This window comes from Chionomys nivalis, chromosome 19 (genome assembly GCF_950005125.1).
Source record: "Chionomys nivalis chromosome 19, mChiNiv1.1, whole genome shotgun sequence".
Lineage (NCBI taxonomy): Eukaryota > Metazoa > Chordata > Mammalia > Rodentia > Cricetidae > Chionomys > Chionomys nivalis.
The window spans coordinates 3,524,731-3,798,015 of record NC_080104.1 but is presented as its reverse complement, the minus strand read 5'-3'; the positions used below and the strand labels follow the sequence as shown (position 1 = coordinate 3,798,015).

General features: G+C 41.7%; 3 protein-coding genes and 3 pseudogenes across 4 annotated transcripts; 3 read left to right on the top strand and 3 right to left on the bottom strand.

The window, feature by feature from the left end:
• The first annotated feature begins 56,233 nt into the window (after positions 1-56,233).
• On the top strand, positions 56,234-177,360 carry Kat2b (lysine acetyltransferase 2B). 2 transcript variants are annotated; one of them, XM_057794843.1, is made up of 18 exons: positions 56,234-56,558; positions 90,819-90,945; positions 109,488-109,633; positions 114,043-114,135; positions 116,481-116,662; positions 123,661-123,852; positions 130,778-130,884; positions 134,015-134,137; positions 141,054-141,190; positions 157,666-157,874; positions 159,392-159,518; positions 166,014-166,124; positions 166,667-166,810; positions 169,666-169,780; positions 171,561-171,597; positions 171,794-171,857; positions 171,950-172,034; positions 175,181-177,360. In XM_057794843.1, exons 1-18 carry the CDS (start codon positions 56,310-56,312, stop codon positions 175,372-175,374), a joined length of 2,442 nt encoding a protein of 813 aa, XP_057650826.1. In that variant the 5' UTR covers positions 56,234-56,309; the 3' UTR covers positions 175,375-177,360. The 2 variants fall into 2 exon arrangements, 1 of the variants encoding a protein (XP_057650826.1); XR_009058770.1 differs by lacking the exon at positions 171,561-171,597 and having other exon boundaries at positions 175,181-175,223.
• Positions 100,835-101,053, bottom strand: LOC130890642 (protein kish-A-like). The gene is given in 1 exon segment (XM_057794844.1): positions 100,835-101,053. A coding segment is annotated over 1 exon segment (219 nt).
• LOC130890641 (triosephosphate isomerase-like) lies at positions 112,172-113,176 on the top strand (annotated as a pseudogene).
• Positions 118,290-118,388, top strand: LOC130862478 (U6 spliceosomal RNA; annotated as a pseudogene).
• A 5,435-nt stretch (positions 177,361-182,795) lies between the features above and the next one.
• Sgo1 (shugoshin 1) lies at positions 182,796-201,307 on the bottom strand. Its single transcript, XM_057751515.1, has 8 exons — positions 201,279-201,307; positions 199,394-199,541; positions 198,764-198,960; positions 191,028-191,104; positions 189,059-189,102; positions 186,506-187,309; positions 184,111-184,300; positions 182,796-183,761 (listed from the first exon to the last, which is right to left on the bottom strand). Exons 2-8 carry the CDS (start codon positions 199,533-199,535, stop codon positions 183,650-183,652), a joined length of 1,566 nt encoding a protein of 521 aa, XP_057607498.1. The 5' UTR covers positions 199,536-199,541; positions 201,279-201,307; the 3' UTR covers positions 182,796-183,649.
• Positions 201,308-233,072: 31,765 nt separating this feature from the next.
• On the bottom strand, positions 233,073-234,463 carry LOC130862230 (phosphoglycerate kinase 1-like; annotated as a pseudogene).
• Between the last annotated feature and the right edge of the window lie 38,822 nt (positions 234,464-273,285).

The window sequence follows — 273,285 nt, the reverse complement described above, 5'->3', positions numbered from 1 at the left end:
AGAGAAAGTTAACTTTCTCCAAAAGGGTCTCTTGCTGAGTATATATATATATATATATATATATATATATATATATATACATACACATACTCCACATCAGGGCAAACCTCAACACACAACAGTAGATGGCCAAGACAAAATGAACCCAAAGGTATTTGTTTGGGCATTTTTTTAATCTTACCAGTCTTTTGCTATGCATTATGGTTTTTGATTTTATATTTTTATGGGGTTTGTATTGTGTGCTTCTTGAGCTTTTGATTTGTTTTTATTCTATTTTTTTATTTGTTTTTTGTAGTTTGTGGGGTTTTTGTTTGCTTGTTTTTTGGCCTGTTTTCTAAAGAGAAAGATAGAAAAAGAAAGTATGGAATTGGGTGGGTAGGGGAGTGGGGAGGATATAGAAGGTGAGGGAAGGGAACCATAATCAGAATATACTGCATAAAAATTATTTTCTATTAAATACTGAAAAAAGAATATTGTGGATATAATTATCTAATGATGATATTTACTATCCAACTAGGTTTTTTAATGTAAAAATATTTACTATTTATCTGTGTGTATGTGTGTAGATGTGCATAGATCACAGCCCAAGTGTGAAAATTAGAGTAAAATCCACAATAATTTCTCCTTCCACTATGTAGCTGGGAAACAAATTCAGACAGACTATCAGCATCGGTGCCAAGTGCCATCTTAGGCCCTTTGCAGCTTAGAGATTTTGTTTGTTTTGCTTTGGTTTTTGCAACAGGATCTTATACAACACTAACTTGTCTCTTACCTGACAGGTTAGTCAAGTCTGGCCTTGAATTTCTGATCCTCCTGTAAATCATTCTGCCTTCATTCATTTCATTTCTTTTCTCTCTTTTTGTAAAATTGTCAAACTTTACCAATGGCTCACATCTATAATCCTAGTACTGAGGAGGCTGAAGAAGGTGGATTATTATGATGTCTCCAATCAGCCTGGCTAACAGAGTGAGGGATACTGGAAAGATAGCTTAATGGTTACAAATGTCCAGAGTTCTCTCAGAGAACCTGAGTGAAGTTCCCAACACCCATTCTGGTCTACTTCCAAGAAAATTTCACATCTCTGGTCTTATGTGCAAATACCCACACATAGCCAGGCAGTGGTGGCGCACGCCTTTAATCCCAGCACTCGGGAGGCAGAGGCAGGCGGATCTCTGTGAGTTCGAGGCCAGCCTGGTCTAGAAGAGCTAGTTCCAGGACAGGCTCCAAAACCACAGAGAAACCCTGTCTTGAAAAACCAAAAAAAAAAAAAAAAAAATACTCACACATATACATAATTTCAAATGTGAACTGGCCTGGGTGCTGGTGGTGCATGCCTTTAATCCAAGCACTCAAGCGACTGAGTTCAAGGCTGGCCTGCTTTACAGGGTAAGTTCCAGGACATCCAGCGATACCCAAAAACTTGTCTCAGAAAAGAAAGAAGGAAAGAAGAAAGAAAGAAAGAAAGAAAGAAAGAAAGAAAGAAAGAAAGGAGGGAGGGAGGGAGGGAGGGAGGGAGGGAGGGAGGGAGGGAGGGAGGGAGGGAGGGAGGGAGGGAGGGAGGGAGGGAGAGACAGAGAGAGAGAGAGAGAGAGAGAGAGAGAGAGAGAAAGAAAGAAAGAAAGAAAGAAAGAAAGAAAGAAAGAAAGAAAGAAAGAAAGAAAAAATGTGGGCATGGTGGCACATGTCACTCAGAATCACCCCAGCGCTCAGGATCATAGGCTAGCAGATAGGCCACCTGATCTACACAATGAGTGAATGCAAGGTCAGCCAGGGTACCACAGTGATACCCTGAGTCAAAAAGCAAACAAACAACAACAAAATTAAGTTAAATAAGGGCTGTAGACTTGACTTAGCAGTTATACTTGATACTCTTGCAGAGACCCTGGGTTCAGCTCCCAGCACCCACATGGCTCCAGTTCCAGGAGATCTGACACCCTCTTTCCAGCTTCAAAGGATGCCAAGAATGCACACGCTTGCCAGCAAAACAGGCATACACATTAAATTAAAAAAATAGAAATAAGCCATGTGGTGGTGGTACATGCCTTTAATCCCAGCACTCAGGAGGCAGATCTCTGTGAGTTCAAGGTCAGCCTAGTGAACCTGAACTCACTAGCCTTGAGCTAGTTCCAGGACAGACTTTAAAATAACAGAGAAACCCTGTCTTGAACCAAAAAAAAAAAAAAAAAAAAAAAAAAAAAAAAAAAAAAAGAAGGAAAGAAAGAAAGAAGGAAGAAGGATGGAAGGAAAGAAAAGAAAAGTTAAAATGGGGAAGGGGTAAAAACTTGAAAAACTGTAGCTAGTGAGATGACCCAGTGGTTAGGGGTACTTACCACACAAGCCTGCTAACCTGAACTCCATTCCACAAGTGCACAGATGGAAGCCATCCTTTGCTCTGGTATGTATGCACACACACCTCATGAGCACAAATATATACTATAATAATACATTTAAATGGATGGGTATTGTGGGACTTACCTTTAATCCCAGCACTCAGAGGCAAAGGTGGGAAAATCTCTGAGTTTAAGGCTAGCCTATTCTACATAGCAAGTTCCAGAACAGCCAGAACCACAGAGAGAGATCGTAAGTCAAAAAAGCAAAATGATAGTAATAATATATAATATTTTTAAAAAATATTTATTATGTGTACAGCGTTCCTTCCATGTGTGCCTGCATGCCAGAAGGGGGCGCCAGGTCTCATTATAGATTGCTGTGAGTCACCATGTGGTTGCTGGGAATTGAACTCAGGACCTCTGGAACAGCAGTCAGTGCTCTTAACCTCTGAGCCATCTCTCCAGCCCCAATATATAATATATTTTAATATTTTAGGGGACTAGAGAGATAGCTCTGAAGTTAAGAGTGCTTACTGCTCTTGTAGAGAGCCTGATTTCAACTCCAGCACCCATGTTAGGTGGCTCATAACTGCCCGTAACTCCAGTTCTAGGGAAACCTGATATGTTTCTTCTTCTGAACACCTTGGGCATCTGCATTCACACACACACACACACACACACACACACACACACACCCCACATATACACATAATTAAAAAACAAATCTTTAAAAAAAAATTCATCAAAACATCCAGGTGGTAGTTGCTCACACCTTTAATCCCAGGATTTAGGAGGCAGAGGCAGTCTGATCTCTGTGAGTTCGAGGCCAACCTGGTCTACAAGAGCTAGTTCCAGGACAGGCTACAAAGCTACAAAGAAACCCTGTCTCAAACAAACAAAGAAAAATTAATCAAAACAGATGACTCAGAGGTTAAGTGCACTTGCTGAGCAATCATGAGATTGCTCACATCAGATTCCAGCACCCACTAAACAACTGGGTGCCACATGCATACCCATAACCCCAACTCCAAGGACCGTAAAGATCGGAAGATCACTAGAGCTTGCTGGCTTACAGTCCAGACAAGAAAACTCAAAGCTCAGGGTCAGGAAGTGGTGCCTCAAAAGCAATAGGCAAAGAGTGATGGGGAAGGACATTTGATGCTCTCTTTTGGCCCCATGGGAGCATGCACATATCAATCAATCACTCTTTTAAGAGTCAAAATAAATAAATACCTTAAAGCACTAGTCAGGTCCATTTCCATGTTTCTTTGGACGTAATACTTTTCTCTGTTCTTAGTTTATACCGGTCTCAGAGTGTTTGTTCTTCTATCTTGTACACAGGTGGAGGGTATAAGGAGGATGGGAAGAGGAAAGGAAGAGGGGTGAAGGGGAAGTGGTTATGGCAAACAGTGAAGGAAGGTGAGGTCTTCCCTGATTAATGGAGGCTCCCTATTAGAATGTTGACCTTCTCACCTAGAATTCCAGCCACAGCAACCTTTATGATCCAGGATCTAAAACAGTAGGTCCCAAGAGTGTTATCCAACTTCCCAGTGGAGTTTCTAAAGGAGAGCTCAAGCTTGAAATGCACCATCTCACACCTATTCCACAGAATAAAAGTATCAGAGGTTGGCTTTCTTATTTTTTTTCTGATTAATGGTGGGATTTTGAAAACAATGATTATGGGAGACTAGAGAAATGACTCAGGGGTTAAGAGCACTGGACCCAAGTTTGATTCCCTCTTCCCAAATGGTGGCTCCCAACCACCTGTAACTCCAGTCTCAGGGAACCTGACACTCTTCTGTCCTCCTCGGGCATCACCATGCAGGCACACACAGACAAAGCACACAGACTCTGCAGAAAGAGCTTGACAGAAACAGCTTTAGGGGGAGGGGTTCATGCGGCTCACGATTCCAAATGATAGTCTGTCACAACTGAAAAATTTAGACAGTAGGAACTTGTAATAAGCAGAGGGCAGGCCAGTGAGATGGCTTGCTGGTAGCATCACAGTCACAGTCAGAAGGGAGGGCTGGCCAGTGAGATGACTCAGTAACCTTTGCTAAGCCTGACAACCTAAGCTGGACCTCAGAATCCACATAGTAAGAGAAAGCAAACTCTGCTATGTTGTCTCTGACCACACACACACACACACACACACAGAAAGAGAGAGAGAGAGAAATAGGGGAAGAATGGGAGAGAGATGTGTTTTAGGAGAGATTAGTGATTTATAACCTGTCCTTTCCTCTCCAACATGCTTTTGGTCATAGAGTTTTATCACAGCAACAGAAACCTTAATTAAAACATGGATTTGGCTTGTAGACACGGCATTTGCCTCAGTAGTCTAGTCTATCCTAAACTTGCTGTTCTGCCTCTACCTCTAAGGGATTACACCACCTACTCCCTACTCCTTGTCATGTGATGCCCTGAACCACCCTGTGACTCAGCAAGAATTCTGTATCCCAAGTCATCTGTCTTGTGGTAATCCTCCCCAAAGTCCTGGGGCTGCAGGAATATACCAACCAATATATATATATACCAATGAAGACTAGCCTGTAAACTTCTTTCTATGGTTAAAAAGAAACAAAAACAGAAGAAAGAAATCATTATGATGTTTTCCAAACTGCTAAATTGAGTTTCATCTTTAGGACTGAAAGATATAAGTCAATATAGCACTTGTTAGCATATCTGAGGCTCTCGAGTTTATTCTAAGCACCATATTTTAAAGAGAGTCGTATATACACCTCTAATACTACAGCCCAGCAGAGAGGCAGGTGGAGCAGCAAGAGTTCAAACCCACTAAACTGCACAGCTACATAGCGCCACCTCAGTTAGACCCCTCCTCAAAAACAAATGAATAAAAAAAAAAAAAACAATGTCTGTAACCCAAGCAGGAAGATCAGGTCATCCTTGGGAGAAAATAATAATTTTAAATTTTAAAACAAAACAAAAGGTTGGAGAGACAGTTCAGTAGTTGAGAGTATACAGTACTCTTGCAGAAGACTGGAGTTTGATTGCCAGCACCCACTTTGGGCTAAAAAAATCACCTGTAATTCTAGTTTCAGGAATTATGACCTCTTCTGGCCTCTATGTGCACATATACACACATATATAATAAATAACAAAATAAAAAGGTTTAGCCGGGTGATGGTGGCGCATGCCTTTAATCCTAGCACTCAGGAGGCAGAGGCAGGCGGATCTCTGTGAGTTCGAGACCAGCCTGGTCTACAGAGCTAGTTCCAGGACAGGCTCCAAAGCCACAGAGAAACCCTGTCTCGAAAACAAACAAACAAACAAATAAATAAATAAATAAATATAAATAGATAAAAAGGTTTACCATTGAGTTTGATTCCCAATCATCCAATCATTAGATTTTTGGGGATTTGGGGGTTTTTGGTTTGTTGGTTTGGTTTGGATTTTAAGACAGGGTTTCTCTGTAGCTTTGGAGCCTGTCCTGAAACTAGTTCTTGTAGACCAGAGTGGCCTCAAACTCTCAGATGTCTGCCTGTGTTAGTTTTGAGACAATGTCTTGTAATGTGCCCAGCCTTGAGTCCCGCCCTGGCCTCCACTTGTCAGGACTCTGGCTACGACACTACGTCTTTCTCTTTTAAATACGTTACATATAAACTTTAATGAATCTCTGCCTTTTGAAAACAACCCATTTTGGTTTGGTGGTGGGGTCTATGATCTAAGTACAAGGACTTTGGGTAGGAGAATGTCATGTTCTAGGCCATCTTAGGCTGCATGAGACTTTGTTTCAAAAATAAATAAGTGAGCTGAGTGTTGGTGATGCCCACTTTTAATCCCATCACGCAGGGGAGACAGAGGAAGATGGATCTCTGTCTGGTCTCAAAAGGGAAAGCCCAGGACAGCCAAGGCTACATATAGAAAAAAACAACCAATCAATCAACAAGCAGAGAATAAATCACTGAGGATGTGGAACATTGGCCTTGAGTTTGATTATATAATTCATATTGATTTTTTTTTTATTTTTTTTATTCCTTTCTCTCTTTTTTGAAAAAAATTCCGCCTCCTCCCTACCTCCCATTTCGCTCCCCCTCCCCCCACTTCTCTCCCCCTCACTCTCTAGTCCAAAGAGCAGTCAGGGTTCCCTGCCCTGTGGGTAGTCCAAGGTCCTCCCCTCTCCATCCAGGTCTAGGAAGGTGAGCATCCAAACTGGCTAGGGTCCCACAAAGCCAGTGCATGCAGTAGGATCAAAACCCAGTGCCATTGTCCTTGGATTCTCATCAGCCCTCATTGTCCGCCATGTTCAGAGAGTCCAGTTTTATCCCATGCTTTTTCAGTCCCAGTCATGCTGGCCTTGTTGAGCTCACAATAGATCAGCCCCACTGTCTCAGTGGGTGGGTGTAACAATCGTGGTCCTGACTTCCTTGCTCATGTTCTCCCTCCTTCTGCTCCTCATTTGGGACTTGGGAACTCAGTCCAGTGCTCCAATGTGGGTCTCTGTCTCTGTCTCTATCCCCATCCATCGCTAGATGAAGGTTCTATGATGATATGAAAGATATTCATCAGTATGGCTATAGGATAGGGCCATTTCAGGTTGCCTCTCCTCAACTGCCCAAGGAACGAGCTGGAGACATCTCCCTGGACACCTGGGAACCCCTCTAGAGTCAGGTCTCTTGCCAGCCCTAAGATGGCTCCCTTAATTAAAAAATATACCTCCCTGCTCCCGTATCCACCCTTCCATTATCCCAACCATACCATTTCCCCAAGCTCCCCTCATTCTCCCCTTCTCACTTTTCTCTCTCCAATTCCCCTTATCCCCATCCCACCCCCCACCAAGTTCCCAATTTTTGTCCGGCAATCTTGTCTATTTCCAATATCCAGGTGGATAACTATGTTTTTCTTTGGATTCACCTTCTTATTTAGTTTCTCTAGGATCACAAATTATAGGCTCAATGTCCTTTATTTATTGCTAGAAACCAATTATGAGTGAGTACATCCCATGTTCATCTTTTTGGGTCTGGGATACCTCACTCAGGATAGTGTTTTCTATTTCCATCCATTTGCATGCAAAATTCAAGATGTCATTGTTTTTTACCGCTGAGTAGTACTCTAATATGTATATATTCCACACTTTCTTCATCCATTCCTCCATTGAAGGGCATCTAGGTTGTTTCCAGGTTCTGGCTATTACAAATAATGCTGCTATGAACATAGTTGAACAAATACTTTTGTCATATGATAGGGCATCTCTTGGGTATATTCCCAAGAGCGGTATTGCTGGGTCCTGGGGTAGGTTGATCCCGAATTTCCTGATAAACCGCCACACTGCTTTCCATAGTGGTTGCACAAGTTTGCATTCCCACCAGCAATGGATGAGTGTACCCCTTACTCCACAACCTCTCCAGCAAGGCTATCATTGGTGTTTTTGATTTTAGCCATTCTGACAGGTGTAAGATGATATCTCAAAGTTGTATTGATTTGCATTTCCCTGATCGCTAAGGAGGTTGAGCATGACCTTGTGTCTTTTGGCCATTTGAACTTCTTCTGTTGAGAATTCTTTATTCAGTTCAGTGCCTCATTTTTTAATTGGGTTCATTAGCATTTTAAAGTCTAGTTTCTTGAGTTCTTTATATATTTTGGAGATCAGACCTTTGTCTGTTGCGGGGTTGGTGAAGATCTTCTCCCAGTCAGTGGGTTGCGTTTCTGTCTTAGTGACAGTGTCCTTTGCTTTACAGAAGCTTCTCAGTTTCAGGAGGTCCCATTTATTCAATGATGCCCTTAATGTCTGTGCTGCTGTGGTTATACATAGGAAGTGATCTCCTGTGCCCATATGTTGTAGGGTACTTCCCACTTTCTCTTCTATCAGGTTCAGTGTGTTCATATGATATTGAGGTCTTTGATCCATTTGGACTTGAGTTTTGTGCATGGTGATAGATATGGGTCTATTTTTATTCTTCTACAGGTTGATATCCAGTTGTGCCAGCACCATTTGTTGAAGATGCTTTCTTTCTTCCATTGTATACTTTTAGCTCCTTTATCGAAAATCAGATGTTCATAGGATTGAGGGTTCAAATCTGGGTCTTCTATTCGATTCCATTGGTCGACTTCTCTGTTTTCATGCCAGTACCAAGCTGTTTTCAATACTGTAGCTCTGTAGTAGAGTTTGAAGTCAGGGATGGTAATGCCTCCAGAAGTTCCTTTATTGCATAAGATTGTTTTGGCTATCCTGGGTTTTTTGTTTTTCCATATAAAGTTGATTATTGTCCTCTCAAGATCTGTGGAGAATTTTGATGGGCCCTTGAAGGGGATTGCGTTGAATCTATAAATTGCCTTTGGTAGAATTGCCATTTTTACTATGTTGGTCCTCCCAATCCAAGAGCAAGGGAGATCCATCCACTTTCTGGTATCGTCTTCAATTTCTTTCTTCAAAGACTTAAAGTTCTTGTCAAATAGATCTTTCACTTTCTTGGTTAGAGTTACCCCAAGATATTTTATGCTATTTGTGGCTATCATGAAAGGTGATGTTTCTCTGATTTCCCTCTCTGTTTCCTTATCCTTTGTGTATAGGAGGGCAACTGATTTTTTGGAGTTGATCTTGTATCCTGCCACGTTACTAAAGGTGTTTATTAGCTGTAGGAGTTCCTTGGTGGAGTTTTTGGGGTTGCTTATGTACACTATCATATCATCTGCAAATAAGGAAAGTTTAACTTCTTCCTTTCCAATTTGAATCCCCTTGATCCCCATATGTTGTCTTATTGCTATTGCGAGAACTTCCAGCACTATATTGAAGAGGTATGGAGAGAGTGGACAGCCTTGACATGTTCCTGATTTTAGTGGGATGGCTTTGAGTTTTTCTCCATTTAATTTGATGTTAGCTGTCGGCTTGCTGTAAATAGCTTTTATTATATTTAGGTATGACCCTTGTATCCCTAATCTCCCCAAGACCTTTATCATAAAGGGATGTTAAATTTTGTCAAATGCTTTTTCAGCATCTAATGAAATGATCATATGGTTTTTTTCTTTCAGTTTATTTATATGATGGATTACATTGATAGATTTTCATATGTTGAACCAGCTCTGCATCTCTGGGATGAAGCCTACTTGATCATAATGGATAATTTTTCTAATGTGTTCTTGGATTCGGTTTGCCAGTACTTTATTGAGGATTTTTGTGTCGATGTTCCTGAGTGAGATTGGCCTGTAATTCTCTTTCTTGGTTGAGTCTCTGTGTGGTTTTGGCATCAGGGTAACTGTAGCTTCATAAAAGGAGTTTGGCAATGACTCTTCTGTTTCTATATTGTGAAATACATTAAGGAGTATAGGTATTAGGTCTTCTTGGAAGTTTTGGTAGAATTCTGCTTTGAAACCATCTGATCCTGGGCTTTTTTTGGTAGGGAGATTTTTGATAACAGATTCCAATTCTTCGCAACTAACAGGTCTATTTAGATTGTTCACCTGGTCCTGGTTTAACTTTGGTATATGGTATTTATCTAAAAAAAATGTCTATTTCTTTTACATTTTCCAATTTTGTGGCATACAGGCTTTTGTAGTAAGATCTAATGATTCTCTGAATTTTCTCTGTGTCTGTGGTTATGTCCCCCTTTTCATTTCTGATCTTATTAATTTGCGCATTCTCTCTGCCGTTTGATTAGTTTGGATAGTGGTTTATAAGTCTTGTTGATTTTCTACAGGAACCAGCTTTTTGTTGCGTTGATTCTTTGGATTGTTTTCTGTGTTTCTATTTTGTTGATATCAGCCCTCAGTTTGATTATTTCCAGTCTTCAGCTCCTCCTAGGTGAGTCTGCTTCGTTTTTTTCTAGAGCTTTCAGGTGGGCTGTTAAGTCTCCAATGTGTGCTTTCTCCGTTTTCTTTAAGTGGGCACTTAGTGCTATGAACTTTCCTCTTAGCACTGCTCTCATCGTGTCCCATCAGTTTGAGTATGTTGTGTCTTTATTTTCATTGAATTCAAGGAAGACTTTAATTTCTTTCTTTATTTCTTCCTTGATCCGGGTGTGGTTCAGTAGTTGACTGTTCAGTTTCCATGAGTTTGTAGGCTTTCTGGGGATAGCATTGTTGTTTAATTCTAACTTTAATCCATGGTGAACTGATAAGACACAGGTGGTTACTAATATCTTTTTGTAACTGTGGAAGTTTGCTTTGTTACTGAGTATGTGGTCAATTTTCGAGAAGGTTCCATGAGCTGCAGAGAAGAAGGTATATTCTTTCCTATTTGGGTGGAATGTTCTATAGATGTCTGTTTCGTCCATTTGATTCATTACCTCCATTAATTCTCTTATTTCTCTGTTAGGTTTCTGTCTGATTGACCTGTCCATTAGTGAGAGAGGAGTGTTGAAGTCTCCTACTATTAGTATGTGGGGTTTGATGGCTGCCTTGAGTTTTAGCAATATTTCTTTTACATAAGTGGGTGCTTTTATATTAGGGGCATAGATATTCAGGATTGAGACTTCATCCTGATGAATTGTTCCTGTTATGAGTATAAAATGTCCCTCTCCATCTCTTCTGATTGATTTTACTTTGAAGTCAGATTTGTTAGAAATTAGTATGGCCACACCTGCTTGTTTCTTAGGTCCATTTGCTTGATAAGCCTTTTCCCAGCCCTTTACTCTGAGTAGGTGCCTGTCTTTGTGGTTGAGGTGTGTTTCTTGTAAACAGCAGAATGTTGGATCCTGTTTTCGTATCCAATCTCTTAGCCTGTGCCTTTTTATAGGTGAGTTGAGTCCATTGATATTAAGTGATATTAATGACCAGTGGTTGTTAACTGTGGTCATTTTTTTTTTTTGGTAGTGGAGTCTGTGTGTTTCCCTTCTTTGAGTTGTGCTGGTAAAAGGTCACTAGATGTCTGAGTTATTGTGGGCATTGTTGGACTCCTTGGTTTGTGATTTTCCTTCTATTACTTTCTGTAAGGCTAGATTTGTGGCTACGTATTGTTTAAATTTGTTTTTATCCTGGAAATTTTTGTTTTCTCCATTTATAGTGAACGAAAGCTTGGCTGGATATAGTAGTCTGGGCTTGCATTCATGGTCTCTTAGTTTCTGCAGCACATCTATCCAGGACCTTCTGGCTTTCATGGTTTCCATGGAGAAATCAGGTGTAAGTCTGATAGGTTTACCTTTATAAATAACTTGACCTTTTTCCTTTGCAACTCTTAATATTCTTTATTCTGTATGTTTTGTGTTTTGATTATTATATGGTGAGGGGATTTTTTTTGATCCAGTGTAATTGGTGTTCTGTATGCTTCTTGAACCTTCATAGGAATATCTTTCTTTAGGTTGGGAAAATTTTCTTCTATAATTTTATTAAATATATTTTCTGGGCTGTTGAACTGGACTTCTCCGTCTTCTACCCCTATTATTTTTAGGTTTGGTCTTTTTATTGTGTCCCAGGTTTTCTGAGTGTTTTGTGACGAGAGTTTGTTAGATTTGCTGTTTTCTTTGATCAGTGCATTTATTTTCTCTATGGTATCTTCAGAATCTGAGATTCTTTCTTCTATGTCTTGTATTCTGTTGGTTATGCTTGTTTCTGTAGTCTTTATTTGTTTACCTAGATTTTTCATATCCAGCTGGCCCTCGGTTTGTGTTTTCTTCATTTCCTCCATTTCAGTTTTCAAATCTTGAACTGTTTCCATTATCTGTTTGTTTTTCCTTGTTTTCCTAGGATATCATTTTCGAATTTACTCAATTCTTCAAACTTTTTGCTATTCTCATCCATTTCTTTAAGGGAGTTTTTCACCTCCTATTTAAGGGCCTCTATCACTTTCATAAAGTCAATTTTTTTCTACTTCTTCTTGATTAAGGTGTTCATATCCTCCTGTTGTAAGTTAGCTGGGTTCTGGTGGTTTCACGTTGTTTTTCAGATTGTTATTTTTCAGATTGTTGGCACCTGCCCATCTCTTCTTCCAAATGCTCCCCTTTGGATCTTCTTTTACAGGATCAGATCTCCTTGCCCACTGCTGGCTCTTCTGGCACTGAGATCAGGTCTCCTTGCAGGCCAGGTAGCTCGCAAACAAAGGGCCAACCTTGCTTGCTGCAGGCAAGTTATTGAGACAAAGGGACTCCCACCTGCCTGGTTGCCCTCACGACTCGGTCCCAACGCCCAAACAGGCTGAGCTGGGTGATGTTATGAGCCCAAAGAGGGGAGGGAGGCAAAAGGGAGGGGTTTTCTGGATGGAAGCTGGGTGGGGTAGGAAGAGAGAGGCAGTAGCCAGGGATTATAGCCCCTGCAGGAAGACCAGGAAGTATAGGGGAATGAGGAATGTCTGTGCTCCCTGTCCCAGGCTGCTGCCGCGGGTCCGGAACTCACTCACCCCACTGCTGGCTGTTATGGCACCGAGATCAGATCTCCTTGCAGGCCAGGTAGCTCGCAAACAAAGGACCTACCTTGCTTGCTGCAGGCAGGCTATTGAGGCAAAGGGCTATATTGATATATTTTTAAAGTTTAATTTTAAAACCTTTTGAAATTGGGGCTTGCTCAGTGGTTAAGAGTGGTTAAGGTTATAGAGGACCTGAGTTCAGTTTCCAGCACCCACATAGGGCAGCTTACAACTCCAGTTCCAGAAGACCCAACATCTCTTACTTCTGCAGGCACCTGAACACAGATACACCGACACACATATAGACATAGTTAAGAATAATAAAAATAAATTTTGCTAGGACACAACTTTCAGTGACTTAGGCTTGAGCTAATCTGACAGCTTCTTTCCTGTAGTCCAGCTTCTATAGTACCAGAAAGTACTCTGCAAATTGCCAGGAGAAGAAAGCAATCCATAGCCCTCTAGCTATGTTACCTATGAGCTACAATAATGGTCAGCATGGCAAGATATTCTAAAAGGTGAAATTGTGGCACTTGTATGTTAGTGGCAACCAAAAGTTGTCAAATTGTACTTAAGAACCAGACAACAAAAGAAAAACCATGCCTGGTACTAGAAACCTAGCCTGCTATCCAGGGATAGTGAGTCATGGATCTAAGAAGTGAACCTACCACTTTATTAGAGGAGCATAATTCATAACTACATTCTAAAAATCATCCTTATAATCACAGGTAAGTATAACTTTCACCCTTCATCAAAGAAGTTTGTCTTTACATCAGATAGAGATAATTACAAAAAGAAATCACAACTGGATACAACACAGAGTTCAACCAATCTTGGGAAGGAGCCTTGCCCAGTGGTTACATCTACAGCACAGTGCCTATACTTGAGGCTAAGGAAATATCTAGGAAGAGAGGGCAAAAAGTCTGTAAAAAGCAAAAGGCTGGATGTGGTGGCACACATGTTTAATCACAGCACTTGGGAGGCAGAAGTGGACACATCTGAATGTGAGGCCAGCCTGGTCTACAAAGAGAGTTCCAGGACAACCAGAGCTACATAGACAAACCCTCTGTCATAAACAAACAAAAAAAAAAAACCAAATACCAGCCTGGTCTACAAGAGCTAGTTCCAGGACAGGCTCCAAAACCACAGAGAAACCCTGTCTCGAAAAACCAAAAAAAAAAAAAAAAAAAAAAAAAAAAAAAAAAAAAACAAATAAATGAAATGCTTGTAATAGCAGAAGGACCTAGAAATGACTGTCTTAGTAATGTTCACCAGAAGACAACTGCTCAGATGTGGATCCAAGACAAAGTCTTTATCAGATGGCCAGCAACACTGGGTGTTCAAGATCACAGTGTAGCACTGAGCATTTCTCAGGGTGAGCTTTTAAGCACACATGCACACACACACATACACACGTATGTTCTGGGTTGACATATTTTAGTTAACAAAAACAGTTAGTCAGAAGTGGAACTACAGAAGCAAAAAGTCAATGTTAGTACACTTAGAGACTTTCCCAGAACTATATAGACTTTGATGGATTTGACCTTTTAGTTTTGGCAGGTGGAACTGTCTATACACTGAGTTTTACAACCTGAATGTTACTTCCCACATGGGGTCAGTTGTGCTAAGGTTTGGGAGCCTAATAAATTATGGGACCCTGTTACAGTAATACCTAAACAGTAACAATATCAATAGAAATGCTAGTTCAGGAGGAAGGAAATTTCACAGGCAACTATACACAGATATCCAGACAACTAATGACTCCTAAGAGAAAGGCAATTAATCTTTCCTACGGATGACACCCTTAATTTGTTATCCAATACAAAGTGATAAGCCCTGAAATCATATACACACAAACAACAAAAATGGACCCAGCAGGTTGTATTATATATGTGTGCATCTCTCACTATATATAAAATAATAATAAAAAAAGGTCAAGAATTTAAAGAGGGGGGCTGGAGAGATGACTCAGAGGTTAAGAGCACTGGCTGCTCTTCCAGAGGTCCTGAGTTCAATTCCCAGCAACCACATAGTGGCTCACAACCATCTATTATAAAATCTGGTGTTCTCTTTTGGTGTGCAGACATACATGCAGGCAGAATGTTGTATACATAATAAATAAATCTTTTAAAAAAAAAAGAATTTAAAGCCGGGCGGTGGTGGCGCATGCCTTTAATCCCAGCACTCGGGAGGCAGAGGCAGGCGGATCTCTGTGAGTTCGAGACCAGCCTGGTCTACAAGAGCTAGTTCCAGGACAGGCTCCAAAACCACAGAAAAACCCTGTCTCGAAAATCCAAAAAAAAAAAAAAAAAAAAGAATTTAAAGAGGAAAGGTTGGAGGGAGGAAGGGGAAAAGAGACATAATGTAATTAATACTTTGATTTTAATATATTATATATTAAATATATAATATATAACTATATATATATATATATATATATGAAAACACCAAATAATTTTGCTTAGGGATAAATGTATCCGCCTCGACGGGTTACTCTGTCTAGGGTTTGTAACCCGCCTGGCTGGCCAGTTATTCCAGGGTCACGGAGAGGCACCACCTGAAAGGCATAGGCTGATAAGGGGAAGGAGGCTAAGCTTATTTGTCAAAGCCTCCGTTTATTAGAGTCATGGTTACAGCTTATATAGCCCCTGAATGGGGAGCTTGGGGGCTGGGGCACGGGGTCTTGCCACGTGGTCCACGCCCATCAAGGAGTCTGAGAGGTTACGATGGGTCGGGTCACGATTCCTTGGTCGGGAAGTCACAAGGTGACACACCTAGTACTCTAGATAGTTTGGAATGTGAGGCAGGTTCCGTTAACAGATAACTCTCTATTAACAGTTAATTTGGGTGTGGGATAGGCTTGGTCAATAAGACTATTCTCAATACAACTGAGAAGTGAAGCCCTCTGCAAAAACTCCTCACGGCGGTGCTTCCTGTAAATTTTGGGGGGACACGGCTCCTGACATATCCCCCTTCCTTTTATAAAAGCAGGCATCTATCAAGTGGAGGGCACCAGGTCAGAGTCTAACCCTGGTGTCAGATCTAAATGAGAAGGGACTGGGACAAGGAAGGACCCTTCTCTCGGATGGTGGAGCAATTTACCTCTCCTGGGAACAGAGGGGTGCCTTATAAGTAGCATTAGTTCCTTGGAGGTCCTCAAATAAAAGGTATCTAGCAAGACCTAAAGTAAGCAGGTCTTTGACCACAGGGCAACCCTGTCTTAGGCCATGTGGAGGGCAATCCTCGTGCCTGGCACCATGCCTTGTTGAGCCGGTTTCTACAACCTCTGTATGGTGTGCTGTTCAGGCGAGGGTCCACACTAACTCCCGTCATTGGGCCCCTGTATCTATCATTAATGAAAAGTCTATGAGGAGCTCCTCAAATAAAAGATATAATGATATAATTTTGGCACCAATAGCTCCATCTTCCAGACAAGAAGAAAGGGCGTTTTCCAAACCCAGTATTCACCATTTGTCTGGCCTAAGGTATATCCTCCTTCCTAAATGCCTACTCCACAATAAGATTACGAGTGCTGCCTGCCAAACATTAGGGCAGTGTAAAGGGATCAAAATCTAAAATTTTTAACATATGCATTAAACCTAAACATTTTACAGCATGTGTCAAACCTTTTCCAACATCTATAAGCAGTTACAAATATCATTAGGTCAATTCCAGTAAGAATACATACATACATTGACAGACATTTTTGTTATCAAATATCACCAGTTCCAGTCTCTGAGCAACAGTCAGAACTCCAATCTTCCCCCTTCTTAAGTAAAGAGGGGTTAATATTTTAATTAAAATGAGTTTTGTGTCCCAAAGTTTAAAACAGTCAAATGTTTAGTCTACACCTCAGCTGCAAAGCAAACAGAATGCAGACTGCAGAAGCAGTTCAACATTTGTGCTTCAGGGCAGGTGGGCTTCCTGGGTGAGGTGAGCTGGAGTCAGCTATCTGAAGCACATCCTGGCAATTATCTCAGCAGTCTCCCTGGACTCTCTAAAGGCAGCATGATGTCCTGCAGAGTGGCGTAGCAGGTTCTGTTATCAGGCACTCCTCCTTGGGGGCAGAGAAGACCGACCGGACCAAGCATTCCTCTCCAATCTCCTCCGGGAAGTCCTCTGTGGGGTGTCTGCAGCCACGACATCAGGTTTAGCTTTTATATTTTCTTTCTGTGAAAAAAGCATAAACGTCTCCTCGACCCCAAATATATATAGGTCGGGTTTTTTCATAATGCATTGCAAGGGCCTTTTTACCTTGCCTTAGTAAAGGTTAGCTTGGTGTCATCATGCTAGATCCGTTTGCATCAGGATCTGTGTGCAACTGTTATAAGTTGCTGTGTGCAACTGTTATAAGTTGCTTTCAAGGAGCCTTGGTACACTCCATATTTTCTTTTTATTAATTATTAGCCATATGTGCAGTTCTTCCTTGGAAGAGCCATTTGTAAAATTTAGCATAAAATCCTTTAAGGGATTTTTAGCTATAACATTATCAAAATACAGGTGTGTGAATTGTAGCAATGATCATCTGGGAAAAGATTATTGTTTTGGCCTTTGAATTGAGCAAAGGCAATTGTCCAGGAATCAATCTTAAAATTATCAATGAATCTATTGTTTAGTATAAGAATCATTGATCATAGTCAATATTCTGTTAAACCATCTCCCAGATTTTATCCTGCCCTTTTGTATCAGACAGGCTACTGTTCTAAATTAAGAGTTTAATATCTTAACTGGCAAAATTGAGAAGGTTTAGCCATAAACAGCATTTTTTATAAAACTGTTGTAGAACAAGTTTTACATTTAATATACACACTTGCCATAGCTGTATTATAATTAATATACTGTACCTGTTGGTTTATATTTTACCTGTTTGAGTACCTGCTTGGCAGCTTTCTAAGCTCTCTATTGGAAACTGTTTTTTGTAAGAATTTTACCTAGCGGCTCAAGGTCTCCTATAAAAACTCAAGATCTCCTATATTATAACTAGAGCTTTAACCATTGAATATCTAAAAGCTTATAAGCTATTCTCTTAAGTTGCAAGTCTGCCCCGCAGATAGGAAAATGAAAAAAGAAAGTATTTTAACTAATGATGTTGGTGTCATTAGACACCACCATGTAGAAGAATAAAAATAAATCCATATCCATCTCCATGTACAAAACTTAAGTTTAAATGAGCCAAAGGCCTCAGCATATAAAAATTTTGTTGAACCTCATAGAGAAAAAATTTTTGAAGTATACTTTGCCACATCTCAAACACAGCCTCAGTGGCACAAACATTGGGAGAAACCATAAATTATATCTCCTGAATTGAGAAACTTTTGTATAACAAGACTATAGAGTGGGAAAAGATCCTTACTTATCATAAACCCATTTTAAAAATATATGAAGAACTCAGAAAATTAGTTATTAAAAAATTTAATCCAATAAAAACATTTGATACAGACCTAAACTGAAAACTCTCAACAGACAAACTGAGAGACAGTTTAAAAAAATGTTTAAAAATAACATCCTTTAGCCATCAGAGAAATGCAAATTAAAACTCTGAGATTTTATTTTATCCTTGTAAAAATGACCAAGATTAAAAATTATTATTAACAATTTATGTTTAAGAAAATGTGGGTAAAGAAAAAACTTTGTTGTTGGAAGTGCATACTTGCGTTGGAAGTGTAAACTGGCAGTCACTTTTGAATCATACACAGTATTGAAAGGCCTGAATAAATCCAGACTTCTCTAGCAGGAAAAGAAGAATCAAAAATCTAGGGCTAGCCTGTTCAGCGACCCTGCCCTAGGAACCAGCTGAAGACAAAGCCAGACTGCAATCCTGATAAACAATCCCAAAAAAACAAGGCATTTTCCTCCTGTGATTATCATCACACTGCTCTAGGAACCTGGGAGTGGTCCCGAGAGGCAGGGAGCTGTCCCCCTGCGACCGTCACTGGATTTTTGGAATTTTTATGACCCTCTGGACCATAGGGCTGTGGTCTCTTTTTCAAAAATTTCCTCTACAGGTCACTAGAGGCCAAACTTTTCCCCCACGTGGGTCACGAGCCTCGTGCGATTGCAGCAAGGACAGTCTCCTGCAAGTCACTGGGGGGGCTGTGCCCTCCCGAGACCTGAGTGAGAGTCTCCCCAGCATTGGGAGTCCCTCATTACGGCCATTTTTTAAAATTAGGCAAATATCTACCTTAAAACTTATCAATACCCCTGTTGGGCCTAAATACAAAAGTTTTTTGACCATAAAAACATGTGCTCAGCTATGTATACAGCAGAACTACTTTATCATAGCCAGAATCTGAAAATAACCCAAGTGTATCTCTTTTACACCTAGGATAAATGAGACATCATCCTTTTAAATATCCATGAATACCATAAAATATCTTGGAGTAACTCCAAGCAAGCAGGACAGAAGTTTTTGGGTCCTCTTACCTCTGATTGTGAAGGCAGAAATGTTTTTTTATTTTTAACCATTATCACTTGTTAGAGTATAACTCTGGCCCTCGATGAATTTAGTGAGAGGCCTGAGTCTCAGCAGTTTACCCTCAAGCTACACCTGGCAGCAGGAAAGGACCACAAGCTAAGACAATACAACTCCCACCCAAGAGTGGGCGTACAAATGAAAAAACTTGTACGATAAGAGCTTTAACTCTTTTAAAAAAAAATTTAAGACATTAGAAAATAAAAATCTCCTATTTTCTTGGGAAAGTAGAAGAAACATAGCAAAAATGACAATTTCACTGAAAGCAGTCTACAGATTCAGTGTAAATGTCCATTAAAAATTATAGCAACATTCCTCACAGAACTCACATACAAAATTAATGCAAATGTACATTAAAATTATAGCAAAACTTTTCACAGAACTCGAAAGGACAATCCTCAACTTTATAAGAAAGAAATAAAAATTCAGGATATCCTAAACAATTTTAAAAATCCTCTGAATGTATCACAGTCTTTGATTTTAAAACTTTTCTACAGAACCACAGTACTGAAATTAATCTACCTTAGATATAAATTTATATGCCTACAAACTAAAGATTTTTGACCAAGAAGCAAAATTTTAGAATGGAAAAGAAGCACATTTATCTCCTTTTATTGTCCTGAAGCTGTAACTTTCTGAGTCCAGACCTCCTTACAGCCAACCTGTCTGGCGGCAGGAGGCTAAGACACAGGCTCTCTAGCCCTAGGGGGTCTTCTGTGGAATCAGGGTGGAGCTCAGCAGCTTTCGCTTGTCTAGCTCCGTTTGCCCATTTGTCTAAAATCCTGCCTTTTTCCATAGTGAATTGTAAGTCCCGAATCTGAGAGGAAAGGTCTAGAACTTCATGCTGCAATGCAAGAACTTGTTTGAGACCTTCTATTTGGGCCTTAAGGACGGCTTTGTATTGAACAATTTCTGAACCAAAGGCATGCTATCGGGAGCAGTCAGAGCACAGGGCGGTGGCTGCGGAGTCCTTTTTGGAAACTAAGGAAGACGCGGAGAATAGGGTGTGTTTCTGGGCCTGTTAAAACTAACCAGAGGCATATTTTATCTATAAAACAAAAAAATGCAACTAAATCTCTTTTTTTTACTCTTACTCCTCTCACCCTGAGTGATTGTTTAAATTCCTTTATGAATTTCTCTTCCTTTGAAAGCGAATGGCCCATGTCTTATGGGACGACAGCGAACCTGCGCCTACCTTATCCTGCAGATCTGTCCGAGTTCTACAGCTGCAGAATCTTCTATTTCTTGTCGTCCCGGGACTGCGCGTCGTCGTCCGGGAAGTTAACCGTGCTCCGAGCCCCACGTTGGGCGCCACTGTATCCGCCTCGACGGGTTACTCTGTCTAGGGTTTGTAACCCGCCTGGCTGGCCAGTTATTCCAGGGTCACGGAGAGGCACCACCTGAAAGGCATAGGCTGATAAGGGGAAGGAGGCTAGGCAGATTTGTCAAAGCCTCCGTTTATTAGGGTCATGGTTACAGCTTATATAGCCCCTGGATGGGGAGCTTGGGGGGCTGGGGCACGGGGTCTTGCCACGTGGTCCACGCCCATCAAGGAGTCTGAGAGGTTACGATGGGTCGGGTCACGATTCCTTGGTCGGGAAGTCACAAGGTGACACACCTAGTACTCTAGATAGTTTGGAATGTGAGGCAGGTTCCGTTAACAGATAACTCTCTATTAACAGTTAATTTGGGTGTGGGATAGGCTTGGTCAATAAGACTATTCTCAATACAACTGAGAAGTGAAGCCCTCTGCAAAAACTCCTCACGGCGGTGCTTCCTGTAAATTTTGGGGGGACACGGCTCCTGACAGATAAATCTCATGTAGCTCTGTCTGGCCTAGAAGAAACAAGGTCTCATCCACCCCGTATGACAGTCACTATGTGCTTACTGCTCTATGTGTATCAATTCCACTGGAAGAGTATAAAGACCATTACCCAAATTCATTTGGTCAAATTAAGCAAGCTTTATTTTCTGACAGTCAGGACTATCTCCCTAAAGCAGAATTTGAGAAACTGGCAGTGACCATAGGAGACAGTGGGTTTACATAGCCCCCAAAAAATGTAAGACTAGGCAGTTTTCAAGATTGGAGGATTTCAAGAGGAATTTTGGTTACATAAGAACTTGACTTAACACTTCAAGAGTACTTAGCAGAACATCTTGTAAGGGTGGTGGTCAGGGCACAGTGTGTGGAAAATATCACATTCCAGAAAATGGGTCAAGACCTGATCCATCCCAAGTTTAAAAAAAAAAAGGAATGAATTTATTTTGATCTTGGAACAAGATGGCTTTTAATCTTAAGATAGAGTTAGGCTGGTCATCAGTTGGAAGTATGAACCTGGGAGAGTGGAGTCTAAAATTGAGGTGGACTAAAGTCTCAGGATATAGCCAACTTTACTCAGAACATTAGACAATTTATTCTCTGAGTGTTAATTAAGAAAGGTCAGCTGAGTAAAGTTTCATGAGTTCAAGTCATAATGAGGATTTAATCACAAGGACAAGATGCATGTGGCAAAAATATATTTTTCCATAGAAGCATAGAAACAAATAATAATAGCCTGTTGTCAATCCACTCTTATCTACTACACCAGGGAGGCCACAAAAGCATATTTCAAGAACAATTCCATGTTTTTAAAGAAACTGAGATCACAGGCCTCGCCTTGTTTTCTTGACATTTTCTCACAAACACTCAGAATACTCTTCACACACCTCTATTCTTGGACCATGTTAACAACTATGTACTTCCAAGGATCATCTTGCACTTCTGATTGATATACTTTCTCTTCCTGAGAGCTAGACAAGCCGCACCATACCTTGTTTATGTGGTACTAGTGATTAAATCCAGCATCTCTTGTGTGCTAGCTAAGTGTTCTACCTGCTGAGTTACAGCCTTAGCTTCCCCTCCCAGCTCTTTACTTTTCTTCCTCTATTATTGGAAACTGAGCATAGGATCTTGTGTATTATAGGAAAGTGTTGTCCAGCCAAGTTATGTCTCCAATGTAGTAGGAGCTGCGGGCCTCTTCCCACAGCCCGGCTCATGGCTGCCTGCACGGCTAGCTTTATACCCGAAATAATTACACAGAAACTGTATTCTTTTAAACACTGCTTGACCTATTTCTGTTCATATGTGTAGCACCCCAAGGTGCGCTTACTGGGAAGATTCTAGCCTACGTCCATCCTGGGTCGGAGCTTCATTGCATCTGCTCTGGAGAGGAGAGCATGGCGTCTGTCTCTCAGAGGAGCTGCCCTGCATCTGAGCTCACTTCCTCTTCCTCCCAGCATTCTATTCTGTCTACTTCACCCACCTAAGAGATGGCCTCTCAAATGGGCCAAGGCAGTTTGTTTATTGACAAATGACCTTCCTCCATCACTCCAGCTATCTTTTTCTGTTTGTTTTTGTTTTATTTATCTACTTATTTATTTTGTGTGTGTGAATGTTTTGCCTGTGTGATGCCAGTGCACCATGTGAATGCCTGGTGTCTTCTGAGACTGAAAGAAAGAACTGGAGTGACACATAGTGGGCTGCCCTATGTGTGCTCAAAACTCAATCCAGGTCCTATGCAAGAGGTGCAAGGGGTCTTAACCATTGAGCCATCTCTCCAGCTCCCTGCTGTCTGTTTATTGGAGACAGGGTCTCACAAAGCCTGGGCTAGCCCCAAATTCCTGATCCTTCTGCCTCTCCTTCCTGAGTGTTGGGATTAGAAGCATCTGCTACTGCATCAAGCTTCTTTTGATTTTTTTTTTTTTTTTTTTTTTGGTTTTTTTCGAGACAGGGTTTCTCTGTGGTTTTTTGGAGCCTGTCCTGGAACTAGCTCTTGTAGACCAGGCTGGTCTCGAACTCACATAGATCCGCCTGCCTCTGCCTCCCGAGTGCTGGGATTAAAGGCGTGCACCACCACCGCCCGGCTTCTTTTGATTTTTAAAACTGCTTTTTATTTGTGTTGGAGGCTATACACGTTAAGGCATTTGTGTTGGTTGGAGGACAAGTCCTAAGAATTGATTTTCTTCTTCTACCATGTGGGTAATGGGAATTGAACCCAGTATATCAGGCTTGGTGGCTGAACTATCTTGTTGGCCTGATGAGTGTGCTCTTTTTGTTTTGGTTTATAATTATGTATAAAATCTTTTATTTAATTTGTGTATATATCCCTTAGTTTTATTTTGAAATACGTCTCAGTAAATTCTCTATGTTGTCCTGGATTTCACTCTATAGCCTAGAATGGAGGCCCCTCCTGTCTCAGTCTCCCTAGTAGCTGGGATTATAAGTCTGGGACACTAGGTACAACAATCCAGTTTCACAATGGACATACTTAGAATGTGAGCAGAGACTAAGAAAGAGTAATATATGATACATAAGCATATGAAAATGCTAATGGTATATACTATTGCATATATAAACATTGCAATGAATAGCAGCACAGACTATCAGAATGGTCAGTCACGATGCTAGTGAGTGTGTGGATATAACCCAGTGAACAGCAGAACAGACTATGAGAGTGGTCAATCACCATGCTAGTCAGCATGTGGATGTAACGCAGTGAACAGCAGAACAGACTATGAGAGTGGTCAATCACCATGCTAGTCAGCGTGTGGATGTAACGCAGTGAACAGCAGAACAGACTATGAGAGTGGTCAATCACCATGCTAGTGAGTGTGTGGATATAATGCAGTGAACTGCAGAACAGACTATGAGAGTGGTCAATCACCATGCTAGTCAGCATGTGGATGTAACGCAGTGAACAGCAGAACAGACTATGAGAGTGGTCAATCACCATGCTAGTGAGTGTGTGGATATAATGCAGTGAACTGCAGAACAGACTATGAGAGTGGTCAATCACCATGCTAGTGAGTGTGTGGATATAATGCAGTGAACTGCAGAACAGACTATGAGAGTGGTCAATCACCATGCTAGTGAGTGTGTGGATATAATGCAGTGAACTGCAGAACAGACTATGAGAGTGGTCAATCACCATGCTAGTGAGTGTGTGGATATAATGCAGTGAACTGCAGAACAGACTATGAGAGTGGTCAATCACCATGCTAGTGAGTGTGTGGATATAATGCAGTGAACTGCAGAACAGACTATGAGAGTGGTCAATCACCATGCTAGTCAGCGTGTGGATATAATGCAGTGAACTGCAGAACAGACTATGAGAGTGGTCAATCACCATGCTAGTGAGTGTGTGGCACTCAAAGACTTGCATTCATTGCTAGTGGAAATGCAAATGGTGCTGTCACTTTCCAAGACATTTTGAGAGCTTCACTACAAAACTAAACAACCTAAACATATGATAGATAATCACACATCCTGGTATTTATGCAAATAATCTAGGAAAAAATTACACTTTCACTTGTTTATCTACTGTGTATGCGTGTGTGGAGATTAGAGAACAACTTGTGGAGCTGGCTGTCTCCACGAGGGAAATGCCTGCAGAAAGCCCAGCGTGATGTCACACAACTGTAATACCAGCACGTGGCAGCTGAAGACAGGATGGTGAAGAGTTCAAAGTCAGTCTTGGCTACAATAAGACTATTTTAAAGCAAGATGAAACCTACAAAGGGATGTTTCCAACAGCTCATTCACAATGGCCCATCCCTGTAAGCACCCATAAGACCTTCCTTAGATGACTGGATGAGCATATGGTGCATCCATGTAGCGGAATGCTATTTAGTGAAAAAAGAGATAAGCTGTCACACCACAATGGGCATGTCGCTCTACATTCCTGTCTGGTATTCTGTAAAAGGCAACAGTAAAGACATAGTCAAATGACTATTAGGCTCCAGTAGTTTCTCATGGGCGGAACACCAAAGGTGCTGTGCTGTGAAAAGTTCTAACGATCAGAAAGGGGAGAGAGGTGAGGGGAGGGAGGACTCAGTGTGAGCAGTTGCTGCAGTCTCTATTCAAATTATCTGTAAACTTAAAACTCTGTATTCAGATTTATTATTATGTGTCTGTGTGAGTTTTTACACACATGAGTGCAGTGCCTGCAGAGGCTAGAAGAGATGTCAGATATCCTAAAGCTGAAGTTAAAGGTGGTTATGAGCTGCTTGTTATGAGTACTTCCTCCCCCCCCCCCCGTCTTTTTCTCCCCTACCTCTCTCTCTCCCTCCCTACATCCCTCCCTCTCTCCCCCTCCCTCCTTCTCTCTCTCTCCCTCCCTCCTCTCTCTCTCTCTCTCTCTCTCTCTCTCTCTCTCTCTCTCTCTCTCTCTGTATGTTTCTTAAATTTTACTTGCATGCATGTCTGTGCACCACATTATATGTATGGTCTCCTTAAAGGCAGGAGAAGGTACTGGAACTGGAGTTACAGATGGCTGTGATTCACCATGAGGGTACTAGGATACCTCTTAACTACTGAGCTATGTTTCAAGCCCCAGCAAGTGCCCTTAACTACTGAGTCATCTTTCCAGCCTATGTTTATTCATTAAAGTGTGTGTGTGTGTGTTTGTGTGTGTGTATGTGTTTGTGTGTATGTGTTTGTGTGTGTTTGTGTGTGGTGTATGCAAACAGTCTAAAAAACCTTTCTGGATGTTCTTCCAGTAATGCATCTCCTCATAATTTATGTCTAAAATACATATACTGTGAGACCCTCATCCCTTATTCTCAAAGGAACAAGAAGGAATTTCCTAGCTGGATGTTTTAAAATCAAAAACCCAGACTAGCTTCATGTTCCCAGACAAGACAGTGACTTCCCCACTCGGGAAATTTCAAAGCACAAGGATCCCCAGCCACCTGGTGGAGACTGATAAAGATGTCCTGATTCAGGGACATGGTGACCTCACTCTAAAAACAAAAAGCAAGCTGATGTAACAGGATAGGAAAGAACAAAGACCTTGAACCCGTGCCAACCCCCCCCCCCACCATGGTCCTGAAGGACTTGTAGTTTTTGCTGGTTGAGGTGGCACACGCCGGTAGGATTTGCTGAAGGAGGCAGAGGCAGGAGGATCACGAGTTCGAGGCCAGCCTGGGCTACACATTTTTTGCCTGGAGGTGGTGGCGCACGCCTTTAATCCCAGCACTCAGGAGGTAGAGGCAGGCGGATCTCTGTGAGTTTGAGGCCAGCCTGGTCTACAAGAGCTAGTTTCAGGACAGGAACCGAAACCACAGAGAAACCCTGTCTCAAAAAACTAAAAAAAAAAAAAAAAAATTAAAAAAAAAAATAAAAAGCTAACCTCGGCAGACCTGATTTCTTCCAGGGAAAGGGCGGTTGAGTGGTCTCCTTGTTCAGGAGAAAGCAGGCCATGAGGGGTGACGGAGGATGTGGTCGTGGAGGGCACTTTGGTTCCAGAGGAGAGCCTGGAGGAAAGTTCAGGCCTTTTGTGCCCCATATCCCTTTTGATTTCTATTTGTGTGAAATGACTTTTCCTCGCATCAAGCCTGCACCTGGTGAAACATCCTTCAGTGAGCCCTTGCTGAAGAGGAATCAGGACCTTGACACCAGTTCTGCCGAGCAGGCTTCTATCCTTTCCTTGGTAACAAAAATAAACATTGTGACTGACAACTTGATTGTGGCTTCGGGGACATTTAAAGTGCAAATTGAAGAAGTCCGATGTAGGCCCATGTTTCATACAAGATATTTACAGCCACGTTCTCTGGCCATGTTTGGTTTCCAAGGCAGCTACTATCCTGCCAGACAAGCTGTGGCTACCTAACAAAAGCTTCAGGATGTACTGCTCTTTCTCTTTTGTTATTATGTAGATCACCTGGGGAGAGGTGTGGATTCCAAGCTGGTGTCTGAGTTGCAGGTCTGACCATACTCCCATGTCCCCCAGAAAGAGAATATTAATGAGTTTCCACCTTGGTTTACCTAGGGGAAATAAAAGGTGTTTGAATAATAAACGCAGGTGATCTTCAGGAATGAATGAAGCCTGAGACTCTCTTCCGATATTGCTGTGTGAACTGTGTCTCATCTTTTCCTGCACCTCTGCACGGATCCAGTTAGGAAAAAGTAGTTTTTGGTTGGGGCATTGGACCCTAACAGCTCGACAGGTCGGATCCTATAAAAAGGGGACAATGACTACAGGACACAATGTGGCTGGCTGGTGGTGTCCTGCAGCAAAGTAACCAACACCAGAAACACTTTATTCAGATGTTAAATGAACCAGTTCAGGAAGGCAATGGTCAGTGTGGAGGAGGAGGTGGCAGAGGAGGAATGGCAAACACTGGAAGTGGGCACATGAACTACGTTCAAGTAACACTTCAGGAGAAAGAACCGAGAGAACAGATAAGGCACTAGGATTTCCTGAAGGACTTGTGACTCAAGCATATTTTGCTTGTGAGATGAATGAGAATTTGGCTGCCAACTTTCTTCTACAGCAGAACTTTGACAAGACTGAAGGGACTCTTCTGTATCTCACTCACACCAGTGCATTACACTAACTTTGATCGCTGGATTGTCTGGGGTGACTTGGGCTCATATCCACAATATTTGGTATACGGTAGTAGGTTGGTGGGGGTGGGAGGGAGGGAGCTAGGACACAGGGCAGGGATACACAGCATGCATGTCTGCGTCAGTTAGCAGATGCTGCAGAGCCACAGTGTAAAATACTAGACAGCCAAACATCCGCCTTTGCAGGTCTTTATTCTTCCAAACAGTAGGTAACATTTCCTGGGTTTCATTCTAGTGTATTAGATCCAGAAATTTAGTGTGGTGCCCTGCTTTCTCTTTTCTTTGACTTAACATTGGTTTCTGAATCTTTGCTACCTAGAATCTATAGTCTGTTTTATGGCAAGACTGGAAAATGGCTTTTTGAAATTAGGGAAAAAATTGGAGCATATGTAAACAGGAATGCCAAATTTTTGATGGTCATTGTTGCTGCTTCACATGAATATGAAATTGATGCAAAAGCAAGCCCATTCTTCATGTTCAATACTTGGGGTAGGGAGGATAGAGGGGGACTTTTTCTTAAAATGAAAATAATTACTGCTATTTTAAAATTTCCTGATTGTTGAATGTGAGACCCTCTAATGTGATTTTAACAACTTAGGGTTTTCATGACAATGAGATACAAAGAATGGATAAGGAAAATGTGGTACATTTACACAATGGAGAAAAAAAAATCTTAAATTTTGCAGGAAAATGGATGGAGCTAGAAAACATCATTTTGAGTGAGGTAACCCATACCCAGAAAGACAATTATCACATTTACTCACTCATAGGTGGTTTTTAAACATAAAGCAAGGAACACCAGCCCACAAATCACAATCCCAGAGAACCTAGACAACAATGAGGACATACACAGATCTAATCTTCATGGGAAGTAGAAAAAGACAACATCTCCTGAGTAAATTGGGAGCATAGGGATCTTGGGAGAGGATAGAAGGGGAGGGGAGAGTCAGGAAGAAGAGCAGAGAAAAATGTAGAGCTCAATTAAAATCATTAAAAACAGTAGGTTTCATGTGTTTTTAAATATATGAACTTCAAAAATGTTTACCAGTCCACCCCCCTCTCTCTGTGCTTGTGTGTCTGTGTGTGTTTTGAGATGGGGTCTCACATAACCAAGAATGGCCTCGTATTTAGTGTGTAATAAAGACTGGTTGTAGACTTCTGGTCTTCCTACTTCTACCTCCAACTTCTAGGATTAATGGTATGCACCACCATGCCCAGCCACATTCACCAATCTTAAAACATTATTTTTTACTGTTTATCTATTTGAGTTCTATATTTTCCAAGACTGACTTGATACATACCCAGGAATAACCTTGAGCTTCTGATCCTCCTTCCTCTATATCCCCTGCCCTTGGACTGCACAGAGCATCACAGTAGCAGCTATTCTCACAATCTTACTCTCCCGTTTTCTCTTGTTTCTTGCCTTTCTCCATGAAGAATACATTAGTTTGACTTGTCACCCTCCCAACTATAGGACAACCAAATACATATTGTTTAGTGGAAAAGTAAACTTTGGTCAGAAGGAAAGATACCTACTGCCAAGACTAAAAACTTTGGTTTAGTCAGTTGGTAGTACATGGTGAAAGGAGAGAAGCAGCTTGTTGTTGTTGTCCTCTGGCTCCCATACACCTGGTCACACACACACACACACACACACACACACACACACAGAGAGAGAGAGAGAGAGAGAGAGAGAGAATGTAAAGAATCAGAAATCCAGTCTCTTGAGTAGGCTGCTGTTATTTTGTTTGCTAAAATTACCAGCCAGTACTATATAGACCTTTACCTAAGGGCTGGAGTCCTTTGATCTCAGGCACAAGGCTCTATGATCAATCCTCAGCGTCACAAAAATTAACTAATTGACTAATATCACTCCAAACCAAAAAGCACTTCCCTTTCAATCTCTAATTTCCTAGGTGATTTGATTTGCACTTTCTGCTGTAAGGGAAAAATGCTTAAATGCCGCACCACGTGGTACAAGCTGCTTAGAAGATACTACCCTCAGAATGCTATTTTTCTGTCCAGAATTTTGTTGGTTGAGTGTTTCAGAGCCTGTGGTTTGGGAAGATAGAGTGGGCGGCTTACCAACAGTTCTTATAAACATCTGAGTGTTTATTTAATACTAGAAACACAGAGAGAACATATTAGAGAAAAGCGCCTGCTTAGCCTGCTCAGCTCATGGTCCCAGATCAAGCCTGCTAATGTATTCGGAGGAGTCGCCTCTGTGCCAGCTTCAGGCCTGAGTTGCCAGCCTGCTGAGGTGGACGGAGCAAACAAAGAACAATGCCACTGTTGTAAAGAGCCACGTTTACTCTGTCAGCTTCTTTCCTTTGTCAGTTTATTTTCTAAGTCTGTAATTGTGCCTGACTTCTCAACCGCTCAGCTTTCAGGGCAAAAGTCAGTGATCCTACAGTGAGTCACAAGGTCTATAGGATCCGGTGAAAGTCTGACCCTTCCTGTCTCTGCACTTTCCCATCCTCTAAGGACCTTCAAGCATGCACCCTACACTCCTTAAACCTGCGCTCCCCAAAGCCACCACCCTCACAGCCATGTCCTTCATGGTGGCTAGTTAGTCCTTGTTTTCTCAATTTTTTTCTCTCACTTCCCAATAATCCTCAACATTGCCAGAAGGAGGTGGTACCAGCCCATAATTCCAACACTGAAGAGGCAGAGGCAGGAGAATTCCTGCAAATTCAAGGTCAGCCTAAACTACATAGGAGATCCTGTCTCAAAAAAAGAAAAAGAAAAAGAAGACAACAAAATAATAGCAGTGAAAAGACTGCAGTGGAACACCACATGCACAACACACTCATTGTGGTAGATATTGCTTGTTTGAGATAAGAACTCACTACATAGCCCTAGCTGGCCTGGAATCTGCCTGCCTCTGCCTCCCAAATATTTGGATTAAAGATGTGCAGTGCCACACTTAGCTAGCCATTGTAGTTTGTTATCATAGTTGTTTCTTACTAGTTACTGGTAATTTCTTATTGTGCTTAATTTACAAATTAACTTTTTCACAGACATCTTGTGTGTAACAAACAGAGAATGTAGACTTTGGTATTCACTGGCATGTGTCCCTGGGGCTTCGGAAAGCTTCAGGGGAGTCACACAAGCTAAAACCAAACAATGAGAACTCTGTTAGAAGCTTAGCTACCAAGCAGTGTTACTCTTTAACACCTTACTGCTTTACCTGGACCTGAAGTTTTAGCTTCTGGGAAGTTTGAGCTACAAAGATCCCCCAAATTCAAAGCCTGCCTGGATTACAGAATGAGCTCAAGGCCAGAATGGATGATTTACTTAGACCCTGTCTCCTCCAACCAAAACATGCCCGGGATATTTCTATGTGGTAGGCATTTGCCCCATAAATGCATGGAGGCCCACCTTGTTTCAATCACTGGTGCCACAATAAAGCTAAACAAACACAAAAATATAGTGAAGGTGTGTGTTGTCTTGGCTGAGGGTGTAATTCATTCAGGGCCCTGCTTAGCACATGCTGGGTTTGATTATAAAAAAAAAAATACTGTAATACCTGACAATGAAAGAATTCTGTTCTTTAGATTATTGCCATGTGTGAAACTGTAGGGGTGTATTATTTGTATTTTGATAAATAAATCTTTCCTGAAGACCTGAGGCAAAGCTAAAGCCACTAGAGGTCAGGTAATGGTGAAACACACCTTTAATCCCAGGATTTGGGAGACAGAGTTAGATGGATCTCTGTGAGTTTAAGGCCACCCAAGAGCAATGCCCAAACAAATTCAGGTGGTGGTGGCTCACACCTTTAATCCCAGTCCTAGGGAGTCACACATCTTTATTCTCAGCACTAGAAGGAATATAAAATGGGAGATGAGAGGCTTAGGCTGCTTAGTTTATGGTCGCTCAGCCTTGGTAGAGGTAAGACTTCTCTAGCGGCTTGGTTGTTTTGCTTTTTTAGTTTTCGGGTTGAACCCCAATTTCTGTCTCTGGGTTTTTATTATTCATGCTACACGAGACATGGGGCTTATTCCACTACAAAACAAAACAATCACAAGACTGTGGTGCAAGTTAACCCACACTTACAGACTGACATTCAATAAGAAAAAAATGTAAGAAGCATATGTTCCGGCTGGAGAGCAAGCTCAACAGTCAAGAGCATCTCTTAGATATGAATTCCAGTCTCAGAGAGTACTGGAGTTCAATTCCCAGAACCCACAGGTAGTTTACAACTGCCTGTAACTCTAGAGACCTCACATCCTCTTGTGGCCCATTTAGACATTACATGTGTGTTACACAAATACATATACTTGACACACACAAATCTTTTTATTTTATTTTTTTCGAGACAGGGTTTCTCTGTAGCTTTTGGAGCATATCCTGGAACTAACTCTTGTAAACCAGACTGGTTTTGAACTCATAAAGATCTGCCTGCCTCTGCCTCCTGAGTGCTGGGATTAAAGGCGTGTATCGCCACCGCCTGGCCACAAATCTGTTTAAAAACCACCTGTTAAATTCTTTCCACAGCCGGGCGGTGGTGGCTCATGCCTTTCATCCCAGCACTCGGGAGGCAGAAGCAGGTGGATCTCTGTGAGTTCAAGGCTAGCCTGGTCTACAAGAGCTAGTTCCAGGACAGGCTCCAAAGCCACAGAGAAACCCTGTCTCGAAAAACCAAAAAAAAACCAACAACAACAAAAAACAAAAAACCAAAGCATAAAAAAAAATTTCATTCCACAAAGATCTCTTCTATCTCCACCTGCTTTATCTGTCTTTCTGTCTATATATCTATCTATCTGTCTGTCTATCTATCATCTATCTATCTATGTATCTACCCCCAAGAAGACCACCATGGAGCCACACTTCTGAATGCAAAAGCAAGGTTTTGTTTATTAAGTACAGGCTAACATGGGTCTCCTGTCACACAGTCTGACACAGCAGATGGAGGAAGAAGGACCCTGTTTATTTTTGTAAGGGATTTATAAAGACAAAAGCCACAAAGCAGTCACAAGGTTATAGTCTCAAAATACAAAATACTTATAACAATGGCTAAAGGTGAGGTCTTTACCTCACCTCAGCTGCTAGTTCCTGATAGGCTATTAGTATCTAAGAGGGGATAGCAACAGTCCCCCCCCCCCCCGTTATGTCCTCCAGATATCCACGGGGGTGAAACAGTGGTTAATCAGGTACCGACAAGGACGTTTGAAGCAAGCAGATGTAAACAGATGTTGTTTGAGTACCCTGGTGGGGCCACTTTGACCAGGGCAGACACAGTCTCTTGGGAATGTTTATGACTTTGCTGGACTGTCTTCAGTCCCCTGGTTAGGTTCTGTCTAAAATGGAGTTTTTTGTTTTTTTTTTTTTTCCAAAATGGAGTTTGTTTTGCTCCTTCATCCCTTCATTGCTTTTCACAGACAGGCCTAGAACTCACCAAATAAATCAAGCTAGTTTTGACCTGTCTGCCAGTTTGCCTTGATGCTAGGGTCACACTGAGATAACCTCAGCTGGCTCTTTTTCTGATCTTATTTTCTCATGAATTGCTTCAGAAATTAGACTTCAGACTTGAAGACAGTCCAGATGTGCATCTGAGGGTGTGTGGAGGGCACAAGCAATGCAAACTTCCAGCACTTTCCTTCATTTCTGCCAACAATTGGCAAACCAACATGAAATCACACTTAAAAGAATTAGCTTCTCCTTTGCCACACCTACATTTCTGAGCGCTAGATCTCCTCATGAGGCCTAGAAGTCAACTCTACTAACAGAGTCAGCGGGCTTCATTAGCCGGCTGTGTTGTCTTCTTGTCTCAGACCTGTTTTGATAAAGGAAACTCAGTTCCAAACAGGCTGTGTGTGTATGTATGGAAGAAGGAAGAAGACAAGGAAGAAAAAAAAGCCATATTTTAACTAATTTCAAATTAGAATACCCCTAATATTCACTGAAAATCCAGTGTTTCTAAACGTGGCTCTGAACCTTATTTGTTGGTTTCTTTATTCATTTTTGTTGTGATATTTTATGTTCTGACAAATGAAACTTGCCTAAAGATCAGATGGAGTTAGCCACTAGTTAACCATAGAGGTGTGGAGGTCTCCACAGACAGGAGAGAGAAAGTGATAAGACAGGTTGTAGATAAGATCTTGGCCCTTTCACTCTGAGGATTCTGAGAGGAGAGAGGTGACTGTGGCTGTTCCTTTACTTCTCTGATGTTGAGATATGGTCACTCGTCCAGGCTGGCCCAAACTCTGTGAAGATGCTCTTGAAGATTTTTTTTTTTGATCCTGATGCCTCCACCTCTGCTTGCTGAGATCACAGGTGCATGTCACCACAGTTCATGCTGTTACTGACCGTTGAATCCAGGGTTTCATGTGTACCCTCTACCAACTGATTTACATGGCCAGTTCCTATTTAGTGTGCACATATGCTCATGTGTGTGTGTATGTGTGTGTGTGGTGTATGAGTGTGTGAGGATGTGTGTATGTGTTTGTGTGTCCTGTGTGTGAGTGCATGTATTGTTATGCTGTGTATGTGTTGTGTTGTTGTTGTTGTTGTTATTGAGATAGCTGGTTCTCAAATTCATGGATTCAAGAAATCCTCATTCTCAGTTATCTAAGCATAGCCATAGTTTGCCTTCAAAAGCAATAGATTTTATTTGTGTTTGTTTAATTTTTAATTCAAAGTAATAATGTGCATGCTTAAAGTGTTACTGTGTTTATATGGCTAAATGTAATTGTAGGCTGAGTGGGACAGCAAACACCTATCGTTTCAGCATTCAGGAAGATGGTGCAGTAAGGTCAGAAGTTCCAGGACAGGGCTGGGAATATAGCTTCTAGGCTGAGCACTTGCTCAAGGCTTGGCTTGATCCCCAGCAACACACATAAAAATAAAAATGAAACAGAGTTTGTGGTGTTGTGAATAAGATTTACCCCCGTGTGCTCATATGTTTGAATCCTTAGTCATGAGTGAGTGGGACTATTTGAGAAGGATTAGGGGAGTGGCTTTGTTGGAGGAAATGTGTTTCTGGAGGGTATACTTTGAGGCTCAGTTCTTTCTCTCACTGCTGCCTACAGATCAGGAAGTAGAATTCTGGGCTACTTCTCCAGCATCCTCCATATTACCCAACATGATGATAAATATTATGAATATTCCTAAAAACGAGCCTCTCTACCGATGCAAATAATTCCAATCAGACCAAATCAAACCAAATTAAAAGATATCCAGGTTTAATTGGACATCTGCACTCTCAGGTGGCCTGAGTGGGGGAACAGAAAGTCAACAAGACCACCAAAAAGGAAGAGGGAAGACCACTTGTTTATTTTCTGAGGAGCAGTTTAAATAGTCTGTGGGAGTGGTCTTGACTTTTCCTGGAAAGGGGGTCAAGGAAAAATATCCTAAGAGGGGTGGCTTCGCTGGCACAAAGAAATCCAATTAGGTCAGATCAAACCAAATTAAAATGCCCACCATTGGGCTGGAGAGATGGCTCAGTGGTTAAGAGCATTGCCTGCTCTTCCAAAGTCCTGAGTTCAATTCCCAGCAACCACATGGTGGCTCACAACCATCTGTAATGGGGTCTGGTGCCCTCTTCTGGCCAGCAGGCATACACACAGACAGAATATTGTATACATAATAAATAAATATAAAAATAAATAAATAAAATGCCCACCATTTTATTAAATACGGCACTCTCAGGTGGCCTAGCACATGTTGGGGAGACAGGAAAGCAAGGCGCACATGCAAACCCAGAACCACATGTTTCTCCTCAGGGAGCCCACTTAATACCCTCCACCATGACCATGCATCCAGAGGCACTGGCCCCTCTCCCACTCCCTGGTACCCTGACTACCCAACCTCCTCCTGTGGAACAATTCTCCACATTTGTCCCCTTACCCATCCCCACCTGATCCCTCCCCATTCAAAGCTAAAGTTCAAGCTTAACTTTCTCCCTACCCACCTTCCTCTCCCTCCTTCCTCCTACCCATCTCCCTAACCCCCACACACCTCACCCTACTTCTACACACTAGACTAACCCCTCCCAATCCTCCTCCATCTCCTCTCATACCAGATCTCACCTTAACCCTGCCCTTCTCTGCCCTCTCCAGGAGGAAGCAAGAGCTGATGGTATTATTAAAGTTCATGTTCCCCTCTCTCTTCCAGATCTCTCTCAGATAGAAAAGTGGTTCGGTTCCTTTTCTGCTAATCCTTCCGTTTATATTAACGAGTTTCACTATCTGTCCCAGGCCTACGATCTAACCTGGCATGACTTCTATGTCATCCAGACTTCTACTCTCACTCCTGAGGAGCAAAGATTTCAGGCAGCAGCTAGACTGTAGGCAGACCAGACTCACCTAGCAGATAGTACAGTTCCTGAGGGAGAAGTGGCCCTGCCAGCCACAGAACCATACTGGGATTATCAACCTGGCCAGAACAGCTGACAGAGGTGGGACATCATGGTTTGATACCTCCTTCAGGGTACGGAGATAGTCTCAGGAAAAGTAGTTAATTTTGACAAACTTCGAGAGATCACATAGCTAGTTGACAAAAACCCAGCTATTTTTTTTAAATATTTATTTATTTATTTATTTATTATGTATACAATATTCTGTCTGCATGTATGCCTGCAGGCCAGAAGAGGGTATCAGATCTCATTACAGATGGTTGTGGGCCACCATGTGGTTGCTGGGAATTGAACTCAGGACCTTTGGAAGAGCAGGCAGTGCTCTTAACCACTGAGCCATCTCTCCAGCCCCCCCCCCCAGCTATTTTTTTAAGTGGATTATAAGAGACCATGGTCCAATATACTAGACTGGACTGAACCTCCCCAGGGAAAGCCACGATCCTGGCTACTGGTTGTTCTGTCTCTTTAAGAGACAAGCCATGCCCACTCCTCCCCATATGCAGAGGTAGGCAGGTCTTCCCGCTTGCAGCCTTAGTCTCTCTTTCTCCATCTCCCCCTCAGAGAGGCAGCTTCGGCTTCTCCTCCCTCTCTCTCTGTCTCTCTCTTTCTCTGCTCTTCTCTCTTCTTCCCCATTCCCTTCCATACTTCCATAACCCACTTATTAAATACCCAGCCTCACTCTACATGTCGTGCCTATCCATGTCTCTGTCTGTTGCCTGCCCGCCATGTGTTTCCCAGCCGGAAACCAGCCAACTCTCAGGGATGGACACCCATCTCTGCCTGGGACTGGCTGCTCTCAGGGCCCACTGCCTGCTGCCACAACGCCCACTACCACGGCTTGGGGACCTACATCATTTCTGCTGTCTGCTGCCGCCAGGGATCCTGCAGAATTTTTAAATTTTCCATCACAGCTACCCATTTTATTTTCAGCACCAGATATCTTTTTTAAAAAGTTTAAAAAGGCTGAGGAAGGTCCCCAAACCTCCATACAGGAATTGGGGGAAATGGACTTTAAAGTTTTTAATGCCTGAGAAGAAACAGCTGAGTCCTCCCAGCAGACAAGGCTGCAATAGGTGGCTATGCTCCAAGCCCAAGCCCCACCAGGGCCCCAGAAGGGGAACAGGGAAGTCAGTCATGAGGCTCCATCCCACTAGAGCTCAACCTAAGTCAGCCTTGTGTAGGCTGCTTCAAACATGGTCTAAATGGCATGATATTGCCCTGGGCCTCCACCTACAAGGCCATGCCCTATCTGCCAGCAACCTGGACTCTGGAAATAACAATGCTCCTGTGTGGGCTCGTCCTCTATGCCACGCCACGGAGGTCCAGCCTCACCAACATCAGCAAGGGAGACTGTGCCAGCCTTTGAACTTCTCCACCTTGCAGAGGATTGATGCAGCCCAGACTTGGTGACTCCCATAGCCCTCTCCAAGCCTAGGCCAATCACAGTATATTCCACCCACCGCCTCTCAGACCTTCTGAGACACTCCTCTCTCCCTCTCTCTCCTTGGACCTTCATGAGTCCAGGTTTTTCACTTACTGTTTCTAGAAAAACCGCAAATTATTTTGACCTCCAGTTCTTCCCTAAACCCTACAACTCTCCTTTCTGCTCTCTACCCCTCTGGTACTTCCTCTCCAAGAGTCTGTAGAGGCTTTAACCTCACACCTAGGCCAGGTCTTCTAGACCACTCACTTACAGATCCCCAACTCACCCTGTTTGTTGACAGAAGTTCCCTATAGATAAATCAGGAAACCGCCAGGCAGCGTATGCAGTGGTCGCTTCCACTGACATAGCCAAAGTGACCCGCCTGCCAATGGGAACCTCCTCACAAAAGGCTGAATTAATTGCCTTGACTAGGGTGCTCCAAATAGCCAAGGGCCAATTGGCTAATACCTATACTGACTCTAAATATGCCTTCTTAATAGACATGCTCATTCTGCACTCTGGAAGGAAAGGGGCTTCCTTACTACCAAGGGCACTCCCATAGTTAACAGGACCCCTTATAGCCAAACTCTTGGAGGCCCTCCAGCTCCTTGCAAAAGTAGTCATTATTAACTGTCGGGGACACTAGTCCTCCAAAAACCCAGTGGCCTTAGGCAATGCCAAGACTGACTCAGTGGCCCGGGGTCTAGCCTCTGATTCCACAGAACATATTTTGTTCTTAACTCCCTCCTACCAGCCCTGTTACTGAGAGACCCCCATACTTGAAAGACCCCCATGCCCATGTACTATGTTAAACTTTGCTGAAATTTAGCTGGGCCCCTCAGCTCAGCCGATGCTAAAACTGGATATTTATGGGTTGCAGACTCACTGACTAGGCTAAGGAGAGGGAATCCTCCGCCCTCCAAGGCAGTTTATCTAGATTGTCAAACTTGCTGCAGAGTGCTCTATCTAGCTTTGTGGTTTTTCGGGGCTACTCCACCCCCTCCAAGACATCCTATCTAAATTGTCAACCTGCTACAGGGGTTTTTTTTTGTTTTGTTTTGTTTTTTTTTTTTGGTTTTTCGAGACAAGGTTTCTCTATGGTTTTGGAGCCTGTCCTGGAACTAGCTCTTGTAGACCAGGCTGGTCTCGAACTCACAGAGATCTGCCTGCCTCTGCCTCCCGAGTGCTGGGATTAAAGGCGTGCGCCACCACCACCCGGCCTGCTACAGGGTTTTTCGGGGAAATTCGGGAATAGACACAGGGCCATCCCCAGGGTGAGTTAAGCCCGCCAATTTGAGAACCAATGAAATGCTGTTGCTAGACAAGCCTCTTATGTAACTCCTAAATTCTTATAAATACATGATGTGCCATCAGCCTGGCATGCTCAGTAACTTAATTGTAACTTAGTTGCTGCAGCATCCATAGGCACCTGTATAATCAATAAAGATACCTCTTGCTGATTGCATCTGTTGGCCTGAATTATTGAGACTGGGGGATTTCTCCCACCACCCTTGAAAACGAGGGTTTTTCATTACCAATCAAAAAAAGAAGGACAAGCTCATAAAAAAGGGGGCCACAAAAGCAAAGGATGGATGGTTCTACTTAAATAACCGTCTCATCCTTCCTCAAGACCAGGCATTGTCAATCATTTCAGACATCCACCAGACCTTACACACAGGCTCCAAAGATTTGTTCTGCTTCTTGGAGCCCCTCTTTGACCCCACTCATCTCTGATATCGTATTTCACAGGTTCACTCCTCCTGATAGACGTGTGCCTAGGCCAGTCCACAGGGGGCCCTCCACATGTGTCAGTCTCTACATCAGCTTCATAGATACCAACCGGCAGGTTGATTTCACCCATAAAAAACTCCGTTATCTCCTAACACTTTTACAGGATGGATAGAAGTATTTCTAGCCTCCAGGGAAATGGGAGATGTGGTGGCTCAGGTACTTTTGAACCACATCATTCCTTGGCTTGGCATCCCACTGAACAATGGGCCAGCCTTCACTTCCAGGGTCACAGAGCTTGTGTCAGAAGCTCTCAACATCTCCTGGAAATTCCACAACCCCTACCATCCACAGTCCTCGGGAAAGGAGGAGAGGGCCAATGGACTCATTAAACAACAGCCAATCAAGCTCTCCATTGAACTCATTCAACTGCCTTCTCATCTCTCCCTCAAGGAACAGATGCCTGCCCCCTCTGGGATGACAGGATGCCTCTCCAGTCAACAACCAGCTCTCCCCTCCCCCATGTCGCCCCATGCCCGCAGGAAGTAGCCGGACCTGAGTCTACACCCTTTTACCCAAAGAAAGCCTAAAATGTTGGTCACAAGTGTCACCTCAGCCTCCTCGCACCCCTTATACAAAGAGTCTGGAATGTAATCTCAGCCCCAGGCATCCATCTTTGGAAGCCTCCTCCCCCACTGAGCTCACCAAACCTTGACCCCTCCCCAGGAAAGGTCAAGGCCGTTCCCACAGGCTATTTAAACTGCTCCCCAGAAAATTAGCACTTGGTCTTCCCTCTTCCTCTTTGGTGCTTGTTTCCGGCTTTCTGTTCCCCCCTCAGGTCACCTGAGAATGCAGATGTTCAATTAAAACTAGATATCTTTTAATTTGTTTTGATTTGGTCTGATTGGAATTATTTACATTGGCAGAGAGGCTCGTTTTTCAGGAATATTCCTAACAATAATGGACTAAACCTCTGAAATTGTAAACAAGACCCCAGTTAAATGCTTTCTTTTATGTGTTGTCTTGGTCATGGTTTTTCTCACAGCAATAGAACAGTGACTGAGACAAAGTTTAAGGTCAGTCTAGACTCTATAGTAATTTTAAGACCAGCATGGGCTTGTGTGGATTACTGTTCACAGTGTGACCTGTCTCGAAAAAGCATCGAAGAGAAGGTATTCTGAAGTATTCAATATCAGGACTGGAGAATTAGCTCAACAGCAGCCCTGGCCTGCCCTGGCCCACCCCGGCTCATCCTAGCCCATCCTGGAATCTGTCCCCAGCAAGTGTGTATGGGTGTCAACATCACAGAAAGACCAAACAAAACAATGAAAAACAAACCAGGGCCATTAAACTATTCAGAAACTGTCTATCAAAACTCCAAAAACAAAGTGATCAAATGATATTGTCACATTGTAAGTAACTATCACACTTTTAGTTCATTTAAAAGAAAGAAAAACAATGAATAAAACATATAAAAGCCTAGAATTTTGAGTCATGTCAAAAGATAAGTAAGCACAGCTGCACACCCTCGCGTTTACTGCAGCAGCTCTACAAAGCCGGTTGATCTCAGCACGTCCTGGACTTGCCAACAAGGACTCCTACCACACTTCCTGTGGGTGAAATAAATCCATTTTACCAAGAGTTCCCCAGCCCCACTCTGCAGTCTTACTGCCTGGAGAGGAGCCAATTCATGAGATAAGCAGAACCATGAATTGAGTACAAAGAAGAAAAGAAACGAAAAAGAACTGCTGGGCTGCTGGGAACAATACTTTCTTTGTTGTTTTATTTTGTTTTGTTTTTTGAGACAGGGTTTCTCCGTAGCTTTAGAGCCTGTCCTGGAACTCCCTTTGTAGACCAGGCTGGCCTCGAACTCACAGAGATCTGCCTGCCTCTGCCTCATGAGTGCTGGGATTAGAGGCGTGCGCCACCAACGCCTAGCTTTTTTTTTGTTGTTGTTGTTTTTGTTTGTTTGTTTGGAACAATACTTTCTTTTTTTTAATAATTTTTAAAAATATATTTATTTATTTATTATGTATACAATATTCTATCTGTGTGTATGTCTGCAGACCAGAAGAGGGCAGCAGATCTCGTTACAGATGGTTGTGAGCCACCATGTGGTTGCCGGGAATTGAACTCATGACCTTTGGAAGAGCAGGCAATGCTCTTAACCACTGAGCCATATCTCCAACCCCGGAACAATACTTTCTTATGCAAGGATCTTTCACATTCATGCTAAAAAGGAGGATTTGACAAGTTAATTAATTTGTCTTTTTACTTACCTAAGTACTTCTGCTACTCAAATCCCTTATGCATTTCCAAGCCAGAAAACTGAACATATCAATGCAGTTGTCTGTTGCTTGAGGATTTAGGACAAAGAGCTGTGAGGTGTGCCTCACCACCTGGGGTGGGGTGGGGATGGGACTGTCTAGATTTGTGAGGTCACCCTGTCTGAAAGGAATCCCAAGGGACAAAAACTCCTACATTCACTGACACAAGGCACTCTCCATTACGTGCCCCAGAGGAGGGCCCCACTGTCTGAGTTCCCAAGTCAAAGCTCTCTAAGTATTAATTTTGAGCAGGGCCCAGGAAGGCACACTCTGAAATTCTAGTTTTGAGAAGTGGGGGCAGGAGGGTCATGGAGTATTCTAGTACAACTTTGGCTGGAGAGTATGATGCTAATACACAAAGCCAAGAGGAAAGCAAAACAGAACAATCGGGGCTGGGAGTGGTACAGTGATCAAAGTGATTGTCTATCATTTTTAGTCTCCAAGTTCCACCCCGGCACCCTAATATAAAATAAAGCCACCAGTACCACCAGTAATCAAAGGACTGTTTCCATGGATTGAACCCAAGGCTTCATGCTTTTTTTTTTTTTTTTTTTTTTTTTTTGGTTTTTCGAGACAGGGTTTCTCTGTGGCTTTGGAGCCTGTCCTGGAACTAGCTCTGTTAAGACAAGTGCCTGACTACTAATCTGTACTTTAGGACACGTTTTTACATTTTCGCTTTTGAGACATGCTTGAACACACTACCTTACCAGAATAATTGGGATTACAGGTCTCAGACATAGGCTTAGGCAGACTATTTCTTTTCCTTTGTTTTGTCTTACTAAATGGAGAACACAGCAACCATGGTAAAAACATATCCTTAATCCCATCACTCAGGAAGCAGATCTAAGAAGCCTCCAGTTTAAGGTCAGTCTGCCTACCTAACAAGACCTTTTCTTTTCTTTTCCTTTGAGACAGGGTTTCCCTGTGTAGCCCTAGCTGACCTGGAACTCACTCTGTAGACCAGGCTGGCCTTGAACTCAGATCTGCCTGCCTCTGCTTCTCAAATGCTGGGATTAAAGGCATAGCATCACCATACCTGGCTAAAACCCTTTCTCAAAAAAGCAGAAAAAGGAACAAAAGGAGTACTTAGATGGCACAGTGGGCAAAGGTGTTTGCTGCCAAGCAAACGACCTGAGTTTGAGCTAGGGACCCACTTGGTGGACAAAGAGAGCCAATACAGTGAATGAATAAATAAAATGTTGGAGCCACATTTAATGGTACATGCTTGTAACCCCAGTATTCTAAAGGTCGAAGTGGTAGGAGTTTCCTGAATTCCTGAATTGGACTGCCTCATGAGTTGTGAGCCAGCATGCACTACAGAATTAAACCTTTTCTCAAAAATAAATAGAAAAGTTGACAACATTCAAGAGAAAGAGGCAAGAGAATTGATGCAAGTTAGAGCCCACTTCTACATAGCAAGTTCTAGGCCAGTTAGGGCTACCTGGCAAAAATATTCTCTCAAAATACAAAAATAGGGCCAGTGATACAGTGCATTGGGTAAAGGTACTCGTTACAAGGCCTGACAGTGTGACTTTGATCCCTGGAGCGCTCATGGCAGAGGGAGAAGACAGACTCCTGAAAGCTACACCTAACTTCTGTGTGGGTGCGTGTCCACACACATAAACATATCTATACTCCACATAAATAAACACAAGTAACCAAAATAAAATTACACAGTTTTAGCAGTAGAAGGAGAGAACTGACTCGCTTAAGTTGTCCTCTGACCTCAATACATGTCATTGCATGCATGATACCCGTGAAAACATTGTAATACTTTTTAAAGAATATTCAAAAACAAAAGTTCTAGGACTGGAGGCATCTGAGAGCGGCAACTGAGAAAGCGTGAGCTTAGCATGGGCAAACCCTCCATTCCCAGTAGCATGAGTTAATTAATCAAAATTTAGACAAAATTGGGAACAAACAAGGGGAAGGGTCAGTATACACCATTAATGCCAGCACTTGGGAGGCAGAGATGGTTGGACCTTTGTGAGGTTCAGGATAGGAAGAATTACGTAGTGAGATCTTGCCTCAGAAAAACAAAAAACAAAATAAAACAAAAACAAACATGGGGAAGTTTGATGAGGCTGAACCCAGGTCCTCTTAAAAACAGCCAGTTGTTCTGTAACAGCTTCCTCCGACATATTCCACTTTGCAACAAAGCTCCTTAAGGAAGGTAAATTACTCAAAATAGATTCAGGAAATCCCTGAAACTTACCAGATTCACTTGGACCCTCCCTGCCAGAGCTGCAAAGAAGACCCTCAGACCAGGCGCAGCTCCCTGGAGGAGGTACTTGGAAAGAGCGCTCTGCCTATAGGCTGTGTAGTATACTCCAGGTTCCCAATTTTGTGAGCCATTGCCTATGCTTGGATGGGCGTTAGTGGTATATCTGTCTTTTAGTCATTTCTGCTTCTGTAAGTAACCCTAATAAAACTCACTGGTTCACCATGTTGTACGGTGATATTTTGTTTGTGTGATAATTAATAAAGCCTGTCTGAGGATTAGAATGTGGAGCAAGCCACTAGTTAGCCACAAAGACCAGGCAGTGGGGGCACACACCTTTAATCTCAGCCCTTGGGAGGCAGATGCAAACAGATCTCTGTGAGTTTAAGACCACCTTGGGCTACACAAGATCTATCCAGTCTAAAAGAGAATCAGAGTCACGCAGTGGTGGCTCACAGAGATCCATCTGCCTCTGCCTCCCAAGTGCTGGGATTAAAGGTGTGTGTCCTCACTGCCTGGTCTCTATGGCTATCTAGTGGCTAGCTCCATACTCTGATTGCCAGGCAAGCTTTATTTGTTAAAGAACAAACAAAATATCCCCACAATGTTGGACTTCAGTGGTATCCATACTTTGGTCTGTTAGAGGTTCCCTATCTAGTGTTGCATCTCCCCAGGAAAATTTTTTGCTACAAAACTCAGTGCAATTAATCACTGACCCATTTCAATAGCCCCTATTTGGTTTTTGTTTATTTGTTTTTTGTTTTGTTTTTTCAAGACAAAGTTTCTCTGTAGCTTTGGAGCCTGTCCTGGAACTAGCTCTTGTAGACCAGGCGGGCCTCCAACTCACAGAGATCCGCCTGCCTCTGCCTCTCAAATGCTGGGATTAAAGGCGTGCGCCACCACCGCCCGGCTGCCTTTATTTTTTTTTTAAAGATTTATTTATTTATTTATTTATTTATTTATTTATTTATTTATTTATTATGTATACAGTGCAGGCCAGAAGAGGCAACCAAGTCTCATTACAGATGGCTGTGAGGCACCATGTGGCTGCTAGGAATTGAACTCAGGACCTTTGGAAGAGCAGGCAAAGCTCTTAACCACTGAGCCATCTGTCCAGCCCTCTATTTGTTTTTTGAGACAGAGTCTCACTTTGTAACCCTGGTAGCCTGGTACTAAATGTGTAGCAGTGGCTGGCTTGGAACTCACTATGTAGACATGCTGGCCTCTGTCTCAGAGATCTGCCTAGCCCTGCCCTGAGTACTGGAATTAGAAACATGAATCCACATCTGTCTGATGAGACTGTTTGTTTGTTTGAGACTCAGCCTCTCAAAGCTCAGACTTGAATATCTGATTTTCCAGCTTCTAACTCTGCAAAGCTGGGTTACATGTAGCTTTGGTAAGTGTAACCAAAACTTTTGTAATTAGATATATTCCTTCTGCAATCCCAGAACTCAGGATGTAGAGGAAGGAGAATCAGAAGTTCAGCCTAGGCTGCATACATAGGACCCTGTTACAAAGAAAGGTAAGCGAGGCAGGATTTTACTTGTATAGCCAGTTTATAATCCCAGTGACCCATCCAGCAGGTCCAGTTATTCAGGCTCTGAAGAGGCTCTACCTGTAAGAATCATGGGTGAGAGAAAAGAAGGAGACCAAGCAGAATTTAATTGTCAAGGTCTCACTTTATTAGGGTAATGGTTACAGCTTATATAACCCTTGAATGAGGAACTTGGCTTTGGGTGGGGGGTAGGGGGTAGCAAACGTCACCAGTTAGCACACCTGGTGTTTTTTGTGTAAGCGGAAACATTCTTTTTGTGATTCCGTTAACAAACATTTCTCAAGATAGTTGGGATATGGGGCTCTCTGCAAACATCCTTAGGACAATGGTCCCTGCTATCATCTTTAGGACAATGGTTCCTGACATCCCAGTTTCTCTGCTGAGGCAGGAGAATTTAAGGCCAGTCTACCCAACTTTGTGGAACACTGTGGAAGGCCTTGACTCTAGCTGTCTCCATAATGGCAAACATGTATATGGCAGGCCTTGTCCTTTTCCTCCATTCTCTCTACCTTTCTTAAAAAACACTTTACATTACATTGGGAAAACTGCCACCAAGGCTTCCCTGTATACCTTTATAAACTGCCATTTGTCTGTGTGCCTCATCTGTCTCCTCTCTATCCAGAGGCAGTCACTGTCCTCCAGGACAAATATTCCTGTTCCTTTCCCCCTTCTCCCTTGTCCTCTATCTCCTGTCTTTGTCTCCTATTCTCTGCCCTTTGTCCCTCTGAGACAAATAAATCTCCTTTGTGATGAGAGCTTGGTCTTGAGGTCCCTTTAGCTGTCTGAACATTTTGTAAAAAGTGATGAGGACTGAGGTAGAATGCTTGCCTATCATCAAGAAGTACTGTAAAGTTTTTAAATGAAGTTTTATATATGTTTGTTTAAACCTTTTATACAGATAGGATCTAGAATGTAAGTTATTTTAAACAATTATCTAGCATTAACAATAATAAAATTTATCATATTAAGATTGTTCCAGGGGAGCTAGAGAAATGGCTCAGAGGTTAAGATCACTGGCAGCATTTTCAGAGTTCCTGAGTTCAATTCCCAGCAACCACATGGTGCCTCACAACCATCTATAATGAGATCTAGTGCCCTCTTCTGGTGTGCAGGCAGAACACTGCATACATAACAAATAAATAAATAAATCTTAAAAAAAAATAGTTTCAGAAAATCTAGGTCCTGCCGGGCGGTGGTGGCGCACGCCTTTAATCCCAGCACAGAGGCAGGCGGATCTCTGTGAGTTCGAGACCAGCCTGGTCTACAAGAGCTAGTTCCAGGACAGGCTCCAAAGCCACAGAGAAACCCTGTCTCGAAAAACCAAAAAAAAAAAAAAAAAAAAAAAAAAAAAAAAAAAAAAAAAAAAAAAAGAAAATCTAGGTCCTACTGAGCTTGGTTTTTTGACATTTAATTTGTTTCTATAAATTTCCAGTTGCTTAAGAGGTACTCACATTCAGCTTTCCAAAAGTAGCAAGTCTTTCAGTCAAAATTAGAAGGTTTGGGCTTCATTTCTTCTACTTGTACAGCACTTTCTTCCCAATTAGGAGATGCACTGGTAAAATATGTCTGCGTGTTTGTATTATACATAACAAGACCCTATCTCAAATGATATTTAATAAACCTAACTTACAAACACCACAGAAAACACAGCCTACCTTAGGCCTGCTTAGAATAGTCCACACTCATCAGTCTGGCAGAGCAGGCATGGAATTGCAGCTGCTTGGAAGGCTGAGGCAGGAAGACTGCCAATTAAGATCAGCCTTAGAGAGCAAATTCCAGGCTAACCTGGGATAATTCTTGAGAGTATCTCAAAATATAAAGTACATGGGGCTGTTGTTGTACCTACAAACAGAAAGCTCCAAGCTCAATTCCTGGCTCCCCTCTCTTGCCTCCCAATGCAAGAAAGAGCATTTACCTTAGTTTACTATTTCACAAAGTGTCTAACATAAAGCCCATCTCTCTTTTTTTTAAAAAAGATTTTTTATTTATTTATTTATTTATTTATTATTGTATACAGTGTCCTGCCTGCATGTACCCCTGCCCACCAGAAGAGGGCGCCAGATCTTATTACAGATGGTTTTGAGCAACCATGTGGTTGCTGGGAATTGAACTCAGGACCTCTGGAAGAGGTGCTCTTAACCTCTGAGCCATCTCTCCAACCCCAAGCCCATCTCTTAAAGCACTGAATGGCTCATGTAGGGCTGTGTTCAGTGAGATAAAGTCGTTAAAGGAGAGACCTGACTCTGGGAGGTTGTCTTCTGACCTCCACATGTATAAAGTGGTTTGGAAACACACAAACACACTGCAATGAATTGCTCATGTAACACTGAGATGAAAAGCAGATGGATGCACAAGTGCAGCCTCACACCATGGTTGTGATGGCTAAAGAAGCTCCATTTATGCTGAGCATCCATCTTGGAATCCTCTGGCTGTTTATCTCTGGCTGCACCCAGAAATGTACTGCCATGATCATCTTTTTATGATGTGACTAACTGCTTTTTCGGCTTCTGTAACTTGCTTACACACATACCCAAAAATTATTTTGAGTTGCCTTAACCACTTAATTTGGCAGAACAAACCAGTTTTTTTGCTTGCTTGCATAGATAATGAAGGTCTTTTTGTGGGTTTTGCCTTTTAAAAAACCCTCCCTATATCCCTCTTTCGGGACATACCTGAGGTTTGACTTTAAGGCTGGTGTCCTACCAGCAGCTAATCAACAAATCTTTTAATTATAATTGAATATAGTCTAGGGTGTTTTACCATAACACAATGAAGAAAAAAAGTCAGAGAGTCGCCGTTTTTCTTTTTTTTTCAAAGATAAGATGAACCTCTGAGTTTTAAGATTACAGGTGGGCACCATCATGCCAATCCTAAATTATTTTATTTTTCTTTTCTTTTTTATTTGTTTTCTGAGACAGGTACATGTAGCTTTGGGTATCCTGGAACTTACTATGTAGACCAGAATGAGCTTGGACTCACAAAGGTCTACCTGCCTTTGCCTCCTGAGTGCTGAGATTAAAGGCATACACCATCACACCAGGCTAAATGACTTTCACATAACTAGTTTCTGTCGTTTAAAATATTATTTTTAAAATTATTTTATTTATTATGCATGGATATTTTGCACAAATGTGTATATGTGCACCATATGTGGGTGCTAAGAACAGAATCAAGGTCCTCTGCAAAATCAGTATATGTTACTAACCTCTGAGCATGCCTAGCTCTATAATTAATTTATTTCATTCATTTCTCTCCTAGGAGTGGATCCCACAGTTTTCTGTTTGCTAGCTGAAAGCCACATCACCAGTCTGGCACCTCCCTACCCTTTTTTTAATTTATGAGACTAAATTTCATGTAGCCTAGCATGACTTTGAACTTGTGATCCTTCTGCCTCTACCTCCTAAGTGTCAGCATTACTAGGATGCACCATTACAGTTAGTTTTATACAAGGCTGGGGTAGAATACCCTCACTCTCCTAACCATGGGTCAACCACATAGTGTTTCTTGTTGTTGTTTTGTTTTGACTTTTCTGTATTTCCTTATTGCCCCATTGTCTCTCTTCCATAAGCCTGCTTTGCAACTACTTGTGATTTTACTCCTTAAAGGGGGCCCAAGAAATGGATTCCCAGCAGTCTGTAATCAAGCTTGCTTCAATTTTTTTTTCAAAAAAATTTATTTATTTATTTATTTATGATGTATACAATATTCCGTCTGTGTCTATGTCTGCAGGCCAGAAGAGGGCACCAGACCTCATTACAGATGGTTGTGAGCCACCATGTGGTTGCTGGGAATTGAACTCAGAACCTTTGGAAGAGCAGACAATGCTCTTAACCACTGAGCCATCTCTCCAGCCCAAGCTTGCTTCAAATTTGTCACTAAATTGTGGTAGTGTTCTCATTGTCACCTGGTGGGACTAACATCCACTTTCCACATGGTGACTCATAACTGTCTATAACTCTAGATTTAGGGAATCTGACACATTTTGACATCCTTAGACACCATGCATGCATGTGGTGCACATGTATACAAGCAGGTGAAACAAACATAAAAACAAACCTTTAAAAAGAATTATTGTTTGTGTTTGGTTTACTTTTATTACATATTAATTTAATGTGTATGTATGTGTGTGGGTGTGTGATGCAGGAGAATTGTCTGTATTCTGTCAATCATGTTTTAAATAAATGCTGATTGGCCAGGCAGGAAGTATAGGTGGGAAACCAGACAGGAAGTAGAAATGATGTAATGAGAACAGGAGAATTCTGGGAAGGAGGAAGTTGATTCCTCCCAGTCCTGCCCAGACTCCGAAGAAGTAGGATGTGACCTGCCAGCTAAAAAAGGTACCAAGCCATATGGCAAAAATAGATCAGAATAATGGGTTAATAATGGGTTAATATGGCCTGAGCTAATGGGCCAATCAGCTTTATAACTTATAGAGATCTCTGTGTGATTTTCTTTGGGGCTTGCCGGCTGTGGGGTAACGGGCGGGACAGGAAACACAAACAAGCAAGGCAGTGCCCATGTTACATGCATGTGTGTGTATGTGTGTGTGTGTGTGCCACATCACAGTAGTGGGAATCACAGGACAACTTGAAGGAGTCTTCACCTGCTGAGCCATCTTTCCTCTCCAATTTTTAAACATTTTATTTTATATGTAATTTTATGTGTATATGTTCCAGAAGACAGCTGTCTTATTTAGGGTTATTATTGCTGTGATTATTAGTCACACAGTTTGGTCATGACCAAAGCAACTTGGTGAGGAAAGATTTTATTTGACTTACACTTCAATATCACTGTTAATTATCAAAGGAAGTCAAGACAGGAACTCAAAACAGGCCAGGAACCTGGAGGCAGGAGTGGATTCAGAAGCCATGGAGGGGTACTGCTTTCCCTTTGGTCCTCATGGCTTGTTCAGCCTACTTTCTTCAAAACCAGCAGTCCAGGGATGGCACCACCCATAATGGGCTGGGCCTGCCTCCATCAATCACTGGACAAGAAAAAGCCCTACAGACTTGCCTGCTGCCCAGTCCTATGGAGGCATTTTCTTAACTGAGATTTCCTCCTGTCAAGTGACTTTAGCTTGTATCAAGTTGGCATAAGACTATGCAGTGCAACACCATTTCCCAGTACCCCTCACCATCTTCTAGTTCCTAAATTCTTTCTGGACCATTTCCCTCTCCAGTCACATTTCCTGAACTTCGAGGTGGAGAGCAGTTAATACAGATGCCCCGGTTAGAGCTGTGCACCCAACAATCACTTATTTTCAGCACTTTAACCAGTCTGCATTAACTGCTTCCCAGTGTTAGAAGGTTCCATGGCCAAGGTTGAGAGCATAAATATTTAGAATGTAAAACTGACAGCATGTCTGTCTACTTAGCAAAACAACAGTGATAGAATCCTTCTTGGGGCCTAGGACCTCCAAGCCATGGGCTTTTGTCCAGGTTTATAGTACCCTGATGGAGGTGGGTCTTGTATTAATCTGTTGCTTTCATTGGTTAATTAATAAAGAAATTGCCTAGGCCCATTTGATAGGCCAACCCTTAGGTGGGTGGAGTAAACAGAACAGAATGCTGGGAGAAAGAAGCCGAGTCAGTGAGTCGCCATGATTCTCCCACTCCAGACAGACGCAGGTTAAGATCTTTCCTGGTAAGCCAGCTCGTGGTACTACACAGAATATTAGAAATGGGTTAGATCAATATGTAAGAGCTAGCCAATAAGAGGCTGGAACTAATGGGCCAGGGAGTGTTTAAAAGAATACAGTTTCCGTGTAATTATTTCGGGGCATAAGCCATGTGGGCGGCTGGGTGCCGGGGATGCAGCCCCGCTGCTCATATTACAACAGTACCCGGTATGAATTCCCTCTGTGGAGATTGCTCAAATCCACAGAGGAAGTGGTTGACTCCTATAACTTTCCTCCACTCTTGCACAAGTGGACACTAGGCGAGATCCTGGCAAGATGGTGTTAGAACATGGAGGCTTCAGCTCCGGATATTGTTGATTCTTCTTTTCTCCTTCAGCAGCCTATAATGTACCTGCATGGCACTAGGAAAACTAATCATCACGGTAGAAGTTTCTCAGATCAGTTCTAGCTCAGTTTCTCTGTGTCTACAATCAGAGTATGCTATATCTTCAGCAATAGGGTCATGCCTTAGAGTTACAGAGGGTAACCAAGAGCTATAACAGTGGTTTGTGTTGTTTTGCTGGCCTCCCTGACCAATAATTCAAAGAGAGGCATCCCATGCCTGGCACCGAGGTTTTCATCAACACTTTGGGTCCGCCACTCTCCCCAGCATACTGGGTTTCCTTGATTCTTTCTCTAAAGTTACCTTGTTGTGGACTGGCTGTTCGTCTCTGTGTCTGACCGACATGTCAGCCTCTTTCTTCCTTCTGCTTCTGTTTTCCACGCAGGGACCTAATGTCCTTGTATCACCAGAGCTCCAGAGGAGTATCACTATGTCCATGAAGTCTTCCTTATTTTTAAAAATGTATTTCATGAATACAATTGGCTTTAAAACAGGGTCTCGCTATGTACCTTGAGCTGTCTTGGAACTCTTTATGTAAGAATAGTCTGGCCTCAAACTCAAACTTTTGTTTTGTTTTTGTTTGTTTTTTTTTGAGACAGGGTTTCTCTGTGGCTTTGGAGCCTGTCCTGGAACTAGCTCTTGTAGACCAGGCTGGCCTCGAACTCATAGAAATCTTCCTGCCTCTGCCTCCTGAGTGCTGGAATTAAACGCGTGCACCACCACTGCCTGGCCTAAACTCAAACTTTTTGATTCTTTTGTTGTAGTTTTTTGTTTTTTCCAGAAGGGTTTCTCTGTGTAACAGCCCTGGCTGTCTTGGAACTTACTTTGTAGACCACGCTGACCTCAAACTCACAAAGATACTCCGACTTCTGCTGGGATTAAAGCACTCACCACCACGCCCAGCAAAGGATGATGATGAGTTCAAGGCCAGTCTAGACTACACAGCAAGACTCTGTCCCTAAAACAAACAAAAAACCTTTGGGCCAGCAAAGGTGACTAATAAGTAAAGGCCCTTGCCATCCTCAAAGACAGTCTATACACAGGCACTATGTTATGCATACAATCCCATGGCTGCTCTTTCATCTCCCCTTCCCCCTTTAGATAATATTTACATCCAGTGGCTCATACAAATGTCAAGTGGACCATCCCATCAATGTAACAAATGGCATAGGGTGGAACACGATACCCTATCATCCTTTGTTTTTTTTTTTTTTTTTTTTTTTTTTTTTTTTTTTTTTTTTTTTTTTTTGGTTTTTCGAGACAGGGTTTCTCTGTGGCTGTGGAGCCTGTCCTGGAACTAGCTCTATAGACCAGGCTGGTCTCGAACTCATCTATCATCCTTTGTTAATGTCGTAATGTAAGACGTTGTTTGAGCTGAGAACTACAGTCACTTAGTCTTGGTAGGTAGCTGGATGGGCATCAGCAGGCCAATCCGTGAGGACAGATCTCCTTCACCATATCCTTGACTCCAGCTCCTATTTGCAGGGTGTTTTATCAAGGTGAAGAGGCACCATGACCACAGCTACCATTATAAAGGAAAACATTTAATTCGGACTGATTTACAGTTCAGAGGTTTAGTTCCTTGTCATCACGGTGGGTGGGAAGCAGCAGCATGCAGGTGTGGTGCTGGGGAATGAGCTGAGAGTTTTGCATCTGGATCTGCAGGCACAGGAAGTGACAGTGACACACTGGCCAGGCTTGAGCTTCTAGCCCTCAAAGTGACACCCTTCCTCCAACAAAGGCACAAGTGCAACTCCCTATGGACATATGGGGGCCATTTTTATTAAAACCACCATATGTGGCAACACAGCTTTTAATTTAATTAAGTAATTTGAAGATAGCACCTCATTATGTAGTCCAGCCTAGCTTTGAACTTGCTACCATATGTCTCTGCTTCCAAAGTCCTGGGATTACATGTAGGCATTGTCACCCCAGCTAGTACAACCAATTTGTAGAAAGGGAAGTATCCCAATTGCCCCTTCTTAGAATTTAAAATATTGTATGAAATACAGGAGGGTGAGCCGGGCGGTGGTGGCGCACGCCTTTAATCCCAGCACTGGGGAGGCAGAGACAGGCGGATCTTTGTGAGTGCCATCACACTTTGAATAGATTTCTTTTTAAAAGTTTATCTTTAATCTACTGGGTTACATTTTTTTTTTTTTTTTTTTTTTAAGAAAATTGAGAATTCAGAGGTATATCTGACTCTGGGTAGATATAAGCAAGCAGTTTAAGCTGCTCAAACCAAAACATAAAGGTTGCAAAGACAAACTATTGTTCTCTCCAACTGGGCTTGTCAAATCACTTGACCAACAGGAGGTGGGAGAGGAAACCCTGGCAAAAAAAAAAAAAAAAAAAAAAAAAAAAAAAAAAAAAAAAAAAAAAAAAAGAAAGAAAGAAAGAAAGAAAGAAAGAAAGAAAGAAATTGGTTGGTTGGAAACTCTAGCTTGCGCCTGTACAATCTGAGAAGCCCCATCTTTCTCTGTTTCTGTCTGTTTGTCTGTCTGTCTCCAAATCTCACCCTCTCAGAGAATTTCCAACTAAAGAAAAGGCGACAAAAAGCCCAATTCTGCATTCTTGGCAACTGCAGCAGCTCCTCCCCCGGAGTTGCCAGCAGCCTGTCTGGGTCTAAAGCATTCAGTCTTTGAACTTGGACACAAGCCCAGCTTGTGGTGGACATGTCATCACCTCTCTCCTACAGGCTATATAAGCTTCCTGCTTCAGGTCTGGCACGTGACTTTTCCTGCCTCCATCTCTGGAACTGGAGAACTTGTGCAGGAGTTTCTTTGCTCAAATAATCCTGTTTTGTTTTGTTTGTTTTCTTTTACTTTTTCATTTAGGGTTGATCTGGTTTCCTGCATTAGCAGAGAAACCTATTATCACAGTACAGAAAATCTATTAAAAATCACATCTTAGGAAAGTAGATAGCCCTACAACATATTAAGTAGACAGGAAAATCCTCAGCCCCTTCCACGAGATGATGCTCTTACACACCCATAAGTCCCCCTCTCTGTGCAGATATTTACAGGTTTGCAGTATGGAACTTGTCTGAATTTCTGACCTTTACCTCAGAAAGTTTGTCTTTTACTTTCCACCCGTTCTTTCTTCAGTTACTGGTCAAAATCAAAAGTACATTTCCCCTGACACTCTGGGTCGGTATTTTCCACTTTCCTCTGAAGGATGCACCCTCCAAACCCACCCTTCAATACAGCTGTTTGCACCCCCACCCCAACTGCAGAACAGGCTTACTTTTCGGATTCTAACAAAAAAGAAGCCAGTATCTCCTTTCCTCTTCTGAGTCTTCCTCTGGGCAGTGATTAACAGTGATTACAATGGACCCCAAGCTTCCCTTCTGAATTCATTTCAAAAGTCTTAGATGTGCTGGGTGGTGGCCCACACCTTTAATTCCAGGACTTGGGAGGCAGAGACAGGTGGATCTTTATGAGTTCGAGGCCAGCCTGGTCTACAGGGAGAGTTCCAGGACTGGCTCCAAAGCTAAAGAGAAACCCTGTCACGAAAAACCAGAGAGAGAGAGAGAGAGAGAGAGAGAGAGAGAGAGAGAGAGAGAGAGAGAGAGAGAGAGAGAGAGAGAAACTGGACTCCCCAGTAAAGTTATTCTAATTTAATGACATTATTGTTAAAACACCAGAGAGCAACTGTAGAAAGGAAAGTGCTGTAAAACCTGAAGTTTTCTTTGTTTGTTTGTTTGTTTGTTTGTTTATACACAGGGGCTCTCTGTGTGGTTGACTTGGAACTCACATAGTCTGATCTGTTTTTATGCTTATGTAGTTCTGGGATCAAATCTTATTAATATTTTTTGAGGCAAGAGTCTCACTGGGGATGCCCAGGATACCCTGGAACTCATGGCCAATCTCCTGCTTCAGCCTCTCAGGTACTGAGATAATAGGCATGAGCCTCCATACTGGGCTAAGGCCAAGCCTAGGAAGGGATGCTGGTCAAACGCAAACTAATAAGATGCTGCCATTTCACAGCTGCAGGTTTCACGGCTCAGAGAAGACTTCCTTTCCCCTGGCATAACATCGCTGTTAGAAACTGTAACCACATTCACATGTGAGCCCGCGTTAAAAGAACACAGGATCTGGAAAGAGGATCCCGAAAAACACAAACAGCACGGGCAAGGGAGGATTTACAAGGGAAAGCACATCCCTTACGGCTGAAGTGTGAAGCTTGCCAGACAACCAATCATAAACGCATTACAACCCATGTCCCACATTATGACCATGGCTTGCTCCGCAGAATTAGGGCACTTGCCAGCGGTGCTGACACACAATGTAGGGCTTTTCAAGTCGTTTTAGGAGGGTGGACTCAAGATGAAAAACTTAAATAACTTGCTTTCAGCGACAGGGACAATAGTTTTGCTTATAAAGTTTAACTAAAAATCAGCATCACTTCTGGACACAGTTTAGCCGGCTAACATGCACACCGGGGTTTCACCTTTGAAAGCATAATAGACAAGAAACTAACAGCAGACTGCAATCGTGCCAACCCGAGTGAATCCTGCAGGCAGACTCATTTCAAACTTTTCCACGCACTCAGCTTTTATTTTGCGACCCCGTAACGTTCTCTAACAAGAGAGAGAGAGCGCTCATTGATTCTTCTCTCTTTGGGCCGATTCGGCTCAGAAACTATCAGGGAAAGAGGGATGGGGAAGAATTCTTAAAAGAAAAAGTTTTTCCCAGAGTCGTTTAAAAAAAAAAAAAAAAAAAAAGGAACCTCTCACGCCATGATTTCGGTGAATTAGCAACAAAGAGGAGGATTGGCCGCTGACGGATACTTCTGAAAAACATTTTTTTCCTCCGGCTCCCGCTAGGGTGGAGGAAGTTGGGTCTCCGCGCGGGAGGGTGTCAGGCCCAGCAACGCCGCAGCGTAGGGCGGCAGGTGCGTGGGCTGCAGCGGCCCGGCTTCTCGGGTCGCCGGTCACCCGCAGGCCCTGGCGCGCAGGGCGGGTGGCCACGCTAGCAGCGACATGCCGGCCGCCCAGGGGAGCAGACCGCGGCCCCGGCGCTCAGGCCCGCTAGCGTCCTAGCCGCCCCGGGCGGCTCGGGGGCCTGCGATCGCCAGCGGCGGAGCGCGGCGGGGGTGGGGAGGGCTCAGGGCGGCGGCCTGGGTTGGGGGGAGGGTCTGAGCTCCGCCACGGGCGCCCGCAGGGACCCTGGCGGCGGCGGGTGACACTCGGGGCGGCATGGCCGAAGCTGGCGGGGCCGGCTCCCCTACACTGCCGCCCGCTCCCCAGCACGGCTCTCCCCGGACCCTGGCCACCGCCGCCGGGAGCTCTGCTTCCTGCGGGCCAGCGACCGCGGTGGCCGCGGCAGGCACAGCCGAGGGACCGGGAGGCGGCGGCTCGGCCCGGATCGCCGTGAAGAAGGCGCAACTGCGCTCGGCTCCGCGGGCGAAGAAACTGGAGAAACTCGGCGTGTACTCCGCCTGCAAGGTACCCGCCGGGACGCGCGCGATAGCGGGGTCACGGGCGGGCCCGGACCCTCCTCTCCCCTCCCCCACCCCGCTCCTGGCCTCCGGAGAGCACCGCGGAAGTGCTGCACTCGCTGCGCGCGCTCCCCGCCGCGGCTTGCACAACGTCCCGTAGGGGTAGGGGTTATCCAGATCTGCTCGTCTCCTTCTTCTGGGGATGTTGAGTCTTGGCTTCCAAGTGCCGGGGCTACCCTGGGGCTTTGTTGCTCTGTAGGAGTTTGCGGGAGACCTTTCACAGGACTGTGCTTGGTGTAGCGAACCACTCTCGGCTGGGAGCATCTTTTTGGGGGTGGGGGGTGGGGATCTGAGTGTGTCTCCCTGCGCTCGCCCTTCCCCCTGTGCCCCGCTAGGAGGAGCTGGGTTCCGGAGTGAGCGAGCAGAAGAGTCCCGGAATACTAGTGCTCTGCGGGAGCGAAGGGGCGGAGCGCGGGGTGGGAGGTGGGCACAACCCCAAGCCTGGGTCCTTTGGAGCCTGGCGCCTCGGACGGGCGGCGACAGCCCTGTCATTATTGTGTTATTACTTGTTTAGGGATTGCGGCGCCCTTGGCCGCTTAGGGCGTAAACAAGGTCTGGCAAGGTGATGGCCCAGGCGGCGAGTACTTCACAGTCTGAGGACAGTTTTCTTGCCCTTCTCCTTCCCCGAGGGCTCTAGGTTCCCTGGAGCCTCCAGCTGGAGATGCTCGTGGAGGGGCTCGCTCCCTAGGCCCAGGCGGCGGCTTTGTTTTGACAGGGTGACAGCAGAAGGGGGCGGGGACTTGGCCTTGTCAGCTTCGGCGGCTTGTAGCTGGGTCCAGGAAGAGGCGCACTCACTCACACCTCCCGCGTTGCTGCTCCCGCCTACTGCGAAAGGGGTCAAGTTCTCAGCGTCAGCGTTCTCAGCCCTCCCCTCCACAGCGACGAAGGATAAACCGAGCAGATGACATCCCTCCCGGGGAATGCTGGCTGCTGTGTTTACTGGCGCTTCTGAGGGCCTTGGATGGTCTCCCGCAGGCCTTTTCCATGCGGCCACCTCCTGTTTGGTCGTGCCTTTCGGAGCAGGCTCCACCGCCATGCTTTATGCTCTTGGTGTATGCTGGAACTGCTGAATGAGCCGGTGGAAATGCTGATGCGGAATCAGATCTGGGGTGGGGGTTTGAGGACCTGCGTTTCTAACAAAGCCCCGGAGGTGTGTGTGGTAATTGAGAATATTTTCCACGAAGCAAGTATATTGAATTCTGTAGAGGAGTTGTGAAATACTAACGTCAGTCATATGTCCTAAGGAATGAAGAAAAGGTGAATCAGGAGACCTGGGAAACGTCTGGAGTTCTACTGCAATAGCTCCAAAATAAGGAAGTCAGGACCCCTGGCATAGCACGAAGGCACAAAGGAGAGAGAGAGAATGACAAGAGAGAACCCAGAGCAAGCTCAAGGACTAATAAGCTTGGCTTTTGAAGCCTCTCTGTGTTTATGGAAACCCAGTCAGCTACTTCAGTCCTGCCTAGGATTCAGTATGTTGCCTGAGTTCCCATCACCAGCCACCGTCCATACAGCCTAATGTTGTGTAGTATCTGAAAATTTTCCTGGTGTTTCAGGCATGCATTTTTTTCTTTAAAAAATTTCCCCATGCTGGGCGGTGGTGGCGCACGCCTTTAATCCCAGCACTCGGGAGGCAGAGGCAGGCGGATCTCTGTGAGTTCGAGGCCAGCCTGGTCTACAAGAGCTAGTTCCAGGACAGGAACCAAAAGCTACGGAGAAACCCTGTCTCGAAAAATCCAAAAAAAAAAAAAAAAAAAAAAAAAAAAATTTCCCCAGGTCTTCCTATGAAGCCCAGGATGGCCTTGAATTCTATCTGCTTATGATTACAGTTCTACCACTATGCTCCCATTGGCCTTCAGTATTTAAAATTTTCCTGAGTAGTGAAACATACCTTCAAGTATGTAACTTTAGTATTTCTTGGCCATATTTTTTTTGACAAACTCCTAGGAAAGGAAAATCTGTTATTCAAGCCCTTTCTTCCTGCTTCTGTGAAACTTTGGACATGTGGGAGTTTAGTGTGTGTGTGGTGTGTGGGTTTGCATGTACCAGAGCACTCTGTGCAGGTCAGTTCTCCTTCCACATGGGTTCTGGGATTTGAACTCGGGTTGTCAAGTTTTTAGAATCAGCACTTTGCCTCCTGAGTCATCTCAGCAGCCTGAAAGTGTATGTTCATATTTGTAGATTTATTCAGTAAATGTTTTGAGGAATTCTAATTGGGTACCAGGCTGGGCTTAAGCCAGATACAATGGAGTTCAGCGAAGCCTTCTTTGAGGGTTAGGGGCTGGGAGTTGGGGAACTCAGGGACTGAGGCTCCTGTGGACAACTTCCTAGAGGATGTGTCTTCCTGATTACAACTTTTGGCTGACTGGAGTTGGGTGGGGTAGGGTTTCTTTCTGTGAAGAGAAACTGAAAGCAGTTTTGAAAACTTGGAATTGGGCCAGTCAGAGTCCTCACTTTGTTGGGGCCACTGGATTGGGAGAGGGGTGCTTAGGGATCCAGGACTAAGCTGGGAGGGACATTATCTTAGATTTTAAAAAAATAAAAGTTTATTTTATTTTCAGTTATGTGCATTTGTGTGCACATAAGTGCTCAGATGATTGTGTCTGCTTTAGACTGTGTTGGTTGGGTCAGACACTCTGTGGCTTTTTATCAGCTTGTGTTTGTGCTTAATGTAAGCAGACCACAAAGGACAGACGACTCAGCCTGTGCCAGTGGCTTCTGGGCCAGTGGGAGAGCAAGCAAGGTGGAAAAGTTGACTCTGGGAAGATACAGTTTCCTGGGGGCCACTGGAAGAAGAGCAGGCCTGAGACCAAGACAAGATGTGGCCCAGAGAAGAGAGAGAAAAGTCTGCGTGTAACAAACAAACGTGTTTTACAGGCTCCAGCCTAGAGTTCTTTGAACTGTGCCTGGTAAAGGTTGCATCAGAGTTTCTTGACTTCTGTGACACAGCCAGAGAGATAAGGAATATATCATGTAGACCTTGCTGACTTCTGGTCCTTTAGTTCCCCTTTTCCTGAGTCCACATTCTGTGTTTAGCCTGGCCGATGTTTCAGGGCCTTGTGAACAGTTCTTTTTCTATGTCAGGTATTTGCGTGGTTCCTTTGGGATCGATCTGAAAACTCTTCCGCCCTCTTGGAAGTTAATTCCCCATCCTGGGGAGGGAAGCTTATCACAAGGGTTCAGCATTGATCTCATATGCAAACACACAACCAAACCCTAACCAAAAACAAATAACTCCTCAAATTTGATCTCAGATATCTTGTGGTTCCTTTGTCGCTAGCCAGCATTTTCATCAGAAATTACCCAAATTCTTCCTTCCTGCAGATATGTGATTTGTTTATCGAGATAGAGGCTCTCTGTGTAGACCTCGCTGCCCTGAAACTTTATTTGTAGAACAGGTTGACCTTGAACTCACAAAGATCCTCCTGTCTCTCAGTACTGGGATTAAAGGTGTGTGCCACCTTGGCCAGCCTTATTAATTTATTTTAATATAGGTTGATTGGGAGCTAAAGATCCCATACTCTTAGCTTGGTAAGTGCTGGAATTATAAGCCTGCCCCCAAAGTATAATTTTTTGCCCTGTTTAAGTCAACTGACTGGATTCTGTTGGATCTGACTGGATGAAATTAGTGAGTGAGTAAATGAACCAGAGAAGAAAAGATCAAACTGCAAAATTTACCCCATTTCTCATCAGGTCCAGTCAGGGCAAGTGTACATACAAGGTGATTCCCTTCTGCTTGGCCCTGTGCAGATGGGTCAAACACATTCAGGGAAGTGAAAACATAAATAATAGCCTCTCCTGAGTCAAATCCTTGACTCTGTGATGGGTACTTGTTTATATTGGGATCTAATAACCATCAGCTTAATCAAATCGAGACAGAATAATTATCTAGTTAAGGTATCAGTGGTGCAAGAGCCCAATGAATAGCAGAAAGGGAACTGCCAAAGGCCCTCTGATGGCTGATATCAGAGTACTATCTAGATAGAGACTGGAAATGGAGCTTTTTTGAGTACACCCAGGTTATATCTGGTGTCTAATAAAGGGTTTGTATAGCCTTATGCCTGTGTCTCTGAACCCATGGACTGAGTCTGGTGCAGAATTCCTGAAGGTCGTTGTTTAACAAACTCAAGTCTGGACCACACTCTTATAGCACACAACGCAGTGGGTAAGGAGAGAGTGAGACCCCGAGACCGGGGAAGGAGAGCTTAAAGGGGAATAGCCGCAAGTGGGGTGAATGCATGTTTCGGGGTTGTGGGATTGGTTGAAAAGGGTGTACAGAGTAAGATGAATTCTGAGATTTTTGGTTAAACTTTGGGCACGAACTGTTAACAAAGGACCGTAAACTGCTGTTGGGATATCTGCAAGGACTAGGATGTCTGCAGAAAACATCTGGACCTCGTTAAGTTTTATGGCCCTGCTCCTTAGTTCCTTAATTGGCTATTTCTAGGGTATCCATTTAAATTTCGCTATCGCAGCACATTCCTGGAACTGAGGTCGACCCCTGGTCACTATGTGGTGTTAAGTAAAAAATAATAAGAAAGAAAGGCAGCTCCGCCAGCGCAAGAAATCCAGTTAGGTCCAATCAAACCAAATCAAATTGCCCATCGTTTTATTAAGAATGACACTCTCAGGTGGTCAGCATGGTGGTGGTGGTGGTGGTGGGGAGACAGAACAGCAGGGAGCCCATGCAGACTCAAAAAACCACGTGTTTCTCCTCTGGGATCCAACTTAAATACCCTATGGAATGCTGGGATTTGGAGTCCAGAGCAATGCAACCCCCAGGCCAGGTTGGCTGGGACGGGTGCCAGGGGCTAGGGGCTATGCTCCCAACTTAACTTATGGCTTAAGATGAAGCCCCCTTCTTTAAAATGGAACCTGAAAAGTCAGGTCCTCATAATAGAAGCTTTTAAAATATTATTAATATTAATTTAATAACATTAATTATTAATCAATTTAATTTTATTAATATTAATCCCAGCACTCAGGAGGCAGAGGCAGGAACTCTGTGAGTTCCAGGCCAGCCTGGTCTACAAGAGCTAGTGCCAGGACAGGCTCCAAAGCTACAGTGAAACCCTGTCTTGAAAAACCAAATCAAACCAAACTAAAGCCGGGCGGTGGTGGCGCACGCCTTTAATCCCAGCACTCGGGAGGCAGAGGCAGGTGGATCTCTGTGAGTTCGAGACCAGCCTGGTCTACAAGAGCTAGTTCCAGGACAGGCTCCAAAACCACAGAGAAACCCTGTCTCGAAAAACCAAACTAAAAAACAAAAATGAAAAAACCCACATAATGCCTCTGTGTTCTGCATAAACTACATAAAACAGGCCAAGTTACCTATCATATTGTAGAATGATTTCAGCTAATGGCTTTACCTCCTGATAGATCTAGGTCTATTTGGTTTTAATGGGTACTTTTCCTGGTAGCCGTTTTGTTCCCTATGCCAGGGAGCTTCCTTTTGATCTCATATTCTGGTCTGTTGGAGCGCATGGGGTGAGATAGTGTCTCCCGAAACTAGAATGTCTTTGTCAGGGCTCAGTAGGGCCGGGAGGGGATTCAAGCAGTGGGGCATTCCTCAGAAGCATCTGGATAGCTGACCCATCCAGTCACATCGGCTGGACTGGTTCACATCAGCTTCCAGCAAGTCCGGGGCTTGCGGTCATCTGGAGCAGGTTGTAGTCAGCAGCTGTTTCCTGGATGGTGGCTGTCAGTCAAGTGGAAATCTGCTGAGACAGATATAGGCTAGGGACAGAAGTTTAGGAACTTAAAAGAAAATCTTACTTTTGTAACTTCCAGGCCCACAGTCCTAGTAACTGGGGGTGGAAGGAGTCCCAAGACCAGAAGAGATATTTCACTATCAGGAACAGGCACGTGCGGAAACTTGGGGGCTGTACTTATCTGGAGTCGCTTTGACCTGTGAGAGGTGGATCCAAGTTTTGTGACCTCTTGGACTCCCTGAAGCTTACATGAATTTTTAGTTTACTAAAAGAGATAAAAGTCTTAGCTATCTACTGTAACCGGCACTGAAATCCACACTGTAGAGAAAGCAGCTAACAAGTGTTAGCTGAACAGACTCACCTTTGAGTCCTCGCAGAAGCGGTAGCTTTGGGTTAGAAAGCATGAACATTTTTTTCCTGTCCAGAAAGCTGGATATATAGATTGAACAGAGATGTTTTTAGCCTCATGAGAAGCATCTTTAAGTCTAAACTTAGAAGACAACTGTTGTAGTTAGGTGTCTATTGCTGTGAAGAGACACCATGACCGTGACAACTCTTGTAATGGAAGACATCTAATTGGGGCTGGCTTACAGTTTCAGAGTTTCAGTCCATTATCGTCATGGCAAGACTCATGGTGACATGCAGGCGGATACATACTAGAAAAGGCGCTGAGAGTTCTACATCTTGATCTGCGGGCACCAGGAGGCTGAGCCAAGCTGGGAGTAGCTTGAGCATATGAGACCTGAAGGCCCACGACCACAGAGACACTCTTCCTCCCACAAGGTCACACCTCCTAGTGATGGGCGGAGCATTCAGACCCAGGCGGCTATGGAGCCTATTCCTATTCCAACTTCCACAACAACCAAAGGAAACTTAAAATCTTGAGCTTGTGACTGCTAATAGGAACCAGTGCTCTGCTAGCTGAGCAGAACTCCATTGGTTAATGTTAAAACTGAACTTCCAAAGTCGTAGTATAACAATAGACGGGGGGGAAATAAGCCTGAAACATTTCTTATCTTTTTTTTTTTACATATCTTGGTGCACTTTTATTGGGGACTTTGGGTACCAGCCTCAGTACCCCTTCAGGGATGGGTTGGATGTCTATGGCAGGCAAGGATCTGAGGGCAAAAAAATTAACTGAAGTATGTTATCTCTGCATATTCTTTATTTTTTTGTGTGAGGGGGGAAGATGAAGTAAAGGGGGCATGGAGGAGATGAAGAAAAAGGAGAAAAATAAGAACAATAAGAAGAAAGAAGGAGAGTAGGGAAAGAAATAGAATAGCTAGTGAGGAGGAGGAGAGGAAGAGGAAGGGGTGATCCCCAGGAGGTTTCTAGTTTTTACCGACATAGTTGGAAAACTCCATAGGCAAAAAAATTGATAATACCCGTTAAAATCACAAAAAGGGCAAGTAAACCCTGACAAAGCTGTACTCTGGAACAGGTGACCCAACCATTCAAGCGGAAGCACCTGACTTTCCAAACCATTAGATAAAGTTACTAAACATCCCTCAATCCTGGATTCACCCATTCTCCTCCTCTAATCTCTTTGGTGATAACCAGTTTTGGGGATGCTCAGATTTGTTTGTTAGCAAAGGTGGGGCATGCTGCCTTCCTGCTCAGTTCCTGTCTTCTATAGAAATTTCTATGTGGTCTGTTAGCAGGTAATTTTGTGGGATTGACTATGTAAATTTGACAGAACAAAGAGTGAATGTCTTTGCTCCAATCCCTTTTGGTGTGGGGGGAATGGAGCAAGGTCACTTCATTGTCCCACAGAGGTTACACTGCTGAGGTGCTCTGGGTACGAATCCCATTTTGAAGGGAAGAATCATGACTTCGCAAGGTTTCCACAGATTTGACAGCGACTTTTCCAAAGACAATCCTGCAGCTCTGCAAAACGGGTTGTTCCACGTGGACGTGGACGTATACACTTCCCTGGATCTGCCTATTGGTTGTCAGCTGTGCATTCACTGTATGGTCTTGTGGCTCCAACACACTTTCTTTTGCAATTACAACTTGCATTTACACACCTTAAATAATTTTCTTATTCAAGCATTCTTAGCCTCAGACCTTTACATACCTTAGAACTTATATCCTCAGAACTTGCATAGGCTTTAAACCTTTTTCTTTCCACCTTCCATTTACCAGAGGCATTCCTGAAAAAAGTCATTGCAAAGCCGGGCGGTGGTGGCGCACGCCTTTAATCCCAGCACTTGGGAGGCAGAGGCAGGCGGATCTCTGTGAGTTCGAGACTAGCCTGGTCTACAAGAGCTAGTTCCAGGACAGGCTCCAAAACTACAGAGAAACCCTGTCTCGAAAAACCAAAAAAAAAAAAAAAAAAAAAAAGTCATTGCAAAACATGTTTTTTTTTCCTTTTTTTATTGATATTTATTGAGCTCTACATTTTTCTCTGCTCCCCTCCCTGCCTCTCCCCTCCCCCACTTCACCTTCCCCCAAGGTCCCCATACTCCCAGTTTACTCAGGAGATCTTGTCTTTTTCTACTTTCTACTTCCCATGTAGATTAGATCTATGTAAGTCTCTCTTAGTGTTCTCATTGTGACAGATTTCATTTCTTTGAGTACCTTTTGCGTTACTTCCTGCAGGTAATTTGTTTGGTTATGCAAAGAATAAGTAGAACATTTCCTTATAATTTCCTTGGCTTCTTGCCAAGTCAAATTCTGAGGCTTCTAGCACATTTCCTATTAATAGCTAGTTGTAGACCGCCTTGGTGGGTCAGTTAGTCTAGGGATTGTAACCCGCCTGGCTGGTCAGTTATTCCAGGATCCCGGAGAGGCGCTACCTGAAAGACATGGGCAGGAGACAGGAAGGAGGCCAACCATAGTTCTTGTCAAAGCCTCCGTTTATTAGCATCATGGTTGTGGCTTATATAGCCCCTGGATGAGGAATTTGGGTTGGGATGGGGGCAGAGGCAGGAAGGGATCTTGCCGCGATGGTCCAAGCCGGTCACGAGGTCATCGGCCAGGAGGTTAGGATCAGTCAGGTCACGATTCCTCAGTGAGGAAGTCACGAGTTGACACACCTAGTTCTCTAGATAGTTGGGATGTGGGGCGGGTTCCGCTAACAGGTAGCTCTCAAGATAGTTGGTTGTGGCGTAGGCTCTACCAACAAAACAGTTCTAAATACCGTTGGGGTGTGGGGCTCTCTGCAAATTCCCCAGGGCAATGGTCCCTGCAATAATTTTGGGGGAAATGGCTCCTGACAGCTAGTCAATTTCATCATTACCTTATGCCAAAGGACCTGTTACACCTATATGGGATCAGATATAACACCTATATGGGTTATATACAATGGATGATTTCTATTTCGGATTACTTGTTATAATAGAATAAATAACAAAGTTACTTCTGAATCATCTGGAATAAGTTTAGTGGTTTCAACATGTAAAATGACTTTTTTGCATATTGAGAATCAGTAACTGTATTAAGAGATTCTGGAAAATCTAATAATAATAGAATAAGAATAGCATATAATTCTGATTGATTTTTATTATTTTATTTTATTGATATTTATTGAGCTGTACATTTTTTCTCCTTCCCTCCCTGCCTCTCTCCTCCCCCTTCAATCCTCCCACAAGGTCCCCATGCTCCCAATTTACTCAGGAGATCTTGTCTTTTTTTAGTTTTCATGTAGATTAAATCAATGTAAGTCTCTCTTGGTGTTCTCCTTGTTGTCTAGGTTCTCTGGGATTGTGGTTTGTAGGCTGGTTTTCCTTACTTTATGTTTAAAAACCACCTATGAGTGAGTACGTGTGATAATTGTCTTTCTGGGTCCGGGTTACCTCACTCAAAATAGTGTTTTCTAGCTCCATCCATTTTCTTGCAAAATTCAAGATGTCATTATTTTTTTCCGCTATGTAGTACTCCACTGTGTAAATGTACCACATTTTCCTTCGATTGAGGGGCATTTAGGTTGTTTCCAGGTTCTGGCTGTGACAAACAAAGCTGCTATGAACATACATAGTTGAGCACATGTCCTTATGGCACAATTGAGCATCCTTTGGATATATACCCAAAAGTGGTATTACTGGGTCTTGAGGAAGGTTGTTTCCTAATTTTCTGAGAAATCGCCACACTGACATCCAGAGAAGTTGTACCAGCTTGCATTCCCACCAGTAATGCAGAAGTGCTCCCTTTTTCCCACAACCTCTCCAACATAAGTTGTTCTTGATCTTGGCCGTTCTTACAGGTGTGAGATGGAATCTCAGAGTTGTTTTGATTTGCATTTCTCTGATAACTAAGGATGTTGAACATTTCCTTAAGTGTCTTTCAGCCATTTTAGATTCCTCTGTTGGGAGTTCTCTGTTTAGGTTTGTACTCCATTTTTTTAATTGGATTATTTGATCTTTTGGTGACCAATTTCTTGAGTTCTTTGTATATTTTGGAGATCAGACCTCTGTCTGATGTGGGGTTAGTGAAGATCTTTTCCCATTCTGTAGGCTGTCGTTTTGTTGACCATGTCCTTTGCTTTACAGAAGCATCTCAGTTTTAGGAGGTCCCATTTATTAATTGTTTCTCTCAGTGTCTGTGCTGCTGGGGTTATATTTAGGAAGTGGTTCCCTGTGCCAGTGTGTTCAAGTGTACTTCCCACTCTCTCTTCTATAGGTTCAGTGTGGCTGGCTTTATGTTGAGGTCTTGGATCCATTTGGACCTGAGTTTTGTGTATGGTGATAGATATGAATCTATTTTCATTTTCTACATGTTGATATCCAGTTATGCCAGCAACACTTGTTAAATATGCTTTCTCTTTTCCATTTGATATTTTTTGTTTCTTTATCAAAGATCAGGTGTTCGAAGATGTGTGGATTGATATCCGGGTCTTCTATTCAGTTCCATTGGTCCTCCTGTCTGTTCTTATGCCAATACCAGGCTGTTTTCAGTACAGTAGCTCTGTAGTAGAGTTTGAAGTCAGAGCTTGTGATGCCTCCAGAAGTTCTTTTATTGTACAGGATTGTTTTGGCTATCCTGGGTTTTTTGCTTTTCCAAATGAAGTTGAGTACTGTTCTTTCGAGGTCTTTGAAGAATTTTGTTGGGGATTTTGATGGGCATTGCGTTGAATCTGTACATTTTTTTTTTGTAAAAAATTACAGTTGAAGCCTGTTTACAAGGCAAACCTGTCTGCCTTTTCTTAACTAAAGACCTAATAGATCTTCAAGACCTGATTTCTTACATATGAAATGAACTAACAAGGTTAGATAAAAACTTGGTTGGCTGCTTCTGCCAAGCTGACCTAAGTATAGTTGATCTAGTAGGTAGCTTTCCTAGGCTCCTGTGGTCTCCATAGCTTTGTTTGTGTCAGAGGAACCAGGGCATCATTAGTCTTTGGCAGGCAGGCCCAGGAGACCTGAGAGACGTTTCCTGTGGAGGACTACTGACCTTAGTTTGCCTAGGCAAAGTGGGGCAATTAACTTTCCAGTGTCATGCTTGTTCACAATTTGGGCAGGGTGGTGAGGGAGGCGATGTGGCCGTCTTGCCCAGTGGTTAACTTTACCACAATCCAGACTGAGCTGTCATTGTGGTGTCCCGTCTTCTTCTTTGGAGAACGTGGGGTCACTGCTAGCACATCTCTGACAAATTTGAGGACCATTATCAATTAAGTATATCTGAGCTAAACAAACTTGCTTGTTTTAAGCTACTTGTTTTAGACATATCCTTGAAAACACATATAGGAGACTAAATTTTTCCTGTAATTATTACTTAGCATCATTGTATGCATAGTTATGAACACATTAAAGAATGTGATCATTTATAAGGTGACTTACCTTTAACTTTCATGTTTTAGTTATCTTTAACAGTTTACACTAAATTAGTAGCTTTTATAAAGATTAGGATTTTTACAACTTTATCTTTGTTACTTTTGAGCCTTGAAGTTAGTAAAGATAAGGAGGCTAGGCAGACACTCTTTTTTTCTTTCTTTTTTTTTTTGGTTTTTCGAGACAGGGTTTCTCTGTGGTTTTGGAGCCTGTCCTGGATCTAGCTCTTGTAGACCAGGCTGGCCTCGAACTCACAGAGATTCACCTGCCTCTGCCTGCCAAGTGCTGGGATTAAAGGCATGCGTCACTGCCGCCCGGCTTAGCAGACACTCTTAAGCCTGAATACATCTTAAGTAAGGAGAGACATTCTCTAAGCCAGTTGTTCTCAACCTTTGTAATATTGTGACCTTTCCAAAGGTTCCCCATGTTGTGGTGACCCCAAGCACAAAGTCACTCTCACTGCCATGCCGCAACCACAATCTTGCCACTGTTAGGAATTGCAATGCAAACATCCAGCATGCATGTGGGCCTAGGCTACCCCTGTGAAGAGATCTTTCAGCCCTATAGGGTAAGAACTGCTCCAGGCCTTTTTTCAGATTGCTTAGGTTTTTTTCTTGTGGCATCATAACTTAGGAATATTCCGGTTTCTGCTGTTAAGTGTTTAGTGCTCAAAGTTGTGGCCTTAGTTGTTAACCCTTTTATTTATTTATTTTTAAGATCATTTATTAATAGTACAAAACGTTTTATGAGCTAAGAATGTCCCATGGTCTTATAAAGTTAAATATTTTAAAAGTTGTTTCTTAAAAAAATCCATTTGTTTTAACCTAAATTTCTGTAAAACCCCAAAATTTCCTCTTAAAATAGTTTATAATTGCTTAACTATATGTTTCTTGCAATATCAAAAAATAAAGTACCGTTTTTACTTCAAGAGAGAAGGCACATGGCACAACCATAATCTGCACAAGACAAAATCACTCTCCATTAGTACAAACAATTTGCTCAATATCTGTGATTCATTCACTGTCCTTTGGACTTTCCCAAGGGACTTGGGTCATTCCTCTGGCTCCACCCTTGGCAGCACATACAGCCTGATTTCTAGATCCTAGCCAGTCCTGTTTAATTGCAGGTAGAATTTCTTGTGACTATCACATGGAACAGTCACCTCCAAAACTGCTATGGTCTATTACAAATGGGCTCTCTTTAGGAACTCAAGCCCTGCCACACATTCGCAAACCTCAGCTTTTCTATATGACCCCTTCGTATCTCTAAAACCTGTACTACCTGGTTTACTCTAATGTTACAAAGTTTTACTTTCAGCAAAGTACATTTTTGCATATGAATGTTTGGAGATGCAGCTTTAGTACCTTATTAAACATACGTTGTTTTAAATTCTATCTTTCATAATCCTTGTTTTCCGGACAAATTATCATATAAAAATCCATTCGAATGCAGAATTTTGTGGAGGCCTGTTGTTACCTCCTTGGTTGGCCTTTGCCACACGGTTACTTTTAATCAAGACACGAGATCTGCCTTTTCCACTCCTAGCAGAGATGGCTGTCAAAAGATGGTGGTGAAGTTGCTTCGCATCCGCCCATTCCTGCCCTAGCAAAGTTGGCATTCAGCCATATGACTGCCTCAAGATGGTATCAAGGCATTTGTTGCTTATATTCCAAAATGGGATCATGCCATGGTGCCTCAAAGATTACATATGCATAGATTTTTAAATGTCAATCCTGTGTTACAAGTTTTTTATTTTTTCATTTTATTTTTTCAAGACAGGTTTCTTTGTGTAATCTTGGCTGTCCTGGATCTAACTCTGTAGACCAGACTGACATCTAACTCACAGACCCACCTACCTCTGCCTCTCAAGACTGCTGGGATTAACGGCATATACCACCAATGCCTGGTTCCCTATTACAAGTTTTAAGTTAAATTTTTTTTTAAAACAGAATTTTAACTATACCCAATAAAATAAACTCATAAATCTTGAACTATAGAATGTTCACATAAACCACATCTAATTTGTGGCTGTTCTGCTTTGCTTTCTTCTCCCTGTCAAAATGTCTGGTGACTCGACTGACACGGGACAGAGAGGAAACATTTAAATATGCTTGGGTCTAGAGAAAGGAGAGCCATAGCCCAACCCTAGGGCCAGATTTCCAATAGCATAGAACAACTTTAATGTTATTCACATCCGAAAGACATCTGAACTTACGCTAACCCAAATCCAGTGACCATAAAAGCGGCTATGGCAGTTGTGGCTGGTGGCTGACAACAGCAGAGACAGCAAAAATACGACCAAGAAACACTGTTGGACTCCAGCGTCCAAACACCGAGGAGGAGTCGCCCCCAGAGACCGCCTCACACACCACAGCCGATGCAAAAGCATGAGGATTTTATTAATTCCATCATGACAGGGTCCCCCAGCATTCAGGAAGCCGAGGGACCTCGAATAGCTAGCTGGTACAGTCTGTTATTCTTAAAACGTTCCCGCTTTCCCAACACAGTCTACTTTTAAAGGGGCCACAGAAGCAAGGGGGGTTGTTCTTTGACTATTCTGATTGGCTTATTCGAAAGGGCTATTACCAATAATTGACTGGAGAGCTGTTGCCAGATCAGGTGAGGTAAGAGGTCATTTTGACCTCGTTTCCCAGGGGACTGAACCAAAACATACGTATATGGGTAATTGTTCAGGAACTGAGTAAGTGCGAGTGTAGCTGTTAGGTCCTTGGTTCCCAGGGTAGGAGGGGAAGCACTATGGCACAGAGGCTGAGAGGATTCAGAATTGTCAAAATGGCTTCAGAATTGTCTTAAAGTCTTACAACACAACACAGAAAACTCATGTACTCAAAGAAGAGCAGTCAGAAACAAAACATGTGGTGGCCACTCTTCATCATACATTTTGATTCATACATTTTACAGCAAAACTTACAGACACACCAGAAAACAAAGACCTGTCCAAGTATATGAAAAAGACAGACAAAACTTTCTGCACGAAACAGATGAACAAAACCTTTCATCCAACCATAACCAGGCAGGTGATGTCTCACTATTTGCCTTGGAAGAGAGAGTCTTGGGGTCCTGTTGAGGCCCTTTCATATTCCAGATAGGGATCTCACAGAACAGAACAGCCTATGACTCACTAGGAGGCTTCCATAGATGCTTGCTGCTTTTCTTAGCACAGAAGTTTACCCTTATAGTCTGAAAACCAAAGATGGACTTGGACACTTGGGATGCTTCAGGCATGTGCCTCCCGAAGAGGCTCCTCAGCCTGGAGTTCAGGAGTGAAGGTCTAGCTTTAGAATTTGTGTGTGGGTGGTCCAAATCTCACTGGGGGGTCTCCAGAAATTTGAAGAAAGCTTTAATTAAATACTCGCCAGGTCCATACTGGGGTCCCAGGAAATGGCCATGAGTCATGGTTTGTGGGGGCTTCAATGGCAGACCCCACAATTCACTGCATTTCTCCTCACTCCCTTTCATGGGTGTCAAGATGTATATCTTGACATATTCCCTGCCTGTGTATACCTCCTGCCTAATATCACAACCTATTGTATGACAAAAGCCACCACTGACCCTTCTCAAATCATTGATGTATTTGTGTGTATACATCAGCATGCACACTCACGTTGAGTCACAAAACAACTTTTTTTTTTTTTTTTTTTCGAGACGGGATTTCTCTGTAGCTACGGAGCCTGTCCTGGAACTAGCTCTTGTAGACCAGGCTGGCCTCGAACTCACAAAGATCCGCCTGTCTCTGCCTCCTGAGTGCTGGGATTAAAGGCGTACGCCACCACTGCCTGGCAACTTTTTTTTTTTCCAAGACAGTTTCTGTGTGTGACAGCTCGGGCTGTCTTGGAACTAGTTCTGTTACTCAGACTGGCCTTGAACTCACAGAGATCCATTTGTCTCTGCCTCCCAAGCGCTGGGCCACCACTGCCCAGCCAGAAGACAAGTTTTTGGAGCTATTCTTCTCCTTATACCTTTAGTCTTGCTCATTTTGACCCGCTGATGGGGATGGTGGTGGCAGTTGGAGAAAGGATGGCTCAGTGGTTATGAGCTCCAGCTTATGCACAGCTCATGTAGAATGGCTCACAGCAGAGCTGGGGCAGCACTCTTCTGGCCCCCACAGGCATCTGCACACTCACATGCATACACAAATACAAATTAAAAAGTAATTATAAGGTAGTTCTCACATCTGCCCAGCAAGCATCTCATCCTGCAGACACAGTTGTAAACAGCTTTATTTCCTTGTAACTGGAGAATCCTTGCAGGTAAGAGGATGTGCACAGTAATCCTGAGTTGTTGCTGGTTTACAAGGTGGATCCAAATTAAAAGTATACTTTTGGATATTCTTCAAGTTGGTAACATTGTTACACTAAGATACAAAACAGGGCCTGGCAGTGGTGGCGCATGCCTTTAATCCCAGCACTCAGGAGGCAGAGGCAGGCGAATCTCTGTGAGTTTGAGGCCAGCCTGGTCTACAAGAGTTAGTTCAGGAACAGGCACCAAAGCTACAGAGAAACCTTGTCTCAAAAAAACCAAAAAAAAAAAAAAAAAAAAAAAAAAAAAGATACAAAACAGGAACAAAGGTAGATAAAATGACATTTAAAAGATCTGTCATCTGGGTTTTGTGGCCCTATGCCTCTGATCTCTGAATTTAGGAGGTAGAAGTAGGAAGATAAAGAGTCTCAGGGCAGCATCAGTTACACACTGAGTTTAAGGCCAGTCTGGGCTACTAGAGACCCTATCTCAAAAACAAACAAAATGAAAAACCAAGACAAGATCCCCTTTCCTCTCTTGCACTGGCCTTGACCCTTACTAGCTTTGAATTTACAGAGACCTACCTGCCTCTGCCTCCTGAGTGCTGGGATTGAAGTTGTGCACTGCCATACCGGGAAGAAAACAGTTTTTTTTTTTTTAAAGATTTATTTATTTATTGTGTATATAGCATTCTGCCTACATGCATGCCTGCAGGCCAGAAGAGGGCAGCAGATCTCTCATTACAGATGGTTGTGAGCCACCATGTGGTTGCTGGGAATTGAACTCAAGCAGGCGATGCTCTTAACCACTGAACCATCTCTCCAGCCCCAAGAAAACACTTTTTTTTTTTTTTTTCGTTTTTCGAGACAGGGTTTCTCTGTGACTTTGGAGCCTGTTCTGGAACTAGCTCTGTAGACCAGGCTGGTCTCGAACTCACAGAGATCCGCCTGCCTCTGCCTCCTGAGTGCTGGGATTAAAGGCATGCGCCACCATCGCCCGGCTCCAAGAAAACACTTTTAAGGATGGGACAAGTAGCCATATGTGGTGGCTTATACCTATAATCTTGACAACCTGGCACTGAATCAGGGAATTGCCTAAACTTTGAGGCTACCTGGGCTTCCCAGTGAGTTCCAGGCCATTCTGAATTGCAGAGGGAGACTATCTTGAAACAAAAAGAGATGAGAGACTGAGGCTCTCAAAGGCTTTGCAGCTGTGGGTCCAAAGCAGAGGGTTGGGAGCTGGAGAGAGGCGTCTCCAAATGTGGCTCTCTTTATGCATATCTGGCTTTTCTTTTTCTGTTCAGGCATTCATTATTTAGTCCAGGCTGGCTCCTGGTTCTTCAATGCTGGGATTATAGACCAGTGCCACCTGTCCATCTTTTGTTGTTGGTGGTCATTAGTGAGAACAGGGTCTCCTTGGCTTCTGTTGGGCTCAAACTTGATTTTCCTGTTTTGTCATCTGGCCTCGGGGTAGATTCGATAACAAACAACGCTTTTCTCGTTGCAAGGATTTCTGCTACAGGATCACTTCTTTCTGAACAAATGCTGTGCATTTCCCCCACGTGAGATAGCACAGCCCTAGAATCTCATCTAGGCCGAGGCAGAAGGACCTCAAGTTTGACACAAGCGAAGGCTACAAAGGAAGGGTTGTGTCAAAAAACCAAAACCAACAGCAACAAAAAGGTGAATTTCTGCAAGTACTGTGTCCTTGTCTGTATATTAGAATCATATTTTCATAAAGACACCGTAACTGTTAGGAAAGACGTGGCGGCATGCACCTTTATCCTGGCACTCAAAGCCCAGGCAGGGAGATTTCTGGGAGTTGCAGACCAGCTTGTTCTACATAGCGAGGTCCATGGAAGCCAGAACTACACAGAGAAATCCTGTCTCAAAAAGACCGACCAATTAGTCAACCAAAATATTTATGTATGTACAAAAAAAGGCCTTTCCAGAAAGTTTAAAAATCTATTATATTATCTCTGTGAGTTCGAGACCAGCGTGGTCTACAAGAGCTAGTTCCAGGACAGGCTCCAAAACCACAGAGAAACCCTGTCTCGAAAAACCAAAAAAAAAAAAAAAAAAAAAAAAAAAAAAAAAAAAAAAAATCTATTATATTGATGAAGTAAAAACATCACTTGTATATAAAAACTACATGGCATAATTCCTATTTAAACGTTTTATCGTACACTGCTCTTTTAAAGTAAAGTTGGCAATAGGTTGTCTTTGTTTTTTGTTCATTTGTTTAGGTGCCAGCTATTCCTCCCTCCCTTTTTCTCCCCCTCCCCCCTTCACTTTTTGAGGAAAGGTCACATGTGAACTAATCCAGGGCTCAGACTTTCAATGTAGCGAAGGTTGACTTTGAGTTCTGATCTTCTTGCCTCGACCTCTGTGAGTTCTGGGATTACAGACCTATGCCACCATACCCAACTTTATTTTTTTTTTTATTTTTTTATTTTTTTTTTATTTTTTTTTGGTTTTTTGAGACAGGGTTTCTCTGTAGCTTTGGAGCCTGTCCTGGAACTAGCTCTGTAGACCAGGCTGGTCTCGAACTCGCAGAGATCCGCCTGCCTCTGCCTCCCGAGTGCTGGGATTAAAGGCGTACGCCACCATCGCCCGGCTCCAACTTTATTATTTTAAAATCATGAATATATTGATTTTGGGGAAAAAAGTGAACTATGTCCTTGGAATGAATATCACCTAATCTGTGAAGGAGGCATAGATCCATTTCTTTGATTGCCTCAGGGTGCTAAATTCCACGTAGACCAATCCTCATTTGTTCCATGCCTTGTAGTCATCTGGGACCCTTCCCTTGCTGTGTGGGAGATTCCAGGACAGGGCCCAGACCAAGGACTGTCGGCCACTGTCTCAGTGATGGATGGTGGCTGCACTAATTTGCATATCTGCTCCAACAAGCTGGTGTTGAAAAAGGCTGGCAGGATGCCAAGGAAGCCAAGAGCAGCATACTTTGAAATAACAGTGAGTCATGCAACCAGGATTGCACATCCACGAAGGACCGACTACCTGACTCTTCTTGCTTCTGAAAAGTGCTTGGCCCAGCATTGCTATTTGTGTAAAAGGACGCCAAAGGCACAGGAGTTTCTTGCTACAGAGACAATAATGCAGGAAGAAAAAAATTAAAATGAAAATCAAATTTAAAGTCTCCACAGAGACTTTTTAAATTTAAAAACTCCACATCTTGAGTTGGAAGTGTAGAGGAGAGTGGTGTGAACTGACTGAAAGCAAACAAAGAATCCAAGTGAGGAGACCCACAGCTCAGGGTGGCTAGAGCAACGTGGACCTCGGTTCACACTCTACCATGCCTCCTTGCATCTGTGTGACCCAGAAATGGGCTCCATAATGGTGGATAGTGACACCAGCTTTTCCATTCCCTCAGCATGTGTCAAGCACTGATGTAGAGGCTGTGGGGTGTGATGACAGATGGGTCCTGATTCTCACAGAGCTTGCTTTCTGGTAGCAGAAACAGATGGTAAGAAAGAAATTAACAGAATGCGGTAAGTGCCACCCAAGGGAGACAGAGAAGGTTGTGATGGTGCCTGGGGACTTCCCTCCCTCCTGCCATACCCGGCAGGACCTGCACAGAGGCCCTTTCTAAGTGAGGAATGTGCTGGGGATTGAAACGAGGGCCCCACATTCGAGGCAAGCTATGTCCCAAGCCTGAGCCAGGATGCTGCTACTCGTGTAGCTCACACTGGCCTGTAGCTCCCTAGGAAGGGTTGGCTGACCTTGAATTTGCCGCAATCTTTCTTCTCCTACCTCAGCCTTGCAAGTGTCTGAGTTACCGGTGTGCCTCTCCATGCTGAGGCAAGAACATTTCTGCCATTCTGGAGATTCCCATTCTACTGCTCTTTCCCGCAGTCCCACCCCACCCCAAGGGGCTGCTTCTGAATGGACTCTGTCCAGTTTTATCATTTGGTGGTGTAGAACTTGTAACTCGAGTCGCTCCATTAATAGAATAAAAGTTTCTCATCTTACTGGGGTCACAGGATAAATTTTAGGCCAGCCAGGACACACTTTAGATCTGGTTTTAAAGAAAAACATTAAAAAAAAAAGCTGAAGGTGTATCTTGAGAGGTGGAGTGACCCTGGGTTCTGTCCTTGGTACCATCACCAGAAAAAGGGATGCACACTCTCCTTTAATGCAGCGGTGGTTTTCAGATTCACACATGTAGCTGCATTTATCAATAGTCACTTTCTTTTGGTGTGGGCAAACAGAGATAGGGTCTCATGTAGGCTGGTTTCTGACTGCCTGGGTAGCCAGCATAACCTAGAACTGCTGGCCCTGTTGCATCACCTCACCCAATCTGTGTCCCTGCACTTTAAGAAGGAGGCACCATAAGATATTTTCCGGTGTCACACCTGAGTTCTGAGGTTGGTTTGGCCCTTTGCCCTTGCCGGCTATGTAAACTCAGGCCAGCCACACCCTTCTCTATCACTGGCCTTCCTATGGGGTTGTTGGGAAAATAAGATGACCTAGATCAAGTAGAATCCAAATGTTCTACTTGATGGTAAGCAAGATTTAACAACAACAAAAAATGTAGATTGGAATGGTCCCACCACTTGGGAGGCAGAGGCGGGCAGATCGCTTCAGATTTATTGGAACTGGATTTATAGATGATTGTGAGCTGCCATGTGGGTGCTGGGAATTGAACCTCTGCCTTTTGCAAGAACAAATGCTCTGAGCTGCTGAACCATTTTTTCCAGTCCCTAATGGAGATTTTTCTTTTTTGTAATTACTCATCTTACTGTGCTAGGGCATGGGACGTGCTCTTTAATCTCCAAAATTGGGAGGCAGCAGGTAGAGCTCTGTGAGTTCAAGGCCAGCATGGTCTATTTAGCCAGTTCCAAGCCAGCCAGCACTACATAGTGAGACTCTGTCTAAAAAGAAAACCACTGTGTTTTAATGAACAGAAAATCATCACACAGCTGGATCATGATAGCTACTTAACTGCTAAATCCCAAACTATGTGGATTTCAGTGAATGTCTATATAAGTTAGAAAGACTATTTCTGGAGGATTTTAGACTTGAGCTATCAATTACATTTTTTATGGACATAACCACCACACAACAAAAATAAAAACCAAAATAGAAAAGAAGAGAAAGAAAGGAATCTTCTTCTTCTTTCTTCTGGAACTTGCTCTTGTAGACAGGCTGGCCTCAAACTCGCAGAGATCCGCCTGCCTCTGCCTCCCAAGTGCTGGGATTAAAGGCGTGTGCCACCACCGCCTACTTTGGGAGTTATGGAACTTTTTTTTTGGTCTTTCTTCTTTAACTTAAAAAATTAGAGCCGGGCGGTGGTGGCGCACGCCTTTAATCCCAGCACTCGGGAGGCAGAGGCAGGTGGATCTTTGTGAGTTCGAGACCAGCCTGGTCTACAAGAGCTAGTTCCAGGACAGGCTCCAAAACCACAGAGAAACCCTGTCTTGAAAAACCAAAAAAAAATTTAGAGATTTTTGAATAGAGTGAAATTTTCATTATTTTTTATTAAAAATTTATTTTTCTGTGTTTTTCAAGTGAAGGATTGGGAATGGGGATTTGTGGGAAGAAAGGAGGAAGAGTCCTTGAAGGAGGCCTTGATAATGAGACTTCAGAAGGTATAAGTCCAAGAACCCAAGGTGGTGGGTGAGGCATTGAGTTAAAGTGAACTGAGCCTTAGAAGTTGGAGAAGGGCCATAGGATGAAGGGCAGTGGGGTTTGAAAGGGGGCTGTGGCGCCGAAGACAAACCCTGCTGTAGAGCTCTAGGCACAAAGCTGGTGTGGGCAGTTGGGAATGTGGGCTGCAAGATCTGTTTCACAGGTTAGGCTGGTTATGCGTCCTTCAGGAGAGCATGAGCTTCCAAAGCAATCCCATGCAAGACTTGAGTTTCTCATCCCATTGCCCAACAGCAGGTGGAGGATGGAGACATTCCAGCAGTCAGCTTATGTCTAAGTGGCTGAGTGCCAACCAGGCAGCTGAGTGAGGCTGTTCACAGAGTTGAGAATTCAACTGGATGCTTCAGCATCTTCACAGATAAAAGCAGAGAGAGAGGGAGAGAGAGAGAGAGCTAAAAAGAAACCCCATTGAAAGCTGACACACTTAGAATCCATCTCCATCCAGAACTCTAAGGCAGGAGGATTGCTGGGTGACATAGTGAGTTCTAGGACACAATATATGACTCTGTCACATTTCCACCCCTTTCCCCCCGAAAAAAAAAAATCTCATTGGGAGGCTAAGGCAGGAGGATCACAGGTTTGAGGCTAGCATGAGACCCTGTATATGTGTTAGTGGAGGTGGGCATTGTCTCTGATTGAGTTTCCAGCCTTCCAGTCACAGCTACATAAGCACATGTTCATGATTACTTTAGCCATGTCATACCAGAAGACAGTGTTTTAGTGCGCTCACCTCCATGTTCTGTTCCAGCGCTTGAGTTAACCCTTCCGCGTTGCTCTCTAGCCTTGGAGGAGGTGGTATAGATGTATAATTTAGTACTGAGTACTCAACAGTTATGCAGTCAGACTAATTTTTAACGGTTATAAGATTCTGCATTGCCAGGTGGTGTGGCTCACGCCTTTAGTCCCAGCACTCAGGAGGCAGATGCAGGCGGATCTCTGTGGTTCGAGGTCAGTCTGGTCTACAAGAGCTAGTTCCAGGACATGCTCCAAAACTACAGGCAAACCCTGTCTCAGAAAGAAAAAAAAAGGATTCTGTATTAACTGTCATCTGCCCCAGGCTGAGAGCAGCACTTATCTAGGAATATAAACATAATGTCCAGGAGCTGATCTGGGTTCACATCCACTTAGCAGAACTTCGATAGCACTTATCTCTCCTAGGTTTTGCCGACATTAAATCAAGAGGGAAACTGGGCTTATAGTGTTGGACTCCAGCGTCCAAACACCGAGGAGGAGTCGCCCCCAGAGACCGCCTCTCACACCATAGCTGATGCAAAGGCATGAGGATTTTATTAATTCTGTCATGACAGGGTCCCTCAGCATTCGGGAAGTTGAGAGACCTCAAATAGCTGGCACAGGCTACTTTTAAAGGAGAAGGCCACAGAAGCAAGAGGGGTTGTGATTGGCTTATTCAAAAGGGCTATTACCAATAATTGGCTGGAGAGCTGTTGCCAGATCAGATGAGGTAGGAGATCATTTTGACCCTGTTTCCCAGGGGACCGAATCAAAGCATACGTATATGGGTAATTGTTCAGGAACTGAGTACGTGCATGTGTAGCTGTTAGGTCCTTGGTTCCCAGGGGAGGAGGGGAAGCACTATGGCACAGAGACTGAGAGGATTCAGAATTGTCAGAAATGGCTTCAGAATTGTCTTAAAGTCTTACAGTAGCTCATACCTGTAATTTGGCAGTTGAGAGGCTAAGCTAAGGGGAACACCACAAATGTGAAGCCAGCCTGGGTTACATAGTGAGACTTTTTCTCACTAACAAAAAGGAAAGAAAAACCAAACCAAACAACCAACTAACAAACACCCCCCCCAAACAAACAAACAAGCAAAGAAACAAAAAGCAAAACAAAAGTGGGGAAAGAGAAGGAAGAGGACAGAGTTTTCTGGGCTAAAGATGTGGCTCCCTGGGAAGCGTGAGGCCTGTGTCCAGTGCAGAGAGAGACAGAGAGTGAATATGGTCACAGCACTCAATGTCACTTGTCATGTCAACAGATTTAAAAAATGCCACTTGAGAAATCTACGGTGAAAGTCCAAGCCCAATGGCTTGACGCACCATGAAAGACAGAAACCCACTCCTCAAAGTTCTGCTGACTTCCACATGTGTGCCTTGGCATGCATGTTTCCACTCTTACATGTGTCTACATATACATACCTAGTAATAGAGCATTAAATTATTATTTTTACTCCCTCCTTGTCTTTGTTGTTTTTGTTTTTCTAGACAGGGTCTCACTGTGTTGCTCTTGCTGGCCTGAAATTTGGAAGACCAGGCTGGCTTTGAACTCACAGAGATTCCCCCCTTCTATGCCTCCTGCATGATGGGATTAAAAGTATGTGCCTGCATGCTGGGCAATACATAAAATTTAAAAACTTCTGCATAGCCGGGCGGTGGTGGCGCACGCCTTTAATCCCAGCACTTGGGAGGCAGAGGCAGGCGGATCTCTGTGAGTTCGAGACCAGCCTGGTCTACAAGAGCTAGTTCCAGGACAGGCTCCAAAACCACAGAGAAACCCTGTCTCGAAAAACCAAAAAAAAAAAAAAAAAAAAAACTTCTGCATAGCAAAAAAAAAAAAAGTGATCCATCTATGTTACACAGACTTTCTACCTCTAGACCACATCCATAGTACTATAAATTTTTTTTTAAAAAGTTTTTAAATATTTCTTTTGTGTGTTTGAGTGTTTTGCTTGCATAAATATATATGTACCACTTGCATGTCTAATGCCCTTGGAGGCCAGAAAGGACAGCGGATCCCCTAGAACTGAAGTTACAGGTGGTTGTGAATCACCATGTGGGATCTGCTGCAAGATCAACAAGTGCTTATAACCTCGGAACCTTCTCCCTAGAACCAGAGAGCAGGGCATGATAGCTTATTTCTGTACTCTCAGCAAAAAGGAGATTGAATAGGATTTATTTAATCTTACAATTTATAATTCATCATCCAGGGAAGTCAGGGCTGAAACTGATGCAGAGGCCATGGAAGAATGTTGCTTACTAGCTTTCTCCTCATGGCTTGCTGAGCTCCGCCCCCCCCTCCCTCCCTCCCTCCCTCCCTCCCTCCCTCCCTCCCTCCCTCCCTCCCTCCCTCCCTCCCTCCCTCCTTCCCTCCCCCTCTTCTTTTCTTTTTTCAAGACAGGCTTTCTCAGTAGTTATGGAGCCAGTCCTGGAACTCTCTCTGTAGACCAATCTGGCCTTGAACTCACAGATCCGCCTGTCTCTGCCTCCCGAGTGCTGGGATTAAAGGCTTGCGCCACCACTCAGCTCAGCCTGCTTTCTTATACCGAAGGACTGTCTGGCCAAGGTCGGCCCTACTGATGGTGTGCTGGGCTCTTCCCCAGCAGTCATTATGAAGCTGCTCCAGAAGCTTCCCTACTGTCCAATTTTATGCAGGCGTTTTTTTTTCAATTGAGTTTCTTCTTTCTAGATAACTCTAGTTTGTGTCAAGTTGAACAAAACAAAAACAAACAAACAAAAACCCCAAACCAAACAATTCTAATCTAGTCTGTACTACAGAATGATAACTCTCAAAAATTCACCGTCTTTACCATTTTAAGTCTACAGTCTAGTAACATTAAGAAATTTATGTAGGGAGCTGGAGAGATGGCTCAGTAAGGGAACTGGCTGCTCTTGCAGAGGACCTGGGTTCACTTCCCAACATTTATCAGGCTGCTCACAACCACCTAGAACTCCAGTTTTAGGGGATCTAACTGTTTCTTCAGGGCTCTTTGGGTACCTGCATGTTCATGGTACACATACATACACTTAGGTCCACACACACATACTAAATATTTAAGAAACCAAACAGGGTTTTTTTTTTTTTTTTTTTTTTTTTTTTTGTAAGCCCTGGTTGTCTTGGCAGCCAGTTATAGACCAGGTTGCCTAGAACTCAGAGATCCTACTTCCACTGCTTCCCAAGTGCTCAGATTAAAGTTATGTGCTACTACTACCTTGCTTAGCTTATTCTTAATTTTTTTTTTTTTGTTTTTTTGTTTTTTTTTTTTTTTGTTTTTTTGTTTTTGTTTTTGTTTTTCGAGACAGGGTTTCTCTGTGGCTTTGGAGCCTGTCCTGGAACTAGCTGTTGTAGACCGGGTTGGTCTCGAACTCACAGAGATCTGCCTGCCTCTGCCTCCCCAGTGCTGGGATTAAAGGCATGCGCCACCACTGCCCGGCTGCTTTTCTTGGGTTTTCTACCAATGTGAGTCTGTCTAGTATTTTGAGCATCACAGAATTCTGTTGGATGGGATGACTGTCTTTCTCCTATTCTCCCCACATGACTTCCAAATGTCGTGAACACTTACATATTAACACTAAGCAAACTGCAGTCTACTGTTCCTCTTGTCTCTCTGTTGTCTGGGGTATGGCCACACGTCTGTCCAACTCAGTTCCCCAAAGTCCCTCCAATGTCTTCAATTCACTCTAGGAAAGTCACTGCATTCACTGCGTGCCCAGGATCCCGTTCACTATAGGAAAGTCACTGCATTCACTGCGTGCCCAGGATTCCATTCACTGTAGGAAAGTCACTGCATTCACTGCGTGCCCAGGATCCCGTTCACTATAGGAAAGTCACTGCATTCACTGCGTGCCCAGGATTCCGTTCACTGTAGGAAAGTCACTACATTCACTGCATACCCAGGTTCCTCTTATGTGGCTAAAACCACATTGTGTCTCATTTTCTTTTCTTTTCTTTTTTTTTTTTTTTGTGACATCATTTGTAATGTTTTCTATTTATTTATTTAAGATTTCTGCCTCCTCCCCGCCACCGCCTCCCATTTCCCTCCCCCTCCCTGGAGCTCATTTTCTTCTTCCTTGGATATGTCCTGTTTGCATAGACTTGCTCTTGGGAAATGATGTCACCTGGGCAGCTGGCTCTTCCTTGGTGCCCAGGTTGCTGGCTCCTGTGGTAATTGACTTGGTAGAGGCTACCTGAAAGGTGTCCTTCAGCTATTATTCAGTTAAAGCCACTAGATTAACCCTGCAAGAAGTTCTCTTAGGCAGCAGCTGTCATGCCTAATTCCCAAGAGCTGTGGAAGAGGGTTTGCCAAGGGGACCACTTATCTCTGCAAACTGTAGCCTGGCTGTAACAATTGGAAGGGGACTTGAAGGCCAAAACGGACGGAAGTTCAAAGCACATATCAGAGGTGTGTTTTTGGCAGCCAGGACAATAGAGTGCACTGGTTTGTTTATTCCTGGTGCTGTGGTTGGAACTCGGTCTTGTACATTCTAGGCAAACACTGAATCACTCCAGCTTTCACTGACTGTTTCGTAAAGGACTTATTTCCTCCTTCCAGGGTAGATAGTGCATCACACATATCAACACTCTACATTCAGATTGACATTTTCCTGGGCATGAACAGGTGCCATTAGTGTTCTCCAAACTTGACCCAGAAAAGGAAACCTCACTAACAAGCATGACTCGGGGAAATCTATACATCATGGGGTGTTTTTAACCACTTCAGGGTTATTGAAGCTTTCTACCCAAAACTGTAATGTCCACAGTGAAGATGAGGAGGGAAGATTTCCCTTCATTCTCCAGTGCAGAAATCACTTACAGTTATAATGTGAGCGATGTACACAATTTAATTATTTTAGAAGCTTAGGGTGTCTAAAACTTACTATGTAGTCCAGACAGACCTCAAAGTCCTCCTGCCTCAGATTCCCAAGTGTTGAGATATGAACCACCATGCTATATCTTATGGTTTTATAGTTACTTCATGTATCAGTTTCTTAGATCTATCTAACACATGATTACAAAATTGGTGGCTTAAAATAACTGTGTTGGCTCTGGGGAGCTGAAGTCAGGGACAGAGTTAAGCCAGGATTGTTCTGCTAGAAGGCCCTCTCTCCCTATTTCTAAAGCCCTTTCCTCTCCTTTTAGGGACCACTCCCTCTCCTCCTTATCTTCCTTCCCAACCTTTCCTCTTCCTCCCTCCTTTCAGCAGGTGGCATCTCTTGGCAATCCTGGACAACTTGTTTGTCTGGTTTACCGCTCCAATTTTTGCCTCTTTGTTCAATTGGACTTCTTCCCAGCTTGAGTCTTTGTGTGCAAATCTTTGAGCTTTGCCTGGGGGAATGGAGGAGACACTGTTCAACCTACAATATCACACTAAAAAATGGTATGGCTTGGATGTGGCCCAGTTGTATAGGATTTGTCTAATTTGTTAATCACTTGGGTTGATCCCCAGCAAGAGAAGGGGGAGATGTGTGTATAATATATAATATACATGTATGTATAATATGATATCTGTCTATACGTATGTCTCTCTGTAGACATATATATATACACGCTAAAGTGTGTGTGTGTGTGTGTGTGTGAGAGAGAGAGAGAGAGAGAGAGAGAGAGAGAGACTAGAACTTAAATTTCATTAAGTCAAATGATTTTTTTTTCTGACTGGTTCTCTAAAAGTTATTATCATAATATGTAGTGAATATAAAATAATTAAGAATTATTTTAAACGTTGCTCTTTTTATCTTTGTATGTGTTATTGGGGTTCTATTGGGAAAATAGAAAAGAAAGCCTAGCTGAGTGGGCTTGAAGTCTCCCGTGCAGTTCTGGAATGTACCCCATTTCCTGCTATGGCCTATGCTGATGCCTAGAAAGCCAGAGACAAATGACGATTTTGTGAATTTATACCCCAAACGTTTGGTGCCAAATGTAGCACAGATATTAAAAATCCAGAGACAGATATTGGGGTTCAACTTAAAGACCAGAAAAGCAAAGCAGCCAAGCCACTAGGGAGTTCTTACCTCTAAGAAATCTTCAGACTGAAAAAGAGAGCCAGTTCCTGTCTCATCTGTAGTGCTAGGATTAAAGGCGTGCACCACCACTGCCCGTCCTCTATGGCTAACTAGTGTGGCTGCTGGGGTTGAAGGTGTGTGCCATGTCTGCTTGGCCTGTTTGACTGGCTAGTGTGGCTATTTTGCATTTTGATCTTTAGGCAAGCTTTATTTATTAAAATACAAATGAAATATCATTACATGGGATTGTAGGCATAACATAGTGCCTGTGTATAGACTGTCTTTGAGGATGGTAAGGGCCTTTACTTATTAGTCACCTTTGCTGGCCCAAAGGTTTTTTGTTTGTTTTAGGGACAGAGTCTTGCTGTGTAGTCTAGACTGGCCTTGAACTCGTCATCATCCTTTCTCAGTCTCTTGAGTGCCAGGATTATAGAAAAGTGCTGGGATTATATGTATGAGCTATCATACTCGATTTAATAAGTTTAAAATTATATTTGTTTTCCAGTTAGAGTGCACGTGGATATATATGTGCGTGTCTGTACGTGTACTGCAGCATCTCTGTGAAGGCTAGATGGCAACCTGTGTTGTGTGTGTTCATTTTCTTCTACTCTGGGGAAAAGACTGAGGTCATCAGCCTTGGTAGCAAGTACTCTTACCCACTGGGCCATTTTGCTTGCCCCATATATTTTAATATTGTTTCTGGTAACATACCTCAACTTAGATTGCCGTGGGAATTAAACTGCTAGGGAATTAACCCAGTGTCTCAAGCATGCTACAAGTGATATAAGCTATAGTCCCAGCTCCTTCACTTTTTTTTCCTTTGAGACAGGGTTTCTCTGTCAAACAGTCCTGCTGTCCTGGAACTCACTCTGTAGACTAGGTTGGCCTTGAACTCACAGAGATCCACCTGCCTCTGCCTCCGAGTGCTGGGATTAAAGGCGCGCACCACACCGCTTGACTTTTTTTCTATTTTTAGTTTTGTTTTAGTTTTGTTTTGAGACAGGGTCTCTCTATGTAGCCCTAGCTATTCAGAAACTTGATATGTAGAACAGGCTGTCTTTGAACTCACAAAGATCACCTGTTTCTGCCATTCTGCCTCCCTAGTTCTGAGATTAATGACAGGCTCTCAATATGTAACCTAGGTTGGCCTTGAACTCATGACCCTCCAGTCTTAAACAAGTTAAATTCTCAGATTATAGGTGGGTACCACTATACATGCTTTTTTTTTTTTTTTTTTGTCATTGTTGTTCTAGGCATGCAAGGCAAGGCTGTACCACTGAGCTACATCCCCAGAAGATATCTCTTTCCCTGGACATGCTGTCCCTATGACGTGCCCTTCTTGCCTTCTACTCTGGAGTGCCATGGGGCCACAAAACCATTGGACTGTCATTGTTCTGTTCCATGCCTCCTTCTTGTCTTCTCTTGCTTTTGGAGTTTTCTATTTATTTAGAAAAAAAAAAATCACAGTTTCTGAACCAAAGAAATCAAAATTGACTTTGTAAAACCTACTGGAGTCCTGAGATTTTGTGGGAAAGTAAAATTAGCCGGTTTTTCAAGGAAAACCATATATATTGAATCCCCAGACATGTTTAAGTACAGTATCTATTGTGTGGGAGAATAGATTCAGCATTCTATCACAGTGGCTTAAATTAGTGTGATTAATATTAAATAGAAATGTAAGACTTGATTATTATAAATCCTCCTGCTTTGAGACTTGTGACTAGAGGTTTATGAACCCTGGGGAACAGGTCTATTATTTTACATTAGGCAGAGGCAAGTAGGGTGTAAACTTGTCTTTCTCCGCTGTTTGCACTAAGCCCAAGTAGTAGTGAAGTTATGATCTCCAAATGAAAGTCTGCAGGCTCTTACCCAGGCTTCAGAGGTGATTATTTGTTCACCTGAATTTCAATGAGGAAGGCAAGTTTTTTAAAGTGTTTTTTTATTTTTTGATCTGATTTTTAACTTATTTATTTTTATGTATGTGAGTGATTTGCCTGCCTACATACCTGTTGCTGAGGAGACCAAGAGAGAATGTCAGATTCCCCGAGAATGGTGTTACAGAGCCACCATGTTGGGTGCTGGGAATTGAACTCAAATCCACTGGAAGAGGAACCAGTGCTCTTAAACATCTCTCCAGTCCCTTAAACATATTTTATTTGTATTTGTTATTTTTAATTTTATGCACATGGGTGTTTTGTCTGCTCATATGAGTGTGCTTTGATAAGCAACCCCACAGGGAGACAAGTTTTGGATCCTTGAATTCTCTTTATCCGCTTAGTACTGGGGACTGCACATACTGTCTTGCCTGTAGAAAGCACTCGGGCTGGCTTTCACTTCCTGGCTGCACGGCAGTTCCACGAGCAGCCATGGACGGGCACCCTTCGTCCTTGTCCTCCTCACCTGCAGTTGTCGCCTTACTTCTCTCTACATAGCACTGATGCTTTGAAATACAATTTGCTCATTTTGTGGTGGCTGGCAGCTTGCTGCGCCAGAAAAGGCTCTTTGTTTTCTGTCATATAGCAAATGTGCTGCCATTTTCCATCTTTTTTTTTTTAATTGAAGGAATGTTTGTTTATTACATTGGGATAGTCCAAGTGTACAGTGCTTATAGAGTCTATTCAACAAAATGCAACCCAATCATCATTGCATAAAGATGTAAAATTATGACACCTTTAGTGTAAACAATTTGAGAAAAATCTTTAGTATTACAGATAAACATTTCTTATATTGGACACTGAAATTATGATCCAGAAAAGGGAAAAAAATTATGAACTGGGATTCATTAAAATGTAAAACTTTCAGTCAGCAAAGGATCACATTGCAAGACAAAGAACCTTTTCTCTGTAGGCCTCTCACCTGGTGAAGGACTCCTATTCAGAATATCACATTTCAACATAAAAGTGATGAACACAATAATACAAAGAACAAAAGATGTGAAGACACCTTTCATGTAAGATACTATAAGAAAAATTTACATGGAAAAATGATCAACATTATTGGAAATATAAGCTATCTTCATATACCAACCAGAATGACTGCTATAAAAGCCAATGGCAACACCAACAAGACAAGGATGGAGAGAAACTGGGTAACTGCTGCACTGCTGCTAGAGGAGTCTAAAAATATTTTTGCTGGTTTCTTTAAAACAGAAAATACAACTCAATAATTACCCCCAAAAATTTATCCTAGAGTGATAGTTAGACAAAAACTTATATAATGATAGTAGAGAGGCTTCATTAACCATAGTTACAAACTGGAAACAATGTAAATAATCCTTTCATAGAGGAGAGTTAAACTGTACTGCTTCCTCCATACCACAGACTACAGCTCAGCAAGGAAAAGGAACCAACAATTGATATATACAACAGTCTATATGAGCATCCAGAGAATAAAGTTCAGTTTTAAGACCTAAAATTCCCAAAAGTTACATAGCTCATGATTCTATTCAGGCCGCAGTCATCATTTATGATATGATATTATACAACTAGCACAACTCAGTAGTCATTGGGGATTAAGTAGGATGATGAGGAAAGTGGATTTGGCTAGAAAAGGTCAAGCTGAAGGATCTGCATAGTGATGGATGTGTTCCGTATCTTGACCATTTCAACGTCAGTTAGTTAATCTTTTTTTTTTATTGAAAAAAAAATTTTTTCCACCTCCTCCCCGCCTCCCATTTCCCTCCCCTTCCTCCCGCCCCTCTCCCCTTCCCCTCACTCCTCTTCTCCTCCCTCTCCAGTCCCAAGAGCAGTCAAGATTCCCTGCCCTGTGGAAAGTCCAAGGTCCTCCCCCCTCCATCCAGGTCTAGGAGCCATTTTCCATCTTAACCTGGGCTTTTCCTCCCTCTTGGAACTGTGGCAACCATGATACCCAAATGAGCAGAATCAAGAAGCTTGTTCTTAGCTATGGACAGATATGTAAGATCAACTTTAGAGTCATCCTACCTGTTCTTATAGAGACAGGGTTTGCGAGGGGGCTTATGAAAGGGAGAAATGTCCAAGTAGTTATAGTGGTATATTATTTGTGTTTTATAAGTAAAGTTTACCTGAAGATTAGAGAACTAGTCAGCCATATAGGCCAGGGAGTGGTGGCACACACCTTTAATCCCAGGACTCAGGAGACAAGGAGTTTGGACCTCTGTGAGTTCAAGGACACCCTTGGCTACAAAGAATGACTGTCAAAAAGAGAAACAGAGCTCACACGAAGGTGATCCCAGCAGAGGTGATCACACATCTTTAGTCCCAGCACTAGGGAGGTGGCGACAGGAGCAATATGGCTGGGTGGAGAGAGGAATTTAAAGGGTAAGAATCAGGAACTCAGTGAAGTGTGGAGTCTGAGGTTTGGTAGTTTGAGGCTCGCCTCTTCAGTCTGAGCATTGGTAGAAGTAAAAGGTCTCTAGTGGCTGGCTGCTTTGCTTTTCTGATCTTTAGGTTGAACCCCAGTATCTGTTTCTGGGTTCTTATTATTTGTGCTACATGTAGTCTTCTGGGAATGTACAGACGTTTCCTGGGGATCTTAACTCTGCCTCTAGCCAGGTGGTGGTGGCACACGCCTTTAATCCCAGCACTTGGGAGTCAGAGGCAGGTAAATCTCTGAGTTCGAGGCCAGACTGGTCTACGGAGCAAGTTCCAGGATGGCCAAGGCTACATAGAGAAACCCAGTAAAAAAAAACCAACCAACCAAACAAAAACTCTGCTTCTTTTCCCTCTGCTTTTGGGCCTTCTTAGTTGTTGCTGTGGCAGCTGGCATGGGGCTAGGGCATGCTAGTTTGCAGTGGTGTTATGATGGAGTTGGAGACTGTCATGTAGTTACCCCACCTGCCATATTAGATGCGGTAGTTTTGGTCAGTTCTCTAAGAGGGATTCTGGTCTTCAAGTATCCTGTCGTCAGAGATAGACAAGTGCAGCCAGGGTGCTGGGTGGAGGCCGAGGGTCAAGGTTGGTTGCCTTTCCTCAGTCTCTCTCCATCTTATTATTATTTTTAAAAGTTATGTGGTGTGTGTTGAAAGGTATATTCACATGCGTGCAGTTTCTGGCAGATTCCAGAAGAGGGTGTTTTTGAGATAGTCTTTCACCGCAGCTGGAGCCTACTGCTTTGGCTAGTAGACACTGAGAGCATTGGTGTCTTAGGTTTTCTAGCGCAGCGACGAAACACCACGGCCATAAAGCAAGTTGGGGAGGAGAGTGCTTATTCAGTTTGCACTTGAGCTTTGCTGTTCATCACCGAAGGAAGTCAGGACAGGATCCTGGAGGCAGGGGCTCATTCAGAAGCCATAGATAAGTGCTGCTTACTGGCTTGCTTCCCCTTGGCTTGCTCAGCCCACCTTCTTTTAGAAGGCAGGACCAGCAGCCCAGGGATGGCACCACCTACCATGGTGCCATCTCCATTCATCAGTAATTGAGAAATGCCTTACAGCTGGATCTTGCGACGCATTTCCTCAGCTGAGGCTTTGTTCTCTCTGATGACTCTCTGTTTGTGTCAGGTTGACACAAGAAACTAACCAGTACTACTTACTAGTAAATGATATCAGGGAAGGAATGGCCATGGCCACTTCCAGGAGTAACAGGATCATTCAGTCCAAGGACATTAGCTGAAGGCCTCCCAGCCACACAAGCATGGCAAGCCTGGTGTTGTAAATAATATATCCTTCACGTTTGTTTGCTGTTTTACAGCCCAGGTTACCACACAGAGGCGAAATAAGTCAGCTTCATTCTTTCCTACAGAGCTAAGGAGGGAAACTTGAGATTCATATCAAATATTCCAAGCTCTTTCTTGTCCTCTCACTGTCTGGGAGTTTGGCTTATTTATGAAGTTAGAGGTTCAGAGTGTCTGAGAACGGCCCATTCCCTGGGGAAGGCAATAGCAAAATATTTGGGATGCAGATACTATCAGAAGAAGCAAAACTTAACCACCACCCAAAGCACCCCATTTGTTCTCTCTTGGTTTTATTTCTCTTACATATATAGAAATTTACATGGCATAGGTGTGAGTCCCTTTCGTGGCTCTCTTGTAAGACTGTTCATGGCTGTTCATCATAAAACTCTGTTTCTTTCTTCATTCCCTTCTAGGCAGAAGAGTCCTGTAAATGCAATGGCTGGAAGAACCCCAACCCCTCTCCCACTCCACCAAGAGCAGACCTCCAGCAAATAATTGTTAGTCTGACTGAATCCTGCCGGAGCTGTAGCCATGCCCTTGGTAAGTCCCCAGATCAGCCTCCCAAAAGGGACTGAAAACGTTCTCTACCACATCTAGACAACGTGTGTCTGTGTACCATGTTTGTGTCAGAGCCTGTGGCGGACAGAAGAGGGTATCAGATTCTTTGGGACTGGAGTTATGGATGGTTGTGAGCTGTCATGTGAGTGTTGGGATTCGAACCCAGGTCCTCTGCTAGAGAGCTAGTGCTCTTAATTAGCTGAACTCCACTCCAGTCTTCCTAACACTACTCTTGGGACAAATCTCCTCCGCCTCTTTTTGGTGCTGACAATGAAACCAGGGCTTTGCACATATAGAGCACGTGCTTTGACGCTGAACTATGACACCAGCCCTAGATGAATTTATCTTCCTTTTCTTACACATGCGCGCGCGCGCACACACACACACACACACCCCTAGCTGCCTTTCAGGTCTCATTGTGTAGCCAACCTGATCTCAACTTCATGATGTTGTGCTTTTTTCCTCAAGTGCCAGGATCACAGATATGTGCAAATTCTGTTTCTGATCAGTTCAGTGGGGAACTGGTTGTTCTTAGATAACAGCATTTTGGTTATCTAATGTATTGCACTTGTCTGCCTGTGCTAAGTAAGCCTGCTTTACTGTCCAGTATGGCAAGGACCGAGCATTGGACAAAACAGCATCACCAAGTCCTCCCTTACTCCTTTATGCACCATCTGTAAAGGGTGGCGTTGTTGGCTTTCTCTTTCTCACAGTTTGCTGCTGGTTCAAATGGTGCAGCCCCGCCTCTGAGGTCAGCCCCCTTTAAGCTGAGTCTGATGTTTTGTTTTGTTCTCTGCTAGAGCGTATTTCAGTATTGACATTTCACTACTTGCAAAACAAAAGAGTCGGCAATGACGGTCTGCACTGGGAGTGGCTGCACTAAAGCACTCCTCCAAAGGAAGCACAGTCTAGATCTCACAGGAAACCAGCACACTAAGAAGTGCATCCTTGTGCTGACTGACCTGGTGTCAGAAGTAATCTAAGATGTGATTAAAAGAAAAACACTTTCATTACAAAACATCTTGTTTGAAGCTGTAGGCTGTGTTAATCATTTTTAAACAGTGCAAAGTAAAGAGTCCAAAAGTACCAGAGATGTCTTAGTTTATAATATGCCAATTTTATATCCCATCTGTGGGTTAACAGACTGGGTGGCTGCTCTTTGAATTGAATCACCTGGGAAACACAATGCACTTGATCTATGCCTGGGCTCTGGCTGTACTGAGTGGGAAATCCTGTTATCCCAAATCAATTACCATTTGAAAAAGTTTTTTTTCTTCCCTAGCTGGGAATTGTGTGGTTCTGTGCATGTAATGCATGCCAGAATTGGCACGAGTGACAAACTTCAGCTGACTTTGTTTCCCTTCATGTTTCTGAATAAGTTTTGGCAGCAGATATCCTTCTTTTTCAATATGTAGCGAAGAATGGAAAAATAAATATTCAATTATTTTATTCTATTTAATTTTTTTGGTCCTCAGTGCTAGAAATCTAGTTGAGGACATTGTTTCAATGAGGTAAGTACTATACCACTGAACTGTTCTCCAGAGTGTGCACCAGCAGTGTGTACGTGGATGCGCATGCATGTATGTATGTGTGTATTTGTATAGCTCCATGTCCTTTATACTTGCAAATTGACACCTGAAATTAACCTGTGCATAAATTAAGATGTACCTCGAAATTAAATTAAAAGTATTTTGTAAAATAGTTACTTATTTGAGTTTATTTTATTTACTTTCTGACAGTTTCATACATGTGGACATATTTTGTCATGTCCAATCTCAGCTCTACCCCCATCTTCTCTCACCCCTCAAATGCATCTCCCTCCAACTTCTATGTCTCTCCTTCTACTTTGTCATCTACTGAGTTCAGTTAGAGATGCCAGTAGGAATGTTGAAAAGTTCTGTTTTTATAGCCTCATTTATATTTAAAGAACTAGGTGCTGGACAAGATGGCTTAGTGGTTAAAGAACTTTTTTTTTTTTTATTTTTTTATTTTTCGAGACAGGGTTTCTCCGTAGCTTTTGGTTCCTGTCCTGGAACTAGCTCTTGTAGACCAGGCTGACCTCGAACTCACAGAGATCCTCCTGCCTCTGCCTCCCGAGTGCTGGGATTAAAGGCGTGCGCCACCACCGCCCGGCTTAAAGAACTTTTGTACAAACCTGATGACTTGAGTTCAATTCGTGGATCCCATAAGGGGGAAGGAGAGAACTGCCTTTCCAGAAATTGTCCCCTGACATGCACAGGCCCCCACGCAGCAATAAAAACTATTGTTAAGAAAAGGGAAGCGATTTGTTGTTTGTGTGGGGCCCTGTCCGTCTTAGCTCCACCCTGAGTTCCACTCTCAGAATCCTCATGGAAAGTAGCCCTCCCCAATGGCAGGGACACCATGGCCTTCCTGAGTACATCCCCATTTAATTAGTTTAGAAAACAGAACAGTGTAAAACAACCTTCCTAATGCTGCCACCCTTTAATATAGTCCTTCATGTTGTGGTGACCCCTAACCATAAAATTATTTTTGTTGGTAGTTCATAACTGTAAATTTGCTACTGTTACTAATTATAATATACATATCCGATACTTAGGATATCTGATATGTGACCTCTGTAGAAAGGTTGTTTGAACCCCCAAAGAGGTCATGACCCACAGTTTGAGAACCACTGCTCTACGGAAAAGAATAAATTTTGATTCTTTTGACAGAGATAGGGTACCTTCATGTAGACCTCCTGCTTTAGCCTTCCAAAGCCATTGCACTGGCAATCCCCCACCACTCCTCTTCCTACAGAGTTTTCTTAAATGGAAACAAATGTACAATTTCAAGAACTCTTAGGATTCTTGCTGGAATGCTAGCTTTTCTCAGGGGTCTAGAAAATTGTTTTGTGAGATTACACTATCCTCCCCATGCTTACAAAATGCAATCATAGAGAGTTGCTGACACACACCAACTAGTTTAACAAATACCTTGGACATATTGCCCATGTAAAGATCATTAACATTTGTTTATTTTGTTTTATCTAACTCCTACCACTCCTCCTCCATCTTTTATCCCCTCACCAGCACCTTTTGGGTATTTTAAGCAAGTTCTCTGGGCATTTAATCTCACCTTATGCATACAGATTACTTCTCTCTTTCTCTGAACCCCCCGCCTCTCTAACCCCCCCCCCCCCGCCTCTACCTCTCTATCTCTCTGTGTGTATGTGTGTTCATGTGGACATGGGCGTGAAGATCAAAGATCAACCCCAGTGTTCTTCGTCAGGAATACCATTATCTACTTCGTTTTTGGTTTGTTTATTTAGTTTTGTTTTTTCCGAGACAAAGTCACACTGTGTACAGCTGGCCCAGAACTTTATGTAGACCAGGCTGACCTCGAACTTGCAGAGGTCAGCCTGCTTCTACCTCCAGACTACTGAAATTCAATATATGCACCACCAACCTGAGCTAGGTAGCTTTCTTTTTGAGATAGGCTCTCTGTTTGACCTGGGCTACCCCCAGTTCTGAGAATATAGGCATGTGCCAGCACACTCTGATGAAGAATGCTGTTCCTTGTTCTTCAACCACTAGCGTCATCAGTTGGTATTGCCATTTTCAGTGCAACTGAAAGTTCTCTGTTATGGATATTATGTCTATCTTTTTATCTATCCGCTTTCTAAGGAAAGTAGAGGTAGCTTCTAAAGTCTTGTTTTGTAATCACTATTCTCATGCTTCAGCTCCTACTATTGAAATGACAGACACTAGGTGGGGGGCACCTTTTATTTTTGAAAAATACAACATCATAAGGCTTGTTTTGTTTGTTTGAGGTTGGGTTTCACTTAACCATGGCTGGCCTTGAACTTCTCATTTTCTCCCTCCTCCCCAAGTTTAGGGTTTGAAAACGTACACAGTGACACCCAGCCACCTTTGAGTTTTAGCTGTACTGTAAGTGAATGCAGCCAGCATGCAGGTTGTGGGGCTTAGGGTCAGAGACTGGACCAGGCAGCCTGGTTTTCCATCCTCCCTTCTGCACAACACGTTTTACTGAAGATTGCTTCATGCCCCTCCCTCCCCAGCTTCAGATCTGGTTGCCCATACCCTATGCCTTGCCAGGGAATTCTTATCCTCCCAAGCCTACAATGCTAACAGATGAGGTATCTCAGAGGTCTGCTGAACGCTCCCTGTGTATAATTACAAACACATAGCTGTTGTTTTTCTGAACTGTGATTCGGGGTTGCTGACCTTTGCTTGCAGCTCAGAATATATTTAATCCCTTGGGTTAAATTGGGTTTATTCCTCATTGACAATATCAAATTGCATAATGTTTTCAAGAAAGAGGGGGGAAGAGGGTGAAATGGCAAGAGAGAGGGCTAACTGGCTTTACTGAGTGGCATTGGCCCACAGATAAGGTCTTGTAGCTTAGACTCGGTAAGTGCGGTGTTTAAAACTGAGCCCTGTGTGCCTAACAGCACTTGAAATGTGGATCATTGATAAAGTTTAAAGTGTAAAATGTGTAAATTGAAGGTGGACTACAGCAAATGAATGTAAAATACATACAATTGTCTTAGTTACTTTTCTATTGCTGTGATAAAGCCTTTTCATTGGGCTTACATTTTCAGAGGGTCAGAGTCCATGAGAGTGGGGTGACAGTGGCAGGGACAGCTGGGTGCTAGCATCTAGATGTGCAAGGAGGAGGCAGAGAGTCTTTTGACCACTGCCCCCCACCCCATCTTCTCTAACATGGTCACACCACCTAATCTTTCCCAAGCCATATACCAAGTGGGGACCAAGTATTCAAACATCTGAGTCTGTTAGTGACTATTCTCTTTCAGACACCACAGTAACTTTCAAATATGGAGTATACAACAATAGTAATTGTTTGATATATATTAAGTTAAATATATGATTAAAGTGGACTTTGTCTACATTTACTTTTTTAAGTAATTTATTTATTTTTATTTTATGTATATTGGTATTTTGCCTGTATGTATGTCTGTAATGGTGTCAGATCTTGGGAGTTACAGACAGTTGTTAGCTGCCATGTGGGTGCTGGGAATTGAACCCGGGTCTTCTGGAAGAGCAGCCAGTACTCTTAACCACTGAGCCATCTCTCCAGCCCTACATTTACTTTTTTAATGTTTAGGGGCATGGCGTCAGAATCAGGGTTGGACCATGCATCACACATGTGTCTACACTCACATATCCCCAGTGATACTTTTTTATTTCAAATATTTACTTACTTACTGTGCTTGCATGTTTGCGTGCATGTGTAAGAAGTTAAGAGGAGAATGTTCGGAGTAGGCCCTCACCTTTGCTTTACTGAGATGAGGTCTCTCTGGTTTCTGTTATTTGCTGTAGTTGCCTGAGGGCCTCAGGTCTAGGCTTGTGTGAAGCCAGCACTTTAACCTGTGGCGCCATCTCCACAATACTTCTTTGTTCTTCCTCTGTAGCTTTGGAGCCTGTCCTGGAACTCGCTCTTGTAGACCAGGTTGGCCTTGAACTCACAGAGATCCACCTGCCTCTGCCTCCCGAGTGCTGGGATTAAAGTCGTGCGCCACTACTGCCTGGCTGAGAATCAGTTTTTATATGATCAGTTTTTGCCCATTAGTCTGTTAACAGTTTTCATTGCATGCATTAATTTTCTAGCCTTCCCACTTCATTTTTCTAAAGAGAAAAACTGATTTTAGGCAGTATGGTAGCACATGCCTTTAATCCCAATACTCAGGAGTCAGACGTAGTTAGGTGTCCGTGAGTTCAAGTTCAGCTGGGCCTACTTATTAAGTTCTAGGGCAGCCAGAGTTACATGATGAGGCCCTTAAAAATAATAACGACAGCAACAACAGCAAAACCCCAAAACTAAAAACCAAAAAATGGACCACAACAGACTGATTTGTGCTGCTTCCAAATCATGCAGACACTTTGAGTTTCCTTCCAGTTCAACAGACCTCAAAAAAGTTGGCAGGCCAGCCTTGAGAAGTACAGGTAAGTATAATTAGTCAGTGGAACTTAGCAAGGGTCATGGCAGACAGTGACCACGACCTATCTGTCTCCTGTTAAGCAACAGCTCATTGTGATTTTCAGCAGCAGCAGCAGACACTCAGCAAGTACCTCTTGGCTCTCTGATGTTTGTAACGTGACATAGTGTTGAGTGGTGCCAGGGTGCACTCTTCTGGAAAGATATCGTAAGATGCCCAGTTGTCTCCCCTGGCCCTTAAGGTACACCTTCTCTCCACTTCACCCCACCTGTGTGAGGTGCACACAGTGGACACTAGAGCATGCGACCCCCAGGAATCTTTCTTAGGTGTTAGAATATGGCCATTCTTTTTTTTTTTTTTTTTTTTTTTTTTTTGGTTTTTCGAGACAGGGTTTCTCTGTGGCTTTGGAGCCTGTCCTGGAACTAGCTCTGTAGACCAGGCTGTCTCGAACTCACAGAGATCCGCCTGCCTCTGCCTCCCGAGTGCTGGGATTAAAGGCGTGCGCCACCATCACCGGGCTTGAATATGGCCATTCTTAAGTAATTTTTATTTATATTTGTAGGTAAGGTCTCACTTTGTGTCATAGGCTGGCCTTGAACTCATGATTCTCCCGTGTTAGCCTCCTGTTTTCCTGAACAATTTGGGATAATTATATCCATATTTCTTTTTTTTTTTTTTTTGGTTTTTCGAGACAGGGTTTCTCTGTGGTTTTGGAGACTGTCCTGGAACTAGCTCTTGTAGACCAGGCTGGTCTCGAACTCACAGAGATCCGCCTGCCTCTGCCTCCCGAGTGCTGGGATTAAAGGCGTGCGCCACCACTGCCTGGCTATATCCATATTTCATAACTGGCTTTTGGAAGACTATTTGAGTTGAAGCAAGGCCCAATAGATTTGACTATTAAGTTCAAATGTATTGTATTATAGAGTAATTAGCTGGATGTGGTGAACTGTTATCATCCCAGTACCAAGGAGGAAACCAAAGCAGGAGAACAAATACGAAACCCAAACTATCAAACAAAAGTTTAGCTTATTTGGAAATAACTTGGTTCTTTGTTTTTATTTTTGAGACAGCATCTTCCTGTGTAGCTGAGGCCGCCCCTGAAGGTCACAGAGTTCTTCTGCCTCTACCTTTCCTATGCTGGGATTAAAGGTCTGTGCCATCACACCCAGCTGGAGATAACGTTAAAATTTTAATTTATTTTAATTTTGTGTATATATGCGTGTGTACCATATGCTTGTTCTGCCTGAGGAGGCCAGAAGACTTTTATTAGGTCTTCTGGAACTTGTGTTCAGATGGTTATGAGCCATGATGTGGGTGCTGGGAACTGAATCTGGATGCTCTACAAGCGCAGCAAGTGCTCTTAACTGCTGAGCCGTCTCTAAACGTCTGGGTGTGGTGGTGCCCTTTAATCCCAGCACAGAGGCAGAGGCTGGTGGATCTCTGAGTTCAAGGCCAGCCTGGTATACAGTGTGAGTTCCAGGACAGCCAGGACTATGCAAAGAAATCCTGCCCCAAAATAAATAAATAAAGTCATAAAATTTTAAAGTCATGAGAACAATGGTGAAAAAATGTTCCATGTGTTCTTCCCCTAGGTTTTACTTGCTTGGTAACCTTTTATCTTATTGGCTTTTCTATTTGTTTTACATTTTATAGTTTTACACACACACATACACACACACACACATACACACACATAAATAAAAGTATCTGTGCTGGATAGTTTTATGTTGACTTGACATAGGCTATTGTTACCTTAAAGCAGGAAATTCAGTTGAGAAAATGCCTCCATGAGATCAGACTGTAAGGCATGTTCTTGTAAGTGACTGATGAAGGAGGCCCAGGCCCATTGTGGGGGGTACTGTTCCTGGGCTGGTGGTCCTGGGTTCTTTAAGAAAGCAGACTGAGCAAGCCAGAGGAAACAGGTCAGAAAGCAGCTCACCTCCATGACCTCTGCATCAGCTCCTGCCTCCAGGTTCCTGCCCTGCTTGGGTTCCTGTCCTGACTTCTGTCAGTGGAAGCATAAGCTAAAATAAACTTACCTTTCTTCCCCTATTTGTTTTTGGTCATGTTTCATCATAGCAATAAAAACCCTAATTAGGACAATATTTTTATGTAATCCCTGCTCAATTCTCAATTACAATAAGTTTAACAATATAATATGTGTGTCTTAATTTTCTCAGCTGACCCAAAGGTTAGCTTCATATTACATTATCCTCTCCTTTAAATATCCAATCTAGAATTGCACAGTTAGTTGTCCTGTCTTTTTAGTCTTCTTTAATTTGAAACAATTTCTTAGCCTTTTTAAGAAGTGACACTGACATTTTTATAGATGCATGTTTTCAAATGTTTTCAAATTTGAAAGCACATCATGGAAGTGCTGGGGTGGGGCTCATCCTTTAGTCTAGCATTGGGGACACAGGGGCAGGAGTCCTCTGTGTGTTTGAGGTTAACCGGCTTTATACTGCAAGTTCCACACTAGTCAAGGCTACACAGAGACTTTTCTCCATAAAGAACAAAGTGTTTCTCGGAAATTCCTTCTCTTGGCTCCTTTAGGACATTCTGCTGAAAGACCTAAAAGAAATGCCAAGCTACAAATAGAGCTGTTATTCTAAACAATAATTTAAATTTTCTTTTCATCTTTTCCCTTCCCTTCCCTTCCCTTCCCTTCCCTTCCCTTCCCTTCCCTTCCCTTCCCTTCCCTTCCCTTCCCTTCCCTTCCCTTCCCTTCCCTTCCCGTCCCTCTCTTTCCCTCCGTCCCTCCCTCCCTCCGTCCCTCCCTCCTTCCTTTCTTTCCTTTCTTCTTTTCTTTCTTTTTTTTCCAGACCGGGTTTTTCTGTGTAACAGCCCTAACTGTCATGGAACTCACTTTGATTAAAGGCATGTGCCACCATGCCTGGATTTAATTTTTTTTAAAAAAAATTATTCATTTATTTTATCATATGATTTTTGATCGAATGTTTGTATGTGTACTGCATGCAATGATTGCCCATAGAGACCAGAAAATGTCAGAAATCCACCCCACCCACCCCAGATTGGAATAACATACCATTATTTTGGTTCTAGGGACTGCTTCCAGGATGTCTGGAAGAGCAGCCAGGGTTCTTAAACATGGAGCCATCTCTCTAGCCTCCAAATTTAAATTATATACTACCAAATCTATTCAGTCAAACCCAGGCCCTTACAAACTTTGTAAACCTCTGCATAGCATATGACAGATGGACCGTTAGTACCTCAATTCTTTTAATGCAGTAGGAAAAGACCAGCATTCTTGACAGGCAGGCGGAGGAAATGGTAGTTCCAGAGAGAACAGTATCCTGTGGGAAGAAATGGGCAACACTTAAGGCATCTACAGAACCGCGGCAGCCATTACTGTTTTACAGCTTGATCTGCTGTGAGAAGAAGCCCAGATAAGGGCAGTGGTTAGGGAACAGGGTTTCTCTCATACTGGTGCTGCACTGTACTGATGAAAACTTCTCTAGGGGTCAGGAAGCACTCTCCAAAGCTTCAAACAGCATGCCCCTGCTGAGTTTGGCAGGCACTGGGACTTGGCAGGATTATAAAGTTGAAACTAGCCAAGACAACGAAGTACACAGTAAGACATTGCGGGGGGGGGGGGGGGTGGATGGGTGGGGTGGCAGGGGAGGTGGCGGAGGGGTGGGGCGGGGGTTGGGGGAGGACTTGGGCATCATGGTACAGGCTTGCAATTTCTTTTTTTATTGCTATAATCACATTCCTGTGTATTAAACTGTTACATCTTATTTATATAGCTCATTGGTTCAATAGTATAAAAATATAACTTATCCCAAAATTTATCTCAAAATTTATCTTATTCCATGTTCAGAGATAAAAAGGTTAAGTATTCTTCCCATTGTTTTCTGGAGGCAAGTCCTTGTTTAGAGTCTGATGGCAGTCACATGCTGGTAGTTTCCGAAGCTATTTTATGAAGAGGATGCTGAAGGCCATCACTATACAGCATACAGCGACATAAGGACTCTTGTGTTCACCAATTCAGGCACACTTCTAAAATATTCCCAATAGTCCAGTTTTATTTCTGTCCAGGAGGCTGGGTGCCAGGGATTGGATATAAATATACGTACATATAAGCAGCAAGACTACAGTCAACACACTCTGAAAACTGAAAATGGCAGACATAGTGAGGCCGATGCTGGTCCAGTCATATCACCCTTCCCGGCCGGGGCTGAAGAGAACCCAGGCTTCCAATTTCAGTACTTGGGAGGCAGAGGCAGGAGTATTACCACAAGTTTGAGGCCAACAGGCCAGCCTGGTCGACATAGCAAGTTCCAGAAGAGCCAAGTACACATAGTAAAACCCTGTCTTAACAAAATAAACCAAACAACACTCTGAAAAAGGAATTGTTTAAATTTCCATTATTTCTAGGACTATACATAGTTTCCTTTATTCCCAGCACTTGGGAGTCTGGGGCAAATTTCTTTGAGTTAGGCCAGTCTGATCTACATTAGTGAGACATTGTCCCAAATGAAAAAAAATAGTTTGGTGTGGTGGCATAGGCCTTTTATTCTAGCGCCCAAGAGACATAGGCAAGTGGATCTGGAGTTTGGGGCTAGCCTGAACTATAGAAATAATAGTTCCAGGGCAGCCAGGGCTACACAGGAAAACCCTGTCTCATAAAATAAAATAAAATATTAATTACAGAAATAATACATTTCATTATTAGGCTGGCTTAGGCTGGCTTCCTGCTTTTCATTGTCTTGCATAGGCAGAGCCTGTTCATTTGTTCCCGGCTGCCCTGACCCAAAATATAATAATCACACAGAAACTATATAATATATAATATATAAGACTGCAGGACCAGTAGCTTATTGCCAACTACTTCATATATCTAAAATTAACCCATTCCTATTAATCTGTGTATCGCCACATGGTTGTGGCCTACTGGTAAGGTTCCGTCGGTCTGATATCTGTCTCCTAGGTCCTCCTGCAGCAGCTCCGTGGCTTCTCTTTGGCTCTGCCTACTCTCTCTCTACAACTCTGTTTGAATTTCACACCTGGCTTTACTCTGTTAAGCCACTGGCTGAAAGCAGCTTTTATTCATTAACCAATAAAAGTAACACATATACATAAGGACTTCCCACACCAGCCTTGGGTTTTTATCCGTGTGCTTCTCAGTCTTTGCTTTCACTAAATTCCCATCACCAGCTAGCTTCTTCAAATGTCAGTCTGTTGTGAACCTGCAATAACATAAGGGTACCACCAGCAAGGCAAATTGGCCTCTTAGATAGTGTGACATGTCATCTAAACGACAGCTGTCCTTCCTCCCCATCAGTCACCGGATTCAGTCATTCCTTGTCACCTTCCAGAGCCACTGCATTTCCTTAAATTCCAGACAGCCCTGTCTGTCCCCAGGGTAGTCTAAACATAGCCTCATTCATGCAGCCATATCTGCCACCCTAAGATCACTTGCCTGAGTTACTGTATCCTTGCTGTGACATCTTTCAAAGTGATTAAGGGGAGAAAGGGTATGTTTTGGTTTGCAAGTGTTCAAACACATCAATTGGTTGGTGTGAGGATTTCACATTTAAACCACACTTCTCATTTTTTGGGTCTGTTTGCTAGAATTGGAGATACTGAGCTTATCTCTGGACTCTGGGCACTGAGTAATTCCCTAGTCATGCCAGCACCTCTAACTGCAAGGCAGAGCTATTCACTGATAAGCAACTTGTACTAAGCCCTAAAGAACCACTTATTACTAATAGGAACCCTTAATCTTAAAAAGTAAAACTTTTTTAGATTTATTAATTTTTTTTCAATATTTATTTATTTATTATGTATACAATATTCTGTCTGTGTATATGTCTACAGGCCAGAAGAGGGCACCAGACCTCATTACAGATGGTTGTAAGCCACCATGTGGTTGCCGGGAATTGAACTCAGGACCTTTGGAAGAGCAGGCAATGCTCTTAACCACTGAGCCATCTCTCCAGCCCAGATTTATTAATTTTTATGTGTATGGATGTTTTGCTTTTTTATATGTCTGTGCACCACATGTGTGCCTGGTGCTTATGGAGGCCAGAAGAGGGCATTGGATCCTGTGTGTGGGTGCTAGGAATTGAACTTGATCCTGGAAGAGCAGCTGGGCTGAGCTGTCTCTTCAGTTCTTTTTTTCTAAAGAAGATTTTTGATGTAAGCAGTCATTCTTAGATTCTTTTTTTTTTTTAAGCTGTTTTTCTTTGTGTAGCTGATGAGGTTTGAACTCAGGGCCTCAAACGTGCTCGGCAAGTACAGCACGGAACCATACCAGTCCTTAGAAGGCATGGTTTGTAAGACAGGGTCCTAGGACTGGGGACGATGTTAGAGCATCCAAGGTCCAATTCTCAGCTCATAAATGTTTGTTAATGCTAATGCCATGGTACCTGATTTTCTCTTTTGTACTCCTTGGGTAACAGGAGGCACATGGTACACATACATGCAGGCAAAGATACATACAAATTTTTTTTTTTTAAAGAAAAAGAAAGCCGCCGGGCGGTGGTGGCGCACGCCTTTAATCCCAGCACTCGGGAGGCAGAGGCAGGCGGATCTCTGTGAGTTCGAGACCAGTCTGGTCTAAAAGAGCTAGTTCCAGGACAGGCTCCAAAACCACAGAGAAACCCTGTCTCGGAAAACCAAAAAAAAAAAAAAAAAGAAAGAAAAAAGAAAAAGAAAGCCGTGTGGCAATGCCACACACCTTTAATCCCAGCACTTGGAAGTCAGAGGCAGGCGAATCTCTGTGAGTTCGAGGACAGGCTCCAATGCTATAGAGAAACCCTGTCTTGAAAAAATAAATAGAAAAAGAAGCTAAGTGGTGTAGGCCACACCTTTAATCCTAGTCCTCTTCAGCCAGGGGCAGGTGGATCTCCTTGTTCAAAGCAAGCCTGGTCTATAGAGTGAGTGCCCGCATAGCCTGGGCTACACAGAGAAACCCTGCCTTGAAACAAACAAGCAAGCAAACAAACAAAAAACAAAACAAAACAAAAACAAAAAAAGCAAAGAAAGAAAGAAAGAACAAGAAAAAGTGATGGTTCTTTATGTATTGTATGCTTGAAAACTGTCATGAGAATGGATTTTAAATATTCTCACTACTACAGCTGGGCAGATCTCTCTCTCTCTCTCTCTCTCTCTCTCTCTCTCTCTCTCTCACACACACACACACACACACACACACACACCCCAGGCAAAGATGGAAGCAGATCTCGCTGAGTTTAGAACCAGCATAGTCTAAATAGTGAATTCTAGGTTAGTCAGGGATATGTAAAGAAACCCTGTCTCAAACAAAATAAAAACCAGCCCCCCCCCCAAAAAAAAAACCCACAAGATAAAAATTAGTAAATTTCAGCGTGCAAACCTCTAGTGTTTGCCCTGACACAGGGGCACTCGGTGCTACCCGGGAAAATATAGAGCTGATTTCATCCACGGCAGCGATGCAGCACAGACCCAGGAGCCCAGCTGCGGCTTTCCTCTTTGTGACTAAATGTAGCTTAGCATGGAGCGATGGGACTCAACATGGCATTTTCATAATGTACCATTGTAATTTGTCCTAATCCAGGACCCTCTAACTCAGAGTGTTATTTTGAAATCCAGGCTGTTCCTAAACTCTCAGTTCTTCTGCCTCAGTGTCCTGGGTGCTGGGATGGCAGTGTTCCATACCTAGCTAATCAGTTCCTTTTCAGTTTGATAAGGCAAAGATACAGTGTTGATGCTTGTGAATAGATGTGTCAACTACATTTATTCAGGTAAGCAGATTACAAAAATTGCTTTGGCTTCTGTAATTTTTTTAAATTTTATATCCTGTAATCTTTTTAAAATTTTAATTATCTTTTCTCATTTACATGCTAAATCCAGTTCTCATTTCCTTCTTTCCTCCTGCTCCACCTTATCCCCTTCCCATCCCCCTGACTCCCCCCCATCCACTCAGAAAGTGTAAGGTTTCCCATGGGTAGTCAACAAAGTCTAGCACATTGCTTTGAGGCAGGACCAAGGCCCTCCACACTATATTTAGGCTGAGCAAGTTAACCCTCCAGAGAGAATAGGAGCCAAGCAGTAGGAATAAATTCCGGTCTTACTGCCAGTGGCCCCACAGTCTGCCCCAGCCATATAACTGTCACCCATATTCAGAGGGCCTAGTTTGCTCCTATACTTATTCCCTTGTTTTCAGGCTGGAGTTGGTGGGCTTCCATTAGCTCACATAAGCTGTTTCAGTGGGGATCGCCATCATGGCTTGACCTCTTTGCTCATATTCTCATTTCTCCCTGTTTTCAACTGGACTTTGGGAGCTTAGCCCAATGATCCACTATGGTTCTCTGCATCTGCTTCCATCAGTTGCTGGATAAGGTTCTATGATAACATTTTAAGATAGTTATCCATCTGACTACAGGGCAAGGCCAGTTCAGGCACCTTCTCTATCGCACAGGGTCTTAGCTGGGGCATCCTTGTGGATTTCTGGGCATTTCTCTAGGTTTCTTACTAGTTCTACAATGGCTCCTTCAATCAAGATATCTCTTTCCTTGTTCTCCATTTCTGTCCTTCCCTGAATCCACCATCCCAGTCCCTCTAGTTCTCCCCCTTCCCTTTCTCCCTTCCTCCTCTTTTTTCACCTTCCCTCTTCTTCGCACCCCCAGGCTCCTAATTTTGTCAGGAGATCTTGTCTATTTCCCCTTCCCAGGGGGATCTATGTATGTTTCTCTTAGGGTTCTCCTTGTTACTTAGCTTCTCTGGGGTCATGGACTATAGACTCCTTTTGCTTTACAGCTAGTATTCACCTATGAATGGGTACATATAATGTGCATCTTCCTGAATCTGGGTTACCTCACTTAGGATGTTTTTTTCTAGTTCCATCCATTTGCATGTGAATTTCAAGATGTCATTGTTTTCTACCTCTGAGTAGTACTCCATTGTGCACCACATTTTTTTTTTTTTATCCATTCTTCAATGGAGGAACATATAGGTTGATTCTAGGTTCTGGTTTTACAAAGAATGCTGCTATGAACATAGTTGAACGAGTGTCCTTGTAGTATGGTTGAGTGTCCTTTGAGTATATGCCCAAGAGTGGTATTGCTGGGCCTTGCGGGAGGTTGATTTCCAGTTTTCTGAGAAACCGCCATACTGATTTTCAGAGTTTGCACTCCCACCAGCAATGCAGGACCGTTTCCTTTATCCACATCCTCTCCAGCATAAGCTGTCGTGAGTGTTTTTGATCTTAGCCATTTTGACAGGTGTAAGATAATATCTCAGAGTCGTTTTGATTTGCTGTTCCCTGATGGTTAAGGATGTTGAACATTTCCTTAAGTGTCTTTCAGCCATTCTGTTGAGAATTCTGTACCCCATTTTTTTTTTTTTTTTGGTTTTTGGTTTTTGGAGTCAGGGTTTCTCTGTAGCTTTTGGAGCCTGTCCTGGAACTAGCTCTTGTAGACCAGGCTGGCCTTGAGCTCACAGAGATTCGCCTGCCTCTGAAGTGCTGGGATTAAAGGCATGCGCCACCACCGCCCGGCTGTACCGCATTTTAAATTGGATTATCTGATATTTTGATGTCTAATTTCTTGAGTTCTTTATATATTTTGGAGATCAGTCCTCTGTCTGATGTGGGACTGGTAAAGATCTTTTCCCATTCAGGAGGCTGCCTTTTTGTCCTATTGACTGTGCCCTTTGCTTTACAGAAGCTTCTCATTTTCAGGAGGTCCCATTTATTTATTGTTGCTCTTAATATATGTGCTACTGAGGTTATATTTAGGAAGTAGTCTACTGTGCCCATGCATTGAAGGCTACTTCCCACTTTCTCTTCTGTCAGGTTCAGTATGATCAGATTTATATTGAAGTCTTTAGTGCATGTGGACTTGAATTTTGTGCATGGGGACAGATATGGATCTATTTGCCTTCTTCTACATGCTGACATCCAGTTATGCCAACACCATTTGTTGAAGATGCTTTTTTTTACATTGTATAATTTTATCTTCTTTACCAAAAATCAGGTGTTCATAGGCATGTGGATTGGTATCTGGGTCTTCAATTTGATTTCATTGTCAACCTGTCTGTTTTTATGCCAGTACTAGGCTGTTTTCATTACTGTAGATATTATAGATAGAGCTTGATGTCAGGGATGGTGATGCCTCTAGAAGTTTCTTTATTATGATGGATTGTTTTGGCTATCCTGGGGTTTTTTTTTTGTTTTTCCATATGAAGTTGAGTATTGTTCTTTTGCGGTCTGTGTAGAATTGTGCTGATTTTGGTTACATTGAATCTGTAGATTGCTTTTGGGAAGATTGCCATTTTTACTGTTTTGATCCTACCTACACAAGAGCATGGGAGAGAATTTCATTCTTCAAAGATGTAAAGTTCTTGTTGAACAGTTCTTTCACTTGTTTGGTTAGTGTTACCCCAAGATATTTTACGTTATTTGTGGTTATTGTAAATGGTGATGTTTCTCTGATATATTTTTCAATTTCTTTATCATTCATATATAGGAGGGCTACTGATTTTTTTTTTAAGTTGATCTTGTATCCTGCCACATTACTGAAGGTGTTTATCAGCCGTAGGAGGTTCCTGGTAGAATTCTTGGGGTCACTTATGTCTACTATCATATCATCTGCAAATAGCAAAAGTTTGACTTCTTTCTTTCCAATTTGTATCCAGTTGATCTCCTTTTCTTGTCTTATTTCTCTAGTCAGAACTTCAAGAACTATGTTGAATAGATATGGAGAGAGTGGTCAGCCTAGTCTTGTTCCTGATTTAGTAGAATCCCTTGGAGTTTCTCTCTAATTAATTTGATGTTGGCTGTCAGTTTGCTGTATATTGCTTTAATTTTGTTTAGATATGTTCCTTGTATCCCTGATCTCTCCAAGACCTTTACCATGAAAGGGTGTTGGATTTTGTTAAGTGCTTTTTCAACATCTAGGAGATGAAATATGGTTTTTTCTTTTAGTTTATTTATATAGTGTATTACATTGATAGATTTTCATATGTTGAACCATCCCTGCATTTCTGGGATGAAGCCGACTTGATCATTGTGGATGATTTTTTTAATGTGTTCTTCTATTCAATTTGCCCCTATGTTACTGAATATTTTTGCATCACTGTTCATGAGTGAGATTGGTCTCTAATTCTCTTTCTTGGTTGAGTCTTTGTGATTTCTGTATTAGGGTAACTGTAGCCTTATAGAAAGAGTTTGGCAATGTTCCTTTTGTTCCTATTATGTGGAACAATTTGAGGAGTATAGCTATTACCTCTTCTTTGAATTTCTGGTAGAATTCTCTGGTAAAACCATCAGGCCTTGGGCTTTTTTTAGTTGGGAGGCTTTTGATGACAATGTCTATTTCCTTGCAGGTTATAGGTCTATAACCTGCAGGTTATTGTTCACCTGATCTTGATTTAATTTTGGTATGTGATACCTATCCAGAAAATTGTCCATTTCCTTTACATTTTCCAATTTTGTGGCATACAGGTTTTTGTAATATGACCTAATGATTCTCTGGATTTCCTCAGTGTCTGTTGTTATAACCTCCTTTTCATTTCTGATTTTTTTAATGTGGGAAAAAAAACCACTCTTTTTAAAAACTAGTCCCCCCCCCTCGCCTTTAGGAATTCCCAATTGTATTACCACATCTGCTGCTGATGGTGGTGAAGTGTGAGACTGTCTGCTGTTGCTCTAAGTGGAGGACACAGGTGGTGCGCAGCCTGGCTGAGGACAGCTGCAGCTGCTGGTGTGTAGCTGTGAGTTGAGAGTGTCTGATGGTGGCTGTCAGGGCAGCCACCTAGTGTGGCAGCAGCCCAAGGAAGGGGTTCAGGATAAGCCTGCATCTTACAGGGTGTGGAGAGAGGGAGCTAGTCATCTGAAAAGCATACACAGAGGATCCTGCGGAAGAAACAAGAAACGTGTGGGAAGAGCTGTCTGAAGGCGAGCGGTGTGGTGGTGAGGGGTAACTCTGGTGGCGCTAGGAGCTCAAGTGCTTATGGAAATTGCTGTAGAGAGGCTGCAACAGAAAAATCCGAGACTCTCCCAGGGGCTTGGGGCTAGGGAGGAGAAGCCAGTTGATTCTGGCATCTGTGATCGCATCTGCGGCCATGAGTTGCAGTTGTGTTAGCTGCACAGACAGTGGTAAGTGGCTATCTCTTGCATATGTGCCCCATGTTGAACACCAGGTGAGACATAAATCTAATTAATCTTAACAATAAAAATCAGGAGACAAATATAGGGTTGCAAACCTGAAGCATCAGAGAAACAGCACAGCAGCCACCTCTACTGTTCCTCCAACCTAAAGGGCCAAGATCCTCTCTCTCTGCCCTACTTTGTCACTTACTGTCTACTCTCTGTACCTCTAGAACTCTATGGTTAACTAGTGACCAGCTGTACCTTCTGACTCCAAGCACATTTTATTGTCAGACCACGACAAAATAGCACACAACACCACTGTTTTATGTTTTTTATTTGTGATCTTGTGTAGTTTATGCTTGCCTGGAATTTGTGTTCCACCTGTCTCAGCCTGCCAAGTGTTGGGATTATAGGCATGTCTGTTTTACTGTGGATAATGTCTGTGACTATCTCTTGAGCCTCACACCTTTTGTTCGCTCTCACCTGAAGCTGCTCATGTTTCCCACTTGGAGAATGCGTCAGAGGAGGAAATGAACAGACTGCTGGGGATTGTGCTGGATGTGGAGTACCTCTTTACCTGTGTCCACAAAGAAGAAGACGCAGACACCAAACAAGTTTATTTTTACCTATTCAAGGTGAGATTTTTTTAACGTTTTTATTATGTTTATTTATTTGATTTGTAAGTGTGCATGTATACACATGTATGTACGTGTACATGTTATGGTTCACATGTGAAGGTCAGAGAACAGTTTGTATTTCAGGTTTCACTTGTTTTTAGATTTCTTTTGAAATAGTGTCTCCTAGTCATTTCTAGACTGACTTTGAACTCACTGGTCTTCTTCCCTCAGTCACTCTAGTGCTTGGGTTATAAGCACAGGCCACCATGCTTAGTGATTTCTATAGATTTTTATGAAACCGACTAACCTCCCCACTGTGGTTGCTCTCTTTATCTTTCTCTGTAGTGTTTTTTTATTCATGTATGTGAGTGTTCTGCTTGCATGAATGTCTGCATGCATGTACCACATGAGGGCAAGTCACATGTCAGACAATTGCTCTACCATTTAGCTATATTCCCAGCCCACAAAACTTTATTCTTTTAACTTATTTTGAGTTTTAATTTTAGTTTTTACCTTTTATGGTACTGGGATTTGAAACCAGGGCCTTATATATACCAAACAAGTACCCTATTGATCTGAATTCCAGCCTCTGCTTGTTACTGGTGGCAGCCCCAGTCCCTCTGAGGTGGAGGCAGAGCAGTCAGAAGGCTTAGGTCATCCTCAACTGCACAATGAATTTGAAGCTACAAGAGACTCCCTCTTAAAACAAAACTTGAGTAATCATGAGTTTTAAAAATTTCAGTTGCCTGTGTTTATTTTCTGAGTTAAAAAAAAAAGTCTTTTTGTTTCTTAGCTCAGTTCCCCACTTGGCAACTTGATCCTGTGGAATGTTCAGTTTTGAGGGAAACTGAACTGGGAGACTTTGAACCTATTTCTTCAAAAAGGAAGTGATGGATGTGGAAACTGGTTATAATGTCTCATGCTACCACCCCAGTACTCAGGAGGGTGAGACAGTAAGGACTGCTACAAATCCAAAGCTAGCCTATGATTCCTAGTAAGTTACAGGCTAGCCACAGCTACATAGAAAGACCCTGTTTCATAGAAAGAAAGACCTAGCCAAAAGAAAGAAAAGAGGAAAGGAGAGAAGAGAAGAGAGGAGAAGAGAGGAGGGGAGGGGAGAGGAGAGGAGAGAAGAAGAGGACAAGAGAGGAGAAGAGAGGAGAGAAGAAGAGGAGAGGAGAGGAGAGGAGAGGAGAGAAGAAGAGGAGAGGAGAGGAGAAGAGGAGAGAAGAGAAGAGGAGAGGAGAGAAGAAGAGGAGAGAAGAAAAGGGAATGACTGGAAGAGAAGAGGAGAGAAGAGGAGAGGGGAGGAGAGGAGAGAAGAGAAGAGAAAGGGATGGCTGGAAGAGAAGAGAGCTCTGGGTATCTTGAATTTGGATTGTAGAAGCAAGTATATCTGTACTGTCATTTGCAGATGGGAGCGGGCAGAGACCACAGTGCTATGACCCAGGACAATGCTTGCTGGCTGGCTATACTGGCTGTAAGCCACATGGCCTACAGGATGGAAAGTCTGACAACACCTTCACTTGGCAGGGCATTTGCTCCAAGATAAACAGTAGCTGCAGCTATGCAGTCCTTGTTTTCCCTCAACTAAGTTATTTCTCCAAAGAAGCAGTAACAACCAGAATCTGTCAGGGTTCAATCAGATGACACTGTGATTCAATCCTCTACCCACCCACCCCATCCCATTTTAGAATATACCATTAGTACCCTAAAACCTTTTTAAAAAAAGATTTATTTATTTATGTATGAGTGCTTTATCAACTTTAGGTCAGAAGAGGGCATCAGATCCCACTATAGATGGTTGTGAGCCACTATGTGGTTGCTGGGAATCAAACTCAGGACCTCTAGAAGAATAGCCAATGCTCTTAATTGCTGAGCCACCTCTCCAGCCCCTCTAAAACTTTTTTAAAAAAAAAATGGATTTTCCTTCTACCTTCTGTCTGCTATTTACCCCTAATCCCTTAGTTAATACAATGAAATGGAAGGAAGGGAGGATGGGGGGGATGGAGGGAAAGAGAGAAAAAGGAGGAGGAGGAGGAGGAGGTAATAGAGGAAATTTTTAGAAGGAGACAGAAACTATGAGAATCCTGCAAAGAATCCACTGAGATTCCCAGCAGCCATGGCAAAGAGGGAATTCTTGGCTAACTTAGCTCTCTGTTTGGCTTCAAACTCATTTTGTAACCGATGACGGCCTTGAATTCATGGCAGTCCTCAGGTCTCACCCTTCCATGTACTGGGATTATAGGTGTGAGTGACCACATTCAGCCTAAGAAAATGTTTTAAAGTAGACTTAAACATAAGCATCAAGGGAGGAAGAGAAGTGTGAATTTCTCCAGAGTCCTTAGGGTTGAATTCATTTTCAGCTTAGTTCTGGGTAAATGGCTCTGTCCCTTTTCTGTCTGTTTGCTCTTTGGAGACTTTTGATCCTAGGATAGGAATTAAAAGCAGTATATTTGGTTTGTGGGCACCAAGAACATGCACTTGGCATCTACAGATGGAGAAGAAATAGAAAAAGGGCTCTCGTACTGACTTCAGCCAGTCTGTCCCAGCGCAATGGCGCCTTCCAGGAAGTTCTTTGTTGGGGGCAACTGGAAGATGAATGGAAGGAAGAAGGGCCTGGGAGAACTCATTTGCACCTTAAACGCGGCTAAGGTGCCGGCAGACACCGAGGTGGTTTGTGCACCCCCCACCGCCTACATCTACTTCACCAGGCAGAAGCTAGATCCCAAAATTGCCGTGGCTGCGCAGAACTGCTACAAAGTGACCAATGGGGCCTTCACTGGGGAGATCAGCCCTGGCATGATCAAAGACTTAGGAGCCGTGTGGGTAGTGCTGGGGCACTCGGAGAGAAGGCATGTCTCCGGGGAGTCCGATGAGCTGATTGGGCAGAAAGTAGCCCATGCCCTAGCCGAGGGGCTCAGAGTGATCGCCTGCATTGGGGAGAAGTTAGAAGAAAGGGAAGCCGGCATCACCGAGAAGGTTGTTTTCGAGCAAACCAAGGTCATCGCAGATAATGTGAAGGACTGGAGCAAAGTGGTCCTGGCCTATGAACCTGTATTGGTACTGGCAAGACTGCAACACCTCAACAGGCCCAGGAAGTGCATGAGAAGCTTCGGGGTTGGCTGAAATGCAATGTCTCTGATGCGGTGGCTTAGAGCACCCGCATCATTTATGGAGGTTCAGTGACTAGAGCAACGTGCAAAGAGCTGGCAAGCCAGCCTGATGTGGACGGCTTCCTCGTGGGCGGGGCTTCCCTCAAGCCTGAATTTGTGGACATCATCAATGCCAAACAATAAGCACCGTCCATGTCCCCTGCCCTCTACCAGGCCAGGACTAGGTTGCCCAGAAGCTTAGGAATAGCTCCCACCAGTCACATGCTTCTGATGTCATCTGCCCCATCTTGTGTCCTAATCCACGCTGGTACCTTCCCGAACCTTTTACACCTCCCTGTAATGGTTGGGACCAGGCCAATCCCTTTACCACCTAATAGAATGAAATACGTCACCTGTTTCACCAAGGCTCGGGGAGGAGGGCGGAATGAGGGGAACTGATTCTATCCCTTCAGGAGAGGCAGGAAAGTGAATCACCTTCCCGTCCCTTCTCGATGTACACTGAAGTCGAGATCCTCTCGCCCTAAGAGGCTGGGCAAGTTCCCCTCTCCCACAGTGCCGAAGCCCTAGTATCATGTTTGTGAACCATCTTACATGTAAGGGAAATAAACACCTGGCCCTGAAAAAAAAAAAAAAAAGAAATGGAAAAAGAAGTAGAGAAAGTTCCCTCCCAGTTCCTGAGCCCATGTGTCTAGTACACATGAGCTACATAGCTCCTGTGGGCAGCAGTTGCCTTATTTATAGAGTGGATCCTGGCTTTTCTAGTGTTAGTCTGAGACCTTCAGCTACTTGTGGTGGCTTCAATAAGTATAAATGGACTTTTGGGTCCCTAGCAAGCAAAAATGGCAGAGAAGGGGAAACTGAGGGAAGGTAGAGTGTGGGGATCAGTGCAGGGTAGTCTGGGCTGCTCAAAATTGGAAGTTGTCTAGCTCTCTTTAGAGACATGAGGAAAGTTTGTGGTAGCCAGAGTTTGTTTGACTTGAAGATCAATTCTCATGTGGCTGAGTAGAATATAGTTGGTGACTTCACTTAAAGGTTAGGTATATGTGGGGTGGGAAATGAAGAAAAGGAATAGATGTGATGTGGTGTGTGTGTGTGTGTGTGTTTTAAGTGCCAGTTATGTTGGTACATACCCATAATTCCATCATTTGGGAAGGTGAGGGTAAGAAAGAAGGGCTACGAGTTTAATGCCAGTCTAGACTACATAGGGAGACTCTGTCTTAAAAAAACCAAAATGATAAATCACATACTCACAAACACACTGTAAAAAGCCTTTCAAACTAAAGTTTTCTTTTAAAAATGATTTCTTTGCAGCTCTTGAGAAAGTCTATTTTGCAAAGAGGAAAACCTGTGGTTGAAGGCTCCTTGGAAAAGAAGCCCCCATTTGAAAAACCCAGTATTGAACAGGTAAAATTATTTTGAACATCTCTTTTACATGAATTTAAGGCCGAAGCACTCCTGCCAGCTTTTGTTTGCCTTTGCTCAAACCTAGAACCTCGTGAATAGTCAGTATTCCCATCAAGCTATATTCTAGCGGACTCTTCATACTTCCTTCCACGTTTCTGTATAGGTCTTGCATACATCCCCACTCAGCTTCAAGATGTTAACACAAAGAAAATAGGAATTACCTGGGACACTCTGGGTCCCACAAGCATGCCTGAAATTACCTGGCGCCAGTGAGAAGGAAACAAGGAACACACAATAAACCTGATTAGGAGTTTATTCGGGGGAAGAGGTGTACAGACCTGGTGAAGGTCGCTGTGCGTGGGGACGGGGAGAGACAGAGCTGAAGATGGTGCATCCATCTTTTAAAGGCTGCCTAGCGCATGCGCACCCGGGGATGATGTGGCTGTGTCATACATAGATGACGGAGCTCACACATATGTGCAAGGGCTCACGCAGCTGTGTCATACGTAGATGATGCAACCATGCTGCTCGTGGGTCATGGGGGAATCTTAAAAGATTTCCAGGGCCATTAGACACTTCTGCCTGAGGGCTTGTCTGCACATGTGTGGCCCTGGAACCCAGAAGTGTCAGCCATTTTGTGTGGCTGTATCATTACAATGCTCACTATAATAAATAATCTAGCTTCTGTCTTTTAGGCGTGTTGTGCACTTAGACTCCACTCTGTATGTAGGGAAAAATGAGTAGAACGTGTAGTTGGTAAGAATTCATAAAGTGTGCTTTTTCTTGCTCTTGATGTCTTAAAATTAAATATTTGTCTTTTTATTTGGCACTGTGAAAAAAAATGATTGAGGAGAGAGGGAATCATTAATGGTGTGGAAAACATTGTATCCTGAGGGGGATTTAATTCTAATTCTAGCTTTGTTTCTGTGATAAAATACTTGATTTTAGAAAAGCAGCTTGAAGAGAAAGGGGTTTTATTCAGCTTACAACCTAGGTTGTACTTTTTCATAGCAGGGAAGTCCCATGGCAGGAGCCCCTAAAGCTGGTCAGAGCACAGTCACAGTCAAGAGCAGGGAGAAATGTATGCATGAGAATTGCTTATGTTCAGTTTGGTTTTTCCCCTCTTAGGAAGATCAGGACCTCAGTCACTGAGAATGATGCCACCTATAATGTATCTCATAAACTTGATTAAGATCATGCCCTGAAGACATTCCCAAAGGCCAAGCCATTGTCAACAGTCCCTCTCTAGGTCTCCTTCCCTGAGATCGATCCTAGGTCATCCAGCTTACAGAGCTAACCATCACCAAATGATATCAGAGTCTTTTACATAAATGAGTTTTGTAAGTAAGTGTCGGGAGAACACATTTTTCTTTTCTTCCACTCCTCTTTATTTATTTATTTTTTTGAGACAGGGTTCATTTGTGTAGCCCTGGCTGTCCTGGAACTCACTATGTAGACCAGGCTGGTTTCACACTCAGAGTGTCTGCCTCTGCCTCCAGAGTGCTTGCATTAAAGGCATGTGCCACCCCCACTTGGCTGAGAGTTAAGTTTCATGTTGATTCTAAACTAATAAGAGTTCAAGAACTAATAAGAGTTTTTGTTCTTTCATGTGATGAGTTGAGAGTATTCTGTAGAAAGTTTAGATTAATCTCTAATGGTCTTGGAAAAAATGCACATTTCTGAATGTTTTTTTCTTCCTCTGATATTCTTTAAAACTACAAGAGTGTTAATAAAGGTACAAATTTTAGTGTTTACGTTGATGAAAGATAAGGTAGAAAGTTTTAAAAATTTCACAGAGAGAAAGAATCATTTATCCAAGAACCTCACTCTTCATGCTTTTTCGTTTGAAGGGTTCTGGCCCTTCCCGTCTGAACCCATGATTTCGTTTGAAGGGTTCTGGTCCTTCCCATCTGAACCCATGATTTCGTTTGAAGGGTTCTGGCCCTTCCCATCTGAACCCATGATTTCGTTTGAAGGGTTCTGGCCCTTCCCATCTGAACCCATGATTTCGTTTGAAGGGTTCTGGCCCTTCCCATCTGAACCCATGATTTCGTTTGAAGGGTTTTGACCCTTCCCATCTGAACCCATGATTCTCTCCTTGATGCTCCGGGATTTAAAGAGGGAACAGAATTGTAATTCTGTTTTTCCATTTTGTCACCTTTTCTTCCACTGTGACCAGAAGGGAGTTTTCTCCTGGGCTGTGCTATTTATTTTGAAGGAAAGGGGACATTTTTTGTGGACTGAGAATGTCTGTTCTTTTGCTACAATAACTAAGGTAATTGGTTGTGTTCAGAGTTAGTGTGGTTACATAGCTACATGAACATGCTGCCTTCCACTCTTTTCAGGGTGTAAATAACTTTGTACAGTACAAGTTTAGTCACTTGCCATCAAAAGAGAGGCAGACAACAGTTGAGCTGGCCAAGATGTTTCTGAACCGAATCAACTACTGGCACCTGGAAGCTCCATCACAGCGGAGACTACGATCTCCCAATGATGACATCTCTGGATACAAGGAGAACTACACAAGGTAATTGAGCTGAGGTACTGCACCCTGGCTCCAAACATGAAATCACTGTTTGCCTCTGCAGGAAAGGGTTGCCCAGTTATTATGGTGACTCCACCAACTCGTAGAACATGTCTATGTTGTTTAATTTTCAAGTTCTTAGTTTGCTTTTTAAATTCAATTTTCTCTCTCTCTCTCTCTCTCTCTCTCTCTCTCTCTCTCTCTCTCTCTCTCTCTCTGTCTGCCACGTAACTTGTGTGGAGGTCAGAGAGCAGGTTGTAGGAATTCGTTCTCTCGTCTACTATGTGATACAGAGGGATGTAACTGAGTCCTCAGGTTTGGTGGCATGCACTGCTACCCAGTGAGCCATTCCACTGACTCTGTATTTTGAATATATTAAACTAAATAAGGTTAACTTGTACTTTTTTATTTCTTCAATGTTTCTACTATCTAATTTAAAATAACTACATGAGCTGGTTGCATATGTCTTTAATTCCAACACTTGATAGGCAGAAGCAGGTCCATCTATTAGAAGACCAGTCTGGTTTAAATTAGTGAGTTTCAGGTCAATCAGAGCTATACAACGAGACTTTGTCTCAAAGGAAAAAGATACATGAACTAATACATAGCTTGTATTTTTTTTTTTTTAAATTTAACCTTTTTGTATTAAGTTTAATGAGAAGAATACAAAATCACACAACAAACTGAACCAACAAGACATGAAAGATAAATTAGAAAACAAACAATTTGGCACATTCATTATACAAAATATAAAGACCTATATTTATCTTCATTTTAAACAGCAGTGGCCAATATTATCCATTTTTATTTCTTTTCATGATATTCCTACTGTGTGTGTTTGACACAGGATGCATGTAGCCCAGGTAACCCTGGATTCTCTGTATACCCCAGACTGGTTTTTAACATAGGATCCTCTGCTCAGTGTCATGAAATCTGAGATTGCAGGTATGCATTACCAAGCCTGTCTTTCTCGTTCTTAAGGAAGAAAATTATTGTTTAATCAATAAAAAAAGGACCCCCCCAAAGCAAATAGTTAAAGGAACAGATTTGTGTGTGTACACCTGTGATTCTATGCACTCAGCAGAGGCGGAATGACTGGGAACAAAATAAAACGAGGTCTGGTGGCACGCAGATTTTATCACAGCACTCAGGAAGCAGAGGCAGTCAGATCTTTGAGTTCAAGTCCAGGCTTATCTATACAGTGAGTCCAGGACAGCCAGGGCTATATAGAAAAGACCTGTCTCCAAAAATCAGTCAGTCAGTCAAACAAACAAACAAACAAACAAACAGACAGAAATAAATAAAATAAAGTAGTAGTATAGGGTAGCATTTGGGAACTATCATGAAACATGTAGCACCTATTAATAGATACTTATGAAATAGCAAAAAGAAAAAGTGGGTTTTGAGTGGACTCTGTCTCTCTGAGCTGTTGGCCAGTCTCTTTCCTGATACTCAGTTTCTTCTTCTGTGAAGTTGTATTTTGTGGGAAGTTTGCACTGCTGTCTGGCACAAAACAGATGCAGGGAATTTTTTTTTACCCCCCCCCCCCATGCAGTTCTGTCTAAAACACAGTCTGTCAATGTGGGGTTGTGTAGCTGAAAATAGACAAGAGTAATGAACAATTGAACAAGAGTTCTTCGGCAGCACAAACACTTCAACTGGAACGACACAGAGATGAACATGGCTGCTGCGCAAGGACACACAAATTCATGAAGCAGTCCGTGTTTTTATCTCAGTTCCCCATGGTCTCCTAAAGATGCTATTGCTCCCAGACAGCAGTGAGTAATTCAAATAACATAATGCTCACATTCCCAAGCTGTGGGGTGGGTGGTTTTTGGTCATTTGATGGATATTGGCCATTGTTTGGGAGGGAGAAGTGGTCACAAGTTTTTATTGATTAGGGTCAGGGAGGTGCTAGGATACTAAACGAAGGAAATTAGATTCAGGGATCTCATTCTGATAAGAAAAAGGGGGATATATGGAAATGATAGGATAAAAGGGGAAGTTATTGAATCTACTTTCAAACTAAAAAAAAAACAACTACTAGTCTCAAATATTTTACATTATGGGTTTTTGTAAATTGACACAAATTTAGGGTTATTTTTGTTATACTGTATATGTTTCTACTCTTCTTTAAGATATTTCTGTATATTGATACAAATTTAAGGCAATTTTTTTTACAATGTATGTATTTTTCTATTCTTGTTAAGGTATTGTACCCATGCAACTAATTTAAAAATGTAAAGTTCTAGTCCTTGAAAGCTTGTAAGGATAATAAAGAAAAGTTAACAGTTATCTATGACAGTCAAACTTGTAGTCACATTAGGTATTTTTTCATGGTTAAACTGTTATACTGTAGGTAGATAGATGGTCTTCAAACATTTCAGAGACATACAGAATATGACATTTAAAATGCTTTAAATAATCTAAGTCTTTTCATGATAGAGAGACATGTCTGGTCCTAGCAGCACCAGTCTACTTCATAAAAGGATGATGTGTATCAAAGAACCTCCATATGGAGGTTTTTTTTTTCCCCATTGTGACAAAGGTAGTCATTTAGGCAAGAAATCGCCCTTGCCTTGACTGCTGACAGCATACTGTACAAACTGGAGAGGCAGGACATAAAGGAATAAGACTGCTGAACTTTGCCAAGACAAGGTGCGACAGTCTTTCAAAATTCCTGCTTCACAAAAAAGTCTGACAGATATTCTGTGCCTGTAAGCCGAAGTTGGATGCCCCACCATTGCAGATGAAACTTGGGTAACTGTCCAGGAAGCCAACTATTTCCATAATTTCTACCATTTTCAAAGTTGCTTGCTTTGCACTTCTTGTTTGCTGAATTAATATCACATCCTTCTTGGGTCTTTGATAGGTGAAGATGAAATAGTTGTTATAGTTACAGTTTTCTTTGTTACCAAATCAAATTCAATATGGAAACTTACAAAAGATGTGTAAAGTATATAAATTTGAGAGACATAAATGCTTAAATTGTTTTTCTAAGAAAATGTTTTGAGGTCTAAAAAAATAAAGTAGTTTTTGAGATGTTAATGCAAATTAGGATAAAAAGTGAATTTTTCAAGGTACAAAACTTTGGACTCACCAAGATAGGATAGATAATAGAAACTTTTCTCTGAATTTTCCATATGCAGATGAACTGGACATTCTGAATGTAAGTCTTATCTGATAATTGTTCTTATTGTTTATAGTTTTATTATATTAGAGTTAAAAACCTTTCCTTTTTGTTTAGACAAAAAGGGAGAAATGTTGTGAAATAAACTTTGTGTACACTGTGAAGATGTGTCTTTGCCAAGGCACTTTCTGATTGGTTTAATGAAAAGCTGAATGGCCAATAGCTGTGCGGGAAGAGGTTAGGTGGGACTTCCAGACACCGGAGAAGAACAGGAGATGAATCTAGGTGCAGGAGAGAAGTCAGAGAACACAGAGAGGGAACAGGAGGTACAAGATGAAAGAGAGGTAAAATACCATGAGGCACAATGTAAATGCTAGTGGGACAAATCTAAGGTTTAGGTTGAGCTTTCATAATTAATAGTAAGTCTCAGTGTCATTTTTTTGGTAGGCTGGTGGCCCAAGAAAAAAATCTGTTTACAGTGAGTGTTTGAATGAGACCTTTGAGGCTATTATGGCATCTGATAGAAACAGCAGAAGAAGGTAGATGCACTTACCACCCTGCTTATTCTATCATGCCCTTTGATTAAGATAGGAAGCAGGGAGAAGAACCCAGCAAAGTTGGGGAAATTAAAGTAAAGAAACTCATACTTATGGACATACCATTAACATGAAAATGAGGCAAAAATAGGATTTTCTGCTGTTAATATTGGGCTTAGAGATGAAGGTACTTGTCCCAGAGCTAAACTGTAAGGCTTTATTCAATAAAAACAATTAAAAAAAAAAAACAGCCTGAGGTAATGCACACTTATAATCTTAGTCCTCAGGATTTAAAGCCAGGAGGGTCAGGAGTTCAAAGTCAGATTGAGCTACAGGAGAACCTACCACAAAATTCAAACTCAATAAAGCAGATTTAACAGTATTTCTTGTTACTATTTTGAATAAAAGAAAAAGTACTGCAAGTTTTAAATTATAATTTAGCCAGTTGTGGTGGCATGCTCCTTTAATCCCAATACTTGGGAGGTAGAGGTCGGTGGGTCTTTGAGTTTGAAGTCATTCTATTCTATATAACTAGTTCCAGGCCAATCAGGACTACAAAGAGAAACCTTATCTCAAAAACAAACAATAAAAGCTTTTATTATAAGTATAAACTTTTATAATTATATAAGTCTTTGTAGCAGAAATGCCACCTTCTTAGAATGTCAGCTGCCTTTAATGTGCTTTAGACCTAAGTCAGCACCCCTCACTTTCAGACATGAACCCCAGATGGTGCATTCTTTTAACCCCAGCTCTCAGGAGCCTGGAACAGGAGGCTTCTGAGTTCAAGGACAGCCTGCAGGAGACTGATTCACAGAGGGGTTGAGATAAGAGATAGAATATTTAAATAAGTTTTACTCTTTATCAGAAGTATAGCCATATAATCCAGGCTTGGTGGTACACATCTTTAATTCCAGAATTTCAGTAGCAGAGGCAGGTGGATCTCTGTGAATTCGAGGCTAGTCTAGTCTATAAAGTGAGTTCCAGAACAGTCAGGACTGTTACACAGAGAAACTATGTCTCAATAAACAAACAAACAAATAAAATCAACCAAAACAAAAAAGTATTGCCATCTATCTATATGATCAATATGGAAAATTACCAGATAATGCGATTAAAATAGTGCTAGGGTTATGAAGTGCACTATCAAGCCTGGTTTATGCAGTGTTGAGGACTGAATCCTGGGCATGCATGCAAGGCAAGCACTGTCCCGACTGGGTTACAACTCCAGCACTGTTTTCTTGTCTTTTAATGTTAAATCTTAAATAGTGTCAGGATAGTCAAAGTTGCATGGAGTGGGACTTCTGATTACCAACGTTTGTGACCAGGTAGCTCCTGTGTTTATATTTTCTTAATTAGTTATTTAGCTGGCTTCTTCTTATTTCCAGATACTTTTCCTGTTTTAGTTATGGTTTTATTGCTGTGAAGAGACACTGTGACCACTGTAACTCTTATAAAGCAAAACATTTAATTGGGGCTTACAGTTCAGAGGTTTAGTTCATTATTATGATGGGAAACATGGCAGTGTGCAGACTGACGTGGTACTGGAGGAGCTGAGAATTCTATGAGAGAGTTCTTGATCCATAGGCATCAGCAAAGAGACTGAGCCACACTATGCCTCAAAGCCTGTCTGACAGTGCCACTCACTATGGGCCAAGTATTCAAACATAGGAATCTATGGAGGCCATTTTTAGTCAAACCACCACACTTGCCATTAAGTGAGCACAATTAACGCCCAATAATATTGACTTCAAAACAGATGAATTTTGGAATTACAGAATAAGTAATGCTTTTTTGTAACAAGGTCACTTTCAATAATGAGTAAAATTCAAAATAATATTTGCACATGAAGTATTAAGAGAGAAGGTTGAAAAGAAACAGAAGTAACATATATAAGGTTTTAAGATTGTGAATCTAAGGCCGGGCGGTGGACCTGACACCTTCACAGACATATATGCAGGCAAAACACCAATGCAAATAAAAATAAAACCTTTAAAAAAAGAAAGCATTCTGCTTCTGAGCTACATCCCAATCCATATTTTGTGCCAGGCGGTGGTGGCGCATGCCTTTAATCCCAGCACTTGGGAGGCAGAGGCAGGCGAATCTCTGTGAGTTCGAGACCAGCCTGGTCTACAAGAGCTAGTTCCGGGACAGGCTCCAAAACCACAGAGAAACCCTGTCTCGAAAAACAAAAACAAAAAACAAAAAAAAAACCAATCTGTATTTTGTATACATACTTCCTTTTTAAATTTTTTAAAAAATTAAGTACTTTATACTATTAAAATATCTTGCACCTATCAAATGGTTTATAGAAAAGAGTCATTTCCAACTCTATAATTAGGCAAGGTCATTTTGGCCATGTACATGTGATATTATGTGCATTTTTCAGATGCTTACTCTGACTTCACACGGACAGTGAAGGAATATACCACACAACACATCCAGCTATGGTGCATTTGGACTTCAGTGACTCAAGCAGCCACATTTCCCTTGTTGTTCAATGAGTTAGGTACGGAGTCTCTGTCCTGGCCCACAGAAGCATCCCTGCTGGCCTGCAGGAATTCTGGGGCTCAATCTTTAATACTCATCTACTTTAGCATCCAGAGTACTAGGTTTATAGGCTATAACTCATGGACTATAATCTCAATATAAACACAGATTACAATCTGTACCTTAGAAAATCACTCCATAGAAAATCCAGTAATTAGCTGTTATTTGTCCCTGTTTTATAGGCAAAAGGGGGCACTGAACAGTGTAATATTTCCATGTAGGCAGTCAGGTGGTAAAGTGTTGACTGAGGTTTCTGTCCTGCCCGGTTCCTCAATCGTTAAATCTCAAAGAAATCACACAGAGGTCTACATTAATCATAAACTGGTTGGTCCATTAGCTCAGGCTTCTTATTAACTCTTATAACTTATTTTAGCCCATTATTCTTGTCTATGTTAACCAAATGGCTCGGTACCTTTTTCAGTGAGGCAGTCACGTCTTGCTTCTTCTGTAGCCGGGTCACAACTGTAGAGGAATGGGCTTCCTTCTTCCCAGAATTCTCCTGTTCTCTTTGACCTGCCTCTACTTCCTGTCTGCTTATCCCGCCTATACTTCCTGCCTGGCTACTGGCCAATCAGTGTTTATTTAAAATATGATTGACTTGGAATCATAGGAGGTATATACGGGCCATCTGGTCTCATCCCAGGCTCACTACCTGGTAGTGATCTTGTTGGCTGTCATCATAGGCCTATTCAACTAAGCTCCATTGCCTAGCAGGTCTCTGTGACTGGGTGTTTTGGATGACTGGGACTTGGTGGCCCACTGATGGCACTTGTCTCCTCTTCTTACAGGTGGTTGTGCTACTGTAATGTACCACAGTTCTGTGACAGCCTACCTCGGTACGAAACCACAAAGGTGTTTGGGAGAACATTGCTTCGCTCAGTCTTTACCATCATGAGACGACAACTCCTGGAGCAAGCCAGACAGGAGAAAGACAAGCTGCCTCTTGAGAAACGCACACTCATCCTCACACATTTCCCAAAGTAAGGGGGTCTGCTTGTGGGGTTTTGCTTTATCCTGGTCTGAGGTTGTGGAGAACATGCCAAAGTCTACTTAAGTACTAAAATCATGCACATCAGGGAAAGTGTCTGGAGAGGAAGAAGACTTTCAGTTCCCAAATTTTTCTGCTTTTCATACAGCAAGCCTGTACTTACTTTGTTTTTATTTGTTCATAGTTTTTGAGACCCTAGCTGTCTTTAAACTCACTATATGGACCAGGCTGGCATTAAACTCACAGATATCTGCCTGCCCCAACCTCCTGAATGCTGGGGTTAAAGGTATATACCACCACTTCTGTCTTAGTTAGGGTTTCTAGTGCTGTGAAGAGACACTATGACCATAGAAACTCATAAAGGAAAGTGTTTAATTGGGGCTGGCTTACAGTTTCAGAGCTTTAGTCTATTATCATTGTGGTAAGAAGCATGGCAGCATGCAGGTAGATATGGTGCTGGAGAAGGAGCTGAGAGTTCTCATCTTTACCCTCAGGTAGAAGCAACAGTGCACCACAGTGAGTGTAGCTTGAGCATAGGAGACCTCAAAACCTGTCCCCATACTTCTTCCAACAAAGTGACACCACTCCAACAAAGCCAAGCCTGCTAATAGTGTCACTGCCTTTGGGATCCATTTTCTTTCATAACACCCATAACGTCTGACTAGCACTTGTTAAGTTAATCACATTTCTTTGACAATTTCTTTTTTTTTTTAATATTTATTTATTTATTATGTATACAATATTCTGTCTGTGTGTATGCCTGCAGGCCAGAGAAGGCACCAGACCCCATTACAGATGGTTGTGAGCCACCATGTGGTTGCTGGGAACTGAACTCAGGACCTTTGGAAGAGCAGGCAATGCTCTTAACCTCTGAGCCATCTCTCCAGCCCCCTTGACAATTTCTTATATGTATATGATGCACTTTTATTGCTCTGACCTCTACTCTCTTTTATTGCACACCCCTCTTCTATACTAATTTATTTTCCATATTCACATATTCTTGTTTAGTTGTGTCCTTCTATGTTCTTTTAAGACTGTCTGTGTGACCATGGGGTTGAAACTATCCATTGTATTCTGTGGGTTCACCAGTGGACACACAACTGAAGCCAATGTCTCCTCACCCCCAGCATCTGTCAGTACCAATAGTTTTTGTGACTGACTGGAGAGAGGGCCAGTCTTGTGCAGTCACAGCCTTTATATGGCTCTATGCATTTCAGCTACCACAGTGTTAAAGATGGATGAGAGAGAGCATGTAGGTGCTGTTTCTGTCCATTCCGGGGGTGCAGAAGAACCTAGGTAATCCTCTCTGAGCCCTGGTAAAGTTCACCCTATGAAAAGTAAGCTGCCAGCTGGGCGGTGGTGGCGCACGCCTTTAATCCCAGCACTCAGGAGGCAGAGGCAGGCGGATCTCTGTGAGTTCGAGACCAGCCTGGTCTACAAGAGCTAGTTCCAGGACAGGCTCCAAAACCACAGAGAAACCCTGTCTCGAAAAACCAAAAAAAAAAAAAAAAAAAAAAAGGCAAGCTGCTAGAGCTGGGGAGGAAGCTTCCTCCTCTGAATTGTTGCTTCGAGAATGCACACTCTCTGTGACTCTTGGATCTTGCTTTGCTGGATGTATAATCTTTCAGAAAATATGTTAAAGAAAAGGAAATTTGGGCTGGGCGGTGGTAGTGGACGCCTTTAATCCCAACACTTGGGAGGCAGAGGCAGGCGGATCTCTGTGAGTTTGAGGCCAGCCTGGTCTATGCTTTTTCCAGGACAAGCTCCAAAGCCACAGAGAAACCTGTCTCGAAAAACCAAAAAAAAAAAAAAAAAAAAGGAAATTCAAGTGCTACATTCTGGACCTTGAGGCCATAAGAATTTTGTTTCCCCAAACCTCAGGCCTTACACATTGGGTATGTAGTCTGCCAGTGAGATCCATCCTCAGGTTAGAACCCTGAGTCTAGTCTAGGAAAGAGGATGTCTACTGGAGAGGAACTAAGTGTGGCTGAAGCTCATGGCTTGTTGAGCAAGGACCGCAATACATGAGTGAGACGGTTGGGTTTTAGGGGGTGGATGGAAATTTTTTTAAAAAGTAATTCTGCCTAGGTTGGAAAAAAGTAAAGCTTCGAGAGCCACGAGGAATGACGAGCATGTTTCCCCCTGTCCTATGAGGAGTAACACACCCTTCCTCTTGGACTGAAAACTCCCCATTTGGAACACACTAGGGGAGGCAATTTTGTATTCTTTGATCAAAGATTATTGAAATTTTGCTTTTGGGAAACTAGTATTTGGATTTCTTTGATTTTTAATTATGTGTACACATCTGCATGTGGTCTGTGTATGTAAGCATGAATAGCTGAGAAGACCAGAGGTGCTTGGTTTGGCTAGAGCTGGAATTGTAGGCAGTTGTGAGTACTTGATGTGGGTTCTGGGAATTGAATTTGACTCTTCTTTACAAGAGCAATATATTTTCTTAATTGCTGAACCTTATGTTTAGCCACAGAAAAACTGAATTTTTATTATCAAGATATTGTTATTGAATTACCAAGTTTGTGTTTCAGGAAAGATGTTAACAGTTCTTGGGTTTTTTAATTATTTTTTTTAAATATTTATTTATTAGGTATACAATATTTTGTCTGTGTGTATGCCTGCAGGCCAGAAGAGGGCACCAGACCCCATTACAGATGGTTGTTAGCCACCATGTGGTTGCTGGGAATTGAAATCAGGGCCTTTGGAAGAGCAGGCAATGCTCTTAACTTCTTTTTTCTTTCTTTCTTTTTTTATTTTTGAGACAGGGTTTCTCTGTAGCTTTTTGGTTCCTGTCCTGGAACTAGCTCTTGTAGACCAGGCTGGCCTTGAATTCACAGATCCGCCTGCCTCTGCTTCCTGAGTGCTGGGATTAAAGGTGTGCGCCACCACCGCCTGACTTGCTCTTAACTTCTGAGCCATCGCTCCAGCCCCTTCTTGGGTTTTTTGTTTTGTTTTGTTTTTTTAAAATATTTATTTATTTATTATGTATACAATATTCTGTCTGTGTGTATGCCTACAGACCAGAAGAGGGCACCAGACCCCATTACAGATGGTTGTGAGCCACCATGTGGTTGCTGGGAATTGAAATCAGGGCCTTTGGAAGAGCAGGCAATGCTCTTAACCTCTGAGCCATCTTTTTAGTCCAACAGTTCTTGTTTTGAGACAAGATCTCAGTCTGTAGTCTAGGCTAGCTTTGAACTCAGAGTTTTTCTCTACATAAGCCAGCCTTCGTAGTGGTGGGATTACAGGTGTTTATCTCCAAATCTGGCTCTAAACATACTTTTCTAAAATTTAAGAATAAGTTAGGTACTGAGTTGGGAGATAGGGATCAACTAAATTGAAATGTGTCAAAACCGTATGTGGGAACCTGTTACTTTGTAAGCTGATTTGAAAAATAAAAATAAGGGAGAAAAAAAAAATTCACTAAGCAGAAAGGATCAAGGACTGGGGATGTCCCTCAATGACAGAGTTTTTATCTCCTGGGGGTTTTATCCCCAACATTACATGTGCTTATATGCTCAAGTGCACACACACACACATGCACACATACAACAACAACAATAGAGATCTTTTTCTGATTAAGATGACAGAACTCTCCTTGACTGTTGGATCCGAATCCAAAGGCTAACGAAGGAAATGCTGTGGCTAGTGATGAAAGGCTTGAACCAAGTACTCAACATTTACAGTATCAACTTCTTCTAAGATGGGATGAAGGCATGCTCAGCAGGAAGCAAAATTCCAGCCATTAAATGTATAGGATTCCAGACAAACATCTAAGTTGCATGCTACCCCAGCTAGAAAGTGTGTGGTTCTGATTATGCAGCATCACAGAGGTCATGTCTCAGGCTCTGAAAGCTCCTTCCCTCCACCTTAAAGCCATCTCACACTTAATGTTTCTAATTTGCCACGTAAGGAGTGTTCTGCCTCCAGAGGGTAGCGGTCTGTCTCTGTCAAGGGACATAGAGGGAACCAGAGCCCCATACCTGTTGTAGTGCTAATGGAGAAATTTAATTACTTTGTATAGTGGCAGTTTTATTAGTTTGTATAATGACAGTAAAATTATTTTTGCTCTTTGTAGATGTTTGCTACTTATAGTGTGTTGTTCGCTCAGCTCACAGTTCTGGCATGTCTGTGTGCTGAGCTGAGAAATCAATGCTGCTCTTTTTCCTTCTTCTGTTAGTAATGGTAAAAATACCACTCACAGCCAGGCGGTGGTGACACACGCCTTTAATCCCAGCACTCGGGAGGTAGAGGCAGGTGGATCTCTGTGAGTTCGAGACCAGCCTGGTCTATAAGAGCTAGTTCCAGGACAGGCTCCAAAACCACAGAGAAACCCTGTCTCGAAAAACCAAAAAAAAAAAAAAAACAAAAAAACAAAAAACCACTCACATCTTTCAAATCTCTTTTCTCAGCACATGACAACATTGGAGGCTGTTGGGGTTTATACATATAGTTTTGACTGTTAACCCAGGTGCATTTGAACTTGACCATATATGCCAGGTGGAGATCTAGAACCTATTTCACCTGTAGAACCTATTTCTCTGGTTTGTCCCTAAATTTCATACCCTTCTTCCTATCTTTATATGTTGCCTTTTCTTTCATCGCTTACATTTATTTATTTATTTAAATTTCTTTATCTCTCATGTATTACATCTCCAGTTTCCCTCCTTCCAAACCTCCCAGTTTTCCCTTTCCTCCATATTATTTATTTCTTGAAACAGAGTCTAACTATCTAGCCTTGATTTCTTGCTGGTCTGGAACTTTCTATGTAGACCAGGCTGCCTTGAACTTACAGAGATCCACCTGCCTCTGCCTCCCAAGTGTTGTGATGAAAGGCTTATACCCAGCTGTTATTGATTTTGCAGTTCTGAGACTGAATTTAAGGCTTCTTCATACATGTTAGCCATATTCCTAGCCTTTCCCCCTTTCCCTCCTTTTTCCTTTTGTGTGTGTGGAAAAAAGTAATGTGGTAACATTGGGGTATCTTGCTTTTGACCTCCAAAACTTGAGATATATTTATAGTGGGCTGAGGAGTGAGTACAGTACTCACCATCGGTCTCAACTCACACCCTGCCGTTTGGTAGTCAAGGGTGCACCTTACGTGTTTCCATGGGTGCAGTGCATTCTATTTATAGTAACTAAGCACATCAATACCTCACAACACTGCCAAGTAGTAAGAGATGTGTTCAGATGCGCAGGAGATATGTAACTCACAGCGTGATCCGTTATTCAGAATGAAGTTCCAGAAGCTACAGAAGCAGTGCAGGTAGGTACCTAGTCAGGACACAACAGCATTGGTGGCGATGATACCAATGACAGCTACATAGAGAGCTGGCATCTTCTGGGAGGCTCACCGAGGATGCATCTGGTCAGTGTATTATTACTCTGTAGCCAGTGTCCTACCAAGTGAGGCAGGAGTAAAAGGAGAGGTTTGTAGAAACACCTTCCTCTATTTCAGTAGACAGAAATGGCCATCTGAAATCATCACTCGAGTCTTAATTCCAGTATATATTATTATGTCCTAGGGTGGTTGCTACAAGTGACTGAGGCTTTTTGATTCTGGTAACAAAGGTTTATTTTTATCTATTTAAAATGTTTTTATTTTATTTTGTTTTATTTTATTTGTGTGGATGTTTTGCCTGAGTTTCTTTTTGTGTACCTTGTGCATGCATGGTACCCATGGAAGTCGGAAGAGGGCATCAGATCTTCTGAAACTGACATTATAGATGTTTGTGAGCCACCATGTAGGTGCTCAGAATTAACCACCGAGCCATTTTTCCTACCTATATGTTTTAATTAAAAATATTGTCATTGTTTCTTTGAGAATTTCATGTATTTTGATTACATCCATCCCCACCAACTCCTCCCAGATCCACCCCTACCTCTCTACTACCCTTTATGTCCTCTTTTGTCTTTAAATGACCCATCAAGTCCAATTTGTCCTGCCCTTATACTTTTCTGTTTGTTTTTTTGTTTGTTTGTTTGATACAGGGTTTCTCTGTAGCTTTGAAGCCTGTCCTGGAGCTAGCTCTTGTAGAGATCTGCCTGCCTCTGCAGGGATTAAAGGCATGTGCCACCACTGCCCAACACCCCTTATACTTTTATTGTGGGACTATCTACTGGAGCTTGGTGTACCAGGAGATACACCCTTAAAACTGACTTTCCCTTTCCCAGAAGCCATCAACTGTCAAATGACCTTTCAGCTGGGGTGGAGACTTGTGAGAGCCCTGACCTCTCTCCAGCCTGAAATCCTGACTGCCTTGATGTAGCCAGAGTGCAGTTATACTGTCAAGTCCAGAAGACAGGGTATTGCTTTACTGCCTCAGTCCTCAGTCTTTCTGACATCTAGTGCTTACTTCCTTCTTGTTCCCTCCTCTAAGATGGTCTCTGAGCCTTGGGGAATACTTGCCAGGCCTCCTTAGCCTCATTCCCCAGGGAAAGGTGAGTCGGCTATCTGCCCATTCTGCAGCCCCACAACACAGGACAATCAGACACGAAAGGGGTCAAGTCAAAGCAGGAACTCAGTTTACTACTGTGAGCGTCAGCTTATATAGGTTACGTGACATCGTGTGATGTGGGGGTTCCTCCAGCTAGTAAGAGACAGCCAAGCCCTGACTAGAGGGGCATCTACCTAGATTTTACTGTCTCATCCTCAGCAGCTTTGAGACTATCCCTCAAACTCGAGCCAGGCTTTTCTCTGTCCTACAGGCCTCGAGGTACAGGCCCTGAACTTGAGCCAGGCTTTTCTCTGTCCTACAGGCCTCAAAGTACAGGTCCTGAGATAATTTTGGCCCAACAAATACTTAATAATTTTTAGAAGGTTACTCTTGTTTTTTGTTGTAGTTTTTTGTTTGTTTGTTTTGATTTTTTTTTTTTTTTTTTTTTTTTTTTGTGTGTGTGCCTAGGTTTCTGTCCATGTTGGAAGAAGAAGTGTATAGTCAAAACTCTCCTATCTGGGATCAGGATTTTCTGTCAGCCTCTTCCAGAACCAGCCCACTAGGAATCCAAACAGGTACCTTTCCTTTTACATAAATCGGAGAGCAACCAGGAAGATCAAGTCACAGTGTTAGCTGTTATTCCCTTTGCATTTATTCGAGTTTCTCATAAGGAAATGGATGCTTAGAGCCAATAAGTCTTGTATATGCATCACCCTACCTCACGTTATGGTGCTGTGTCTTGGTTGACGGGCAGCACAGGCGCAAACACAAACCAAGCAGGTGCAGCCACATTAAGAACAGGAAATCTTCGTTTGCGTAGTCCAGTTAGTGGAGGATCAAATTCCAGGAAGCTCAGCTCTGTCATGAAATGCTGGCCTTTTGAAGATACTTATTCTATTAGCAATTGTATTTATTTTCTTTTTCTGTTGATGTAATAAAATGCTTTGACAAAAAGCAATCTAGGAGATAAGGGTTTATTTTGGCTTGTAATTCCAGAGGAATAAGTCTATCATGACCAGGAAACCGTGCAACAGGTAGGGGAAGGCATGGTGGCAGACACAGGAAGCTGGCTGATCACATTTCGTCATCACACAGAAAGGCAAGAGAGAGAAAAACAGGGGTCGGGCTATAAAATATCAAAGCCTTGTTCCAGTGAGGGTACTTCCTCCATCAAAGGTCCACTTCGTAATGATTCTATCACTTCCCAAAACACCAGTCTTAACTAGAGACCAGTTGTTCAACTCCATGAGCCTATTGGGGACATTTTACTTTGTAACCACAAGAGCAGTCAGTAGTAAGCTATGCCCAGAAATCAGGCTTCAGTCTGTTTTTTTCAGCTGTGATATCTATTTTATGAAGAATGGTGGGATGGTGGGCAGAAGAAGGTGGTCCTGGTTTCAGTGTGTAAAGCACTTCTCAGTGTGACAGGTTGTCCTTGCTATTTTCTTTATCAGTGCCAAGTTCCTCTTTACAATACACTAGGAGTTTTGACAGACATATGCAGTTGGGGGTAAGCATTGCTGCTTAGTTTTTGGTGAAAGATCTCTGGAAAATATCTTTGTATGAAAACCCCTTTTACCTCTGCTGGATTAAATTCCTCCCCTTCTGGTCAGGTTATTGCCATAGCACTAGATAGACAAGGCAGAGGTTTTCTCTGTAGCTAAGGTTGTACCCTTAAGCTAGATCATACTTAAGCTAGACTCTGGTGGAACATGAAGCCAGTCAGAAGGGAGCCGTTTTTTCTTGCTGTAATTACAACGTGTTCTTTGTTGGGAAAGTGGAACGTGCTCACCTCCATTGCCATGTCTGCACACCCATGCTACAGTGATAAACGGCTGTCATCATGATGGTGCTGGGGTTCTGTTGGCTGCTCCAGTATGTCAGCTACTCCAGTGTCTTCTGAATCTCTAGAGCCTCTGTTTACATTGCTTCTCTATATTTTGAGATCCAGAAGCCTGTCTGCAACTTTACTCTTGAGCACATTCTGAGCCTCTTTTTATAGGTATAGAGGAAGGCATAATCTTTTCTTGTTTCTCAGACTAGCCTTAAACTCTTGGGCTCAAGCAACTTTCTGCCAAGTATCTGGGACTGCAGTTGCTGCTGTACCCCATTTTGTTGTGATTCAGTTGCCTACAGCTAGAAGTGTTGGGTTGGTGGCTTATTGTCACTAGGCTTGCTTATTCTATTGCCTGGCTTGGCTACTGAGAACATCTGCAGAATAAACCACTACTCCCAGGAAACCTTATTGAATGAACTCTTTGGGTACCTGTGCTAGAGAGTTACTGAGAATATTCACTACCTACCCCCTCTCACTTCTTTAGCTACAAATCAGTGGCATACCCAGGAAAGCGGCATACCACAATGTACAATGGAAACCACCAAATAAACCACAGTTTATTTGGAAATAAACCTCTGGTGTATAGAGCAGTTACCAATGGTGCTCAATACTACAAGGCAGTCTAGCCTTAGGATTTGACACACTTACAAGAAATAAGAATTGTTTCCCTCCAATTCACTTTTCATGTGTGTGTGCTCTCTGCCTACACACACACATACACACATACACACACACAGAGTGAGTGAGTGAGAGAGACAGACAGACACACACCCTTATTATATCCCTGCTATATCCATTTTTCTGTTGTTATGATATAACACCTTGACCAAAACCAACTTATAGAGGGAAGAGTTTATTTTGGCTTACGGTTTCGGAGGGCAAGAGTCCATCATTCCTGGGATGGAATGGAAGCTGGTGGCAGGAACAGAAAGCTGACCAATCATGTTTCATTTTTATAGGAAGCAGAGAAGGCAGGAAGGAAGTGGGGTGAGGCTGCAAGCTTCCAAAGCCTGCCTTTAGTGAAGTACTTTCTTCAGCAAAACCACACCTAAGTATTAAATAACCTCTCCAAACTGCACCGCCAGTCTTGGATGAAATATAAAAGAGCCCATGGGGAACTTTTTTCATTCAAACTACCACACCTACTGTATTATGTATTTTCTCAAAAATCAATACACAATTACAAATATTCCCACTTATGAACTCCTCTCAGAGCAAATCACATTTTCTTCTATAGAAACAGTGTTCTTGTTAAAGCCAATAAGTGTATCTGGATGCAGTGTTTTCTAGTGGATAGGCTGCCTATAATTTTGCCTCCTTTCTCAGTAAAAGAGCATGCTCATGGTTTCAATCACTGCTGGAGGCTGGGGATAAGGCTTGTGCACTTCTGTTGGCACGGGGCTTGCTTAATTGTTAATTTGGAGTCCCCGGCTTTCTTCACTTTTAGGAACATTCTCACGCGAACAACTTTCGGCTCTGTCAATAGCCCACCATTCTCCCCGCAAAGTTTAGCCTCCATACTCAGTCTTCCTTTAATTAGTTTTATCACAATGACTACCGCAGTGATTCATTTACTGAATGACTGATTAGATTTTTTTTAAAAAGAGCAAACATCCATCCTTCTTTACTTCCTGGTGTCCATCTTTATGAAAAGAGCTGCACATTCTTTACTCACTACTTTATCAGTGTGGGCTTGGATACATTCTACATCTGTTCAGTGATTTCTAATCCCTGACTCTCTAGTATCTTGACGCTCTGTGGCTTTACTTTAGCATGGCTTTTATGGTGCTGGGCAGTCGTAGGATGGCCTCGTCGTCTCATGTGTACTTGGCTTCATCTAACATCTGTTTTTCCTTCTCTTGGGGCAGTGATCAGTCCTCCTGTTACTGGGACAGCATCTTTCTGTACAAATGCCTCTTCCCATGAGCAGATCAATGGAGATAGAACAAGTCCTGGTTGCAGAGGTCCTTCTGGGCTTGAAGCAAACCCAGGTAAGCTATGGAGGGAGTAGATTGTGTAGCTCACACTGGGAACTCAGTTATCAGCAGAGTCCTGAACTACATTCAGACCCACTCACAGTTCTGTTCCCATGACTTTAATGGCTGGATGCCACTTTGCTTTAGACTTTGAGGATGTACTACTGTGTCATTAACAAACCCACAGTGCAGAACTGTTGCTATAAAAACTTGTACCGGGTGGTGATAGCACACACTTTTCAACCCAGAACTCAAGTGGCAGAAGCAGGTGGATCTCTCAGAGTTCGAGGCCAGCCTGGTCTACATGTCCAGTGCTACACAGAGAATCCCTGTTTCATTAAACTTAAAAACAAACAACCAACTTGCCATTACAGCACCCATGTGGTATGTCCTTTGGCAGTCATCGAGTCTCAGAACTCTGTGGTCTCATTTTGGGTTTGGCTTGGCTAAAGCACTTAATGGGAAACAACTTTCATCCATGTGTATCTCCTCCTTCTCTGGGGACGTTGCATTGCACACAGCATGTTCTTCTGGCAGTGGCATCACCTCAGGTTGGTTTGAGATACATGGTGCTGTCTTTAGGCAGCACTCCTTGTTGCTGCTCAGCCCACAGCCCTTATAGTGCACTTAAAAAAAAACTGTTTTCTGTCTGAAAACAAAGGAAATATTCAGTATCTTGAGATGGATGACTCATTCTGGCATCAAAAGAAATCAGATAGATACACATGGAGTCACAGTGGGGGAGAAATGAAGAATGTTCACATTCAATGTTCACATGCAAATCATGGGTTATGATTGCTAGTCAAATATCTGAAGACAGTCCTCACTAATCTCCAGAACCAACTTTCATAGATTTGGTAGAATTGGAACCAAGGCCATGTAGTGGATTGTACATACACTATGGTACCTTTTCTATAGACTATGTGCTTTATAGTACTCTGCTTTTTAAAGTTAGTGAGCATACAGTGTGGAAGTGTGCTTACTAGACTGCATACTGAAGGAACAAATTGTATTTGGACGTTGAAAAGCTACCCCTCCTCCTTTTTTAAAACAGGTAGTTCTGTGTATCTCTGCTGTCTTAGAAATTGCTTTGTAGACCAGGCTGGCCTCAAACTCACAGAGATATGCCTGCCTGTCTTTGCAGAGTTGAGATTAAAGGCATGCACCACTGTGCCTGACTTCAAGTTACTATTCCTATTTTTCATTTAGTTACTGGACTGGGGATGCGGCTCAATGGTAGAGTGCCAGTCTGGCACATATGAAGCCCTGGGATCTAGCCTCAACAAAAACACCACACACACACACACACACACACAGAGTTATAAAAAATAAGTGTAGGTTATAATAGTGAAAGAAAGTAAAAGTAAGATAGTAAAAGAAAAAAGCCAGAAAAACCAAGTGTGGGAATGGAAAGGAGAAAAGGTGATGACAAGCTGGGTAGGATACGCTGTAATCCACACATTTCGAGGCTGAAGAGGAGGCCTAGGATTTCAGGATTAATTTAGGTTACATAGTAAGTCAGCCTCCAGACAGGGTTACACGAGACGTGTTTACATGCCTTAAACAAAGGAAGAAAAAGAAAAACCTTCTATGTTTCACATTCCCAGGAGGAACACGGGAGAAAGCTCTCTGTTGGGGACCAGCCTCAACAAAAATACCACTTGCCAGGATAGGTGCATGGGGATTTAGAAAAATTAGTAAAGAATATGGAGATGCGTGAAAAATAATACAACAGAAAAGATAGGATAGTATCGGAAGGGAATGCATTTAATTTCCGATTGCTTAAAATACCCCTGGTCCCAAAAGTTAGGAGTAAGATAAAAAATTGCATTAACATGATACAAGGAAATGAAAAAATGAACAGACCAGTTAAAGATTGCAGGCTACAGTCACGGTTAAACATTCTGTTGCTAGAACAAAACCAGTCACACTCACACCCTAGACCAAAATCTTCTGTAGGCAAACCACTCCCTGGGTGGAATCCAATGTTACCTTCTTAAAGGAACTGGAACCTTAGTTGGATCTGTAGACTTTTCTTTGAGGTGGAAACATATCTACTTCTCTATACTGGAAATACAAGGTCTGGCTATTAGCCACACCTGTTGACAAAAACCTTGAGAGAGCAGAATTCTCTGGTCTGAATCTTAGTGGGATCTGTGTTTCTTCAATAACCTTGAAGAAATAGAGTTAAGTCCCAACTCTCTGACCTTTAGTCAAGGTCAATAGGCTCATATTTTTGGCCATCCACAGCTGTCTGTGCCTTTGCATATTTTCTGAGCCAGTGCTCTTGCTCTCCTTGTGAACTATCATTTTTATGATAAAATATTCCAATTCCCCCAAAGTTTACAACATGTGAGTGTTAAAGTGGGCCCATTTTATAATGAGAAAATTAACCATTTTAAAATTATTTTTAAATTTTTATTATTTTTCCTGTGTATGTGTGTGTGGTGTACATGTGAGTGTATGGAATACATATGGTATACTTGTGAGTGTGTGGCATATATGTGGTATAGGTGTGAGTGTGTGGTGCACATGTGGTATACATATGAGTGTGTGGCACACATGTGAGGGTGTATGGTATACGTGTGTGTGGTGCACATGTGAGGGTGTAAGGTATACATGTGAGTGTGAGTGGTACACATGTGAGGGTGTATGGTATATGTGTGTGTGTGTGTGTGTGTGTGTGTGTGTGTGTGGTACACATGTGTTATAAAAGGAGGAGTGGTCCGCTTCCCACCACCCGGCTCCCGGCTAGCTTTACTAGAAATTATTACACAGAAACTGTATTCATTTAAATACTGCCTGGCCCATTAGTTCTAACTTCTTATTGGCTAACTCTCACATATTGATCTAACCCATTTCTAATGATCTGTATTGCCACTTGACTGTGGCTTATCGGCATGAGTCTAACCAGCGTTGGTCTCGGACAGGAGAGCCATGGCATCTGCCTGACTCTGTTTTCTTTCTCCCAACATTCTGTTCGGTCTACTCGGCCTGTCTAAGCTGCTGTCCTATCAAAAGGCCAAGGCAGTCTCTTTATTTAACCAATGAAAGCAAAACATAAAAGACCCTCCTACATCATTTCCCCTTTTTCTGTTTAAACAAAAAGAGAAAGGCTTTCACTTTAACATAGTAAAATTACATATAACAAAACAGTTATCAAGCAAGAATTACAGTTCCAATATTTAGAGCTATTTTATCTTTTATCATAACTAAGGAAAACTGTAACTATCTATCAATTCTTCAATTCCATCAAAGACTCCAGAAGGATATAATATTACCTAAGTAAACAAGAAGTCCAAAACTCTAGAAATGACAGAGACATTTTGCTGCCTGGACAGTCACCCAAAGTACCTCTGTACCATTGGGGCATCCATGTTCGGCCTACAGGCCCATAGTATCCAGCAGACATTTCCATGAAGCAGGAAATTTCAAAGACAGTTCAGTCACTTTCTTTTGTGTCCTGCAGAATTCTCGCAGACTCTTTTATGAAACAGGAACCCCAAAGGATCATCTTACCTTTAGGCAAGTTCAGCAGTCCTCTCTCTGCGGGTTCTTCATGTCCAGTTTATGCAACAGTCCAGGCAAGAACAGTTTCTTGCCCAAATGGCTAACCAACTCCATAAGGAGCCTCTTCAATGCCCATCTTTCTCCTGAAGTAGCTGGTGCTTCCAGGAGCAGACGTGTCTCATTGCCATGAAAAGCCCTAAATTATTAAAACATTAAATGCCATATTCTGTAGTCTTTGAAAGAATGCCTATCTAACTGAAATATATCTCTATATATCTAGAAAATCTAACTAACATGACTATAAGCTTGACTATCATTGATGATTATCCATTAACAACCTATATTTCATAATTATACATTACATTTTTAAAATGAACTACACAATCACAATACCTTAATCAAGATCAGAAATACATATACATATAACAAAATTGACCTTAAAATCCATACCAATGCAAATTATTCATCTCTATATCATATCCCCCTTTAAATATAAAAGAACATTTATGAACAATATTTGGGCATATGGGCACAGTTTTTTCTCTCCAAACTTCTTCCTGCTATATAGGGACGCTTTTAATTAGGTCTTTCATGGTATAACCTGTGTGCTAGGTTCATCTCAGCCATAAGTTGAGTGAAGTAATTTTCTGAAAGTGTTCACAGCAACCTTTCAGGAGGGCATGGTCTATCATACCATACTGGGATAGAAGCAATACACAGGGTCTCATCTTCTGTGAAAAGAAAAGAAGAACCTCTTTTCGAAAGCATCATATCCTTAGACCCAGCAAGCAAGTTACAGCATTCTGCTCACAGACCACATTCAAATGCTCCATAGTCAGACCGCCTGCCTGAAACAGTCAGAGTTTGCCCTGGCAGGATGGCCCAGAAATCTGGCTGAGAAGGGTACCGAGCCATATGGCTAACATAGATAATAATAATGGGCTAATATAAGCTATAAGAGCTAATAAGAAGCCTGAGCCAAGGGGCCAATCAGTTTTATAACTTATGGAGATCTCTGTGTGATTTTCTTTGGGACTTGTTGGCTGTGGGGTACTGGGTGCTACAGATACCTCAACAAGCCGGCCTTCATGTTACACACATGTGAGGATGTAAGGTATACATGTGGGTGTGTCTGATACACATGTGAGGGTGTAAGGTATACATGTGTATATGTTGTGCACATGTGAGGGTGTAAGTTATACGTGTGTGTGGCACACATGTGAGGGTATAAGGTATACATGAGTATGTTGTGCATATGTGAGGGTATATGGTATACACGTGTGTGTGTGGTGCATATGTGAGGGTGTAAGGTATACATGTGAGTGTGTGTGGTACACATGTGAAGGTGTATGGTATGCATGTGAGTGTGTGGTACACATGTGAGGTTGTATGGTATACATGTGTGTGCTGCACATGTGAGGATGTGTGGTATACATGTGTGTGTGGTGCACGTGTGAGGATGTATGGTATACATGTGAGTGTGTGTGGTGCACATTTGATGGTGTATGGTATGCATGTGAGTGTGTGGTGCACATTTGAGGGTGTATGGTATGCATGTGAGTGTGTATGTTACACAAGTGTGTAGAGTTTCAAGGCTGATGTTAAAAATCTTCTTCCTGATGGAGGAAGGTCATTGGTTAATAAAGAAACTGCCTTGGCCCATTTGATAGGCCAGCCCTTAGGTGGGTGGAGTAAACAGTAAATGGTAGTGATGGCAGCACACACATTTAATCCCACCACTTGGGAGACAGAGACAGTTCGAGGCCAGTCTGGTCTATGGAGGGAGTTCCAGGACAGCCAGACAAGAAATACCTTGTCTCAGAAAACAATCACTTGAAACAAAAAGGTTATTCTTCCTTCATGCTCCACTTTATTGCTTGAGGCAGGGTCTCTCAGTTGACCCTAACACACACAGATAAAGGTTAGTCTAGTGTTTCAGCTTGCTGTAGAGTCATTAGGTTCCTTCTCACAAGGGCTGGAATTGCAAGTGAGTCACCATGCCTGCCTGGCTTTTGTAAGTTCTGATGATCCGAATTTTGATCCACACTTTTGTAAGGCAAGCACTTTTACCATAGCCATCTCTGCAGCCCTGTTTTGTTTATTAAAAGTAAGACAATTTACTAATATTTTTCAAATATATATGAAGATACCTAAATATAATATATACACACGCATATGTATACCTATTAATTTACATACCATATGTAATGTACATACATATGGTATGTAAATTGAGATAAGTGGGATTATAAAGAGAGATAATCAGATCAACCAGCACTGAAGGTTTGAGAAACAACTTAGTTAATTCTTAAAAGCAAGCAGACAAAAACAGAAAAGAGAATCTAGGTATTTGAAAGACTTGTTCTCTAGGCTTGGGCTACTGGGTGCTCAGGGATTATTCTACCCCAACATTGAAAAACAGAGATTCTTTCTATGAAGACATGTACATTTATGAAATAAAACTAAAAACAAAAGCAACAGAAACTTCTCATTTGGTGTTAATAAAACAGTTTTTAACAATTTTTGACATTTATGATTACAGACATTTATATTACAGCTTTGAACTCCCTGTGCAGCCAGGGATGACTTTGAGCTCTCAGTCCTCCAAGAATAATGACACCAAGCTCTATATCTGCAGATGAAGAAACATATGCTTGGGGCTGGAGAGGAGGCTCAGCATTTAACAGCATTTACTGCTCTTGTAGAGGACCAATATTTGGTTCCTAGTACCCAACAGCTCACAGTTGCCTATATATAACTCCAGTTCCAGGGAATCTGATGCTTTTGTCTGTCCTCTCCGGGAAACACATACACACACATGCACACACACACACATGCACACAAACACTCACATAAAAATACCTTTAAAAAAAGAAACATGGGTGGTTAAGAGCACCGCCCGCTCTTCCAGAGGACCCAGTTTCAATTCCCAGCACCCACACAGAGCTCACAACTCTCTAACTCTAGTTCAGGCCCACATACAGATAAACCAGCAGGTAAACAGGAAGTAATACACATGAGTAAAAATAAATTAAAAAAGAAACATACTATAGTAACACATATGCCAAGGAAACATCTTAGAAAACAGGCAGTCTTTAAAGTGGATCTGAAACTGTCAGTGGTGCTATCTCCTTCTCTTCCACCACCAGCCTTTCTCCTACTGGAAGGCTGGGGACAGCTACCAGTGCTATCAGAAAATTAGATGGTGTACACCTATTATCCTAGCATTCAGGAGGATTACCACAAGTTTGAAGCCCACCTGATAGTCAGTATTAGACCAGCCAGGGATACATACATGAGCTTGTCTCACCCCCAGATTCCCTCCCCAAAATAAGTTAGATTCATCAGGTCTTATTTTTCATTTCAAACCATCCGTTTTTTTTGTTTTTTTTTTTTTTGCCTTTTATTTTGAACATCACAGGAGAAAAGAGGAAAATGAACAACCCTCATGCTCCGGAGGAAGCCAAGAGATCCCGAGTGTCGGGGGATATTCCTGTGGAATTGATCAATGAGGTCATGTCTACCATCACAGACCCTGCAGTGATGCTTGGACCAGAGGTCAGCAGGGGGAACCCGGCAGGCAGCTGAGAAGGCCTTTCTGGTCTCCCTGCCACATCAGCTGTCAGAGATGTAGGTGGAATGCTGAGGACACACTGGGGGAGGGCAGGAATGGCCAACCAAGATGTGGTCCCCCTTGATGAATATCAATTACAGGGCCACAAACCACAGTTTCGAGTAGTTGGAAACCTTTCCATCTTGATGAATTTCAAACCTCCATCAGTAGTGCACAAAGCCTGTGATAAAATCCTTGTAGTTCACCTAGAGGTTCAGCAGTGTTCACATGCCATTTCCCTGTGTTTACCTCCTCTTTCCTCCTCTGTGGACCTTTTAGAATCATTTCAGAGTTCCAAACAGATGAAATAGTAGCTCACACCCGATGCATTCTCCTGTGTCTCATATGAAAGCAATTCTCTTGTATTATCCCACGAGTTAGCACTCAGGAAATTTAGCTTTGTTACAAGGGTCTCTGGTTTAGGGTTGGCAGACTGTATCCTGTCAGTCAGATTTGCTTTTAACTTGTGGGTTGAAGTAATTTTTCTGCCTCAGTCGCCAGCTAGCTAGAAGTAAAGGTGTATATGATCAGGCTACGCTTGTAACTGTTCTAATGGACTATGTTATCTGTACACCACTGCACATAGCAGAAAATTAAACAATTGAGACTTGGAATGTATGTCTTCCAAAATAAAATGTTCATCAGTAGACTTTTCACTGAAAAATTTGCCGACCTGTTGGCTTAATATGCAACCTATATCCAATGATCGATTATCTTACCAAATTATGCCATACAAAACATGTATTGCTATTGTTGGAGGCTCAGTTAGGAACTGAGCATGGAATTTAGTTTTCATTTCTTCATCTCTTTAGTGTGTATTTTTTTTGACAGATGTCATGTAGTAGGCTGATCTTGGACTCATTATATAGCCAGGATGAATGACCTTGAACCACCATGGAATGTTCTGGGGATCGAATGCAGGGCTTCCTGAGGTGGGCAAGCACCTGACCTCCGAGCCGCTTCCCATCTCTTTAGTCTGTGTTAGCTGAAGCGGTTCTCCCCGTCTTTCCCCTTCTTTTGCAATGCTGCCTTTATTGTGGAGTCTTGTTGGCTAGTTTTGCATAATGTCTCTGTTTGGATCTCTGTAATAGTTTAGGTCAATCCAGATAAAACGTTTTGGTTGAAAGTACTGCTGACATCTTACTGTAAGACATTCAGGAACAGGGAGGCTCAAGACATTTCCAGGAAATGAAGACATGGCCAGAGTTTATTAAGCAACTTCTGTTTCTTCGGTGTGGCTCTGCTAGATTAAATCATTAAGTTTCATACTGATCTGTTTCTGTGGTTCTTTATCAATGCCAAGGATAATTCAGAGAACTGGGTGTTGCAACAGAACCATCTTATAAAATTCTTCTTTCCTTCTGGACTATCCAGTTGTGCGAACCTAAAGCTGAGCTCCTGCTTTAGGGTTTTTGTAACTTCTCACATGAGCAGAGCTTGGTCTACTCAGATTTAAAGTGGGGAGGCAATCAACCATCTCACAATCTGTTGCTGCAGTTAGTAAGTAGTGTACCAGCATGCCCAAGAAAGCGGCTGAGCATTCAGATGTCTTTGTAAACTAGTTGTTAATTATCTTGGTAACTTGTACCACAGTGATACCTGATAACCTGGACAACCAGCTGGAGCCCTCAAAGCTAGTGCTGCACTTAGGACTTTTCTTCCAAGCAGACCTATTTGTCAAAAATCTCCTTGCCCAGCATGGGGTGGATTAAAGCATGAGGTGCCGGCACTTGGTCATACAGCCTGCTGTGAGTTAAGTCAGGATCAATAGATACTTCTGGAAAGAAAACTGCCATTCAAAAAGACCTGTTAAGATGATAAAATATGACTACTGCTTTATGGTTTATTTCAAGATTTTGGAACCTGTTACCTTAATGGACTTTAATTTTTCATTATTATTGCTACTGTTACTATGTTGTGTGAAGGAGTCATTCACATGCATTGAGGTAGAGGACAACTTTTAGGGGTCAGTTATCTCCTTCAGTTGTGGATTCAGGGCATCAAACTGAGGTCATCAGGCTTGTGGAGTGATGAGCCATCTCACCAGTCCTCTTTTTAAAAATTTACATTTATTTATTTAATGTTTCTATGTGTTTGTGTTTCTGTGCACATGTGGGAACACTTTACCATGGCATGAGTATGCAGGTTAGAGGCCATGGGAAAGAACTGTTTGTCTCCTTCAATCAGATGGGTCTTGGTCCATTCTTGCCATTCTTCGTTGTCAGCTTGACTATATCTGGAATGAACTACAACCAGGAAATGGAGAGCACACCTGTGAGAAATTTTCTGTTGGGTTTACAGTGGGTAAACTTATTTCTATTCTAGACTTTTTTTTTTTTTTTTTTGGTTTTTTTTTTGAGACAGGGTTTCTCTGTGGTTTTGGAGCCTGTCCTGGAACTAGCTCTTGTAGACCAGGCTGGTCTCGAACTCACAGAGATCCGCCTGCCTCTGCCTCCCAAGTGCTGGGATTAAAGGCCTGTGCCACCACCGCCCGGCTCTATTCTAGACTTTTAAGGTAGGAAGAAACACCTCTGATATGGATCTTTAGGTAGGAGGACAGCATGCCTTTGATTTGGATATTGAGGTGGGAAGGCACGCCTTTAATCTGGGCTTCACTTTCTGTTGGAAGCCTGGATAAGGACATGGAATAAGGAAGGTTTGCTCTTTGCCCATTTGCCCTCACTGTGTCAAAACATCTGTTCCTTCCATGGAGCCTACTTTTTCAGAATTCCAGCATATACAGAGGACCAGCTGAGACACCCAGCCTGGTGGGACTGAGGAACTACTAGATTCTTGGACTTTCTGTTCACAGCTGGTCATTGTTGGAGTAGTTGGACTGTAGCTTGTAAGTCATTCCAATAATTTCATACATACATACATACACACTCATTCCATAAACTTTGTGACTCTAGAGAACCCTGACAAATACAGATTTTGGTACCAGAAGTGCTTATAGAAGAACAAGTATAATGATGACTCTTTTAACTGTCTGAGATAAACTATTCAATTCTCTACCACTTTCGGTTACTGTAGTCTCTCCAAACACTCCCTCTCCTGGGAGCTCAGAGAATACCAAAAGCCCATGGTGTGAACTGTATTACAAACTTACAGGGGTAAATACATTTGATTATCTTGAGTCACCACCTGTGAATGGCACTAGATTTGATGATCCTGTATTTTAAATTTTGACAGTTTGGGGAAAAATAATGAAAATGATGCTGCTGGTTGGTTGCTTTTAGTATTTCTGTATAAACTGATAAAAGATAGGAGTGAGCTTTGTGATAAAATTAAGTAATTTCAGAATATGGTGAAGGACAATAAAGAACTTAGTATAAAGTCGACCAGCTCCAGATGTTAATAAACAATGTAAAGGTTTCTAAGTGTGCCCTAGAAAAGAATCTTCTTTCCAGCAGCCACAGAGCTTGAGTTACAGAAAAATCAAACTGAAGCCTTCATTATAAGGTCGGCTGAATTATAGCAAAAATTCAAGCCCCAGCTTCAGAGGATGTCAGCAGTTCAAGTCAGGGCATCAATTGGTAAAGAGTGGACCCTATAACATGGCTTGGGGATGCGTGGAGGACCCTACTGAAGCTGAGAATTTTGAACCTTCAGATTCGCAAGGATTTTATCTTATCTGACCTCTTCCCTCTAAGTGTCTTAGTTAGAGTTTCTATTGCTGCGGTGAAACACCATATCAAAAAAAAAAAAAAAAAAAGTTCAAGAGGAAGGGTTTATTTGGCTTATACTTCAGTATTGCTGTTTATTACTGAAGGAAGTCAGGGCAGGAGCTCAAACAGGAAAGGATCCTGGAGGCAGGAGCAGATGCAGGCCCAATAGAGGGGAGCTGCTTAGTGGCTTGTTTCCCATGACTTGCTCAACCTGTTTTCTTATATATCCCAGAACCACCAACTCAGAGATGGCACCACCTACAATGAGCTGTTCCCTCTTACACTGATCACTAAATGAGAAAATGCCCTTCAGATGGATCTCAAGGAGGCATTTCCTCAACTGAGGCTCTTTCCTCTCTGATGACTCTAGCTTGTGTCGAGTTGACACACAAAGCCAGCCAGTGCACTTTGAAATACTGCTCCTTTCACCTTTCACTGAGAAGTTTAATCCTTAATTGTCCACTAAACCATCAGTGACTCTCTCTGAAGACAATGCCAGCAAGACAATACTGATGTCCCTCAGGACCCACCAAATCTAGTTACATCTAGATTTACAAACAAACTCAAGGCCAAAGCAGTTTTCTAGAGGGGACATAGAAAGTGTAGCCTGTGTGGAATGTATTACACCGTAGTGCCAGCCACTAGCTCTTACCTCTACATCAGACCAAAAAGGTGATCCCGTCTCTATGAATCCTCAGACTGAATACCCCGAGCTCCTGTCTCCTCCTACCCTTTTTTAAAAAAAGATTTGTTTTATTTTATTTTTTTTTAAGAAAAGAATGCATACTGTCTGTTTTCATTTTACATACCAGTCCCAGTTCCCACTCCTTCCCCTCCTCCCATTCCTTCCACCTACACCCCAGCCCCTATCCACTCCTCAGAGAGGATAAGGTACATTGCTTTGGGGAAGGTCCAAGGCCCTCCCTACTATATCCAGGCTGAGCAAGGTATCCATCCAAAGAGAATAGGTTCCCCAAAAGCCAGTACAAGCAGCAGGGTTAAATACTGGTGCCACTGCCAGTAGTAATGGGGAGGGGGGAGCAGATCCAAGACTAGGAGCCACAAGGTGGGTGAGAGACAGAGACCTGTCCTACGAGGTGCAGCTGCAGGCGAGAGACAGATGGATAGGTACACCATGCAGAGTGAGGTTGGATATTTATTTAGTGGGTTATGGAGGGGAAAGGGGGGAAGGGAAGAAGGGAAAAGAGGAGAGAGAGAGAGGGAGAGAGAGAGAAAGAGAGAAGGGGGAAGGGGAGAAGTGGGGAGAAGGGAGAGAGACAGAAGCTGCCTTTTCAGGAGAGAGACAGAAAGGAAGGGAGCTCAGGCTGGAAGCAGAAGGAAGATCTGCTTGCCTCAGCTGATGGGGGTGGAATGGGCAGTGCTTGTCTCTGAAAGGGACAGGACAGACATACAACTGTCACGCACATTTAGGGTATCAAGTTTGGTCCTATGCTGGTTCCTTTCCTGTCCAGCTGGACCTGTTGAGCTCCCATTAGCTCAGGTAAACTGTTTCAGTGCTTGTACCCATCATGGCCTTGACCTCTTTGCTCATATTCACTCCTCCCACTCTTCAAATGGGAGCTCAGTCCAGTGCTCCACTGTGGGTCTTTGCCTCTGTTTCCATTAGTTGCTGGATTAAGGTTCTATGGTGATATTTAAGATATTCATCAATCTGACTACGGGGCAAGGCCACTTTGGGCACCTTCTCCTCTATTGCTTAGGGTCTTAGCTGGCATCGTCCTTGTGAATTCCTGGGAATTTCTCTAGTGCCAGGTTTCTTAATAGCCCCATAATGGCTCCCTCAATCAAAATATCTCTTTCCTTGCTCTCATCTCTGTCCGTCTTCCATCTTGCCTGTCCAGTTTTCTCAAGTTCTCCTCCTGCCCCCCCTTTTACCTTATATTCTTTTTTTTTTTTTTTTTTTTTTTTTTGAGACAGGGTTTCTCCGTAGTTTTTTTTTGGTTCCAGTCCTGGAACTAGCTCTTGTAGACCAGGCTGGCCTCGAACTCACAGAGATTTGAGTGCTGGGATTAAAGGCATGCGCCACCACTGCCCGGCTCTACCTTATATTCTTATCTTCGCCCTGGCAAGTCATTCCTGTCTCAACCTCCCTAGTGCTGTGATTAAAGGCATGTGATCCCAAGGGCTGGGATCAAAGGTGTGAGCTCTATTTCTCTTTTAGACTGATTCAATCTCGTGTAGCACAGGGTGGCCTTGAATTCACAGAAATATGTCTGCCTGTTTCTTCAAATTCCTAGGATTAAAAGTGTGTGCCACCACTACCTGGCCTTCATGGCTAAGTAATGTGACTGTCTCTGCAGTGTGATCTTTAGGCAAGCTTTATTTGTTAAAGCACAAAATATCACCACACTGCACTAAGAGCTTAATGAGTTTGCCAGTTCATTCAAGCAGAAGTCTGGGAAATATTTGTGGGAGTGGATTTTAAAGGTCTGGGCTAATGGTGGAAGGGACATAAAACTAGATCGCATTGAGTTTATTGATATGGGCCCTCTGAGTAGAGACTCTGAGCTTAATATGGAAGCTTGAACAGTTTAAAAAGGTGTCAAAAGTTTGAATGGTTGGCTGAAGCATTTATCAAAAGATGACTGTGGCAGTTTGAAATAATTGGCCCCTATAATCTCACAGGGAGTGGCACTATGAGGAGGTGTGGCTTTGTTGGTGTGGCATACCTTTGTTGGAGGAAGTGTGCCACTGAGGGGGGCAGGCTTTGAGGTTTTCTATGCTCAGGATACCACTCTGTTGAGAGTTCTCTGTTTAGGTCTGTACTCCATTTTTTTTTTAAATTGGATTATTTGTTCTTTTAATGATCAGTTTCTTGAGTTCTTTGTATATATTGGAGATTAGATCTCTATCTGATGTGGGGTCTGTGAATATATTTTCCTCTTGTCTGAGGTTTCTGTCCTGCCCAGTTCCCGCAGTCGTTAAGTCCCAAAGAAATTACACAGAGGTCTACATTAATCATAAACTCGTTGGCCCATTAGCTCAGGCTTGTTATTAACACTTATAACTTATATTAGCCCATTATTCTTAATCTGTGTTAGCCACATGGCTCAGTACCCTTTTCAGCAGCACAGTCACATCTTGCTTCTTCTGTGTCTTGACAGGACTGCGTCCTCTTCCCAGAATTCTCCTGTTCTCCTTGACCCGCCTCTACTTCCTGTGTAGTTGTCCCACCTATACTTCCTGTCTGGCTGCTGGCCAATCAGCATTTATTTAAACATAATTGACAGAATACAGACAATTGTCCCACACCATTTTCCCATTCTGTAGGCTGTTGTTTTGTCTTGTTGACCATGTCCTTTGCTTTTCAAAAGCTTTTCAGTTTCAGGAGGTCTCATTTATTAATTGTTTCTCTCAGTGTCTGTGCTGCTGGGGTTATATTTAGGAAGTGGTTCCCTGTGCCAGTGTGTTCAAGTGTACTTCCCACTTTTTCTTCTATAAGGTTCAGTGTGGTTGGCTTTATGTTGAGGTCTTGGATCCATTTGGACTTGAGTTTTGTGTATGGTGATAGATATGAATCTATTTTCATTTTCTACATGTTGAAATTCAGTTATGCCAGCACCACTTGTTAAATATGCTTTCTTTTTTTCATTTGATATTTTTAGCTTCTTTGTCAAAATTCAGGTGTTCAAAGGAGTGTGGATTAATAGCCAGGTTTTCTGTTTGGTTCCATTGGTCCTCCTGTCTGTTTTTATGCGAATACCAGGCTGTTTTCAGTACTGTATCTCTGTAATAGAGTTTGAAGTCAGTGATTGTGATGCCTTTAGATGTTCTTTTATTGTCAGGATTGTTTTGGCTATCCTGGGTTTTTTGCTTTTCCATATGAAGTTGATTATTGTTCATTCGAGGTCTTTGAAGAATTTTGCTGAGATTTTGATGGACATTACATTGAATCTGTAGATTGCTTTTGGTAAGATTGCCATTTTTACTGTTAATGCTATCTACCCAAGAACATGGGTGATCTTTTAACTTTCTGATGTCTTCTTCAACTTCTTTCTTCAAAGATTTTAAAGTTCTTGTCATACAAATCTTCCACTTGTTTCGTTAGAGTTACTCTGAGATATTTTATGCTTTTTGTGACTATTGTGAATGGTTATGTTTTTCTGATTTCATTCTTAGCCCATTTATCATCTGTGTGCAGGAGCACTACTGATTTTTTTTTAAGTTAATCTTGTATTCTGCTAAAATATTGAAAGTGTTTATGTGTTGTAGAAGTTCCTTGGTAGATTTTTTTGGAGTCACTTATATGAACTATCAGCAGCAGCAAATAGTGAGAGTTTGTCTTCTTCCCTTCCGATTAGAATCCTCTTGATCTCCTTTTTGTTGTCTTAATTCTCTAGCTAGGACCCCAAGAAATTATATTGAATAGATATGGAGAGAGTGGACAACCTTGTCTTGTTCCTGATTTCAGCTGGATTGCTGGGAGTTTCTCTCCATTTAGTTTGATGTTGGCTGTTGGCTTGCTGTATATTGCTTTGATTATGTTTAGGCATGTTTATTGTATCCCTGCTCTCTCTAAGACCTTTATCATGAATGGATGTTGTATTTTGTTGAAAGCTTTCTTGGCATCTAATGAGATGATCATGTGGTTTTTATTTTTCAGTTTATTTATATGGTGGATTACCTTGACAGATTTTCATATGTTGAACCATCCTTGCATCTGTGGGATGAAGCCGACTTGATAATGGTGGATGAAGGCGCTGATGTGTTCTTGGATTCAATTTGCCAGTATTTTATTTAGTATTTTTGCATCGGTGTTCATGAGTGAGCTTGGTCTGTAATTCTGTTTCTTAGTAATGTCTTTCTGTGGTTTGGGTATCAAGGTAATTTTAGCCCTTATAAAGAGTTTGGCAAGGTTCCTTCTGTTTCTATTGTGTGGAATAATTTGAGGTGTATTGGTATTAGTTCTTCTTTGAAAGTCTTGTAGAATTCTGAGCTGAAACCATCTGGTCCTGGGCTTTTTTTGGTTGGGAGACTTTTGATGACTGTTTCTATTTCTTCAGCAATTATAGGTCTCTCTAATTTGCTGATCTAGTCTTGACTTAATTTGGCAAGTGATATTTATCCAGAAAGTTGTCCATTGCCTTTAAGTTTTCCAAATTGTGGAGTACAGGCTTTTGAAATATGGCCCTGTGATTCTCTGTATTTCCTCCATATCTATTGTTATGTTTCCCTTTTTATTTCTGATTTTGTTAATTTGGATATTCTCTCTTTTCCTTTTGGTTAGTTTGGATAAAGGTTTGTTTATTTTGTTGATTTTCTTGAAGAACCAGCTCTTTGTCCCATTGATTCTTTGTATTTTTTTTTTGTTCCTATTTTGTTGATTTTAGCTCTCAATTTGATTATTTCGTGCCATCTAGTTCTCTTGGGTGAGTTTGCTTTTTTTTCCCTAAAGTTTTCAAATGTTCTGTTAATTCACTAGTATGGGATTTTTCCAGCTTCTTTATGTAGGCATTTTGTGCTATGACCTTTCCTCTTTACTCTGCTTTCCTGGTGTCCCATAAATTTGGTTATGTTGTGTGGTCATTTTCATTGAATTTTAAGAAATCTTTAATTTCTTTCTACATTTTTTCCTTGACCCATTGATGATTCAGGTGAGCATTGTTTAATTTCCATGTGTTTGTGGGCTTTCTTCAGTTAATATTGCTGTTGAATTCTAGTTTTAAACCATGGTGATCTGGCAAGATACATGTTATTCCAATTAATTTTATATTAGTTGAGGTTTGTTTTGTTACCAAGTATGTGGTCAATTTTTGAGACGGTTCTATGATGTGCTGAGAAGAAGGTATATTCTTTTCCTTTTAAATTCTATAGATGTCTATTAAATCCATTTGAGTTATAACATCAGTTAGTTCTCTTATTTCTCTGTTTTGTTTTTGTTTTTGTTTTTGTTTTTGTTTTTTTTTTTGTCTGACTGACCTGTCCAGTGGTGAAAGTGGAGTGTTGAAGTCTCCTACTATTAGTGTGTGGGGTTTAATATATGATTTAAGTTTTAGAAGTGTTTATTTTACATATGAGGGTACCCTTATATTTGGGGCATAGTTGTTCAGCATTGAGATTTCCTCTTGATGGATTTTTCTTGTGACTAATATAAAATGCCTTTTTAAAAATTTTTTTTGATTGATTTTAGTTTAAGTCTCTTTTGTTATTTATTAGGATAGCTACACCAGCTTGTTTCTTAGGTCCATTTAATTGAAATATTTTTTCTTAACCCTTTACTCTAAGGTGATGTCTGTCTTTGAGGTTGAGGTGTATTTCTTGTATGCAGAAAAAGGAGGGATTCTGTTTTGTATCCAGTCTGTTAGTCTGTGTCTTTATAGGTGACTTGAGTCTGTTTATATTAAGGGATATTAATGACCAGTGATTGCTGTCTCCTGTTAATTTAGTTTTCATTGTTGGTGATGTTAATTTGTGTGTTTTTCCCTTTTTGGGGGATTTTCTGCTGTTAGACCATCTATTGTCTGTGTTTTTGTTGATGTAACCAACTTCCTTGGGTTGGAGTTTTCCTCCTAGTATTTTGTGTAGGGCTGGGTTTGTGGCTAGGTATTGATAAAATCTGGTTTTGTCATGGAATATCTTGTTTTGTTCTTCTTTGGTGAATGAAAGTTTTGCTGGGTGTAATAATCTGGGCTGGCATACATGGTCTCTTAATGTCTGCATAACGCCTTACCATGACCTTCTGGTTTTCATTGTCTCCAATGAGAATCAGGTGTAATTCTGATAGGTCTGCCTTTATATGGTACTTGGCCTTTTTTCTTTGCAGCTCTTAATATTCTTTCTTTATTCTATATGTTTGGTGTTTTGATTATTGTGTGGCAAGGGGACTTTTTTCTTTTTTTTATTGATCCAGTCTGTTTGGTGTTCTGTATGATTCTTGTATCTTCATATGCATATCTTTCTTTAGGTTGGGAAAGTTTTCTTCTATGATTTTGTTAAATATATTTTCTGTGCTTTTGAGTTGAACTTCTCCTCCTTTTGTACCTATTATTCTTAGGTTTGGTCTTTCCATGGTGTCCCATATTTCCTGCATATTTTGAGTTAAAGTTTTGTTATATTTAATGTTTTCTTTGGTTGATGAGTCTATCTCCTCTATTGTATCTTCAGCGTTTGTCCATGTCTTGTATCCTGCTGTTTATGGTTGTGTTTGTCGTTCCTGATTGTTTTCTCATGATTTCTGTTTCTATAATTACCTCGGCTTGTGTTTTCTTTATTGTCTCTATTTCAGTTTCTAAGTCTTGAATAGTTTCTTCTATATGTTTGATTTCTTTTTCTTGGTTTTCTTTAAGGGATTTGTTGATGTCTTTTAATATTTTGTTTGTGTTTTACTCCATTTCTTTGAGGGAATTTTTCATTTCCTCTTTAAGAGTTTCAAACATTCTCCTGAAGTTATTTTTTAGGTCATTTTCTTCTGCTTCATCTATATTTGGTTGTTCAAGTCTTGCTTTTGTAGGGCCTCAAGATTTTACTGGTGTGTTGCTCTTTGTGGTGTTGCATGTGTTCTTACCTTGTCTATCCATCTTTTCCTCTGATTGGTGTGGTTGGGGCTGTCTGTTATTCTGGTGATTAATCTTCTAGGTTCCAGTGAATCCAAGGCTTAGGTGGTTGTTGTTCCTCATGGTACAATCTGTGCCATGGTTCTAGTTACTTCATTATTCACTCCGTGTTCCTGGAGGTCTCTCAGCTCTACTGGGGTTTGCTGCACTCTAGTGGAGTTTGGTATCTTAAGCCTGCTCTGGCCTAGGTTATTGACTCAGATCTGGTTCTGTAAATGGCCCTTCTCTGGATTTGATCCTGCAGAGGTCCCTGGCTTGGGGTTAGTCCTGCAAAGGTCTCTGGCTCTGATCTACTCCTTTGGAGGTGCTCAGACCAGCAAAGGACCTGGCTCAGGCCTACTCCCTCAGAGGTCCCAGACTCACGCTGGGACCCTCCGAGATTTCTGGTTTCTCCCTATTCCCTCTAAGGTCCCAGACACTCACCTAGACCCACAAGGGTCCTTGCTCAGGTCTACTCCCTGGAAGGTCCCAGATTCATGCCTGAACCCACAGCTGTCTCTGGCTCTGGCCCACTTGCTCAGCAATTTCTCCTCTCTACCTTCTTCTGTGGAGTTTGCTGTCTCTGGTATGCTCTGGCCCAGTCCTGCCTCCACAAATGTCCCTGGTCTGAATCTGTTCCCTCTCCAGTGGAGCTTGCTATCTCAGGCCCACTCCAGCTCAGGTCACTGGTCCAGTCTTGCTTCTAAATGACCCTGGGCTGGATCTGCTCCTGCTCCCATGGAGTTCACTGTCCCAGGCCCACTTTGGCCTAGGTCCCTGGCATAGTCCAGTTCTTTTGGAGTTTGCTTCCTCAGACCTTCTCTGGCCTTGGTTGCTGGCTCAGTCTTGCCCCTGTGGAGTTCACACTACCTCAGGCCTGCTCTGGTCCAGGTCGCTGTCTCAATCCTACTCCCGTGGAATTTGTTGCTTCAGGCCTGCTCTCGTCACCCTTTTTCTTTTGCCAGACCTTAGGGTTGCTTATGGTGCTCCTCTATGGGACACGTTAAATGCAATGGATTTAGCTAGGTCCGGGGTAGAATTGCATTGTCCAAGATAAGATGATTGTAGTTATCATAATGGGCAACATAGCCAAAGCAACGTCCATAATACCTAACCTGTATGGTCAGCATAGGAAGGTGAATTTTACAGTGCTATGACTCATATGGAACTTTGGTATTGACTTGTCAATCATGGTGTTTACAGGCATGAAATAGATAAAAAGCCTAAAACATTTTTTGTCAATCTGTATAAGCAGAAAAATTCTCAAACAAATGAAAGAGAGGCTACATTGGATAGTGACAAAAGGTAATCTTGGTCAGTGAATCAATTTCCAGACTTGAGCCAGTTTTCAGACCTAGAACCTCTTGAATGAAGAGATGGCCAGATTCACAGTGAGGAAGAAACTTGGTAAAATACCAAATTTTTACTGTTAGCTTTTCTCCAGTTCTTCCCCAGAGAGATCTATGGCCTTGTACAAGGGTACACTGGGGAGAGGAATTAATCAGACTTTTTTGGGGACTATTGGATACTGGTTCTGAATTGAAGCCAATCCTGGGAGATCCCAAGCAACATTATGGCCATTCAGTTAAAGTAGGGGTTTATGGATGTCAGGTGATTAATGGAAATTTGGCACAAATCTGAGTCACAGCACATCTAGTGGGTCTCTGAACCATTAGTTATTTCCTCAGTTCCAGAATGTTTAATTTTGGTGGATATACTTAGAAATTGGCAGAATTCTCACATTGGTTCCCTGACCTGTGGAGAAGGGCTGTTATGGTTGGAGAGGCTAAATGGAAGCCTTTAGAGTTGCCTCTGCCAGGGTACATAGTGAATCAAAAACAGAAATTAGTGCTACCATCAAGGTACAGGGATGCTGGTTCCCACTACGGCTCCCTTTAACTCTATCTGGCCAGTGCAGAAGACTGATGGATTGTGGAGAATGACAGTTAACTATTGAAAACACAATCAGGTAGTAACTCTGATTGCAGCTAGTGTAGAGTATCCTTATTTGAGCAGATTAGCAGATTTTTTGGTGTATGATATCCAGTAATTGATCTAGCAAACACATTTGCTAGCTTTGTGTGGGGCCTGGAACGAGAGAAGCTCTTCAACAAGTACAGGTTGCTCTACATTTGGACTATAAGAACCAGCAATGGTAGTTGAGGTGTTAGTGGCAGATGCTGTTTGGAGCCTTTGGTATGCCCCTATAGGTGAATTACAGAAGAGACCTTTGGGTTTTTGGAGTGAGGCTCTGCCATCATCTGCAGACGACTATTCTCCCTTTGAAAGACAGCTCTTGGTGTGCTATTGGGCCTTGGTTGAAACTGAACATTTGACAGTGTGTTAATCAAGTACTGTGCAACATGAGCTGCCCATCATGAGCTGGGTGTCATCTGACCCACCAAGGCTTAAAGTCGGGCATGTACAGCAGCAACCCATTATCAAATGGAAGTGGTAAGATCATGTGACCAGTTGCAGAAATAAGGATTATTATTGAGAAGAGTGCTCCTGTTGAATTTTGTTAAGAATGCATTTGTACAGATATTTCTGTTTTCCTTCAATTTCTTTATTATATGTTGTAACATCAAATAAGAGAATACTAAAAAGATGTTCCCCAAGGGACAGTGCTACTTATTCTAAATTTACATGTTGCGGTTGTCCAAGGGATAGGTTTAGGCATTATTGTGACCTGGTTGTTTCCATTTGGAAATTAATCATGATATATGGAGATATGATTGTGTCTCAAATTGACAAGGGGTGGATTGTGATGGCTATTCTTGATCGTCAACTTGCCTCTATCTGTAATGAACTACAACCCAGAGAAGGAGAGCACACCAGTGAAAGATTTTCTGCTTCGGTTTGAAGTGGGTAAATGCACTTTTATTTTAGACCTTGTAGATAGCAAGACACATCTCTGATCTGGATCTTTAATCAGGAAAACAGCGTATCTTGAGTCTAGAAGGCGCACCTTTAATCTGGGCCACACTCTCTACTGGAAGCCTATATAAGGACATGGGAGAAGGAAGGTTTTGCTCTTTGCCTGCTGCCCTCACTTTGCTAGCACAACCATTCCTTCACTGGCATTGCAGTCTACTTCTTCAGGATTTCAGCATATACAGAGGACCAGCTGAGACACCCATCCAGCCTTGTGAGAGTGAGAAACTACTAGATTCTTGGACTTTCTGTTCACAGTTAGTTATTTTTGGATTAGTTGGACTGTAGCCCGTAAATTCATTCCATAAGTTCTGTGACTCTGGAGAACCCTGACTGTCAATATTCTGTGTTTCATGGTTCTGTGGATAAGAAGATTCACTCCAGAATGAATTTTAGATTTTGCCAAACAGCTACAGCAGAGGAGTCTGCTTCAGGTGAACTTGCTGATCATTGATTTGCAAAAGGCCTTTTTTTATTGTTATACAATTTACACATTAACACGTCAATTTCCACATTCCACAACCTCTTATCTGAAGTTCCTTGAAGAAACCAAATACCAAAGCAATTCTCAGTCACAAGATCTCTAGGTTTTCTAAGTCCTCTCATAACTAAGTTTTTGCAAAAGCTTTGAACCCTTCAGGAAGAACTCAGATAAGATTCAGACACTTCAAACAAAGGGTGTCAGTAACTAAAGGGAACATTACAAAAGGCAGTTCAAAGGCTAGGTGCTAGTACTCTGGAATTCAAGCCAGACACAGTGGTCTGTGAGATCTCCTGCCACATGACTCGTCTGGAGTATTGAATTTAGCTTGGCAGCAAGCACACTTCTTAGCCATCTCACTGCCCCCCAGTTCAAAAGTTTTATATCTTTTTTTTTTTTTTTGATGTTTATGTGTTTGCATATAGATCAGTCATGTGTGGCTGCCCACAGAAGCAAGCAAAGGGGCACTGGATCCTCTGGAACTGGGAGTTGCAGGCAGTTGTGAACCTCCCAGTATGAGTGCTGGGAACCAAGCTTGGGTCGTCTGTGGAACATCAGGCACTGTTAACTGCTGAGCCCTCTCTCTTTCTAGGGCTCCCACCATCCTTAAAGTTTTATTAGAACATCATGCCAAATATGCCTAACCAGTGATTCTGTGCAATCTTTTAAACTACAACAGCAATTGAGTAGTTAAGAAACCATATGATTCAAAATGTCTAAAATGTTTATTATTTTTTAAATTATGCATACATGTTTTTCTGTGTAGGAGTGTGTATGTGTGTGAGTGCAGAGCCGGAGAAGTGTCAGATCCTCTGGGCTGGAGTCACCTAATGTGCAAGCTAAGACCTACACGTGGACCATTTCTAGGAGCAGTACATGCTATTAAAACCGAACCATTTTTCCAACCTCCTAAAATATTGCCTTAAAATTAATTTTTACATTAATCCATGAGTTTATATGAGCATGGGGGCACATTAGTGCCTGTGGCAGATTCTCTCAAATAAACACATAACTTGCCTTTTGACTACTCTAATAGCCAGCTTGCTGTAGTGTTGGAATTGCAGGCAGGACACCAGACCCTCCTAACTTCTGTAGGTGCTGGGGATCGAACCCTTGTCCTCACATTGTGAGCCTTCTTTCCAACTCTTCTAAAACATTTTCTATTTGTTGTCTTTTTAAAAATGTTACCTGGCCCAAAGTAGTGGTATAATCTTCTTATCAGTGGGAAAGCTGAGGCAGGAGGATGTTAGTTCAAGGCCAGCTTATACCACACAGCAAGACTCTGTCTCAACAAAATTTTGCTGATGCCTAATTCATGCAATGTTATCTTTTGATAATGCTTTGTCTACTTAATTATTCATTTATTTGTGTGGGTGTGGTTTCTCATGCCTATGTACACATAAAGGACAGAAGAGGGTATCCAGTATCTTTTTTTATAATTATTTGTCAAGTCTTTTGAGGCATATCTGTCTCTTCCTTCTTTGGAGTTAGGCTTACAGGTATACAAAGGATGCACCTGGCTTGTTATGTGGACGTGGACTCTAGAATCCAAACTCCAGTTTTTCTCATTGCACAGTAAACCCTTTTAACTGCTGAATCATCTACTTCTTAATCCACTTTTCTATTTTGTCTTCAAAACTTGTGAGGTGTGGATGCACAGCTGCTCTCATGTGCTTGGGTTTAAAACCCTGAAATTCACACCAGAGTCTTGTTAGAACAGGGAAAGTGTTCACTGTTTTTAAAGAAGAGCCCTTTGTAATCTTTTCTTGTCTCCTGGATCCCAGACCAATTTTCTGTCCGCACATTCAGCCAGAGATGAGGCAGCAAGACTGGAAGAGCGCAGGGGTGTCATTGAATTCCATGTGGTGGGCAATTCCTTGAGCCAGAAACCGAGCAAGAAGATGCTGATGTGGCTGGTGGGTCTGCAGAATGTGTTTTCTCACCAGCTGCCCCGAATGCCCAAAGAATACATCACACGACTCGTGTTCGATCCGTAAGTTCAACTCATTCTTCATTCCTTCTTTAATGCTAGAAAGAACTATTTAGTGACAATTAACCCTTGGAATCCAGCTACCTCCTATCTTGATATGGATACATAGTCACAATGATATAATTTTCACTTCAAAGTCATAACGATTAATCTATCAATAAATCCTAAATGTTCTTGTTAATAGATTGAAGCTTTATAAATTGCTGGGATTGGTGAGATGGTATAGTGGGTAAATTCTCCTGCTGCCAAACCTTATGATCTAAGTTTTATCCTGGGACCCACATGGTAGGAGAGACCCGACTCCCATAAATTTTTCTCTGACTTCTACACCTGAGTGGCATGCATTTGTGTGCATGCACACACACACACACACACACACACACGAGGAGAGAGTGGCATGTACTTATACACTTGAACACACAAATAAGCAAACAAATGAATGAAATAAAAAATACTAAGCTGATGAGGAGCCTTCTGCACACATTCTGTGAGAACATAGGAATACTAACATGTTTTACTGCGGTCAGTACATTCCTCGTTTTGCTGTATTGGATAGGGACCACTGTAGCCCAAGTACTCACAGGTAGGGTTGCATCAAAGTTTTGTTGGATCTTCAGGCAAAGTACAGAGCACAAGATAATCCATTTGTGCAATGTGCTTCTGTAAACACTAGGAAAATGATTGGGATTTGGGATAGATTACCCTAGGAAATCCAGTACTTTCAGGAAGAAAAAAAATCCAAGGATGAAGTTGTGGTTCACTGGTATAAGGCTTACCTTGAGAAAACAAAGCCATAGGTTTAATCCACAATATTAAAAAAAAAATGAAATCTAATAATACCAACAACATGGAATTAAACTCCATTTGTTTTTACTTTACCCTCGTTAACCAGTCAGCCTGTGTGAAATGTGATCTGAAAATGTGGCAAGTCCGAGTGAGACAGTCTGGGGGATTCCACACTGCAGGACTTGACAGTTCCTACATGTGGATGCTGTGTTCTTTGCTGTGATGTTACTATCACTGTGTGAATTTTTTTTTTGGTTTTTCGAGACAGGGTTTCTCTGTAGCTTTGCTGCCTGTCCCAGAACTAGCTCTTGTAGACCAGGCTGGTCTCGAACTCCCAGAGATCTGCCTGCCTCTGCCTCCCGAGTGCTGGGATGCTGGGATTAAAGACGTGCGCCACCACCGCCCGGCCCACTGTGTGAACTCTTTAGGAATGTGTGCCACCCTTACCTGCTACTTTGAGCTCTGAGCTCTCCCTCCAGTTCCCATAGCCAATTCTAGAGCCCCTCCAAGCACATACTTTCAGGCTCATGTTCTTCTAAGGTAATTCTTCCTTTGTTTTTGGTAGAAGCTCTGAAGTAGGCTTGCCCTAAAGACTACAGGAAAATGGATACCTGGGGAGCTGGTGTCTAGATGAAAGAATCCCCTCCTGCTCCAAGTCTTCTTACACAACAAGGAACATCTCCAAAAGTATTTTATATAACCAAGAAAGATAAAGCTTAACCTTATTCTTTCAGGAAACATAAAACCCTTGCTTTAATTAAAGATGGCCGTGTCATTGGTGGTATCTGTTTCCGGATGTTTCCATCCCAGGGATTCACGGAAATTGTTTTCTGTGCAGTAACTTCAAATGAACAAGTCAAGGTAAGAGAAACGCAGGATCTTAGCAGAAAAGCACTCAGAAAGGAGAGATGTGGGAGTCAGTCACCCAAAGGAAGTTCTTTACTTCCAACCATTATCACCTCCCAGAGTAGGACTCTGGATGTCGATAAATTTAAATGGAGACCTGAGTCTCAGTAGTTTACCCTGAAGCAACACCTGGTTGTAGGAAGAACCACAAGCTGAGATTACCTGACCTCCCCCAAGAACAGACCATTCAAAGGAAATGCCATCCGCTGTAGACAGGATCACCTGCCAGCACACACTCACCCTGACACCCTAGACAAATGTCAGCCAATCAGGGGTCCTGAGCCTCAGAAACCCCTCAGCCCCACCTTTACTACTATAAAATCATATTCTAACTGAGCTCGGGGCTCTCCATTTATTCCAATACACTGGAAATGCGGAGAGACCGAGTTTGCAAACTTACTTAAAATAAAGGTTCTTTGCTTTTACATATGGGATTCTGTCTCCTTGTTGGCTTTCTCGGGGACTTTGTGGATTTGGGCATAATAAGAGGCAGGCAGGTGAGTTTGAGGCCAACTTGGTTAACCTATTAAGTTCCAGGACAACCAGGGAGACTCTGTCTAAAAAGAGAGAGGGGGAGGGAGAGAAAGAGACAGAGACAAGAGAAGTTGTGAGAAGTTTCCAGATAATGAAGAAAGTGTTTCCATGGAGTTGGTTCAGAGCGTCCCCTTGACCCCACATGTCTACGAATGCTGTTCTAGCACTTTGTCATAGAGCAGTTGCCATCGTCCCTGATGTGGGCTAGGAGCCTGCTGGAGTCCTCCTTTCCCTGTGCCATGCTGCCATACCTGGCACAGGCCCTGTCTTCCTGGGAGCTAAGGTTGTGCTCTTTTTGGATTGTCTTTGGTTTGCCTGGAATAACTTAGATGTGCCTGGCAGAAAGAGCTCTTCTGTAGAATCTGTTATACTTCACGCTATTTCTATCAGGACAGACTAAAGCAGTGGTTCTCAAGTTTCCCAATGCTGTAGTATCTGTTATACTCCACTCTGTTTCTATCAGGACAGACTAAGCAATGGTTCTCAAGTTTCCTAATGCTGGGCCCCTTTAATATAGTTTCTAAGGTTGTGGTAACCTCCAACCATAAATTTATTATACAGTTGCTACTTCAAAACTGTAATTGTGTTAGTTATGAGTTGTAATGTAAATCTCTGATATGCAGGCTATCTGATAACCAGAGGGGTCAAGACCCACAGGTTAAGAACCACTGTGAAAGGCTATGAAGAAACCTTGTGATGATGGAGCTGTAAGCAGCTCAGGAGTCAATGGGGGGTGCAGAAAATCTGTTGGAAGGTCTGGGGCAAGTTGTCCAACACAGCTGTGTGAAAGCTGCACAAACTGCCTGGAAGGTCCATTTCAAAAAACAAATGGAAGCAGGAGAGGTTAATTTTTCTAATGTATTTCACTTAACCTAAATTTAATATCATGAGGAATTATCAACAGCATCTATATTCTCTGTATGTGCTAAGTGTTTGAAATTGGTGTATATTTTGCACACGTAGCTTGTCTAACCACTGGGTGCAAGGGCCGTGGCTTCTGTGTGGGACAGCAGAGGCCGTGGCTCCTGTGTGGGGCAGCAGGGGCCGTGGCTCCTGTGTGGGGCAGCAGGGGCCGTGGCTCCTGTGTGGGGCAGCAGGGGCCGTGGCTCCTGTGTGGGGCAGCAGGGGCCGTGGCTCCTGTGTGGGGCAGCAGGGCCGTGGCTCCTGTGTGGGGCAGCAGGGGGACATAGTTTCTGTAGTGGGCAGCAGAGGCCCGGGGTTCTGAATTAGGCAGCAGAGGGCTAGGACTCTGTTGGTTCTTCCAGCTTCAAAGAATCACTGTTATTTGAAGAAACCAAAAATAAGTCACTGGACGAAGTAATTTTCTGTGTAAAGTGTGGTTAGTTTTGTACACTTGTGCTTTCTTTGGGTTCACCCCCCCCCCAAAGACAGAATCTGATGGAGTTGCTGCTGGTCTCATACTTGCTTAAAGCTAAGAATAGCCTTGAGCTCCTGACCCTACTAACTCTCCATTTCCCCTCTTTCTATGGGAGCAGGGTGTCTCTGTAGCTCACGCTCTCCTGAAGCTCACTAGGAAGCTCAGGCTGGCCTTGAACTCAGAATTCTTGCTTTAACTTCCAGGTGCTAGGGGTTGTGGATTTATAGGTCTACAATCTAGCTCTTTGTGATTTTGATTTTGTTTTGTTTCTTCTTTCTTTTAAACAGTCTTACTATGTAGCTCTTGTTGCCTTGGAAACTTTGTATAGACCAGACTGTCCTGGAACTCACAGGGGTCCACCTATTTCTGCCTCCTGCTACATATGAGCTTTTTAGCTTTGAATCCTAACACCGCAGCAAATTGCAGGTGCAGGGGTCTCACAGTTTGTCTGTGGGAAGGGAAAGACTCAAATTAGATACAAACTGCCCTTTAGTGCTTTTTAAAGAATTCTGACAAGATGTCTTTTGCTGCTGTTGCTATCTTTATAACCCACCCATCCCTCAGTGTGAAGAACATCCAGATGTCTCCCAAAATACAGAATTTAGGGCCTCACTCAAACTTTGTGTGACTATACATAGAGAGAAACTTTTCTTTGGAAAACACACCAATAGCTTATAATATGAGGTAACTTGTTTTTTTAAAGATGGGTGTACCAACCACTTAGTTTGGAAGAACTGATTAGGGTGAACTTAGGCACTTTTATCAATAGCAGAGCAAAACTGAAGATACCTTAACACTGGTGGCAAAGTTTTCAATGGCTTCCAGAGGGCATTCCTCCACTGCCACAGCACAGACTGTTATTTTCTAAAATCCTGAGGAAGGTGGCCAAACATTACAGACTGAGTAGGAATAACAAGGGGAAAAAATTATTCAGAGTCCTTTTAGGAATTTGGGTAGAGGGTTACTTACAGGAGAAAAAATGATTCAAAGACAATTGCATCACGCATGGGTGGGTGAGAGCTCTCAAAAGCTGGGAACTTGGAGCTCTCTGCACAACCTGCACGCAGCTCAAGAGGCTGGAGAATGTCCCTTCCAGGGCTCAGTTGTTCTGAGAGTGTCTTTCAGGTGCAGGTGTCTTTCAGTAGTCTTTATTGTATATTTAAGGGGGTAAATACACACACACACACACACACACACACGGGAAGCCCTGAGTGCATGTGTGTTGCTGGCACAAGCCCACCATGTCAGAGACCCTGTCTGACCCATGGGAAAAAGGCAAAGCCTCTCCCCCTCTTCCCAGCGCAAGGCTTAGAAGGATGGCAAAGCCTTCCTTTGGTCCTTGTACATATTTTGACAGTATATGCAGACAACGTCCACCATCGTGTTCTTCCCTTAATACAATGGTTCGCAAGCTGTGGCGTGTGAACTCTTGTGGTGGGGGTCAAATAACCCTTTCACAGGGGTAGCCTAAGACAACCAGAAAACACAAATATTTACAGTATGATTCATAATGGTAGCAAAATTACAATATGAAATAGCAATGAAAATAATTTCATGGGTGGGGTCACCACAATGTGAGAAGCTGTATTAAAGGGTCACAGCATTTGGAAGGTTGAGAATTGCTGCTTCAATATTTACAGGCTGAGGACCTCTCCTACAGAGCCTACCCCTATGAGATTAGTTCAGCTGTATGCAGCAATCCAGCCTCCCTGTTCAACTCTGTGTAATAAATATGCCAAGCTTCCAAGGCATCCTGAACTTGGGGGAGGGGTGCTGTAGTTTCTCTATGGCATCATTCAGATGCCAGCATGTGTGTCTGTCCATCATTTCTTAATCCTCAGTCTTCCTGAAGCAATTTCTAGTTATTCACTTCTGTGTGTGTACTGGGACCTGAACACAGGTGCTGTGGAAGAGCAGCCAGTGCTCTTACCTGCTGAGTCATCTCTATAGTCCTAGCCATTTGACGAACCCTTTTTAATGCCTCACTCAATTATTTCTAACTTTACTCCTTTTACCCATTACAAATACATTGTTCTGAATCCATGTCACAAAATAGAAACACAAGTTTCATATATAATTCTTTTTCTAAGTCAGGTGTAAAGTTGCTTTAATCCCAGCACTTGGGAGGCAGAGGCAGGTGGATCTCTGTGAGTTCCTGGCCAGCCTGTCTCAAAACACCAAATAAATAAATGAGTACATAAAATAAAAATTTCTAGTAGTAGTATTGCAAAGTAAAAGGAAACAAATGAAGTTAAATGTTTAAAGTTTGTGTTTAACTTAATATGTCCAAAATATTGCCATGCCAAGATGTATATTCATATTTTTTGCTGGTGTATATTTTATGCTTCTAGCAGAGCCCAGTTGGCACCAGCAAGCTGTCATGCTGACTAGTGCAGGTCCATACTGTTATTCTGTGTTGTCTCTCTTCCCCATGTCACGATGCCTCCTTCCAGGAGAGATATTTCACTCATCCTCTCTATTCGCATCATATCCAAACTCACTGTGTCTTGGTATCATGGTGCTTTGGGGAAAATGTTCTTGGTAACAGCACTGGAGGAACAATTTCCAAAAGAGGGAGATGGTGCTGCTGAGTCTTTTGGACAGAGCACCCACGTGGTAGTTGCTCCCACAAGCCATTCTGTAGCAAGACATCTTGGAGAAAGTCCTGTAAAGTGCTTAGATTGCTTGGGGTCCCCTAGTCATGCCACACAAAGAGACTCTGGCTTATATACGGCTTGGTTTGAGGCTTGGGAGGTGGAAGTGATTCTGTGAGGTGGTATCTGTGGGTGAAGTCTTTGTGTAAGGACAGACACCTTTGGAAGCTCTGTTTCCTGTCTTTTTATGAGATTCTGAAACGATCTTTCTCAATTCATCAGTCTTATCTGAGCTTTATACTGAAAAAGTGAACACTTGCATTTTTCCAATTTAAACTACTCAGTTTTTATTCTTTTAATTTATTTTTATTTTTAAAATGCATCTTTATTAATTCTTTGAGAATTTAATACATGTGCATGGTCGCTTCTCCCCTCAGTCTTACTTTTTCTTTTTTTTCTTGTTGTTGTTTTTGTTTGTTTGTTTTTTGTTTTGTTTTTGTTTTTGAGATAAGGTTTCTTTAACAGTTCTGATTGTTCTGGAACTTGCTTTGTAGACCAGGTTGGGTTCAAACTCATTACCTCTGCCTCCCAAGTGCTGGGATTAAAGGTGTGTGGACAGGGTTTCTCTGTGGCTTTGGAGCCTGTCTGTAGACCAGGCTGGTCTAGAACTCACAGAGATCCTCGTGCCTCTGCCTCCCAAGTGCTGGGATTAAAGGCGTGTGCCACCATCGCCCGGCACTTTTTTTTTTTTGAGACAGTTTTGATATATAGCCCAAGATTATATACCAGATATAGACCCTCTCACCTCAGCATCCTGAGTGCTAGCATCTCACCTCAGCATCCTGAGTGCTAGCATCTCACCTCAGCATCCTGAGTGCTAGCATCGCACCTCAGCATCCTGAGTGCTAGCATCGCACCTCAGCATCCTGAGTGCTAGCATCGCACCTCAGCATCCTGAGTGCTAGCATCGCACCTCAGCATCCTGAGTGCTAGCATCGCACCTCAGCATCCTGAGTGCTAGCATCGCACCTCAGCATCCTGAGTGCTAGCATCGCACCTCAGCATCCTGAGTGCTAGCATCGCACCTCAGCATCCTGAGTGCTAGCATCGCACCTCAGCATCCTGAGTGCTAGCATCTCACCTCAGCATCCTGAGTGCTAGCATCGCACCTCAGCATCCTGAGTGCTAGCATCGCACCTCAGCATCCTGAGTGCTAGCATCGCACCACAGCATCCTGAGTGCTAGCATCGCACCTCAGCATCCTGAGTGCTAGCATCGCACCTCAGCAAATGTGTACCAGAACACGAATCCTGTTTTCATATATTAAACTATTCATTTATTCAGTATTGTCCATAGTTTTTGTTTCCACTGTTTTATTTGCTGATTCAGACTGTGGCCTTCTCAGATTTTCTTGGTCTGATAAACAAAGGTAAGTTGGGTGTCTGTGATGCAGTGGCTAGAAGGGTTGTTGGTATCTGAAACAGGTAAATGTTTAGATCTGTACACACCCCAGTGAAGGTCTGCATGGCTCATTTACTTACCTCGGATATGGTAATGATGGTCAGCACCATTCCGCTACCCACTTCCTTTCATCTCAGTCTCTCAAATATGGTCAAGATTAAACTCAACCTTGACATCAACTCTAAAAGCATCTAGAAACAGCAAGGATTTTAGGACTGAGTTTGGAGTCTCTGTGTGTTATTTTCAAAGAACCAGGAATTAGTCTTCGCCAGCAATGATTTTTGTCTTGAGCCATAGATTTTGAATGTCTGTCTTGTGATTCCTTTTCAAAATTTAGACATGCAAGAAAGGTTTGTTAACATAATAGTTCCTTCTAGAAAGGATCCTGGTTGATAAAATATTTAAAACTATGAACTCCTAAATGCTATAATTTTCTGTCATGTTTTTAGGAATTTCTTTTCTTGAGTATTTTTAATTCCACAGGGCTATGGAACACACCTGATGAACCATCTCAAAGAATACCACATAAAGCATGATGTTCTGAATTTCCTCACATATGCAGATGAGTACGCCATAGGCTACTTCAAGAAGCAGGTCAGTTCCCAGTGAAGCCTTACTCCTCAGCCTACATCTGTGCACATGTTCAGGCATGAGTGTGCCCGGGTGGACACACCTATTGTGCACACTTGGCAGCCAACGCAAGACATTGGGTGTCTTCCTCTATTGTGCTCTGGCTTATTGCTTTGAGACAGGATCCCTCACTGAATATGAATCTCTTCTAAAAATTAAAAATTAAAGGAAAATTGGTTTAACAGAGGATTGAATCTACAGAGGATTCCAGTCCTAGGAACTTGGATGTCATCCCACTCTTGAGTTTACAATCCTGCTGGGATTAGTGGTGTGATCACTGCCACCTCCAGATACTTAAATTAATTTAGATTTGTTTCCTGTTGGCACTGTTTGGTTTTTGATCATTTTGTTTGTCATGGGTCACTCTCTGTGGCTGCTGTTCATAGCAATGCAGTGATATTGGGAAGAGTGCGCATCTTCATTCTTGGCCCAGAGCCAGCACTTAGCAGCCAGTTGAACAGCTTTGTTGCACAGCATCCTGATAACTCAACTGATTTGCCTTGTAGGGTTTCTCCAAAGAAATCAAAATACCTAAAACCAAATATGTCGGATACATCAAGGATTATGAAGGTGCCACTTTGATGGGATGTGAGTTGAATCCTCAGATCCCATACACAGAGTTCTCTGTCATCATTAAAAAGCAGAAGGAGGTGAGTGTGTGTGTGTGTGTGTGTGTTGTGTGAAATACAGCCTGCATATAGTACCATGACATCTTAACTTCATTGGGTCCTTTTGCCTTCTGGCCCCTTTGCAATCGTAGCTCTTTGCTTTCATCCCCCAGAGAGTCCTCAAAGACCATTGCTGATACATTAGCTTTCTGGCTCACATTACCCTGTTCCCTATCGCTCAAGCAAGTGACATTCTTTCAGGTTCTGTTCCAGGCTGCCTTTGAACTTCTGCAGCATTAGTCTGACCCACACACTTGGATTTAATTATTAGTAATTCAGAGACATTTCTTCTAGTGTCTGTTATTTTCCCATTTACACTGCAAGCTCTGTCTTGTCTTTCCAGATTTTTATATTTTCCTTCCAGATAATAGTTTGTTATGTATATTGCTATGACATCTTTTACGCTCACAAGTGATAAACAATAACAGAAAAGGCTCCAGATGTGAGTGTACAGTGATTTAACATTTCAGGTCCTTCCAGTTCTCTTGTTACTTAATCTGCTGTTTTTTCTTGACAGGTTACTAAAAAAACACATCTGCCTTAAAACCATCTGCTTTCTATCCTTAGTTCCAATTCTTTTACTTACTAAATGTGACCCAGAAACAACACCCAAAAAATTTATTCTGTACCTAGTGGCAGCAGTTACTCACTGAGTATTTTCTTTAAAGTTGGGTAAGGTATGTGCTGCTGTAAAGTGAACAAAAGGCATTTTAAATTAGAAAATCAAAATATCTTTGTTGCATGCTCAAAGATGTCTGCCTCATGGGGAGTTCCGATAGGGCTGTAGAAGGATCCCTAGTGCAGCACATGCCTCTGATACGTCTTTTTGAACAGCTGTCTTCCCGCACTGTTTTCTAGATCCTAACAAACAGGTCTGGACTTGGCAGTTCTTTAGTGCATTGGTGGCTGCTTGCCAGATGTCAGCTGCTTGTTCTGTAGTTTTCCACCAGTCACAAGGCTTCATCCCCTGGTAGCAGAGTTCCTTGGAAGTCTGCAGATTCCCACCGAAGATGATCTGTTAGCTTCTAATAACTAGGGAAAAGCCAGAAGCAGAGCTGTTTCAGATGGCAAAAACAAAGAAACAAACAAAAACAGTTCACTTTTTAAAAGACAAGGCTTTCTCCCTCTCTCCTCTCTTCTGTTCCCTCTCGGCTCCCTCCTTTTCTCTTTTCTCTTTTACGCCCCCTCCCCACCCCATCTCCAGTCTTTTCTCACACATACCATTAAATGGGAGTGTTTGGCAGGTAAACCTATTTTTTTTTCACACACATATACAATGTATCTTGGTCATATCTAGTCTCTACTCACTCCTTCCAGCCTCACCCCAATATATCTTCCACCTGACTCCCAGGTTTATAACTTAGTAAGCTAAGTCAAATTATTGCTGCCCATGTACACATGAGCTGGGGTCACCCATCGAGGCATTGACGACCTATCAATGGCCACACCCACAAAGAAAAGCTACGCTTCCTCCCTCAGAAGTCGTCAGTTGCCCTTTGCTCTTCATCTAAGGGTGGGGCGTTTGGAGCTCTTACCCCTTCATGATGCAATTTTTAACTCTTGTGCAGACAACCACAGCTGCTAAATTCATGTGTGTATGCAGCAGCCCAATGGTTTTGAGGCATCCTTTCACACGAGGTCATGTGTGTACGCACCAGGCCATAGGTGTTCAGAGGCACCCTTTCACACGTTCCTCCCTGTCTGCTGCCTCTTATATTCTTTCTGCCCCTTCTTCCATGATGTTTTCTGAGTCATTGGGAAGGGAGAGATGTGTTGATAAAGATGTTCAATCTATGTCTTTACCTTCATAGCCTTATTCTCAGTGTTTTGAACTAGATTTTTAAGACAGCTGCAATCATACCATAATAAAATAATTATTTTCTTATAGAGACTGGATAACTATCTCTTATCATAAATGCTCCTGACCCAGGTATTTTAGAATGTTTTTTTCTTCTCCAATACTTCTGTTGTCTTATGATTGAGCATCTTTAATGAGATAATCCAAAATCTGAAATACTCTAAAATGCTAAACTCTCCTTCAGTAATAAAAGCAGTGAGTCAGCTGTGTAAACTGAGAACTTTTCTAGTCCTGGAATGCACACTTGATCAGAATGAGCTGAAGGCAGAGAGCAAAATCTCTACTGCCCCACAAGTGAGATGGCTTCATCAAATACCTGTATGTTTTGGGGGTGGCATGAACAAAGGCTGGGTCACTGTCCAATAAATAAGATGTTAGACACAAGAATAGGTAGGACCATGTATCCTTGAGCAAGAGAAAAGGTGATAGGCAGGGAGCTGAAAGGCCGCCTGTGTGTGTGCATTTGTGTACGCTGGTATGGAGGGTGACTCCAATATCTCAGTTCACATGTAAGACGTCGAGAGACTGGACCTGGAGGACCCCTGCTAACCTCTGGAGGCAGCCCCTCTCTTTCCTTTTCTCTGATGATCCTTTCCTTAGTAAAGGGTTTGTGTGAATGTCACTAATGAGTGTGGTATAAAAGGATACTTCTTTTAAAAGATATATTTCAAAATTTTGCACTTATCTATGTAAGGTGCACACACACACACACTCCATAACATAAAGAACTTGCTGGGGTTGACTCTCTCCTTCTATCATGTGGAAACCCAGGATTAAACTCAGGTCTTCGGGCTTGGTGGTAGGTACTTTTACCCATTGAGCCATGTTGTAAGACCCAGAGTGCTTCTGCCTCTTAATTTGTATTTAGCCTTTCTTCTTTTTGTTTCATGAGCATGCGTTGTCTCCTTAGTTTATCTGACTTGCCCTGGTTCATGTATGGCCTCTTTTCCTAAACACACTTTCCCCTCGTGCTTTTCAGATCATTAAAAAGCTGATAGAAAGAAAACAAGCCCAGATTCGAAAAGTCTACCCTGGACTTTCGTGTTTCAAAGCTGGAGTTCGGCAGATCCCTATAGAAAGCATTCCTGGAATCAGTATGTATAGATACTTTTACAAAGCAAAATCTTCTGTCGATCATGTAAGATATATTTGAAATGATTTCCAGCATGCAGCCATTTGAAAAGCTTTCAGCTGTCCCCTTTCCGTGTCTGTGTGGTCTGTGTAGTGGGCAGCAAACTAGCTGTGGGGCTTGCCTGTAATCCCAGCACTGAGACAGTAAGGCAGGGGGATCTAGAATTTGAGGTCAACTGAGGCTAGAGTGAGAGAGACACTGTGTGGGGATGGGAAGGGCAGTAATAAAGACTTTCTAATGTCCTTTTCTTTCTAACTCAGCCTAGAGTACCTTTAAAAGAGTTATTAATATTACATAATTTATTAAGGCCTAGCACTTATTCATAATTCTTGGCAACAGGAGTATAAATTAAACAGCATGGGAACTTTGGATTTTTATATTTACAAATGGAGGAACTGGTCTTCAAACGGTTGTATATTAGCATGCAGAAGTTCAGAACAACCTGCCTTGATGTCATTTCATTGTCACCTGCATGAACCTGTTGCCTGACTTCTCTTCTTCCCTCCTCTCCATGTGTGATAGAAGTCACTTCAGTTGTTTCAAGATTTTATTTTACAGTAACTTTTTTTTTTTTTTTTTTTTTTTTTTTTTTTGCTTTTTCAAGACAGGGTTTCTCTGTGGTTTTGGAGCCTGTCCCGGAACTAGCTCTTGTAGACCAGGCTGGTCTCGAACTCACAGAGATCCGCCTGCCACTGTCTCCCAAGTGCTGGGATTAAAGGTGTGCGCCACCACTGCCCGGCTACAGTAACTTTCTTAAGAATTCTTTTTAATATGCTAAAAACGAACTGGACTGGGATTTGTAGATTGAAAGTTACTAATTAGCATTTGGCAATCTTATTCAGTTTGAATCTCTAAGTTCTTATAATTACCACCCCTCCACCCCAGCACACAGGCACAAAACTAAAATTCTCCATGAAAGAGACAGGATTCTGTCTCACTGCCTCTGTCCTGCCCTAGGACTCTTGCTGCTGAACCCCGGGTCTCACTTCCGTGTGTTGTCTTTGTTAATAACCAAGTAGCTGCCCCATTGTTGAATGCCTCATGGTGCCAGGTCCCAATTCACTACTTTTTCCTCTTTTGTCAAATGTTTAGCTATTTGGACTTTTTTTTTTAGATCAACTAATGTCACAGTGGCTAATTACACCTAGTTTCTGTAGCTGTGTTTTGTAGGCAGGTAAACTAAAGGAAAGGTAAATGACTTTTTAAAAGAGAACAGAAGAATCAAATCCAGATCCCTCAGACACCAGACCCTATAAACCATCTAATGCAAGCAGGAGCTCGACCACACAAAACAGAGAAGAGACACTCTTTTGAGATAAAATAACAGCAGCACTTCATTGTGAGATAATTGAAGATTTCCGACTTGCAGTTTCTCGTCCCCTTTCTCTGTTTTGAAGAGTTGGAGCTCCTGCCTTAGACACTAACCAGTGGAGACTGTAGCACAGGGGCAGAGCACTTGCCTCCGTGATGATGTGAGGTGTTGACTTCAGTCACCAGCACTACAAAAGAAATTAATAACTCATGAAATGAACAAAACATATTAATAGAGCTGCCAGTCTGGGAAAGCGTTTTACGCTTTAAGCTGTATGAGAAGGAAGATAAATGCCGTTAGTTTCAGTGTGTTTCTCCAAATAGACGTTTATTGAGACATGGCTTTCATGTATGGTGCTTCTAATAAGTAGTATGTTATTCTCTTGACCCAAAGCAGTTCTCATTTAGTGTTCAATTTTGTTGACATATAGGAGAGACAGGCTGGAAACCAAGTGGAAAAGAGAAAAGGTAAGCAAGCCGGGCTAGAGGATGTTAATGGAAGTGATTTTCCCCTTTCCAGCACTTTCTAGGAAAAGGGCCAAGTGATGTAATTGGTATATAGCAGATAGTGGGCTTCAGTTCCTAGGCTGGGACCTGTGAGGCTGAGTGGTGATGAGGCCTGGAACACGAGCACTAATCCGTCTGTACTCTCTGTTATTTCAAGTAAAGAGCCCAGAGACCCAGAGCAGCTTTACAGCACCCTCAAGACCATCCTGCAGCAGGTGAAGGTGGGTGTGTTCATCATTCATGCTCTTCTTTGAAAGGCTTTCCTACAGGACATTTCCATATGAGATACCTTATTTTATTTCTTTTATTCAAGAGCCATCAAAGCGCTTGGCCTTTCATGGAACCTGTGAAGAGAACAGAGGCTCCAGGATATTATGAAGTTATAAGGTTCCCTATGGGTAATGCTATTACAATTTTCTCAGATATAAAACTGGGTGGTGATGTGAGAGACAAATGCTGGCTAGGGTGGACTGATTCCTCTCTGCTAATGAGGGTGTGATGAGTAGACCCGGGAGAGTGATGCTGGAACAGAGGGAAAATGGCGCATTGTGTGCATTTTCAACCCACAGCTGTGGAGTGCAGGTAGGAACCTTACTGTAGGCAGTCCTGGATTGCGGCGTGGCTATTTGGATGAAACCACCTGTAATAAATAGCAGTAGTAATATGATTTTTTTTACTGTTCTGGCTTTTTGGGGGGACCCACCACCCAGCTCCCAAATAAATCACAAAGAGGCTCATTCTTTGTTGCTTGCCAACTTTTGCTTATTTTGCCTACCTTTTGCCTCTAGGCTTTTCCCATTCTCTTACTTCTGTAAATCTTTTTCTTACTCCATGAATTGCTGTGGCCCCTGGTGTCCTCCTTCTCTGGTTACCTCTCCGTACCTCTTTTCTCCCAGATTTCTCCTTCTATATTTTTGCCTGCCAGCCCTGCCTATCCTTTCTCCTGTCTTGCTATTGACCATTCAGATCTTTGTTAGACCATCAGGTGTTCTAGACAGGGCAAGTATCACAGTTTCATAGAGTTAAACAAACGCAACATAAACGAAAGTAGCACACCTTCACGTAAGAGTCCTAACAGTTACCTTCTGGGTTACAGATGAAAAGATACCAGATTTTGTCTTTTTTCTATGACTTGAGTCAGCCAAAAGTGGTTCTTATTTTTAAGAATTGTTCAAGATAGATAACTCAGTAGCTAATAGTACTGGCTGCTCTTGCAGAGGATTGAGTTAAATTCCCAGCACCTACATGGTGGTTCACAACTGTTTATAACTCCAGTGCAAGGGGATCTGACTTCCTTAAGCATTGCATGCAGGCAGAATACCCATATGTCTTAGTTACTGTTTTGTTGTTGTGAAAAGACACATGGCCAGTGCAACTCCTATGAAAGAGAGCATTTAACTGGGGTTTGCTTACAGTTTCAGGTTTAGTGTGTTATTATCACAGTGGGGAGCATGGTGCCATGCAGGCAGGTTTTAGAACAGTAGCTAAGAGCTACATGATCCATAGGTAGAGGGAAACACTGGGACTGGCATTTTAGTGGGTTCTAAAAGCCCACCCCCAGTGATACATTTCTTCTAACAAGGTCACACCTCCTAATACTTCTAATCTTTTCAAATAGCACCACTCCCAGTGAGTAAGCATTCAACTATATGAGCCTTTGAAAGCCATTCCTAGTCAAACCGCCATTACATATACATAAAGTTTTTTGCCCGCCCGCCCTCCTCCCTCCCTCCCTCCCTCCCTCCCTCCCTCCCTCCCTCCCTCCCTCCCTCCCTCTCTCCTTTCTTTAAGTCAGGATCTCTCTATGTAGCTCTGGCTGACCTGGAGCTCACTAGAGCAGTCTGGCCTCAACCAGAGAGCCACCTGGCTCAGCTTTCCAATGCTTGGCTACATAATTTTTATATAAAGAATCTTTCAAGGTAACTTGATGAGAATAGATTAAGCTCCTTTATGGCTGTTCTTTCAGATGGAAAAACTCTAGTAAATGATTTTTTCCCCATACTGTGAATGTCACTATATATATTTCCTTAAAAAACCCAACTTTTTCTTGACTATATTTGTGTGTGTGCATGGTGTGTGTGTGAGCACAAGTGTGGCGGCACACAAGTGAGGGATGACAGCTTTGTGGAGTTGTCAGGCTTGCCCTGCAGGTGCCGTTATCTGTGAACCATCTTACCAGCTTCTGTGTGTTTCTAATTCGATCTCTTTCCAAATCCAGAAAATACCAAATAGGCTTCAGGAATAGAGAATAAGTATTAATTGATTGAGAATCCCTAAATTTAATCAGTTTGTCAGTGTGTACATGGGTGTATCAGTACCACAGCACATGTGTACTTTATTTTTGGTTTGATCATGCCGTACATGATTATTTTTCTAAAGCATTATAAACACTGTATTGGCAGCATATCAGAAACAGTAGGAGTTAAGAAGGACTGATAGCCACTCCCACCCAGAGGCCCAGCTTCTTTCCTCCTCCTTCCTTATTGAGAACTGCCCCAGAAAGTTACTGGGAACTGAACTCAGGTCCTCTGCAAGAACAATGTATGTTATTAATTTGTGTGTGTGTGTGTGTGTGTGTGTGTGTGTGTGTGTGTGTGTAGGGGGGTAAATCATTTTGGACTAGAACAATGGTTCAGCACTTAGGACCACTGATTGCTCTTTCAGAGGACCTGGTTTGATTCCAACCATCCATATGGCCACTTGCAACACTCTAGTTCTAGGGAATCTATGTTCTGTTCTGACTTCAAAGAGCACCAGGCGTGCACATGCACACTGACATACATGGAAATGAAACATCTATACAATTAAAATAAAAATAGATTATTTGGTAAGTTTAAAAGTCAAAAGTTAAAGTTTGATCATTGATGGAACCTTGATCAAAATTCATTTATTTTACTTTTAGTATTTTATGTGCAGGTCGCTGACGTATTTGTAAACCAGATGCTAGTTTCTTTCTTTACACCAATACAACTATGAATTTACTAAAACGAGTTCAGCCTAATAATTTTTAGCAATCAGAGATTCTGTGCCAGTGTTCTACCTGCCCCACTCAGCATCCATGGATCCTCTACTTACTGTCCCTTAGTCTCCTGGTGCACAGTAAGAGGTGGGAGCAGACAAGAACTCACAGTCCTTTTAATATTAGTGTGGCTGCAGTGTTATATACAAATCCTTTTTAGAAGAATAGACTTAAGAATTAGTTTGTGGGGGCTGGAGAGATGGCTCAGAGGTTAAGATCACTGGCTGCTCTTCTAGAGGTCCTAAGTTCAGTTCCCAGCACCTCAGGGTGGCTCACAGACATCTTATAATGGGATATGGTGCCCTCTTCTGTTGTATGTGTATATAATAGATAAATCTTTAAACACACACACACACACACACACACACACACACACACACACACACACACACAATTATTTTGCTTAATCCCAAGAATTTCTCTTAAGCATGGCATTGGAATGAGAAAAATGTAAGCAAATCAACAGCATAGATTTCTTCCTGTAGGAGGAGTCAAGAGTTGCTAATGTTGTTGTTTCCTGTTCAGATCTAAAGACCATGAGCGAACGCCTCAGGAACAGGTACTATGTGTCTAAGAAATTATTCATGGCGGACTTGCAGCGAGTGTTCACCAACTGCAAGGAGTACAACCCTCCCGAGAGCGAGTACTACAAATGTGCCAGCATCCTGGAGAAGTTCTTCTTCAGTAAAATTAAAGAAGCCGGGTTGATTGATAAGTGATTTCTTTTACTTAGACACTCAACAGCAGTGTGCCTAAAGCAGGTGGTTTAGGTTTTGGGCTTTTTTTTTTTGGTTTGTTTTTGTTTTTTGTTATTTTTATTTGTTTTTAAGAATTGTATATCATGTGTTGAAGAGACTTGTAATAATTAGCACTTTTGAAAAACAAACAAAACCTCCTTTAGCTTTTCAGAGACTTATTTAAATGGAAGTCATAGAAAAAATTATTTTGTGGGATAGATTTTACTATTTCCTACTATCATGTAAATTTTCTCTGGCATATCCAGTAGCTAACAGATGATCAGGGGCTTCCTCAAAACCTGTATGCGAGGAAATTGCACACAGTATCAATATTTAGGGGGATCTAGAGAAAATTTTGACCATGAATGTCTCCATTTTTTTCTAATGGAACATGAGAGTTTATTTTATTCTGAAGGACTTTAAGGGTCCACAATATGCCTGTCAAGGTGAACTATGTAATATTTGAAGTCTCATTGTAGACCTTTTACAAATATATATTTTTAAAACACTCATCTGGAAGAGGTGCTCAGAGCAGTTCTGAAAAATGCAGCTTCCTCAACAGCAGCTGCCTGGACTCTTAAGGATGGGACTCATTGAAAGTGCCCAGGGCTTTGTTGTCCTGTTTGCCTATCACAGGCTGCAGAGTGTAAGTGTCCAGGGCTTTGGCCATCCTGTCTGCCTGTCACAGGCTTGAGTGCACAACCAGTATGGATTAATTCTTGGCAGATATGTATCAATATCATATTTGCCTTTGCTTGTGCAGGCTTTAAGTTCTAAAAGATCCCTTACCAGGCCACAAAGGTGTTAACTTGAAAACATTGGAGGTTTTGTCAATGTTAAGACATATAGCCTAAATATTTATGAATGCTGGGGCGTCTTACTACAAATGAGTAAGGATTCTTTGTATTTTTCTGGTACAATTAACCTTATTAGCAATGTCTATGTGAACATTTCCCATTTGCACTTCCAGATTTATGTTTGTCTGACGTGAACTGAATTCTCACCAAAGTTTATGCCAGTATTTTAACCCCTGAGTCGTTTCAATGGTCCCTGATAAAATCCCACTAACATCCATCCACTATAAAACAAACCCTATATCTGGAGCTGGAGAGAAGGCTCAGGGTTAAGAGCACCTCCCACTTTCCCAGAGGACATCAGGTTGATTCCCAGCAGCAACATCCAATATGGTATAATCTTATTAGCCAGTTTGACTGGGGACTCAAGCTTAGTGCTTGGATTTATTTCCTGATTACACTACATAGAAAAGTGGGACTCCTGCCACCCCAACTCTGGGAAAAACCAACTAATATACAACCATTTTAATCTCAGTGGTGTCGACACTAATTTTTATGATGCAAATTTATAAACTGATTTTTTGGTAAAGGCTGAGATTTTAAAAATGTATTTAATGTATGTTTTCTATCAACATAAATTATAATAGGTCACTAATGTCATTAAAACAGCTTGCAGAGGTGGTGTGCTTGAAGGAAAACGCCCTGGCAATGCTGCTGAGCGCTGCTTCCGACACGGAGGTATTCTATACATTCAGTGTCCACCGAAGACCACACTGAAGATGCCTCAGCTTTTGAATTGCAAGAAACACTCTAAGTGGTGTCTAGACTTTTAATGAAGAATGATAATACAGATTGCATTAAGTATCTCAGACTGTTTTTAAAACCAGATTTTGCTGAAGCATCTGTCCAGCTTGGTATCCTGTGAAAGTTTGTTTCCTGTGTAGACATTCTTAGAGAGTATAGTCTTTAAAATCAGATGGTCTCTTCTATATTGAAAGCATTTTTATGTTTTCTAATTTAAAAATTAATATTTTCTTATAGATATTGTGCAATAAAGCTGAAGTAGAATGTGTGGTTTTTGCAAATGCTTTAACAGCTGATAAAAATTTTACATTTGTAAAATTAATATATTGTACTGGTACAAAATAATTTTAAATTATATTTTAAAAAATTCTGTGTGGTGTTCTGTTTTGTTCCACTAAGAGTCTGAGGCTAAACAGGGCAATGTGTCAGCTGGTACGAGAATGGACTGTACCCTAAGTCCTGAGCTCGTAAGCTTTTGTGAACATGTATGGAATTGCTGCAGTCGTAGGAAGTTTTATAAGCAAAATAAACCCTATATCTGGAACTGGAGAGAAGGCTCAGGGTTAAGAGCACCTCCCATTTTCCCAGAGGACATCAGGTTGATTCCCAGCAGCAACATCTAATGGCTCATAATTAACTGCCTGTAATTCAAGCTCAAGATCTGATGCCATCTTCTGTTCTCCAAAGGCACCCATAGTCACGTGCAAATAGATGGATATAAACACATGCACACACACACACACACACACACACACACACACGTCCTGTTCTCCACAAGCACCCATACTCACATGCAAATATATGGATATTCACACAGGCATGTGCACACGCACACACATATACACATCTTGTTCTCCACAGGCACCCATACTCTTGCAGTTATATGGATATATACACATACACACACATATACACATTCTGTTCTCCACATACTCACATGCAAATATCCATACACACATACATATAACTACAAACAAAGTTAAAAACATTCCAGTCTGCTGGAATGTCGGGAGAAATTCCAGCCTTTTGTGTCACTCACTAAAACACCACCACTGAAGAAAAATTCATTCAGAGTGTTGTTAGAAATTATAGTTTGTAACATTTAACTTTATATCTGCCAGAGTAACGAGGAAAGAGCAAAGTGCATGTGATTTCAAAACATCTCCCATCCTCAAAACTCTAGGAATTATAGCCTATCTGGGTGTGAGGACCCAGTAGTAGTTGTGATGTTGGATGACTTCCTGAGCCAGGAGCAGGGCTTTGGCCTTTAAGCTCTTTGTAGTATCAAAAGCAATGGTGTGAAAGACAGGCCTGGCAGCACAGGTAGGAGAGAGGTGTGCACCACGTATTGGGCTCAAAACCCTGGGTTCACCTCCGCCAGTGCCAGTGAGGGAGAGGGGGCAGATGGTCATGCCAACTCATGTCCAGCCTACAAGTATGCTTAGTTGAGTCTCTCCCAAGTAAGGGATGGATGAGGTACATGGGGGAGACAGATGCTGAATGTCCTTCCCCACACGAGCTACCTTCTCCATGAGCTAACTTCTCCATCCTATATAGTGTAAAGAAATCTCCACTTTTGTACATTTATTCAGTGTGTGTGTCTGTGTGTAGGCCAGAGGGCGATGGCTGTCTTCTTCAATAACGCTCTGCCTTATGTTTTGAGGCAAGGTATCTCCCTAAACCTAGGCTTACCAATTAGGCTAAATTGGTTAACCAATGAACCAACTCCAGGTACCCAGCTGCATCCTGTTTCCAGCACAAGGGAATCCACACTCAGCCCCTAATCATTTGCATGTCAAATTCTTTACCATCTGAATCATTTCCCTAAAGGTTATTTGTTTTGTATGTGCACATGAGTCTAAGATCTGGGTTGTGAACTCTGGTTGTCATATGTGGCAGCAAGTACTGGACCTTGCATCCCCCCACCTCACTGTTGTGATTATTCAGCTAATAACTGGAAATAGCTAAATTTAACCAGGTGTGGTGGTGCACACAGGCCTTTAATCTCCGTGTTTGGGAGTGCAGATCTTCCAGGCAATTACACTCTTTTCCCTTAACTCCTTTCCCATGCTCAGTAAGTAGGCCTAATAAACTTATGGTTCATCAGGGTGAACTGTATGTTTGAACAGGGACCCACTTTCTGCCAGATCTTACAGAATGAATCAGGCCAACCTTCATTGTTAAGAAGCAGTCTGTGCTGTAATTTGACAACTCTCTGTTCTGTCACACACCCCTTTCTCTTGGTGCCTATCTTGTATTCACACTCCTGATGTTCCTGTACAGGCATTAAATGGAAGCTGCTTTTTGCAGTGGTTCTCAACCCCCAAGGACCATCGGAAAGCACAGATATTTACATTATGATTCATAACCATAGCAAAATTACAGTTATAGAGTAGCAATAGAAATAGTTTTTGTTTGGGGGGGGGGGTCACCACATTAGGAAGGTTGAGAACCACTGTTCTAGAGGCTCCAAATCTTGTCATCGGGTTTGGTAGCAAGCACCTCCCCCTGTTATGCTGTGATAACTTTGACAGCTGGATCCAGCTCAGTACCACTGCTCTGAAGGAGGCAGATGAAAAGTCCCTCATTGGTCCTTTCTAGTCCAAAAATGAGTCCTGCCCTATTTGATGAGACCATGAAATTTGTACTCTCTGGCTCATGCTTCTGCATACTGGGATTAAGACATGAACTGAACCACCAAGCCTGTGGCTCCTTGTGAAATTAAAAAAAAAAAAAACAATATTTATTTTATATGCGGCAGAAGACATCTTGTAGAGTTGGCCTTCTCCTCCTACCATGTGGCTTCTGTGGATCAGATGTAAACTAATCAGTCTTTGTGGCAAGCGCTGTTACCAAGTCATCTCACAGACCTCCAGGTCTCGGCTTTATTATTTTTATAAATTACACAGCTTATCTCCATGTTAGTTTTACCCTTTTGCTGTGGTGTTGGGTTTTGAAGCCCAGGTCCCACACATACTCTACCATTCTACATCTCTGGCAGATACTTTTTATTTATTAATTGACCATTACTGAACAGGATTTAATGCCAAGAGCCAGTGAATGCTGTCATGTGGTTGTGGCACACCGAATGAATCCTCCTTCAAGCTGCAGCTCTCCATCTTGTCTAGAAACATAAAGCTGGAATATACATTTTAGTTCCTTCCATCTATTAATAATAAACACATGCCCCCTTGTAGGATTGCTACTTTTTTATTTCTCTTTAACAATCTCTCTCTTTTTGGGGAATGGGTTTCAAAGACACGGTTTGTCTGTGTAGCACTGACTGTCCTGGAACTTGCTCTGCAGACCAGGCTGGCCTCAAACTCAGAGATCCCTTTGCCTCTGTTTCCTTGAGCACCAGCACACCCAGCTAGACTTGATCCTCTTAACACCTTTTACAAAGGTAATGAAGTAGAACAGTTGAATGTCAGCTTTTAGGACATTATTGGAGAAGGGCATTCAGAGGTAAGAGATTAATGTGAGGCTGGGGTGTAAGCAGATATGTCAGAAAACCTGGCTGAACATCATGAAACACTATGCTGAGGAGCCTGGCCTTTACAGAAGGCCCTGGAGAGGTAAAGAATATTAATTGCAGTTGCAATTTTTAAAATAACAAGTGATAACTATTTCTCAAAGAGGCGCTAAGTCTGGTTTATTTCTAAGATATTGTAAACAGAAATAATCTATATCTACCAACATGGTAAGTCTCAAACACTTAAGTCAATTATAAATCAGTATATACAATATATATATACAGTGCCTATCAGATAAAAATGTTGACACAAAACCCTTAACAGCCTATAAACACATACTACATGGAATACAAAAACATGACAAAGACTAAAAGTCTAATAGCAGTTTTAAGGTAACAGTGACCGGTGCTTGTACTAAAATTGGAAAGATAACAGTGACCGCATAGAGTAAGGGTTAAGGCTGACACAACACAAAGATCTTTGCAATAAACATTTAGGTGTCTACAGAAGAAAGTAGAAAAATGGTTTTTGCCTTTTTGAGATAATGTAGTGACGCGCCTGCATGGCCTGAAACCAAAACCCGAGCGAAGGACGTCAGGATTAAACACACACACACACACACACACACCTCTAGTCACTGATAAAAGAAGCCCTTTATTGAATAGCACCATGGAGGCTTTTATACCCAACACAATCAGGTAGGCCAACAGGTGAAAACCTCATCCCCTGACCCGCAATCAAGGACAAGGCAACACCTGCTCAGGAAGCAGAGCTGGACACAGCTTTCAGAAGGTCAAGAAAAGGTCACTAGCAGGGGAAAGCAGCACTGGAGGCCAGGACTCCAAATGGTCCCAACAATGTAGCACAGTTTGTGAAAAACAGGATCCCCCTGCCTCAGCCTCTACAGTGCTGAGATTATAGGTATGGACCATCATAACAGGCCATGAAGAAAAATCTTGAAAATGAACCAGGATACAAATAGCTGGGGTTCCGCAGGCTAAGTAGCAAATTTAATTCAAATGTTAATGTTTTTGACTTTTGTTTTTATTGAGCTCTACATTTTTCTCCGCCTTCAACCCTCCCCCAAGGTCCCTATGCTCCCAATTTATTCAGGAGATCTTGTCTTTTTCTACTTTCTACTTCCCATGTAGATTAGAGCTATGTAAGACTCTCAAGGTCCTCAATGTTCTCTGGGGTTGTGGTTTGTAGGCTGGTTTTCTTTGCTTTATATTTAAAAACCACCTATGAGTGAGAGTTCCTGTGATGATCGTCTTTCTGTGTCTGGGTTACCTCAGAATAATGTTTTCTACCTCCATCCATTTTCATGCAAAATTTAAGCTGTTGGTTTTTTTTTGTTGTTTTTTTTTTCTGCTTTGTAGTACTCCGTTGTGTAAATGTATCACATTTTCCTTATCCATTCTTTGGTTGAGGGGCATTGAGGTTGTTTCCAGGTTCTGGCTATGACAAACAATGCTGCTATGAGCATAATTGAGCACATGTCCTTGTGGCACGATTGACCATCCTTTGGATATATACCCAAAAGTGGTATTACTGGGTCTTGAGGAAGGTTGTTTCCTAATTTTCTGAGAAATCGCCACACTGAAATCCAAAGGGGTTGTATCAGCTTGCATTTCCCCCAGCAATGCAGAAGTGTTCCCCTTTCCCCACAACCTCTCTAGCGTAAGTTGTCGTGTTTTTGATCTTGGCCATTCTTAAGGTGTAAGATGGAAGGGGCTGGAGAGATGGCTCAGAGGTTAAGAGCATTGCCTGCCCTTCCAAAGGTCCTGAGTTCAATTCCCAGCAACCACATGGTGGCTGACAACCATCTATAATGGGGTCTGGTGCCCTCTTCTGGCCTGCAGGCATACACACAGACAGAATATTGTATACATAATAAATATGGAATCTCATGTTTTTGACTTTTTAAATACATAAAAACTAAACTTAGCTTGTATGAAGCATGGCCCACAAGCCAGCTTGCTTGGTGTGGACCAGGATACAGTCTACCTCTGGGTAGGCAGCACTGGTAATCGTAGCCACATGAGGTCCACTGAGATGAAAGTGGACTTGTATTTCTTCTTAGGTAAAATGGTCGCCCTGAAGGTACTATGATATTACAAAAGATAAACAGCGTGGCTCTAGACTGCTGTGGCTGTGCTCCTGTCACACACAGGACCTTGGGTTCTGTCTTCAGCGCTGAAATAGAACAGTGGCTGGAAATAAGACTGTAATGGGAGAGTGGGATGCACACGGGAAACAGAGAAGAGCTCTCAGCGTGACTGAACATACTGCAGGAAGTCATGGTGGACAGTCTGAGATGAACACTAGGCCCTTCTGTTGTTTGCAGTGGGATTTACTCCTAGGCCTTGCCCAAATGACACAAGTGTTCACTACTGAGCCACAAACCGAAATGTCTTGGTTTGGGGCCTGAAGGCTGCAGGAAACTTGATTAAGACAATCTAATGTGAAGAGAAGGGGAGAGCTGACAGGGACAACAGATGAGGAAACAAGGTAGGAGTGGTTAAGGCCAGAAAGGAAGATAATCAAGGTTATTTGACAGTTAAGAGCAGAAGGAAAACAAAATGGCCACCATTATGTACAGCTAGACTTTATATTATACTGTGGCCACCACAATAGCCACACTTCAGTGTTCTTTAAAAATGGACCACTTATAGTGATTTCAGTTTAAAGAAATATATACACACCTGCAGTTCAGTTATTTCATTAAATACATATATCAAACCCAGAAACTTACTAGTCACATATTTATACTTGTAGACTTCTGACAACATGAAGGGCTAGCCTGAGGTCCATGACAAGTTGATTCTGATGAAGAATGATGTCACACACAGAGTTCACAACCTTGTCCCAGAACCAAAACTACCAATTCTCTTAATTGTGATTCCACATATAGTTTACCCAAAGACTCGGTAGTAGAATAAGGGATTCTCAGCAACTTATGGTATGTCTTATGGTCAAGGATTCACGAAAGATCCACATCCTATCTTTATAAAATTTCAACTCTGAAATTCCCCTGCTGGAGAAATTTTAGATTGGTATCAATCCACACAATTACAAAGTATAGGTCCTGACCCAGAGCTTGATAAGGGATGGTTCTGCCCACTGCTCACGGACTCTATCAGGTAACTGAGAAGGATCCTCTTTGATAGCATCCAACCAAAAGAGTTACTGTGTGTGCTTTGTACTTCTTTTAGGACGTCTCATATCCTTTTTTTGCTTGAAAATAGGAGAATCCAAGAAACACAAGTCTGTGAAAGGGTCCCCTCTTCTCAGTTTCCTATAAATAAAAAAGATTTCAGGTATGATTACACATATAGCAGTATTATATTCAGCACAGGATTAATATAACAATAGGCCAGTCCTAGTCCTCAAAAACAATCCATTCCGGGTGGTGGTGGTGCACGCCTTTAATCCCAGCACTCGGAGGCAGAGGCAGGTGGATCTCTGTGAGTTCGAGGCTAGCCTGGTCTACAAAGGGAGTTCCAGGACAGGCACCAAAGCTACACAGAGAAACCCTGTCTCGAAAAACCTAAAAAAAAAAACAAAAAAACCAATCCATTCACGACTAAAGCCTTTCTTCAGCCCTCCCATAAGAGCCATCACAGATGAGTCCACACAGTACTTACGAAGCTAGTGTTGGCTCCTTATAGCTTGTGATGGTGGTGCACTTGCGCTTAGGCAGAGGCATGGCTGGGCTATCTTCACGCCTTTTTGGAGACAGAGAAAGTTTCCTGATTTTCACTATCGGAGACAGCAGGATATTGGTGACATCCTTTAGGCTACAACCAGATAAGTCTTGATTCTTGCATGGCATACCTACAATATAGTGTTTATTGAATATGAATCCAAGGGATACAAACCACAGAAATAAAACTATGGTCAATTACATATTTTTAAACACACAAAATACCTGGCACTTCATGATCTATGCTTTAATAACTTTGCTGTGGGATACTGGTCTTGTATCCTTTAAAGATTTGTCACTTTTATTGATTTAATAAAATGCTGACTGGCAGCCAGGCAGGAAGTATATGAGGGGCGACCAGACTAGGAGAATTCTGGGAAGAGGAAAGGCTCAGTCTGCAGTCACCATCCAGAGGCAAAGGAAGCAGGGTAAGAATGCCTCACTGAGTAAGGTACCATGTCATGTGGCTAAACATAGATAAGAATTATGGGTTAATTTAAGTTGAAAGATTTAGTTAATAATAAGCCTGTATTGTATAATAATAATAATAGTAAGCCAACCAGTTTACAATTACAAGCCTCTGTGTGTTTGGTTGGGACTGAATGGCTGTGGGACTGGGTGGGACAAAAACTTCCATCTACAAAACTTCCTCTTGTTTTTGTTTTTTTTCTTTTTCTTTTTTTCAAGCCAGATAATGTAGAAGCTATGGTAGATGTAAAGAACTATCAGCTACAACATAACTATTTACTAAAATGTAATCTTCTTCCCTAATAGCTTAGATGTTATAAGTTGGTTTAAAGTATGAAACTGTATTTTAGTTACACTTTAATCCTTAGAATCACCAAGGTTCCGGTCCCAGTCAACACCAAAGTTTGTGACACTGTTGGAGCCCACTGACCACAAAGTCATTCCATTAAACATACAAGAACTCTCCAGCAGACCATGAAGACCAGGGTAAAACCTGTTCCCCCTGGTGCTAATGTTACAAAAATTCAGATGTCTTTCCCGTCATTAACACCCAGGTCCTCTATCATCTCAAAGCTACATCTATTTGGGAGGCAGGTACCACACACATAGTGAGAATATGGAAAGACAATCTTCTCCAACAGAGGTTTTGAACTACAGAGTATCTGGGTGTCAGATACTTTCCTGCCACCACAAACATACAACCAATCCAGTATTAATGCAGACTACCTCCATGCAACAGGGCCAGACCAGCTGTTCTAGTCTAGAATAATGCTTCCCACACCATGTGTGTTTATAAGCCCCCAAGGGAACTTGTAAAGACACTCAAATTCTAATTCAAGGGACAGGACAGAACCTGGGATTATGGCTGTTTCCAGGTAATGATGCTGATAGAAGTCTGGGATCAAACTATTTAAGTGTTTTTGTTCTTTGTGAAACCTTATTGTTGTCAAAAAAACACAGAAGAGGTAACAAACAGTTCAACTATGCCCCATGTTACTCGACTTCAATAATTATCAAGTTTGCCAACCCTGCTCAACTTATTCTATCATTAAAGCATTTTTATTTAAAGTAGAGCAAACATTTATTAAGAAAAAGAGAAACAGCTACTGAGAGCGGATTCTCATGATACATAGTTTTAAAACACATTTTTACAAGTTATACTGTTCAGCTGTTTAACTAGGAAAGTTAATTCATTGTTTCAGACTTTAATATCCCAGTAAAGCAAATCAAACATGCCAACTGAGCTGTTACACTGTGACAACATTCTGAAGATGATAGGACCTGACAGCATGGAGCTATTGCCACAGGAATCAAAACTCTCAATGAAGTCTTTGTGAGTAGATGTAGGCTGATGACTAACACTGAACCACTTTGATAAAATAAATGCATGGGTTTCTGAGCTAGTTTTCAGCAGATGAGAAAAGAACTTCTTTCATAAGCTCACCTTCATCTAGAAAAATAAGTCAAGTTTCCTGTTAAATTAAATATATAAGCCCATTAAAATGAGTTTTTTCTTTTTCATTTTCCAGGGGATCACAAGTGTAAAGATCTTTTAATTCAATCCAACCACAACCTGTCCTCTCTTTACCCTGCTCAAAAGCGTCCTCTCCAATGGAAATCAGACCCCGAGAAGTAATACTCCTGTAAGATTCCTATTGGCTTCAAGTAAGCCAGAATAACAGAGCCATGTTTCTATTTTCTACCCATACTGTTTAATCAGGCTCTAACTTCCCTTACGGAGAACACATATGGAAAGTCTCTAGACTTCCCAGAGAAACAGACGGCGGTATAGTATCTAAGAATCATCAGCATTAGGCAACCATTTAGCAGAAACATTCAAAACTCAGGCAAATAAGCCCACTGCTTACCGGTAGGAGTTCTGGTTGGCAGAGTCTTCTCCTTATCTTTTTCATCCGTGTACTTGAGTTCCCTTTTAGGCCGAGGCCTGGTGATTGGTCTGTCTGATTCTCTGGTGTGGTCTATCAAGTGCTTGCAAGGAGGCAGGTAGATGTCACTGGACTCATCCTCAGAGGCACTCAGATCGGAAGCATTCCCTTCCTGGTCACCACTGGTAATTTCTTCACTGGAACCATTGCTCATCTTTTGTCGGAAAGGAGTAAGATGAACACGCTCTTCCACATTAAAATCATAAGCGTCGCCAGAACCAATAGACCTATCCAATTTTGTGGGTTGCAAAGTGTGCTTATCTTTGCTTTTCTTGCCCTTACACCTCAGTGAGGATTTTGATTTGCATTTCTGGTTGGCTCTTCTCCGCTTTGCTCTTTTCTGTGCACGTTGGTGCTTACGTTCTGTTTGTTCAGGTTCAGATGGTAAAATGACTTTTGTTTTAGCATTCTTTCCTGGGTAAGTCAGTCTAGGAGATAAGTTAATTTGGTCCTTGTTCCACAGGCAAACATTTTGTTCTACATTTTCAAGTTTGTGCAGAGTTATAGTTGGGTCTTTACACCCACTTCTTCTAACTTCCAAAGACTGTCCCACCCAGTGACTGGCTTCACAGTCCTCCAAAGCAGGGGAGCAACTTACATTACTAAAATCTTTCTTTAAGTGGCGACGGAAAGACACAGTCTTAGGTAAGATGTCATCAGAAGGCTTGACTTTACCTGAATCAAAATCACTCCCCAGTGTGTCTGGAGGAACAGTAGAACTTGGTTCTGAATATTTAAGGAACAAGTGAGGAAAACAATGTTATGTTTTAGAAATGCACATTCCAAGAACATTAGAACTGGAAGTTGCAGCAGTTATTCAATAGCTTCCCTATATTTACTATAAGTAAATAAAAACATAGAAAGTTCAATATCACCAGCTTTTTACTCATCATTGAATAATCAATAGCTTATATCAACATTTAAAAATACTGTAGGAATGATGTCATATGTGGGAGCTGATGCAGGAGGATCAAGTGAGGTCTGGCATGTGCCACATAGCTCTAGGATTGCCTTGGCCACAGAAAGAGACACTGTCTCAAAATAAAAGAAAAACCCTTTAATTCCAGCACTCAGAAGGCAGAGGATCTTTTTGAGTTCAAAGTCAGGTCTACATATGTGAGACCCTGTCTCAAAAGAACAAAACAATCTCCCCAACATAAGCAAATATATTCTCATTATGCATATATTATAAGAGGGGTTTTATGTGTTTCTGGTTCAAAGGCTTAAAGAAAAAGTACTAGCTTTGCTGTTTTATCTGTAAGCACAGAGAAGAAGAGAACTTCAAATTCTGAAATGAGAAAATATACCAAGAAAGTAGAAGTTATTTTTTGAAATTATTTGGATAATTGTTAATTAGGCCTTTCAGATAAATATCTGTATTTATAGGAAAAACAGGGTTTTCACCTGGTTTCCCTTATTCAAATTCCACCCATTTTGTGATGCTTAGTACAAAGTAGTACGGTCCTAGGTGTGAATGCTCCCTGCAGTCACTTCTAGTAAGATCCTTTACTTCGGGGCTGGAGAGGTGGCTCAGAGGTTAAGAGCATTGCCTGCTCTTCCAAAGGTCCTAAGCTCAATTCCCAGCAACCACATGGTGGCGCACAGCCATCTGTAATGAGGTCTGGTGCCCTCTTCTGGCCTGCAGGCATACACACAGAACAGAACATTGTATACATAATAAATGAATATATATATATCCTAGGCTACAACAGCACATAGCAGTTGATTGCAGCTACAGATACAACTAAAATTCCTCCTTATAGATTTGGCATAATGAATAGGTGTGTTGCTGTTGTTTTTCCTGACAGGGTCTCAACTATGTATTCAGATGGGCTTGAACTTGACCCCACTGCCTCACTGTGCTGGCTTTGTCAACTTGACACAAGCTAGAGTCATCTGAAACGGGGGAGCCTTAACTTAGAAAATGCCTCCATACGATTAGGCTGTAGGTAAGCCTATAGGACATTTTTACAATTAGTGCTTAATGTGGGAGGGCCCAGACCATTGTGGGTGTGGCCACCCCTGGGCTTGTGGTCCTGGGTTCAAGAAGAAAACAGGTTGAACAAGCCATGAGGAGAAAGTCAGTAAGCAGCACTCCTCCATGGCCCCTGCATCAGCTCCTGTCCTATGGGAGTTCCTGACCTTACTGTGTTTGTTTATGAACTGTTATATGGAACTGTGAACAAAACAAACCCTTTCCTCTCCAAGCTGCTTTTGGTATTTCATCACAGTAATAGTGACCCTAAGTAGGATACTCACCCTCCCAAGTGCTGAGATTATAGGAATAAGCCACCACTCAGGCTTTGAAGGGATTCTTTTAATCCCCTATCAGTCTATGCAAGATCAAGGTTCTTTGAGCAGAATAACAGATAAACAGACTTAAAAGTTAAAAATAAGGAAGAAAATGGGAAAAAAAAAGTAATTAGGTTACTTATTCACAAAGATCAGTATTTTTAGATTTTCTAACCAACTTACCTTTGGTTTGGAAAGGCCAGTCATTTTCTTCAAGAGCAGTTTGCCTTAAAGAATAAGAAACAGAAATCTTAGCAATTATATAAAAAGAAAACCCCAAACTCATCATTTTCCCAGGGTATAAGCTTGTGGTGATATCATTTCACAATTTCAGTCCAAATCTACAAATCCTTGTTCCCTATCACAGAAAACCAAATGCTGCTCACATGACACCTGGTATTTAATCCAACTTCAGGTCACAGAAGGAGCAGTCAATCCAAACTGCCTCAAAGTTTTTAAGAATGAAGTTTGGTCACTCAGCTCTTCAGGACCTATTATCACTGTGGGAGCTATCGTTTGGCAATGGTACATGCTAATGGTATTAAGTCTAGATTCTTCTGAAACTGTAGCCCCCTTTGTTTTCTTTGAAACCTGAATTCTAGTTTGCTTCATTAACCAAATTTTCTTCTACTCAAAACTTGTATTGACAATTTGTCTCGAAAAAACCAAAAAAAAAAAAAAAATTTCCACTTTATAATATTAAAATATAGGTTTTGTAATAGAGCAGAGGGAACTACTAGTTTTTTTGAAGTCTAATAACAATCTGGTTACCTCACCTCATCTAACTTCATTTGTTGGGTCTTAAAATCCAACAGTTTTAAAACTCTGGAAGTTTAATAGTGATGTGTGCAGCTAGAACTTTATAGTGAAGATGACAAAGCCCCATCTATGGCAGGCAGTCTGCCCTGGGGGCTAAGAGCCTCCATCTGGAAGCACTGTTTGTCCTCCCAGCATCGTGGTGCAGGCCAAGAACACGGCCACATCCTCAGCACATGGGCAGCCCCAATGTACTAGCACTGCCCAGACTGAGGCCATATTCGGTAGCTTTTCTAGTTTTTTATTTGTTATGAGCCAAGGTTTAGCCACGTAGCCCAGGCCATCTTGAATAACTATTCTCCTGCATCAGCCTCCCAAGCTTTGGACCTATAGCTATATATGTTAGCCACCTCACAGAATGGTGTAATTAGAGCTGGAGAGTTCATGCTGGCACAGAGAAAATCAGTTTTCTCCGAGGAAGTCTTACTGGGTCTGTCAACTGCACTCTAGAACAGGACAATACAAAACAGACTCAGTGGTATTTCTGTGGATGTTTTATTGGGCATTTTTTTCTTTTTCTTTTTTTTTTGTCTTTCTTTTGACTATTCTGCTTTTCATTTTTGTTTTGCTGTCCCCTCTTGAGAGAATGGACATAAAGTCATTTGGGAAGGGAGGATCTAGGAGCTGGATGAGAGGTAAATGATTAAAATATATCGCATGAAAACAATTTTAATAAGAAAGAGCTGTGTATTTTAGTATACATAATTAAATCTCAATAGTTCACAAAAGAACACAAAACACACATAACTGAAGAGAAGGGAAAGAGGGCATCTGAATCAGAACTGAACAACCAGACAGAGGTATTAAAAAGTGATAATTCACTCCACCCACCCCATGTCCCAATAAATAGGACAGGTTTTAGGCCTGAAAAAAATATTAGTTTTAATAATGACTGCTTACAAGAATGAAAAATGACATACAAAATAATAAAACAAAAAACAAATAAAACAACTGAAAGAAAACAGTTTAAAGCTTTGTTGAGTTTCTAACTTAGCCAACTAAACAGTAGAAAAAGGGGCTAGAGAGATGGCTCAGCGGTTAAGAGCATTGCCTGTTCTTCCAAAGGTCCTGAGTTCAATTCCCAGCAACCACATGGTGGCTCACAACCATCTGTAATGAGATCTGGAGCCCTCTGCTGGCCTGCAGACATACATGTAGACAGAATATTGTATACATAACAAATAAATAAATACAGTAAAAAAGAAGCTCTAACTTTCCACATAGAACAGTATTTTAATATCAAATTCTCTTAAGTATACTTCCAATAGAAAAAGCCTCAGACAATAAAGACAAATGATGTCAATTTCCTAGAAACAATAATGAACTTGGTACTAACCGTAAGGTCTTCACAGATAAGTCTCCGACGGTGTTGTCACTACTGGAGACCACTTCTGAGATACATCCTTTCCGATTCTGTTAATATATTAAATCAAAAGAAAACATCATTATAACTGTTTACTGCTATGAAGTGTGTATGTGCATTCTGCATGTATTGCTGGATAAACATATGTGCCTGCAGCTATAGTACACAGTTGCTGAAGTTTGCAGCACTGCCATGCAGTTTCAGGGGCTAGGATCCAACAGCTGAAACATCACACGCTGCCCTCTTGTAGCTCACATTCTAGTGTATAGAAAGAAATTGTAAAAAGGGTCTACAAGTTAGCCCACAGATAAGAGCTCTTGCCATGCAGGCCTCATAATCTCAGCTGGTCCGTAGAATCATGGTGGAAGGAAAGAATCACACCTGGAAGCTGTCCTCTGACCTTCACATGCCCACACGTGTCCCTCCTCCCAGTGAAAAGAGACATGTGTGTTGTGTGATGTTTTATTCTTTTGGCTTTTTGGGAGGCCCATCACCTAGCTTCCAAATAAATCACAAATAATTATGAATTCTGAGCTTTATCTTGGCTTGTTTTTTGCCAGCTTTTCTTAAATTAACCCATCTACCTTTTCCCTCTGGGCTTTTATGTTTCACTCTTAATCCATGGCTGGCTGTGTAGTTGGGTGGCTGGCCTCTGACATTCTCCTCTTCTTGGTCTCTCCTTCCTCTTCTTCCTCGTTTCTGCCTCTATTTATTTTCTCTGCTGCCGGCCCCACCTACCCTCGCTCCTGCCTCACTATTGGCTGTTCAGCTCTCTATTAGACCATCCACTGTTTTAGACAGGCGCAGTAACACAGCTTCAAAGAGTTAAACAAATGCAGTGTAAACAAAATCACATACCTGAAAATAATATTCCCCAACACACACGTCTGATTTCTACAGTGAAAGCACTATGAAGGCGAGATATGAGTGAATCTAGAGCTATTGAAGCTGGAGAGCTCTACTACACAGTGACTCTGACTGAAATGTAAGAACTCATCAGTTACTGAGCAGGAGGAAGAAAAAGCAGTGTAAAGAGCAAATGCAAAAGTTGTAAAACAGGAACAGTCATGGTTGTTTAAGAGCACAGGTCAATGCAGTGAAACACAGCAACTGAGAGCAGTGGGAGGTGCGCACACCAGCCAGCAGCTGGAGAGCCATGACTCTGAGGGGAAGGTTAAGGGTCACTGAAACTCACTAAACTACTAAGCAAAGCAGTACAAAGATCAGTCTGGCCAACACAAAGCATGGCTTAAAGGGGTCCTAGAGTGGAAAAAGTTAGGATGTCATCATAGCAAACGAAGATGTGAGACTAAAGCTCATGGGATGGCCCCATTAATAAAAACATGCATAACCCAAGGGGTCTAGGGTATATTCAGTATTAAGCAACTTGCCACGGAGTTTCTGTCAAGGGTTCTATCATTCTTAACATTTAGCAGATGAGAACATGTGGAGAGAAAATTCCATCATGTGCAAGGACTGAATGTGGATGGGGGAGAAGGCATTGATGGAGCAGGTTTGGCCAGAGTAAGTGAGCAGGCAGCTTTACTGAGATGTGCAGCAGTTAACTGGACAAAGATCTGGGCACAGCAGTGCGTGAATCTCAACACTCTGGTGCTGAGGCAGAGGGAAAATCAATGTGAGGCTAGCCAGGTTTCAGACTGAGTTCTGGGCTAGCCTGGACTGTAGTGAGAGACTATGACCCAAACAACAACAACAATGAATGAATGAATGAATAAATAAATAAATAAATAAATAAGTAAAAAATAGAGAGGGGATTACAGAAGAAGGCAGAGGTAGACAATATACTTGAGAATTGGAAGAGTTATGCTTTGTTTTGTTTTTCAAGACAGGGTTTCTGTGTCCTGGAACTAGACCAGGCTAGCCTCAAACTCCCAGAGATCTGCCTGCCTCCGGCTCCTGAGTGCTGGGATTAAAGGCGTGCACCACCCAGCAAGAGTTGTGCTTGGTATAAAAGTTTGTCTGAGATGAGTGTATACATCTGCATCTATGTTTAAGCTTTGATTTATGAATTCAAAAGTTACCAGAGAACAATTATATAATCATGGGAGGATTTCACATGTGTCTGGGGCAACTGGCATTTACCAAAATAGAAGCTGCCAACACAGGAGACTAACACGGAACAGCAAGGAAGTAGGAAGAAAACTCAGGGTGAGTATGATGGCATGAAAATTAAGAGATCAATGATTTCAAGTAAAGAGACTTCTCTCGCAATCACTGCAAAGCTAAGAAACAAGGGCAAGCCAAACTTGGCAGCATGCAAGCTTTGGTGATCTTGATACACAGCCACAGAAAACGGCAATGACAGAAGCTATGTACATGGTTTAAATGAGACCAGGTTTTACTATACAGACCAGGCTGGGCTTGACCTCACAGAGATGTGCCTGTCTCTCCAATGCAAGGATTTAAGGTGTGAACACCACATCTGGCCCCTCCACCCCCGCTTTCTCTCTCTCTTTTAAAAGTTGTGTTGTGAGAGGGAAAGGAAGAAATAAAGGATGGAAACCTGACCAGGATGATTTCTTCTTTCATCCTGAAGGCAGAGACAGTGCAGCTCCTACACCTCTGACTGTGCCAATCCAGTAGGGAGGAAAACAAATAATAAGGATCCAAATTCTCACGGGAGTGAGATGAGAACATGATGCTGTGGGGGAGAACAAGAGAAAATAGGAAAAGCCTGCACATTTCTGCTGGAAAGATGAGCCGCAGATGGAACACTAAGAAGAGCTCTTAATCAAATTTAATGAACTTTTGAATTTAATGAACACATACTAGCTTTATCTTTATCTCACATTTTTTATTTATTCTATGTGTCTACATATCTGTTGAATGTATGCTCATGTGGCCAGAAGAGGGCAACAGATCCCTGCCAGCTGATGTGGGGAGGGATCCTAACTCAACAGATATTGATTCAATAACAAATTGCCCAAAACTACCTATAAGAATGAGTTCTTGGCCGGGCAGTGGTGGCGCACGCCTTTAATCCCAGCACTGGGGAGGCACGGGCAGGTGGATCTCTGTGAGTTCGAGGTCAACCTGGTCTACAAGAGCTAGTTCCAGGACAGGCTCCAAAGCTACAGAGAAACCCCGTCTCAAAAATAAAAAAATAGGGCTGGAGAGATGGCTCAGCGGTTAAGAACATTGTCTGCTCTTCCAAAGGTCCTGAGTTCAATTCCCAGCAACCACATGGTGGCTTACAACCATCTGTAATGAGGTCTGGTGCCCTCTTCTGGCCTTCAGGGATACATGCAGACAGACTATTGTATACATAATAAATAAATATTTAAAAAAAAATGAGTTCTTATATAAGTTTTCAATTTGATATCAAAATAGCTAACTTTGAAAGTAGTAACATTTGCCCATCAAAATCCCAGCAAAATTCTTCAAAGACCTCAAAAGAACGGTACTCAACTTCATTTGGAAAAGCAAAAAACCCAGGACAGCCAAAACAATCCTGCACAATAAAAGAATGTCTAAAGGCATCACAATCCCTGACTTCAAACTCTACTACAGAGCTAAAGTACTGAAAACAGCCTGGTATTGGCATAAGAACAAACAGGAGGACCAATGGAACTGAAAAGAAGACCCCGATATCAATCCACATACCTTCGAACACCTGATCTTTGATAAAGAGGCAAAAAATAACAAATGGAAAAAATAAAACATATTTAACAAGTTGTGCTGGCATAACTGGATATCAACATATAGAAGAATTAAAATAGACCCATATCTATCACCATGCACAAAACTCAAGTCCAAATGGATCCAGGACCTCAAAATAAAGCCAGCCACATTAAACCTTAAAGAAGAGAAAGTGGGAAGTACACTTGAACACATTGACACAGGGAACCACTTCCTAAATATAGACCCAGGAGCACAGACACTGAGAGTGACAATTAATAAATGGGATCTCCTGAAACTGAAAAGCTTCTGTAAAGCAAAGGACATGGTCAACAAGACAAAAAGACAGCCTGAAGATCCTGTCACAGACTCACAGAGATGTGTGAGTTGGCCTTTGCCTCCCTGGGAAAAGATCCTCACTAACCCCACATCAGACAGAGGTCTGATCTCCAAAATATACAAAGAAATTGGACACCAAAAGATCACATAATCCAATAAAAAAAAAAATGGAGTACAGACCTAAACAGAGAACTCTCAACAGAGGAATCTAAAATTGCTGAAAGACACTTAAGGAAAGTTCAACATCCTTATTCATCAGAGAAATGCAAATCAAAACAACTCTGAGATTCCATCTTACACCTATAAGAATGGCCAAGATCAAAAACACTGAGGACAACTTATGCTGGAGAGGTTGTGGGGGAAAAGGGAACACTCCTGCATTGCTGGTAGGGATGCAAGCTGGTACAGCCCCTTTGAATGTCAGTGTGGCGATTTCTCAGAAAATTAGGAAACAACCTTTCTCAAGACCCAGCAATACCACTTTTGGGTATCTATCCAAAGGATGCTCAATCGTGCCACAAGGACATGTGCTCAACTATGTTCATAGCAGCATTGTTTGTCATAGCCAGAACCTGAAAACAACCTAAATGCCCCTCAACCAAAGAATGAATAAGGAAAACGTGGTACATTTACACAACGGAGTACTACACAGCAGAAAAAACAAACAAACAAAAACAACAGCTTAAATTTTGCATGAAAATGGATGGAGGTAGAAAACATTATTCTGAGTGAGGTAACCCAGACACAGAAAGACGATCATCACAGGAACTCTCACTCATAGGTGGTTTTTAAACATAAAGCAAAGAAAACCAGCCTACAAACCGTAATCCCAGAGAATTTAGACAACAATGAGGACACTAAGAAAGACTTACATAGCTCTAATCTACATGGGAAGTAGAGAAAGACAAGATCTCCTGAGTAAATTGGGAGTATGGGGACCTTCGGGAAGGACTGAAGTGGGGAGGGGAGAGGCAGGGAGGGGAGCAGTGATGGAGGAAGGTCATTGGTTAAAAAATAAAGAAACTGTTTGGCCCTCATAGGTTAGAACATAGGTGGGTGGAGTAAACAGAACAGAATGCTGGGAGGAGGAGGAAGTGAGCTCAGACACCATGCTCCCCTCTCCCGGGCAGATGCAGGGCAGCTCCTCTCAGAGGCAGACATGATGAAGCAAGCCGCCAGGTCAGACATGCTGAATCTTTCCCGGTAAGACTAGTGCTACACAGATTATTAGAGATGGGTTGATCAGGATTTGAGAATTAGCCAGTAAGGGCTAGAGCTAATGGGCCAAGCAGTGTTTAAAAGAATACAGTTTGTGTGTTGTTATTTTGGGGCATAAGCTAGCCAGGCATCCATGTGCCGGGCTGTGGGAAGAGGCCCGCAGCTCCCACTACAGAGCAGACAAAAATGTAGAGCTCAATAAATATCAATAAAATTATATATATATATATATGTATGTGTGTGTGTGTGTGTTTATATTTAATTTTTATTACTAGTTAAATAACTAGAGGGGATAGGGATGTGGCTCAGTGATAGAACACTTGCCTAGCATATGCAAAACCATGGATCCCATTTCAGGGAATAAGAAAATAAAAGTTAAGAAATTTGCTCACAAAAAAAAAAAAGAAAAAAAAAAAAGCAAGAAAGAAAGTAGTAACATTAAGGCGGGTGGTGGTGGCACACGCCTTTAATCCTAGCACTCAGGGAGGCAAAGGCCGACTCACACATCTCTGTGAGTCTGTGACATGATCTCCAGGAGCCGGTTCCAGTCTCACAAAACCAAAAAAAGAACAACAAAAAGAAAGTAGTAACATTATTCAAGATAAAGGAGAAAAGAATATCTAATTGTATTGTAGCAGTATAATTGAAGGTATTAATTATAGGACTAGAGAAAGCTCAGTGATAGGACCCTAGCACTCACTCCTATGCCTCCAGCCCCTATGTTGGATGGCTCATAACTGCCTATAATTCCAGCCCTGCGTGGGTGAGGTCTGAAGTTTCTGAGCTGTGTGGGCAGCTGTATTCATGTGCACAATCCCCCCACAAATAATTAAAAATAAATCTTAAAAGTATAAAGACTTATTATAAGACTGTTAGTGAGCAAGTTAAGACAGAAAGGAAACATGTCTTAAAACTCCCCTTCTTTTGTCTCTACATTTCTGCATTTTAAAATATTATTTATTTATTTGGTGGGAAGGCGTGCTATGCCATGTGTATATGTCAGAGGACAGCTTTCTGGGGAGTCAGATCTCTCTTTCTACCATGTGTGTCCCATCAACAAGTGGCAAACACCTTTACCCTCGAATGTCTTTGCTCCAAATCTTCCCTTTTTTCCCCACAATTTCTTTTGCAACATTGAGGATGAACGAACTCAGGACTTTATGCATTCTGGACAAGTATTCTACTCTTGCAAAGAAGTATTCTACCCAAGCAAAGAAGGCCTTCTTAGACTAAAACATCTTAGTGGTGGCACACACATTCAACCCTACCACTTGGATGACTGAGGCAGGTATATCTCTGTGAGTTTGGGGCCAGCCTTGTCTACATATTGATATCCTGTCACAAACAAATAAAAAAGCTCTCTACTATTGAGAAATCAACCTTGAACACTGAAGAACAAGTACAGAGTGGTTCAGAACAAGTGACACACATAGATCTACAACAGAAAAAAAAATTCTTTTAAATGCTAAGAATATATTAGCAACTAGTAACAACACACTTAACTGGGAACATTGACAGCTGGCACTAAGCATTCAATAGCAGAATTTTCTCCCTACTGTTCTGGCATTTATGCCATTGCGTAGACACTGAAGAGTGGTCCTTGGAATTTCAGCCAAACTCTGGAAAGGAGGGGGCTGACGATCTGGCTCAGCAGTAAGGATGTGTAGTGGCAGAAAACGGCCTGTAACTATAGCTCTGATGCCTCTGGCCTCCATGTGCAGCCATACGATCACACGCATGCCCAGATGCACACACACACACACACACACACACACACACACACACACACACACATACACAATTAAAAACAAACAGAAATAATCATTTATAAATTCTGGAAAGCATCAGGGAGATTCAGATGCCGATAGGCTGGTCCCTTGTAATTTACTGAATAAGGGGAAAAAGATTAAAATGTTGAAAGAACACAATCTTTAAAATGTAATCCAAGCTGGGCGGTGGTGGCGTAAACCTTTGAGGCAGGTAGATCTCCAAGTTTGAGGCTAGGCCAGGTTCCAAAGCTACAGAAAAACCCTGTCTCGAAAAATCAAATAACAACAACAACAACTACTACTACTACTACAGAAACCAAAAAACAAAACAAAAACAAAATCTTAGAAGTCTCTTTCAGAGATAAGAACTCACTGTACAACTCAGATTAGCCAATAACTTGAATCTTCCTGACTTGGCATGTCGAGTTCTGGAGTCACAAGTCACCGGTGTGAACGGCACCCAGGAAGAAATAGCATCTGCTAGAAAGCAATTATTTTCTACACTGTCTACTATGCACATATTATATGTGAAGGTACGCGAATGTATGTCCCATGTTTATATAACACCTGCAAGTTGTATTCTGAACTTCACATACACACCTAAATAAATAAACATAATAAATTATTTTTTAAGTGATTTCTCCAAATAGTATTTAGAATACTTTCCATATCTAAAATAAAGAGCTTTATAAAGCTGCACTTCATACAGCAAAACTATATAAGAAAGTTTTGTAATGAACATACCTGATCAATGTCTTCACTTTGTTGGGAAGTTAGCTTCTCTTTCACTGTATACAGCTGGCATGCAAGATAGTAACATTCTCTTCTCAGCTGTAGGATGATATCTTGGGCTTCTCTCACTTTGGATTTTTCATTTTCCAAAGCCAAAACTAACAACCTGTTGTTATCTTGGTAATTTTTCAGCAGTGTAGCAGTGTTAGCTATAAGATAAAAATTTCAATTAAACTTACACCTAGAAGGTAAAATGGGCTGGAGAGATGGCTCAGTGGTTAAGAGCAATCAATCAATCAATCAATGAAGCCCAGAGGCCATAAGGAGCTAGATGTGGTCATACACACAAGTAACCCCATCACTGTGTGTCAGAGCAGGAAAGGAGCTAAGGTGTTGGAGGGTTATGGACACAGGAGGATCTCTGGAGCTTGGCTGGTTGCCAGTCTAATTCTTGGTTCAGTAAGAGACCGTTTGCAGGGGAATAGAACAGAGAGAAATAGCAGGGCTCCAGAACTTCTCCTCTAGCACAGCCCTGCTCCCCGCCACACACTCACATACACGCACACACGCACGCACACGCACGCACACACGCCACACTAGCGCACAAGAATGGCATATAAAAACATCACAGAAGTTTCTTACTGGGTACTTGGCATGGTGCAACGATAAAGGACTTGCGTCTGCCAACCTCTGCTAAGTTTTTATTCCTTTTCTCTTTCATTCGTTTCTTAATATCTTCAAGACTATCTTGAAAGGACTTTTTCTGACACCTTTCCTTAACCATCTTTGTCTATGAATCAAAAAAAAAACAAAAACAATTAACATTTCTCAGATACTTTCAAATATAAAATTTAGAAAAAAGGAATTAAGGAAAGACTAAATTGTAAACTTACTTCAAAAAAGGCAGTAATTTTGTTTTTTAGCTTTAAAATATTACAAATTTTAATAATAAAATATTACTAATATTACTAAGTCAGATGTTGTGGCATAATCCAAGCTACTAAGATGGTTATGGCACCCGGATCATGAATTCATGCTTCGGCTACACAGTAAAACTCATTTCAAAAACAATTCAACAAAAGCAGATGTTAGAATCAAGCTCATGATAAGAAAAAAAAAAATCCTGTAAAATGTCATTCATGTTTCTGAAATAATCTTCTGCCATTTCATAAGAAAGTAGTAGTAAGCCAGGCGGTGGTGGCGCACGCCTTTAATCCCAGCACTTGGGAGGCAGAGGCAGGCGGATCTCTGTGAGTTCGAGACCAGCCTGGTCTACAAGAGCTAGTTCCAGGACAGGCTCCAAAACCACAGAGAAACCCTGTCTCGAAAAAACAAAAAACAAAAAACAAAAAGAAAGTAGTAGTAAGTGTCAACTATTCATTTTCTAGTAGATACTCATTGGAAGCATACAATATTCTAAGCACTATGGGATCTGCTTATTGAATATGTTACACAGTCTGGTTTTGAACTTAAGAGCGCTGATATTCGCAGCCTCCTGAGTATCTGGAACCACATGTGCGAGCCACACACTTTGCCTTACTTTTCTTACAATGTTTATGACCAACCTTTAGTGTTTAGGATTACAGTATTAGTTCAGAAGCAATTATATGAACATCTGGAGCTCTGTTTAGCAATTATTACTAATTATTTATTGGGGTGGCTGAGAACACATGCATTCATATTAAAACATCAATGTGATTAAAGCAAAATGACATGCTTCAACATGCCATACTACTTTTCATTAAGTTTGTATCCTAGACTACAACTTCCAGGTCTCCAAACTGCAAACTGTTGCCACCCGCGATGTACACATACAATTTCACCACAACGGATTCTCTTCTCTTGGTTTTTTGAATCTGTTCCTTTCTTGGGTAATTTTCCCAGGACTTATTTTTCCTCCGTGCATATCTGGGGCCTTAAATAGGTACTCCATATCTCATCTAAAGGTATTTCTACCAATGTATATGTACGATAGATTGGAGGGGGTGTCTAACAGAATAAATGCAACTAGTCTTTTAAAGTACGAATAGGTTGCGTAAGACAGCCACCCTAACACCACCAAGTTTTTAAAATTTGCACCAGAGATGTCTGAGATTGAATAACTGGTGGAGTTAAAATTGATTACGGTCTCTGTGAGTTCGAGACCAGCCTGGTCTTCAAGAGCTAGTTCCAGGACAGGCTCCAAAACCACAGAGAAACCCTGTTTCGAAAAAACCCAAAAAAAAAAAAAAAAAAAAAAAAATGATTACGGATTGTTTCTGTGCGCGGGCGCGCAGGAAATTGAACCAGGGTCTTGTGCATGCTAGGCAAAAATCTATCAGCAAGGCACATCCTCAGCCCCTATTAGATACTTTAAAAGCAAAGTCCTATCTAAGGAGTTTTTGCTAGCATAAACTAAGCAAACTAACGTCCTACAAGATGTGTGCTAGAGCAAAAGCCCTGCCAAGTGCGGGGTGCACGCTCCCGTGAGCTGAAGGCCTAGCCCCGTCGGGTACCCCCGGTGCTCACCACCCGTCCCGCCCCGTACCTCGGCGGCTCACAGCCGCTCACTGCCGCTCACAGCCCCTCACAGCACCGCGAGCTTGTCTGGCCTCCAGCTCCGCCAGGCAGGATACAACTACCGCCGCCACATTTGAAATCCTCCGTCGCGATCGTCCATTGGCTGCCCGAAGGCCGTCATGCGCAGCGCCTCTTCCACCCCCGAGTCGCAGCCTGTGACGTGCACGCACGCGCAGCAGTGGTTGGCGTGAGGTGGGGCGGAGGGGAAGGGTGGAGCAGGCTTTGGCTCCCCGCGGCCGTTCGAGGGGCGGAGTCACCGGGAGCTTGGAGGCTGGATTCTGGATGCGTTCATAACTTCCTATTTTAGGCCGGGGTGTTGGACATACGCGGGAGAACCCAGCTCTCTGGAGGCTACGGAGGAGAACGATGAATGACGAGTTCGAAGCAAACCTGAATTGGAGAACTAAAGATTGAGACAGACCCGTGCTCGGGAGCGTCCTCTTGTGGCAAACGTCCAGTCAGCTTGCTGCACACCCGGGAGGGCCCAGGGTAAGGGTTGAAGTGAGAGATTATAGCTTCAACCTCTGGAAAACACAAGAGCACTCTGCAGGTGGGCCTGGTTGATTCATGGAAGAAACTCCAAGTGACAGCCTGATCCCGTCCCAAGCATTCACTGAGGAGATTTAGAACCGACTGCAGCCTATCCCCAGGACAGACTTTCCAGGTGCAGCAGCGTTGCCTGGAGCAGAGGATTGAGTTTACATAAAAGGTTAAGGAATGTTGGTTCAGGGCCAGGATGGATTTAAAAGGACTTTCTGGGGAACAACCTAAACGTCTTTATTAGTTCCTGAGAATCGTAAAGGAATTGGGTTTAGGCATGCTGGGAAAAGTGCAGCATGGTCACACATCAGTAGATGTAGTGTGGGATTTGGTCAGGACATACACACACACACACACAAAAAAAAAAGGGAGGGAAGAGGAAGGTGGCAGCAGGGAACTCCACAACAAGAAATTTGAAGCCTCAACAGTTGGATAATTTGCTTCTTAAGTCATATCCTTGGTAAACATTAGTAGCCAAACAGAACTCTTCTTAAACCAAGAGGAACCACCGTAATTCTGAACGAAGTATGGGAGGCTCCAATTAAAACTAGTAATGTGAATAATTAGCATTGACATCTGTCACATTCATCTGTCATATCCCTTCTGAGTTCCCTTGCTTCCATAGGAAATGTAGTGTGTGTGTGTGTGTGTGTGTGTGTGTGTGTGTGTTGAACTAGCCTGATTGCACCGACTGGGAAGCCATGCCCTTTAAATGTGTTTAGATCTACTCAGTCATTTCCAATCGTCAGCAAACTTCTATTGTCATAGGAAGTTACCAGGATGTCTGAAACACATTAGAGCTGAACTTGACCTGATAATGCCTGGCACATGGACGACAATAAGCAAGCAAGTATCGAGGGGTTGAGATGAAGGAGCTCATCTGTGATAAACAGAAGATGACTATGTAGGTACTCTTAGTGTGGGGCATCTTAAACTGTAAGAGTCACCTAGGGAGCACATTCCTGGGATGTTGCCTTAGGAGAGTCTGATTCACCTTTTCTGCTGTTTCATATAGCTTGTTGGTGTTGGTGTCTAACATTGGGCCTTGAGTATGTGAGGCAAACACTCCGTTATTGTTTGATGTTGGGTCATAGGTGCCACAGCAGAGACAGATCACCAAGATGCTAAGCCTTCACTTTCCAAAGGAGCAGAGGGGTCCAGCCTTCTTGGAAAAGACTGGTACCTGGCTAGCTCCCTCTAGTTACTTTATTCAAACAATTTTACAAACTTAAATTGGGTTTGAAAAAGTTTCCAGTTACCAAAGTCATCTTGCTCTTTCTGCCCATCAGAGCAGATAAGCTACACACATAATCAAAAAAAGTTCCTTTTGATTGTGGCTTTCCAGGTCTGCCAGGAGTGTCTTAGGACCAAGATCAGTGCATCTCAAGCTCTCGTGTAGCACCAAGTGCAGACTCCAGAGAAACAATGCTTCAAGGTTTAAACAGTCTTTTCAGCCTCTACTGATTAACCCACACATAGCAAGGGCTTTGCTGAATCATTTCTCTCAAAGCCAGACACAAACGCTGTACTATATTTAAAGCCAGATATACAGGCTTTACTCTACATATCACTGCACCCCACCATTGAGCAATATTTTAAATCAAGGTATCTGGTATTTTCAAATAGGTAATTCCTCCGTCAGTCATTGCCACCCTCCATCAGAATTGCTGTTTAAGCAAAGCTAGAATCAAGAACTAGCTACTATAGGGACAAGGGCTTATCTGCCTTCTTTTTAATAGTGATTAACTTTATATTAGTCTCAGGGCTTTGTATATGCTAGATAAGCATTCTATGACTAGTTTACATTTGCAGCTATTGTTTTGATTGTTTCCTTTTCTGATATTAGTGATTGAGCCTAGGGTCTCACACAAACTGGGTGGGCCCTCTACCACTGAACTACATCCCAACTAAACTATTGTGTAAAATGCTTCATTACTGCTCCATGCTTCAGTTCCCTTATCTGTGAATTGGAGGCAGAAATGAAAGTATTCCAGCTTCTAGGCCCACGGATTTGTCATTGTGAGCTGCCTAGTCTGCCACTGGCACAGAGACAAGCTTTGTTTTTCCTCAGGAACTTCTGTTTACTCTCCTTGGTAGAAATGAGTTTGGGTTATGTTTGACTCACTCCTAGCCCTTGGGTTTTTGAGGCAGGACTTGAACATAAGTGAGTCTGGCTTTGAACTTGTGGTTCTCCTGCCTTCATCTTCCAAGCAAATGTCACCAAACCTACCATCTCTCACACCCAACATTTAACAATTTATTTGAGCAAGAAAAGGTAGGTCCTAGAGTCAGGCAGCATTCAGCATCAAAGACAGTTCAGAATGCCCCTCTTTAGTCTTTTTGTTTTGAGACCACATTTATTTTATTTATTTATTTATTTTGAAAAAAAATTTTCCTCCTCCTCCCTGCCTCCCATTTCCCTCCCCCTCCTCCCGCCCCTCTCCCCCTCCCCCCACTCCTCTTCTCCTCCCTCTCCAGTCTGAAGAGCAGTCAGGGTTCCCTGCCCTGTGGAAAGTCCAAGGTCCACCCCCTCCATCCAGGTCTAGGAAGGTGAACATTCAAACTGGCTAGGCTCCCACAAAGCCAGAACATGAAGTAGGATCAAAACCCCATGCCATTGTCCTTGGCCTCTCATCAGCTCTCATTGTCCGCCATGTTCAGAGAGTCCGGTTTTATCCCATGCTTTTTCAGTCACAGTCCAGCTGGCCTTGGTGAGCTCCCAATAGATCAGCCCCACTGTCTCAGTGGGTGGGTGCACCCCTCATGGTCCTGACTTCCTTGCTCATGTTCTCCCTCCTTCTGCTCCTCAATGGGACCTTGGGAACTCAGTCCGGTGCTCCAGTGTGGGTCTCTGGCTCTATCCCCATCCATCGCTAGATGAAGGTTCTATGATGATATGCAAGATATTCATCAGTATGGCTATAGGATAGGGTCATTTCAGGTTCCCTATCCTCAGCTGCCCAAGGAACTAACTGGGGACATTGCCCTGGGCACCTGGTAGCCACTCCAGGTTCAAGTCTCTTGCCAACCCTTAGGTGACTCCCTTAACTAAAATATGTGCTTCCTGCTCCCCTATCCAACCTTCCTTTATCCCCAATCATCCTGTATCCCCAAGATCCCCCATCCTCTCCTTCTCACTTTTCTCTCCCCATATCCCCTTACCCCCATCCCTCTCCACCCCCAAGATTCCAATTTTTTGCCTGGCAATCTAGTCTACTTCCCATATCAAGGAGGATAACTGTATGTTTTCCCTTGGGTTCACCCTCTTATTTAGCTTCTTTAGGATCACAAATTATAGACTCAGTGGCCCCTATGTATGGCTAGACACCCAATTATGAGTGAGTACATCCCATGATCTTCTTTTTGGGTCTGGATTACCTCACTTAGGATAGTGTTTTCTATTTCCATCCATTTGCATGCAAAATTCGAGAAGTCATTGTTTTTTTACCGCAGAGTAGTACTCTAATGTGTATATATTCCATACTTTCTTCATCCATTCTTCCATTGAAGGGCATCTAGGTTGCTTACAGGTTCTGGCTATTACAAATAATGCTGCTATGAACATGGTTGAACAAATACTTTTGTCATATGATAGGGCATCTCTTGGGTATATTCCCAAGAGTGGTATTGCTGGGTCCAGAGGTAGGTGGATCCCAAATTTCCTGAGAAACCACCACACTGATTTCCAAAGTGGTTGCACAAGTTTGCATTTCCACCAGCAATGGATGAGGGTATCCCTTTCTCCACAACCTCTCCAGCAAAGGCTATCATTGGTGTTTTTGATTTTAGCCATTCTGACAGGTGTAAGATGATATCTCAAAGTTGTTTTGATTTGCATTTCTCTGATCGCTAAGGAGGTTGAGCATGACCTTAAGTATCTTTTGGCCATTTGAACTTCTTCTGTTGAGAGTTCTCTGTTCAGTTCAGTACCCCATTTTTTAATTGGGTTAATTAGCATTTTAATGTCTAGTTTCTTGAGTTCATTATATATTTTGGTGATCAGACCTTTGTCTGTTGCGGGGTTGGTGAGGATCTTTTCCCAGTCAGTAGGTTGCCTTTTTGTCTTAGTGACAGTGTCCTTTGCTTTAAAGAAGCTTCTCAGTTTCAGGAGGTCCCATTTATTCAATGTTGCCCTTAATGTCTGTGCTGCTGGGGTTATACATAGGAAGAGATCTCCTGTGCCCATAAGTTGTAGGGTACTTCCCACTTTCTATTCTATCAGGTTCAGTGAGTTCAGATTGATATTGAGGTCTTTGATCCATTTGGACTTGCATTTTGTGCATGGTGATAGATATGGGTCTATTTTCATTCTTCTACAGGTTGACATCCAGTTGTACCAGCACCTTTTGTTGAAAATGCTTTCTTTCTTCCATTGTATACTTTTAGGTCCTTTATCAAAAATGAGGTGTTCATAGGTTTGTGGGTTAAAATCCGGGTCTTCTATACGATTCCATTGGTCGACTTCTCTGTTTTTATGCCAGTACCACGCTGTTTTCATTACTGTAGCTCTGTAATAGAGTTTGAAGTCAGGGATGGTAATGCCTCCAGAAGTTCCTTTATCGTATAAGATTGTTTTGGCTATCCTGGGTTTTTTGTTTTTCCATATAAAGTTGATTATTGTCCTCTCAAGATCTGTGAAGAATTTTGATGGGACCTTGATGGGGATTGCATTGAATCTATAAATTGCCTTTGGTAGAATTGCCATTTTTACTATGTTGATCCTCCCAATCCAAGAGCAAGGGAGATTCTTCCATTTTCTGGTATCCTCTTCAATTTCTTTCTTCAATGCCTTAAAGTTCTTGTCATATAGATCTTTCACTTCCTTGGTTAGAGTTACCCCAAGATATTTTATGCTGTTTGTGGCTATCGTGAAAGGTGATGCTTTTCTGATTTCCCTCTCTGCTTCCATATCCTTTGTGTATAAGAGGGCGACTGATTTTTTGGAGTTGGTCTTGTATCCTGCCACATTACTAAAGGTGTTTATCAGCTGTAGGAGTTCTTTGGTGGAGTTTTTGGGGTCGCGTATGTACACTATCATATCATCTGCAAATAACGCAAGTTTAACTTCTTCCTTTCCAATTCGAATCCCCTTGATCCCCTTATGTTGTCTTATTGCTATTGCTAAAACTTCAAGCACTATATTAAAGAGGTATGGAGAGAGTGGACAGCCTTGTCGTGTTCCTGATTTTAGTGGGATGGCTTTAAATTTCTCTCCGTTTAATTTGATGCTAGCTGTCGGCTTGCTGTAAATAGCTTTAATTATATTTAGGTATGACCCTTGTATACCTAATCTCTCCAAGACTTTTATCATAAAGGGATGTTGATTTGGCAAATGCTTTTTCAGCATCTAATGAAACGATCATATGGTTTTTTTCTTTCAGTTTATTTATATGATGGATTACATTGATAGATTTGCGTATGTTGAACCAGCTCTGCATCTCTGGGATGAAGCCTACTTGATCATAATGGATAATTTTTCTAATGTGTTCTTGGATTCGGTTTGCCAGTATTTTATTGAGGATTTTTGCGTCGATGTTCATGAGTGAGATTAGCCTGTAATTCTCTTTCTTGGTTGAGTCTTTGTGTGGTTTTGGTATTAGAGAAACTGTAGCTTCATAAAAGGAATTTGGCAATGACTCTTCTGTTTCTATATTGTGAAATACATTAAGGAGTATAGGTATTAGGTCTTCTTGGAAGGTCTGGTAGAATTCCGCATTGAAACCATCTGGACCTGGACTTTTTTTGGAAGGGAGGTTTTTGATAACAGCTTCTAATTCTTCGCGACTAACAGGTCTATTTAGATTGTTTACCTGGTCCTGGTTTAACTTTGGTATATGGTATTTATCTAAAAAGTGTCCATTTCTTTTACATTTTCCAGTTTTGTGGCATACAGGCTTTTGTAGTAAGATCTAATGATTCTCTGAATTTCTTCCGTGTCTGTGGTTATGTCCCCCTTCTCATTTCTGATCTTATTAATTTGCAAATTCTCTCTCTCTGCCGTTTGATTAGTTTGGATAGGGGTTTATCAATCTTGTTGATTTTCTCCAGCAACCAGCTTTTTGTTTCATTGATTCTTTCAATTGTTTTCTGTGTTTCTGTTTTGTTGATTTCAGCCCTCATTTTGATTATTTCCAGTCTTCTACTCCTCCTAGGTGAGTCTGCTTCTTTTTTTTCTAGAGCTTTCAGGTGGGCTGTTAATTCTCCAATGTGTGCTTTCTGTGTTTTCTTTAAGTGGGCACTTAGTGCTATGAACTTTCCTCTTAGGACTGCTTTCATAGTGTCCCATAAGTTTGAGTATGTTGTTTCTTTATTTTCATTGAATTCAAGGAAGACTTTAATTTCTTTCTTTATTTTTTCCTTAATCCAGGTATGGTTCAGTAGTTGACTGTTCAGTGTCCATGAGTTTGTAGGCTTTCTGGGGGTAGCATTGTTGTTGAATTCTAGCTTTAATCCATGGTGATCTGATAAGATACAGGTGGTTACTAATATTTTTTTGTAACTGTGGATGTTTGCTTTGTTACCGAGTATGTGGTCAATTTTCGAGAAGGTTCCATGAGCTGCAGAGAAGAAGGTATATTCTTTCCCATTTGGGTGGAATATTCTATAGATGTCTGTTAAGTCCATTTGATTCATTACCTCCATTAATTCTCTTATTTCTCTGTTAGGTTTCTTCTAATTGACCTGTCCATTGGTGAGAGAGGAGTGTTGAAGTCTTCTACTATTAGTGTGTGCGGTTTGATGGCTGCCTTGAGTTTTAGCAATGTTTCTTTTACATAAGTGGGTGCTTTTATATTAGGGGCATAGATATTCAGGATTGAGACTTCATCCTGATGATTTGTTCCTGTTATGAGTATAAAATGTCCCTCTCCATCTCTTCTGATTGATTTAAGTTTGAAGTCAACTTTGTTAGAAATTAGTATGGCCACACCTGCTTGTTTTTTTGGTCCATTTGTTTGATAAGCCTTATCCCAGCCCTTTACTCTGAGTAGGTGCCTGTCTTTGTGGTTGAGGTGTGTTTCTTGTAAACAGCAGAATGTTGGATCCTGTTTTCGTACCCAATCTCTTAGTCTGTGCCTCTTTATAGGTGAGTGGAGTCCATTGACATTAAGTGATATTAATGACCAGTGGTTATTAACTCCGGTCACTTTTTTAGTAGTAGAGTTTGTGTGTTTTCCTTCTTTGATTTGCGCTGGTGAAGGGTCTCTAGATGTCTGAGTTATTGTGGTCATCGTTGGACTCCTTGGTTAGTGATTTTCCTTCTATTACTTTCTGTAAGGCTGGATTTGTGGCTACGTATTGTTTAAATTTGTTTTTATCCTGGAAAATTTTGTTTTCTCCATTTATAGTGAACGAAAGCTTGGCTGGGTATAGTAGTCTGGGCCTGCATCCATGGTTGAGACCGCATTTGATTAAGTAGCCCTGTAGCCCAAGTTGACACTCAGTGTACTGCGTACCTGTTTTAACTTGCTAAGTGTTGGGATTACAGTCCTTTGACATCAAGTATCATGACTCTCTTCTTTAGTTGTTTTTGTTTTGTTTTGTTTCGTTTTTGAGACAGATTTTTGTGTAGTCCAGGATGACCTCTAACTCCTCATGTAGAGAAGTCTCTCTATGTTCCCTTGACTGTCTTGGAATACACTTTAGCCTAGCCTGGCTTCAAACTCACACAGATCTACTTTCCTCTCTGCCTTCTGAGTGTTGAGGTTAAAAGTGTGCACCACAACTCAAAATGGCCTTTACTTTCTGATTTTCCTGTCTCTTCCCTCAGAGTCCTAGATTAGTGGTGTGCATACCATGCCCATCCCTTTACTAAAAAATAAAATAAAGCATTAAAAAATTCTGCCTTTATTTGACAATCAAGAAATGGGCTAACCCCATGCTTAATGTTGACGCAGAATTTTTACACAGTCCGAGCCGACTTCAAACTCATGATCTTCCTGTTTCTGCTTCCTAAGTCTTGACATATGGGTATGCATCATCATTCTTGGCTTAAAAGGTTTTTTTTTTTTTTTTGCTTTTTTCTTTTAGACAGAGTCTCTTTGTGTCACCTTGGCAGTCCTGGAACTAGCTCTGTAGACTAGGCTGACCTGGAACTCACAGAGATCCTCCTGCTTCTGTTCTGCCTCCCGAGTGCTGGAACTCTAAGGGTTTATGCCACTACAGCCAAGCATTAAAGTGTGTTTTTGTTTGTTTGTTTGTTTTTAGAAAGATTCATTTAGAAATGTGGATGTGATTAGGAGATTTGATGCCCTCTTCATGGGCTCCTGTCTATACCTCTGTATGGCAGGTAGAATGCACTCAGACAGAATATGTATATATATGCGTAAATAAAAAGAGTAAAAATAAATCTTAAAATATTCTTTAATAGTTATCAGGTAGTGTGGTGTACATTCCTTTGAATAGCATACATATGTTAGAAACTTGGTGGGCAAAAATTTAAAGAGATATGCAAAACCAAACTGCAGCAAAGTTTCAAAGCATTTTGCAATTATGTTTTGGTACTCACTTACATTGGCTTAGTCCTTTCTTTCACTCAGCAGTAGCAAGCTATGGAGAACCTACTCAAGTGTACAGTAGGTAGACAGGCTGCAGAAAGGTACCACTTTCAGATTGCTTCTAGGTTTCATTTGTGTGTTTTAGAAATGTATATAAATCCCTTCAAACTCTCACTTATTAGTCCTCAGGATCCTTGTTTTATACTTTTGTTTTAGATGTTTGCACTTTTCAGCCTCATGCCAAGAATGTAAACACTTATTTGAATTATGTGGACTGATGCTGAGGTTTTTTTTGTGTGTGTTTGTTTTGTTTTGTTTTTTGAGACAGGTTCTCATTATGTAGTCTTGACTGGCCTATAACTAGCTATGTAGATTTAGTTGGCCTGAAACTCACAGAGATCTTACTGCCTCTGCCTTCTGAGCACTGGAATTAAAGATTTCAGCAACCACACTGGGCTCCTATTTTGGCTTAACTGTGAAATATCCCCCGTAACCTTGAATACTTTGTTTCTACACAGTAATGCTGTTTTAAAAGGATTGTGAAGCCTTAGGAGGTGGGGCCTAGCTGGAGGAAGTAGAACGGGGGATGGCTGTGTGAGTGATAGTCCAGCACTGCTTCAGGCCTGAGCTCTCTGTGCTTTCTGGTCAGTGTCATGTACAAGCAGTTACAGCATGCTCCCACCGCCACAGACCCAATCTGTCACCATACCTTTCCTGCCATGATGAACTGATAGCTTCTGAACTATACACTGAAATAAATCTTTCCTTCTTATGTTGCTTTTGCCATGTACTCTACACAGCAACATAAAAATATACAATGTACTGATAAGAGCACGCTCTGCACCAGGTTTTGCTTGTGCCTTCTATGTATTAGCTTTTTTATCCTCATGTTATATCTATGATGTTCATTGTTAAGAAACTAGTTTTTTTTTTCAGATGAAGGGACTGATATGTAGTATGATCAGTATGCTAAGTGTGAAGACTTTGACAGGCTAACTATAGGTCTGTGTACTTACTGAACATGATATAGATATATTTATACATACATGGGTGTGTTTGTGTGTTTATTTAATTGGGATGGCGCTTTGCTTGCAAGTATGTATGTATAACATGTCTGGTTCCTGCAAAGTCAGAAGAAGGCATCAGTCCCCATGGAACTGGATTTATTAATGGTTGTAAGCCAACATGTGGCTACTGGGAGCTGAACTTGGGTTCTTTACAACAACAACAAGTGCTCTTTACTATGGTTCATCTCTCTAGACCCAGTAGGTGTTCTTTTTTTAAATGTGGTATTTCTTTTGGGGAGGTGGTTGGGTGGGTAAGGAGGTAGAAAGTGTGTAGAAGGATGTGAGGGAGGGGAAACCATTTTTATATTGTATGAAAAATATATTGTATTGCTTGAATCAAAAGAGCTCTGCTTACGAGCCTAAGGAAAGCTTGCATGTAAAACCAAGGGAAATACATGTACTTTTACATGACAAAGAACTTTGAGTTTGTTCTTTAGAAAACACTTGCACAGGCAAAGGAAACATGTTCAGTGGCTTACTAGAGAAAATAATACATATTATTTTTATTGGGTTAGGGTTACAGTTATGGTTCATGTTGTTAGAGATAGTGTAAGTTTTAGTGTTTTATTGTAGGGGCAAGGCTAGGGCTAGTGTTAGGGCTGATGCTGCTGTCAGGGTTAGGGTGGGTAGGGTAGGGTTCTATAGGCTTTGCTGAATTAAGTTCAAGAAGAAGTGGCTTGTTTCCCTAAGAAAGATATTTAGTGATTTGCATCAAAACAACTCTGCATGCTTGTCTAAGGTAGCAAGTTTGTTAAAAGTCTACTGGAACTGCAGTATTCCTTGGGGAGCAAGAAATCTGAGTTTCCTATTTAGAATATACGTGCACAAGTTAAGGAACTATGCTCAGATGTCTATTAGAGAAAACCTTAGTGTTGTTGTGTAGAGCTCACTAAATGTTGTTGGGAGTGAAATATACTATATGGAATAGTATTTAAAGATGCATTACATTTTTTTTTATGTTGTGGAGCATTTGCTTTAATGGTGCAAAGATGTGTTGCATTCTTTTATGTTGATTTGTTTAACTTTGTGAAGTTTGTCTTATGTTGCTTGTCTAAAACAACTGATTGGTCTAATAAAGAGCTTAATGGCCAATAGCTTGTCCGGAAAGAATATCCAAGATTGACAGGAAGAGAGAATAAATAGAAGGAGAAATCTGGGAAGAAAAAGAAGGAACAAGAAAAAAGTGTGAGGACACCAGGGGCCAGCCACCCATCTACACAATCAGCCACGGAGTTCCATGTAAAGAAAGGTATATAGAATAGAATCCCAGAGGCAAAGGGTAGATGGGCTAACTTAAGAAAAAATGGGCTAAACACAAGCTAAGCTAAGGCTGAACATTTATAAGTAAGAATAATCCTCTGTGTGTTTATTTGGGAGTTGGGTGGCAGGCCCCCCAAAGAGTAAAAGAATAAAGACCAAAGAGTTAAAACAACAACAGTGTCCTGTATTGCTCTGCTTGGGTACTTAAGGAAATCAGGTCTGTTACAACCAAGTGAAAAAACAAATAACTCTTAGAAGAACAAGAATTTTGGGTTTCCTATTTTAGAAATCAGACACACATGTAGCACGAATTCTAATTGATCTTAATAATAAAAACTTGGAGTCAGCTATTGGGGGTGCAAGCTGAAGGGTCAGAGAAGCAGAGCAGCCAGTCACTAGAGTTCTTACATCTGCCAATGCTCAGACCAAAAGGAAGATTCGGTCTCTATGAAAACTCAGACTGCATGCTTGGACTACCTCCTCAGACTGCACTGAGCTCTTGTCTCCTCCTGCCTTATATTCTCTTCTCTGCCCATCTATATCACCCCTGTCTCCATCTCTCTAGTGCTGGGATTAAAGGCGTGTGGTCCCAAGTACTGGGATCACTTTTGTGTGAGCTCCGTTTCTCTTCTAGATTGGATCAATTTTGTGTAGCCCATGTTAGCCTTGAACTAGCAGAGATCTGCCTGCCTGTCTCCCAAGTGCTGGGATTAAAGGTATGTGCCACCACTGCCTGGCCTCTATGACTAACTAGTGTGGCTAGTTCTGCACTCTAATCTTCAGGCAAGCTTTATTTGTTTGATCATAAACAAAACATTACCACATGCACAAGTGTGGGAAATATGCTCATTTGGCTAATAGGGAAAACCGTACTTGTAGTTCTACAGTGGTTACTAAATCCAGTGAGATATCACATTGCTAGCATCAAAACAGTTCAGCCTACCTACCTACAGGAAGCTTGTGTGTTAAAACTTAGGGGGACAACAAGGAAGAGCTTTGTGTTTGCTCTTTAGAAAAACTCACACAGGTAAAGGAAACATGCTCAGCGACTCATTAGAGAAAAGCATACATAGTATTTTTGTTGGCTTGGTGTTACTCTTACAGTTCCTGTCGTTAGGGATAATGTAAGTGTTAGTGTTTTACTGCAGGGCTAGGGTCAGGGTCCGGGTGTGGGTCAGGGTCAGGGTTAGGGTCAGGGTCCGGGTGTGGGTTAGGGTCAGGGCAGGATTAGGGTCAGGGTCAGGGTCGAGGTTAGGGTCAGGGTCAGGGTGGGGGTTAGGGTCAGGGTTAGGGTTGGGGTTAGGGTCAGGGTCAGGGTTAGGATTGGGGTCAGGGTCAGGGTTAGGGTTAGGGCTAGAGTCAGGTTCAGAATTATGGTCAGGGTTGGGTTTAGTTTTAGGGGTAGGGTTCTATAAGCATTGCTAAATTTTTTTAGGAAGAAGTGCCCCATTTTCCTACAAAAGATATTAGATGGCTTCTATCAAAACAATTTCATATTTGTCTAAAGTAGCAGGTTTGTTAAAATATACTGAAAATGCAGTATTCTTTTGAGAGTAAGAAGTTTGATTTTCTGTTTTAGAATGCATAGGCACACTTTAAAGAACTGTGCTCAGGATCTGACTAGGGAAAACCATAGTTTTGTTGTATAGTGATTACTAAATACAACATGCAGAGAAGTGACTTGTTTACCTTCAATAGCTATTGAGTTGCATGCATCAAAACAGCTATGCTTATATGCTTAAGGAAATAAGGTCTGTTACAACCAAATAAAAAATGTTTAAGTCTTAGTTGAGCAAGAACTTTGTTTCCTTTTCAGAAAACAGACATGTAAGTGCAGGAAATATGATCAGTTTCTAATAGAGAAAAATCATACTTCTAGTTCTACAGTGATTACTAAATACAGTTTAGAACTAAGGGGACTGTTTTGGTGTGAAAGATTACGTGTTGCTATGGGTTGAACCTGGACTCTCTGAACATGGCGGACAATGAAGGCTGATGAGAAGCCAAGGACAATGGCACTAGGTTTCGATCCTAATACATGAACTGGCTTTGTGGGAGCTTAGCCTGTTTGGAAGCTCACCTTCCTGGACCTAGATAGAAGTGGGAGGACCTTGGTCTTCCTGTAGGGCAGGGAATTTGGACTGCTCTTCAGTATCGAGAGGGAGGGGGAATGGACTGGGGGGAGGAGAAGAGGAGTGGGGATAGGGGGAGGGGAGCGGGGGGAGTGGGCAATATGTGGGAGGAGGGGGAGGGAAATGGGAAACGGGGAGCAGTTGGAAATTTTAATTAAAAAAGAATAAAAAAAATGAAAAAAAAAATTTCTTCCTAAGCCCATAATGGCTCCCTCTGTCATGATGTATCTTTCATTGCTCTCTCTCTCAGTCCCTCTCACAACTCAACCATCCTGTTCCTTCATGGTCTCATATCCCATTCCTTCTCCTCCAGTTTACCCAGTTTACCCAGGAGATCTTACCTATTTCCCCTTCCTAGGGCAATCCATGCATGTCCCTTTTAAGGTCATCTTTGTTACCTAACTTTTTCTGAACCTTTGGATTGTAGCTTGGCTATCCTCTGCTTTAAATCTAGTATCTATTAGGAGTGAGGACATACCTTTCTGGGTCTGGTTATCTCACTCAGGATGATTTTTTCTAGGGAAGTCTAGCAATAGTGGAGAGGTTTGCTTGATTCAGCCTTTTCCTGTGATCAGATTGTTGATTCCCTAATTGTCATCATAGAACCTACATACAGTAACTGAAGGAAGCAGATGCAGAGATCCACAGCCAAGTTCTGAGCAAAGCTCCTGGAGTCCCGTCGAAGAGAGGGAGGAGGGATTATATGAAAAAGCTGAAGGGGGCAAGATCATAGTAGGGAAACCCACAGAGACAGCTGACCCAAGGCAGTGGGAGCTCATGGACTGTAGACTGACAGCTAGGGAAGAGTCATAGCACAGACCTAGGCCCTCTTCATGTGGGTGACAGTTTTGTGACTTGATCTATTTTTTTTTTTTTTGGACCCTTGGCAGTAAGACTAGGATATCCATAATGCATGAACTGGGTTTTTGGAGCCAATTCCCTGTGGTGGGATACCTTGCTCAGCCTTCATGCAGTGAAGAGGGACATGGTATTGCCACAACTTCATATGCCAGGCTTAGTTGACTCCCCATGGGAGGACTTACCATCTCTTAGGTGTGGATAGGAGTTGGTTGGGGGGAGGTGGAAAGAGAATAAGAAGGGATGGGAGGGAGGGGGAACTGCAGTTGGTATGTAAAATGACTAACAAAGAAAGTGTCAAAGAATAAATTTAATAATAAAGAAGAAATTAAAACAAAACAAAACAAAACAAAAAAAGATTACGTGTTGCTAGTATTAAAAGTGTTCTGCATACATGGCTACAGAATGCTTGCTTGTTAAAACCAAAGTAAAAAGCATGTACTCTTAGACGAGAAAGAACTTGGAGTTTGCTCTTTAGAAAATATGCTCACAGGTAAAGGAAACATGCTCAGGGACTTCTTAGAGAAAACTATACATAGTACATAGTAATTTTGTTGGGGTAGGGATATAGTTATGGTTGGTATTGCTAGGAATAGTGTAACTCTTAGTGTTTTACTGTAGGGATAAGGCTAGGGTTAGGGTTTGGGGCTATGGATAGTGTTAGGTATAAGGTGGGCTTTCATAGGCATTGCTGAATTCAGTTTAGAAATAACTGGATAATTTTACTTAAAAGATATTAAGTAGTTTCCATCAAAACAACTCTGCATGGGTACTTAAGGTAGCAAGTTTGTTAAAAATCTACTGAAAAACAGAGTATTCTTTGAAGAGCAAGTAGTTTGAATTCTCTTTTTAGAATATGCATGCATAAGTGAAGGAACTCATGAATTTGTTGACATTTAATTATTGTCTGTGGCCCCATGGCACCTCAGTCAGTGTCTTCCAGCCACTCAGGCCATAGCCTGTTGAGGCTTCTGGTACCATGGCCCCAACTTTGCTTTGGAAAGTATATGTAGGTTTAAATTTAAGTTTGAGGCCAACTTCATTTACAGAGTAAGTTTCAGGACAGCCAAGGCTGTTACGCAGAGAAACCCTGTTACAAGGAGAGGGGGGCCTTTGTTTGTCTTGGCCAGCAGCTAGCTTACACCCGAAATAATCACACAGAAACTGTATTGATTAAAATACTGCTTGGCCATTAACTCTAGCCTCCTATTGGCTAACTCTCACATCTTGATTTAACCCATTTCTACTAATTTGTGTTCACAACGAGGTTGTGGCTTACCGGGAAAGATTTAGCATGTCTGACCTGGCATTCCATGGCGGCTCTCTGACTCTACTTATTCCTCCCAAAATTCAGTTCTGTCTTCTCCGCCTACCTAAGTTCTGCCCTATCAAACCAAGCAGTTTCTTTATTGATTAACCAATTAAAGCAACATATAAACAGAAGGACATCCTACAAAACCCTTTCTTGAAAAAACAAAAGAAAGAGCCTATTGTTTTATTTATCGATAAGACTCCATGGAGCCACCACTGGAGATAGATGTGCTTTAATTTTAGCTGGTAAGCCACAGCCATGTGGCTAAATAGATGAATAGAAATGGGATAAATTAATATGTAAGAGTTAGCCAATAAGAAACTAGAGCTAATGGGTCAAGCAGTGTTTTAAATAATACAGGTTCTGTGTGATTATTTTAGATCTAAGATAACTGGGTGGCTGGGAACCAACAAGTGGCCCCCTGTGACATTGGGGAACCCATATTTGGTCTACAGGCTTAGAATATCTGGCAGGCTTTTATGTGAAACAGGAATTTTGAAGGACTGTCCTATCTTGTCTTGGCAAAGTTCAGCAATGACTTTCTTTTGTGTCCTGATTTTCCAGTTTGGATAACATGCTGTCAGTAGTCAAGGCTATGGCAGTTTTTTCCAAGTGGCTAACTTTGTGTGGTGGTTTGAAAGAAAATGGTCCTCAAAGAGAGTGGCATTATTAGGAGATACGACCTTGTTGGATGGAGTAGGTGAAGTCTTATTGGAGGAAGTGTGTCCCTGTGGGGTTGGCTTTGATGTGTTTTCAAGCTTCACTCAGTGAGATAGCCAATTCTCTGCTGCTTTCTGGTCAAAAGGTAGCCAGCAACACATCTGCTCACATGAATTTCCTTTTTCAGTTTGAGTAAAAAAGGTTTTAACTTTAACATAGTAAAATTCCATTTAACAAAACAGATATCAAGCAAGAATTACAGTTATTTTGTCATAACTAAAGAAAACTATAACTATCTATTCTTCAACTCCATCAAAGAATCCAGAAGGATATAATATTACCGAAGTAAACAGGAAGTACATTGTAAGCAACTTCCAACACTCTAAAAATGACGGAGACAACTGGTTATCTGGGCAATCACCCAAAATTTCATTTTCAATGTTGGAGAAACCAACTTTGGCTAAGGCCTAGAGTAGCTGACAGACCATTTTCAGAGGCAAGAAGTTTTTTAAAACCATTTTACCCAGTCTTGGCAAGATTTGACAGTCTTTTTGATGTGGGATTTCCCTTTGTATGCTGTGATTACCATTAATGAGCAAAGAACTGCTTTGTGCCTATAGCAGAGCAGGGCGGGGTGGAGCAGAGCGATGTGGGGAGGGCTGGGCTGAATGCTGGGAGAAAGAAGGGCGGAGTCAGAGAGAAACCATGAAGCCACTGGAGACAGACGCTGGGAACTTTAGCCTGTAAGCCACAGGCACGTGTCAATACACAGATGACTAGAAATGGGTTCAATTAATATGTAAGAGTTAGTCAATAAGAAACTAGCACTAATGGGTCAAGCAGTGTTTTTAAATAATACAGTTTCTGTTTGATTATTTTGGACCCAGGAAGAACAAGTGGCTCCTTGCAACATATCTTCACTTGTCTCATTTGTCCAGTGGTCTTCAGACTCCTTAGCTGGATACCTTCATTCTCCTGAAAAGACAAAAAGAAACCCTGCCCCAGCTCTAATTTCTTTTTGGCAAGTTAAATCTGATCAGATGAGAAACATTTGTTATGGAGGCCAAAAAGCCTATTTCCACACTGACCAAAGGTCAGAGAGTAGGGACTTATTTCTAGTTCCTTCAAGGTTATTGTGCTTCTACCTCAGACAAAGGTCCTAACTACTTGTAAATCAGAGAAATCTGTTCTTTCAATGTTATTGCCAACAGATGTGGCTAATTGCCAGAACTTGTCCTCCTGGAATAGGGAAGTAGTTTGCTCCTACCTCAAACAAAAGATTAAGGAACTAAGTTCCAATTCCCTTGGGATTCCACCCAGGGAGTGGTTTGCCTACAAAGTGTTTTGATCTAGGGTGTAAGCATGACTTGTTTTGTTCTGGCAACAGAATGTTTAACTGTGAATGTAGCCTGTGACTTTCAATTGGTATGTTCATTTCCTTGTATCATGTTAATGCATTTTTTTGTCTCACTCCTACCTTTTGGGGTCAGGGGTATTTTAAGCAGTTGGAAATTAAACACAAATTTTTAGTACTCACTGAAAAATTCCCTCCCCATACTATCCTATATAGTTCTCTATTCTATTATTTTCATTTGTGTCTTCATATTCTTTACTCTATTTCTAATGCCCATGCCCTTACCCTGGCAAGAAATATTTTTGTCGAGGCTGATCCCCGACAATTTGCTAGTCATATAAGTTAGTGTAGATTGAATGGTCATGCTGTTTGATTACCTCTTCTAATCAAAAGGTCTCTCTTTTTCAAATCTAATCTTTTAGTTGCTCTGGGGAGGAGTTTTTTCAACAGTGACAGGAAATGACGGAACCAAATTTGACATGGGGCTCTCTGAGAGATCCCTCAAGGCCTTTCCCAGCAACAAAGGGTTACCTTGACTGTCTCTTGTTGATCTACATTAATTAGTCCAATGCCTGCCTCTACCAGACCTTCTGCATAATCCAGAAGGGAAGGATATTCTGTTTGGACAATGCTTAGAAAAACCATTGTTTCTAGAAATGTCCTGTTCATAATCTCTTTTTAGATGACTTTGTTTACCATAATTGAGACATTTGACATTTTGACTTCTTCTTCAAACCTCTGGAAATCACCTCTCATATCCAAGCATCATCATATTTATGGTATTCAATATTGGTTGTATCTCAGATCTATCCCTCCAAGGGTGCTAATCTTGCTTTTAATGGCCTAATTGCCCTTTTGCATTGTGCACTAGCACTTTCAAAAGCCAGAAACTCAATTATTATTTGTATAGCTTCTAAATTTGGAATCATTGTATTAACTCATGAAGTCAATCTTTGTACAATTTAAATATGTGGGAGTGGTCTTGAACATCTCTGGGGAGGGGTCATTGTTTGGGTGGCTTTCTTGGAGGAGTCTGGACTGAGGCAACTCCCAGGGGAGGAGGCTTGGGAAGAAACTTTCACCCAAACAACTTGTGGTTCACATCAACCAAACAATAAAAAATAAACAAACAATAAAACCCAACAAACCCAGAACCTTATAAATATGCAAATTTGGCCTATAATTTAAAATGGATTTCATATTGCTTGGGGAAAAAAACCTAGAAGGTGGTGTGTAGGTTCCCAGAGAGTGTTCTTGAGGGTCTATTTTCCCTGGGTGTTTCCTGTCTCACTCTCTGATCCTCTCTGCCTTAGCATGAACTGTTCTGCTCTGTGCCCTACTCACCATGATTGACTAGAACTTTCAAAACCATGAGCCCAGGTAAAATCTTCCTCTTTTAATTTGTCACAGCTGTGATACGAGTGGGTGATGGGAGAAGAGAGGAGAATGCAGTACCATTGGTACTGCCTCCCTTGCCCATGGTCAGGCAGACTCAGGGTCTAGCCTCTCTGAAGTCCTTGGACTACTTGTTCTGCTTGCAGGGAGTTGGGCTCCATGAAGGCCCAGTTGAAAGTCTACTTATATGGTAGGCAGAATTCTTTGAGAAACAGAAACCATAACTGTAGGAAGAACAGGCCTTCCTTCACAACTCTGCAGTCTACTCCACGGGTCTGTTATAGCACCTGCCAAGTTTAGCTGATGTCTGGGCTGCATACACTCAACTCCATCCTTTGGTAATCCTCCTTTTCTGTTGCTACTGCTGCAGCAGTTGCTCATTGTGAGCAAGAATGGGACCAAGAACTGAGCAAGAGTGTGATTAATACATGAATTCATTCTGTTTGTATCTTTGGTTGTATGCCAATATTTCATGTTTTATACTTGTGAACTCAGTAAGATCAGATTTCTTTCAGCTAGGTTGTGGTATAGCTCAATGAGAAAGATTCTAAAGTACTGGAAATGTTGAGCATATGTGAAGGCATAAGTCACAAACAACCCCACACCAGTTTGGAATTATGATTAATAGAATGGTTATTTATTTAAAGGGGAAAAACTTAGAGATCACCGTCCCAGATAACAGCCCTCTGTGCAATCAGGAAAGGAGCCTAGTAGCCAGAAGCGGAGCCGGAAGCAAGAGAGTGAGCAGAGGGCAGTCACTGCTTTTTTAAAGAGAGACTTTATTTATTTATTTATTTATCCTTTTTTTTAATTGAAAAAAAAAAATTTCTGCTTCCTCCCCGCCTCCCATTTCCCTCCCCCTTCTTCCGCCCCTCTCCCAGAGAGAGATCCAATGGGCTGGTATCTCAGCAGTTATTGGCTAAAGGAGTGGAAGGAGCTCCTGCAACACCTCCTCCTTTTGTTTAAGTAAGAGAGTTCTAATCCTACTACAAAATTATATACAATAAGTACAAATATCCTATTCTAACTAGCTTAAGTCTTGTATAATAAATAACTTGGCCAAGTCATGAGAGGAAAGTAACTACATTTATATAGTCTCCAACCCCATCAAAGATCTGAGAAGGGAAATAATATTACCTGAGTAATTAGGAAGTGTAATCAAACAACTTCCAAAACATGCAACAAATCGCAGAGACAACTAGCTACCTGGGCAACCACCCGAAATCATGTTTGCAGCACTGAAGCAACCAACTTTGGCTAAGGCCTAACATAACTGACATACCATTTTCAAAGGCAAGAACTAATAAGTAGCCTGAGCTAATGGGCCAATCAGTTTTATAACTTATGGAGATCTCTGTGTGATTTTCTTTGGGGCTTGCTGGCTGTGGGGTACCAGGCGGGACGGAAATCCCAACGAGCAGGCCCCTCATGCTACAGATGGCACCCATGTGGACAACTGCATCCACATAAAGCCTGAGACAGCTTGGGAAGTAATTCTAGAACAAAATGACAGCATTGTGCATGTTTTCATGGTAGCAGCAATTTCTCGGGTCTGCTCTGCTTGCTAGAGGCAAGCAAGCGCTCTCATCTAAGAGAGGCTTCCTGACTCAACTTTAGCTGCAAAACCCTGCAGCCCTTTAAGAGGTCCTGCCATGAAACACTTAAATGGTGTTGATGAAAAGCTGACTGCACGCTTTTCAGTTTTCAGCCATAGCAGGAAAAAAGCTGCGCCATTTTAAAATGCCGGCTTTTGGGCTGGAGAGATGGCTCAGAGGTTAAGAGCATTGCCTGCTCTTCCAAAGGTCCTAAGTTCAATTCCCAGCAACCACATGGTGGCTCACAACCATCTGTAATGGGGTCTGGTGCCCTCTTCTGGCTTGCAGGGATACACACAAAATATTGTATACATAATAAATAAATATTTAAATAAAATAAAATAAAATGCCGGCTTTCTGAGCTGTCCTGCCAGGGCAAAGTCTCACTATTTCAAGCAGGCAGTCCACTGAGTGTGGTCTGTAAGCAGAATGCTGCAGCTTGCTTGCTGGCAGGGACCTTGAAATGCCTTAGAATTGTGGCAATAAAAATGGCTAAAGCCAGCACCTCTGGCCGTGAGGCTGGAAAGCTAAGGAATGGGCTGGATCCAGCCGCCAAAGCCACGGCTTTAATCCTCTCTAAAGACTCATGTGGTCAGAAAAAGAGAGATATACAGTAAAGAGAGATTCAAAGACGAAGAAAACCTCTAAATGGTTTAGTGTGTTAAAAATATATGAAGGCTTAAAAAAAGGGTTAAAGTCCTTAAAAATAAAAAAAGAAAGAGAGTAGTAGGGTGTGGTGGTACACACCTTTAATCCCAATGCCTGGGAGGCAGAGGTAGATAATTGACCTCTGTGACTTCAAGGTGTGGTAGAACACACCTTTAATCCCAGTGCCTAGGAGGCAGAGACAGGTGGATCTCTGTGACAAAGATACACAGAAACACTGTCTTAAAAAGCCAAAAATTAAAAATAAAAGAAATAGAGGTTAAAATAAAGTCACGTAAAGATGAAGAATACACAGAGAATCTTGATACTGTATGTTATTATGCTCTCTTTGAATTGTTTGAATGCTGAGCAACAGCTGCTAAAAGATATTTGCTTATAAATGCTGCTGAATTAATCCAAGATTTTAAAAATACCTTGATTTCAAAATTGAAGTCAAAAGGTATGTTACTTTGGAGAAGAGATTTTGCTTTTGTTTCCACAGAAAATGAGAGACTGTGGATTCATTCTGAGATAAAAAAAAAATCAGTTTGATCAAGGAAGACCATCTGAAAAATCTCTGGTAGGAACAGATGGCCCAGATGTCTGAGTTCTACATCCAGAACAGATTCAAGACTGCTGTCTGCTGAGCTCCCAAGGTCCTAATGAGGAGCAGAAGGAGGGAGAACATGAACAACGAAGTCAGGACCACGAGGGGTGCACCCACCCACTGAGACAGTGGGGCCGATCTATTGGGAGCTCACCAAGGCCAGCTGGACTGTGACTGAAAAAGCATGGGATAAAACCGGACTCTCTGAACATGGCGGACAATGAGAGATGATGAGAGGCCAAGGACAATGGCACGGGGTTTTGATCCTACTTCATGTTCTGGCTTTGTGGGAGCCTAGACAGTTTGGATGTTCACCTTCCTAGACCTGGATGGAGGAGGGAGGACCTTGGACTTTCCACAGGGCAGGGAACCCTGACTGCTCCTGGGACTGGAGAGGGAGAAGAAGAGGAGTGGGGGGAGGGGGAGAGGGGCGGGAGGAGGGGGAGGGAAATGGGAGGCGGAAAATTTTTTTTTTCAATAAAAAAAAAAAGACTGCTGTCTGAGATGACCAAGACTCACAGGATACTCCAGTCAGGACTTGATTATAACTCTAAATTTTCTTTAGGTCCCCATAAAATTATCAGTGCCCCCAACCAGCCGGAAGTAGCCTGGAATACTACACCCACATTTCCCAAAAATGGATCATGGATATTTTCTTTTGTTAAAAAAAAAAGGGGGAAGTGGTGCGGGATAATTGTATTCTGCCAATCATGTTTTAAGTAAACTCTGATTGGTCAGATAGGAAGTATAGGCGGGTTAACCAGACAGGAAGTAGAGGCGGGGCGATGAGAACAGGAGTATCCTGGGAAGCAGGAAGCTTGCTCCACACTTCTGCCCAGACTCCAAAGAAGCAGCATGTGACCTGTCCCGCTGTGAAAGGTACTGAGTCACCTGGGTAACATACATCAGAATAATGGGTTAATATAAGCTACAAGAGCTAATAAGTAGCTAGAGCTAATGGGCCAATCAGTTTTATAACTTATGGAGATCTCTGTGTGATTTTCGTTGGGGCTTGCCAGCTATGGGGTACCAGGTGGGATGGAAACCCCAACGAGCAGGCCCTGTCATGCTACACATATGTTTAGAAAAAAGATTGTAAGGAGCAGTAACAATGATAAAGCAAATCAGACAAATTCATAAAACCAGTAGCAAACACAACATCACCAATTGCAAAATGGTGGAAAAGGCAATTTAGAACTGCTTTGATAATAAAATTAATTTTTCAGAAGAAGAATAGAAAAAAACAGGAATGTAAAAATCAAAAATGATAAAAGTGATATAGAGTAGACTCAATAATTAAGGACACTTGTTCCTCTTCCAGAGACCCAGAATTGGATTTCTTACACTCCCATGGCAGATCATGACCATCTATAACTCTAGTCCTATGGAATCCAATGATCTCTTCTGACTGCCAATGTCACCAGGCACACATATGGTGCATAAACATACATGAAAGCAAGACACTCATACATATAGAATAACAAAAGAAGTAAATTTAAAAAATTATGCAGATAAAAAAGAAGGGATCTGAATTAAGGCATAATGAGAAAGAAAATGGGCTAGGAGTGCCATAATTGAAGGAGGAAAGCACCCAAACCTTTATCTCATAAAGTTGTCTGTGTTTGTGCTTGCTGATCTGTCCAAGTGAAGTCAGTTCTCTCTGGAAATATTTTCCTCTCTGAGTAGGCATTTGAGCATACAGAATGCCATGGCTTAGTTAGGCAGTGAATATTTGCTGAATTTGAAGAGAAAAGAGATTTTTTCCATACAGCTGTGTTGAATGTCTTGGAACACAACTTAAAAGTCTTTGTTGGCTGTTTCACAAAAGGGAGGGAGAGAGAAAAAATTGTAGGGAGGATCAGATTATTGGTTGTATAGTATACTTTCTGCAGTTCTTTCACATGTGAGGGACAGAGCTATGGCTGCCTGGAGAAAACTGATATGAGATATGACTTTAGTTATATAAAAATTATACAAGGTCACTCTGAGCCTTATCCTGGTTTTATAGGGAGCAAAGATGTTATTGAAAAACGAAGAAATGAGGTAACCAAGACAAGAGTTTTTGTTAAAACAGCTGGCTTTTTATAATGCCAGTGAAGACTGCCAAAGATTAATCAGACCTCAAAAAGGGATGGGAAATATTATGGACTTTCATAAGTCATATAGAAATGTGGGGGCTTATAAACATAGAGCAAAATTAGTTGCTTTAGAAACCTATGTTGTTCAAAACAGATGTTGGCAAAGTGTCTCATCTTAAAGAAACAATATACGTTCCCTTACAAGAGGCCTTTAATGAGCAGCACTGGGCTGGCTGCTGTCATCTCAGAGCTGTTCCAGGCGTGCTCTCGTGTGAGTGGGTCCGTCGTGTCTTTGTGATCTCATGCTGTGACACAGACTGAGGAGAGCCTATGGAGGACTCAGGTACCTCTGCTCTTAGCCTTTTGGTGCACCCTGACTCTCCATGATCTCTTTCAAACTGTTTTGCTTTCCTCCTTTCTTTTTATCTTCATCCTCATCTTACTTCCTGTACGTCTAGAGAAAGGAAAGACTTTTATTAGCAGGGGATCTTATTTCAGTTGTTCTTGTTCTGTCATAAGAAATTACAAAGTCTGTCTCTCTGTCTCTTTTAGCAAAGATGAACATTTCTGAGAGAGTTGGCTCTTTGACTACTTGCTGTGGTACTGAGGAGGATATCAGGACCTCGGACTGAGCAGCCCTGCAGGAATATGCCCTTGATGGTGATGTTGGAACTTTCAGGCTAATTCTCTTCTCTTTTTGGCTTGGTCCTCCCCATCTGGATTCTAGGCATCTCTGCTAGGGATTCTTTTTTAAATTTTATTTTGTAATACATTTCTATTATTTAAATAAAAATTTAAATTTAAAGATATTTTGATAAAATTCTCTGTCCCCAAGTCTTTTCAGATTCTCTTTCCCTTCTTACCCACCCAGCTTTAAGTTCTTTCTCAAAAAACAAAAACAATACTATAAAACTCCTCAGAATAAAGAAAACAAAACCACACATACATATAAAAATAAAAATTAAAAATAAAACAAAAACCTCCAAACTGTAATCTACGGACAGCACATACCAAGAAAACTTGGAGAGTATTATGTGTTACTAAATGACTCTTGGACCTGAGGCCTGACCTGGAGTTGTTGACATACCCAGCATCACTCTATTAGAAAAACCTGATTTTCTCTCTCCGAGAAGGTATGACAGTTCAGTTGACACTACTTAGTGGTTAGGCTTCATTCATTCATTCATCCATCCATCCATTCATTCATTTTTAAAAATATTTATTTATTTATTAATTATATATACAACATTCTGCCTCCATGTATGTCCACACACCAGAGGGCGCCAGATTTCATTACAGATGGTTGTGAGCCACCATGTGGTTGCTGGGAATTGAACTCAGGACCTCTGGAAGAGCAGCCAGTGCTCTTAACCACTGAGCCATCTCTCCAGCCCCCCATTCATTCATTTTTTAATTATAACAAGATAAAACAAAAACTATCACATTAAAATTGGACAAGACAAACCAACAGAAGAAAAAGAGCCCAAGAGAAGGCACAAGAATCAGAGAACCACTTGTTCACATACTTAGAAATCACATAAAAAATACTAAATTGGAAGCCATGATATATATGCAGAGGAGCTGGTGGAGACCCATTCAGGCCTTGTGTATGCTCCTTCAGTTCCTCTGACTCCATATGACGTTTTTTTTCATGCTGATTTAGAGGGCTTTGTTCTTCTAGTGTCCTCTATCTACTCTGACTTTAGGTATTTTAGATATTAGCCCTGTATTGGATATGAAGTTGGTAAAAACTCTGGGTCTTAATCTCTTCCTGCCTCCTCTTCTGCCAGGTTCCCTGAGCTCTGGGGAGGATTTCGATGGCAACATTGCATTTAGGGGTCTCTACATTTGATCCCATCTGCTGCAGGAGGAATCTTTCCTGATGGAAGCTGAACAAGACACAGATCTATGAGGATAGCAGAATATCATTAGGAGTAATTTTATCACTACATTTTTTGTTATTGTTATTATTATTTTTAAAGACCATTAGTATTTAGATTTACTCTATATCACCAGACTATCTAGCCTCAGGTCTTTGGTCACACAAAAAGTGTCAGGTAAGTCAGATCTGTTATTGATTGATTACTTCCATAGGCTTTGCAGCACCATTATCCTAGCATATCTTTCAGGTAGCCATCATTGTAAATCAATGGGTTTGTGGTTGTGGTTAGTGGTTATGTTTCTCTTTTAGTAGCACACAGAGTGTCTTCTTGTAACAAAGAAGCTAGATTATGGGAATGGAGGCTCTATGTAGACTCATCTCAACTTCCCCATGTTCAAGGAATTGTATTGATGTTGTCTTTATCAATAGGGCCTTGCTTTCTGTATGTGGAGAAGCACCTATTGTCTTGGCAGCAGTGTGGGTTGTTATGGGATTCTTTTTTTTAAAAAAATATTTATTTATTATATATACAATATTCTGTCTGTGTGTATGCCTGCAGGCCAGAAAATGGCACCAGACCTCATTACAGATGGTTGTGAGCCACCATGTGGTTGCTGGGAATTGAACTCAGGACCTTTGAAAGAGCAGGCAATGCTCTTAACCTCTGAGCCATCTCTCCAGCCCTGTTATGGGATTCTTATCAGACCCCTTTGTCCAACAATTCAATTATATGTAAACCAATCCTGGTACCATAAGCTTTGTTTGGTGATGAGATTGGTCAGTCGGGACTCTTTCTACCCCATTTTTGGGCATACTTATTTAGGAAATGTTTAAGTTTTGATTTTACCTCACAATGTCCCTTAATTTTAATTTTCAATAAACTTATTACAGTCTCAGTATTGCTGTGACCCTTCCTTCCCATGTCTGGTTAAGATGGCATTTTTTTTTTTACTGGCCATAACCAGATAACCCTGGCTTGGTAAGTAAGCACTGGCACTTACAGATGGTGCCTGGAACAGAGACCTAGAATATAAAAATTTAAGGAAAATCAAAAAGGAAATGGTAAAGTTTAAAACTGGTTAAAGGTAAAAAAAACTCCTGGTTTGTGTGTGTGTGCAAATATAATAATGCAGAGGATTAATTAATCAATTAGAAGTAAAAAATGAAGGAAACAGGGTTGAAGGAGCAACATTTATTTGCAGAAGTTCTATGAACTTGGCTGCTGGATGAAAGCGTTAAAGCAGGCCACCAACAGTTGGTGAAATTCTTGGAGTGAAATTCTTGGAGTTTATTAGCAGACTTCAGCCTTTCCCTTCTGTGGATTCCATTAGGAAGAGCAATTAAGGGAGAATTAGATAGATGCAAATGGATGAGAAAAAAATCCTAATTCCTAGTGATTCTTTTCAGCTTTGGGATTAAAACCAATAATGGACCAAAGTGACACAGTTGAAATTAAAAATGAAAATGATCAGGAAAAAGTGGACCTAAAACTGGGGATAGAAGAAAAATTAGAACCTGAATTTCTATTATCTAGTGTCTCTTTGACAAAGTTGGCTGCCTTCCTTTCTTCTTTGTGTTAGTTTTACACACACCCCACATGCACACACGCGCACACACACACACACACACACACACACTCCAATTTCTTCTGTTCCTAACACCTATTGCTGCAGTGCAGTTCCTGATGATATGCAATATGGGATTAACCTAAACTATTGGCCAAATGATGTTGTAATTAATATAGTTTCTGTGTGACTATTTGGGGCTGAGCAGTTGGGAAATGAACGAGCAGTCTTTGTTTACAGATATGGAAACATCTATTTTTTTTTCCTGCTTTGCTTCATCTTTTCCTTAGGTTGGTAGGGAGGTTTCCTGCACTCCTGACCTTCCAAGAGAATTAATTCCTTTAATGTCAAAGTACAGGTCCCAGGGAAGAGACTTTGTATCGAGTGTGAGAGATGAGAGAGGACGTGAAATGATTTTCTTTTCCCTGTATGTAAAACACCCAATTCTGATAAACCAGGGCAAGTTAAAAATTATACACCCATTTCATTTAAGACTTCTTAGGATCTGAAACAGGCTTTTGCTCATCTTTTTTTTCATGATTGGTTTCTTGTTTTGATTGTGTACAGCCTGAACTCATAAGAAATTTATTTATATGACCTTTCTTAACCCTCAGAGCATAAATTGTTGACTATTGCATCAGACTTCAGTCTGCCTCATTTAGTGACTTCACTCTCCCAGGTTCTACTGCTTCTGAAGTGGTGACAAGTGACACCTGGAAAGGAGCCTGAGGTCAGCTATGAGGTAAGAGTATGGAGACCCTCACAGAAGAAAGTGAGTGAGAATGACAGGCAGAAACCAGGGAAGGCTTTGCCTTGCATTGAGCTATATTTTTTAAAGGAGGAGGAACACAACTATCAAGACCACAACTCTTAGATTGCTTGCAAGTTGTTCATGATTAGAACCCCTGGTTTCCAGAGACTTTAGATGAAGAAGTGTGGAACAGAGTCCAAAAGAATATTGAAAAGGCATTCAAATGAGGAAAATTGATCCTTGTTCAATTTTGGGTGTCTTGGGCATTAATCCTGACTGTTATCAAAATACATAAGAAATATAAGATGATTATTAATTATGAGAAAGAGGTGGCTAATTTCTTGCATGAATATAAGGAGGATGATCAAACTTTAAGATTAGAAAAAGACAAACCGGCTGTGGTGGCACACCTCTTTAATTCCAAACCTCAGAAGGCAGAGAGGCAGGCGGATCTCTGAGTTTGAGGCCAGTCTGGTCTACAAAGTGAGTTTCAGAACAGTCAAGGCTACATAGAGACATCCTGTATCAAAACAACAAAACAACAACACCCCCCCCCCCAAAAAAAACCCAAAAACTTAAAATAAAAATAGTCAAAAGGGGTTTTTCCCCATTCAGGCAAAATCAAAAGTAACCACAAAAAACACCATAAACCGACAGCTATGCTGGCAACAGCTCTTCTGTTCCCTTGCTGGCTCCTCTAGATGTTTATCCTCCATTGCTGGAAGATGATCCTGAAGAATGGGGTGAAGAATTTAATAATCACTACAATCATGAGTTCTTTCGGTTTTTTATTGAAGACTTAGGACAGCCTATGAAAAAGCTAACTGTATAACCTAGACAATCTATGGCATGGCAGGGAAAAGGAATTTGTTTTCAAATTCTTCCCCAACCTCATGAGCTTCACTTAGTATTTCCAGTGCAATTTCAACAAAACTAAGATGTTTGTTAGAGATATGACATGCATATAATGAAAGATTTAAAAAGACTTGGGTTTCCCATGGACCTAATAATGCTCCATATTGTTAGGAGTATCTTTTTGGTTATAGCAATAATGCACAATAATTGCCATATGATTTTCATATAATTACTAAAATGTTTCTTCCCCGTTTCTTTAGTGACAAATGTGCCTTATAAATAAAGGCCATGAACAACTTCAACAACAAGGATGAGAGGTAATTCTGGAAATGTCTTATATAAAATGCTGCCAGGGGCTGGCAGATGGGTATCAACAGATTCATGAAAAAGAAAGTTAGCATGTAGGCTTTAAGTCAGAGAAATCAGTTCTACTTAGTTGGTGTTATCATTTGGGAAGGTTTAGGAAATGCTGCCCTGCTGAAGGAGACCCAAATATTAATCCACACACCTACAAACACCTGATTTTTGACCAAGAAGTGAAAAATATCAAATAGAAAAAAAAGCATATTTAACAAATGGTGCTGGCAAAACTGAATATTAACATGTAGAAGAATGAAAATAGATCCATATTCTATCACCATTCACAAAACTCAAGTCCAAATGAATGAAAGACCTCAACATAAAACCAACCACACTAAACCTCTTAGAAGAGAAAGTGGGAAATGCACTTGAACGCATTGGCACAGGAGACCACTTTCTAAATATAACCCCAGTAGCATAGACACTGAGAGAAACAATTGAAAATGGGACCTCCTGAAACTTAAAAACTTCTGTAAAGCAAAGGACATGGTCAAAAACAAAAACAACAGCCTACAGAATGGGAAAAGATCTTCACCAACCCCACAACAGACAAAGGACTGATCTCCAAAATATACAAAGAACTCAAGAGATTGGCCATCAAAGGAATGAATAATCCAATAAAAAAAAAAATGGAGCACAGACCTAAACAGAGAACTCTCAACAGAGGAATCTAAAATGTTTGAGAGACACTTAAGGAAATATTCAATATCCTTAGCCATCAGAGAAACGCAAATCAAAACAACTCTGAGATTCCATTTTATATCTTTAAGAATGGCTAAGATCAAAAACACTGGTGACAACTTATGCTGGAAAAGATGTGGGGTAGAAGGAACATTCCTGCATTGCTGGTGGTAGTACAAATTGGTACAGCCCCTTTGGATGTCAGTATGGTGATTTCTCATAAAATTAGGAAATAACCTTCCTCAAGACCCAGCAATATCACTTTTGGGTATATACCCAAAGGATTCTCAATCATACCACAAGGACATGTGCTCAACTATGTTCATAGCAGCATTGTTTGTCATAGCCAGAACCTGTAAACAACCTAAATTCCCCTCAACTGAAGAATGGATAAGGAAAATGTGGTACATTTACACAATGGAGTACTACACATAAGAAAAAAAACCAGTGACATCTTGAAATTTGCCTTGAAAAAGGCAAATGGATGTATCTAGAAAACATCATATTGAGTGAGGTAACCCAGATCCAAAAAGACAAATTTCATATGTATTCACTCATAAGTGGCTTTTAGACATAAAGCAAAGAAAACCAGCCTACAATTCACAATCCCAGAGAACCTAGACAATAATGAGGACATACACGGATCTAATCTACAGGGGAAGTAGAAAAAAGACAAGATCTCCTGAGTAAATTGGGAGCATGGGGACGATGGGAGAGGGTTGAAAGGGAGGGGAGAGAAAGGAAGAACAGAGGAAAATGTATAGCTCCATAAAAATCAATAAAAAAGAAAGAAATAAAAGTTTTGAATTTAAAAGACTTATTTTATTCTGTATTTATTCATCATAATGATAAGGCAAAGTTTCCCATTTTTTGTTCTGTCACTCAGAACCTCAGGTGTAATATCAGTGGACACTCTAATGTTGGTAACTCCTCTCAGCTGAGATTTTCATGGGCATCTGTATATAATAGAAAATGACCACATTTTCCAATGTTTCTGGCAATTAAAACTGGTTACCATGACACTAATGTTCACAAGATCTTTTGAACTATGAAACTAAATGTATATAATGGTTAATTTCCATTTTCCACAAGGAGGAGATTCAAGTTCATTCCTTTGTTTAAAGGATAAACCTGTTTTCTCTGTTTCCCATTTAGTTTCTATAGAAATAATGCTGCTATGTACATAGCTGAACAAATGGGCTTGTAGTATGATTGAGCAACTTTTGAGTACATGTCCAAGAGTGGTATTGCTGCTTCCTGAAGTCGGTTGATTCCTAATTTTCTGAGAATCTGCCAAACTGATTTCCAAAATGGTTGTACAAGTTTGCATTCTCACCATCAATGGAGGAGTGTCCTACTTACTCCACATCTTCTCCAGGATAAGCTATCATTCGTGTTCCCCCCCCCCGGCAGACATATTTATTAATAGATCATCAACTTCTCCAAATCTACAGCTGGAATTTCATCTTATTTCCATGCTGAGTCATGAACAGTGACAAAGCTTACAAGAGGCTACTCAAAGAGGACTAAGCTTGTATAGCTGACTTTCTTTTACAGGCAGAATATAAATAGATGCACTCTAGAATGCACAATGGCTTTAGTCACTATGGAATTTAAATCGGATCTTGAAGAATGTAGACAAATCCTGATGAAGGAAGGATGAACTGAGATGCTGTGCAACTGTTTAAGGGTTCCTGGTGCTGCATCTCGGTCACTAGCTGAATCTTGCACTAACACCAAATGGAGATGCGGAAAACACACTAAGTTGACTTAGGGGTTGTGCACAGGAACCAAAAGGCAGGAAAATACTAAACATTGCTGAGAGCATCCACCCCAGGAAGGACTTTACCTTCCAGAACTCTAGACTGGCACCACCCCCAGTGCTCACATGGCTGACTTTATCCTCTGTATTCCATTTGGCACAGCAAGTGGCAGTGTCTCCACCGCCTATGATAGTGATGCAACCCCTAGAAGTGGCTTTTACCACCTCATCCATGAGGGACTTGGTTCCCCTGGCAAAAGCTTCCCATTTAAAGACCCCAACAGGTCCATTCCAAACAATCTGCTTGGCTTGAACCACAGCCTCAGCATATTTCTTGCTGCTCTCAGGACCACAGTCCAGGCCCATCCAGCCAGCAGGTATACCAGAGGCCACAGTAGCTTGGCCAGTCTTGGCATTGTCATCAAATTTGTCAGCAGTGACAAAGTCAACGGGCAAGGTAATCTTCACACTATTTTTCTCAGCTTTATCCATGAGATCTTTGACAATCTTGGCTCCTTCTTCATCATACAGAGAAGTTCCGATCTCCATGTTGTTGAGCACCTTAAGGAAGGTAAAAGCCATTCCACCACCAATGATCATCTCATTGACTTTGTCCAACATATTATTGATCAGCTGGATCTTGTCTGCAACTTTAGCTCCTCCCAATATTGCCAGGAAGGGTCGTTCAGACTCTCCAAAGCTTTGGCAAAGTAGTTCAGCTCCTTCTTCATCAAAAATCCACCAGCCTTCTGTGGCAGATTCACACCCACCATTGGAGCTGTGGGCTCGGTGTGCAGTACCAAAAGCATCATTGACATAGACATCCCCAAGTTTGGACAGTGAGGCTTGGAAAGCATCAATTTTGGCTGGTTCAGCTTTAATCTTGTTCCCAGAAGCATCGTTTCCCTTCCCTTCTTCCTCCACATGAAAGCAGAGGTTCTCCAGCAGGATGACAATGCCAGCTGCTGGGTTGGCACAGGCATTCTCGACTTCTGGGCCCACACAATCCTTTAAGAAGAGAACATCCTTGCCCAGCAGAGACTTGAGTTCTGCTGCAACTGGCTCTAAGGGGTACTTGTCAGGCATAGGAACACCATCAGGTCGGCCCAAGTGGCTCATAAGGACAACTGACTTGGCTCCATTGCCCAAGCAGAATTTGATGCTTGGGACAGCAGCCTTGATCCTTTGGTTATTTGTTATCTGGTTGTTCTTCATAGGAACATTGAAGTCCACCCTCATCACAACCCGCTTTCCCTTCACATCCAGTTTGTCCAAAGTCATCTTGTTAGAAAGCGACATTTTGGCAACGCGGTAGGATCAAGAGGCTCAGTCCTGAGGAAGAGGCTATCATTGGTGTTTTTGATCTCAGTCATTTTGACTGGTGTAGAATGGTATCCCAGAGTTGTTTTGATTTGCATTTCCCTGATGTCTAAGGATGATGACCACTTCCTTACGTGTCTCCTTGTCATTTGAGATTTTCCTGTTGAGAATTCTCTGTTTAGTTCTGTATCCCATTTTTTAATTGGGTTATTTGGAATTTTGATATCTAATTTCTTGAGTTTTTTAATATATATTTTGGAGATCAGTCCTTTGTCTGACATTGGGTTAGAGAAGATCTTTTACCATTCAGTAGGCTGCCTTTTTTTCTTATTGACTGTGTCCTTTGCTTTACAGAAGCTTCTCAGTTTCAGGAGGTCCCATTTATTTATTGTTACTCTCAGTGTCTGTGCTACTGATGTTATATTTAGGAAGTAGTGTCTTGTGCCCATGCATTGAAGGCTACTTCCCACTTTCTTTCCTATCAGGTTCAGTGTGGTCAGATTTATATTGAGGTCTTTAATCCATTTAGACTTGAGCTTTGTGCATAGAGATAGGTATTGATCTATTTTCATTCTTCTACAGGTTGACATCCAGTTATGCCAGCACCATTTGTTGAAGATGCTTTCTTTTTTCCATTGTATAATTTTAGCTTTTTTTTGTAAAAAATCAGGTGTTCATAGGTATGTGGATTAATAGCCAGATCTTGGATTCAATTTTATTGATCAACCTGTATGTTTTTATGCCAATACCAAGCTGTTTTCATTACTGTAGCTCTATAATAGAGCTTGATATCAGGGATGGTGATGACTCCAGAAGTTCCTTTTCTATACATATTATTGTCTCTGTGTCTTACTTAGCTTTGGCTGTCAGCATTTCAGAGCCTATATTCATTTGAAGGAACATCGATTAAGGATGTGCTCCTATCAGAATGGTTGGTAGCTTTATCTGTGAGTGATTTCGTTGATTGATGATTGATGTAGAAAGGTCCTTCCATTGAGGGTGTCCATATCCCTAAGGAAGTGAGTATGGACTGAATAAGAGGGCCAGACAAGCATGAGATAGTGACCAAGCAAGAAAGAAAGCCAGGAAACAAAGTTTTCCTTCAGTTGCTAGCTTGAGTTTCTATTTTAAGCTCCTAAAATAATGGATATGATCTGAAAGAATTATCCAAATAAACTCATTCATTACCTGGGATACTTTTGGCTAGAGGATTTATTCAAAGCAACAAAGAGTTGGTTAGAACAAAAATGTTACACCAAAAGTGAATTTCTGACAGTGCAGAACTTGGGAATGTCATTTTCTGGAAGAATGTGGAAGATATAAGGACTTTAGATGGAAAAAGCCACAGAAATCTGTAGACAGAGCTTAAATGGATGCTCTTGAAGGACCTTGGAAATAGGAGTATTGAGATTAATGCAGACAATGGAAGTTGAGGTCATCTGATTTCAGTGGGAAATAGCGTCCATGAAAAATTAAGCTAGAGGTCATTTGTATGCTATTTTGGCCCCAAACCTTTTACACTAGGTAGTTTCAGCTGACTGTAAAGTATTGAAACAGAGGCAGGAATTTTCAAGATTTCAAGAATTAGATCTCATAGTTTCTTCAGTTTCAAGAAAAACATCTTGTTTTATCTCTTTTTTCATCAGGCTTGTAAATCACTTATCATGTTCACTCAAGACTGTTGATGGGAATCATTGCATGTGGATCCTATTTTGAAACATTTGGATTAGGTATTAAAGTGTGTTGTATATGTGGCAAATACATTTAGTGAAGCTTATTTCATGATGCTTATATTCCTTCTGTGACTTTTGTTCATCTTCTATTGTACTTTCACTTAGTGACAGACATTTTTTCCTGATGTAATATATATAATGGAATGCCTCTCTAAGTGGTTTAAATATCAGGCAGTGTGGGATACACTTTTCTAATAAGAGTGTCTGTGAAAGGGTGGTTCATTGATTTTCCTGCTTTGGTTTCTTATATTTTTGCAAATTCCTTCGAGATGTTGTTGGACATCCAGCCTGGCTTGCAAAAGTTGAGGCTTTATATGTGAACTAATGATCTTAAAGTGTGAGCCTCCTGAGTAGAAGTTCAAGTATAGAATATATACCCCAAATGTGTCTAGTTTTGTAGGCACTTTTTTCTTTCTCTGTTTTTTTTCCAAGACAAGATTTCTCTGTGAAACAGTCCTGCTGTCCTGGACCTCTCTGTGTAGAATAGGCTGCCTTTGAACTCACAGAGAACTTTGTTACCAGCTTCAGAACAGAAATTCTCTCAAGAAATGTAAAGTGTTTAAGGTTGAGCGATATAGTTTTTGACAATTCAACTTAGAATAGAAAGTGATTTAGGTACGACCTTTTTGATTCACCAAAATAGGATAGAGAATGGAGTATTTTCTCTGAATTTGTCAAATGTTTATTGTAATTATTGCTTATAGTTTTTCTTATATTAGCTATAACCATTTTTTATTTTAGACAAAAGAGAGGAGGTGATGATATTTTGTTTGTGCTCTAAGAAATAAAGCTTACCTGAAGATCAGAGGCCAGGCAGTGGTGGCACACACCTTTAGTCCCAGCACTTGGGAGGTGGTGCTGTGGAACAATCGTCCTGCATCCTGTAAAGAATTGTCATTTGTGTTGGTTTAGTAAAATGCCGATTGCCAACAGATGGTGCCAACATGAACAACTACATCCACATAAAACCTGAGAGAGCTTGGGAGTCAATTCTAGACACAAAAGAACATGGTTAAGCATGACTTCTTGATAGCAGCATTTTCTCAGGTGGGCTCTGTTTGCGATAGGCAAGCATGTCTCATTTAAAAGAGGCTTCCTGATTCAGCTTCAGCTGCAAAAACCTTGTAACTCTTTTAAGAGACCTTGCCACAAAACACTTAACTGATGTAATGAATAGCTGACAGCATGCTTCTTGGTGGAGGCAGGGACCTTGAAATTCCATAGACATAACATAAACATGGCTGCTGACAGTACCTCTGCCATGAAGCTAGACTCTCAGAAAGTTAAGAAATGGGGTGGTTCAGCTATCAAAGCCACAGCTTTAATCCCAGCCATATCGCTCAGAAAATTAAAGACTCATGTGGTCAGACAAAGAGAGATACACAGTAACGACAAACTCAGACAAAGAAAACCTCTAAGCAATTTACAGTATATTTAAAAAAATGTATTTTTCTCTTGGGTGAGAAAAGAAAAAGAATAAAATCCTAAAAGAAAGAAAGGAAGGAAGGAAGGAAGGAAGGAAGGAAAGAAGGAAGGGAGTTGTTGGGTATTACGGCACACATCTTTAATCCCAGCACTTGGGAGGCAGAGGCAAGTGGATTTCTGTGAGTTCAAGGACAGCCTGGTCTACAGAGTGAGTTCCAAGACAGCCAAAGATACACAGAGAAACTTTGTTTCAAAAAACCAAAAATTAAATTAAAAAGAAAAGAAATAGAGTTTTAAATAAAGCCACATAAAGATGAAAAATACACAAAGAATTTGGCTACTGTATGTTGTTGTGTTTTCTTTGAATTGTGTGATGGCGGAGGAATGAGCAACAGCTGCTAAAAGATATTTGATTATAAATGCTGCTGGATTAATTCAACATATATTTTGAAAATGACTTGACATCAAAATTTAAGACAAAAAGATATGGTATATTGGAGAAGAGGTTTTGCTCTTGTTTCCACAGGAAATGAGAGGTCATGGATTCATTCTGGGTTAAGAAAAATCAGGTTTGTTCAAGGATGACCACCTGAAAAATTTCCAAAGAGAGTGGATGATCCAGATAATCCAAGGTTTCAGAGGACCTCAGTTTGAGTTTCCTCTGAGTTCTACATCCAGAACAGACTCAAGACTGCTGGCTGAAATGATCAAGTTTCACAGAATATTCCTGTCAGGGTTTGACCATAATCCTAAATTTTCTTTAGGTCTCCATAAGATTACCAGTAACCCCAATCAGGAGGAAGTAGCCTGGAAAACCATGCCCATATTCCCAAAAAAATGGATTATGGATGTTTATCTTTTTTTAGAGTGTTGGTCAGGAAAAAAAGCTAAACAAAGGAAATTAGATTCAGAGTTTTTGTTATGAAGAAAAGGAGGGGGGAAGTGCTGTGGGACAATGGTTGTGTACCCTGTAAAGATTTGTCAATTGTATTGGTTTAATAAAATGTTGATTAGCCAGTAGCCAGACAGGGTGATCAGAAAGGAGAATTCTGGGAAAAGGAAAGGGTCAATCTGCAATCATCATCCAGACACAGAGGGCACAAGATGAGAATGCCTTACTGATAAAAGCTACCAGGCCACGTGGCTAACACAGACAAGAATTATGGGTTAATGTAGGATGTAAGAGTTAATAAAAACCCTGAGCTAATAGGACAAGCAGTTTATAACTAATGTAGACCTCTGTGTATTTTGGGGGGGGGACTAAATGACTGTGGGACCTGGTGGGACAATAATCTCTGCCAATGAGGTGGAAGAAACAAGATCAGGTATTGAAGGTCACGCTGGGCTACATGAGATTTAACCAGTATAAAAAAGAAACAGCTCACACTTTTGATTCCAACACTTGGAATCTCCTGCTTTTAATCCTAGAAATAGGCATGTGGAGGCAGGAAGTGATATAGCACAGTGGAGAGAGGAATATAAAATGGGAGGAGATAATAGCTCAACCCCTTTCAGTCTGAGAATTTTGTAGAGGAAAGAACTTTTATGACTGGCTGCTCCACTTCTCTGCTTTTTCAGATTTTATCCTCTAATATATGACTCCAAGTTTTTATTATTCAGATCAATTAGAATTCAAGCTACAAAGATGGTCTTCAAATATATAAAATATGGCATTTAAGATGTTTTAATAACCAAAGGCTTTTCATGACAATGAGACATGTTTGTTCCTGACAGCACTAATCTATTTTAAAGAAAGATAATGGGAATTGAAGAATATCCATACAGAGTTTCCTTTCTTGGTGGTAAAGTTAGCTACTGGACAAGAAACTGCACTTCCTCAACTCCTGATAGTATGCTGTTCAAATTTGCCAAGGAGGACACCAAAGAAGGTGACTGCCACATTTTCCCAAGATGAAGTAGGACAATCCTTCAAAATTCCTACTTCACAGAAAAATATGTCAGATATTTTAGGTCTTTAGGCTGAATATGGATGCCCCAACATTGTAGAGGAACCTTGGGTTCAGGTAGTCAGTTGTATTTTTCATTTCTATAGTTTTAGAAGTTGTTTGCTCTGTACTTCCTGTTTACTCAGATAGTTTTTATCCTCCTTGGGTCTCTGATGGGGTTGAAGACTAGATAGCTATAGTTACAATTTTCTTTCTTACTAAATTCAGGGAAAAAAATTGCAAAAGATATGTAAAGTTTACAGGTTGAGAGATATAAAAGCTGTTTATATAAAAATTGTTTATCAAAGAAAATGCTTAAAAGTCTGAAAGGATATTTTTTGGATGATAACACAATTTATGATAGAAAGTGGTTTAGTGCAGCCTGCCCTGTTGTCTGCAAGGTCCTTGGCTCAGGAACAGTTTCCTGCTCCTGCACTAAGGCTACCCACCTAAAGGGGTGAGTTTTTGCCTGCCGGGCAGGCCTGAAGGTCCTCGCAAGGGAGCACGGGCATCTTCAGCTTGTGATGCAGGGTTTCCTGTGTTCTACTCGACCCTGCCCTGCTCCCCATGTTAGCCCTTTTGTCCACAGTGTCCTGGAGCTACCATGTGTCCCTGTTTCAGTGCTGAGGAGTTCCATCTGGACGGGTGAGTGTGTGCTATCCCAGGGCGGGCTGTCCCAGAAGAGAGCACAAGCCCTCCTCCCCCAGCTCCTTTTGCAGGGGTGCCTTTGTTACCCACGACCCAGCACCCCTCCCAAGCCTGCCCTGTGGTCTGCAAGGTCCTTGGCTCAGGAACAGTTTCCTGCTCCTGCACTAAGGCTACCCCACCCAGAGGGGTGAGTGTCTGCCTGACAGGCAGGCCTAAAGGTCCCTGCAAGGGAGCACAGGCACCTTCAGCTTGTGCTGCAGGGTCTCCTGTATTCTACTCACCCTGGCCCTGCTCCCCACTTTAGCCCATTTGTCCCAGAAGAGAGCACAACCCCTCCACGGTGTCCTAGGGCTACCAGGCATCCCTGTTTCAGTGCTGAGGAGTTCCATCCAGACAGGAACAGTTCCTGCTTCTACACTGAGGAAATCCACCCAGAGAGTCAGTCACAGCAAAGACTGGACCAAGACACCAGGCCTCTCCTGGCTCCATTCGAAGGAAGAGATGGGCAGGCACCAATGCAAGAATTCCTCCAACAACCTGAAAGGCAACATGACATCATAAGAATCCAGAATTGAACACCCTACTCCAGAAAAATAGAAGAATTCGACTTTAAACGGAACTATATGAAAATAATAGAGGACCTTAAACAGGAGGTGAAAAACTGCCATAAAGCGATAGAGACGACAAAAAAAGGTAGAGGAAATAAAAAATCTCTCAAAGATACCCACGAAAAACAAGAGAAACAAGAAAAAGCAATCAAACAGGTAAGGGAAACCATCCAAGACTTGAAGAATGAAATGGAGGTAATAAAGAATACACAAACCAAGGGAAGGCTGAAGATGTAAAATCTGGGTAAATGAAGAGGAACTACAGAGACAAATATTACCAACAGAATACAAGAGATAGAAGAAAAAATCTCAGACACTGAAGATACCATAGAGAAAATAAATGCACTGATCAAAGAAAACAGCAAATCTAACAAATCCTCATCACAAAACATTCAGGAAATCTGGGACACAATAAAAAGACCAAACCTAAGAATAATAGGGGTAGAAGAAAGAGAAGAAGTACAGCTCAATGGTCCAGAAAATTTATTAAAAAAATTATAGAAGAAAATTTTCCCAACCTAAAGAAAGATATTCCTATGAAAGTTCAAGAAGCATACAGAACACCAAATACACTGGATCAAAAAAAATTCCCTCACCATATAATAATCAAAACACAAAACATACAAAATAAAGAAAGAATATTAAGAGCTACAAAGGAAAAAGGTCAAGTTACTTATAAAGATAAACCTATCAGACTTACACCTGACTTCTCTATGGAAACCATGAAAGCCAGAAGGTCCTGGATAGATGTACTGCAGAAACTAACAGACCATGGATGCAAGCCCAGACTACTATACCCAGCCAAGCTTTCATTCACTATAAATGGAAAAAACAAAATTTTCCAGGATAAAAACAAATTTAAACAATATGTAGCCACAAATCCAGCCTTACAGAAAGTAATAGAAGGAAAATCACAAAACAAGGAGTCCAACAATGCCCACAATAACTCAGATATCTAGTGACCCTTCACCAGCACAACTCGAAGAAGGAAAACACACAAACTCTACTACCAAAAAAAAATGACTGGAGTTTACAGCCACTGGTCATTAATATCACTTAATATCAATGGACTCAACTCACCTATAAAAAGGCACAGGCTAAGAGATTGGATACAAAAACAGGATCCAACATTATGCTGTTTACAAGAAACACACCTCAACCACAAAGACAGATATCTACTCAGAGTAAAGGGCTGGGAAAAATGTTTATCAAGCAAATGATTCTAAGAAACAAGCAGGTGTGGCAATACTAATTTCTAACAAAGTTGACTTCAAACTAAAATCAAGCAGAAGAGATGGAGAGTGACATTTTATACTCATAACAGGAACAGGAACAATTCAACAGGATGAAGTCTCAATCCTGAATATCTATGCCCCTAATATAAAAGCACCCACCTATGTAAAAGAAACATTACTAAAACTCAAGGCAGTCATTAAACCACACACACTAATAGTAGGAGACTTCAACACACCTCTCTCACCAATGGACAGGTCAATTAGACAGAAAACTACAGAGAAATAAGAGAATTAATGGAGGTAATGAATCAAATGGGCTTAACAGATATATATAGAACATTCCACCCAAATAAGAAAGAATATACCTTCTTCTCTGCAGCTCATGGAACCTTCTCGAAAATTGACCACATACTTAGTAACAAAGCAAACTTCCACAGTTACAAAAAATATTAGTAACCACCTGTGTCTTATCAGATCACCATGGATTAAAGTTAGAATTCAACAACAATGCTACCCCCAGAAAGCCTACAAACTCATGGAAACTGAACAGTCAACTACTGAACCACACCTGGATCAAAAAAGAAATAAAGAAATTAAAGTCTTTCTTGAATTCAATGAAAGTAAAGACTCAACATACTCAAACCTATGGGACACTATGAAAGCAGTGCTAAGAGGAAAGTTCATAGCACTAAGTGCCCACTTAAAGAAAACGGAGAAAGCATACATTGGAGACTTAACAGCACAGACTGAAAGCTCTAGAAAAAAAAAGCAGACTTACCTAGGATGAGAAGACTGGAAATAATCAAACTGAGGGCTGAAATCAACAAAATAGAAACACAGAAAACAATTTAAAGAATCAATGAAACAAAAAGCTGGTACTTGGAGAAAATCAACAAGATTGATAAATCCCTATCCAAACTAATCAAACGGCAGAGAGAGAGAGTACGCAAATTAATAAGATCAGAAATGAAAAGGGGGACATAACCACAGACATGGAAGAAAATCAGAGAATCATTAGATCTTAATACAAAAGCCTGTATAAAACAAAATTGGAAAATGTAAAAGAAATGGACCTTTTTATAGATAAGTACCATATACCAAAGTTAAACCAGGACCAGGTGAACAATTTAAATAGACCTGTTAGTCGCGAAGAATTAGAAACTGTTATCAAAAACCTTTCTACCAAAAAAAGCCCAGGCCCAGATGGTTTCAATGCAGAATTCTACCAGAACGTCCAAGAAGACCTAATACCTATACTCCTTAACATATTTTACAATATAGAAACAGAAGAGTCATTGCCAAATTCCTTTTATGAAGCTACAGTTACCCTGATACCAAAACCACACAAAGACTCAACCAAGAAAGAGAATTACAGGCCAATCTCACTCATGAACATTGACACAAAGATCCTCAATAAAATACTGGCAAACTGAATCCAAGAACACATTAGAAAAATTATCCATTATGATCAAGTAGGCTTCATCCCAGAGATGCAGGGCTGGTTCAACACACGCAAATGTATCAATGTAATCCATCATATAAATAAACTGAAAGAAAAAAAACTGATATGATCATTTCATTAGATGCTGAAAAAGCATTTGACAAAATTCAACGTCCCTTTATGATAAAAGTCTTGGAGAGATTAGGGACACAAAGGTCATACCTAAATATAATAAAAGCTATTTACTGCAAGCCGACAGCTAACATCAAATTAAATGGAGAGAAACTCAAAGCCATCCCACTAAAATCAGGAACACGACAAGGCTGTCCACTCTCTCCATACCTCTTCAATATAGTGCTTGAAGTTCTAGCAATAGCAATAAAACAACATAAGGGGATCAAGGGGATTTGTATTGGAAAGGAAGAAGTTAAACTTTTGTTATTTGCAGATGATATGATAGTGTACATACGCGACCCCAATAACTCTACCAAAGAACTCCTACAGCTGATAAACACCTTTAGTAACATGGCAGGATACAAGATCAACTCCAAAACATCAGTTGCCATCCTATACACAAAGAATAAGGAAGAAGAGAGGGAAATCAGAAAAGCATCACCTTTCACAATAGCCACAAATAGCATAAAATGTCTTGGGATAACTCTAACCAAGGAAGTTAAAGATCTATTTGACAAGAACTTTAAGTCTTTGAAGAAAGAAATTGAAGAGGATACCAGAAAATGGAAGAATCTCCCTTGCTCTTGGATTGGGAGGATCAACATAGTAAAAATGGCAATTCTACCAAAGGCAATTTATAGATTCAATGCAATCCCCATCAAGGTCCCATCAAAATTCTTCACAGATCTTGAGAGGACAATAATCAACTTTATATGGAAAAACAAAAAACCCAGGATAGCCAAAACAATCTTATACGATAAAGGAACTTCTGGAGGCATTACCATCCCTGACTTCAAACTCTATTACAGAGCTACAGTATTGAAAACAGCGTGGTACTGGCATAAAAACAGAGAAGTCGACCAATGGAATCGTATAGAAGACCCGGATTTTAACCCACAAACCTATGAACACCTCATTTTTGATAAAGGAGCTAAAAGTATACAATGGAAGAAAGAAAGCATCTTCAACAAATGGTGCTGGCATAACTGGATGTCAACCTGTAGAAGAATGAAAATAGATCCATATCTATCACCATGTACAAAACTCAAGTCCAAATGGATCAAAGATGTCAATATCAATTTGAACACACTGAACCTGATAGAAGAGAAAGTGGGAAGTATTCTACAACATATGGGCACAGGAGATTGCTTCCTACATATAACCACAGCAGCACAGACATTAAGGGCAACATTGAATAAATGGGACCTCCTGAAACTGAGAAGCTTCTGTAAAGCAAAGTACACTGTTACTAAGGCAAAAAGGCAACCTACTGACTGGGAGAAGATCTTCACCAACCCCACAACAGTCAAAAGTCTGTTCTCCAAAATATATAAAGAACTCAAGAAACTAGACTTTAAAATGCTAATTAACCCAATTAAAAAATGGGGCACTGAACTGAACAGAGAATTCTCAACAGAAGAATTCCAAATGGTCAAAAGACACTTAAGGTCATGCTCAACCTCCTTAGTGATTGGGGAAATGCAAATCAAAACAACTTTGAGAAACCATCTTACACCTGTCAGAATGGCTAAAATCAAAAACATCAATGATAGCCTTTGCTGGAGAGGTTGTGGAGTAAGGGGAACACTCATCCATTGCTGGTGGGAATGCAAACTTGTGCAACCACTTTGGAAATCAGTGTGGTGGTTTCTCAGGAAATTCGGGATCAACCTACCCCAGGACCCAGTAATACCACTCTTGGGCATATACCCAAGCGATATCCTATCATATTACAAAAGCATTTGTTCAACTATGTTCATAGCAGCATTATTTATAATAGCCAGAACCTGGAAACAACCTAGAGGCCCTTCAATGGAAGAATGGATGAAGAAAGTATGGAATATATACATATTATAGTACTACTCAGCAGTTAAAAACATCTTGAATTTTGCATGCAAATGGATGGGAATAGAAAACACTATTCTGAGTGAGGTAACCCAGACCCAAAAAGATGAACATGGGATGTACTCACTCATATTTGGTTTCTAAGCCATAAATAAAGGACATTGAGCCTATAAGTTGTGATCCTATAGAAGCTAAATAAGAAGGTGAACCCAAAGAAAAACATATAGTCATCCTCCTGGATATTGGAAGTAGACAAGATTTCCATGCAAAATTTGGGAATTTGGGGGTGGGGTGAGATGAGGGTAAGAGGAAATGGGGAGAGAAAAGTGAGAAGGGGAAGATGGGGTTGCTTGGGTGAATGGGATGGTTGCGATAAAGGAAGGGTGGATATGGGAGCAGGGAAGTATATATCCTCATTAAGGGAGCCATCTTAGGGTTGGCAAGAGACTTGACTCTAGAGGCGCTCCCAGGTGTCCAGGGAGATGTCCCCTGTTAGTTCCTTGGGCAGCTGAAGAGAGGGAAGCTGAAATGGCCCTATCCTATAGCCATACTGATGAATATCTTGCATATCACCATAGAACCTTCATCTGCCGATGGATGGAGATAGGGACAGAGACCCACATTGGAGCACTGGACTGAGCTCCCAAGGTCCAAATGAGGACCAGAAGGAGGGAGAACATGAGCAAGGAAGGCAGTACTGAGCTTGATGCACCCACCCACTATGACAATGGGGCTGATCTATTGGGAGCTTACCAAGGCCAGCTGGACTGGGACTGAAAAAGCATGGGATAAAACCAGACTATCTGAACATGGCAGACAAAGAGGGCTGATGAGAAGCCAAGGATAATGGCACTAGGTTTTTTTTTTTTTTTTTTTTTTTTTTTTTCTGGGATTTTTTTTTATTAATTAATTAATTTAATTATTAAAGATTTCTGCCTCTTCCCCGCCACCACCTCCCGTTCCCTCCCCCTCCCCCAATCAAGTCTTCCTTCCTCCTCAGCCCAAAGAGCAAGCAGGTTTCTCTGCCCTGTGGGAGGTCCAAGGACCACCCACCTCCATCCAGGTCTATTAAGGTGAGCATCCAAACTACCTGGGCTCCCACAAAGCCATTACATGCAATAGGATCAAGAACCCATATGGCACTAGGTTTTGATCCTACTGTATGAACTGGCTTTGTGGGAGCCTAGACTGTTTGCATGCTCACTTTCCTAGACCTGGATGGAGGGGGGAAGGATCTTGTACTTCCCACAGGGCAGCGAACACTGACTGCTCTGTGGACTGGAGAAGGAGGGGGATAGGAGTGGGGGGAGGGGGAGAGGAGTAGAGGAGGGGGGAAATGGGAGGCGTGGAGGAGGCAGAAATTTTTTCAATAAAAAAAAGAAAGTAGCTTAGGTATAAAACTTTGAACCTATCAAGATAGTATAGATAATAGTTTGTTGACTACAAATGGACTGGACATTGTGAATGTAATCCTAACTTGATAATTGTTCTTATTGTATATAGTTTTACGGTGTTAGAGTTACAGTCCTTTCCTTTTTATTTAGAAAAAATTGAGGAAATGTTGTGGAATACTTTTTTACATTGTTTGAAGATGTGTAACTGTAATTGGTTTAATAAAAAGCAGAATGGCCAATAGCTAGTTGAAGAGAATAGGCAGGACTTACAGGATGAGGAAGTCAGAGAGAAGTAATAAGGAAACTAAGTACATGGATTTTGCCAGCAGACTTGTTGCAGTATGGACATGCCATACTGAGGAAAAGTAAAGATTACATAGCAAAGCATAGGTTACTAGGAGTTAATAAATTTGAGTTTTAAGAGCTCATTGAGAAAAAGCTTAAGCTAAGGTATGTTTTCATAATAATAATTCTCCACATTTTTATTTGTGGACTGGTGGTCCTGATAAGAAATTATTGCTACATTATGAAGTCTTTTTTTTACTTCATTTCTATGCATATAGATACATAAGCAGTAAGATAACATCTGTCAAGATCATACATATCCTGGCTTAGTTTCTTTTTGTCCTTTGTCTAAAACTTTTTTGTCCTTTTTTTCTTTTTTTTTGTCCTTTTTTCTTGACTTTTGTCTCCATCAGTTTATTTTTTCACAAATATATAACCTCTCTTGATTGTTGTAGTTTTGTGCTTAATATAGAGGACAGACTATGTGAATATGTGTAGTATTTCTTCATAATCCTATTGATCATTCTGAGTTTTTTCTCCTTTTCATATAGCTTTAGAATCAGTTTTTCTTTTATAAATTGTTGGGCATTTTCCTTGGGTGTGTTGATTTATGCTGTAGATTGATTATGTCCAACATCATAATACTGATTCATCTTGTTCACAAGGATCATTGACCTCACATTTTATTTAGTTCTTTTATGTTTTCATAGTATGTAAAGATTTTATTTAGTTCTTTTTTTATTTTCACAATATATGAAAGATATACTAATATTGTATAATATTACTTTGGGGCCACACAGGTGGCTTAGCACATATTTTTCTTGGGGATGACCTGTGATTGGATCCCAATGCCCAAATCAGGAGGCTCATAACTACTTGTAACTGTAGATCCAGAGGATCTAACACACTCTTCTATGTGGTGTCACAGATACATAGACGACATTCTCTTTCTGACACACAAACACATATAAAAATTGGAATATTTTAACTTGCTGAAAGCACTTATAGCTTCTAAAGGAAACAGAGCAAAATACATTGCTTTATGTGTATACTAAAAATCATACAACTTTTCTTTAAAAATCTGTCATCTTTCTTTTGCTTTTAAAAGGTATGCATTATTGTATCTCACTGTTTTACAGACTTACATCCAATCATCAATCATAGGAAACATAAAATAGTTTCTAACTGATCATAAAATTCACCATTTAATTTTTCATAAGAGGATGAAATACTTTTTAATTGGTTAGAGCTATTATCTCCAAAGTTGAAACATTAGACTACTTCAAGCAAATCTCTCCAGTTTTGGAAGAATAATCCTGCAGACACACTGTTTTCTATTATTGGCAGAACAGAGTATTAGAGTTCACAGAGTATGAGTGCTGGCCTGTGATTTCTTTGATTATTATTTTTATTAGACTCTTGTAGTTCTTGTTTAAAGGACCATATTATATTTGTATGTTTGTGTTTTTGTCTTTCATCAGTAGTTCTGTCTATGCTGCATTCTTTTATTCATTATAGATTTAAGTATTTATTATTGTTTTTATAAAATGATGAACTTTTATACAATTTTATATTCTAAAAACTAGCTACCATATCTTAATACTTTCTAGAAATTTGTTGATTGGGGGGAACTTTCTGTAAAGAAATAGCATTATTTTTCTCTTTTCAGTATCAGTGCTTCTCAGTATCAGAACTTCCTCATTCCTATTTCTTGGCATATCTGTGTTTTACAATTGTTGCTTTGTTTGCTTGTGGTTTTATTACTTAAATGATTGATATGGTTAATATATTGATTTTTGAATTGTTAAATATTCTTTCACCTTATTTTCTGTGTGTCCTACTTAGCTTCACCTGTCATTGTTACATAGTCTAGCATGATCTGAGGAGTACCAATTGAGTGCTGACTCAGATGAGAATTAGCTTCAGCTATGGCCTGAGATGACCTTGATTGTTCGTTGAGTAGGAACACCCAATCACTGAGCACGGTAATATCTCTAAGAAAGTGGTCCAGACTAGATAAGTAAGCTAGCTGAACATGAGACAGTGACCAGGTAAGAGCAAGTGCCAGCAAACAGTATTCCACCATGATTTTCACCTTCAGTTGCTAGTCTGGGTTCTTTTCCCATATTTTCTCAAAGACTTAATGTGGCCTGGCAGTGTCAGCCAAAAAAAGTCTGCTTATCATGTCAGTTGCTTTTGGTAAAAGTATTTAATCATAGCAAAATGAACAAAAATTGGTAGCCTTAAAATGAGGCTTTTGCTGTAAGAACAAACCTGAGTATTATATTTTGGAGGAAAGCAGATGATAACAGGTCTGAGGATATCAAAAGCCATTGTAAGCTCTACACAGATTTTAACAGACCATTCCAGGAAAAACTGGAATATGAGAGTGCTGAGAATAATTCAGTCAAGGTCATGCGGATTCAGTGAGAAATAAACTCCATGAAAGTTAGGCTAGAGGTCATATGGTAGTTTGAATGAAAATGGTCCTCATAGAGTTATATATTTGAGTGTTTGCTCCTGATTTGTTGAACTAATTGGGAAAAATTAGGGAACACGGTCTGGTAGGAGATGGTGTGTCACTGGAAATGGGCTGTCCCTTTCTGCCTGCAGAGCAGTGTGTAAACTTTCAGTTCCATGCTTGCCTACTGCCATCTTTCCTGTCATGGCAATGGACTAATCCTCTGAAAAGTATAAGTAAGACCGTAATTAAAAGTTTTCTATTATAAGAGTTGATTTGACAATTGTCCATTAATATCAGTAAAACCATAAACTTAGGTCATTTGTGTACTATTTTGGCAAATCTGTTTGTATTCTGCCTATGTCCTGAGAAACAGAGGCAGAATTAAAAGACCATGACTTCTTTGACAAAACATTGAGTCAGTAATAGTTAATAGTTATGATTCTTGCAGGTCTATAGTGAAAAAGAGCAACAAGTAGGGCAAAAAGAAATAAATCATGTAGATTGGAGAGAAAAACAAATGGTTTAAAAAGGAAGGAGAAAAGGAGGATCATCCCTCTTGTTTCTTGGGTCATTGAGTAGGATCTGGCATTGCAAGAGAAAGGTCTGCTAACAGATATTTAGAGAGACATGTTGTGTGGAGCTGCGGGCCTGCTTTTCGTCCTGCCCGGCTCCTGCATGGCTAGCTTTACACCAGAAATAACAACACACAAATTGTATTCATTTAAACACTGCTTGGCCCATTAGCTCTAGCCCTTACTGGCTAATTCTCATATCCCGATCAACCCATCTCTAATAATCTACAATAATAGCACCAGTCTTACTGGGAAAGATTCAGCATGTCTGACCTGGAGGCTTGCTTCATTGCATCTGCCTCTGAGAGGAGCTGCCCTGCATCTGAGCTGACTTCCTCTTCCTCCCAGCATTCTATTCTGTTTACTCCACCCACCTAAAGGCTGGCCAATCAAATGGGCCAAGGCAGTTTCTTTATTAGCCAATGACCTTCCTCCATCAGAGACACATAAACAAATCAACATTATTGAACATACATGAGAGAAACAATGTCAACAATTACTAACTTAAAAAATAAAATCACAGACAAGCTAGGTGTGGTGACTCATGCCTTTAACCCGGAATTTAGGTAGCTTGAGTTGGCAGTAATTTCCAAGGACTTTAGTGACCTTAAAGAAAAGACACCTGCCGGGCAGTGGTGGCGCACACCTTTAATCCCAGCACTCAGGAGGCAGAGGCAGGCAGATCTCTGTGAGTTTGAGGCCAGCCTGGTCTACAAGAGCTAGTTCCAGGACAGGAACCAAAAGCTATGGAGAAACCCTGTCTTGAAAAATTAAAAAAAAAAAAAAAAAAAAAAGGAAAAGACACCTGCCATTCATTGTAAGCATAGAAAAAGCACACTAAGGATAAGAGCCAATTCCTAACCACAGAAAGCAACTTCCCACAGAACACTCTGCGGCAAGTGGGGCAAAGACAATTTATAGCCAGATCCCCAAATGGTGGTATCATCTGAATGATACTTTTATCTGAAAATAAAAGTCAAAATTTAAAGGTCATAGATTCTTCCTCTGTGGTTTCAGTATAGCACTGTTGCATGCATTTATAGTTGGCAGAGTCAGAGGCCCATTGAGGAGATCCTGAGAGTTCATTGCATGAAGTTGTGAAGGTCTGCAAAGATTGACAAAGAAGATCAGGAAGATAGCCTGGTTACTTTTATTTTTCTTAAAAGATAGGTGAATTGTCAGCAAAGGTTTCCACTCACTGTATTTTTACATTTTGGGATCTATTCTTTAGGCCTTAAGAACAAAGTGTTAATAGTTTTCTGTACCAAGACCTGATTTGAATATAAACTGGGGGATAAAGAGTGTTCCTTGCAGAAAAATATGTCAGAGAATTGTATTTTCCTACAATTTGATCTCTGTATAGGGTGTGGGGTGTGGGTACAAAGATTTTCAGGTTGTCTGCCTCTATTTGCAGATACACCAAAATTGATTGTGGGTTTTGGTCACATCAAGTCTAGCCAGGATGAGTCCAGACTGGGTCTCAGCAAAGTTATCTCTAAATGAATCCTAAACTTTATTGCTCAATAAGTTCAGAACTTCTAGAAGACATTAGAGAAACCACACCTCTGAGTTTGGTAACCTGCCTTACAGAGCTATGTCCAAAGCACATTGCACAGTTATTGTGTTCAATAAGGATGTTTTTGTACACAAGCTCTGATCCCCATGCTCTCTACAGCTCATTCTTCAGAACAAAGTCATTCAGAGGCCAGTGCCCTGACCCAGGAAATTATAAGGGCCACTTTGGTTCCAGTTAGATACCATGCCCGGCCTCTAGTTACACACCTAGTCCTGGGGAGGATCCAGCACAACTGCTCTAGCATCTCAGTTGTCAGTTCCTCAATATCTTTGAAAAGCAGTCCCTAGCTTACCATGTCAGTTTTTTTTTTTTTGGACTCACCCAATCTCACCCATATTTTCTCATAGTGCCTGGAAGTGGTCTCATAGTACAGCAACGCTCCAAACTAAGAAATGGAGCAAATCTACAACTTGGAGAGTAGAATAACCCTCTGACCCTGCAGGAAGACTGGTGTTTCTACTAGGATGCTCTGATTGGCTAGTGAGTCCTGAGTGACAAAATCAGCTTCCCTATGGAGACAATGTGCTGAAGGGACACAGCACAGTGGTTATCTGCTCTGGCTTCTACTGCAGACATAGACCAGTCCCAGCTGTGCAGAGATTTGCATTTCAGAAACATTCATGCCTCTAAAATCTGACCATGTTGCATTTCCTCTCTTAACAAAGACTCCAATAGTTGTTCAGTCTGCAAGACTGGATATCTCAGCTAGTGTTCAGTATAAACAAGAATTCTGAGACTTGGCTTCTAACATTACTATACGAATGAACTTGCCAGAGAGAGCTAGGGTAAACAAAGAACAAAAACCCCCTTCTTCCACATTCTGTACATATACCAAAAGGCATAGCCCAGATTAAAGATGAATCTTCCCACCTCAGAAGAACCAGATTAATCTGGGTTTTACCATTTTACATGATTAATAAATACCCCATAGGTGTATCAGTTTTAGTTAATTTCAGATGTAGTTAAGTTGATAACCACGAATACACACAAGAGCCAATACAAAGAGCTGAGGAAGATATTTTTTAACCTGCAGCAAGCAAAGAGAGCATGAGAATCATTTCCAAAGATTCCTCATGCTCAGTTAACAAGTCCACTAACTGAACATGGTAAAAGCAGAGACATTCTGGACATTCTTAGCACAAAGTCATACAGAAAGCTATATAAAGTATAAACATGATATACAGAAATACTTCAGGAATGTTCATTTTGTACCATAAGTTCTTCTCTGAAAGTAAAGAGAATGTTACTATGAAAGTTGATTGCATGATCTGAGAGATAGATGTATCAATGCCACAATTCTCACAATATTGTGAGACAGAGGACACAAATACAGAAAATACTAAGAAAAAGTCACTATTCCTATTGTGAATGCTGATCTTAGATTGATAGTTATGCTGAGCTATTCTAACCTTGTTAGGCTACTTTAATTTTTGTGTAGGATGGCTCAGAGAAAGTCGCAGCTGCTTCCATATCGCCAATTTTAACTAAACCTGGCAGTTGTCTTTTCTCAGGGCTGTGACATTATTGTAGAAAATTTTATTATTTTTTAAAAGGCTTTTATGTATTTTTGGCTACCTGTATATGTCTGTGCATATGTAGAGACCAGAACTATGTAGAGTAGCTTGTTAGCAAACATATGAATGCTATGGATGGAACTTGGGTCCCCTACAACAGCACCCAATGGCCTTAAACACTGAACCATTTCTCTAGGCCAGTGGTTCTCAGCCTTCCTAATGCTGCAATCCTTTAATATGGTTCCTTATGTTTTGGCAAACCACAATCATAAAATTATTTTATTGCTACTTCATTAAGTGTAATTTTGTTACTGCTAGGAATCATAATATATATAAATGATATTCAGGATATCTTATATGCAAACCCTGTGAAAGGGTTATTCAATGTCCAAAGAGGCTGTGACCCACAGGCTGAGAATCTAGGCTTTTTAATTTTTACTCACATTTTATTTTTAATTTATTTTCAATTAAAATATAATTACATCAATTTCCTCACTTCTTGCCACAACTCGATATACAATTGTATGAAGAAGTGTGCACAAATATATGACCATATCATGCTTAGTAAATTTTTTTTGATATGTGTACATAGTTTCATGTTTAACTACCTAATCAAGCATTAGGTAGTCAGTTAGAGAGCTCATCCCTGCCTGAGGCTATTTCTCCCACTTGAAGGAGATTCCACTCTTTGATGATGAATAGGAGTCTTATTTCCTAATCACCTAGACTGCCTTGGACAGAAAACATAGTCAAAACCAGAAAACAAGGGCTGAAGAAATAGCTCAGTAGTTTGAAGTACTGAAGAGTCTTCCAGAGCATTCAGGATGCATTCCAGTATACACACGGTGGTTCATGTATCTGTCAATTCATTCCCAGGATATTTTGATTCTTTCTGCCTCCCTCACCACTGCTGTGAGAGCACATTGTTCTCCTTCAGCCAAAAGCCTTTAAGATACCAGCCCACTTGGGCATAGTCTCTTATACTGTAAAAGCAGCAGTAAACGTGTGCCCACTCTCTTGCTTGCAGCTCCCGCTTCTGGCTGCTAGACTCTGTTCCTATTTACACATAGGACTGTTGTCTAGGACAGTGATCTGTAAGTTTTCCCCTTAAATAAATAACCCTTTTATTATTCATAATTCTAAACTGGTGTGGGATTGTTTTGTGACTTACGTCACCATCTGGCACCCAACGTTTGGTTTTAGAACAGCTCCACCAGCTCTGCTACCCACTGCCAACTTGAGTACACCCAGCGAGGCATGTCAGCTAGCCATGGCCTGTTTGTGGAGCCAGCAGTTCATTTGGATATAGAATTCTCATGAAGTGGTGGCTTTTCTTGCTGTAGATCAGCTGGAGTTCTTTATATTATCTCATTACTTGCCTCAGAGTAGCTTCCAGTCCCCACATGCTAGCTCCGGTGTCTGCATCCCACCATACACACACGCCGTGCAGAAATTCAGATGGGATGCGGCTTTCCTGGGTGCTGCTGTTATCTTGTTATCCCAATGCTCCTGTGGCTGCGACTGATCAGAGCTCACCACAGTACACCCAGTCTGTAATTTCTATTAACAGCTATCTTTTGATCTAAGCATATCTTTCAGCATTTCACACTAAAACTAGATTCAACTGTGTTACCAGGCCCAGCTGGGTTAGTTTTGTATGTGGCAGGTGACACCTACTGGCAGGTAACAGTTATTGCACTTAATCCAGCTAATTAAACCACAGGTAAGATTTAATATCCTAAATATAGATCATAAGTTGCTAATTTAAAAGGGAAATATGTCAGACAACCTAACCATCCAAGGTTTCAATAGCTTCTTTACTTACACCATGTTCAAGGTTTTACAAGACTTATATGATGTCCCTTCTATATCACTATTTTTGATTCTGGGGATTACTCTTGTCCTCAATATTTTTTTTAAAAAATATGGTTTGACAATAGTGATAAGAATGAGGTGTTTCTAGAAATGGTACAGTCTTTATACACAGAATCCACACTTTTAAAGAAAGAGTTTGGAAATCTGAAGAAGTATATGACCACTTTAACTAACAAAACTCAGTCAACTGAGATACTTTTAGAAATAGTACATACTGATACCAAGCTTCTTGAAAAAGAGGTCGGAAATCTGAAGGAGGATACAAACAATTTAATTAACAAAACTTGGTCAACTGAGGTACTTTTGGAAATGGTACATCCTGATAGTAACTTGATGGAGGAAGGTCATTGGCTAATTAATAAACTGCTTGGCCCTCATAGGTTAGAACATAGGTGGGTGGAGTAAACAGAACAGAATGCTTGGAGGAAGAGGAAGTGAGCTTAGATGCCAATGCAGCTGCTCTCCAGGGCAGACACGATGAAGCTCCGACCCAGGATGGACGTAGGCTAGAATCTTCCCAGTAAGCGCACCTTGGGGTGCTACACACATGAATAGAAATGGGCCAAGCAGTGTTTAAATGAATACAGTTTGTGTGTTGTTATTTCGGGGCATAAGCTAGCCAGGTGGCCAAGAGCCGGGCGGCAGGAATGCAGCCCGCAGCTCCCTCAACAGTAATTTATTTAAAGAAAGATTCAGCACTTTGGAGAAGGATATGGCCAATTTGGCACATAAAACCCAATCAATGACAGTGGGTGTTGAAACATTATTTGAGAGAATTCACACTGTTGAATGTATTAATCTGACTCTGTCAAAGGGATATGACATATTGACTGATAGAATGTCTCTCCAGGAAGGTAATATGCATGCTATAAAGATTATGTCCAAGGATGAGACATTATCTCTGCCAGACAGACTTCATATCTTGTAATCCTCAATGAAGACATTAGAGCAGAAAACTAGATAAGAGACCCAGACATTACAAAAGATTTGAAAAGATTGAGGAAATTATCAAATTTGATGACCAGGAATAAAAGGTAAAAAGGCAAAATTTAACCTCATTGGTATGTAAAAAATCTCTGGGATAGCTTCTCCAGAGTTCTGCCTGTCTTTCTAGAAATAACATCAGAAAAAGTATCTGGCCCCAGGTACCTTGAATTTGTCAAAGAATGTACATAAGAGCCCATATGTAGGGGCTGGAGAGATGGCTCAGTGGTTAAGAACATTGCCTGCTCTTCCAAAGGTCCTGAGTTCAATTCCCAGCAATCATATGGTGGTTCACAACCATCTGTAATGAGGTCTGGTGCCCTCTTCTGGCTAGCTGTATACATAACAAATAAATAAATAAATATTTTTTAAAAAAGAACCTACATGTATGACCGATCTGAAGAAAATTAAGCAAGCAATTGTAGCTTACAGACTACATTTGTCCTTTGTTAGGGAAATGGTCAAAATATGGACTTTTCAGTAGCAAAGCAATGCCTCAAGATTGGACTCAGTTAATCTCAGCAGTCCAAGAAGGTGGACCACAACTACTTTGGAGGTGCTTTTTTAAAGAGGAGGTGAGAATTTTAGAGCAAAAAGAAAAAGCAAAAAAAAAAAGTGATCAAATTCTAGGTGAAGGACTTTACTCTGATCATCAGGATCAAGCTCTTTATGATGACCATACCTTGTCCCTATGTAACACAGCAGCTTTAAAGGCTTGGGACAGGAGTCAGGAACCAGAAAAGATAGTTGAATCATATCTTAGGGTTAAACAGGGTTAGAGAGAACCTTTTAGTGACTTTGCAAGGACTAACTAGGGTTGTACGAATAGGGGTAACTGACCCAGAAGCTAGACGTATAATGATGAATCTTTGGCCTATGAGAATGCCAACATAGAGTGATAAAAGGATCTTTGGGCCTTTAAATATCAGATCAGCACCCATGGATGAATGGGTCTTGCAGACAATGAATGTCAAGACACTTGACTATGGTACTGAAGCTTGGTTAGGAGAAGCAATTTCCAATGGTAAGACATCAAAATACCAAATGTTTTAATTGTGGTAGAACGGGACATCTGAGAAGGGATTGTAGACAATGGATTCCTAAAAATCCTCTGAGAATGGCAAAATAGGAGGACTCAGCCTTCATGTATATGTAGCAGGCGTGGCAAAGGCCGACATTGGACCAATGAATGTTGGTCAATGATAGAGAAGACAACCCAATACCATCAGAAAATGTCATGGGGGGGGCTTCTCGTAGGCCCCCATGACGAATGTGATCCAGTCATTCCCAGTTACTGTGGAGAATGTGTCTCGTGAGGAAAATTTAAAAATCCAATGCCTGCTGTAAAAAGTGACACTGGTCTGAATGATGGGTTAAATGTGGAGGATGAGTAAAAATCTCAAGTAGGACAGAGAAAACATATATTCTTGCAGACTTCTATAAATGATCAAAGACCAAGGCTAAGAGTTTGTATAAATGGCATTTTTATTGAAGGCTTATTAAACATGGGTGTGGATGGATCATTACTCCAGAATCTTGGCATCCAAATTTGCCTCTTCAGGAGGTAAGATATTCAGTTCTTGGGAGTTGGAACCTGTCTCAGTTAAAACAAAGCACGAGATGGGTTGAATGCATATGGCCAGAAGGGCAAATAGAAAGACTATTGGCATATGTAGCCAATAGTGCAGTGAACTTGTAGGGTCATGACCTATTGCAGCAATGAAATACCCAGTTTAACTCTCCTGCAGCCCCCAAAACTTATGTTTCTGAGGAAAATATTAGAAGATATTATAGACAATGGACACCAGCCATTCAGGCTGTCAAAGAACACAAGGCAATTGATAAATCTTCAGAGGTACTAACAGCCCTGCATTTAAAATGGTTAACTGAGAAACCAATATGGGTTAAGCAGTGGCCTCTAGCTGAGAAAAAATTGCAGGCTTTAGAACAGCTGGTACAAGTGTGACTAGATGCTCGACATATAGAAGAATCTACCAGCCCTTGGAATTTTCCTGTATTTGTTGTTAAAAAAGAAATCTGGAAAATAGACAATGGTGACAGATCTAAGGGCTATCAACAAAATTATTCAACCCATGGGCCCTTTACAATCTGGAATTCCTTTGCCTTCTCTGGTACTAAAGGGATGGCCTCTCATAGTTATTGATTTAAAGGATTGTTTCTTCACTATACCTTTATAAGACAAGGATAGAGAAAAGTTTGTCTTCACAGTGCCTACTTATAATTCTCAGCCTACTAGGAAATATAAATGGACCATCCTCCCAAAGGGAATGCTCAATAGCCCCATCAATGGGGCCAATAGTTTGTCAGCCAGCCATTGGAAATAATATGTAAGCAATTTCCTAAGTCTACCATTAAGTGGATGATATTTTGTTATCTGTTTCAAATACAGATACTTTAGAAAGGATGTTTGAGGAAGTAAAGAAAGCCTTGCCTCAATGGGGATTACAAATTGCTCCTGAAAAGATTCAATGAGGTGATTCTGTCAATTACCTAGGTTACAGAATAGGTTTACAAAAAGTTAGAACACAAAAGGCACAAACTGGGAGAGACCGCATATGGACTCTTAATGACTTTCAAAGATTATTAGGAGACATTTCAAGTCTACAACCAGCTGTTGGGATAACACCTGATCTAATAATTCATTTAAACAAAACTTTAGATGGTAATAAAGACTTCAAGTGTGCCTGAGATTTAACAGCTGAAGCAGAAAAGGAATTGATGATTGTTGAGGAGAAATTACAGGAGGCACATGTGGATAGGGTGAATCCAAATCTTAATTGTATTCTAGCCATATTGCCTTCTGGAATTTTTCCTACAGGAATTTTAATGCAGAGGGACGATATTATCTTAGAATGGAACTTTTTACCACATAAACCAAGTAAAAAAATTAAAAACTTATGTGGAAAAGGTCTCTGAATTAATTATAAAAGGTAAATTGAGACTTTGCCAATTAGCAGGTATAGACTCAACAGAGATTATTAGTGCCTTCTGCTGAAGAAATAAAAAAGTTATAGGAAGACAATGAACCCTGGCAAAGGGCTTGTGCTAATTTTTTGGGAGAAATTAGTAGCAATTATCCCAAAAGTGATAGACTTAACCTTATAAAGAGAACTTCTAGGATTCTTCCCCAAATTGTACGTGATGCTCCAATAACTGGAGCCTGTGCATTTTCACTGATGCAAATAAATCAGTGAAGGCCGGTTACAAACCAGAAGAATTAAGTAAGGTGGAACAAAGCCTTTATAATTCTGTCCAGAAGGCAGAATTATATGCTATTCTTATGGTGCTAAGGGATTTTAATGAACCTCTTAATATAGTTACTGATTCACAATATATAGAAAGAGTTGTCTTGCATATTGAAACTGCTTAATTTATATCAGATGAAATGGAATTGACTTCATTATTCATCCAGGTGCAAGACATAATCAGGAATAGGCTTTGTCCTATATACATAACACACATCCAATCCCATACAGGTCTGCCAGGTCCTCTACACAAGATAATGCAGAAATTGATCAATTATTGATTGGAAGTGTATTGCAAGCTTCTGAAATTCATAAAAAAACACCATGTCAATGGCAAATGTTTAAAGAAAGGGTTTTCTATTACGTGTCAACAAGCCAAGGAGATTATAAAGAGGTGTCCTATTTGGTCTTTCTATAACCAAGCACCGTTGCCTGCAGGGAGTAACCCAAAAGGTATTCAAAGGGAATGAGATCTGGCAGATGGATATGTTCCACTTTATGAAATTTGATAAATTAAAATAGGTACACCACACCACAGACACATATTCAGGTTTTCAATGGGGAACTTCCTTGAGCTCAGAAATGACTCATTCAATAATCACACAATTATCGGAAGTATGGCCATCATGGGCATACCTGCACAAATAAAGACAGACAATGGTCTGGCATATGTATCTAGAAAAATGAAGTGATTTTTTTCTTTTGCTTATTATAATCTAAAGCACATTACAGGTATACCAAATAATTCTGTAGGTCAGGCAGTTATAGAAGGATCAAATCATACTATAAAGGACAAACAGAAAAAACAAACAGGAAGGGATGGAAAATACCTCCAGAAATAGATTGCATAATGCTTTATTAACCTTGAATTTTCTTAACGCTAATGAGAAAGGAAAAACAGCAGCAGAGAGGCATTGGATAATGCAAAAAAAAAAAATACTTCTGAATTGAGTCAACCAGTATATTTCAAGGATGTGTTGACCTCACAATGGAAACCAGGAGATGTACTGCATTCAGGAAGGGATTTCACTGGTGTGGGACAATTCTATATTCTGTCAATTATGTTTTAAATAAATGCTGATTGGCCAGTAGCTAGGCAGAAAGTATAGGTGGAACAACCAGACAGGAAGTAGAGGTGAGGAAAGGAGAACAGGAGAATTCAGGGAAGGAGGAAGCCCATTTCTCTGTAGTCCTGTCCAGACACCAAGAAGCAGGATGAGACCTATCCCACTAAAAAAGGTACTGAGCCATGTGGCTAACATAGATAAGAATAATGGGTTAACATAAGTTATAATAGCTAATACAAAGCCTGAGCTAATGGCCAATAAGTTTTATAACTTATGGAGACCTCTGTGTGATTTTCTTTGGGGCTTACTGGCTGTGGGAACTGGGAAGGACAGAAACCCCAACAAGCAGCCCCTCATGTTACATTTCACTCTTGTTTCCACAGGAGAAGAAAAATTATGTATACCACCAAAATTAATAAAGATTCACTTGAAAAAGAAGAAAACTTGAGAGAAATGACAGCTCATCCACAACAGTGACAATCATACTGGTGGCAAGAAAAACTCGTAACTGTTTTTTTTTTTTTGGATCGAAACCTAGGTTTTATTCTTTTTTAATTAAAATTTCCACCTGCTCCCCATTTCCCATTTCCCTCCCCTCCTCCCAAATATTGCCCTCCCCCCACTTCCCTCCCCCTATCCCCACTCCTCTTCTCCTCCCCCCACTCCATTCCCCCTCCCTCTTGATACTGAAGAGCAGTCCAAATTCCCTGCCCTGCGGGAAGACCAAGGTCCTTCTATCTACGTCCAGAAAGGTGAGCGTCCAAACAGGCTAAGCTCCCACAAAGCCAGTTCATGTATTAGGATCGAAACCTAGTGCCATTGTCCTTGGCTTCTCATCAGTCTTCATTGACCGCCATGCTCAGAGAGTCCGGAATCAACCCATGCTTATTCAGTCCCAGACCAGCTGGCCTTGGTGGGCTCCCAATAAATCAGTTCCACTGTCACAGTGGGTGGGTGCATCCCTCGTGGTCCTGATTTTTTGCTCATGTTCTCCCTCCTTCTGCTCCTCATTTGGACCTTAAGAGCTCAGACCGTTGCTCCAAATTGAGACTCTGTCTCTACCTCGATCCATCGCCAGATGAAGGTTCTAAGGTGATATGCAAGATATTCATCAGTATAGGATAGGGTCATTTCAGGTTCCCTCTCCTTAGTTGCCCAAGGTGCCAGCTGGGGACATATTCCTGGACACCTGCGAACCCCTCAAGAGTCAAGTCTCTTGCCAACCCTAAGATGGCTCCCTTAGATAGGATATATACTTCGCTGCTCCCGTATCCATCCTTCCTATATCCCAACCATCCCAATCCTCCGAGCTCCTCCCATCCTCCCCTTCTCATATTTCTCATCCCATTTCCCCTTTGCCCCATGCCACCTCACCCGCAAGTTCCCAGTTTTTGCCCTGGAATCTTGTCTACTTCCCCCTCTCCATGCGGATGACTATATGATTTTCTTTGGGTTCACTTTCTTATTTAGCTTCTATAGGATCACACATTATATGCTTAATGTCTTTTATTTTATGGCTAGAAACCGATTATGAGTGAGTACATCCCATGTTCCTCTTTTTGAGTCTGGGATACCTCACTCAGGATAGTGTTTTCTATTTCCATCCATTTGCACGCAAAATTCGAGAAGTCATTGTTTTTTACTGCTGAGTAGTACTCTAATATGTATATATTCCACACTTTCTTCATCCATTCCTCCATTGAAGGGCATCTAGGTTGTTTCCAGGTTTTGGCTATTACAAACAATGCTGCTATGAACATAGTTGAACAGATACTTTTGTCATTTGATGTGGCATCTCTTGGGTATATTCCCAATAGTGGTATTACTGGATCTTGGGGTAGGTTGATCCCAAATTTCCTGAGAAATCGCCACACTGATTTCCAAAGTGGTTGCACAAGTTTGCATTCCCACCAGCAATGAATGAGTGTGCCTCTTTCTCCACAACCTCTCCAGCAAAGGCTATCATTGGTGTTCTTGATTTTAGCCATTCTGACAGGTGTAAGATGGTATCTCAAAGTTGTTTTAATTTGCATTTCCCTTATCGCTAAGGAGGTTGAGCATGACCTTAGGTGTCTTTTGGCCATTTGAATTTCTTCTGTTGAGAATTCTCTGTTCAGATCAGTGCCCCATTTTTTTATTGGGTTCATTAGCATTTTAAAGTTTAGTTTCTTGAGTTCTTTATATATTTTGGTGATCAGACCTTTGTCTGTTGCAGGGTTGGTGAAGATCTTCTCCCAGTCAGTGGGTTGCCTTTTTGTCTTAGTGACAGTGTCCTTTGCTTTACAGAAGCTACTCAGTTTCAGGAGGTCCCATTTATTCAATGTTGCCCTTAATGTCTGTGCTGCTGGGGATAAACGTAGGAAGTGATCTCCTGTACCCATATGTTGTAGAGTACTTCCAACTTTTTCTTCTATCAGGTTCAGTGTGTTCAGACTAATATTGAGGTCTTTAATCCATTTGGACTTGAGTTTTGTGCATGGTGATAGATATGGATCTATTTTCATTCTTCTACACGTTGACAACCAGTTCTGCCAGCACCATTTGTTGAAGATGCTCTCTTTTTTCCATTGAATACTTTTAGCTCCTTTATCAAAAATTAGGTGTTCATAAGTTTGTGGGTTAAAATCAGGGTCTTCTACTCGGTTCCATTGGTCGACTTCTCTGTTTTTATGCCAATACCAAACTGTTTTCAATACTGAGGCTCTGTAATAGAGTTTGAGGTCAGGGATGGTAATGCCTCCAGACGATCCTTTATTATATAAGATTGTTTTGGCTATCCTGGGTTTTTTGTTTCTCCATATAAAGTTGATTATTGTCCTCTCAAGATCTGTGAAGAATTTTGATGGGATTTTAATGGGGATTGCATTGAATCTATAAATTGCCCTTGGTAGAATTGCCATTTTTACTATGTTGATCCTCCCTATCCAAGAGCAAGGGAGATCCTTCCATTTTCTGGTATCCTCCTCAATTTCTTTCTTCATTGACTTAAAGTTCTTGTCAAATAGATCCTTTACTTCCTTGGTTAGGGTTACCCCAAGATATTTTATGCTATTTGTGGCTATCGTGAAGGGTGATGCTTCTCTGATTTCCATCTCTGCTTCCTTATCCTTTGTGTATAGGAGGGCAACTGATTTTTTGGAATTGATCTTGTATCCTGCAACGCTACTAAAGGTGTTTATCAGCTGAAGGAGTTCTTTGCTGGAGTTTTTGGGGTCGTTTATGTACACTATCATATCGTCTGCAAATAATGAAAGTTTAACTTCTTCCTTTCCGATTTGAATCCCTTTGATCCCCTTATGTTGTCTTATTGCTATTGCTAGAATTTCAAGCACTATATTAAAGAGGTATGGAGAGAGTGGACAACCTTGTCGTGTTTCTGATTTTAGTGGAATAGCTTTGAGTTTCTCTCCATTTAATTTGATGTTAGCTGACGGCTTGCTATAAATAGCTTTTATTATAGTTAGGAACGACCCTTGTATTCCTAATCTCTCTAAGACCTTTATCATAAAGGGATGTTGAATTTTGTCAAATGCTTTTTCAGCATCTAATGAAATGATCATATGGTTTTTTTCTTTCAGTTTATTTATATGATGGATTACATTGATAGATTTTCGTATGTTGAACCAGCCCTGCATCTCTGGGATGAAGCCTACTTGATCATAATGGATAATTTTTCTGATGTGTTCTTGGATTCGGTTTGCCAGTATTTTATTGAGTATTTTTGCGTCAATGTTCATGAGTGAGATTGGCCTGTAGTTCTCTTTCTTGGTTGTGTCTTTGTGTGGTTTTGGTATCAGAGTAACTTCAGCTTCATAAAAGGAATTTGGCAATGACTTCTCTGTTTCAATATTGTGAAATACATTAAGGAGTATAGGTATTAGGTCTTCTTGGAAGTTCTGGTAGAATTCTGCATTGAAGCCATCTGGACCTGGGCTTTTTTTGGTGGGGAGGTTTTTTATAACAACTTCTAATTCTTCGCGACTAACAGGTCTATTTAGATTGTTCACCTGGTCCTGGTTTAACTTTGGTATATGGTACTTATCTAAAAAAGTGTCCATTTCTATAACATTTTCCAATTTTGTGGCATACAGATTTTTGTAGTAAGATCTAATGATTCTCTGAATTTCCTCTGAGTCTGTGGTTATGTCTCCCTTTTCGTTTCTGATTTTGTTAATTTGCGTATTCTCTCTCCGCCGTTTGATTAGTTTGGATAGGGGTTTATCAATCTTATTGATTTTCTCCATGAACCAGCTTTTTGTTTCATTGATTCTTTGGATTGTTTTCTGTGTTTCTATTTTGTTGATTTCAGCCCTCAATTTGATTATTTCCAGTCTTCTACTTCTCCTAGGTGAGTCTGCTTCTTTTTTTTCTAAAGCTTTCAGGTGGGCTATTAAGTCTCCAATGTGTGCTTTCTCCGTTTTCTTTAAGTGGGCACTTAATGCTATGAATTTTCCTCTTAGCACTGCTTTCATAGTGTCCCATAGGTTTGAGTATGTTGAGTCTTCGTTTTCATTGAATTCAAGAAAGACTTTAATTTCTTTCTTTATTTCTTCCTTGATCCAGGTGAGGTTCAGTAGTTGACTGTCCAGTTTCCATGAGTTCATAGGTTTTCTGGGGATAGCATTGTTGTTGAATTCTAACTTTAATCCATGGTGATCTGATAAGACACAGGTGGTTACCGATATTTTTTTGTAACTGTGTAAGTTTGCTTTGTTAGCGAGTATGTGGTCTATTTTCGAGAAGGTTCCATGAGCTGCAGAGAAGAAGGTATATTCTTTCCTATTTGGGTGGAATGTTCTATAGATGTCTGTTAAGTCCATTTGATTCATTACCTCCCTTAATCCTCTTATTTCTCTGTTAGGTTTCTGTTTGATTGACCTGTCCATTGGTGAGAGAGGAGTGTTGAAATCTCCTACTATTAGTGTGTGTGGTTTGATGACTGCCTTGAGTTTTAGTAACGTTTCTTTTACATAAGTGGGTGCTTTTATATTAGGGGCATATATATTCAGGATTGAGATTTCATCCTGGAGAATTGTTCCTGTTATGAGTAAAAAATGTCCATCTCCATCTCTTTTGATTGATTTTAGTTTGAAGTCAACTTTCTTAGAAATTAGTATGGCCACACCTGCTTGTTTCTTAGGTCCGTTTGCTTGATAAACCTTTTCCCAGCCCTTTACTCTGAGTAGATGTCTGTCTTTGTGGTTGAGGTGTGTTTCTTGTAAGCAGCAGAATGTTGGATCCTGTTTTCGTATCCAATCTCTTAGCCTGTGCCTCTTTATAGGTGAGTTGAGTCCATTGATATTAAGTGATATTAATGACCAGTGGTTGTTAACTCCGGTCATTTTTCCTTTCTTTCTTTCTTTTCTTTGGTAGTAGAGTTTGTGTGTTTCCCTTCTTCAAGTTGTGCTGGTGAAGGGTCTTTAGATGTCTGAGTTATTGTGGGCATTGTTGGATTCCTTGGTTTGTGATTTTCCTTCAATTACTTTCTGAAGGGCTGGATTTGTGGCTACGTATTGTTTAAATTTGTTTTTATCCTGGAAAACTTTGTTTTCTCCATTTATAGTGAACGAAAGCTTGGCTGGGTATAGTAGTCTGGGCTTGCATCCATGGTCTCGTAGTTTCTGCAGTATATCTATCCAGGACCTTCTGGCTTTCATGGTTTCCATAGAGAAGTCAGGTGTAAGTCTGATAGGTTTACCCTTATAGGTAACTTGACCTTTTTCCTTTGCAGCTCTTAATATTCTTTCTTTATTCTGTATGTTTTGTGTTTTGATTATTATATGACGAGGAGATGTTTTTTTTTTGATCCAGTCGATTTGGTGTTCTGTATGCTTCTTGGACCTTCAAAGGAATATCTTTCTTAAGGTTGGGAAAGTTTTCTTCTATAATTTTATTAAATATATTTTCTGGACCATTGAGCTGTGCTTCTTCTCCTTCTTCTATCCCTATTATTCTTAGGTTTGGTCTTTTTATTGTGTCCCAGATTTCCTGAATGTTTTGTGATGAGAATTTGTTGGTTATGCTGTTTTCTTTGATGAGAGTGTTTATTTTCTCTATGGTATCTTCAGTGTCTGAGATTCTTTCTTCTATCTCTTGTAATCTGTTGGTGGTACTTGTCTCTGTAGTTCCTGTTCGTTTATTCAAATTTTCCATCTCCATCCTTCCCTCGGTTTGTGTTTTCTTTATTACTTCCACTTCGTTCTTCAAGTCTTGAACCGTTTCCCTTACCTGTTTGATTACTTTTTCTTGTTTCTCTTGGTTTTCTTGGGTATCTTTGAGAGATTTATTCATTTCCTCTACCTTTTTGTTTGTAATCTCTAATTGGTTGTGGCAGTTTTTCACCTCCTGTTTAAGGTCCTCTATTATTTTCATAAAATTCACTTTTGAGTCGAATTCTTCTAATTCTTCTGTATTAGGGTTTAGACTTCTCATTTCGGGATTCCTGGATCCTGGTGATGTCACGTTGCCTTTCAAGTTGTTGGGGGAATTCTTGCATTGGCGCCTGCCCATCTTTTCCTTCAAATGGAGCCAGGAGAGGCCTGATGTCTTGGACCAGTCTTTGCTGTGACTAACTCTCTAGGTGTATCTCCTCAGTGTAGGGGCAGGAACCGTTCCCTTCCAGGTGAACTCCTCAACACCAAAACATGAATGCGTGGTATTCCAATGACCCACGTAAAGAAGGCCGAATGCAAGGGGTCGGGCGGGGTCCAGTAGAACACAGGCGACACTGCAGTACAAGCTGGAGGTGCCTGCGCTCCCTTTCGGGGGTTGCTGAGGCCTGCCCGCTGCTCTGGTTGGGTAGCCTTAGTGTAGGGGCGTTTGTGCTCTCTACCAGGACCGTCCGCCCCAGGATAGTACACACTCACCCGTCCCGATGAAACTTCTTGGCACCTACACAGGAACTCCTGGATGCCCCAATGAGCCAGGGACTAATGGAAGTAGGGCGCAGGCAGAGCAGGTCCAGCAGATCACAGCAGAGACTGCAGCCCCAGCAGCAGGGGCCCGCTTTCCCTGGCGGGGACCTTGAGGCCTGCCCTCTAGTCAGGGACTCACTGCTCTGGGTTGGTAGCCTTAGTGAAATGGCAGGAAACTGTTCCACAGCTAAGGACCTTGCAGACAAGGCAGGTTTGGGGGTGGGGGTGGGGGCGGGTGTGTAGGAGAGCAAGCCCTGCAGCAGGAGCTGGGGGAGGGGTGTTTGTGCTCTCTACCTGGACAGTCCGCCCCAGGATAGCACACACTCACCCGTCCCGATGAAACTTCTCGGCACCTACACAGGAACTCCTGGATGCCCCAATGAGCCAGGGACTAAGGGAAGTAGGGTGCAGGCAGAGCAGGTCCAGCAGATCACAGCAGAGACTGCAGCCCCAGCAGCAGGGGCCCGCTTTCCCTGGCGGGGACCTTGAGGCCTGCCCTCTGGTCAGGGACTCACTGCTCTGGGTTGGTAGCCTTAGTGAAATGGCAGGAAACTGTTCCACAGCTAAGGACCTTGCAGACAAGGCAGGTTTGGGGGTGGGGGTGGGGGCGGGTGTGTAGGAGAGCAAGCCCTGCAGCAGGAGCTGGGGGAGGGGTGTTTGTGCTCTCTACCTGGACAGTCCGCCCCAGGATAGCACACACTCACCCGTCCCGATGAAACTTCTCGGCACCTACACAGGAACTCCTGGATGCCCCAATGAGCCAGGGACTAATGGAAGTAGGGCGCAGGCAGAGCAGGTCCAGCAGATCACAGCAGAGACTGCAGCCCCAGCAGCAGGGGCCCGCTTTCCCTGGCGGGGACCTTGAGGCCTGCCCTCTGGTCAAGAACTCACTGCTCTGGGTTGGTAGCCTTAGTGAAATCAAAACTCGTAACTGTTAGGGCAGGGTTCTGCTCTTATCTTTGCAGAAAACATCATCAAAAATTCAAGAGACCCTGGATGTTTGAATGCTGATAGAAGGAAATATAACTATCCACTAAGGAACATCTAGAAAACAGAATATGGATTATGAATCCAGGTACTGGTTAGACTTACATTTACACACACACACACACACACACACACACACACATTCAGCTGGCTTTGGAGTTGGACAATGGCTCTCTACTTCTCTAAATCCAAGCATGTTGTTAAAAGGAACCTTCAGAGTTTCTGCTTCATATTGGGAGTCCATCTGGTAAGAGACAGAAGGAAGACTTTAGAAAAAAAATTTACTTTCTCCATGCCTATTTTGTCTATATCATATTCTTCACTGAATGTATGTTTATATGAATGATGTTAAAGTTTTCCACAATGAACAATAGATTTTCCTACAGATTCTTTTCTTGCAATAATCTCTTGAAATTTCAAGGAAGAAGATGGGCCCCCCCAGAAATAACTCCAGCTAGTTCAGATGACATTGTGATGCTGACAGCGCTACTGTAAGATCACTCTTTTTGGTACCAGCTGCTGAAATGGTGCACCTTCTCATGACATTCTGGCCAGAACTCCAAATAAGAACTTAAAAAAAAATCTATCGACTGCTCAGAAATTGTTTGCAACTATACTAGACAATGATTTTGAAACTTAATCATCACTTTACTTTTGCAGGATACCATTAAGAGACCACCAACCCCATGACAGCGGGAAGAAATTTTATAAGATGATATCCCCTATCCCAAAAAAGTTTGTCCATAGGGTTGAGAACATTGTTTAGGGGTTGTTGATTATCACTTGTACTAGAACATAGTGAAAACTATGTTTGTTAAAAAAAAAAGAGAGGGATGGTAATAATGGGTAATAGAATGAATACTTACGAGCTATTATTTATGGGTAATTTACATTGGTATAGTTTTTTATATTGATACAAGTTCAAATTATATTTGTTATTTTTGTTTACATTATTTGTACACCTATACAAAGTTATTCTGTCAGATTGTATATATGCATGTTTTTATCTCTGTTCAGGACATTTTGTATATTGATACAACTTTTAGGATATATTTTAATATTGCATTATAACTCCTACCTCTGATCAAGATACTTATAGTTTGTTTACATTTTGAGGTCATCATCCTCATTTGTTGCATTCTTGTTTACAATTATTTAATATTCTGACATGAAGTTTTAGTCTTTAAGTTATACAGGTATTAATTATTATAGGTCAATAGTTGTTCAGGTTTGTTGTATATAGTCAGATCAATTAGGTTCTTTAGATACATAGAGATTGTATTCTGTCTAGATAGGTAATCTTCAACCACTTCAAGGATTTGTGGAACATGGCATTTAAATAACTTAGGGTTCTGTTGACATGAGACATGATTGCTTCTGACAGCACCAATCTATTCCCAAGAGAATGTTGAGCACCAAAGACACTCACTTGGAGCTTGTTTTCTTCTTGGCAAAACTGGCCTTTGGGCCCTTCTATTATTCACAATTCTGAACTGTTGTGGGATTGTTTTGTCACTTACGTCATCACACCACCAGGCATGAACTGAGTACACAGACAAACTTACAGGCAAAATGCCCAACGACTAAAACCAATGGTTGTATGTGTGTGTGTGTGTGTGTGTTTAGAGAGACAACTCTCAGAATAAAACACATTTCTCATTTTTCTAGCTGGGTGATGCATGCCTTAAATCACAGCACTCAGGATGCAGAAGCAGAAAGATCATTGTCAGTGTATGAAAGGTTGTACAACATCAATACACACACACATAAAACAACAGAGAAAAAGGACCATTGGAAAAATGGGACAACACCTCTTGAAGTCTTTTTTTATTCTCAGCCACTGGTTTCCATATAATCCATCATTTTCAGAAACAAACATTGTCTAGCATGTTAGCTCATGCCACAATCCTAGTACCTGAGAAATAGAGGCAGACTAATCACCATGAACTCAACGTCAGACTGGTCTAAATAGTCATTTCCATAGTAAAGCAATCTCAAAACACAAAGACTAAAAGAGGAACACAATTTTGACTTGTGTCTTAGGCCATGTTCTATTGCTGTGCAGAACTATGAACACAGAAATTCTTATAAAAGAAACTATTTAACTGGGCCATTCTTACATTTTTTTGGAGGTTTAGTCCATTATTATTGTCTTAGTTGATATTTCTTCTTTATAATATAAAAGAGGGGGATGATGGGGAATCTCTGTCAGCCAATGAACTTTAAGAGGTGAGACCAGGTTAGGGTGTGACCTTTTGGGTACTCAGAGAAAAGCACAGGGCTGTCCAAGGTCTCTCTCTCTCTCTCTCTCTCTCTCTCTCTCTCTCTCTCTCTCTCTCTCTCTCTCTCTCTCTCTCTCTGTGGTTCCCCTGCTACACAGCTGAGCTTGGACTTCTCGTTACTGTTTTGTTAGTTTGCCCCTTATAATAAAGAAAATTATAATTGGTTTTGTCTTGGAGTTAGCCTGTATTTTACAACTCACGTTAATTCAACAGGGGGAGATATTGGTCAGAGGTAGCAGTCAAAATGGCCTGGTGGCTTCCTGCTCTCTACCTGCCCTTGACATCTGGACTATTGTCTCTATACCCAGATGCCTGATTTATCTCAAGAATTACACTTGACACAGTTGACTGCAAATGCTCCTTCCTTGCTGCCCACATAGTAATTAGGCAAATGTTCTAGCCATCTTGATAGGGCGATTCTTACAGCTATATGGTAGGAGTGTGCCACTTAGTTCTATTTAGGATTTGTCCCTAGGCTGCGCAAGCCTGTGTAATACTCTGAAATGAAGTTGAGTTGTGTCACTGAAGTTAGCTCCTGGGGGCTAATTGGCATTGTGTTCACGGACTGTCCAAGTATCTCTGTCACAACTTTTGCTCCTTTGACCCTGTGGATTGAAGGCTAAAGATAAGGGGAAACCTCATCCTAGCGCCATGAACACGGACTTCTGGAATCCTCAGGAAATGGTGAGCACAGCGGCTCCCAAAAATGTGGCATTTTTCGCCTGGCTGTCCCTCAGAGGATAGGCAATTTTTCTTTTATCTTCCTCTCTCCTTTCTATAATGGAAAATTCTGCTTCTCACCAGGTACTCTCTCCTATAAATGTTTGCTCATAGAGGGCGCAGCCTGTCTCACCACTGTATATGCATGCAGGACGTGCAGTGGATGAGACTGCCACTTCTAACACCCCCCCCCACCCCGCCCCAATCAGCTGGCTGCTCGTGGAGCCCATGACCTTGTCACTGCCTACAGAGTGCAGCGAAGCAGGAGACCATATCCCAACATTTGCTTCCAGGCAACCTGCCTGCTGCAGAGTAAAGCCTTTGTTTCTACCGCAGTACCCCGTCCCATCCACCGCCAGACAGATCCTGTGACTCCACGTGAGGGCAGAACCAGGGGTGGGTTCTGACCAGTCCACCCAAAGGATTCATCTCTGCTGAACATATCTGGCTATGCCAGTGGCCCTGGAGAATCCTTCCCACTTATAAATCCCAACCCCTCCACCTCTGCATCAGCCCCCTCCCTGTGTCCTGCTGCTATCCCCTCCCCTCCAAGGGTGGCAGGCACTCTAGTGTTGGGTACAGGATGGTGATCGGGGAGCATGTGAACATGGCCAGGGGTGGGTTCTGCAGGGAACCGCATCCTGTTCAGCAACCTGCCACCTGGTACACTTTAACCGTGGCAGTGCACTGCAAAGGATTCCAGGACAGCTGGGAACACCCAGCAGGGAAGATGACTGGGGGCGGGGGCAACTGCACCTGTTGGGTGAAAACACTCTGCCCAGACGTTACAGCCCCCTGCGCATGCGCCACATATCCGCTGCCATGCTCTCCTCTCCTAGGAGCTACAATCCTGTTTGCAGAAGACTAAAAGACCCACTAAAAATCTTTTCTCTATGCCTTAAAATTATTCTAACTCTTCTCTCAACATTTATAAACTGCCCATTAGGCAAGATTCAAAATCTATAAAATTTATAACAAAATGTCTCTCCCACCAAAGTTTTTGTCTATTTCTCGAGCAAACTGTGTCATTAGAAAGCTAAATGCCATTTAAATATGGCATGAAGAAAAAAATGGGTTGGTATCTTTGCCTTTGGCGCCTTTGTCACTGCAGTCACTATGGGGTACCTTATAGACGCACCTCAGAATATGCCTCTGAACTCTCTAGTCATTGGATTTGGATTTTTGGTGTAGATAACATTAAAGATGCTTCTTGCTGTTCAATTTTATTAAAAAGCTGTTTCTAAAGTTGGGGTCTGGCTCTCTCCTCTAGATTAAAACATGTTTAAAAGTTTCCTCTGTGCCCTGTGTCGGGCTGATTCTACTGGCACAGAGAGCAAAGTTGAACAGCCAAAAACCAAAACAAAAAAGGACATGGTTATATAAACATTCTACACCTCAAGATTTATAAGTTAATTGGATGGGATTTGGTTGAAAATCTATTAAATATAGACAAAAGGTCAACTTAAAACTAGTAACATAGCCGGGCGGTGGTTGGCGCACGCCTTTAATCCCAGCACTCGGGAGGCAGAGGCAAGCGGATCTCTGGGAGTTCGAGCCCAGCCTGGTCTACAAGAGCTAGTTTCGGGACAGGCACCAAAGCTACAGAGAAACCCTGTCTTGAAAAAACAAACAAACAAACAAACAAAAACAAAACCTAGTAACATAGCAACATGTGGTCTGTTGCCATCCTTGCTAGGGTTGGAGAAGACGGACGTGACTTCACCACCATATAATTAAAGGTAGCCACGTGCAGTGTGCTTACGAAGGGGACAATAGGTTTCCAATATATTTTATATTAAGATGGACTTTTGTGTAATAATTCCTGTCTTGTTCTTAAACCAAGGTT

Coding starts and splice junctions, on each gene's coding strand:
- Kat2b (XM_057794843.1), top strand. CDS start 56,310: ATGGCCGAAGCTGGCGGGGCCGGCTCCCCTACACTGCCGCCCGCTCCC. Junction 114,136..116,480: donor AAAAACCCAGTATTGAACAG/GTAAAATTATTT, acceptor CACTCTTTTCAG/GGTGTAAATAACTTTGTACA. Junction 116,663..123,660: donor TACAAGGAGAACTACACAAG/GTAATTGAGCTG, acceptor CTCTTCTTACAG/GTGGTTGTGCTACTGTAATG.
- Sgo1 (XM_057751515.1), bottom strand. CDS start 199,535: ATGGTTAAGGAAAGGTGTCAGAAAAAGTCCTTTCAAGATAGTCTTGAA. Junction 187,310..189,058: donor CTGGCCTTTCCAAACCAAAG/GTAAGTTGGTTA, acceptor TTAAATATTCAG/AACCAAGTTCTACTGTTCCT. Junction 183,762..184,110: donor AAGGAGCCAACACTAGCTTC/GTAAGTACTGTG, acceptor TTTTATTTATAG/GAAACTGAGAAGAGGGGACC.